The 288,358-nt window shown below is 40.5% G+C and overlaps 4 protein-coding genes and 1 long non-coding RNA gene across 7 annotated transcripts; 4 read left to right on the forward strand and 1 right to left on the reverse strand.

The window, feature by feature from the left end:
• Nucleotides 1-59,835: 59,835 nt before the first annotated feature.
• Nucleotides 59,836-67,893, forward strand: HAO2 (hydroxyacid oxidase 2). 3 transcript variants are annotated; one of them, XM_041463963.1, is made up of 7 exons: nt 59,836-59,966; nt 60,745-60,896; nt 61,670-61,970; nt 62,370-62,547; nt 64,261-64,419; nt 66,104-66,173; nt 67,838-67,893. In XM_041463963.1, the coding sequence occupies exons 1-7, from the start codon at nt 59,836-59,838 to the stop codon at nt 67,891-67,893; spliced, it is 1,047 nt and encodes a 348-aa protein (XP_041319897.1). The 3 variants fall into 3 exon arrangements, with proteins under 3 accessions (XP_041319897.1, XP_041319896.1, XP_041319898.1); XM_041463962.1 differs by having other exon boundaries at nt 61,670-61,953; nt 62,332-62,547; XM_041463964.1 differs by lacking the exon at nt 62,370-62,547 and having other exon boundaries at nt 61,670-61,953.
• Nucleotides 67,894-73,087: 5,194 nt separating this feature from the next.
• On the forward strand, nt 73,088-84,576 carry LOC121351666 (3 beta-hydroxysteroid dehydrogenase/Delta 5-->4-isomerase-like). The gene is made up of 4 exons (XM_041464000.1): nt 73,088-73,131; nt 73,463-73,676; nt 79,414-79,578; nt 83,593-84,576. The coding sequence occupies exons 2-4, from the start codon at nt 73,523-73,525 to the stop codon at nt 84,405-84,407; spliced, it is 1,134 nt and encodes a 377-aa protein (XP_041319934.1). The 5' UTR covers nt 73,088-73,131; nt 73,463-73,522; the 3' UTR covers nt 84,408-84,576.
• A 5,347-nt stretch (nt 84,577-89,923) lies between these two features.
• Nucleotides 89,924-91,849, forward strand: LOC121351667. Its single transcript, XR_005954818.1, has 2 exons — nt 89,924-89,984; nt 90,074-91,849. It is a non-coding gene; the product is annotated as an uncharacterized LOC121351667 (long non-coding RNA).
• Nucleotides 91,850-95,643: 3,794 nt separating this feature from the next.
• On the reverse strand, nt 95,644-230,221 carry MAN1A2 (mannosidase alpha class 1A member 2). Its single transcript, XM_041463775.1, has 13 exons — nt 229,909-230,221; nt 199,750-200,005; nt 185,532-185,628; nt 168,978-169,096; nt 166,544-166,624; nt 142,945-143,039; nt 141,440-141,563; nt 140,931-141,024; nt 122,983-123,098; nt 116,942-117,161; nt 109,850-110,022; nt 102,606-102,721; nt 95,644-100,144 (listed from the first exon to the last, which is right to left on the reverse strand). Exons 1-13 carry the CDS (start codon nt 230,214-230,216, stop codon nt 100,012-100,014), a joined length of 1,932 nt encoding a protein of 643 aa, XP_041319709.1. The 5' UTR covers nt 230,217-230,221; the 3' UTR covers nt 95,644-100,011.
• Nucleotides 230,222-259,339: 29,118 nt separating this feature from the next.
• Nucleotides 259,340-270,081, forward strand: CD86 (CD86 molecule). The gene is made up of 6 exons (XM_041463906.1): nt 259,340-259,457; nt 259,572-259,621; nt 260,914-261,258; nt 265,305-265,616; nt 267,626-267,766; nt 268,564-270,081. The coding sequence occupies exons 2-6, from the start codon at nt 259,576-259,578 to the stop codon at nt 268,581-268,583; spliced, it is 864 nt and encodes a 287-aa protein (XP_041319840.1). The 5' UTR covers nt 259,340-259,457; nt 259,572-259,575; the 3' UTR covers nt 268,584-270,081.
• Nucleotides 270,082-288,358: the final 18,277 nt, after the last annotated feature.

Raw genomic sequence — 288,358 nt, forward strand, 5'->3', positions numbered from 1 at the left:
CAGGTCTGTATTTTCAAGGGGCACATTTTGACTGCGCTGTGTGCTTGGAACAAAATGACTCAGAATGCAGTGCTCCTCAAATGAAATACTTAATTAGCTGTAGTAGCATGACCTGCTTGCTGTCTAAAGTCAGTTGTCAAACAGAAACCTCCTTATAAAAACATTATTTTGAAATCAGAAAAATTGATAGCTGTAGTAGCATGACCTGCTTGCTGTCTAAAGTCAGTTGTCAAACAGAAACCTCCTTATAAAAACATTATTTTGAAATCAGAAAAATTGAGTGCTTTTTCCCTTTCCGAACCAGAAGTCAAAGACACATGGATATATCATGTGTGAATGCTGCCATTTTTGCTTTGTTGCTGATCCCTCCCGTGCTTTCAGGTGAAACCCCTGTGGCTCCCAAGGTGTCTGTGGCTATGAAGGGACCATTTTCCAAGGTGTGGGGAGCTTCTGGTGGCCTCCACAAGGGCAGGAGCAGCAGACATCTGCTGCACATGTTTTATGCAGGTCTTGTTTGCAGCAGCCGTGTGGGCAGCACGGTGCATCTCACACGTTTTCTCAATCTGTATCCCAACCAGGTAGGATTGACAGCTGGGGAAAACCATATATTCTGGGTGCTAAATAGGTTATCCACCATCCATAGGAAAGAAAAGCAGTGAGCTTTGCAGCCGTGCCTCCCAGCCCTGCCCTTGGTTGTGACTTTGCCACCGGCAAGGCTGAGTGCCTGACCCCTGCTAACGTGCGGTGCCTTTAATAAGGAGAGGGAGGGAAGTAATTTTATACTCAGCATGCGAGTGATTCATGTCCTCAAAGGGGATAAAAATGTTATTAGAAAATTCTCCTGCCAAATGTGTGGCAAATGAAACCAATTTATTAATGCTGTGAAGCCAACGTGTGAAATTGGGATAAAAGGTGAGGTGCAGTCTCACCCCTGTGCTTGCTGTGGCAGAATGTGTGCCAGACAAAGGGCTCTTGTCTTTGGGAAGGGGATGCTGCTGTTGTGACCACACACACTAGCAGCAAACAAACACAGCGAGTTTTCTTCAGCACAGATGCACTTCAAAGTGTTAGGGTGAGAGATGCCAAGACATAAAGAGCAGATTTTGATCATGGGTGATCAAGCTGCTGCTTGAAACCTGTAAAACATTGTCAGGACATCTTTGAAAATGCTTTTATTCATTTCATAGTTCAGGGCTTCCCATTCATTTAGGATTATTATTTATTTTATTATGTGTTAAGCAGTCTCAGTGTTCTCTGTGTCTCCAAAGACACGAAACAAAATCGGTCCCAGGCCCCAGAATACTCGTGATCTGAAATGAAGTCCACACAAGCAAGGCATGGGTTTGGAGCCAAGAGGCCCCAGACATGGCCCATGCTTTCATAGTAATGAACTTTGCATGGGATGACAATGAAGGTGACCATATGTCCATGAAGTACCTATAAAGCAGGTGCTGTACTATTGACAAAAGCAAGGTGAAAGAGGTTTATAAAGTGACCCTTGAGAGGTCAAGAGTCCTCTGCCCTGGTGCCCTTAAGCTGACAAGGTCTGTGACTTTTCCTGCATCCCCCTAGTTTTTGCTCTCTCTCTCTCTGCCAACACCATGCTCGATGTGACTGAACGAGACTGAAACAGTATGGATGGAGCTAGAAACAGGATGAGCAAGTCTTAGCTCCACTTCTTTTTACCTCATATGCAAATAGCATCATCTGCCTGTTTTCAGTACCTGGAAAACATCAGCATCTGGAGAAAGAGCAGTCATCCAGAACCTGTCAGGACAAAAGAAATCTGTGGAGAAATTTCTGCCTTGGAAAGCTTATCTTCTCCAGAACAGTATCTGACTTCAAATTGTCATGTAAGTAGTCATACACCATTCTTCTGGATTCCTTTCTCTTCCTTTGCAGTGCCCAAAGCATAGATTCTAATAACTTCATTTTTTTCAGCTGCATATATCTAAAAATCTGGATCTTGTCTAATCAAATTCTGATTTCAATGATTTCATCATCTCCAAGGTGGTTTTTTGCATGATTTCATAGTCAGAAACAAGGCTGAGGATTGTTCTGATCGATTTCTAGAGAGCTTTAAACCAGGCACCAGCTCACTTGGCCCATCCAAGACCAATCTTTCTGCTCACATTTCATTCAAGACAGCATTTGCCATATATCCCCACACTCTGGCAGTGGGGCAGAAGGGTCAAGCTTTGAACAAAGAAGTGAAGTGGATTTTGAATGTTCCTGGACAAGAAATGTGAAATCTTCCTGTTGTTCTTTTATTCTAGAGAGGAACACTTAGGAATTTGCTGTAAGACTATAGAGCATAAAATATAGCTGCTCTAGTCAAGCACATGTCGAGTATATTCTTATCTTTTTGTCATTTACTTTATGGATTTGACCTAGAAATAAAGTTGTGCAGATTTAACTATTCTCAAAACAATGAGGTTTATTTTATTTTCCCCCTCTTCTCTGCCCCTCCCTCCCCCCCAAGTCTAGCTTCTATTAATGAATCTTGCACTGGTAAATTTATTCAGATATGGGATTTCTTCAAGCTTTTCTCAGCTTCCATTGTATGACTTTTCTGCCTGCCATCAAGCCAGCAAATTAATTCCACAAGATCTTAACATTATTTGTATTTTGTCTAAAGAAGGGATAAATCAATTAGTTTCTGGCATAATATAAACATTTTATTAGCATAAGTCACAAAGCCAAATAATCCGGAATCCAAATTAATTGTTGGGATTAGTATAAAATATCCACAGTTATCTGTCAGGTAAGTGTCTCCATCTGTCTGTGTTTATGGCTGGATTTGAAAGGTGAAGTTTGCAGAATCAGTAGCTCAGTCCCTCACCTTCTTATCATCAGCTAACAGCACTGAGCTTTCTTGCCACTCTAGACAAGAGTCCTTCCAAGAGTGAGGTAACCACAGCTGATGCTCAGGACACAGGATTCTCAAGTGGAGTCCAAGGCCTCTAACACATAAAAAGCCATTAATAAATAAAACCTACCACTGATTGGTGCATAAAAATATTCAAGCTCCATATATACTTCAGGGTTCCCAGATTCATGATAGGGTCCAGCATCACACTCCTGATCCCAGCCCCACAATGTTTTCACCTTCACAAGCTGCTTATTGTTGTTGCAGGTTCCTGTGTCTCAACTTTGTGAGTGAGCTTCTACATACTCCACATTTTAAGAACATCTTTGAGACTCAAAGCTTAATTCCAGCATTTGTCCACCCTCTTTATGGAAGTGACCTCAGAAATACCTGGCTGTGGGCTCGCTCAGTTGTTGAAGCCAAGGAAAATCTTACGTGTTTATTGCACTTTGAAATAAATTCAAGTATGCGCTTGCCCAGAGTATGGATGTACTTACTATGTTCTGTCTGATGCGTTGATTCCATGTGTTCTCTTCAACAACATTGAAAACCCAGTACATTAAATTCAGGAACTTTCCTAGAAGAACCTCCAGGGCAGGTAGAACCTGTAGACAGCTTAGGCAAAGGATACCTGTGCCTGGATTAAGGCAAGAGGAACACCCGAAGCTGCATCTCAGGAGGTGAAGCCTGAGATGAACGGGCTGTTCAAACCATTCTCCAACAATCTGCTCATTGTATTCCCACCTTTTCTTATTCTTCTCTTTTGTTAACACAAAAATATTACTACAATCCCTTCAACTATGAGGAAAGCCAGGAAATTGTCCCTCCCTGAGGAAGTCTTCTCCATGTGATCACTGGAGAGCAGTGTGCTGCATTTCAGGAGATCTAAGAGTTTACAGTCTGGCGCTAATTCTGGAAATGCATTCCCTACATGAAGACTATTATTTGCGCAGTTCTAGTTTGCCGACCCGTTATCAGAACTGGCTAATCCCTTGCTAAAATCTATCATGGGTCAGTGATTACAGAAGAATGTATTCTGACTATCACTAAGCAAAATAGAAGACAAATAACTCCATTAATTATGACAGTAAGGGAACATGGATGGCAACTTGTGGTATTCATGTAGCATCCACCAAAGTTTTGATGCCTAATAATGACATCAAACAACTGAATCTCTTTCTCTAATTACCTTCAAGAGCAGTTTCCTGAATGGATTCTCTGGAGTCAGTGAATAGCTAATCTTGCCTTGCCATCTCCCCATCATCAGGGAAGAACTTGTAAGGGCTTTCCTCTATGGGTAGAGACTGTCATGTTGACTATCTGGAATCAATATCTGTGAAATATTGTCACTTTTGTCAGATACAGTTGAAACTGGCTAACCTGTTCAAGCAACATTGTGAGAAGGGAGATAATAGAAAGGTAATTCTAGGAGAATGAACATCCCAGTCTTTCATTTTCCTCTTTGACAGCCCACATGTCTTTATAAGCCTTGCTTCCTCAGGAAACATTTTAATTTACTCTCTGAAGCAAAAGCACCCAACAGACTTTTCTGCCACAGTTTGATAATTTTGTGTCCTGAACAGAGACCTAACAGTCAAAATGATGGAAAGGACAATTAATGAGTTTCTGACATCACCTGTGCTGGTGTGTCTATCCTTTGGAGCTCTGTTGAAGTCACTGGGATTACTCTGTATTTCCACTGACGTGAGCAGAATAAAGCATAGCCTCATTTGTGCTGTAACTAATTTTTTTAGGGAAGCATAGGATTTTCCATTTTGTATTACAATACTTAATTGGGAGTTTTTTGTTATGTAGCGTTATTTTCATGTGGCCTAAGTGTTAGTGGGCAGAATAATTTGTCAATGTAATTTAGTATTTCCTGAAATCCCGGATCCTTGGATGTGTCAGACACAGCACTGCAGCTAGTAGCAGCATAGATGTGACTGAGCTGTAAAAGCTTTTGGTATTGCTTTGCCACATAAACTGTGATTTATTGCTGTGTACCATTGTTGCTGTTTGCAGCTATATGGCAGCAGTGCTCTTCGCAATGTGCCAGAACTGTATTTGGCCTTGGATGTCAACATTTCCACAGCAGGACTGCGGGATTTTGGCTGGGCCAATTAGCATTCATATGTATATGGATATATTCATATACATATCCTTTTGTGCCTGCTCCACTGCTCCGTGAATCCGTCTGTTGCTAGACTTAGAATCACAGAATAGTTTAAGTTGGAAGGGACCTCTAAAGGTCGTCTAGTTCCAGCCTCCCTGCAAAAAGCAGGGCACCTCCCACTAGATCAGGTTGCTCAGAGTCCTGTCCAACTTGATCTTGAATGTTTCCACGGATGGGGCATCCATCACCACTCTCGGTAACCAGTTCCAGTGTTTCACCACCTCCATTGTAAATATTTTCTTTATTACAGCTAGTCAAAATTGACTCTCTTTCAGCTCAAAACCATTATCCCTTGTCCTAATCCACAGGCCCTACTGAAAAATTCAGCCTCATATTTCTTTTAAACTCCTTTTATGTTCTGGAAGGTGCTATAAGGTCACCCACAGCATTCTCTTCTAGAGGCTGAACAACCCCAACTCTCTCAGCCTTTCTCCACAGTAGAGGTGTTCCAACTTTTTGACTGTCTTTGTGACCCTCCTATGGACCTGCTCCAAGGTCTGAGGTGTGTAATATTTAAGTGTTACAGTGTTTATCACCACAAAGAACGAATGTCCTGACAAAGAGCTACACTGGCATTTCCCATCACTTAGACTGCATGACCCTGACTGAGAGATGAAGGTCGAAGTGGAACACGTAGTAATGAATGTCTTTACAATGAATGGTCTTTCAATAGTCTGGGTAGTCACAGTTGGATTAATTTACCTAAAAATTGGAAAACACATTCTTGAAGAGTTCTCTTCTTAGTAGCTAAGTGGGGCATGCTGGTTTTGGTTGGGGTAGAGTTAATTTCCTTCACAGTGGCTGGGCTGTGTTTTGGTTTTGTGCTGAACAAAGGGTTGATAGTATAGAAATGTTTTTGCTATTGCTGAGCAGTGCTTGCACGGCACCAAGGCCCCTTCTGCTTTCCACACTGCCATGCCGGCAAGGAAGCTGGGGGTGCATGGCAAATTGTGAGGAAACACAGCCAGGACAGGTGACCCAAACTGACCCAAGGGATATTCCAGACCATACGACAGTATGCTCAGTATGTAAAGTAGGGGGAGGAAGGAGAAATGGGAGATGTTTGGAGTGATGACATTTGTCTACCCAAGTCACTATTACATGTGATGGGCCCTGCTCTCCTGCAGATGGCTGAACACCTGCCTGCCCATGGGAAACAGTGAATAAATTCCTTGTTTTGTTCTGTTTGTGTGTGCAGCTTTTGCTTTCCCTATTTAACTGTCTTTATCTCACCCCATGGGTTTTCTCACTATTACCATTCTGATTCTCTCCCCAGTCCTGCTGGTGGGGGAGTGAGCAAGCAGCTGTGTGGGGCTTGGCTCCTGGTTGGAGTTAAACCATCACAAAGGGCCAGCTGCTCCCTAAGGGCTGGGAACCTGGAAGCCAACAACAGTAACATGCCTGGCAGGGCAGCAGGTTTACCAGGCTAGGTTTACTTCCATCATACCTAAATAATGTAAGCAGAGTAGACCAGAGTCAGCAGAATCCGAGTGCAGGTCATCAGGGAATCTTGTGATGATGAAGCAAGTGCAAGGTCAAGAGAGGAAGTCAATCCATGGGAAAGAGTCCAGGACTGTGGGGAAGGTCTGTAGTGACAAGACAGGTCCATGAACAACACCCAAAACATGGGGTTCAAGATCAGGCACAGGCAAGGCTGTGGCTTCTCTGGAGAGCAGTAGCCCTACAACAAAGGTCCAGCAAGGGCTGTAGTTAGCTCAGGACTGAACTCATAGGAGCCTCCTGGCCCATGGTCAGGGTGTATGAGAGAGTTCCAGATGTAAGGCTGGTCAGAGAAACTAAAGCCAGTTAGTGCAGTCAGGGCACTGACAGCTTTAAACTGAAAGTACTGTAGAAATAGTTAGAAATATGGCCCATTATTTACATGAAATTTTCCTCAGTACAAAATGCTATGTAAATTTCCTTTCCATGTGCCTGAATTCTGTTTGAACTGTCCCATATGAAAAAACATTTTCTATCTAAATTGATCATGGTCTGGAGCTAATGTGAGCTCTAGAGCTTGCAGGAGCTCACAGAGGAACTTTAACTGCAAGATTCAATGCATTTCCAGGGAACATGGCAAGTGTGTGTTCATCGAGTTTTTTCTTAGTCTATTAGCCTCATTCTGTGTGAAAGGGAGTCAAGGGCATGATCTCTTAATGGAAAACAGACGTTGTGCTTTCAGTTTGGGGCAGTATTATATTATATTAACAGAAATACTCAGCTGAGAACAGGTTTCCAAAACAGACTCCTTCTGCAAAGGAGGGAATTGTATCTTCAATTTCTCCAAAAGACCTGTAGGCCAAGTGATATAGCTGCATTGTGGGAAATTGTCTAAAGTCCCCACAGTACTTAATCCACACTTGCAGTCCTTATCTCATGTATTCCTAGTAAGAGCTTAGTCCAAAGGTCTATTAAGTCTTTTCTGGAAATCCAGCAGTTCCTGTGGACAATGCCATTTTTATGATGATTAATTGGAGAAGGGACTTAAATCTTGTTTTCACCTGCACTGGACAAGTGCCATATCTGCTAAAAGTGCAGAACCAGTCACTTGGAGTCAGTAGGAATAATGTTGACTTGCATTTTGGCCCACCAAATGTCTGATTGTTTATCTGAAGTGGAATCCTGTCAGTAGGAGAAATCAAAATGGAGAAAGCTCATCTCAAGTTATTAGTCTTTACATAGGTAAAACTGAAACCCACAATTCTGTTCAGGAAAATGTGACTTCAGAAAAGAGTCCTACTATAAAATTGATATAATTGCAGCTTTTAGTGATTGCCCTCTTTCCTAGCACCGGACTACATGGTGTTGGAATCAATACTCCACAACTGAGTGGAAGGAAAGAATGCAAGATAATAAGAATAGCATGTTTCTGTCTTGATATGATGCTGAGCACTGTAAATCAGTGTGGACTTCAGCCAGAAAGAGTCTTCAGCTCCTGCTGAGAGTGTCAGCAGCAGAGAGTTCCTCAAGTTTTTATCCCTTTGCACAAAATTTGTGCAAATTCGAGCTCCTCCTCTCTGGTCCAATAAATTCTGAAATAGATCTTCATTCTCCATTCCTGGAACTTGTGATTTCAGTCTCTAGGGATTTGGCTTTTCTGTGTATTTTGCCCTTAAAATGTCTCTAGCTGAATGAAATAAAGTTGTTTTTTCTACAGTGTATTGGCAGAAGTAACAGAACATCAGTCATAGAATTCCAGTATATTTCCAGCCAGTGTCTAAACGCCTGTTCAGATATGCTGAGAATGGACAGTCAAACCCCATACTGGCCTTAACCAGCTTAATTAGCTAGTAGCACATTGTGCTCAGATGAATTGCATCACCTTACCCTAAGGTTAAATAGGGTATTTGGAGGGCATTCTCTTTATGCTTTTGCTCTTGTTTTGATAGAGCATGCCCTTTGCGGTGAGCTCTTTGAGTGAAATTCCACAGTTCTCAGCTGGAATGTAAATACAAGTGGAAATCCTTGGGTGGTGAAAAGTGTTGTATCTCTAGTTGGCCAAAAGTCAGGTGAATAAATACAATTTCCATAGCAAACATAACCCATAGTAAATGAGCAGCATGGCTCAGTGGTATGTGGTCAATTTGTTTGTCTCTGTGTGTAGCTGAGCTCTCAAGTGGGATTCTGTATCTAGAAGTAACTCATACTGGGATCCCTCTGAGACTCCTCATAGTTAGGTTTCTTCCTTTTAGTTTCATGTCCTATTTCCCGCCCTCTCAGGATGTAAATGGTGCATCCTGAAGTATTCTTATTAAGCTGTCACACAAAGGATATTCCTTAGCAGGAAATGCTACTCAGATACGTGGTTTGAAAAGGAACTGATTGGTTCTGTTACATCCCACAGTTAGGAGGGTAGGGGTGTAGGGGGAGTTGTCTCTACTGTGAAATTCTGTGTGAGGCTGACACGGAGTGCCTCACCCTGATGGAAGAAAGTAATTTTTTCCTACGTTTTTGAAGTGAATGGAATGCTATACACTAGCAGGACAAAGGGAGTAGGTATTGCTGCTGCTGAAGCCTAACTGGGAGGCAGTAACTGTGGAAGTCCAGCTTGTGGCAAATGACTGAATATGACCTTTTGGTGCAGGGCTATGGCTGAGTGAGCCCAGTGAGTGATGGCTGGGTAATCACTGGGTGTATAAACAGACAACACTGAATAAAGGGATCAGATGTCCTCTGCAAACAGCACTGGTCATATGTATCTGGCACAAGATCTGTGCCTGGTTCTGCTGTCCACACTTCAAAAAGGTGATGAAAAAATAATGAGAGTTTAGAAGCTACTGCAGAAAAGACCCGCAAAGGGAGCCTTTGCAATGAGAAAACAACTCCACGCTGGTCTGTAGGTAACTATACAGACAGAAGATTTTGATTGAACAGCTTGGGCAAAGGCAGAAGTCTCCAGGAGTCTGCAAGTTTACACATTGTGAGATGGACAAAATCAAACAGAAAATCAAATTTGGACACAGGGTGAGGCCAAAGAGTTGCTGGAAAAAAAACCATCAGCAAATGCAGTGTGTTCCTCTTTCCTTGAAATAACTAAGCAAATTTACATTATGGCTGGCAGTTTGCCTGTGAAATGTTCTCCAGTTCAGAGAAGTTTTATATAGGATTTCTATGCCTTGTATTTCACTGGAAGTGGAAATAACCTCCTATTTTTCTCCTTTAGCCATAAAATCCATGTCTACCTCCTCACCTGCTTCTTTGGCCTGTGGGATTGCTTATTCTCCTTTGTGGTGGGCTTTGAGCACAATTCTGAAAGCTGAGATTGTTCATATTCTTAATCTACAGGAAGGGTGGATTAAATTCACTGGGATCATTTTTCAAATTCCCATCATAAACAAAGAAGCTTGCCTATGCTCATTTCAGTTGTGTTATTGTATGAAAATGTCACGTTTAGCAAATAACTGGGATCTTGCTGCTGCTGCTGCTTGTGTCTTCACCTCACTCCTCATCTTCTTCAGGCCAACTGCAGCTGTTGTGTTGGTGCTGAGTGGCTAGGAAAATAATGATCTGGAACTCAGCAGCATATTGTGTGCAAGCAATGAATTTAGTGCCAAGAGTATGTATAAAATAAATTACTGCCACAATCCTTTTGGAAATCCTCACTTTCCTTAGCTCTATGGCATCTCCTTGGACAGTGCTGCTGGGCTGGAGCTCTGGCAGGGACTGTGTGTACCTGCACAGGAGGTTGTGATTTGGCACGTGGCAGTGCGAGGGTGGGAGAGGGAATCAGAAGGAGCTGATGGAAAGGCTGAGGATAAGTTTTGCTCCTTTGTGCTGTGGGACCAAGGTAATTTTTCTGAGATAGGCAGCTGGATGAGGAGAGGAGGACCAAGATGAGAAAGAAGCAGGAGACACATAGTAGGATCAGTTAAAAGAACCACATTGGGAGGAAAAAGAAGGGCCATCATTCTTTTCCAGCCTCTGGATGGAAAACTGAGAATCATTAATTTTTTTTTTATTCACTTACCCATGAACAATACTGTAAGGGGGCTTAATCTTTATATGTAGGATTGAAGGCAATCAAAAATTTATCTCTATTTGATAAAACAACATAGATCTGTGTTATTTCAAAAATAACAGCATCTGTGTCCTGTTGTCTGCCATACATTGCCACTAGTGTGCCATATTTTTGTGTTTCTGATTTTTCAGGAAGTCTTTAAAGAAAATGTGGCATATGGTTGTGTACTTAAGGGTTGAAGCATGGTGCGCATCCACAGGAGAGTCTAATTAATGTAGGCAGCATAAAAACCCAGGCACATTAGATTATTTCTGATTTGCGATTATCTGGCTAGCAGTGTTTTCATAATTTCATTTTTCTGTTTGTTGAATTGTATGGTTCAACCTGGTAGGCAACCAGGCAACCCTCATCTAGTTGGGATTGACCTGCTGACTGCTTTTTGCAAGACTCGTGCTCGTGCACAGTGGTGTTACAACCCAGCCTCTGCTGACATCCCTGGTTTGCCTTCATTTTCTCCTACTCTTATCATTCAATTTCTATGGCTTCCCTGAGTCCCAGCTGTCCAAACCAGCACATACCAAATTCTGCTGCCCATCTGTTCGTCTGCACAGAGAAGCGTGACCACATCCCCACAGCCTCAACCAATTTCACTCGCTTCCTGCTGTCTTTGGATTCCAGATAAAGCATTTTTTTTTTTTAAAGAAACCTGCCCCTTATTTGTCCACTGACTGATGTTAGTGGGCACGCCTTCCTTTAGAAGGAGGCTTTATCATAGTGGTTGTATTGCTTTCCTAACAGTGCTTGCCTAAGTAGGTTTGTGAGTTGAGACCATGGGAAGAGGAACATTTCTTTGTTTTTGTTCCCATTTGGCTTGCAGTGCCAGGTGGCTCCACATTTCACCTGTCACCTGGTTTCCCTAGGAAATTCTTGTATCAAAAATTTGCATTTATCCACTGCTGTGTTAGGACTGGTGTCAAAAACCCCAGTCACTAATATGGCCCTGCCATGTTTGGTGTTATATGAACTCATGAAAACACAGCCTCTTCCCCCAGCAACACGCAACACATACCCCTACAGCAAGCACTTCTCGTGTTATTCCCTGGTATGGATGCCTGCAAAATGAACATCATCTGGAAGCAATGGATCATTTTACCTAGGCCACCAAACATGTGTTTGTTGCTAATAACTTTGGTTCACTATTCAGGCATGTCCAAGCAAAATGAATGGCCTGGATTCAGAAGCCTTTGTATCCCACCTCCACTTTTCCCCACACGTTATTCTACAAGTGCCTGATCTATGGACATTTGTTTTATAGCCCTATGTAAAGTACCATGTGTTTTACAGAACAGAACAATAGTGACTGCCACATTTTCAGTCAGTGTGGTTTGGCATTTGGATGTCTTTCCTTTGCCTCTCTCCCTGCTTTGGGACACTGTATTATTTTCAGAACTGGCATATCTCAGCAATCAGCAAGTTACGCATGACTGGGCTCTGCTTTACCTGGGGCCTTCTTCAGTCCTGTGCCGTGAGTTTGTCCCAAATTTAAACATGCATGCAGTTTCTAGAAAAGATAATCCCAGCAAGGCAGTAATATTTAGCTTATTTTTTTGCAGCCATGACGTCCAAGCAGTGAGTAAGCCCACCAGAGTACCTGTCTGGCAGTGCACAAGCCTGTTGTGCTGGTCTGTAAGCCAAAACACTTCAAGTGATGACCAGTGAAAGCAGGACACCATTGCCTGGGAAACCAAATAAATAGAAGCATGCAGCCATCCATCACTGCCATCTGGAAAAGATTGGGCTGAACGTCTTCCTGTCAGGATCTGCTACAGTATTTATTTGTGTAGCTGAGCTTTGACTTTGGGGATTTCAGCAAAATATTCCTTTCAGCGGTGACTCGAAGAGATTTGGGTCTGATTGTCAGGCTAGTGCTAATTCCTCTGTTCAGTTTTGCAAAATTACAACTGTAACTAATAGTTATGTTTCTTGGTTTTTTCACAGGTAGGGACTTCACATGTGTGGAAACAACATGTAAGAGATGATCTCGTTTTGATATTGTGTACATGTGTTACCAAAGCACGGTGAATGACCCTGAGCTGGTGACAAGTACAGGTGTAAATGGTTCATGATGGATGAGTTTGCTCCTCCAGTGGATGTCTAAACCTGATAAGAAGAACAAGGTTTTGCTGAACACAAATAGTCTGGTGGGTTCTCCTAACACAGCTGAAAGATGGAGTTATTTTAAACATTAAAAATAGAAACATCTGAATTTACCTAGTGTACCAGGAGCTTGTGGGTCAGGTAATCAGCTCAGAGGACAAGAGTGTACTAAGGAAGGTATATTGCAATGCAGTAAAACAAACCTTGAAATGTACTAAAGCCATACTTAATACTGGAAGGACAGCGTGAGGTGTACAAGCTGTACAGAACTGAAGAGGGTAAGGAGGAAGTTGTACTGATTCATTTCTCTAAGTGAGAACACAAGAAAAGGAAATAAACAAATTTAAATGTGCTTTTTATTTTCCTAACCACAAGCCAGGAGAATATGAACAAAATCTTCTCAAAACAGAATATCATGGAATCATAGAATCATAAAATCTTTAAGGTTGAAAAAGACCTCCAAGGTCACGGAGTCCAATCTTTGACCAATCACCACTTTGTCTACTAAATCTTAGCACTAAGTGCCATGCCCAATCTTTTCTGGAATACTTCCAGGGATGGTGCTGAGTACAGGAGGACAATCCCTGCCCTGGTCCTGCTGCCACACTATTGCTGATCCAGGCCAGGTGCCATTGGCCTTTTTGGCCACCTGAGCACAGCTGGCTCATGTTCAGCTGCTGTCACCAGCACGCCCAGGTCCTTTTTCTCTGGGCAGCTTCCCAGCCACTCTGCCCCCAGCCTGTGCTGCTGCCTGGGGTTGTTGTGGCTGACAAGCAGAACCTGGAACTTGGCCTTACTGAACCTCACACAACTGGCCTCAGCCCATCAATCCAGCCTGTCCAGACCCTCTGAAGAACCTTCCTGCCCTCCAGCACACCAGCACTCCCACCCAGCTTGGTGTCTCCTGCAAACTGACTGAGGGTGCCCTCGATCCCCTCATCCAGATCATTGCTAAAGTTTTCACACAGGACTGGCCCCAGTAGGGAGCCCTGGGGAGCCCCACTGGTGACCAGCTGGATGCAATTCCACCCTCCACTGCTCTCTGGGCTCAGCCACACAGCCAGTTTTTAGCCCAGCAAAGAATGCACCTGCTCAGGCCGTGGGCTGCCAGCTTCTCCAGGAGAACGCTGTGGGAACTGGTGTCAAAGGCTTTACTGAAGTCCAGGTAGAAGATAACATGCGCAGCCTTTCTCTCACCCACTATTAGGGTCACCTGGTCATAAAGGAAGGTCAGTTTGGACAAGCAGAACACCACAAAATGTCAAATTGAGGGAGGAGTATAAACTTTATGTATGCTGATACCTGCCATGAAATCCCTTTAGTCAAAGAATGGCAAAATAATTTCCTAAACTGAACAGAAAAAATAATATTACAGAAGAGAGGGAGTGCAGTCGGGGAAGGCACTATGAGGTATTTGCTTAGCCATCTGAGAGGGCTGGAGAGCATGTGAAAGGCACAGAATAGTCTGGCACCAAGACTTGGGGTAGTGCCGACAGAGGACATGGACTGAATTACTCAATTCACAAATACACTGAAGAAGTAGAAGAAAGAAAAGGAAAAATTAATTAAAAATAGAGAGAACAAAAGAAGAGGGAATTGCAGTGGGCTTATTCTGTGGGAAAACGGGCAGACATTTAATTAACACATTCAGAGAAAGATGTTATGGTCAAGAAAATCTAATAATCAAGGTTAATAGTGAAGAACAGAATGCAGTAGTCCAACACTCTGCTCTGCAAAGCTGAAATGAACATATCTGAGAGTAAGGGCTACTATAAAGGGAGAGATTATGGTACGAAAGATTTTGGTCTGGCCAAAACCAAGTGCTGCTGATATGCAGGAAATTTATTCAAAATAGTTTTGGTCCAGAGAAACCAAACCTCAGAACATGTGCAGACAAGGATCTTCTTTACCTTTCAGCTCTTTGCTTTAAGTGCTGTTCTTCCCTGTTGAGTGAAATATGTTTTGCCAAATAGTTTGCAAGAGCAGTAATACATAGATGAAGAAACAAGCACTAAGAAAAGGTGAAATTAGGGATCAAGCAATATGATGTGTAGTTTCTGTACTATTTTACAGGAAGTCTTAGGAAACTGTCAGACTTGAAAGCAATGGCCTGAGAGCAGAAGAGGGAAATTTCTCAGTGACTGGCTTGCTTTCCAGTGAAGATGAGACTTTGGCTTTCTGTAAATAAAATGTATAAAATCCTGTGTTCAGTGAAGTTTACATCAGCAGCACCACCGCCACCACCACCACCACCAAATAGGAGGGGAAAATGAGGAGAAGAAATAAAATCAAAAATTCCCTCAGCTGCTGGACTGAGGCTTTATGTTGTTGGAACAGTAACTCTCGGACTTCTATGCATCACAGTGATGTAAGTTCTACCAGTGCTTAGATATTTAGATGGACAGATGTTGCAGAGATGTTACAATAATCACACCTGCTTTCTATATCCAGCACCTTGCTTACTTAGGACTCACTCTAGAGATGTCAAACAGCATTGCTTCTGTGCCCCTTGCATCTGCTCACTTGGAGGAGGCAGGGTTTTATTTTCTGCCTTTCTCTCTGGAGAAGCCATGAGGCACAGTTTTGTCCCCGATGAGCTCAGCTCTCCTCTCTTCCTGCACACCGATGCCTTCTTGGCTGCCCTGCTGGCCTGTGGTAGCGAGCTCACAGCATCCTGCCAACACGGAAAGCATGATCAAGTATTCTGAGAGCAGATGTCTTTTTATTCTTGATACCTTACAGTCTGAACAGAACTTGGTGTTTTCCTAAAATGGGAATGAACTTCTACTGTGCCTTTTTGCCTTGTTTCATGCTGCTAATTCACACTATTTACCTGTGTGTCCTGTGACAGGTAATATTTTGGTTTGTTTCTTTTGCTAAAGGGATTGTGAATCTCATCCTTTGTTCTTAAAAAATAGCATATTTGTATATTTGGAGGGCCAAATGTGAAGACTGAAAATATGGGAAGGCATAAAAACATAACAATTTATTATTTTAAATATATTTAATGACTTTTAAGTAAGCCTAAAAATCTTGCATTTGAATAGTTGCTTCTGAGCTCTCTGATGGGCAATGCAATAGCCTGAAGCTAAAGGGGAATTTTTTCCATTGACCTTCATAGGTGCAAAACTATCCCACTATGTGTTACTGCTAATAAACTCAATTTTATTTTGTTTATAGAAGCTGCCTCCAAATATGCTGTGTGCACTGGGCTGATGAGGGAGAGATTTATGTCATTTTAGAAAAGACAAACAGGAAGTCTCAGGTGAAAAGGAAGGAAGGAAGGAAGGAAGGAAGGAAGGAAGGAAGGAAGGAAGGAAGGAAGGAAGGAAGGAAGGATTGCCTCCTTGATCAGAGGCTAGATTTTGCTTTGATGAAGCTGCAAAGAATGTGAGCACGTATGAAGAACGCCTTATGAAAGTTTTTAGAACCCAAATAAGACATACTTCACTTCTCAAAGCATTCCCATAGAGCAATCCCTCATGTCCCATTTAGTCCCAGAGCATCAAGCACCTTCAATTTATCACTCTGGCATCTCTCAAGTACCTTCTGTTCAATCCCCTCCTTCAGCCTAGGCAGTTGTCTTTATTCCAGCATGTCTTTAAATGCAGGAAGGCCAGGAAGGCAGAAGGAGGACTTTAAGTACAGCAGCTTACATCATGCTACTGACAATTATTTCAAAGTGATAGAAAATGAAGGACGAAGCAGGAGACTTAGTGAAAGCAAATGTAGAGCCCGTCATCAAAAAAAGGAGCAAGATTGATGCTAGTGAATGCTGTGGCTGTCTCAGATGGCATGCAGGCTACCAGCTGGACTGTTAGCTGTGATATAAATACTTTGTTGAGGTTTTTTTAAAATATTCATGGTAACATTTTGAAAACATTTTTCTCATTTCTGGAGTCACAGTCTGTGAACTCTAAAGTCACAGTAATGTGCTTGTAGGCCAGGAATTGTTTAGAGTCAGGAGTAGAGCTGGTAGATATTTTTCACTTGAAAACAATTTTTTGATGAAAAATGGCCTCTTTTGTGAAACCTTCTGTATTTAATGAAAAACAGAAAGCAAATATGTTCTTTGACTCTAAGTTAAGAGTAAATATCATCCCAAGGCAGTGTGAGCTCCACATGAAGGGGGAAATCAAAGAGTGGGAAAGTGCACACACTCCCTAGAGCTTCTTTCACTCAGAACCTGTCATTTCCTCCATAGGGGTGCTTAATTGAAACTGGTGCAGGCTACAAATGCTGAATACAGAGGAAAATAGCAGTTGCAGGAGGAAGACTGCAGCCTTATCAGAGAATATCGGCTAAGGGCTGATATTGTTGTCCTCAGATTCAGAGTCCATGGTCTACCTGTTTGAAATGATGCAATGCAATGATACTTTCTGGTCACTTTTCATCTTAGTGTTATTCATAGCCTTCCAGTGATTCTGGAATATTTGTTGTCTGATGTGGGTTCACAGAGTGAGCCACGGCTGAGGCATTTTTCGCTCTAAACATAATTACCTTCAAGTTGTCATCATTTCCTAATGTGCTTAGTCTCTCTTCAGAGCTAGTAATAAGCTGGATTAATCTCCATCATTTAAGTATTTAAGTAGTAAATAGTTTTAACAAAATATGTCATTGAACATCTCTGTACTTAAACATACGTGAACTCTCAAGGACTAAATTTAATCCCCGGCCTCCTGCTTTGCAGGGAGTGTCAGCCTTGTGTGGTGCAAGGGAATTAATTTCTTGATTAACTTGGTGCTTCATGCCCTAAGCACATGGCACAAGACAGACTGATGCTGTGACTGGCTGCATTTCACTGATGCACTCTAGAAGCTGATGTCTTAATTACCTTTCTTGTCAAGGTGAAGGGTTACAGGCAGTCCCCAGAGGCAGATATTTTGAACAGCACCTCTGTGACTTGGACTTTTCCTATGGGAAGCTTATCCCAGATAAAGGTCCCTCTTTGGAGGAGCAATGAGCAGAGGCCGTGGATCACCTAGGAATTCAGCTGGCAGCTCTGACAGCTGTGAAATTGTCCAGTCAGCAGTGTCACTGAAGGGAGTGCCACACAGATCTCCATGCAGAGCTAAACCACTAGGAACTGCCTATTAATTTCCTCGTGGTGCTTCACATTGGAATAAACTACACTTTTCCCTTAAATCTGATCTGGTCAGAGAGCACTGAGAGCCCTCTGTGTGCAGAAATGAGCACAGGGAGGGGGTGGTCCCTTGGGGCCCTCCTGTGCCCGCTGTAGAAGGTCCTCGCTGTTCTGCAGGACCGTGTCCCACCGAAATGCAAGGAACCAGGCACTCTGTGTCTGGGAAGGGAAGTCTTCCTTGGTAAGCAGTATTCACAGCTCGTGGGCAAGCAAGAATCCTAGAAAAGGGGTAGCAACTTGTCATTTTCTCAATTTTTTTATTGATTCCTAGATTAGTAGCACTTTTGGTGCCCCAGGTTGTTTCTTCTGCACGAAGGTGAGTGTTAGATAGCCAGGGGAGGCATAGGGCCTTATAACAGATGTGCTACTGCACTTCTCTGCTTGTGTTCCATGAGGAGTTTAGTTCATGTGGCTTGAGGGTCATGTTATTTATTTTTTATTTCCTTTTATTTATGCTGATATTTGAAAGAAAAAAAAAAAAAACAAAAAAAACAACATGTCGTTTATTTCCAAAGAAGGAACACTTGCTAATAAATGACAAAGCTTACTGCACTTCTCTGCTTGTGTTCCATGAGCAGTTTAGTTCATGTGGCTTGAGGGTCATGTTATTTATTTTTTATTTCCTTTTATTTATGCTGATATTTGAAAGAAAAAAAAAAAAACCAAAAAAAACAACATGTCATTTATTTCCAAAGAACGAACACTTGCTAATAAATGACAAAGCTTATAAATCAAGTGGAAATGACTGCTGAAGCTGAACATGCAGAATTTTTTTTTTTAGTTCAAAAGCTCTCTTTAATTTGCTCATGACCATCTGTAATTTTCACCTCTGAGACTCACATTTTCAAGTCTGACCACTGGTCATATTTTTAAAAAAAAGTGTGGGGGAAAAGTGATTTAGTGATTCCTAAGTATGAGGAAAAGTGCAAACCCCATGCTTTCTGAGTAAAAAGGGATGGGAATGTTCTTATGATACTATAGCTGCAGATAGAAACTTCAAAATCAGTAAAAAAAAGTGTCTTCACTGAAGATAAAAGCTGGTGGATGTCCTGGTGAAAATTGATTTGCTTTTGCCTCAGGGATCAGACTCTGCCTAGGCTCAGTTCATTTTAAAGTGCTCTTGTGGTACTCTTAACAAAAAATGCCCACTGGAGCCTTTACTGTGTCCATTGTGTTTCCTGCATACTAATTGTTTTTGTGAACTGTTTGTCTGGCACAAGCAGTAGTGGAGGGCACTGTGCATGTGTATTTGAAGTAGAGAAAATGGTATGGAAGAAGTAGGCAGGTTTCATTGGTGCTGCAGTGTTATGATCTCTGCTTTAATAGTTGCCTTGGCATTCTGAAGGATCAAAATGCTACAGAAATACAACTTATAATGTAGTTACATAAAATTAGAGCGGCAGTAAAAATGAGAGTGGGCTAGAGGTGGGAGAGGATGCATAAGAAAACAGTTCCTAAAGTGAAACATGGATTAAAGGTTCATTTAAACAGGTTGCTCTGTAGCTTTGGACTGACCACAAGCATGTAAAGGCAGCATTCAGCTCCTCTGTAAAACATTTGCTGGTCCACAGGAAGAGTTTGTTGCATTAAGTAATTTATGGGGTGCTAAGAAGTTCCTTAAGCTATTATTAAAAACATACAAAATCTTCCCTGGTTAGGACTCTAGTAACTCAGACTTCTAACTAAGCAGAACTGATAGGGCAGGCCTTTTGATGTTTAATGAGTTCTGAAGCAGATGTGAGATGTGATAGACAGGGGAGCCGGGGTGATTTAGTGCTCATGGAACAAAATGATGAGATCCCCTCCTGAAAAAGAAAATGTAGCTAAAAAGGACAGGTTTTCTGGTATTTTGGTTTTTTTTTTATTCTTCCCCCCTTCTTCCTTCTTGGTGCATGTGTTTTTGATTTCCTCACCCCGTGCCTCTCAGTGCTGGCTTGTTTCCATTCAAACACACACAGAACACTGAAAACTAATTAGCCCTGGATGCAGCCACAGGAAGTTAGGCTGCCAAGTCCCCTTTCCCCCACAATTCCTCAACTTTCTCAGCTTGCCTCAGGCCAAGGGCCTTGCACTGGGCCTCTCTGTGTAGGTTGCCAGGTCTAATTTTACAATTTCCCTTCACCTTATCAAGTGTGCCCCAGGCCCAACAAGGGGGAAAGGATCAGAGCCAATGTTGTGTTGTGGGCCTTCTCCCCCACACCCAGTCCCCACCCACCTCTTTTCTTTTCTGCATCAGTTTTGGGAGTCTTGGTCGTATCTAGTTTCGGTGTTGACTTGTTAATCTGACCTTTGCTAATGCTTTTTAAAGGAACTAAAGAGAACTTCACCATCTTGTAAAACTTGAAAGTCCCTCCTCTCCAAGAACTTCTCTTGAAGGTTAACAAATTTTCCCAAGAGCCAGAGGAGTACAGGTGTCAACCATTTTCAGGCATCTCATTTCAAAGCAGAGCCCACCACAATCCCAATGCGAGAAGCCAGAGTGTGATTAGAGGAACGCAGCAGGCTGGATGCCAGCCTACAGTGGGCAGAGTGCGACATGTGCAACTCAACTAGAAATTACCAGCACGGCTGCAAAGTTATCACGGGCTGGAAGCATATTTGGAGTTCTCGATTCTTATGCTTGGTTGCTGTGGGACATTATGCAAAAGTCACTTCAGCACCTTTGACATGCCTTTCTAAGCTGGTTATACCAGGACAAAACCCCTACAGAGAGTACTTTGAGCTTTGCGGATGAAAGGCACTGAAATACAGCACCTGTTATCAAATCACCGTGGAAAGAGTTGGAGAAGGAGAGGCATCGGGCAACTGAAGCCCCCTTCCTTCTTCTGTTGGATAGAGGAGTGGAAGCTCCTGGCCCTGTTGGACTGTTGCCCATCCAGTCCAGTGCCCAGAACCCAAAAGTCTTCAGAGGAAGATCTGAGGATACTGTGGTACGATAGCTGAGGAAAAAGAAGAGGATGGGTTGACCTTGTGTCATCTGTGCCAAGATCTCCAGGAGTTAGGAAGTGGCAGAAGCTTTCAAGTACAAAACTTTTGCCGTTGTTACCTGTGGCAGCTGTGGATGTTCTTGGTCCTTTTTAAATGTTGTTAGGTTTTGAGCTGTGCCCGTTTCCTGAAGCAGTGAACTCCACAGTGTAATTGTGTGTTGTGTGACCGTCCTCTTTCCATTGATGGGCTCTGTGAATATCTGGAGAAATTCATGCAGCATCTGCTGGTGCTGGACCTGCTGTGTAGACAGAGAACTTCAGCAGGCATGGCTAAGAGAGGGGGATCATCTGGGAACCACCTCTAAATCAACTCAGAGTTTGAAATTAACCTGAAGAAAAATATTAAGTACAGTGCTAGGAACCACTGCTGTAGGAAAGGAGGAATATCCTATTTATATTCTTAATATTCTTATTTCATTCTTCCGTGATGCAAGACTTGAGAAGAGTTTTGTAGCTAAGTTACATTTTAAACACATTTACCATTGTGCCTTTGGTTTCCATGAATGTTCTTCTTGTAGAGCAGGTGGTGGCATCTGATGTAGAACAATGTGTACAGAACCATGCCTGCTGCCAGCCTCTTTTCACAGCCTGCAAAATGCCTGTTATGCTGTTGTATTTAACATTTCATACATTTTGTAAGTCTTAGAGACAACCCAGTTTCAGAGAATGACTTCGTTGCATAGGCACACTGTTCTGGAGTGGAAACCAAGCAGGAGCACAAAAATATGATGGTCTAGAGTCCAGTTTGGAGCATTCTTAAATGTGTGGTGTATATCGTGTGAATAGTCCATTAAAATGAAAGAGACTACTCTGGTGACAGCTGTAATGCTAAGTTCAAATAGCTTATTGCGCTCAAGCAACCTTGATAATTTTTAGGAAAAAAAAAAACAACTGTCTTCTTTGGGTACAGACAATCCTGCTCATCTGATGTCAGAGATACCAGCGTAGCATAAGTTCTGTTGGGCAGTCTGTTTTTTCCTCTGCATCTAGACCTGGCACAAGTGGCTCCCAGTGTGTTTGGCTTGTCCCTATTACAACATTAGCAAATGTAAATTTGGCAGGGTTGTAGAACTAGCAGCTCACTAGCTGATCTATACGCTCTTCCTCTGGCTCCAAGTTTTAACACTTCTTGCAAGAAAACAGCCTCTTAGTTTTTTGATCTCTGACTGAGTGTCAGGACTCTTGGCCAAGATTATCAAATCACTATTGGTTGCTCTGAAGGAATCTCTAAACCCCAGTGAGAACTAAGCAGCAGGACCACGTGTGTCTTAAAAGAACAGAACAAAGACCAAAGTGCTTTTTATGCAAACATCCGTATTTCTTTTAGCAGGAGCAGAGCAGTGCAGAAATGGAGCACTTGATAAAAATTATGTCTGATTCTTGCTTTGAAGTTTTCTGAGAGGTATTGCTAGTTATAATGACCTACAATCCTGGAACCACAGCACACCTGTGTTGTATCTATTTTCTGAGATTGGATGTCTATAGTTTGGCTTATTTTTCAGAATTCTTCACTTTTTCTGAAGAGCAAAAGGAGAAAAACAAAAGTCCGATGTGAGAATTTTTCTTCCTTTCTTATCTGTGACTTCAAAGAAGAGCTTATATTTTACTAGAGTCCTAGCAAAATGAGCCCACGTGGCTGGTCCTAGAGCTATGACATTTACCTGATTGCAAACAGAACAAGCTAAAAAATTTCTATCCAAACTTCATTTTCTAAAACTCAAAGAGTTTACTACTGAAAATGGATGATTACTCAAAATAATCCTTATTTCTTTAAGTTGTTCACTTATTCTCCTTAAAACCTAAACAAAAAATTCAGATGTTATTTCTGAGTTCTTTGTGGCTAGGATTTATAACCTTTTGTCTATTGTTAAAAAATTAGTATCTTGCCTTGCTTTGCCTTGCCTTGCCTTGCCTTCCCTCTTTAGTTTATCCTTTTTTCTCAGTGATAGGCTTTTAGAAAGTAAATGTTTAACCTTCTGTCAAGTTTCTCCTTCAGAAATCTTCATATTTCTAGGGATATCACTGTAAAAGTTGCAGTCTGTCCACTTTTGATAATTCTGTGGAGAAGAAATACAAGTGTAGCCATTGGTGATGCCTGAGCATGGTGAACAGCTTCAGCTGAGTGCACATGGTTGGGTCTGAGGAGATGAAATTGCCAGATTTGAATGTCTTAACACAACAATCAAATTTTAAAACATGTGAGAAGCTGATCTCACCTCTGAATTCGTGATAAATGATAGTCTTTCTCCAGTTAAATAGGCCTGAATATGCAAGATCTTAATTATCTTCCTGTGTGGTCTTGCAAATTAGTCCAGGTTCCTTCAAGATTCTTCTTACCTGATACAGAAGGTGGTGATCTCTGAAGCCCTTTCCCTGGAAAGTGCATTTATGAATATGTTTACAGAGACTCACCAGAATGAAATTTCTGCTATATTTTGCCATTAAAATCTGCGTGTAAGAATGGTCTAGATCAGGACTAGGGAACAGGGAAGGACAAAATTCATATTCCCCAAACATATCAAGCCACTCCCCCCAAAATTAAGAAAATGAGATAATAATGAGCACAAACCACTTTCAAATTGCTGTAGTTGGATAGATTTTCTTTTTTCTCACCCTCTCATTTTGATTGTATACTAGAGCTGGTTGAGGGTTGAATTTTATTTGATTTGGGCACTTTCCCAAGGAACTTGGATTCTTTCAGTAAAAAATCAACATGTGGGCAGAAAATAAGGCTTGCAATGCAAAAGTTCTGGTTTATGCTTTTGCTTGATGCCTCTCTTCTCCCTAATTTTCAGATTTTTGTCTCTTACAGCATCTGTCTTACCACCAGCTCTTTCCTGGTGCATGATTGTGCCAGAGCTTTAAGAAGTTATCTAGGACTCCACACTAGAGAGGAGCAGGGCCCTGAGTGGCCCAACACAGGTGAAAGCCAACACTGGTCAATAGAATGTCATTAGTGATGATTCTGGTATCTAATATCCCTAATATCCCATATTTTACGCAGCTACATTACGTTTATTTACATTTACCTGATATTTCTGGTACTTAATCGGTCACAAAAGAACAATTGCATGGTGTACAATTTGGCAGATAGGAACTAGTGAGAGAAAAATATTTACGCTGGTATATGAAAAGCAAATAAATAAAAATGATATCTCTCAAGAAAGTGAAATTAAAAGATTAATTACTACTACTCTGCTAGGGGAAAACAAAGAGACTTCTCTAGTGCAGCTGACATCCTTAGGAAGTCTTTGATGTCACTGTCATCTTGGGTTCCTATTTCTGGGAAACTATCTGTCTCATTCTCAAATATAGCCATGCATATAAACAGGGCTTTTTATTTTTGAATCACATGAAATAATTTAGTATAAACTAGAAAATAACTTCCAAATGCCCTTTTTTGCCTGCAGTCTTCTGAGAACATGTGGGGAAGATAGCACATATTTTTCTTCCAAAGAAAATGAAAATGTCATTGTTTTCCCCAAATGAATTTGAAAAATTGATTTTGAAAAAATGCATCTTTAAGATCAACCCCTCCCATATCAATACATCAGAGGAGTAACCAGTCACCTCTGCAGTAACTTTTATTAGTTTCCATTATGTTGCATTGTTTAAAGATGAGACAGCACACTCTGCAGAGGGCAGAACTTCCTCTTCTCTCCACTTTAATTGCATTTCTGTTCTCAGTATTACATAACTTTAAAGGCATGTTATAAATATTGTTCTGCATCATAGATCATGTCTATAATTTATACAGCAGTTTCACGTAGACATAGTCTCCTAAAGGACAAGTTAAACATGGGAATTTAAAATAAAAGGGGCAAATGTGCCCATTTGAAAGACATTTGGTGCTTTATTTTTCCCCCCAGAAGCCAATTTGATGTATTTTGCATGGCATGGTAATTCTTCAAAGTCAGATTAGAAAGGTTTGTTAATTTTGCTGGAGTCAGAAAAAAGATTTTTAATGGAATTTCCCCCCCCATGTCCATAATCTCACGTAATTATTTTTGTTGTATTATTTTAAATTCAAGATGAAATCATGTCTGATTCCCACCCACAGTGAGGTAACCAGATTAACGATAGTGGGGAACGCCACACTAAAAAAAAAAGGCAGATGTGTGAGAACACCCAACTTCATTCCTTGAGTTTTACGTAGTAGAGCAAGAAGGAGGGATGCTGCAGGTACAGACATTTGCTCTTTTCACAATTTGCTCTGACAAGGTAAAAGTTAAACACCTATGGGAGAGAATAGGAAACATCTTATGCAAAGACATCTTACTGCTTATTAAAAATTCTGCTCATTGGCAACCTTGCCATCCAGCCTATATTTTCTCATTTTTTTGTGAAATTATAGCTATGCCAACTGCCACTTTTATTATTCAGTGTATGAATATATTGCCCTTTTTAAGTCTACTGTGGATGATTCAATGTAATTTTGAACTTCAGTAAAGAATGGAAATATATATTTAAGTAACAATTTTTTTTTTTTCTAAAAACAGCCTTACCATTAGAATATCAAATGCTCAGACTGTCCACTTTCCTGCAGAGTGGAAGTTCTGAAAAGCTTTATCCAGGAAGATAAATTTTGTGACATCTTCATTTCTAAAACACATTTCAATATCCCTGAATTATATTTTCTTTGGGGTTTTTTTCTGGTTTTTTTTTGTTTTTTTTTTTTTTTTTTTTTTTTTTTTTGGGGTTTTTTTTTTTTTTTTTTTTTTTTTTTTTTTTTTTTGGTTTTGTTTTGTTTTGTTTGTTTTAACCATATTTCATTATTAAAATAAGTTTGTGTGCTGCATTACAAGCTATGTAGATCAAGTTCCTGCTCTCTCTTAGAGGTTGAGTTCCCTGGCTGGGCAACATCTTTCCATGATGTGCTCAAAATCTAGTGATTCCCGGGACAAACTTTCTCAGGAAAGAAGGAGAATGGGAGGTGCACATGGAGATGATGTGGATCTCATCTGATGGTTTAAGTTCAAAGCATAAAAAAGCAATGATGGCTTTGTTAATGGCACAGACCTGGGGATATCATGAGCACAAAAAGGTAATGTTTTACACAGGAAAAAAGCAGATGGCCATAAATACTGATGCATAGAAAGGGGAGGGCAAGGTTGTTTAAAAGCAGGATAAAAATTGAGGGTTTACTTGATTGCACGTTGGCTGTGAGTTGCCAGTGGGATATGAATGGGGAGAAAACATCTGTCATCCTACAGTGTCCTGAAGCATTTCTACCAGATGTTGACTTTTAATATCATGATACAGGGGTTCAGTGAGAGCACAGTTCATGCCTGGCAAAGCCTAACCTGGAAGTAAAATGGCAGAGGATGCCTTGCTGTCACGGCTGTGAGTAGAAAGCCTGTCTTATGTGTGGACAACAAGATAATTTGGCTTTTTTATCTAAGTTTTCAGAAAACCAGGAAGAAAATACTAATATTTTCTGTGCATAATCCAGGGCTGAGCAGCCAGGGTACAGAAGAGCTATGTAAGCAGAGTGACCATCCTGGCACAAGAACAAACGGCTCTGAGCGAACATGTGCTGTGAATTGGAGGAGGGAGGAAAAGCATCAGTAGGAATAATGGAAACTGGAAGCTGAACAAACTCTGAGATGGAGCTGGTAGATATTTTAAAAAGGATTACATGATGTGATTACCTGCTTTGGTGACTGGGGAGGTTCATTATGGTTCTGCTTTCTGCTTCCTTTCAGCCAGTGTAGCCCTTTCCCGGACACCAGCCCTTGGAAAAGGGCTGAGAGAGACTTCATGAGATGTCTGCCCACACATCAATCACATGGGCTGTGCCAGAGGTCCCTTTGCACCTCTGAAAGGATGGAGATCATCCCATTGTGTCTCAGTGGACTGCTCTGGGCAGCCCCACAGCATCTGCCGTAGGTTTGCCAGGAGCTGGGTAGAAAACTTCCACTTTGTGTTCTCCATATGGCTGCTCTCTAGCAGATGGCATCACCTAAATGCCCATAGTCCTGGCTCTTCCCTCGAAAGGCAGAATGATTGGGGAAAAAAATAAACCAAACCTCCTCCCTAATCCCCCTCATCCCTAAAACAAGTGCAGAAGTCAAAAGTCTTAATGAATTTTGTCGACTGAGGAGCAGCAACCCATCCTCAGGCCTCATAATTTGTTACGGATGCTTAATTGCAGGGTTGGTTTTCTGTGTTTTTGTTTGGGTGGGAAGCCTGCAATTCCTCTTAAGGCTCTGTAAAGAACTTTGTGACATGTGGTAACGCTGGGGAGAATAAAGACCAGGAAGCATATGTGGCTAGACAGGCAGGGCCAGTCCTAGTCCTCCTGCCAAAGTAGGCTGCCTTCATCTGTGTTTCTGGCAGGGAGCTGCATGACACCTCTGGTTCCCTCCCATGTCTTTCCAAGAGTAACAGAGATTTTCTTCTTTGCAAAGGAAAAATGAAATAATGACAAAAAGTAATAAAAGCCATCATCCCGAGCCACTCGAAGGAGTTTAAGACAAGAGTTGGTGGGTTTCTAGCACAGGATTATTTCTTTGCAGATTATTACTGGTTAATGTATTTTTTAATTTTGTATTTTATTTTGAAGTGTTTCATTTCTTTAAGGTTGTGACCTTCAGCATGCTGACAGCATAAGTGGATGATCTTACCCTGTTTGGTATGGTCCAGCCATCCTTATGCATGTTTCAAACACTATAAGCTGCTCCTAAGGTATTTTGAGACCATAGTTTATTAATGAAATTTTTGACTAATTAAATGTTGACTTTGCCCTTTAGCAGGGCTTGCACTCAGGGGAGCAATGGTAGTTTCTCTGCAGTGCAGAAGGAGCTGGCAGCAAGGTGGGTGGTGCTGTACCAGAGCTTTCCTGCAGCACACATCCTGGGAAGATGGGTGTCCCAAGCCCTCAAAAGTGACTAGCCCATTCACTTTTAAATATTTATGGATGCATGATTCTTACAATGGCATAAACTGTCTTTCCCTTCACTGTTTTGTGATGTCTCTAGCCATTAAATCCTCTCTGAGAAAATGACTTTTTATTTTTTTCTTTTTCCTCAGGAGGGTCTTCACCTCCCCAGCCTCTCAACATCTCTTTGTTCTTTTTCTTCTGACCTTTACAGTCCTCTGTGGTCCTTAAAATGCTACTACACCACAGAGTCCCCTGAGATCCCTGTCAGCCCTTCCTTGCACACAGCATGCAAGGAACACAACAAGTTTTTGAAACTACTTCCTCTTTATTCTCTGCGGTCTCCCCACACATCCCTATTTTCCTTATGTCTCATCCTCCTCCTCCATGTTTTATGATGTCTTTGACAGTGCAAAGTAGTCCCCAGTAACATATTTACTACTATTTTAATAATTTCTATTGATTTAAATGTCATGAGAGGCAGGATTTGCCTAAATAAGTGATAATTCAAAGATGAGATCCTAATTCTCTGTTTAAAAGTACAATCCAATTTGTCTTCCTCCCTAGCTTTGCCAAAACTACAAACCAGTCTGTCTTACATTTCATATATATGATCTCATGTCAGAGCAGAAGTTTTCTGGAAAATTTGAGACAAATTGGATGAGGCATTTTTGGACTTGTACAGAAACTGAAGCATTCTTCAAAAGATTATTTTTTACACAATTTTTTTGGCATGTCATGACTCAAAAGCACATGGACTGGAAAATTCCAGATCTGCCAAAATCTTGGGTTTTCTCCCCACAGTCTAGGTTTTCAGGTTCTTTTGGGGCCCAGAGAGTAAAATCAATGAAAAGGACAGCCCTTTTTTGGTTGGTTGTCTTTCTCCCTTCCCTGAGCCTGAGCTCAGGTGTGTACCAAGGGACAGCCTTCCATGTAATTACCCATCACCTCTCAATTCCAGAAACCAAGGGTTAGGGAATGACCTGGGCCCCACTAAGCCAAGCCCAGGGGTGTTCAATGTCAGCCTTTTTTATGATTACTGAATGCTGATTTTTGAATGGTTTATCAATAGGTGGTTTTTCAGCTTGAATTTTGAGTCAGTAGCACTGAAACAATTATTTTTTTTTACTAATACAAATTTATTTTTTCTTCCAGCAAGATAAAACAGTTTTTCAAGATTACTTTTTTTTTCCTTCAATACTAAAGCATAGAAATAATTTAAATTTACTGAATTGTTTTTTTAGTCTTAAGACTATTACCTGTAGGCAAATTTCAAAACAAAATATTTTGTGGAACAATCAAAATGTTTATCAAGAAAATGTCAAAATTATTTCTTTCCTGTCCCTCCCACCTCACTCCCCACCACAAAATTTCTGTAGATTTGCTCAATTCAGTGTGGATTTATGAATAGTTTTGATTAACCCCAAATGATATTTTTCTGGCCAAATAGGTTAATTATTTGCACCAATGTACTTTGTAGCTCCATTTTACAGTCTTTTTCTCTGATGATCTCATAACTGACTGTCACCTATGACTAGTTTGGTTAAAGTTTGAAATTGAAATAAACCTGTGGATGCCATTAGGAACTTTGCTTGATGATTTTTATGAGCCTGAAGAAGCCCACCCCAGCCAGCTAAGACATATTTAAATTTTTTTGTAGTTTCCCTTTTTGGATACAGCATAGGTTGAATTCTTAGTGGATATGGTGGAATTTTTCCAAGCAAATTTAAACAGAGAGAAGGTGACTAGGAGCTCTGTATTTCCTCCATGACAGTGCCATCAATGCAAAGATTGAGAGGGCTTTGTTTGCTCTAGTTGAGGATCTCAGGTCCTCTCTCCCTGTGCAAGAAGCAAGCTATTAGTAAGGTTTTTATTCTTGCTAAAATCAGTTCTTAGCAGAAGTAGAGGAAATGTGCACAGAATGCTAAAAAAGAAAACATAAAATACTATAAAATATGCATTCTTTTATCTTGGGAGTGAGAACAGTGGAGAGGAAACTCTATTTCTTCTTTCTCCATATTTCCTCCTCCTCTTTTGTACGAGCCCTGGGATGGGTATGGTCTGCCACGAGGGCCAGAGCTTTGTGAGGAGAAAAGCTGGAAGCAAGGCTTGCATGAATTTTTTATTACAAGTCGACAGTGATGAGCACTGTGGTGCAGTGCTGCCAGGAGAGCAGTGTGACTGCCAGGGCAGAACATGATCACAGCTGCCAACACAGATTTCATGTCCTACCCTGGTATATAAATCAGGTCTTGCACTGGCCTTTTGCATAAGATTAATTTTATTCTAGAAAAGAGTGACATTTCTTCCACAGAAAAATGAGCGCTCCAACAGTCTAAATTAAATTAAAATTAAGAAAATACCATTCATGTCTGAAGAATGAAAAATAATAGTAAAAGGCTAGAGTTTAAAGTAAGTAGGCCTAATAGAAATTCAGTGAGGTAAGGTACAAATCTAAAACCTCAGCGAGTTCAAGGTCTCAACAATCTGTAGCCTGTTTTCCTCTTGTTGCATGTCTTCCATTTTCAGTAATGAAAACAACCCACACAGATCTGCAATCCCTGTGTACATTGACAAGATGAGCCATCAATGTGCACTGTATGTGATTTAAGAACATCTTAAGCTCCCACCCAGGACATGTGGACATCTACACAGCCAGAAACTCTCTTCCAGCTCTTGTATCTATGGCAAAATCCTGACCTTTACAGCTCACAAAAGGAACAAAGATTCCCAGATTCCCATTTAAATTCCCCCTTCCATGTACTGAAAATATTAAAACAATTTAATCTCCTTACAATTCCCAGTAGTACCCTTTAAATCAGCTTTTCATTGGGAATTGAATACATACTTTCTGTAACATAAACTGAAATCTGGGAATTGTAGGCTGCCAGTAAAGTATGAAGGTATGCTCAGATATATAAGATATGACAATATTTAATATGTATTAAATTTAACAGGTGCTATGATCTCCTGTGTAGATACACAATATTCAAAGGTGTACTCCAGAGAACTCTACATTCCCTGCTGGTTCTGCATTTCTGTCCTTTCCAGCATGTTCTTATCTCTAATCTTACCTCCCATTTCTTACAATCCAGATTAATTTTATTTAAGCAACATTATCCGTATTTTTATCAAGTTCCTAAATTACAGGCAACATATGCAACCTTAGCTCTGGCTTCCCAGAGGTGTTAGTTGGGGTAATTGCAGACTGTTTAGCTGAGCTTTGAGAGAAACAGAACAAAACTTGGATGTCACATTTCTCACCCGGTCAGAAAAGCTGTTTCTCTCACACGCTTTCTATTTGAAACTTATGTGGAGAAATTATCAGGGAGAAGGTGGATGGGAAGAATGGATATTTTTATTTTTGTGAGAACTCCTTAGACAGTGAAGAGTCATCCATTGCTACCTTGATCAGGGATGTAAAGCGTGTCAATGTGTCCACATTCTAAAATTTACACAATCTAAAAATTGCAGGTCTTTCTGCGAAGACGTGGTTCTTGATTGCCAGTTACAGCACCCACACGTTGATTTCACTGGTGCTGCAATGTCCCAGGCAGTGATCTTTAGTTTGTTTAATGTCTCACCCACTCAGGCACTAATAGACACATCATCCCCACACGCACGATCGCGCTGCGCGTTCTCTGAGCCTGCGATGCACACCCTCATCCACTCAACGCTCCCACATCCACCCGTCCTTCTGCAGCTCGGGAAGTCACAGTGAGCTTTCTGGGCCAGTGTTCAGTGGGGATCTGCCAGCTGGTGAGAAGTGGGTTCTCTGAAAGTTTGTTTTCCAGTTTCTGTCAAAGGAGGATGTTGAAACATCACTTACTGGGAGAGTTGTGTGAGAGGAAAATGTCATAATCCCAGTGAGATAAAAAGAACCATATTTTGCTCTCTGACTGGTTCAGCATTTTTAAAAAGGGGGAAAATTTTCCACTGATGATGCACTGTACACAGAAGAAAGGAGTATGCTCAACACAAAAAGAGACACACTTTTAGACATAAAGAAGCTGCATGAGGTTAAAAGCTGAAAATCAGCCTATTAAAAACAGAAGAGGTAAAATAAAAACTAGACCTCTATAAACACATGATGCTGATGATGTTCCCAGAGATCTTAAAGCCCAGAGGAACTGCTACAATATTTGCAGTGGAGGCTTTTCCATAAGATAGGCCAAGGAATTGCACTTGATTGTTCCACCAATAGAATGGTATCTTCTGCTTTATCTCTAAATTAGCTGTTAGAAATACATTCACTTTTTTATTTGAAAATGTCAGCTGATGAAATATTTCTTGGGTAAGTGGCTTCATGGACAAGAATATAATCTAATTTATACTCTGAGATGATCTTCTTCAATTTCAGTCACTTGATTTCCTTTTGCTTTTATCTTTCACTGGGTATCTTTTCCCCATCAACATACTTCCAAGAATTGCATGACACTTAACTTCCACTTGTAAAAATTAACCAGGATGATGTTTTCTTGCTCAGAGAAGACCATGTGATTGATGTTTACATGAAATATGATGGAAATCATTGAGTTTCCTTTCTAAACCTAACTTCCTACAACTCTGGTAAACAGTACTTCAGCTGAAGTCTTTCTATCAAGATGCAGTCTTATTGTAAAACATTGAAGTGTCTTTGTAACAGGTATCTTGAACACCAGACAGAATCTGATTTTAAACTTAAAATCAAAGAGGAATTAAGCACTTTTGAAATGTGCTCGATCAGGCTTGATGATCAGAATGATACCTCAAAAAGAGTTAATCCCATTCTGTGTAGTTGTCCAGCAGAGGGCCTGGGTACAGATATCACTAGTTGCCTTGAGAGGAGAAAAATGCTGATCTGGGAATGCACACTGCATGAGGACTGTGGAGGTGTATAAATTCTGGATGTTGGATGCATAAGTTGCATCCTTTGTGTGGGACTCTGGTGCTTTTGTGTATTTCATTGGTTTATGGATAATGTGATCTGGTGAGTCCATTTACTGCTACATCGGGCTGGTTTCAGGCCTCTGCAATCCTGCTGGGAAAGGTGTCACATATATTAGCTACCAGAAAAGAAAAAAAGATTCCTTAATGCTGGAATTTCAGAATCAGCAACAATATTGCCAGCCATCTATGGAATAGACACACTACTGACAGCCAGAGGTGGATTGGTCCAATCACATTCCAAATTTATAAAGCTTTCCTCTAGAAATATAAGTGTTCCATAAAAATTTCTATTAGCATTTTGTAATAAGGCATCAACCTTTATATATACAGCAGAGGTGCTAAACCTTCCAAGGGATTAGCTTAAGTTGAGCCACAGTAATAGCATTTAGATTTTAAATATCAATAGGGCATGTATTTTAAGGAATGTAAGTTGTATGACATTTTGCAACTCTGGCACAAGAGGCCTGGTGTTTGAAAGCCAAATCTGATCCAACTGAGACTGGGTATGAAGCATATGCCTGGCTGTGGAGTCAGTTAACCACTGAAGTAACTTACTTAGGCATATGGCGGAATTTCCAGTGGTAGGAGACTTTAAATCAAGCCTTTGAGCACATGGAAAGGTTGGGTATCAGGACTGGTGTAGAGAGAAATGTTTTAGATAATTTGTTTTGTCTTTACATTCTAGTAAAACCTACAAGAGAAAAGGATGACTGGAAATCAAGCTAGCCTTGTTTGTTAGGAAAACACAGTTCACACAGAATGAATAAACTTCCTGTGGTTATGAAGTAGGAGAAGGAGAGAGAGTGAGGATGAAATGTGGAGCAAAATCTTGCTTTTTCTTTTATTATTTTGGTGGGGTATGCCTCGGCAGCACAGGGTACTTAATGTATAAAACAAATAAAATTAAAGGAAGCACGGTATAAACAGCTGTGTTCAGTGTGGTGGATATACCTATAACATGGAGAAATGAAATTTACATTTGGTGAGATAACTTGCTTCTGTCAGGTGGTTGCACTGGTTTTGGAGCTTGAGGAGATGTGTGGACACAGCATCCACAGCCCTGATGCTGGCAATTCCCTACAGGTTCTCACAGACCTGGGCATTATTTTATGGGAGGATTTCCAGCCATTGTAAATACTCCTCTGAATGGGTGGCTCCCAGCCCATCACTGACACACTGCAGATGTGTGACGGTTCCATTATGGACAACCAGAAGACAAAATGGGAACACAACACAATGTAATCATCTGAACACCCTCAATGCTATTTTGCAAACCACTGATAACCAAAATAACAAAACACAGATAATCACAGACTAAACCAGCAGGAACATATAGGGTGTATATGGCTAGCCCTGGAATCTGATTCTCACTGTCATAGCATATTCACGTTGTGCTGCTTCCCTGCCAAATATCATGTCTCTAAATTCTACACATTTTTCCAAAATTATTTTTTTTATGCTGCAAATTATGCATCTTTCCATCTCATAACTTGTTAGTTAATTGAAAAACAATTGGAATACCATGGAGCTACAAAGAAAATGGTAGCAAAATTGAGTGAGAAACTGAGATTACTGGAAAAATGAATATATATGGATTGAAAGTCTTCCTGAGACCCACAGTGAATATATTACTTGTCATTTTGAATGACATTTGGCACTTCAAGACCTACCAGTAATTGCCTGAAAAAAGAAAGGGAATGCTGCATGCAGGGAACTCAAGAGCATGGCCAGAGTGCTGGGGGAAAGGCAGGTGTTATACTGAAGTGAGTACTTCAGGAAAACCTTCCTAAGGCAGGAGAAAATGTTACATGAGAGGCTTATTAATTAAGCAACTGGATGTCTCCAGAACAAGCAATGTAATGGAAACAAGTACAGCACGTCTTAATTAAAAGTAAACAAACAAATACATGTACAAGAAACTCATATGAGTGGAAAGTTTTATGGCTGGTATTCTGTTTCACCTATCAGGACTGACAGAAGGCACAGATTCAGCAAGTCACAATGTAAATCTAGAGACAAATTTCCTGTCTGAGGAGTGTGGGTATCCAGTCAAGAAACTTTACTGTGTTGCCATTAATTATGAAAGACTTGATGGATGTTTTCTGGACTCACTTTCAACAGGGATATGCAGGAGAAATGTTTGTTAGCCAGTATTTTCGGTGTTCCCATTGTCTGCCTGACAACATATGTTAAAGTAGGAGTAAAAATTACAGAACCATCTTTGGTTGATCTTGACTATTACCTAGCACAGAGGCTGCCAACAAGCTAAGAGGTTATTGGCAGAGTTACAAAAAACTGTAGGCCTCTGCAGGATTTAGGATCAAAGTTGTAAACCTAAAGGGTTTAGAATTTTTTTTTCAGTGACTTTAGTAGCCTGTGGTTGAGTTATAGCATATCCTTTGCAAATCTTTTCAGGTTTGATGTAAGGTGTTTTTGTAATGAAAAATACCTCATGTCTCCAAGTAGGTGATTTCATTGTTTAATTAGAAATCCTTTCCAATCCAAATTTGTAACTCTCATAGTCTTTTCTTGCTAAACTAAAGGGCTCTTTCCTATCAGATAGCTCTTCCCCACATATGTATTTGTAGTTAAGGTTCAAATCTCATCTCAAAATATCTATTGGATAAGGTAGGTTTGCATTTCTTCCTTTCCCACTATACAGCAGATATTCCTGACTTCACATTAGTCATTAAATTATTTTCTGGAATTTTTTTGGAATCCATTCCAATTTTGACCATTCTGTCATGGGTGTGGACACCAGAACTAGAACCATTGCTCCAATCATGATACTTTAGCTGTGGGTATAAACTGTTTGGCCGCCCATTTCTCTGCAGAAATTAGAAAGATGAGAGACACACACAGTTGTGTAGGCAACTCCAGGAAGCAATGCAGAAGTGCCTTATCTCCAGTCCTCCAAGGTGCCCCTGGGAAAAGCCATCCTCTTGTCAAAGATGGTAGAGGGAGCCTAGAGAGACCATCTTCCCTAAGCTGAGGTTAGCTTTAGTAAGAAACCTCGGAGCTAAAAATTGCTTTGCCCATATTGTCGCTACATGATTATCTAGCAGTGTGTAGACAGATTTTCTCAGGCAGCTGATTCAGACAGAACCAGATTTACTCCTTGGCCATGAACCAGGTTCCTGGTTCAAGAACTTTCCTGACAGTTTTCCATGTGGGATGTTATTCTGATTCATGTTTGGTCTGAAGCAATAATTCAGTCCCTCCATACAGTAATTTTATGCTTTTCTAGCTTGTGTTCTTGGAAGATCTCAGAAATGCTATAAATATTCATTGATTTACATTCAGGATGATCTAAGGAAGAAAGTAAATGTATCTGCCTTAATAAGATTCTTCTGAGCCTTGTTTTAATATTACATGTGAGGTGAGTTTCCGAGAGGCAAATAGAGCCAGTTTCTCATGCAAACTACTGAGTTCATCATACCTTTCCACTTGATATTAGAATTATTGTGCTCTGCACTGAAAATTCCTCTCCTCCTTTGTCTGTGTAAGTACTCAACCCTATTGCTCTAGTACACAAATACTTGGCTATATGCTGGAAAGGAATCTCCAAGTATGTGTTGAATGTGGCTCCTTTTTTCAACAGCAGGTTTTTCTTCCCTCTCAACGTTCAAAAGAAGAAGGAAATGTGGAAATAACTTCCCCAAAAGCATAATGGAATATTCCTGGTTCATACATTTCTCCTTTTGGACCACACCTCCTTGGCTTGAAGAGAAAAAAATTCAAAAGGAGAGGGCAGGGAGTTCTTTTTCAGTATGTTTGTCTAAGCTGTGGTCCTTCGTGCTATGAGAAACCTCTCAAGCAGCTTCAGCAAGAATCTTCTTTCTGCTCCCTTCCACATCCTCCTTTATTCCTACGTCCTCCTCCCCCTCCTCACTTTCTTTCATGTGGATCAAGGCCTGGAAAATGACAAGCCTCTTGATTAATAGATACAGAAAGTCTTCTTATGTAATTTATTTGCTTTCTGCACCTGACTAGAATCACTAGGTTTATCTGGAAAAGAAAATATATCGTCCTTCCTGACTCCAAGTGGCAGCAGAGAGAGCTGAGCATGTGATATCAAGCTGCGCATGGAAAGCAAACAAAACGCCATTTCTGTATTTTGTAAGCATCTCAGGTCATAAAAGTGTCAACACGCTATATTTCTTGCTGGGATCCTCTCTGTTTTATTATCTGAGCCCTTTCCATTGTGTTAAATGTGCAAGGAGAGTCTCCAAAGCAGGCAACATCTGTTTCCCTGCCATGTTTTTGATAATCAGCTCCATATTCCTTGCAAGTCTCTCGCTCACATATTCCAATCAAACTCAATGGGGGCTTCAACAGTGAGGACACTTCCTTATCTCCCTTCCCCCAGACTCTCCATCTATCATTCTCACATGCTGGCTCACTAAATGCTGATGCAAGAGGCCTGTTCTTACACTTGGGTAACACAATCATAACCTCTCCAATTTATTTTGTTTGCTTAAGTCCAATTGCTGTAAGGATGCCTGCCTCGTGGTCCTTGATGGGGGAGAGGTCAGAGGAAGGAAGCAGGTGGGACATCTGACTGATTTTCACTTTGGTACCTGTGGAGAAGAGTTTTCTAATGCAGTTTTAGATGTGTTTCCCAGTTTTCTTCCCTCAAGAGGAAGTTTCTTCCCCTCTTTCTCAGTTCCCAATTGCCAAATCAATCTCTCTGTCCTTTGCCAAGAGATCTGTTTTACCATTTATGCAGGAATTTCAATCTGTGGATGGGGACTTTGCCAATAAGAATCAATTAAATCAATTGTCTTTTGCCTGTATTGCACTTAGAGGATATCTGGCATGCTGAGATTTGGGAATGCAGAAATATGAGTTACATTGAACTGAGTTGTTTTTCCAGTGATGTTTTGTATTCACTTTCACAGAATCTGTTTGTGTCCTTGTGCAGAACAGCATTGAACAGTCATGGCATGATGCAACCAGTGTTGCAGTTGAGATACAGAAGTGGCATTCTGTACAAGAGAATTGTATTTATTTATTTATTTAAACTGTAGATTTTCACCACCACAGGTAACCCACCCGTCCATCCATCCATCCATCCATCCATCCATCCATCCATCCATCCATCCATCCACAACAAAGCCATGTTGTGAACCCACATGGCAAAACATCCCAAAATATCTCCTAGATCTGGGGGGGACTGGACTTCATACTTGCCTTGATTCTTGACAGTTCCTCTTGCAGCTTGATTAATAGGTGTGTGAAAGAGATCAAGGGTTCGGCAGGTCAGTAACGGCACCAAACTGACTCCACAATGAAAGGCCACGAGGACTGAATAAAGAAGAAAAACAAAAGAAAGTGGCTCCTTGCAGAGTACCTGTCACTAAAGATGACTGCAGGAAACAAGAGATAAGGGTGAGGAAAAGTGGGGAGAAGTGATGGATGGACATAGCTCAGGTAGACATGGAAGAGCCCAGTCTTTGTTGGTGGGCCCACAGAGCAAATGATGAGTGCAAAGGCAGAGTGTTGTGAGGAATTGCAGTGCTCAGGCACCTGCAAAACAGGAGTGTCCTACAAAGGGGGTAGGAATTCCTGAGGAAATAAAAGGTGGGGGAGAAGGAAGGGAGCTGCAGTAAGGTGGGAGAGTCAGAAGGTGCAGGGTATGAATAGGCTGAATGGGAATCATGGACAGGGAGAGAGAAATAAAAACAAATGGTCAGGAAGAGTAGGAGGTAATAGAAAATTGCAGTGGAGATCCACAGAATGCTGTGTAGGAAAAAGAGGTAGGACAGGCAAGGAAAGAAGATAAAGAGTGTGAGTGAATATGGGGGTGCCCATAAAAGGCAGAAAGAGGAGGGGGAGCAGAGATCATGGCAGAAACTTCCTGTCAGGGATCCAGGAACAGAAGACACAATCCCACAGCTGAGGTTAGTCATCCACCTTTGCTTATGTTTCATACAACCTTTATTTATTAGATTTTTTTCTTCTTTTTTTTTTCATGTAAATGCTGTCTTCCCTACCTTCATGATCAGAAATGTATTATATAATATATTATTTACTGTTTTTCTAAACACTGTATAGAATTTTTTGTGTTATTTTAGTATTAAAATATTTATGTATGATTCGATGCTTACTTATGTATGACTGGAGCTAGCTAAAACTATTTCCTAGGCTGACTTCTTAATTCCAATTGCACTATATAAAAGTGTGAATGGCCTCATTAGTTTTATTGGTATAATTTGCCATAATGTTTTTAATAAGTTCATTGGGAAATTTCTAGTATTAGACTGTTCTGTTTAATACAGTATTTTAAAAAAAGCATAATAATTAGATTTGCCCTTTAATAAAATACACAGCAGCAAGTTTGTATTAATGAAATAAAGTATTTCAGCTTGAAAGTGAATTATTGCCTGGAGAAAGTGCTTAAAGAAAGCTTTTCAGTTATGTTGAATTAAAATTTGGGAGGGTGGGGGGAGTGTCCTGTCCTGTCCTTCCCTGTTCCTTTAAAAGCACAGGATAGGAAAAACAGCATGAAAAACCTTGGACTGGATATCTGGGCACAAAAAGCCTTTGGAAGGACACTGGACTTTTGAAATGGGAGGTGGGAGAGAAGGTGACTCTGTGTGGCACTTCCCAAAGGCTGTTCAGCTGAACATTCAACAAGAGGCTCTTGAGCATGAATTAGTTAAATTTGTGAAGGCATTCTCTCTCATTGTAGAAGAAACCACATATCTAGACAGTATCAGGAACTGAATGAGATTATAGGGAAATGTGGATCCTGTTACTGTGAGTTAGTGACTTCAGTTTTCATTTGTGGATATTTCAGATGTGCTCGCCAGGAAACACAGTCCAATAAAAGGCAATGTACTGTGCAGTGGTACAAGGAGAGTTGATTGCAGGACAGATTGACTCAGGGCTTAGCTCTGCAATGGGCTTAAAAGCAAGAGCCAAGGAACATTGAAATTCCAATTGCAGTTTGGCCTCAACTTGCTATGTGGTCCCTTACACAATATAAAGATGCCACAAAGTTTTGCCCTGTCTTGATCTCATGTGCTTGACCTTCCCAGTTTCCTTCCTCATGCTTTGACAACTCTTCTGCCCTTTCTGCTGCATTTGGGAACCTCTGTCTTGCCCCTGCCTTCCCCACAGCTCTCTGAAATGCTTCTCCCCACCCAGGAAGTTTACAACCTTCCTGTACACTTTGTTGTCCCTTCATCTTTTGGTCCTTTATGGGTTTTTACATCAAGTTTGAACCAACAGGCAGTTGCAGTGCTTTAACTGGGAGGTGTCAGATCACCAGTTCTAGTGTCTGAGCCTGGCTGTTCATTCATATTTAAGCTAAATGCAGGCTATGATTTTTTTGCGGGCAAGTTCCCATTTGAAAGTGCAGTTTTTATTGAGTATGCATGATTGATAACAGCAGAAACAAATCTGGAAAACCTGAGAAAAGCAATTATAATGCTATTAAAAACAAAGAAAGTGTTGTGTCTAATTTGATTCTATTTAAAAACATTTGCTGTAATTCCTGTGTGCCAATCATTTGTGGTGCAGCATCACATCTGCAATTTCATAGTCCAGACAAACTAATTCAGACTGGGAGAAAAGCTCTAGCCATGTTCTGCAGTTGGAAGTGTGCCACCTTATGAGCTGTGCCACTTTAGGAAGGGCTCCTGGCAAACTTTCTGTGCTTCTGATCTTGCCTTCTGCTGCAGCTGCTTGCCCACAGCATATACATCATTTGACTGCCTAAATCCAGTGCTGTCTTTGAGCCTTGATGCTGTGCATCTGAGCTCACCTGTCAAAGGATAAGTAGCAAAATCTGCAGCATGGAAACATGAAGAGAAAGTAGACTTTGTCAGACAGAAGCTTTTATAATAGATTTCAGTAGTGTGTGAGGTGAATGGGAAGATCGAGAGCAGTAGGTGGAGCAAATATGACACATGAGAACTTTAACACAGAGCCAGCTTCAAATGTGCCTTACATGGCCCCCTGAGTAGCCCCTGCTCCTGTCCTGCCCTGCAGGGAGCCAGTCACACTGCCTCCTCTCTTGTCCCTTCTCCAGGTCACCAATGCAAGCATGTCACCTTCACATTCTTCCTGCTCTCACCTCGTCTGCCTTCCACCTGCCTGAGGTCTGTGAGATGAATCAGAGCAGCCTTCAAAGAGTTTTAGCTTTTGGGAGGCACTTGCAGGCAACCAGACTGGGAAGTGCTAAGAGGGTTTTGCTGCTTATGTTTCACAGTGCTAAGCTGCTTTGTCTTGTCTCTTTTTTAGGATTGTGTCAATCATGTTGTAACTCTAGACTCGGGCCTTTGGTTTTAGTAGCACAATTTAAAATGCTTTGTCAATAACAGGCAATCTGAAAACTGCCAGAAAACTGGCTTACAGTCTATAGCTCTCCAGAATTTTGCAGAACACATTGCACACTGAACATTAATGTTGATATTTTCTAGATCTTTTGGGCAATAGGCTCAAGTTTCTCATGTCTGCAGGCATGGGGGTAGTACCCCAGGGTGATGGGAATAGAGAAAGCCCAAGAATCAGAGAATAGGTCACTGGGTGACAAAATTAAATCCTGCTTGGGAAAAAATGAAAACCAATACATATGGGGAAAATTATTTAAAGCACATTATTCACCAAGGGAGCCATGGAAATATGTAGGCTAAGGAAAAGACCTAAGTTTGAGAAAAGTCTGTAAATTACACATGAGCTTCCAATGTGTCAGCAACAGAGTTTGGGATGCATACACAAATGATACCACATGAGAGAACATGACAGTAAACCCTCTCTCTTCATGCCTGGTGTGCCCACACGTGGAGATTCTGGGGGCTCTGAAGTCAGTGGAGTTGTGCCAATGAACACCAGCTGAGTGTCTGCCTGTTGGGTTTGGTTATAGCGGCATCATTAGAGATCATTATTGACAAATTGGGTAATTCCTCTCAAAAGGAACAAAAGTTACGACTCAGATGGCAAGGCCCACACCTGTAAATGTGTGTGTGTATATATCTATATCTATGTATGTATGATACTAAGGATGTTGGTGGAATGGTTGGTCTTTGCGTAGATTTGCATAAGAGCAAAGGTCTGTGAACAAACATGGGTATGGGAGCAATGAGCAATGTTGGGGCAGTGCTGTGCTCCCTTGGCATGCCTTTTGTAGTTGCAGTGTCCCTGGAGCTCTGGGCTTTCTGGCTTTTTCAAGCCTAACCCTAAGCAGGGCAGTAAAAGCAGCCTATTGCAGAGGTGCCCAGCACATGGGTTGTGCCAAGAAGAATGGTGTGGAGGGAGCAAGCTTTGGGAAGTGGGATGTTCTTTTTTTTGCAGTAAAATGGACCAAACCTTGCCAAAATGATGCTTATTGAAATCCCAAAATCAAGGAATTAAAGCAAGGAAACAAAGAGACTGGAGAAGAAATTGATTAAACAAAACACTAAAAAAACCCAAAAAAACCAACAACAAAATCTGAAGTGAAAACAATAAAAAGGAATGGGATGACATGAAGTGCAGGGAAATGGGCAAAATCATGCTGAATTGATCCTCATTGAAATCACAAGATTTCATTTCCTTTCATGAAATAAAGAATTTCATTTTGTGAAAGGATGTGAAATCTCAAAATCAGAGGAAAAAATGAAACAAACTGAGCGGGATGGACTTACAATGAAAAGAAGTTCAATGGAGAGAAATACAAAAAAATTCTGAAAAGAAGTGATTGTAATCAAATGTAAGGAGATGACATGGAGTGCTCCGGTTTGGATGCCTTTTATAATTGCAATGTCCCTGGAGCTCTAGGCTTTGTTGTTTTCTCAAGCCTAACCCTAAGTGTAACCCTAAGCCTACGTGCATCAGTAAATTACACATTTTGCTGAGGTGCCAAGCACATGGGTGATGTTGAGCAGAAAGGTGTGGAGCAGAAAGGTGAAGGAGCAATGCTGCTGTTCTCCCCTTGGCCTGTCTTTTGTAGTTGCAGCGTCCCCGGACCTCTAGGGTTTTTGCATTTCTTAATTCTAACCTATAAGCTTGTTTTCTCTCCATATCTATCTTAGTTGTATAGAAGTTTAGATGTATACATCTCAGTATAGGTGTCTACATTTTTGTTGCTCCGTGTACGGCAGTGAAGCGACCATGAAGCTCCAAACATTTTTCATTTCATTTTTAAAGATACACTGGCCTTTACAGCTAGTCAAGGCCATTTAAAGCCATGTCCCTTGAAATGAAATCCTGAAGATGAAAGTTTCCTGTCATTCTGTATAAGACTATCCAGGACCTGATTCAGAGCTCTGGAATTCAGTGAAAATCTTTCCGTTGACTTCAAAGTATTTTCAGTCATTCTTAGATAATAGCACAAATGTCGCTTCTTTCTTTCTTTCTTTCCAGTTGGGTTGTCTGAAACTGCACAGTGTATGATTGAATCCCTATGTCCCTTGCATATCTTGCATGCCAGCTCCCTTTAACACATTTTGTGAAGCTGGTGATATTTAATGACACACTCAGTTGCTGTAGGCATCTTCTTTCCAATCTGGACCCCAGCTGCTTGAGGTCTAACAAATTGTTCTCAAAGGACAATGTGAAAGCAACATTTGATGTTATCTACTCAGTTTAGCTGAACACCTCTAAACAGATGACTATGAAATTTGGAGAGTTAATCTAGTTTCAGGCACAGAAGCCTCAGCAGCAGACGAGTGATTACAAACTTAACTATTCATTAAGCTTGATAAACGTGGATATTTTTCATGTTTCTAGTGATTATAATACAGAAGAGTCACAATGCTGAAGTTCCTACAGAGAATTTAACCACTTAACTGTCAGAGACCCAGATGACCCACATCACATACACAGACGAATGTGAATGCATGACTAATTCTGCAGCAAGGCTTTTACTCACAGAAAATGACAAACTTATAAAGTCTGCACTCAAAAAACCCATGCTAAAGACAGATAAACTTCATATGGTGAAAACTCCTTGAGTTTCTGTCATGTTTTGTTGCCCCAAGATGATGCCAGAGGTCAATATAGGGTTATTCATCTTTGTATGAGATGGGAAATAAAAATCCTGGAGCTATCTCTCTGGTGTCCTTGAAGCTGTTCAGTCTCTTTACCACCTGACTGATGCCAACACCCTCCAGATAGTATTTAGCTACTATTTAGATCCTATTTTTAGCTCTGGAAACACCAAGTCTGCTAGGTTCATTACCATTTGGTATCTTTTTAACAAAAACTTGAAGGAAGTGGAATTATCTATCACCAATAAATTGTTTCAGTGTTTTTTTTCAGGGGATTCAGTCCCACCCCTGAAGCTGGTCTAACCTGTGGGTAGTTCTCCTAAATTCACAGACACTGTTTCTCTCTAACAGTGTACAATCCACCTGTGCTGTCAGCCTCCTCACTTGGACATTTCTATTGCATGTGACAGTGCAAAAAGGCGTTGCTAACTAATATTGATGCCTAATGAATGCAGAGAGCTAAAGTGGAAAAAATACATAGAAGAGGAGCAAGACTATTTGCCCTTGTCATGCCGGCTGACCGGGGATTGAAAAAAGAACAAAACTGAGCAAGGCAGATGAGAGGTCAGTGTATTCCCTGTCACAGGGGCACAATAGAAGCATGCCTTACTAATAAGACCTGCAAAGAAGCAAATAAGAAAGCCCTCTTATGTAGAAACACTCCCCAAATACCAGAAGCACTGATGGAGAGGAAATGAGATGCTGGGCAGACGGGATGGGTGAGAGCACCTCTGGCCAATCAAACAATAACTCCCCCTATCACTGGACATGGATTTCAGACTCCAGCCTGAAATTTGGACACTCTCAGAAGCTTCTCTGACTATGACAGACAGGCCTGCTTTTGTGCTTCCATATCAGTCTCAGACACGTGTAGGCAGGTGGAGTATTCACTGTCACAGCATCACACTCTCTTTTTTGAATTAATTCACATCTCCTAGAGAAGAGCTTGATCCCTGCTGTGCCATAATTTTCACTGTCTTTGTGAAACTGAGTGCCCAGTCTTCCAATGTGAAATCCTCTCTCAGCAGTAATAGAAATTATGAAATAATTATGGACTATGACCTGTGGTGAGCCAGGAGCATCTTCCATGACTGAGGGCTTAGAGGTGGACATCAGACAAAGTCATGCCTAATCTTTTGCAGACCAGAGCAGAGGAGAAGAGAACAGACAGCAGTGGAATGCACTTAAGAGAAATAGATACACAGATGAAAGAAAAAGGCCTTGATATTTAAAATATTTATTGTCTTAAAAGGCATGAAAACTGATACTAGCCATTAACTAATAGACGTTCTGCCTTTGTGATGCAGCTTACATCCCTAACTAAAACCACATCTCTCTTCTGACTTTGTCTGAAGCCAGGTGCACAGATGATTAAATTTTGGTCCAGCTGTAAGGAGAGTGTCTCCATGCTGTCCTCTCCTCTAAGCACACACCATCTGTATGATACTTATTCATCTCTGTTTGGGCTGACATACTGAGCCCATATTCTTCCAGCATCAGTTGTCCTCGTACTGTCAAGCTGTGCAAATGGAAGGGATCTAAGCCTAAGGGAGAAGGCTTCTGCTGTATTAAAGCAATATTAACTGCTCTGCTTTAACCTTGATGTTGTTCATATGCCTTTTCACAAAAGAGATTCGGGGGTCTTACTATCCACTGTTGCCAGCATGACTTACACATCTGTATTTACCATATTGAAATGCTGTGATACTGTGAATGTCCTCCGTGTGAATCAGAAAGGGAAGAGGTTGGCATTGTATCTCCAAGCACATGGATTCCTTGTAATGAGCAGAGGTTAAATTGCTTAAAGCATTTTTATTTTATTTTCTGAACATGTTTTTTGAGCCCCTGTTCCTGTGTCATAGGCCTGCTTGTAGCAGGAAATGATAAACCCAGACCATGCCTCCTGGAGGAAAGGATAGGTGGAGAAAAAGACTTCAAATATATGTATGTTTTTCATAAAAAGATAAGACAGCTACTTTAAGTATGCTGAACATACCAGAGAATAGAAACAGACTCTTTTTTTTTTTTCTTTTGTTTGGTTCTTCCTCTGGTCTAGGCCATGGAGCCTAACCAGATCAAATATAAGCAATAGGTTTGGCCCACATGCAAATGTTATTCAGACCTGGATCCAATTCTATCACCCAGGTTTTCCACTCTAGCAGATGTTGAGCCACACAAGAGACATTCAAACTCCCATTTCAAGAAGTTCCTCTAAAACACGTCACTATTGACTAACCTTACCCTCTATTCTCCCTTCATTTCCTCTAAAATGCAAAATGGCATTTTCTTCCTCATTTTTCACAAGACATTAGGAGCTGTTTTCTGTTGAGAATGCTGCCTTCCTGATGTGATTCTGCCTTGTACATTCCAGGATTATTTCGGGGGTGATGAACTTGGGCTGCACAGGGCACAGGTCTCAAATACAAAAACTTTGAGAGGAGCAGGTAGAGAGCAGAGAAAACACCTGATGGATTCCACAAATAAAGAGTCTGATGGTGGAGATTCAACACTGCTTGTTGAATATATCTTGTCAGGAAACAGCATCAGCATCATCCTTTACCTCACATCACCCACAGCTGGTGTCCCACCAAGGTACCAGAACAATGCTCAAGAACCCAAAAGGACAAGGATAGATCTGTGCTCTCTCTGCTTTACCAGCAGATCACCTACCAGTACTGCATCAGTTTCCATCCTGCAGTCTGATTAGAATCTAGGGTGTGATAAGCCTAGGCCAGGCCAGGCAGCCATGCCAAAATTTCTAGCGATAAGGAGAAAAAAATTGAAGTGTTGACAAGAAGGCAGCTGCTTGCCAGTAGCATTCTGTCAAGCGTCCTACACCATTGTTTGGACGCCATAAATAGCATATTCTGCAGGACATTGTCCCTCAATAAAAATAGAAGCCCCAAGTGAAAGAACATGCAGAGCAGTGAATTGCTAAAGGTGAGATAGAGGAGAGTATAGAAATTATGAGCAGTACTTTGCAGCCACTTCCTAGCCACAAAGTCTGTGCTTTCCTCAGCCACCTAAGAAATTTTGTAGGGAAAAACTGTAGTTCAAGTACAACTACAAACATATATCAATTACAATTAATAAATAAATACTTATGGAGTAGTCCATTTGATTAGCAGGTTAGCAGACAGATGTAGGTGTAAAGGAGAAGTAGAGCAGCAGATCTTCTTCAGAAAGGCTTCTTCTAGAAGCACCAAGCTCCATATCAAGATAGCTTTTAGTGAACTCTTACAGTAAATAGGGCAAGAAATATTTGCATAATGAATAATTCACATGTAAATGTAACAAACATATTCAGTCATGGGTTTCTTGTTTTGTTCAGTAAGGGGCAATAAATTGCTAAACTTGGGATAAGCTTGTTAATTGTTCACTCTGTCACATGTAAAGCACAGACCAAACATGGGACATTCTGGATAAAAAGTAAATCTTGAGTTTATCTAAAATTTACCTTAGGGTCATTCTTGGAATTCAACCTTAATTCTGCTCTGAGAAAGGCTGTATATCCTCTTCTCTCCCACGTGGAGCTGGGTGAAAAATGGGAAACCACTGAAAATTGATCAAGAATAATGAGATATTATAACTTCATGGTGACATTATTAGTGAGATGATTTACTATGCTTGAGATTATATTGCTTTCATGGGGGAAAGAATTGGCCTTGCTGGAGAAAAAGTAAGCAGGAGAGCAATGCAGTAGCCAACAAGTAAGCAACATTTCCCGCCAACACCCAAACTAACAGGGCAATGGCCAAACTTCAGGCTTCAGAAACAACACAGCTGGAAAATCCACTGAACATTTATAAAGCCCTCAGTACAGAGAAAGGGAGAGAAGGTGAATGTACAGGACTGACAGTGGGTTCTCTTTGCAAGCAGATATGTTGTTCTGCTAGGTTAGAACATTTTTAGAACATTTTTATTCTGTAAGTTTGGTTTTTTTTTTACTTTCAAGAAATAATCCTTTTCATGGAGACAGATGCTGGACTGGAAGATAGGACTGCCCTTGCTTCTGGAAGGAGCAGAGCAGGAAGTGCTACAGGGAATCAAGGCACAGCAAAGAAGTTCTGGTGTCCTTCAGGCCAGCCTGAGGAACCTTTCACAGGCACTTACACCTGCCCCTCACACAGAGCTTGCCAAGGCTCTGGACCTCCATGAAAAGGCTTTGAAAAGGGCTGCTTTTAAAGCTTCTGCCACAAACCCTTCTGGCTAATGGGAGCCAGCAGAAATGACATGCATGAAATCTGTGTAAATGGTGAAAGGATGCTACATTTGGAAAATAATGATTCAGCTTTGTTGTAAGTATTCTATCTAAAGGATTTTTTTTCAATAGGCTGAGAAGACTGATAAGAAATTGATTCCTGGAGCAACCATGTGTATTGTTTTCTGCATATACTTATCTTTGTTACAGAAATTCAATACCAGAAAAAGCAAGCAGAATTTCCAAAGCTTATTTCCTCCACTATACCTCAGTTAGCATAGTACTGTATCTTCCCCTGCCACAGTAAAATAAAAGATAAGACCAGCCCTAAGGAGCTGGAAAAAGAACTGGAAATTTAATTCACAGACAAATTAGTTGCATTGCATGTAATATTCCCAGTGAGGAAATGAAGAGAAATTTATTCTGCTCCTGCTCTCCACAAATTCACCAGAGGGAATGATAACCCTTAATTAAAGAAGACTGATTGCTTTTTTTTTCCCCCCCAAGCTTTCGTTTGCCCTAAAATAAAATGATGAGAAATAAATGTTGCATAGAAAAAAATAAAAACCTCACTGGAAATGCTGCAGTCATTCAAATTTCTCATTGTAGTAAATGTTACATTTTAAAGAACTCTTTAGTAATCTAACAGGAGAGGAGCTCAAATTGGATAAATCCATTCAAGAAGACAAATAAAACCGAAGGAATTCTTTCTCTTACTTCAAGGCTCATAATTTTGGTTAGTTTGCAAGAACACAGCCTTTTTTTTTCCCCCCCCCCATAAAGACTATGTTTAAATATGAAGAGAACAGGAAGATCTGGATGAAGAAGGAGATGGATGGCAAAGCAGAAAGGAGCCTAGGATAGAACTACATTGATGACACCTTGGCATGGTCAGACAAAATTGAATAGGAAATGCAGGCTAAACAGCAGAACTGATCCTAATGCAAACTTAACAAAGAAATGTGGCTGTGCCTAGAGAGCTGCAAACTGTTAAAATATTTGTCAATATTTAAGGAATGAGATGGTAACTAAAACCTTTATTTGCACCTGATTTATAAAGAATGTTCATTTTTCCATTTCTTTAAAAATGCAAAATAGAGGAGTTGGAAAGTCTAGTTAGAGAGGAGACATCTCAGTACCTTCTACTGCACACTTAGAGCAAGAAGGAACTCTGAGGAGTCTGATGGCAAGGGGACCTTTGGTAGTGGGTAGGTGAGGATGGCTCTTACCTGTCTTGTTTCTCCTGGCCTGAATGTACCTATGGTGCTGCCTCAGACTGGTCACTCAAAGAGCTAATGACACTGTATTGACAGTCTTTGACACATTTCCCACAGCATTCTATTGGGGGAACTGCTACAGATCTTTTCCAACCCAAACAGTTGTTTGAATTCTGTGCAAGAGAGAGGTCTATGAAAAATGTTCTCCTGCTTTGATCCAGGATACTTTTAGCTCCGGCACAGATCCTTGTGCAGCTTCTCTGGAGACATCTGCTCTGAAAAATATGCATTGCTACTCTCTGTTTCCTTTGTTTCAATTAATTCTTTTTCATAAACTTCCTTCTTATACATTGGCTATTTAGTGTACTTATCAGGCTTTGGTGAGGGACATATCAAGGCAGATTCTGTCTGCAGGGCTGTGTCTGACAATCTGCTGATGATCCTTTCAGAGATATCCAAGGAAAGCTCTCAGAGATGACTTCTCTTTACACAAAGATTTTGACTCACTTGAAGTATATTGTATTTCTTCACGTATGAAGAATGATTTCTCTACTGAATGCCAATAATTTGTCAACAGCATCATTTGCCCTCTGACACAAGCATGCCCTGGTCTTCTGGAGCTGTGCTGTTAACATTTCTAAGCTTAGAAAGTACTATAAAGCATAAGAACTTTATGATGCTTTCCTATATGTCCCCCAGGACCTCTTTTAAAGATTGGCTTCATAAATGTCTCCTTTCAGTCTTCAGGTCCCAAAGAGGTTCCAAATGGAAGGCTGCACACCATGAACAGTAATTTAGAGCTTCCATCCTTGATTTCTGCTTGGTATCATCTGACTCCAGCAGCTTGTCATAAATATTTCACTTTGTCTATTTGAAACAAAATCTCATCCACAAGTACCTTGACTTCAGACATATCTTCTGCATTTTCCCCCGATGAAAACTTTTCCCCTTTTGTTCCCAGTGAAAAGCACTGCAGAATGTCTTAGTTGTCTCTGATTTTTGTCTAATCACTAGCTGGCCGTGCAGAGCCCCTAGCAAGATTTTTCTCCAGACATTTTTGATGAAGTACTAGTTTTGATTTCTTTAGCTAGTTCTCCTCAAACTCTTCTAGGATTTTTGCTTTTAATCTGCCTGACAACACTATTCTTTTAATTTTATTGGTTTGGATACAATAGGCATCTTTTTGGAAATTGCCTTTTTGCTGCTAATAAACTTGCTTACTTGGCTGTTCATATGTGCTGGCCTCCTTTAATCCATTCTCCGGCCTTTCTCAATAGGTCATACGCAGCGGTGTTGTGCTTCCAGTCTGGTGTTCTTCAGAAGTTTCCATGCTGTTTGCTAGGATTTCTCTTTGCTGACCTTTCTAGATTCTTTTTAACAAGCTCCCTCATTCCTGCATAGCTTTTCTTGAAGTGGAGGACAATGGCACTGGCGTATTTGGCCTGCAGTGCTCCTCTAGAGCTGGTGAAGCTGAGCTCTCTGTGGTCACTGTCACAGAGTGGAGCTGCCATTAGAAGGGCTAGAGCCACACAGCTGAGGACTGCCTTTGCTCCTGTGGGCTCAGACCAGATGCTCCATGAAATAATTGCTGACAGGGCCCAAAAATGCCATCTCTCTTTCATCTGCTGGTATGACATTTGTCAGTCTACAGGAGGGCTGTTGATGTCTCCCATTGCTACTGTTTTTCCTGCTTCTCTGATTTCTTACAGCGGATTGAATTCAGGGCATTTTGCTATCCTGGGTCAGTAACATCATCTATCATAACAATAATCTTCTGTTTAGGCCTGGAATTTCAACCAGCACAGACTTCATGTAACTTGAGATGGTGAAATTGTAAATTTGTTTTGCTAATGAGCCTTTGTGCTCCTGCACAGTTTATCTCTGCATTTTATATCCTGGGTTTCGTGTCCCTTTGACAGTCCTCTTTGCTCCAGGTTTCCAATATGTATGATTGATCAGTGTCTGCATTTTGGATCAAACATTCTGCTTCCCTATTTCCTTTTTGAGGTTTCACATGCTATGTGGAAGTGAGTGTACCACTACTTTGGTTCTGTTATTGGCATCTTGCATAAAATTCATTATATTTGTTCTCCTTTGCTTGCTGGGTTACTTGTATCTTCTGGATTGTGATTTTCTCGAGGATTCTGAAGCTCCCCATTTTTTATCTCATAAGGATACTCACGTTGAGCCTGGCCTTCTCCACACCTATCAGCATGCCCCAGCTACCTTGGTTTTCCAGCCTGTTGGGGAACATTTTAATTCCAAAATTACTGTCTGGGGCCTTCATTTTGCTAAGAATGTCTGAGAATGTTTTCAATTTGCTGCAAGACCAAGCAATATCATGAAAGAGACTTAGATATGTTGGATGTTTTCAAATCAGCTGGACTTGATGAAATTCCTGCTAGGATAGTGGGAAGATTGTCTGAAGCAATGCCAGCACTATTAGCTGCTATCTTTGAGGAACTGTGAGGTACAGAGATAAATGTGTTGCCTCTTACATTTTTTTTCAAGAATGAGGGGGGCAGGGGAAGCAATAGTTGAGCCTCCAGAAGTCAACTACAAGGTGAGTGGCAACCAGGGTGAATTTATTAAGAACAAATCATACCAAACCAATCTAATATGTTCCTGTGATGGAGCCTGTGGCTAGGGAAGAAAGCAGAAAGATTATTTTAACTTTAGTGAGGCTTGGAACATTGTCTCATATGAACTTCTAAGAAGCAAGCTCAGGAAATATTGCCTGTGTACAATTTTCAGCAGTTGAGAGCAACAGTAACTAAAAAATATAATCAGAGAGTAGTCCTTGATATTCAGACTTAATTTGATGATTGAGATCTCTATTGCTAACTTTCAATTTATTCAAATAACACAGAAAAAAACCCCCCACAGAATAGATTTGAAGGGTTTGAAATTAGTTTAAATGATCTTGATGACCTGGAGAAATAATCTGGAAAACCTAGCATGTAGTTTTGTGAGGAAAACAACAAATTCTGCCTTTAGCTCTCAATCACCAGCTGTTCATGAGCTGGACAGCAGCATTGCAGGGAGGAATCTGGAGGCTGCAGTGTGTCCCAAGCCGAAAGCCTCATGCAAAGCTGCTTCAAAACAGAGAAACCCCTCAGTGGAATGTTGCCACAGATCAGTGGGCAAACAGGGTCACACTGCCTCAGCTCAGCTGGGTCAGTGTCAGCCTGAAGAGTGCCTCTGAGTGGGCTGGTGGGCGTGGGGGCAGCCTCTGATCCCATACTGGGGCCTCTTGAGAGCAAATTATCCTCTTTCAAGAGCGACTGGAGCTCTGCTGGGTGTCTAGACATTAGCAATAGTAGACAAGCCAACCTCCAATACACCAGTGGAGGTTTGCTTCCTGAAGGCAGCGGTTCTGGTGTTCCAGAGTCCTAGGCTCAGCTTAAACTGAGCTTATTCAGTCTCAAGGGTAAAAGCAGCCTCTCATTTGTACTTTTGAGTCCACAGTCTCATTAACACTGAGATTCATTAAAATCTCCTTGTTTTCTGCCCTTCCACCACCACGAAATCTCGAGGCTGAAGTGGACCTGTCATGACAGAGATTGTTCTTGACCCTGCTGCTCAAAGGCCTCCTCTATACCACAGCAGCTTTCTGTCTCTTTTTCTCTGAGGTGACTTCCAGGATGTATTAGGGTGTCTCTGTCATGTATTTGGGATGGAGGCTTTTTAGGTCATCTGCCACCTCTTAACATCTTCAGCAAAAAATGAGAGTTCTTTGCTAGGTGGTTGATCTCTGAGATTTGAGACTTCTTAGCCTGACTCTTATCTGAGCTGAAGAAGAGAAGAGACTACTTCTTTGTTTGGAAGAGATGAACAGAAGTGTTTGTCTCCTTCCTTCATCTCAGGATGGAAAGGCACATCTGAAGAAGAAAGTAAGGAACATACTGCTGAGTAATGAACACAGAAATACTATCTATCATCACAGCTGAATAAACAGTAGCATTGGCAAAATCTGTCTCCTTTGTTCTGTATGACGGCCAGGAGAGGACTCAGCTGGAAGATCATGTCCAGCTCCTGGTGCTTTGAGGGAGGATGTTGAACAGCTGGAAAGTCAGAGGACAGAACTTGGGATGACCAGAAGTCTAGAAAATATGGCTCATGATGAAAAGCCAAAGGAATTTCCATAACTTGGTTTAGAAAAGAGACAATAGAGGGGGTGGCCCATCAATGAACTTTAAATATTTTCAAAATAGACATAAAGACAAAGGGACTGAATCTTTTTTGTGCCCATTATGGGTGGAAAATAAGCGAAATTACAGGAAGGGAGATCCAGATGAAGCATCTGTAAATTTTCCTTGTATAGTCAATCGATGAAACTGGTTTTCTTTGGAGGAAGTGGCATCTCCATGAGTGGAGACAGGTCCGGGTGTAGCTAATTCTGACTTCAGGAACAGGAGAGGACTGGATGGATTCTCCTCTCCAGCCTACTTTTCTATTCTTCTGTGAATGTTATCCAGTGGCTGACAAGGATCTAATCCTCAATGATTCCCAAATGGTGCTGCTGATAGCAGGATCACTCCCACTGCAAGTAGAAACTACCAGGACTTTTTCCAGCTGATAAAATGGAAGGGGATCATCAAGAGCAGAGAACTCTTCGACTCAGATAGGGGCAGGTCTCAGGCACCTCTTGTTTCTCATTTTACTGTCCTCTGTGAATTTGAGTGAGCTACTACTTCCACTGCTAGCACCGTGGTACTTTAAAAGCAAGGCAAAGAAGGAAGGCCACAGCTACAGAAGCCTAGCTGGCCCAGCAGGCCAGGTAAGGCTATGGACAAAATAATCCATAGATAAACCCTTGTGAGGGTATATCATGATTAATGTCATATCCAGCTGCCTCTGACTCCCTGGCATGAAGAGGGACAGCTGTCCATGGAAATCAAGGGGAAAACCCCAAGCTGAGTCTTGTCTGAGCTCCTCTGCTGCTCCACCCTGTATGAGCTCAGTGTCTTTGGAGACAGCTTTGGCAGCAGCTGGTGAGATCCAAAGGGTGTTCTGGGAAACAGCTTCTGTAGACCTTCTTCCCCAACTCTGTTCTTGTTCACCTCACACTTTACCCCAATTTTTCATGAATGCTATAAGTTGCACTCATTTGTGGAGTTCTTTTCCTGACAGTAGTCTTAGATGTGTACCTGAGGGGTGCTGTGTGTTTTCAGGCTGAAAATATACAGTCACTGTCCTCCCTCCTCCAGCATTTCCCAGCAACAGTTCAATGACTCTGCATCTGCTCTCTGAAACCCATTCTTAAAATGTTTTTTTATGGTCTGCTCAGCCTGTGACTCTGCTTGCACACATCCTCCCTGCTACCTGCAGGTCGTCCCTCCTTACATGACCCAGCTGGGTCTCCTGCATCAAACACTGATGTGGTCTTTCCTCCCAGCCTGTTGGACTTGTCCAAGCATTGCTGGTGTCAGAGTTTACAGCTCCAGGTCTTTTATGGAGAGAGGTAACCAGGGGAACAGACTGCATTATCTCTCTGGGATGCCACAAAGCACTCCAGATCTTCCTCATCTGAAGAAATACAGTGGAACAGACTTCCATAGTAGGACACAGAAGCAGGTTCCTGAATTCTTCTGGGTTTTTTGGGGGGGGAAAGGAAAGGAGGAATGAAAAAAGAAATTGTGAGGATGAGATGAAAGAAAGGATACCACAAAAATTTCAGACGAATGCTGAGCATAAATCAAGTTCTCTTCTGGTTTTTGGAGGCAGAGGTTTTTGCAGAAAGAACAGCCAAATGCTTGGTAGTCTCCTAGAACACTAGAAAAGTCTGTCACAGGCTGTCCCTTTTTGCCTTTTCCCCAGATTTATCCTCTTCTCTTGATCCTTCTATCCCCCTGAAACCCTGCCATCCCAGGATATCCCTGCCTGTTTTGCTCCCACCTGCTCTGTCTCTGGCCTTGTTGCCTCTGCATATCCCTCCCTGGCTGTCCCTGGATACTGTCCTGTAGGTCTTATTTTGAGCCATTATTTTTCTCCTCCTCCCCTTCAGTGCTGTTTAAGGCTGCATCCAGCTCTGGGTGGCACAGGGTGAGGGAGAGAGGGGCACAGCCAGCTCTCTGCCCTCTGCTCATATTTGGGGCTGAGCTCCTATGGCACAAGCCTGCTCTGCACCGGGCAAGCCTTCAGCAAAGACAACATCTGGATTTCAGACAAGCTCTGCAGGCCATGTGCAAGTGGAAAGCAGTGATTTACAGCTAGGTCAGATCTGACAGGATTTTCATATGGCCACCAAGTACAGGCTGATGTCTCCAGGGATCAACCCCCGCTAATTTCAAGCCCCTGCATGAAGCACTGAACGGCAGTGAAACCACTGTAAGATATTTTCAGCATGGGCCAACCATATTTTTCACTAACCTCATTCTTGGAAGTTGCTGACCAATAGAAAATTTCAGCCTAGAATGATGAAAATACAAAAAAAAAAAAAAATTAAAAGCAAGCGAAAAACATATCTTATAATCAAAACTGTTAGGCCAATGTTAAATATAAGATTTGTTGCCCTCTTCACCTGTAACAGAGGGATGGCTATTTAAGTATTCAATTTGGGAAAAAACTTTCTTTCATAACTGACATGCAAGGAGAAAGCATTTTCCTTCTGAACATGAGGCATATGCCCAAGAAAGACATCTGATAAGGAGAAACAGTGGTGACTGTACTCAAACTGTTATGTGATCTGAATTATTTACATTGCTTGGAGTTCACCAGATTCTTCACCAAAGTGCTTTCAAGTCCCACACTGAACTGAGCACTAGTGGATGCATCAGGGAGAGAGATGTCAGCTTGACCCACCGTGATTTGCCATCTGTGAAAAGCAAACAAATACAACCAACTGGAGGAAGGAGCATTGTGACTGTAACAGGAACTGGAGCACAGATTTACAGAGGATCTTTGTGTTTGGACTCATGAGCCTTTGACTATGTTAGCACTGAAAAGTAAACAGCTGCAAAAGCCCAGCTACACAGATCTGTGCAAAAATCAATCTTTGCCTGTTGACTGCTTGACATTCTACCTGCAAGGGTGTGTAATTATTTCCTATACTGTTTTCTTTAGTTTTTAAAAGAAGACAGATAGGTTTCCAGCCAAGTTTTTAGGGAGTATTTTTAAAGTTTTTACTACACTCCAATGAAAAGGCGCCAGGATTTTAAAACTTGTCCACTTTTTTCAAGTATATACAGGGGTTATAATCAAAGATATTATGTCTGTGGCAAATTTTGATTTCCTCAGATTACAGTTTCACAGCTAAACCAGGAGTATTACTCCTGATTACTGCTATCAGAGAAACTACCATTTTTGGAACAAGAAGTCACTGCTACTTTGAATTGAGTCCATTGCTGAAAGAAGAAAATATATCTAGATGCAAAGTACAGCCTCTTAAAAGCCACAGCATAAACACAGAGATTTTTCCCCTTTTCTGATCCAAAATACAGTAGTCACAGACTATTTTTAATTCATGTAAAATTATGATAATCATGAAGGCGTAAACTCTATGGTTTGCTGAATTGGCTGCAATGTGCATCCCTAAAGTAGGGAAGTACTGAGATCAGCATAATGAGAAATATGACAGAGGACCCTGCACATGACTTGTAGGCTGAACCAAAGATCATGCCAGACCAGATGTAGCTACATTTATTGCTGTGCTGTGCACCAGAAAATGTTAAAAATAAGGCACAGGGAGTGCAGATTTCCAAACATATTAGCAGTACTCCGGTGATGTGATCGCAGTGATTTTAAGACCACAGTGCCTTGAAGGCCAGCAAGTACTGGGTTCTTTTTGTTGCTTTTACCAACCTAGATTGACATATATGACCCAAACCTGACATCTAGTGGAGGAAGAACGAGGGCAGAATTTTCCTTGCCTTCCCAGGGATGCACCGGGCTGTGAGCACACACTTTGTTCTTCTCTTCAGAAGTGACCTGAAAGCCGTCTGTGTCCCACGGCTCGTCCTGGGCAGGGAAGCAAACCAAGGAGCTTGTGGGCATTTCAGTTAATTGTGCACACCTTGTCTGGTTCATGACACCTGTGTCCACAGCTATCCATGCCAGAAGCCAGTTCCACAGTGCTCTCAGCACACAATGAGCTCTGAAGTCTGAATTTAAAGAAGTTTCAAAAGACAGCAGTAGAGACAACCACATCTGGTTGAATTTGGGCAGGGTCTTGCGAATGCATCTAACAGAAAGAAGAGATGTTCACTACAGCTGCACAGATGGTGTCAGTGACCTACAATTTCTGCTGTCAAAATGTCAGGTCTCTTGGACCAGACCAGCCAGTTCGATGTCAGCTCATGAGGCTGCAGCTCTGTTAACTTCCAGCTTTTTCCCACCACAGTAGTGCATTCACTGCCCCATCTGGGCAGTGAGCTGGGAGGCCACCAATACTTTGGGAAAGTTTTAACAAGTTTCTGCATTGTCCTCTGCACCTGCCACTGTAATATATCATTTCTCAGTTAGCAAAAAACCAAAACTTCAGGCTCTTATACTTGCATGGAAACGTTGAAGGCATGAACCCTAAAGGCTAAAAGAAGCTAAAAGCCAAATAAAACTCTCCAGTGTTTCTTTTTCACATCTTAGAAATTTAAATCAATATCATAAATTTGTTGGTACCTCTGTTGTGATGTAACCACTTACAGGCCATTAAAAATGTCAGAAGAGAAAGGGTATTTTAGTTGTTTATACACTGCAGGAAGCAAAAAACATCTCCCACGTGTTAGTAAAGGGTCCAGGCTTTGTAGCTGGGAGTTATAACTACACACACTGTCTATGAATCATTATTTTGGGAGGATGAAGCAGCAAGTTACCAACAGTTTAGAGATTCATTAAACCTCCTGAAATACTGTTGCTTGCCTAAGTGAATGCACAGCCATCAGCCACTGCCAAAGAGCTCAGCTACAGGGCTCTGTCCCAAGCAATCACAATGCTGATGAGGTGATGCATTTTTTTAGGAGGGATTTTTAATCTCCTGATAGCAAAACAAAGTTAGTGTTATACAAACAGTACAAAGTTTACCACAGGATTGAGCTTTAATCTCTGGTGGTTGCTTATTGACTGCAGAAGAAACAGAAGCTACTCAGTGAAAAGACCTCCTCAAAATCCTGTTTGCTGGCAAACTTGAAGGAGAGGCTCTCACCCCCTGCAGCTTTCCCTGAAACCCAAAGTAAGTCTGAACTGAGGTCTGAATTGGGAGATGGGACTGGGCCTGGGTTTTTAAAAATTCCTGTTTATTCTGCCATGAGAGGACTTGGTTTATCTTATTGTGCTTGATGACGTTGACCTTTCTAAAAGTTAGAAAAGCAGAAGTGATAGATGGTTTAAAGAACTTCACAGTGTATTTATGAAGACTTGTGCTATCAGCACAGTTCTCAAAGTCAGAGAAAGCAGGTTTGGGATACTTGCACCCCCTGCTACATGTCAGAGCAGACAGAAAAATACCGAAGAAATCAGTTGCATTTCTTCTTCCTCTTCCAATGAGTTCCTGATCTTGGGCTCTTTACTAGCAGAGAATTGTGTGTCCCAATTTTCAAATGTAGACAGGGGTACTTCAGTCAGTGAGAAGCAGGGTGCCTGCAGTTTGACAGGCTGTGTCTGTGTACATAACCTGCATGTTTACATGTGCCAAAAGTGACCAACATGGGACACATGGGGCTGATTTTGGTGAAGCTTGCAACCCTTGCTAATCTGGAATGGGATGTTAATCCTGAAAATTAGGATATTTACTTCTTCCTGTACATTTTTTAGAGAAGTCTGACTGAGCCACAGCTGTTTTAAAATTTTATGTTTCCATATATCTTGCTAAATACTTATTTTAATCAGGACTGCAGAAGTAATTGCAACAAACAATTTAGAAAATTGACTTTGTCTGTGTTTTGTACATGTTTCTGCACACACACAGGCATGGTTTGCTAAAACATTAATTTTCATGGCTTTCAGTTCTTGCTTCTTCAAAAGTATGTAAGTGCAGGCATTTTCTGGGCAGCATTTATGTTGGTTTGATTAGACATCTGGGTCACACAACTTCACTTCCATTCCCTGAAAGGCTGAGGTTACTTCTCAGAAACATGTTTCATATTGTGGAATTTGTTTTTTGCCAGTGTTTTCTTATGGTTTGTCCAAATTCTGTATGTTCCTTTTATAGTATATATCAGTGCTCCAGCATGTAATGCAAACACCCAGAAGGTATTTGTTACAGAAGAGAAAAGAAGATCTGTAGAAAATGCTTTGTTTTTTCCACAGCACTGGCCTTGACAGTGACTTGTTCTCAGGGTCTGGAATAGTTTTACAGTGTGTTCATCCTGGAGCAGGTTACATGTAGACTCTGTGTTTACTTGTTTCCAGATTTCATGATGTTGAATTCCATCGCTGTGCTCCTCCATAACTAATTGTTCAGTCACGGTGCCGTCCTTAGGGGTAATCTAACAAATGGTGTTCTGGGACACCCTTTGAGCAGAATTAGTGGAACAAATAATGCAGCTTGTTTTAAAATGGAACTTATGACAGAATTACACAATTGAAATAGCAGAGCACCTAAAATGTCCTCTTCCTTCTGTTTTAAACAGGGTGCTGTTTAAAACAGAAGGAAGAGAGGCACAGAGATGCAAGCTTCCTCCTGCTCTCATGGCTGCATCCGCAAGTTTTCCTCCTACTGGGGAAGAGGATTCTTAGACCAATGTGCAAGATAGACTGAGACAGCTCTCAGCAGCTCTTCTATAAAACAGATGGCTCCAAGTTTTGCATTCACTGACATTAGAGCCCCCGGAAGAGAGAATGACAGTTCAGGGATCTAATTTCTGCTCCATGTCATTCTTCTCTTCAAGGTTCCCTACACCTCTCTCAGCAATGGCTATGGTGTGTCTTTCTGACTTTGAAGCTTATGCTAAGAAGTATTTACCCAAGATTGCTTGGGATTATTTTGCAGCTGGAGCAGATGACTGTACCACACGAGATGAAAACATCCTGGCATATAAAAGGTAAAGTGAGAAGGAAATGAAGGGGGTTGTACTGGGACCATTTAAACTGGTTTTGTGCAAAAGTTTGGACTTGACAAGCAAAGGCACCCAAAACCTTATCCCTTTCCAGGGGGTACCCAAGCTAAATGCAAAACCTGAGTGACATGCATCTTGTGCTGTGATGCCAGACTGAATATAACATGGCTTGTATGATGCTTTAGGGATGCTGAGGGTACAGGCAGGTGCTAGGGTAGGGTAGGGCAGGGTACAGTGTGCTATGGAGTGTGTGGCATTACAGGAATGGGCATGAGCAGCTCCAATAGAATGAATTGCAACAGGGAGCTCTTGGTGAACAGCAGAAAGACTGTGTGCAAATAGGGTGGGATTTGGGGAACACGCTGCAGAGCCTGAGGGCAGGCACACAGTACAGTGAGGACAGACACACGGATGGTGAAGTGGAAGGACCCAGCCTGGCTGCAAGTAAAAGGAACCTGGGGGAGGACAGTGGGAGAACAAGACAAGGTGAGCTGAGGCAGGAGACGCAGAAATCATGTACTGTGGCCAGTAAAACAGGATTAATGCAAAGTGAGTGAACTGCTGGCTGAATTGACTCTAAAAGTAAACAGAAAGGACGAAGAGCCTTTGTTATATTTTCTTTCATTATAATTTTATTATTTGTTGTTTTCTTCATTGGCTCAGATTCCTTCTTTGCCATTGGTGAATGAAGACCTGGTTTCCATGAAATTTCAGAAAACTCACTGAACATCTACTGTCCTGAAGGGGTTTTTTTGCCTTACAGAATTCGTTTCCGGCCACGTATGCTGCGGGACGTATCCGTGATGGACATTAGGACTAAAATCCTGGGCTTTGAAATCAGCTTTCCTGTAGGAATTGCTCCTACAGGCTTCCACCAGCTAGCATGGCCTGATGGAGAGAAAAGCACAGCCAGAGGTACTCTTCTGCTCTGGTGCCATGTAGCACCAAAAGGGGGGTTGTAGCCTCAAGAAGCTGTTAGGATGACTTGAAGTGCGACTGAGAAAAATTTTCAGGCTTAAGGGGTCAAACTCCATTCCCACTTTCTGACACCCTGCTTGGGATGCTGCATAGATGGTGCTCTTCTTCTGCAGCTACCAGCACAAAAAATTAGCCCCATGGAGTCTGCTGCAAACTGAAGACAAAGGCAGCGGGCACATTTCTGACTCATACCAAAAACCACATAAGGTTTTCAGTCCTGGGGGCTCTAGATGGGTGGTAAAAGTGGTGGATGGGACTCAGACTGTGAATTCCTTGTTACTGGTTAAGAAATGTCTCCCTTGGACAAAAAGATATCCCATTTTCACAAATCCTGTGGAGAGTTTGGAGACCTGACCCCTAGAAATGTTTTATCTTCTGCGTACACTGAATAGATTTAACAGTACATCCCTGAGAGGACTTAGTCATAAAGATAAAATTAATGTTTTTTCTAAACATGTAGCTGCAAAATGAAAGCACAGCTTGGTTAATTACATCTCCTTTTTCTGCTTTCTTAACCAAGGACTAACAAGAGTGCATGGCAAATACACTGTCATGGTTAATCCCGGGACATAGCTGCCCTGTGCTTTGTAGGATACGCATGAAATCAGGACTTGGGGCGGTCTCTGCAAACAGCGCATGGTTTTGTATCTGATGTCTGGCAAGGCCCTTCAGATGCCTTTGTTTCTGATTCCTTCCCAATGCCTCCCAAGCGGCCAGAGCAATGGACACCTGCTACATTGCCAGCACCTACTCCACCTGCACGCTGGAGGAGATCTCCGCGGCTGCGCCCGGCGGCCTCCGCTGGTTCCAGCTCTACATCCACCGCAACAGGGCAGCTTCCCAGCAGCTGGTGCAGCGGGCGGAGGCCTTGGGCTTCCAGGGCCTCGTCCTCACCGCCGACCTGCCCTACACAGGCAAGAGACGCGACGATGTCCGCAATGGTTTCCGCCTTCCTCCCCACATGAAAGTGAAGAACTTGGAAGGAGCCTTTGAGGTTTGTAAAATGAGCCCGTCCTTTCATTCACTGCCCTGGCATGCACCACATGAGAGAAAAACCACTGGGTAACTGCTGCCCTGGCATTTGCTGTACCGGGGTGTATCTTCTCCCCTGCTGGTTCCGCAGCATCCTGGCTTGACCTCCTGCCAGATTGGGTTCTGTCTTCAAAATCCCCACCCAGCTGCCTTAGAGACACTGATCTCCACCCCCATTGTAATTATTCTCCTCCAGAGACATGTGACATTTCTGGAGCCGATGAACATGTCTGTTGGCAAGTTTGATTAATCTGTTCTAGGGCAAGGAAAGACACCAAGGGACCTGTGTATTGTTGCAGTCTGGATGAGTTTTCCTTTTGCTGTTTCATTTTGGTTGTAGGGAGATGACTGGTCTGAGTATGGACTGCCACCCAACAGCTTGGATCCTTCAGTCACCTGGAATGACATTTACTGGCTGCGGAGCCTGACACGCCTGCCCATCATCATCAAAGGCATCTTGACAAGAGAAGATGCAGAGCTGGCAGTGAAACATGGAGTTCAGGGAATTATTGTGTCCAACCATGGTGGAAGGCAACTGGATGAAGGGCCTGCCACTGTAAGTGAGAATGGATGAAAATGGATGTCCCACATTTTCCCCCTTTACAGTCTGCACGTTTGCAGTAACCTGAGTGTTTCTACGCCCAGGTTTGTGCGTACACTACTAGTGGACTTGAGTTTGTCCAGTGGCCATGGATGTGTGCAGATATACTTTAGCTTTAAACTGGTGAGATCCATGCCTTGGCATGGGGGCTACCCACTGAAGTATTTCCTCAGCTTCTTGGGAAGGTTCTGTAAGTACCACAGAACCCAGTTAAGTGCAGATAAACTACTGCCCTAAGTCAGGGAGAGTTCCTGCCTGTGCCTCCATTAGCTGGTGCAGCGCACTCAAACTCTTTGCGCACTGCAGCAAAAAGAAAACAAAGCTCTGGAACCAAAATTGTACAAATGAAAGCATAATGTATTCTCATTGTTCACATCTGTCAAAACATGCAAAACAATGCAGCTAGATTTAGTGAGAGGTCTGCTTGCGTATTTACAGGCTCAAGTCTAAACGGGAATTTATTGACTTACATGAGCCAGAAAAGGGATAACTTATCTGGAGAAAAATTCCCCTGCTTTTAAATTTGTACAAAGAAATCACGCATTGTTTGGACATGTGTGTATTTCACTGGCTTAATTTGGCTTCTGTCAGTTTTTCCAGTTGCTCTTATTTTACAGTTCTGCATTGCACAGTATCTTACGAACTTTCTTTCCTTGGTTTTCTTTTGTTAAATAAAAATAGGTACCAGGGAATTCTCTTCTGTTCTGCGTCAAGGCTGACAATAATGAATTAAAAAAAAAAAATCCTCAGTGCTAATGGTATAGTAACAGAAATGGCATCCACATTAAACTGTTCTTCTACCTTAAAAGTTGTTTTACATACACAGACAAGGCAGTAGTTTGAGTCTGCTATTTTTGTGGTGTCAAGCCTGGCTTTTGCTGAGTTAGTCCTAGAAAATTTCAGCCAGAATGTTTTTAGTTTGAAATTCAGCAAAAAAAATATTAAAAGAAGGAAAAAAGGTATAAGACACTGCAGAAAAGAGCCTTTTGGGTTTGCTCTGAAGGAGAGTTAATTATGTCCAGTGCCTTGTCCTGCCCCTGGTTGTACTGCCTTTGGGGCCAGAGCCAGCATCTCTGCATGGTGCTGCCCTGCAATAATATCCAAGGCTTACTCCATGCTGAACTCTACAGAAAAGACCTTAGGGAATCAGGAGACTTAACCTGGAGAAAGTGACTGACTGTACTACATAGCAAATGAAACCCTTCATAGATACTTTAGAGGGAGGCACTCAACAAGTGGTCACCAGGATTAAGTTGAAATGTGAGCTTGGGTAGTTTGAGCAGCAGAAGTCTGACATCAGCCTTTTATGCAAACAGCCGTATTATTCATCATTGTCTCAAATAAAAGTAAAATATTGATGACAGTTATTCCCACTGAAAATGATATTTAAAATCTTTCATAAATCTATTGAAAATGTTACTTTTTCACAAATCAAAAGTGATAGCAAAGAATATCAGTATAAGCAAAGCACTGGAAAATGGCATTAAGTATCTGGAAAGCAGAGCAGGGAGCTGCATGTTATTCTGCTATTTGTGATGCATTGTCACCTTTCATTTCGAGAAGGTTTCCTAGTAAAGCACTGCATCCCTGCCTGTCTCTTTGGAATATATCCTCTTTCTCTTGGAATCAAAAGCTGCTCTCAAGGTGAAACTGGCTTCTTCTTTGCAGATTGATGCTCTGGTTGAGGTTGTGGAGGCAGTAGGAGGCAGAGTCGAAGTTTATGTAGATGGAGGAATACGAAAAGGAAGCGACGTGTTAAAAGCCCTGGCTCTGGGAGCAAAATGTGTCTTCATTGGAAGACCAGCTTTGTGGGGCCTGGCTTACAAGGTGAGTAAGGGGCTCTGAGGCCATATGCCTGCTTCTCACACTCTCCAGCAGTCCTGCAGCTGAAGTCACAGAGATGCCACTGGTGGAGAATATATTTTAAAATTTCATTTTGCTGAATTTGAAGTGGAATCACCCCCAATTCACAGAATGAAACCCTGGCATTTCTTCTGATTTAAAAATACACTGAATTTGACAATTTCCTGGGATTTTGAACAATGGGATTTTGAAGGTGATAGCATTGTTTTGTGGGACCTGATTTCTTGTTGTTGCAGTTTGATGCCAAAGTACTTTAGGACTCGGGACCATTAGTGCTTTTGAAAACTGGAGCTGGGTTTATTTGCCAGAAAGCTTAGTCTGCAATTTTATTTGCTTTCAGCAAATAGTTGGGAACAATACATGGTTTTGGTAGAACAGTTTCACAGCAGTGCTATGAATTCTTCAGAAATACATATAGAACTCCATCCCATGGATGGCTGAAACATTTTGAATCAGGCTGAGCAAAACTGTCCTGGAGGTGCCTGGGCTTTCCACTGCTATTTCAGTTCCAGCTTTGCTGCTTCTCAACTCCAGGCATATTTCTATGATCCAGAATCATCAATTAGGCCTCTGATGCAGGAGGTAACATAATATAATTACAACTAAAATAGTATTATTATACCAGTTGGGTTTTTTTGTTAATTTTTTTATTTTTACACTCTGGATGGAGTCTTCCAAAACTTTTCTCTAGAAGAAAAGATACTTTTTTTACATGGTCTAGACACATTTCCTTTCTCTTAAATGGCACTCTTGTCTAGTGGTGTGATTGCTGTAGATTCCAGTAGCAAGGCTTTGATAAGAAATCACCTGAATCTACTGAAAAATATGGTAAGAGTTGGCAGTACTATTTCTTTTGGCAGTAAATATCAACAAAGGGCCTAAGATGAAAGAGCTGTTCCTGTGAGTTGCCTGCACTTTTTCCACAAGGGAAACAGAAAGGAGATGGGATTTTGGAGGGTTTCAATTGTGCTTTGGTGTAATAGTCCTTAGAGTATTCCTAAAGATGTATCTCAGTGGCGTTACCAAAGCATACAATAGAGGAAGGGCATAAACAAGTGCTAACATTGTCTGCACCCAAAACATTCATTATTGCAAGACATTAAAATAAAATGTAAGAGAAAAAAAAATTAATTCCCCAGTGTTTCATAGGAAGATCAAAATCTTCTGTACATTGTATTGGCTTTTGAGCTTCTTGGTGTCACTTACAAAGAGAAAAACACATAGTCTATTATTTTTAAAGATTCAGTCTAATATTTGAGTAAACTACAGTTTCTGGAGTGGTAACATATATAAAACTCTCATTACTTCGTTAAAACCTGTCAGCATTGTAAGGCTTGACATTTTAAATAGCAAGCCCATTGGTGGGGGGAAACTAAAGCTAAAAAAAAGAACCAGCTACAAAATGTCAGAAGTGAAAAACAGCTTTGTTTTCTTTCCCTCTTCAGATGTATCCCAAAAGGAAAAGCATCTAAATTAATCTGTGATGAACTGAGCACATCCATCATATAATTTTAATCATTCATCTCCATGGGAGACTGGAATTGGCACAGACTTAAGGGACTATCCCAGCTCTCAGGGTGCAGGCATCCTGCAGCACTGCTCTGTGCCAGTGCTCCTTTTACCCTGACTGCTTTCTCTGTTGGTGCAGGGTGAAGAAGGTCTTCAGGATGTCTTGAGAATCCTTCAGGATGAATTTCGCTTGTCTATGGCCTTAGCTGGTAAGTATTTTGTTTGTAATGGGTGTTACAGATGTTCCTGCATGCAAGCACTGTGAAATCAGGAGTGTGATGGATGGGTGACAAAAAGGGAATCCACAGGAGCTGAGATTGTTTTAGTTGCTATACTTGAGATTCTCTTCTTCCTGTGAAACCACTTGGCATTCCAGGTGTCATAGCAATGAAGTTTGCAGGGAGGGAGTAGGTTAGAGCAGCTCTGTGACCCAAGTAAAGAGATGCAAAACTGCTAAGTACAGACGGCATAAGTTTTTCAGTATTTAGTGTTTATCAAGGTTAAATGCAGCTGATCTTTTTTTCTGCATGAAGAGCTCATTAAAAATGGATGCAGAATTTTTCTCTGTGTGTTAGAGAATACAGTCTGTAGGTGATTACACATGTTTTAAAAGCCTTTGTGTCTCCTCCCAGCTTTTACTCTCACTGTGTGTTTCTCACTCCTGCACTCAGCTGTAGCTGCCCTGTTTGACCCTCTCACCAAACAGCAAATTTGCAGATCCCAGTGCAAGCTCCAGTTTTATTCTTGAACAAGAGGGTTTTGGCACTGACAGGGTCCCCAGAGCACCAAGCCTGACAGAGTTCAAGAAGCATTTGGACAGTGCTCTCAGGCACATGGTGTGATTCTTGGGGTGTCCTTTGCAGGGCCAGGAGTTGGACTGGATTATCCTTGTGGGTTCCTTCAAATGCAGGATATTCTATATACTATGACATGTAGAACTCAAGTGGATAGCAGCACTGACTGGGAGATTGGAGCTGAAATCCCTCTGGCTGTAGTGTGGTTTTATGGGTTACTTTTTCAACCAGTAAAGATTCCTGGGTTTTTTTCCCCAGCAGACTTTAACAGTTCTTTTCATGCAAAAGAGCACAGAATTCAGCAAGAGTAGCAGGTCAGGATCTTTTTGCTGAGGCTGTGAAATTCATTGAATGATACAATTTTTAGGTTGGAAAAGATATTTAAGACCATCAAGTCTAACAGTTAACCCAACATTGCCAATTCCACCATGAAACCATGTCCCTTAGTGCCATATCTACGTGTCTTTTAAACACATTCAGAACTGGTGGCTCAATCACTTCCTTGGCAGCCTATTCCAGTGCTCGATAACGATATCTGTGAAGAAATTCTTCCTAATATCCAATCTAAACCTCACCTGAGCAGAGGATTCAAGGTGCAGCCTCAGCAGTGCCCAGTCCAGGGGGCCAATCACTGGCCTGGTGCTGCTGCCCACACTGTTGTTGGCACAGGCCAGGGTCCCTGTACCACACCTGGGTACACAGCTGGCTCATGTTCAGCCAGCTGTCAACCAGCACCCTTATTCCACTCATTTAATTTGTCCAAATTAAATGGCAGTGCAAATCTGGCCATTTGGCACACAGCAACCCCTGTCTTTTCTCTGTGTTTTTCTGCTGACTTTACTGGATCAGATTGCACCCTGCTCAGCTTGTTATAAAAATAATTCTTTTCATGTTTCTACCTCTTCTTGTGGGGGGACTCCAGTGCTGAACCTCGAGGCTGACGATGCCACTGAGGAGTGGAGATATTGAAGTACCAACCTATTCCAACCTGGCTTGTACAAGACTGGGATTTAGAGCAGGGGGGCTTCCAAGCTTCATCCACAGACCTTTGTCTCTCACCAGTGTTTCATTTCTTGCAGGCTGTGCCAGCGTCTCAGAGATTGGCCAGCACCTGGTTCAGTTCTCCAGGCTGTGATCAGCCTCCTGCCATGCCCACCAAACAGAGGCAGGAGAAGCTAAGGTCCCAGCCAGACTGAAGATGAACAAGGAGGTGCAATAAGTATCTGCTAAGGCTTTCTGGAAACTTCTGAAAAGATTAGGAAAGGCTCTGTGTTAGCAAAGGCTGCTCTCTGCTTTTATTGAGACCAATGAATTCCATAACAGTCTGGGTAATTGTTACTTGTCTAAATGCATTTTCTTTAAACTGGCTGTTCCACAGCATTACCTATGTTGGGTCTTCCTCCAAAGTTCCTCTAACCTGGACAGCCAGACATGGAAAACCCTGTGCCTTGCTTTTTCCACTTGTCAGGCCAAGTCTCACTGCAACCCAATCCACACACCTCTCCTGCTCGGGGACAGTAAGTGTTGTGGCTATCTTCCACAGACTTGGCTTTTCCTGGATGTATTCATAAAAGATATAGAAGTAAGATGAATCAGCTACCAGGCACCCCAGCTGTCCTTTGAAAGTGGGGACAGTTCTTGCCCACTGCTTCTAAAAGCAAAGCAGGGAAGGGGTGGAGCAGAGTGCCCCTTGTGGGGAACGAGCCAGCTCTTTTTTCCAGGGGTGCAACCCCCTGCCTCCCCCTGCTTTGGAGCCACAGATACCCTGATACCCATTTCCCTGGCACATGCAGGGACAGCCGTGCTGCCAAAAGGTGACCTTTTGCATAAAGCCTACTTTAAATCAGCCCAAAGGAGGCAGAAGGAAGAAGCTAACCCCGTTGGCTTGCTCTGTTTAGACTTTAGTTTCTCTCAGAGATAACAGTGTCTGCAGCGATCTTCCAGAGGCCTTCACATGGAGGCCTTCCTCTCTGCTCCAGTAACAATAAACCTTGTCAGCAGACTGACAGCCCAGCAGATAAGACTTGGGAATTACAGCACATTGCACACGTTGATGGATTTCAAGGATGTACAAGAAGAGAATGAGACAAGTGGGAGTGCTCAGTGCTGCGAAGGCTAAAGGCAGCGGGAGGGGGATCACATCATGCCTTTTACCACTCCTTTGGAGAAGATCCAGGCCAACTTCTTGGATGTGTGCAGTAAAAGGGTGAAAGGCAATGGGCACAAGTTGCAATGAGGAAAATTCCAGGCAGAAATCAGTGGGGGAAAAAAATCACCATGAGGGCAGTCAGACACTGCAATGCAGGGTTTGTGAAACCTCCATTGTTAGAGATGTTCAGAGCTTGCCTGGGCAAGGTCCAGAACAACCTCTCTGGCACTGCTGTGAGAAGAGGTTGGCACAGAGATCCCCAGAGGCTGCCTTTAATCTGAATTGTAGGAGGATATCACAGAATCATAAAACAGGAGCTGCACATGAGATCTGTACCCTGCCACACCACTGTGCTGCCATGACCAGCTACGTGGAGCTGCAGGGGCAGCACGTATATCTCCGTGAAAGGCTGCAAGAAAGCATTTTCTGAGTGAAAAACAAAGATATTTGGTGAGTGAACTTAAAGTGAGAGGTCACAGGGTTGAATCAGGGTGAGAGTCTATTTAACAAGCCCAGTTTTTCCAAGACATTCGGAGTTTTCTGTGATTTGGGTTAGACCTAAGCCAATGCATACCAAAGTTTCATGCCCCATTGTTGGCACCCAGTTCTGCTTTATGTACTTGATGTCTGATACACATTCAAGCAAGGTTAAATCTTACAAAAAAAACTGTCCTCGAAGATTGCAAACACGTAGCTTAAGGACTAATCAAACCCTGCTGCTTCCCAGCATCCCTGGAGGATGGGACAGAGAATCAGCCTACTTACAAGGGTAGTTTATCTACAAAATGGATCCAAACATTTTTCTTTGGCATATGATGCAAATTTCTCCAGCTTTTAAATATATGAGTCACTCATCAATTTCACCTGAGGAAAAAGAGTTCCTCCTAAAAGTAAAGGGGAAAGGAGACTAAATGTTTGTTTCTAGATAATTGCCGAAATCATGTGCTGTCTAATATGGCAAAGACTACTGCAAGAAGCCTTTTTGATCTTGGAGATAATGTCAGAAATGTTTACAATCACCTTCTCCATTCTACTGGAAGAATTTTGGTATTACTGAAATAGGAGATATTTTCTTTGTCAGGTTTGAAGACACAGAAACACTGAAGCCTCTTAAGGTGGTTTCCTTCACACCATGATACAAGTGTCTTACAACTCTCCTCCACTATGAGAAGTTGTGTTTATTCAGAGTCCGATACAGGACAGTTGTCCACAAGTTAATTATTTAAATATTTTTCCCCTCTTGTCAATGTATAACTAGAAGAGAGGGAAATGTTTCCAGGAGGGAACAGTGCCTCCCACACTGAAGGGCAGAAGTTTTCCTTGAGTAAATCTACATTTCAAAGTCCAGCCTCTCTCCCAGAGCTGCCAGCATGCCAGCTTACAGGCATACAGTGGTAGAGAAACACATTAATTTTTCACATGAGAAGAAACATGGAATTATGTGTGTGTGTGTGTCTGTGTTTGGTCACAATTACTCTACATTTAGAAATCAAAAGGTCCAGCTAAATAATGAGTATGCTTTTGCTGCTTTTGCTTTTCCCTGCTTCAGTTCTCATAGGTCTGGGCAACAGACCAGACTTCAGAAATCCTTTTCCTGAATTAAAATTCTTTCTGGACAAATAGATCTGTTCTTTTTTTCTTACTTCTGGATACCCTGATTGATAGCAAAATCAGTTTACCTGATTCCATAATTAAACAGCATTGCCCTCTGTAAAAGTACATTTTATCCCATCAAACATCCATGCCCTGGAATGTTATTGCATATAACCATTCCAGTACCATGATACAGTTTTTTCCTAATGCTGCTGGGAATTTCCCCTTCACTATTTCTCTTTCTGTCTTCTCATCTCCACTACACTCCCTCCCAATCCATTTTTCTCCTTGTGACAAGGCTAAGAAAATACATTCTCTAACACCTGCCAGTCATTGCCCCAAAGTATCTGTCACAGTAGGCACAAGTGAAATCAGAGGATCAACTGTTCCTGGGCCAGGCTGGAATGGGACATGGTGCATTGCACATATACCAAGTTATCCCCTTAGCCCATGTATAGCATTTCTCCAACACTTATCAAAATGTACAAGCTCTGATTTTCTAAAATAATGCTCCAAGTAATGCAGTCCATTCTACAGCAAAATACCAGACTGTGGTGGCTTCATTTTACAATGAAGTCAAAGAGAAGCAAAACATCAACATAGTTAAAAAATGTCTGTGCCTTGACACAGCTTGGTACACTTTTCAAATGCTGCTCAATAATGTTTAAATCTGCAAGTCCCCCACCTGTGCAATAACTCTGAATTTCATCAAGCTGCTCCTGGTGGTTGGAGGTCTGGTGGACTTTGGCCTTGTTGCTCATTGGAGCTGTTCTGGGTGTGCAGCCCATTCCAGCACCTGCCTCCGTGTCCTTTGGGGAGCACCAGAGCCAGTCTTGTCTGACAGGAGGAGCTGGCGTGCCACTCAGCAGCCCCAGCAGCGATGGCAGCACGAAACAAGAGGTGAAAACCTTGTGTCTAGCTGAGACTGCAGGAAGGACCAGTAGGTCTGAGCTGGAGTTGAGCAAATTGCTGATATCTGACCACTGACATTCACACACCGCAGTTCAGATGAAGGCAGTGATGTATAAAATTCTCTCAAACTAAGCCAAGCAGTTGTCTGACTAGTACCTAAGAGGACAAAGCAGAGCAGCAGTAAATCTCCCTGCAGGCTCCCATGAAACACACATATTCTCATATAAGCACTACCCCTGCTAAGCTTGGTCATTCTGATAGGCAAGCTTGGTGTACAAGAGTGTTTTCTGTCCTAAGAGGCTATGTGGTGTTGTCTGGTTTTATAATGCCTCTTCAAAGCATTTTATTTCCTTTGTGAAAGCAAAAAGAAAGCCCTGTTACAGAGAATGCCTCTTGGAGCAGCAGGATTTGGTCAGTTATTTTCCTTGCAAAGTGCACAAAATTAATTTGCAGCAGCTTCTGATAAGAGTATACAACGTCAAGGTCCTGACTGTGAAAAGCCAAGGAAAGAACCACTGATAACAAAATTTTAAAGCTTTGCTGGGGTAAGGAACAGATTTTCAAGGACGCTGGGATTGAAACAGTTGCCAAAATTTTGTCATCTGTGTCAGCTAGAAACCTTTCTCCTCCAACAGAAGTGGTTTTGCTTTCCTCCTGTCACTTGCAAGCCCAGTTTTGCTGTAAAAAAGTAACAGTGTGGGGATGCTTCTTCTACAGCTTTTCTCCAGAGCTCTCTTTAATGAGTGAACAAAACCCATGATAGAATAAAAAAGGAGCCTAGCAATTAGTGGCACAAATGGAAACAAAGCATTTTTAGAGACCCATTCCAGCCATGCCCCAAATCAGGGATCCCTTTTCCAGTGATTTCAGCCTAATTAATTGTGTTGCTGGGCTTCTTTGTAGCTTCCTTGTCGCTCAAGGCAGCTCCCTATTTATCATCCTGCTTCAGCAGGGATGTCAGCCTATCCCTGTGAGAGAGAGAGAGAAAATACAGCTGCAGCCAGCGTGTCCTGACAGACCCAGGAGGTTCAGGCTATTGCCCTGCCCTGGTCTCACACTACAGAACAGTTTTGCTGGAAGTGGAATGAAAGCCCAGGGAGAAACAACCTGGGCATTTTCCCTGCGTGTTGGAGATGTAAAGCAGTAACGACACACATCACTGCAGAGCCCTACTTTAAATAGGTATTCTTGCACAAGACATTTCCAGAGGTGAATCTTTCCCTCCTGCAGCTTGAGTTTAACTTGGATGGTACATTAAACAATTTCGTCACTTCAAATGCCTGTAGTATACTGAACAAATACAAAATCCACAGGGTTAGTTTCTGATCTTGCACAGAGAGAGAGTGAGAAACCCACACTTTAATGGGGGAGCCCAGTATCCAGAAAATATGCAGCAGCAGAATTCACTCCTCAAACCACTTTAAATAGCTTTTCCTCTATTTACATTTAATTTAAATGCTCCCTACCTTCAATACTGGCACAATATTGGCACTGTATTACAGAAGCAAGTGCAGCTGAAGAGAATTATGAACATGAAGGTTTATTCTCTGGGGATTTAAGAATGCAAGACCACATCTAGGCTCAGACCTCACTGTGTCCAGAGCCTTCCTCTTTGGTGGGAGTGGTGTGGAAGCATCACATTGTTTTGCAGCAAAGGAGGCACTCAGGAGGGAGGGGAGCAAGATAACTGAGGTGGTGCCCTGCAGGATATAAATACAGGCAAATCTCCCCCACACTCTTCTGAGTGCCCGGGAGGTGGAACCGAGACTCAAGGCAGAGTTTTGAGGGGTTGGTTTGGCATTGAAGTCGATTTTGAGCATTTTCAGATTTGTTAATTGAATCGGTTTGTAATGATTTGTTAGGATGTTTTCTTTGCGTGGCAAAAATACGTAGACTACTTCTGAATAGGAATAGCTAGCAAAAGTAAGGCATGCTTAAAAACCAGTTTGATGTAGGGATTGAAGTTTGTTTCTCAGTAGTCTCTCCTTCTGGTAACACCCTTTGATTTGCAGCGTTTCCAGAGGTTGATGTCATATGTTCCTTCCCTCAGGCAGGAGGAGAACCAAACTCAAGAGACAGCAAATTCACCACCGAGGAGCAGCCCAGAGCCATGTCCCTGGGTGGGGTGAGCTGCCTGGTGACAGGAGCAGGAGGCTTTCTTGGCCAGAGGATTGTGTGCTTGCTGCTGGAAGAAGAGGAGGCGCTGGCTGAGATCCGGCTGCTGGACAAAGCCTTCAGCGCTGAGGCGCTCGGGAGGTTTGACAGTAAGTGCCATTTCCTGAGGATTTTGTGCTGCACTGGGGGTGCTGCAGTCCCACGTGGGTAGCTGGTAAGCCTCTACCTCTCATCTGAACCAGATTTGCAGATGGAGGTTTTATCTCAAGGAATCCTTGCTTTATCCCTCCCTCTTCCTCCAGCACAGAAATCAGATGTAAAATGTGAAAACAAGAGGGTTTTTTTGTCAGGCCCTGAGGCTTTTATATATTTTATTTCATGCAGTAAAAAGGCTGTCTTCAACCTGACTTCTCTTCCAACAAAACCCACAGAGCAAAATTAGTGCAAAAATCTCACACTTCTTCTTGGGGGAAAGGAAAATTCAAGCATTGCTATACTGGGTGGGAGGGCAGAGATATCCAGAGCATGCTTTGCTGGGCTCTGGTGTGCCAGACAGCGAAGGCAGTGAAAAAGTTGTGGGTGCAAATTCCAGTGGTTTTCTTCAACCTGTGATTAATTTGATTAATAGTGATCTTCTGGCTGAGAGCTGTGGTGAAGTATTTTTAAAACTGCTTCTGTTAATAACATTATTGCAGTTTCCTGTTTAAGCAAATGCTGAACAGAAGAGACAGAACCCATTTGCAAAGTGCAAGGCAGGCTTCTTGAATGGATTGGAGGCAGCACGAGTGAGCGATGTGCCCAGTGTCAGAAACAGTCTGTGGCAGGGAAAGCAGCTCAGTGTTTTACTTTGAATGTCCTATTTATTAAGATTCTAAGCATCTAGGGCATCTGAGGGGCTAAAAGGCATCTAGGGGGCCTACATTCAGTCAGGTTCATAAGTATTCCTCCATGACACCTTCACTGCAAGACTCCTCTTCCTCTGTGCAGGAAACTGTAAGGGAACCCTTAAGGAATATCTCTGCATGATTTGCTGAAGAGCCTCAGTCACCCTATAGAGCATTAAAGTGTCATCAAGGAATAGCAACAAAGCACAATAAACCTGGTACAAATTGCACAAGCAATTTATCATGGTTTTACACAACTCAAACTTCTTCTCCATTAAATCTGACTCAGTATTTCACTGAGGATTTCTAAATGCCCCTGGGCCTTGCAGCAGCCCTTCCTGCCCTGGTTTCCAGAGAGTTTCCACAGAAACAAACCCAAAATCTGCAGCTACAGTAGAGGCTGAAGCAGCAGGAGTGTGTGTGGCTTAGCACTGATGCAGCAGTACAGAGGCATCTACACTGCTTTGGGCCAGAAGAGCTTTGTGCGGATAATGAAGCATCCTGGGGAGTGAAAACCATTGTTTGTGTGGGCACAATCTTGGCTGGGCTGCAGCAAACGTTTTGATGTTTTGGTTTTTTGTTAATAGGCAAGCTCTACGCCCTCTTTCCTTATCCTCAGGGAAAGCAGCTCAGTGTTTTACTTTGTATGTCCTATTTATTGAGATTCTAAACATCTAGGGCATCTGAGGGGCTAAAAGGCATCTAGGGGGCCTACATTCAGTCAGGTTCATAAGTCTTCCTCCATGACACCTTCACTGCAAGATTCCTCTTCCTCTGTGCAGGAAACTATAAGGGAACCCTTAAGGAATCTCTGCATGATTTGCTGAAGAGCCTCAGTCACTCTATAGAGCATTAAAGTGTCATCAAGGAATAGCGACAAAGCACAATAAAGCTGGTACAAATTGCACAAGCAATTTATCATGGTTTTACACAACTCAAACTTCTTCTCCATTAAATCTGACTCAGTATTTCACTGAGGATTTCTAAATGCCCCTGAGCCTTGCAGCAGCCCTTCCTGCCCTGGTTTCCAGAGAGTTTCCACAGAAACAAACCCAAAATCTGCAGCTACAGTAGAGGCTGAAGCAGCAGGAGTGTGTGTGGCTTAGCACTGATGCAGCAGTACAGAGGCATCTACACTGCTTTGGGCCAGAAGAGCTTTGTGCGGATAATGAAGCATCCTGGGGAGTGAAAACCATTGTTTGTGTGGGCACAATCTTGGCTGGGCTGCAGCAAACGTTTTGATGTTTTGGTTTTTTGTTAATAGGCAAGCTCTACGCCCTCTTTCCTTATCCTCCCTTCTTCCTCCATGAAGCACTGCCCACACACCCCCTCTCCTATTCTTCTAACATTCCTTCTGCCTATCTGAGCAGCACAGGGAGTAGGGAAAAATCAGTTACCAAAACCTTTTCTTTCCCATAAACAGGCAGTAGGCTGACATTCCAGATGTGCTTAAACGGATTTGAACCCTGCACTTTGACTGGCAGCTCCTCTGCCTGTATCAACCCTTGTGGCTACATCTCTTCTAGTGTCCTGCCAGTCCCTGTGCTCAGAACTACCCGAAATATTTCCCTGCTGTTCCCTTTTAAGCCCTTCTCTGTCTCAGTGACTCCTATTCCAAAACCTGTGGGTGAGGCTGGACCCTTCTGACCTGCATTATTTTTACTACAGGGGCTTTTACTTGCTAGCAGATGTTATCTGGATTTCTGGAACAGCCAGGAGCAGAGCTGAGTGGGTTTTTCCTCACTAATCTCTTGAGCACCTTGCACTTGCAATATCTTTGCAGGGTCAGGGCTGTGGCTGGTGAGACAGAGCAGTGTGTGCAAGTCACAGGTCTCTGTGCCAGAAGGCACTCAGGGACACTCCTCTTTTGTCCCAACGACTTTCCTGCTGAGAGCTTGACCATCACACTCAGTGTGTGCAGGACAGTGGCATTTGTGGTGTCCCACAGCCCCAGGGAGCCTGGGATGATCCAGTCAGTGTCGAGGGCTGTGAGTTGGAGTCCACCCGCTCCCATTGTGTGGTTGAGAATGGATGTCACATTGAACATGGTGCTTTGGTGCCTGGGTTTCTTACCTCCCATCTCCCACACAGATTTATCTTTCTGCCCTTCCTGTGCTTCCACTTACACAATTCTTTTTTGTTGTTGTTGCTGTTCACTATTGCATTGGTGCTTCTGGGGAAATCAAAACTCCTATGTTGTTCTCAAGTTTAGGGCAAATAGTCTGACTGTACTGCTGAGTCAAAAACTGCTCACAACAGGACACTGAATTTTATTGAGAAATCATTGCATTTTCAAGCAAAAGCTACCCCACAGCAAGCAGGGAGATTACTTACAACTCAGAGGACACAGAAACCACTGGTGAATGAGAACAAGCTTTCCCAGTAAGTAGGTACTTTGTCACAATCACTCTATGCAAAAATGGAGAGGTGACTTGAATTTATTCTGTTCCTCCCCCTCTGACCTACCCACATGTGTTCTTTTGCTGCATGGGCAATGGTTTGTCTAGATGGAAATCAAGAGCAGCTCTCTCTGCTGGCCATTTCAGACTGAAACCACTGTCTGTCAGTCATTTCTTAACTCTCTTTTCTTCCAAGCTTACCTGTAGTTTTGTCTTCACCCAGAGCAAAACAAGATCAATCTGCTGATTCCTGACATGCAGCTGATGCTGCTAAAGGGAGCAAGGCCCAGGTTGTTCTTACCATGGCAACTTCTGCTGGCTAAAATGGAACAGAGGAGCAGATTTCCTGACTCATATCACACACACACAAGCTGCAAGCCCAAACAAGGCACAAAGCACCTAGACAGCAGATTTCCCATGATCAGCTTTAAAAGGGACAGGGTTCTTCTGTACTTTTCCTGAAAGCTTTGATTTGCATGTATAAAACTTGCATTTTCCTAACCCCTTCCTGGGCACTGTGATAACTTTGTAGAGGTCACATGTCAGAATTTATGTTGTGAAAACTATTTCTGTCTGTTCTTGGGGTTATTACAACACCATAAAGTCTTGTTCATGGAGAACATCAACCTAAGGGCAGTACAGACACTAATATTTATTAGAGCAAATCTAACTACCAGGTGCTTTAAAAAAGCCCAGCCTGAGTCTGATACTTTTGCATCCATGCAAGTAGGAGTCAGAGTGAAGATTCAGGAATCCTAGGAAATTAATGCAGTCTGTAAAATAAAGAAGCAGAAGACAGCATGTGGCAATGACTTTGCTGGGAGGGCAGCAACTCTAGATTTAGTAACAGCTCAGCAAATGTTTCACAAACCTTAAATCTCAGACCAACTGTCTGTGGTGGGGGAAAAAAGCCCCTTAAGCCTGTTGCATCAGAATAATTGTTAAATTGATACAGGATTACATTCTTAGCGTGCTATAGAGAAAATGAGATAAAACCATTAAAAAATATATTCCCACTCAGTTCCTGATCCAACAGCTGTCTCTCTCAGTGTTTCCTGTTAAAGCCATGGGATGAAATAGTGTCTGCTTTGGAGCTGGTGACAAAGCACTAGGATACACAAGATGTCAGTCACGGCTGAAGCTAAAAGCTGTACAAATGAATCAGGTTCTTCTCTTATCTAAAAGGGGCATTTGATTACGCTGGAAGAAGACAGAGGCCGTGCCTGTGCTGCAGAGTCCCTGCCCCTAGCTGAGCGCGGGGAGCCATCTAGTGCAGCCACAGCAGAGGCTCCTGGAGGACTTGCTGCGAGGGCACCGGCTCCTCACAGCTGGTGGGTCACGCTGAGAAAGTCCCCTCTTGTGCCGTGGCACTGCTCACCAGGCCAGCTGAGTTCCCTGCACAGCAGCTTTGCCTTGGACTGCACATTTTTCCAGATGATCATTTGGTGCTGGGTCATGTTTGTGTAGCTCTGCAGAAAGAATCCTTCTGCCCAGCACAGGATGCCTCTGAGACCTAGAGCTCCTCTGGGGTCACACACTGCAGCTGCTGTGGAGGGACAGGGCTTAAAAAGCAGGATTTAATCCAGCCAGGCTGAGGTAGCTCAGGAGAACACGCTTGAGAGTTCAGGTATGAGCCAGAAAGACTTGCAGACTTTGGAGGTTATGGTTTCTGGCTGAGGTATGTGCTTAATTACCAAGCAGCACAGATACTGAAACTTCTGACTGAAGTGATGTGCCCTCCTTCTGAGTCCTTCACAGAAAAGCAGGTTCTGATCTGCAAAATGGCATTATGTGCAACCCAAAGTTCAGACTGTTTTCCCTCTGGGTACATAAGGTACAGTAGAATGTTGCCATTTCATTCTGTTGCTGCTGTCTTACTTTCTTGAAGATAAGAGTGTAAATTTAAGCACAAAAATGACTTTTTAGTCCTAGCTGTTTCTGAGTCTTGCACTGTACTCTCTAACAAAACACCCAGAGCACAGACACTGAAATGGAGCCAGAGCTGGAGCTGGAAGAGGCTGTAAGTCTGTAGGACTGTAAGTCCTGGCCAAGGTACAAGAAAAAGATGTCAGAATTGTATGTAGTTTATTAGAAGAGCTGCAGTACAGACAAGGTAAAGGGGCAGAAAATAGGTATGAATACATCCCTGTGCTCACATGCCCTGGGTGGAGGGAGATCATAAATCAGCTTGAAAACAGGAACATGCAGTGCCTGTTCAGAGCTCTTGGGTTAACACATCTATAGCCAGCAGCCACCAGCACCTGCACAGCTAAAGCTACTCCTCCGTGAACATTAACACAGCCACAACTCAAGGAAGCTTGCTAGCAGTGGAAAAGATCTCTCTCTAAAAAATAAAATGGAAAGAAACATGTTGAATATTGGCTCCAGATCTATGGTAGGTAATGCAAAATAAATCTCTGTAGCACTGTAGTTAGCATTTGACAAGACAGTCCTGGGGAAATGCCTTCTGTTTCACAGCCTTAAAATATCCCTGCAGTTCCTGGACAGCACTTGCCAGGCAGGGTCAGCTCTTCACCAGCCTTCCAGTGCTCTTCTCAGGGTGCCTGTAAGGTCTTGTGCTCTGTTTTCTGCTGCCCCTGCAGAGTTCAAGGGGAAGACTGAGGTGAAAATCCTGGAAGGGGACATCAGAGATGTGACATTCCTGCACCGAGCCTGCCAGGGAGTGTCCCTCGTCATCCACACGGCTTCCCTCATTGACACCCTGGGCCTCATCGAGAAGAAGCTGCTCTGGGAAGTCAATGTAACAGGTGAGCAGGGCAAGCACCTTCCTCAAAGCCACATCCGTGTCCTGATCACTGTCTGCTCAGGGAAGGAGCACCTGAGCCGTGTTTGTTTTGAGCCAGGTTAAGTGGGACATTCTGCATCGTGCACAGACATACCTAGGGGTGCAAATCCCATGTCTGTGCAGCCCCAAGAAGTTCTGGGCCTCTCCACACCCAGTCTTCCACTTCAGGGCAGTGCAGGATCACTCATTCTTGTCAACACTTATATATGCCCATGCTGAGGTCTGCACAGCTCTGCCTTCAGTGGTGATAGTCATAAACCCACGCTCAGTGGAACTTTCTGAAAGCAATTCCCCTCTGAAATCCCAATGCTCACCTCAGAAATTGGTTCTTATTCTCCCACCCCACATGGCATCCCTGCCTGTGTACATTTTTCAAAGTTTAGAAATACTGCAGACTTTGGCTGCAGTGACAGAGATGTTGCACTGATAACATCCCAGAGCCTGTGGCTCTCTCCTTGCTGTTGTTTTTCTTCTTCTTTTCTCTTTTTCCTTCCTTTGCCTTTAAGTCTGTGTGTGCAAGAAGGCAGTTGAGAGGAACAAGTGCTCTCCCAACTTGAGTTTATAATTTAAAATTCCCCAACAAACTCAGAGCTTTGGGAGAGAGGGGTTTCAGTGACTCAGTCATGGGATTTTCCCTTCCACTAAGGAACTCCCATTCTTCAGGAAAGATCAGGTGAAGGGAGAAGGTTTAGACTTAGGAATGGCCCATGTAGCATCACCTACCAGGATGTTTAAATGCATTTTCTAAAAGAACAACTTCACCCCCTGTCTGTGAGGCCAAAACCCCCAGTGCCATTCAGGGAACTGGCACTGCCTAACCTGCAGGCACACTGGCCTCCCTGGCTGTGCTGCTTCAACAGCTTGGGCGAGATTTGGGGAAGGTGTTCTTTTTTACATGAACAGCTTTCCCATTTCTTTGTTCCTCTCTGCCACAGACACAGGGCTTCTACACAGAAAAATAAGGAACATACCTGTACAGGCATCACTTTCACAAATCTTGGCTGCTCACCAGTTTTCAGAGGAAGAGAGAATTCTTGGCAGTCGAGTTGTTTCTTACATGAACCTTAAAAACAGTGGGATGGCATTTTAGTTGTTTCAGTGTGGCTCATTCCCTGTACCATTAGCTTCCAGACCCTTTCATTTCTGCTCAGTCAAAGCCACAGACTGTCAGTGATCAAAGCATAGAGCTCACTGGGCAGCCTCTTAGGCCCCTGTCAGGAGGGAAGAGTAGAAAGGCAAGTTCCTGGAAACCTGTGCATTGGGTAATATGAAAATATACCTGGTTGGTAGCTCAGATAGAGGATTTCTAAAGCTCTGTCTTTATTACTGTACTCCCACTACAATCTGTTTCTTTACAGCAGAATCAGAAAGCTCTTTAGCTCTGACTCCCCATTACTCACTCCCCTGCCAACAGTGTCTGCCTATGGGTGAAAAAAGCCCACTGGGCCAGGGAGGATTAGCTGATAACATTTGCTAGAATGAAATATTCTCCAGAGTCCTGCTCCCAGAGCCAAGTGGCCACAAGGTCAGCAAGTGAATACTGCTCTCCTCTCTTCACTGTTTTAAAAAAAAAAAAAAAAAAAAAAAAAACCCAAAAAACAAAAAAACCCCAAAAAATGTCCCGGAAAGCTCTTTAGCTCTGACTCCCCAGTACTCACTCCCCTGCCAACAGTGTCTGCCTATGGGTGAAAAAAGCCCACTGGGCCAGGGAGGATTAGCTGATAACATTTGCTAGAATGAAATATTCTCCAGAGTCCTGCTCCCAGAGCCAAGTGGCCACAAGGTCAGCAAGTGAATACTGCTCTCCTCTCTTCACTGTTTTCTTCCATTTCCATTCTGATGCTCTTCTGGTTTTCTGATCAGCCAGGGCACTGCTATGTACTTCATGGGCTTGCAGGATGAAAGTTTTGTTTCTCCTAGAAAATACAATTTGTGTAATATAAATGTTTCAAGAATCAGGTGTGGACGTTCCCAAACCCGGACACAAGTGAGAAAGTTAAACTTGCCTTGTTGCAGGGCTTTCCTCCATTGCCACACAATATCTCAGAGCAAAAAATATCTTTTTTAGAAAGGAAGGAAAGCAAATTTTTAAAAGGAAGGGAATTGAGAAAATAATTAATTACGATCTAAGAAAAAACCTTCTGTGAACCAGATCCTCAGCCAGAAGGGCAAGCAAACCATGGGCACTCTCTCACTGAAGAAAACATGTAATACAGTAATAATTTACTTTATTACAAGCTATATGAAAGAAACTCAGATTCCCATTACTGTAGGAATCTTTAAACTTTTACATGCAATTCTGATTTGCAAATAAACCACATTTTATTTGGGTGAAATTCATCTTGAAGAGATAACTCTCAAGATAATTTTATGATTGCCTTTTTCTAAAACTTGCTATCTCATTTGATTTCATCAAGACCTTCTGTATTTGATTACTTTCCCTCATTTTCCAAACAGTATTGACAGCAGGAATAAAGCTATTATTTAAAAAATAATATAATAAATACATTTTTTCCCAGATGACCCTGGCTTTTATGTCATCTAAACAGGGTGACTTGCATGAACTCATTTTTCACATTAATTTATTCCTGTCTGTGTAACTTTTTTTCATTGCGCTTCCTTAATGTTTCTGAAAGCCTCATCCAGATTTGTTTTCCATTTGTTTCAATTTCTTTCTTTTTCTTGTTCACGCTTAAAAAGACGAATTTTGGTGCCCTAACAATATTCAGTTCAATAATTCTTCCTATTTTTCACTCATTAACAAGTCCATATTTTGCTGCCAATATTCCTGGCTCATCTGAACCTCTTTAATTCATTATATTCGTTTCAGTCCCACTAGCCTGGCCTGCATTGTGCTGCCTTCAGTTGTTGCTGTAACAGACTGAGCAGACTTGGAAGATCTTTTATGTGCCTCACTGCTGGTACTTGATTTTATCCCCTGGATTTTAGGCTACACCCATCTGATATGATATCAGTCATTTTAATTTAGTGTTCCTTTGCCAAAGATGTTTCCAAATGTCTTTGAGCTGTGTCTTCTCTTCCAAAGTCACTGGCCTTTTTACATTTAATTTCTCTCATTACACCATGCACAACAAATAAGGCAATTTCTGCCTCAAAGCTGGGTAGAAGAAGATGATTCTAATTGCAAGCATAACAACACAACTTATTAAAGTATTTATTTCCCCCTTCAGTGTGCTTTCCTTGTTTAACCTTCTTGGCTAATTAAAAGACTTTGAACAGCTGACCTCTGCTGCCCCCGATGAAAGCATTAAAGGATTTTCAATGTAAGAAATCCTGTAGTACTGCAAGGAAAAGCCAGAATATGCCAGAAAAGGAGGCATACATACACAAGCCTCTCTTTTCTCATTGCACATTATGATCTGACTACATGTTATAGTGCCTTGCTTCACCATGTTTCTCTTCAAGCCTTTCTCTTCAGTCAGTCAAGTATTGGATAGATTTGCACTGGGTGTGAGTGCACTGATTTTGGAACAGACCTTCAGGTCCCACAATAATTCTGTCCCTTCTTAGCAAACCACCCAAGAGCATCCTCAACCCTGAAAAACGTGGCTTCACCACAGAGCATGGATGATAGCTCAGGAGAGGGGCAGCTTCTGAAGGTTCTCTGCCTTAAGCCTACTCAAGTTGGCACAAGTCCCTGAATCTGTGGTCAGTCTCCATGCTGAGTTAAGGCAAAAATTTGATTATTGGCATTAAAAAAAAAACCCCACAACATGCAATTAGGACCAAAATTCACCCTTGTTTAACTCTGGAAGGTGCACTGATGCTACTCAAATACGGACTCAGAGCAGGTTCAGTGTCATTGAATATACTGCCCTGTTCAGGACAGGATTCTTCCAGCTGCAGGGAGGGAGATCTGGCTAAGCTCGGGCCAGAGACGCTGTTTCTGATCTGAAACCCCCACTTTTTCCTGGTTAGGAGGCCCTAGACTGCCTTTCCTGTTTGTTTTCTGAAGGTACTCAGCTGCTGCTGGAGGCATGTGTCCGCTGTAGCGTCCAGCACTTCATTTACACCAGCACCATAGAAGTGACAGGCCCAAACTGCAAAGGGGACCCCATTTTCAATGGTGACGAAGATACAGCTTATGAGAGCACATCCAAATTTCCTTATGCCCAAACCAAGAGACTGGCAGAGGAGTCTGTGCTGAAAGCAGACGGCCAGGTGCTGAAGGACGGTGGCACGCTGATGACCTGCGCCCTGAGATCCATGTACATTTTTGGGGAAGGCTGCCCGTTCCTCCAGGGCCATCTGGACAAGTGCCTGCTGAACAAGAACATCTACCTGCGCTTCTCCAGGAAGGAGGCCCTGGTGAACCCCGTGTACGTGGGGAACGTCGCCTGGGCACACGTGCAGGCGGCCAAGGCCCTGCGAGCCCCGCAGAAAGCCAAGCACGTCAGGGGCAGGTTCTACTACATCTCAGATGACACCCCTCACATGAGCTACGCCGATCTGAATTACGAGCTGACCAAGGAGCTGGGCTTTGGCATCGAGCCCCGGCTCCCCATGCCCCTGACGGTGCTCTACTACTTCTCGCTGCTGCTGGAGATGGTCAGCTTCTTGCTGCGGCCCTTCGTCCGATACGTGCCCTCCACCAATCGCCACCTGGTCACGCTGCTCAACACCCCCTTCACCTTCTCCTACAGAAAAGCACAGCAGGATTTTGGCTACGTGCCGCGCTACACGTGGGAAGAGGCCAAGCAGGGCACCGGGGAGTGGATTGCCTCTGTGATCCCCCAGAGAAGGCTGTACTTGCAAAGCAGCACTGCCTGAGCCTGAGGAGGAGCTGAAACCCAGCTAAGCAAGCAGGGCCTTGAGCCAGAGGAGAGCTGGGCGAGCAGCAGCAGCGGCAAACGACAAAGCATTTCAATGAATACTTTGTGTAAGAGCCCACTGAAACCCCTCACCCCCAACCTCAGAATAAATAAAAGTGAAACGTTCATTTGTTTGTTGAGTGCAGGCTGATGAGGGTAACTGCACTGCAAAGTCCACACCCACTTGTACAGCTCTGCAGCACAAAGATTTATTTCAGCAAGACTCCACACAATCCACGGCGTGAACACTTCAGCCCTTCTTTCACTCCACGCCACCTCCAAGGCTTTTGTAAAACACAACTTGTCCTAGAAGTATGACCGCACTTTACAAATGTGCACCACTCAGCTACACCCCGTTCACTCAGAGATTGCCAGCCTCACCAAAGAGGCAGCAGGCAGAAGCCACCTGATGGCAAAAGCTGTAACAAATCTTGTTCACTTTTTCAGGGATGTTGTGCATTTCATGTTCACCTGACAGTCAAACTTTGAGCGCCGTAAGCATCATGAGATCAAAAGTACCATATGAGTGCAATGCAGTTTTAGTTAGGACAGTGTGTGGAGGGAGAGAAGGGACAGATTTGGTCAGGTGAATACTTCTCTATACACCCTCACTTTCCAATAAATTCAGTGGGTGTCCAGCAGAACAACTTCAAGAAAAGAGAAGGGAGAAAAATATTGCAGGAAAGCCTTGATCACAGAGGGATTCCCACTGCAGAGTCAATGTATTTGAACACTGAGGAAAAATAAAGAGTGCTGAAAAAAATCCTGCTCTTACCACATTTCAGCTGGGAACAAAGGCTAACTTTGGCTGATAGGTACACGTGAGCTGCCCCTGTGCTTCTCTGATGGCCACATGAGCTTCTGCACAGTGTGTAACTTGACTGGTGGGCAAAAACACAGATCTTGTCTGAGCAAACAAATGTGATCCAGTGTTTGTTTCTCAAACATGCATCTCACTTGCTGAAAATAACTCTGAAAGATGGGAATTTCTGTGTTGTTTTGGAGGTGTGAACAGAAACATTTTACCTGACTCAATACTAATGTAAATAAATCACATTTCCAGGGATGCTGAATGCTTGAAGTCCGTGCTGAGTTTAATTATTCAGTGCCCCAGACATTAGATAGTCCCAGTGCAAACATTACTCTGTGTTTTAGTAACATCTTTGGTTAACTGTATAAGATCTGAAGTAGTAGAATAGCAGACACCAGAACTGTCTGACATATTCTGGGGACACAGATCCCCACAAGGGTATGGCTTTGGTTTCCATCTGCCTGGGAGGAGATTACTTAATCCCTCCCTCCTTCCCTCCCTTCAGATGTGTGGTGATTCACCTTTTCTGCCACGGTGGCAATGATTATCAAACATCCTGAAGGAACACAGGGCAACTTCCAGGAGAGGTCTGGGGAGAGAAGGAAGGGTCACAACTGCTTTGGGCACAGCTGCTTTAGGCCCTGGCAGGGCACCAGCTGGTCCTGTCAGGTCTCACCCCTCCCTGCAGCTGGGACACTGCACTTAGATCTCTGGGCTTTCTTCTTCTCCATCCCCTGCCATGGACACTGTTCCTCTTCCCTCCCCTGCAGGCACACTCTTGTTTTGTTTATTCTGCTCTCTGCACACCCTTAGGAAAGCAAAAACGTGTTTAACACAGCAACACCCACAGTCTTTCCAGGCTAATGATGTTTCATCCCAATGCTCAGTGGGTGCCAAGCAAGGGGTGCAGCCGTGGCTGCTCTGTCACTGAGGTGGGAGTAGGAAAGGCAATCCAGGCGCAGGGAATTAGAGCAGGAAGGGAAGAGGGAGAACAACAGCAGCAAAGCCACTATTTAATAGGGGGAGACACTTCACACATCAAAGGGATGGGGTATTAAAACACATAGCAGAAAACTGGGACATCTTTCCACATGTTTAACAGAGATCCTAAAATATCCACAGATGCTGCCAGAGAGAAAAAAGGACAATTTTTCTTCTGCAGTTCAGTGACTTGTTTCCCAAGTGCAAGCTCCCATTGCCAGAGTTTTCTTTGTCATTTTTGCCTTCACAGGAAGACAGTGGCATCTTTTCATCTTCCCAAAAGCCTTGCTCCCAACAATCAGATTTCTACGTGGCAAATTCCTCCTTTGTTGAACTTCCTCTCTGTGTCTTGCTAACACATCCCTTCCTTCAATCCCTGAGACCAGCCATTCCTGCTTACAGGAAGCTTATTCCCCAGTTCTGTCCCTCCCTGAGCACCCCTGGGTTGGCATCTGTGTTGTCTTTTGCTTCAGGCGGCTGCCCAAACTAGTGGAGTGCCCGGAATAAAACATCCTGGAAGCCCAAGGGAGCCACCTGAGCCATTTCTCCTGCTGCTCAGAGGCACTGGAGCTGTTGTGTGCTGTTACCCAGTCACAAACAGAAGCCAATAAGGACATGCCAAGGATACCAAGAGGGAGAACAGGCAAACTTACTGCAGAGAGTTGATTTTCTGCAAGTTTGCACTCCAGTCTACTCTGCAGCAGCTCGTTTCTATACTCTTACTCTTGGCAGGTTAGCAAAATGGCTACAAAATGTACTTGATCAGGATGAGCCCTTCTTGTTTTTACATCAGCTGACCAGGACCATTCTTCTGATTTAATTAGTTTGCCTGGCAATCAATAAAGCAAACTATTGGTTATCAATGGAGCTCCACTGTCAACAGGACAGTGACAGGAGTGTGTCAACTGTCACACTCAGTAAGAAGAACTTTACTTCTGTATAAACAGCAGAAAAGAAAAAAAAAAACCAAAACATTAAGGCTTCTTTTCTGTAAAGGTGTTTATTTACCCTTCAGACATGCAGAAAAGTAAGAAATATCAAATGTATATCAGTGATACTTACATGCTACAGGCAAATTAACGACTTCTGGTTCCAGCAGGTTCAAAACCCTACATTTATAAAGAACATCATTTGCTGTTAAATATTTTGTCACTGGAGAGGAGCAGAGTTTTGCTTGCTAAAAGGGAGCAGGAATGATAATAACACACATTTTGAGTAGATTTAGGAATAAGGAAGATGCTCCAGAGGAGGTATATCAGTGATACTTACATGGTTAATTTGCTACAGGCAAATTAACGACTTCTGGTTCCAGCAGGTTCAAAACCCTACATTTATAAAGAACATCCTTTGCTGTTAAATATTTTGTCACTGGAGAGGAGCAGAGTTTTTCTTGCTAAAAGGGAGCAGGAACGATAATAACACACATTTTGAGTAGATTTAGGAATAAGGAAGATGCTCCAGAGGAACAGAAGCAAAAGTGGCTATCATGTCAATACCAGAAATCCATGCCTGGAATTGGTATCATTAATATAGGATACAGTCAATGGAGGACAGTTGGATAGTTAATGCCAATGAGCATGTGAGCATGTTTTTGTGAAAAATCCATTTTATCAGACAAGCATGACACTGGTATTCTGAGTGCATTGCAGACTTCAAATAACAATAACTTTTTTTTACATTATGAAGTTAAATGAATTCATACTGACTAAATTATAAAAATCACAAAATTAATATTAAGTTTCTCAATTATGATCTTTAAAATTGCTTTTTTTTTTTTTCTTTTTTAAAGCTTTGGCTCAGTTCACAGGCTTTGTGCAGAATAACAATGTGAAAAGTTATGTACAGCCCCTGTTATGTAGGAAACCAAAAGTACCAGTTGTTTCTTGACCTGAAAAACCTGTCCATTATACATGTAGATATAATAGATTATAGTGGCTGTAAAGCTAATTTGGGAAGTGGGAGCAGTCAGGTACACTCCCAAAGAACAATTTCACCGCTCCTTGCCATGACCCCTACAGCCCCATTAATACTCTTCTCCCTCCTGAAAGCTCTCCATCTGCATCTCCATCTCAGTTCAAAATCCACTGGATAACTGGAATTCATGCGTGTCTGTGCAGTGGATTTCTTACTCAGACCAGTGACTGCTATTTCTAGACATTCCTCATTCACAAAGCTAAACTTGTCTCATTTCTTAAATAAGATGTGTCTCTCCAGTGCTGGCAGCAAGCACTGAATATTAAGCAGTTAAGAATTAATCTGCAAAAGGGAAAAGAACATTAATCAAAAATAAAGATTTATTAAATCTCCAGCTTGATCCTATAACAGGTGCCACTCAAAATGCTTAACATGCATTGTGGAAGACCATCAAGACAGAGAAAGACAATCTAGAAACTTAAAAGGAAACAAAATACATGTGGGCAAAAATTGCTCTGAATGTACTGATATACTTGGTAATCATCTCATCCTTTTTTTTTTTTTTTTTTCTTTTTTCATTTAGGTTTAATTTCTCAAGACCAAAAGCATACTGGATTTTTTACACACACTTGGGCATTCTACGTGCTTTATTTGCAAGTGCTGATGACAAAAAGAACACTGCACACTCACCACTAAGTCCAAGAAAGATCACTTTCTGGGGGAATTTCTTTGGTCCATCTGGGAATTGATGTCTCTTGTCTACAGGGCTCTTGGAATAACCTCTGGCACACAGGTATTGCTGCAGCAGTGCTCTCTGGCCAGCCAGGAGCAATAATCAAGGGATGAGATCTGTTTGATCCCCATCACGGCGCGGGAGGTTTTGCTTGCACCAAGCGGTTGAGGAGGCTGTTCTCCAGTGTTCAGGAACTTTCTGTTCTCCAGGAACTTTCCCTCAGCCCCCTTACGTGTACTGGTTATGTATTTACAGAGAGGAAGTAGTCACTTTTACAATGGCCTCATTTACTTTGAACTCCCTGTTCCTGGCATTGCTCCGAATGAGGGAAAGGAACCAGGACAGCTCCACAGCGGGAGCTGGCTCACTCCCGCAGCCAGCTCTGGGATGAAGCGCGGGCTGAGCGGCTCCTGTGCAGGATGCGGAGCCCAGCCGGCCCCTCCTGCCCCTCCGCGCCCCTCCGGGCTCCGGGAGCAGCTCTGGGAGCCAGGCTGGCACCGGGGGCTGGCGGCAGTGCAGAGCTCCCTGATGGATGCAAAGGCGGGTAGGAAGTGGCCACGGACACATCTGGGAGAGGTCCCGGGGCAAGGGCCAGACCCGCACTCAGACCTCGCCATCCTTTCGCAGGGAAAGCTGTTTTGGGCAGGGATGTCCGGAGCGGCCGCTGGGTGGGGTGAGTGCAGTGTAAACCCGGGACTTCCCTGCGCGTCCCCTCCCCGCAGCTCCCGGGCGAGGACACAGCGGGATCGGAGCCTGGGATCAGGACTTGCTCCTCGGTGGCATCCTTTTCTTGGAGAGGGAGGAGTGTACGATCAGCTGCTCGGCAGGAGCGATGCTTTGCCTCACACAGCTTCGCTCTCTGGCTCTGCTGGTCTGTGCCTCTTGCTGCCACAAGATGGTATCTTCAGCGATGGTTTCCCCTCACTTGCTCCGCCAAGCCCGACTTAATATTCTGACTGCAGAGTTTCTGTCTTCACAAAGTCTGCGCTTTTATCACAAAAACCACAGTGCAAGGTTGCTGGCGTGGGCTGCCTGCTGCTGGGTACGGGGGATCCAGACAAACAGAGACAAATGATCAACCCTGATACATCACAGAAGTAAGTATTCATCCCACCTCCTCTCCTGCTAACGTTCTCGGGTGCTTTGCAACCCAAGACAACTCCTCTTACAAGTCAAAATTCCTCAGTGTCGCTTTAAGGGAATGATTTGATACGTGTACTTCAAGAAAAGGTCTCAGGTTCATCCTCTGAACGCTGCTCCAGTGGGAGTGATGCCACACTTAGCTGTGACAACACAAGAGCTACAGCACAGCTGAGATAGTGTCTGGAAGAAGCTTCCAAAACTGGAGTGTCACTGTCTAGCTTTTTGTTCCTGTCTGAGAACAAATTGGTTAATATACTGGAAATCTGCTGGGTCTCTCTGTACGAGCAGATAAGTAGCACAGGATTAAAAAAAAAAAATCCCTTGAGGTTCTCCCTTGCTTCCTCCCTCCAGCACTCCTGCAGCAAGTGATGGAAGAGCCACAGGTGACAGAGTCAAGGTCAAGTGTATGAATCCCACTCATTATTCTCTTTGGTGTGGAAAAATGATTCTGTCCCTATGAAGATCAGTGCAAGAATCTCAGAGTAAATGTGGGGCTCACATTAATATCACAGGGGCATTTTGCTTGCATGTCCTGATTTGAGCATCATGTTTTGTACCCGGTTACTGTGAGCCATCCCCCAAAAAACACTAAAAACTGTTTGAATCACAGCAGTCAACAGGATCAGTTGTGTGGTATGTCTACGGAATGAAGATCCATGTCTGCTTCACATTTAAGTTGTAAAAAATTTTAAAATTGTGTTTTCTGAAAAGCAAGTCACCCTCAAGTATCTGTAGCAATGCTCTGGCTGAACTTAATGCAGCAGTGCCCACTCTTGATCATTTCATGGTGCTGGAACTTCTGCCAGATTGGAAGATAAGCCAAGTTTTATTTTTCCTTTATTTTTAAGGGTGGTTCTTACCATTCTGAAAAAAAAAAAAAAAAAAAAAAAAAGGCCCTGGCTTGGAAATATTAAACTATGAGTGACACAAAAGCTTGAGATTAAAAAAACCCCACAACTGCAGACCTGGAAAAAGATCCTCAAACTCATTTTTAAGAAGCAATCTCATAATTCTTGCAGCCTGACTCATCAGTTTTTGAAAAACAGGCTTGTCAAGCAGCTGAAGTACAGCCTTTTCCCAACAGGAGCCAGTTAAATCTCATGGTGCCCACAGAGGTTACAGATCCTCCACATCAGGTGATTTTTTCCCTTCAGGAAGAAGGCTCCTCACAGTCACTGTTGATGTCCCGCATCACAAATGCATTTTCATCCTTTGTATTGATTTTCTGATCTGTTCAGGGCAGACTGCTGTGCCCTCTGTGCCTGGCTGGCTCTGCTCAGCCTCACTGACTCCCCAGACCGGGAACTTTGCACATCCTGGCAAGTTAAACACACAGGGTTGGGCAAAGGTTGTTCAGCATTTGGGAGACATTGCGAGTGTTTGACATTTGAACCTTAATGTTCAAATGTCACCATTCTGGAAGTCATAGACTGATACTATTATTGAAAACAAACCATGACTTCCAGATTCTGAGCTGACCAGGACCAGAGCACACCCAGCCACATCCTTGGCCTTTCCCAACAGCTCAGACTGGCAAGGAGTTTCTACTGCAGGGGTAAAAAATTGTGGGAAGAGCATCTTCCTGATGCAGCTAACCAGTGTCTGGCACTGAACATAACCTGTTCAGAGAGAACATCTCCAGGGCTACAGTCTGTGAAGCCTGGATGTGCTTGACCATAGACTTCTATTAAGAAATAGCATGAGCAGGATCTGGAAGAAATTTGAGGCAGTATCTTGAAAGGTTTTCCTAGGGGACACACTTGAAAAATTAGCATTTGTGTATTATTTAAGCTAATAAAAAGTCAGTGTAATGATGTTACCTGGATGTGGCAGTGAATTTTTCACCGTTGTCACTGAACTCATCAAAGCCTGCCTCACAGCAAAGCAATTAACTCCACAAGTTGATGGCTGGTGTGTATTCAAAGATTTGGAGGATTTTTTTCCTGTGGAAAATTTCCACAGGAAATTGCAAACTATCAGTTGCAAAACATCTAATGAGAACCTGAAAACCTAACCTTGCTGTGATACAAGTAGAAGTACAGTGTGGGAGTTTGGCATAAGATTTAGCAGACTGTAGTGCTGATCTGACATAAATGGTTGTTCAAGTTACACCGGTTTTAAGATTTGAGTACACTAACAGCAAGAATCTGTGGATTCTTTGAAATAATGTGCCTGGCTAAAGTGTACAAAATGCATGACCACGTATCAGTGCAGAGCTAAGAGAACACTTGCAAAAATGCCAGAGAACTGTCAGGGAAATCCCTTGATGTGAACATTAATTAGTGTAGGAATAGCCCACAGGCGTAAAGCGCCTCAAGTAATAACGGGATGTGTACCCAAACAAAGCACAAGATGAGCCATCTAGAACTGGGTGCAAAAAGAATTTAAATGCATGCAACAGAGAGTATCTTCAGAGATTCTCTCTTGAGGGTACTGATGATCTTCCCTTACTTTGTTGTGTAAGAATTACTGCACCAAGGACTCTATTTGCAGACTGTACCACTCCTTTGTTTTAATATAATATTCTTAGTTACTTGGGTTTTGTTCAGTAACAATCTTTAGATCAAAAGAGTTTGGTGTCCCTCTGTTGTTAACACTGTGCTCCAACACGCTGCAATCTGTTTCTGATTTCTTCACAGAAAATCCAGTGGCAAAAGGTCATTGGATAACCGTGTTAGAAAACTTAATAGGAAGTCTTTTGGTGAATTTCTATTCATCATTACTCAAACAGCATAGCAAATGTGAATTAGTAACTCCCATCCATGAAATTATGAAAGGCTTTTTACTTCTTGATTCAATGGCATTTTACACTCGCCCTACCCTAGAAACAGATAACAGAGCAAAGAGCTTTTGTAAATTCAGCCCTACACTTGGAGATCCCACAGGAGCTCTGGAATGCAGGACAGCAAAGGACCTCCTACATCCTTGACTCAGGTACATGAAACTGCAGGCAAACACACATCATCATCCTTTTATTCAGCAGATAAACATGTTTTCTACTCCTAGGACCTCATTGTCAGAAATGATTCAGGCATTGCAGGTATCAGTTTGTGTGGGGCTTTTGTGCAAGGTCTGTCCTCCAGGAAAAACAGCTTTTTTCTCTCCCAGGCTGACCAACCACTTGATGTGTTGTGGACAGCAGATATCCCCTCTGTCAACCTTCCACTTTGCCAGGCTGAATTCCTCTCACCTCTCCTGATGCCAACTCTCCATTCCCTGGTGAACCTCAACACTCCTGTCTCCACTGAGACAAGTCCTCCTGAATATAGGTGACCAGAACCACAGACCACATCTCAGAGGTGTTCACCCATCTCTGCACAGCACTGACATGCTTTTTGTGTCATCAGAAACAGCCTCTCAGTGCATGGATGCCTTGCCAGCACCATGAGGCTCCTTGGCAGAGGTTGCTCTGCTCCCTGACAGCCGCTATTGATTCAATAAGTGACTGGACTAATTCCAGAGAACAGCCCCCACCATGGATGTCAAGGCCTATTAACTACCAGGATAACCACCTATGGCTCAGGAAGCTGCAGATCACTTCAGGGTACATTTGTGAAATATCAAAATTCACTTTCCTGCTCTTCTGTTGGAATTTGCTCTTGATCAGAGTTGAGTCAAGATATGAGATCAGACAGACTTTACTTTTGACTTTAATTTTCACTTGCTTTTTTCACCCTGCATTGGTGATCCGTGTATTATGGCTGACTGTATATTCCATTTTTTCTGTTACTGATTTCAGATTGAGAACATCCCAGATTGTAGTGAAAGGTTTTGCTCCCCATCCCAGAAGGAACAACTTTGCATTTTGACTTTTAAAATTTCTTTTCTCTTCTGCTGTTCCAGGCCTCAGCATTATCTGATCCTTCATTCTCTGTATTGACAATTCTTTCTAGATTCTTTTACAAAAAAATTCTTCTTACCATTACAGACAGACATCACACCTGTCACCTGTGACTACTTGGAAACCACCTAAGAAAGCAAACAGTGACACTGTTGGTACACATGAACACACAGCGCTTTTCCCTTCCTTCCCAAATTCTTCCCTGAATTTTTACCTGAGAGTACGTTTGGCTATATGAGTGACTGCTCTTTCTCAAATAAACTCTTATAGGAGTTGGCTCAGCCTGAAATATTGTCAAAAAGACTCTTGCTCTTCATATTAAAAAAAACCACCACACCATCACCAGCCTTCACACATCCCACACGTGAACCAGCACAGATAGAGTAATGCTTCCTTTCCAAAGCCCACAGAAAGCCTATGACTTTGCACTGAGAGAAGCCAGCTCCAGAGCTACAAGACAAAGGCTAAAAATAACCCATTAAAGGATTAATTTCAGGATTTTTAAATACAGCTAATTAACATGCAAAGGAAAGGCACATGGTCTCCAGGAAGGAGCACACACAATCCCAGAGTCTGCAAGGGAAGGGAGGGGGGGCGGGTGACATGCAGGCAGAGTGCCAGCAGAGAGATAAAAGAGGATATTCCCTATATATATCCCTTGGGCAGAGAACATGCACAGGAACGTCTGTTTCAGAGGAGGTGGAAGCAGAGGCGTGAAGCACTTCACTGTTGAAGAGGCACAGACAATGCAGTGCAACCACAAAGGACAGGACACACCTTGCCACTGCAAGTGAATTCCAGTGAGGTGGCTCAGGGCCCGAGGACACCACAGGGAGATCAAGGGATGCAAAAGCTGCTGCTTTGGAAGTGATGCTGCACTTGGGAGCTGGGCGCAGCCTGAACACACCAGTGCAAGGAACCACAGGGCAGCAGCTGGATGGAAAACTGGATCTCAAGGTGGATGGCATGGCAGTACAGCTGGGACCATGTGCTGCACTCAGTTGTGGCACTTTGGAGGCAATTTCCTCCTATGATCGTTGCATCCTGAAAACAAGGTAGCATGTATGAGCAACATGGGTGATGTCAGACAGAAAGGATTATCTACAGTTCATGTGAATCTGAAAGCAAATCTGGTTATTCACAGGCTGTACTGGAAAAAAACAGAGCTATAGCAGCAGTTCCAGAGGATTTCAAGGCACAGGGGGAAACAAGCTCAGTTGAAGCCATTTCCTCATACCAGTTTCCCTGTGAATAACACTTAATTGGAAACTTTTTCCATTTCTCAGACAGCAGAGGAATAGACAGTCAGACTTTATTCCCAACTCACTGGCTACTGAAGTCTCAAGAAAAGCTGAGGGTTTAACCTGGTGGCTTAATTATTTAGCACCACTGCTTGTCTGCCTGACCCTTTACCTTCATCTAAAAGGATCTTTGAACCTTTTAGCCACTTTCACACAATCTGAGAAATGGGGAGAAATCTCAAACTTTTGTGAGGTTTGGTGGCTTTCACAATGGCACCCAGGAACAGCCTCAAAGTGCTGTGCATGAAGCTGCATTTTGAGAGCCATCTGAGCACTACAGGGACCTGTCAGAACCAAGTACAGGGTACAGGGGTTTAATTTTGCAACAGGGGGTCTTGATACATGTTAAAGTTGACGAAGTCCCTAGCAGAACTGCAGGGGAAAGAAAAGTTGCAGCACCACCAAGCCTCTGGAAAAGGGTCAGCTTCACACTTCAGTGCTACAGGATGCTGCTTTTGGAGGCAAAGGAAAAAAAAACTACACTCTTTTCACTTAAAGACATTCTTTATTCAATCTTTTTTATATACAATATTATTTTTTAATCTGTAAAAAGTACATATGCAGGATTCCAGGTCAGAGGCAGAAGGTTTCCACGTCAGAAGATAGACTTTTGCCCTTTTATTATTTTGGAGGAAAAAATAATCTGTCAGTTTTAGACAAAGCAAGAATAAAGGCAGAATGCAAATCCAACTTCCACCAAGCGATTAGGATTAAAGGCAACAATTCACTGTAACAGGTCAGGCTGTCTCCTCTGACTTTGGTGGTTCCCAACTTTCCTGGGCAATTACAGAGCAGTTTGTCAGAAGGTGCTGACAGCTGAGGCAGGTCGTGCTTATCATCTCCGCTACAGCTGTACGCACACAACTTGCAAAAGAGCCTGGGCTTCCTCTTTGTATGGCAACTCAAACTCTTGAGTCAGAAGACTGTTTTCTCAAAAGTCAAGGAGTGAAAGAGGGTTGTCTCACTCAGGGTGAACAGATCTCCCAACTACAGTATGGATCAAGAGCTTGCTTTCATTTTTCTCTGGTATCAAGAAGCCTGTTTCTTATTTGTCCCCTTATAAACATGGGCTAGGCTTAGTAGTGTAAATACCAACAGGGCTTTGCTTAGGGGGTGCACCTCTAACCTTAAAGGATGGCATTACAGGCAGTGTGCCATTATTGTTACCTTTCAGAACCCAGGCAATATTCAAATCTTGTAAAATATTGGGGGGGAATATGTCAGTGTTTGGGAGCTAGAACACAGTGATCCACAAATTTGGAGCAGGGAGCTGAAGGAACAGCAAAGGTGTGACTGGCACATGGAACTACTTGCTCTTCCTTCTACTCCTGGGCACTTGCTATTTTCTGCACTTTTCTTGAACATTCAGTTTTAAGGACTACAGTGTGCAGCAAAATTAACACTCAGAATATCATTCAAGGGGTTTTTTTATTTAGAGGACAATGCTAAGAAGTTGACTTCTTGACTGCGGCGCATGCACAGCTCCAGGGTTGTTAATGGAAGCTGCAGAAATCTGGCCTCTTTGAAAAGTCAAGCTTTAATTGTTAGGAAAAAAATTACTGCTGGCAGATCCTGACCAACAGGCAAGTTTGAGGCTTGGATTAGGAAAAGAACCATACATCCTTGTTTTGACTGCATGCAAACAGGAAATAAACAATTTTGGGATTTCCAGACTCCTGCCCAAATCCAGTGTGCCAAAAATGCACATGATTTTCTGGTTTTTATTTCATTCTGTAAAGGGAGAGGGTATTGTAGAAGTTGTAAAATGGGACAGCTACCTAGAGAAAATGAGGATTGTTTTGTTAGAGAGTACAGTGCAAGACTCAGAAACAGCTAGGACTAAAAAGTCATTTTTGTGCTTAAATTTACACTCTTATCTTCAAGAAAGTAAGACAGCAGCAACAGAATGAAATGGCAACATTCTACTGTACCTTATGTACCCAGAGGGAAAACAGTCTGAACTTTGGGTTGCACATAATGCCATTTTGCAGATCAGAACCTGCTTTTCTGTGAAGGACTCAGAAGGAGGGCACATCACTTCAGTCAGAAGTTTCAGTATCTGTGCTGCTTGGTAATTAAGCATGTAACTCGGCCAGAACCCATAACCTCCAAAATCTGCTTGATCTAGGAAATCTTAGGATGAAATTTATGAAAGACACAGCAATTAGTCCTTAAAATGCATTGTTTTTGGTAGACTCTGCACATCATTAGCTTCTGGAGGAAAAGGCCAGTTGCTATTTTAAAGAGTGATGGAGAATAAACTGACTGTTATTGGGGTAACTGGAAAACAAGAAACAAGTGTCCTTTATTTGGTACCTGCTGCTTATCTACACAAAGAAGAAATAGCTGTACATCTGCTTTGAGAAGAACACCATCCCACAACATGAAATGGCTTAGTCTTCAATTCAAGCATTCTTGTGGCAGTAACTTAACCCACTGGGATTCATGGAGAGGTTAAATTTGAAGGGTTCCTCTTCAATTCACAAGAGGGAGATGGAGGAGGAGAAGCAAGTTTGGTGTTTCTGGGACTCCTTGACATTCCTCTGAACAGACTGGCAGCCATTCTACACCTGCATTTATCAGGAGGAGTGCAGGGATGGGTCTATGGGGCAGAAGGTGCTTTTATTATTTTTAATTCTTTGTTTTTTTCTTAACAGAAGGGTCTGCTTTTCCTCTTTCTTCTATATCCTCAGAGACATGTAGGAGAACAAGGCAATTGAGTGCAGTTTTAAACTAGTAACAGTTCTCAAAGGATCAGAAAAACAATTTGAAAACACAGCATATCTGAATTTGGGAAAATGAAACATTACTAGTTCTTCAGTAAGTCACTGAATAATAATTAGAAAAATAAATTAATGTGGGGCCAGTAAGAAGAATCCATTTATTAAGCTACTTCTAACTTTAAATAATACTGAAATCACTATTACTTACTATACCAATTACTTTATAAGATCTCAAATTATTTTTAGGATGCTGCTGGAAATTACAGTAACAAAGTAACTGGTATTAAGGTACAAACATTGAGACTGAAACTTTTGCCAAGCCCCATGTCTTCTTCCTCTTAAACGAAAGTAAAAGCATCTGACAGTATTTTTACTTAGATCATATGATGATTTCTATGTCTAAGTTAGTGACACAGACAAATGAAGAGTAATTTTGGGGGGAAACTCTACAGCTCTACAGTCAGATGTATTATAATATGATAAGGAGCAAAGTTTTTTTATAAAAAACTTCATATAAAAACATTTTTGAGGAGGGAAAATAGCACTCACTCCCTTTAAATCTAATGCTGTACTGCTGTAGCTCACTGAAGAGTTCTCCCACTTGCTTCAGTACAAAAACATCATCAAGATTTTTTAAAGACTCAACCTGTGCACTAATTAGGAGGGAAACCTGCACCTAAAGGCTGTTTGTCAGCAAAGGGGCCAGTCACCGTGGCAAAAAGATTTGAGAGCTCTGTAAGGGAATAAAAAGAATAATTTGAGCTGCATGGGTTCTGAACAACAGTAAAAGAGATTGAGAAAGACAAAACTGAAAAGATAAAAAATCTGGAAAGATGAAACTTTTTTTAGCAAATAAATGAAGACTGAAAAAGACTCCATTTAAATGATACCACACAGCCCAGCCGTGAAGTACTTGAAAATACCCCATGCATTTAGCAGCATCGTAAATGAATTAAAGCAGACACTCTTCAGTTTCTTTTTCCAGTCACCTATGAGACATGTTAGGCTGCTTCCAAAGATCATGTTGGATTTCTACTGGAGCACCCAGAAGAAAAGCAAGTTTTGTAAAGTAAATCAAAGTCAGTTTTAGGCTTCTGTCAGACACACATATACCTGCAGAGAAGGTTCTGTGAATAGAATCCAAAGAATGAAATGTAATAGACTGTGTACAAAAATACAGAGCAGCAAATTCTCACTGCTTAGCTCAAGGGGAGCTTCTTTTAGTTCCATATACTGCATCCTCCTATATAAATAATGAAACAGTTATGCTCATGTTGTCATCTCTGTTTATTTAGCTAAAAGAAGAGAATGGTTTTTTCATGTGACATAATTTGTGAGGAAGGGAAACTTAGGCTCCTTCCCACTCCAGTGATACGCTCCAGATTCTGACTGAGCTTGCCAAACGAACTAAGCCCACTCTGCTGACAGTGAACAAACCAAATGCTTACTAATTGTTTTTTCTTTTTGGATATAAGCATTATTTTGAAAAGGGAAAATGAGGTACTTTAGAGTACCTCATTTAGAGTACTTTAGAGTTTAGGTCTAACAGATTAGAGGCTCTGAGAATGGCTGCCAGTCTGGACACATGCTCCTTAGAAAATTCAGACAGGTACAGAAAGAAATTCAAATCCTGATGCTGCTGGTGCAGTGGTGTTGCTTTGTTCATGCCATCATAAAAAATTAAAAAGAAAAAAGAAAAAAAGAAAGGAAAAGAAAACCTAGGTATTTGGAACCCACCCAATCTGAAGAGGTGACTGTGTGTTGTTCCTTGCAACAGCAAGCAGCAAGTTTCTTTCCCTGGAAGGGAAAGCCTCTTCTTTCTTGTGCTGCTGCATTAATATTATCTGTAGATTCCATGTCTTGCCAGGGTTCAAAGCGTGTGAAGTCTCCGTCCTGCAAAAATCACACTCACGTGTTTTGGTCATGTATAAAACAGAACTTTTAACTTATTTATATGTTGAAGAGCTTCGTTTCCCATGCCAATACTTGCTTGACTCGGGGGTCTAGGTTTACCAAGTGTCTGTCTGTCTGTCTCCCCTCCTGCTAAAGTCTCAAGTGGTCCATGTAAACAAAACAGAGCTGAAAACAGTCTCTCTTCCTCTTCGTAGAGCTGCTTTTATCGATATGCAGGATTTCCTGACAGTGTGGTGTTGGCTAAATGTAAAACAGGCAGAGGATGAGCTTCTGTGTTAAAAACCCAGTTGTCTAATGGTAGAAGATCATCATTGGAGAAAAGCAGATACAAATACCTGGACAACAAGACAGAGATGAAAAACATGGGAATTAAAGCAGAGCACAGGCAGGCAGGAGCAACAGACCATCTTCAGGCCTCACAGTTCAGCAACTACAGCTATAAACAAAGTACTTGCTTTCAATCTTTGTACAGCACACACACAGCCTTCCTGATTATGATGAAGTAATTTTTATTATGATCAAGCCCTTCAATGAAATGTTTTTATAAAGACAACATTTTAATATTTCCAAGAAACTTTTGTTTTTTAAATCTCCCTTCAAAGACCTGCAGTGCAAAACAAACATCAAGACACCAACCACAAGTATTTGGTGGACAGGAGAGCAGAGAAGTTGTCAAAAAGCTTTTCTTAATGGAGTAAACCCACTTGGAAATGACTAATCCTCTTTAATCCAAACCAAAGATTTCATGGCAGCACAAGAGAAGCTACTAAACCATGACAGGTATCTGGTTTGTCATCACCATTCTGGAAGCTGGCTCAGCTTCTGGTGAGAGGAAATGGGACAATAGATTGTGCAGAGGGTTTTCACAGATGTTGCACATTATAATAAAATGCAGAGGACATGAAGCATGTAACAAAATAAGGATTACTGGACATATGCAGAAAAAAAGTATTTGTTGTTCCTTTTTTCTTAATGCACACTTTTGAATGTGGCTGTGCTGTAACTCTGTAGGACATACTGGGGGGTAGTAGGGATCTGTCAAAGTTTCCTAACACAACAGCTAAAACTCAAACATTTCCCTGTTACAGAAAACCTGGCTGTGTGAGTGCAAGCACAACAGCGTGGGTGTACAGGATCTTTCAGCTCCTGCTTGCTTTCCTGCCATGCAGAAAAAGACAGCTCTTGCTGCACTTGACAAGGAAAGGGTGTCATTCCCATTAGTGGATTCTGCCACATCCAGAATGTTCACACTTGTTCTGCTGCTCCTTCGCTCTCTCTCCATCAGACACTGGGAGTGTCTGCTGCTTTCAGCCCTGTGTCACTACCTGATCAATTCTTCTGCTGCCTTTATTTGCCAGCTCTATCCACAATCCAGTCAGCAGACCCCTACTTCTTCTTTCCTTCCTCATCTATTTACTGTTTACAGATAAAAATTTCTTGCAGAGATGATTCAGTTTTGTCACACATATCTTGTGTGACATATCTTCACACTCTTCATTTGTCTCTAAAGCATCAGGCCTTTCCCTTCCTCAGTACTTCTGCCTTGCTCTCTCCTGCTGCAGCACTCCAAGCTCTTTCTCACCACAGCAGCAATATTGCATCTCACTCAAACTCACCCTCCTCATTTGATTCACACTTTTCTTTTGAATAACTTAAGCAATCTATTTCTCCATCTTGGTCCTTCCCACTCAACAGGTACCTTCATGCCAGGTACTGCTCAAAACTCTCAAATTTGCTGTGTATCTCCAAGGAATTGAAGTATCCAGGCAGCAACAAAGCGTATTTGGGACAGTTACTAAATCTGAACTTGAGAGGAATGAATATGCAGAAGTAATCATCAATAGCAGAAAAGACTACAGCAGGTACTGCTTAAGACATATTTTATGCCACTCTTCTGAGGAACATCTTTGATTTCCTCATGACATCATACCCAACCCCTCTGTCTTTATTTTCAATTGGGCTATCTCATTGTGAAACCAGTTTCTGGTTTGGGCTATGCCAATTGCATCAATGTAAAAAACACCTAATATCCAGCTCTTCAATAAACCTTCATTTTGTTCCACAAGCAGGAAATGCTCCAAACCAAAATTCAGTAAAAATTGCTGAGTTCTTTCCTAGAACTGCCACCATCTGCAACGCTTGCTCTATAATATATCCAGTTTCTGAAGGATGCATCAGTGAATTTTCAGATCTCCTTGTGATTATTTAAGATGCAGACAGGACTCTGTGATACATCCAAAGTCAGCCTTGCCACCACACAAGTCCCTTAGGAGCAGATTTCATTCTCTTATTTGGCTTTTATAGGCAGATCAATCATATACCATCAGCTCGCGGAGAGGTACTGTTTCTCTGACCTGACCTGTTTGAAACTGCTGCCTCTCTCTTTGGGACCACTGCTTTTAGTCTCCAGAAAATGAACTTGAAGGAGTAAATGAAATAAAGTTAGAGAAGACAACAGAGGAGGTAGCAGTGACTGACTTTCTTTTCATAATGGTAACACAAGGGCAACAAAGTATTGTGATTACCTAGAGGAATTTGGTAAGGAGCCAGCAGAAGGATAGAATAGCCACACTATCCCCTTAGACACTGTGAACTTTGAGTCCCTTTTTCCCAGTAAAACATACTGTGATGCCTGAATTAGACACAAAACCTGCCATTTTCAGGACCTGCTTTCTGTTCCATTTGGTGCTCGTAATACTCAAAATCAGTCTTTGTCTCCATTAGCTACCTGTGGAGCATGTTCTAGAATTTAGATGTGAGTTTTTACAGAAAGATGCAGAAATGAAAAGGACTTACTTCAAAGTTTCAGCAAGGAAAAAGCTCTGCTGTACATCATCATATGTAGGAGATGAGGAATACACATCCTTGACACCAGAAAAGCCACCACTAACTCGGCAATACTTGTCAATTGCCTGCAAAAAGGAAAGGAAAAGACACAGAGAATTTAACTGTAGAACAAAATCTGGAAATTTTAAAGCATCAAGCTTGGTCAACAAAGAAGGTGGTTCTTTTTGTGCTGCATTTTTCTGCTGTGAATCTCTTTGTTGAAGGATGTTATGGACATTAAGAGTTTATGCTGAAAAAAAGAAAAGTAGACTGGACACATACAGAAGTAGCATCCTTTTAGGGTTATTAATGACACCACATTTGGCAAACTGCTACATGCTAAGAAAGTATTCTGGGGAAGAACACTTTCTTTCCTGGGTATTTACTGTTGGCTGATACTGACGACATGACAAGGACTCTGTAGACTTTTTCTCTGAGCTCATGCAGTTCCTCATCAGTGACACTGGGCAGAACATCCATCAGTCAAATCAATGGAATAAGCGCTGTGATGTGCACAGGAAGGTAACAAACATCCCTGGGAGAGTCTTTAGAGTTAAAGGAATTCTTTGACTGGTAGCTAGTCATGGAGACTTACTGAAAGTAGAAATAAAATACTGTACTCATCTTTATGGACTGTTGATTCCATCCTGTAAACTCTTCTAGCTGCTGCTTTCTCCCCTCATCTCCTTCTCCTACCTATGCTATTCACAGTTTCCTGCTTATACAGCTGAAACTCAAGCCAGCTTGCATGCTGGACTGCAGCAGAGCTCTTTACCTTTAAAGCATGGAGTTTAAATCCATGCACATTCCATGAAGGAAGGGGCCAATGGCTTCTCCCCCTCCAGCTCCAACACAGTACAGTGAAAAGCACAATGGAAGAGGAGGAGACTGGAAAGAAAGCGTTAGCAGCTCAGAGCACCTCTCGCCTACACTTTCATTATTCCACTCGCATGCACGACCTTACAGCACACAAGGATACCAGCCATTAAAACTGGCTCTGAAGGAACGACTCTGAAATGATTCACAGGTTATTTGTGCTTCCCTGCTGCTTCGACTGTGCTTCCTCAGCAGATACCAACTCTTTTAATAGATTCATGCAGGGACAGAAAAGAAGCGGGGATGAAGGAAAATGTTTGTCTGGGGATGTCTGTCATTACCAACGACTGAACACAGCCACCTGTAGCTCAGTAATCTATGATTCAGCCCGATAGCCTTGCGTGGAGCTCCTCTCCACATGGTGCTTTAGGCCCACATTTCTCTTCATTCTGATTTTTGCTAGTTATACTCAGCAGAAGCTGAGGGGAGTCAAGGCAGGGGAGCAACTAAGTTTTGAATGATGCCCTTTTTATGCAGAGAAAACAGATTCAATCAAAACTAACTCTTCAAGGACCTCAGTATCACCTTTGCATACTAGAAATATGGGAGACAAAGAGGAATTTTCCACTGGACAAATGGACAAAGAACTATCAGCAGATGCTGTCACTGAAATCAGGAGGAAAAGCAAAAAGTTGAGCAGGATACCCAGGACAGCAAGTCACAGCACAGCAGGTAATACAGCTGACCTCCTCCTAGAATACACTCTTACCCTGTGGAAATCTGAGACTGTTCATGAACCAGAGAATAATCCAGACTGTACTAAGTTCTTCCAAATTTCTAAAAAGGAAGGTTTTTAGAAAAGCAAGTGAAGAGACTGGCAAAAGTATTGGAATGGCTGTGGCTCTAGAGTCTGAATTTATGCCAAGAAAGGTACAGTCTTTCTTGGCAAAATCTAATACTTGCTGTAATTCCTTATCTCAAGCACAACTTTCTCAAAGTTTAGATGGAAACGCTCCATTTTTCGTTGGGACTTGAGTCTAAAAGGAGAAAGTGCCTGGATGAATTCTTTTCAGATTTGGTTACTGGTGCAGGCCAGATCTACATTGAGACAACTCACATGCTGAGATCTGGATTCATCAGATTTTCTCTACAGTGAAGAGAAAGGTGTATGTGGCACATCTAACCCAACAGCACCAAATGCATGACAATCTCTGTGTCTGCACGCTCTTGCACAACAAAAGTGATGCTACCTGCCACATGGCAGCCAAACAACATCAACAACACAAACAACCCCAACACCACTCTCTCCACAGAAAATGAAAACACACCTATCAACCAAACCAACAAAGAGGAAAGAAAAAAATGAATTACTTAGCTTCTGAAGAAATAATGCATACACTGTTTACAGAACAATTTGCATATTCCTCCCCAGAACTCCTACAGCCACCAGGCAGGTGTTATATGAATAAACAAGAGCCAAAGCACTTCTGCTTTATAGGCAGAAAATGAAGTGCCTGCTCTTGGCACTACTCCCTTTTATAATAATACAGAACATGACCTTGTGTCTGCTCTGAAGCATGGCAAGATGGAGGAGGAAGCCCCAGTGTTTACAACTCCTGCCAGAATTCCCAGCATACAGTCTGATCAGGCCAGTGTTTCCCTGGTCAACCATTCAGCAACCCTGATGCTGTGTGCCACAGCCTGTACAGGAGAAGCCTGCTAGTGACTCTGGCAAAATGAAAACAAGGAATACATGATACCACTGTTAGGACACCATGTCCTTCCTCCAGAAGAATTAAATCCACAAGCCAGTGTAAGAGACAAAACTTATTTTGGAAATTGTAGCTAATGGATAGCACTGAGATCCTGCTCTGTGCTGCAGAGGTCTCATACTTGGGTAACTAAGTGCAACAATGGTGAAGCCAGCAGGCCTATGAGCCTGAAGAAAGAATATGTATGATCTATACCAACTTTTTTTCCTTACGATTACCAAGTAACCTTGTATCTTCAGAAATTTCTCCTTGGGAAGACAAATTCATGTTCAGAACAGGCAATGGATTTACCCTAGGTGATCAGAGTTCTACATAATGCAGGTAGTAATGAACTGTACAGGAAAAAAGCCTCTGAAAGATTGCTTTACAGCTGTTCATCCAAATAGAAAAATTTTAAAGCATGAACAAATAATTTGTCCTTGATTCGAAGCTGTACAGAACTTCAGGACACTGGCTGAAAAGCTTGGTGCCACAGACAAGCTGCTTAAATAACACTTGAAACTCTCAGTGTTCCATCTTCACATAGATCTCAGAGCACTTGGTATAGTGGCATCTGATTTGCCACACAGATACACTTTCACTCCAGAGCTGCAGACCAGTCTCCCTGACAAAACAGTGCTTAATTTACTGCACCACAGAATACAGGGAAGCTCCAAGATGACTGGAAGGGTGTTAAGGTAATATTGCTACCATTACAAGGCACTGGCAGACTGAATAATTTTAGGATGACATACCTGATGTTAGTTCCAGACAATTACAGAGACGCATGGATATATATATATATATATAAGAATTAGAGGATAACTGACACCAATCAGCATGGTTTTATAGAAAACTATCTTGGTCACAAGCTTGATTTCATTCTTTGAGAGCTACAAATTTGACAAATAAAGGCAACTGCAGAGCTGTAATAAACTTAAAAGCTTCTAAGGCAATTGACATGATATTTAAGATGTTATGGGAAGACAAGGCAGCACTATACTGTATCAATGTAATTCAATTTAAAATTGACTGACAGTGCTCTAAGAAAGAACTGGCAATGCAAAATCATCACAAAATAAAGCTGCTTCTCACAGAGATCCACGAAGAGCAGTCTGAAGTTTTATCAATCACTGCAACACCGCTGCTGGCTAAAATGACATACGTAAATAACAGCAGACAGTGTAATTTGCTGGTAACTGGGTGCCAAACAAAATGAGTTTCATAAAACCAGGCACATAATCCTAAACCTAGTCATCAAGTCTGTGTAACTGCAGACCCAGGCTAGCCTGGAAGGTAGAGACAACCTTTGGAATGCAGAGACACTTCAAAGACTTCCATGGCTATGTAACACAGTTCCGTCTGAGTTCCTGCTAGGACACTGGTTATTATAATCTATGAAAATTCTTTGGAAAGAAAACATGGGGGGAAGGACATTTTAAAATGGCACAGGAAGTCACAGGAAAACCCAGTGACTGAGAGCTGAAACTAGGCAAATTCAAATGGGAAATAAAGCAAGGGTTTTTCTAATAGCAAGAATAAATAAATAATGGAACAAACTACAAGAAGTAGTGGATTTTCTAGTTTCCTTTATTCAAGTACAGAATAGAACAGGAGAATATTCAACAGTATATTCCTACCAAACACATGTGTCTTGACTCAGAAGTGACACGAAGTGAAACATACAGTACCTGTAACATACAGGGAGGTCAACATGAACCTAAATTCTTTGGAAATAAAATTTGATGTGCCTCTCAATTGGACTCCAGCTCCCTCAGTTTCTCTGAGGGTGTTTTTTGTGGCATATGCGACTTTTCTTGACTGTGCCAACAACATGCCCATAAAAACTGTGCCAGTTTCTTCACCAGCTGTCATACTCACAGCTTCTAACCCACGAAACTGTGAAACCATATTTCTTTTACCTCCAACTTATGTCTGGCTCTTTTCTGTCTACTCTTCTCTAAGCAGAATCACAGAATGGCTTAGGTTGGAAAGGAGCTCAAAGATCATCTAGTTCCAACCTCACTGCCACGGGTAGAGATGTCACTCACTAGAACAGGATGCTCAGGGCTCCATCCAACCTGACCTTGATCACTTACATCCACAGCTTCTCTGAGCAACCTATTCCAGTGCCTCACCATGCTCTCAGTAAAGAATTTCTTTCTAACATTTACTATAAATCTGTCCTCTTTAAACCATGCCTTTTGTCCTGTCAATAAAAACACCATCTCGCTTCTTTTAATAAGCCCTCTTTAGGTACTAAGGGGCTGCAATGAGGTCTCTTTGGAGCCTTCCCTTCCCCAGGCTGAACACCCCCACCTCTCTCACCCTGTCTTTGCAGGAGAAGTGCTCCCACCTTTGGATCATATTTGTGTCCCTTCCTGGAACCTGCTGTAAAAGGTGCACTCATTCTTGTGCTGAGGACCCCAGATCTGGGTGCAGCTGAGGTCTCATGAGGGCAGAGAGCTATAGGTCTTTCCATTCCATCTTACTATCAATCCTCAATTTGCCTGAAGTTAGCCCAAGCTTCAGGTCTGGGCTATTTATTTTCACTGTTAATAAAAGCTCTGATGAACTCAGCAGCCTCTGTGGTGCAGTCCTACTTAGTGAGATACATAAGTCCACAACTCTTAATTGAACCCTCCATTCACACAGCTCAGATTAGTAATTGGCTTTACATGCCTATTGTGAAATGATGGCTCTTACTGCTTTTAAATAATTAGCCTGAAAAGGATTTCAGTAATTTTCTGTATTTACCCTGAGTATCCTGCATGCACATTTCTGTAATACTTCAGCCAGCCCCCCAGCACACCAATCATCCAATTTGACTGGCCCAATACAATTGAGATGAATGCTGTTTCTAGTGCTAAGTACAGTATTAGGGAGAATTAGCCTTTTTTCATCAGGAAAGAGATAGAGACGCTGTCACAGGGATTTATGATCACTGAGGGAATGTAAGATTGAACTTCCTGGTTTCTCCCCCAGAGACACTTGATTTGGGGAGATGCAACAAAACAGGCCTTGGACAAAGCATAGCATTTGCACTAAAGTTTTGTCAAAAAATATAGACAACAAATCCAAGTATGCTTCAGAGGTTGGAAGGCAAAAGGAAGACAAACTCAGACAGTGTTGTACAACAGCAGTAAGCCAACTGCTCTACGTGACACACCAGATTCTTCTCTATTTATAAATGATGGAATAAACACAGCCAGAGCTGTGTGTGATAGGGAAGAAGAAAAAGTGGTGAGTAGGTGTGAGGAATAAACACAAGAACTTATTATCTATATGCAATGAACAGAAAATCCTGGGGAACAAAAAGCTCCAAGCTTCTGTGTCAGCATGATGGTGGGGTAATAAAATTCCTAACTGTGGGAAGGAGGGGTTTGCAAAACTATTTATGAAGAAGTCAAAAATATTTTATGGCTATGTTCGATAAAGAAATCTTCTGTCAAGGAAAAACAAGCAGAAGAAGGCTGTCTGTGAGGACAGAGGCAATTAAGCACAGGGGCTGCTTGATATACAACTTCAATGGAGGTTGACAGAAGGATGAAATAAAATCCTACCCCGCACACAGAGAAAAGTGGAGGCAGGGGAGGAGGAAGGGAGGGTTTGTTTTGAAAGCATTAATGGGAACCAAGATAATGAAAGCAAATGGAGAAAACTGAGCAAAATGCAATTAAAACACATGCTTTGCAGTGTGCTTAAGAGACTGATCCTGGCCTGAAAATCTTTACACTTGTAAATTTTTTAACCTATTACGAAGGACCCCACCTCAGCTTGGATCATCCAGTCATAGCTTCTGAAAGGATCTTGCTAGATCAGCAAGAATTTGTAGTATCTACACAGGCAAGGAGCAGGCTATTAACTTTGTCATGTCAGAAATATGCATAGTTTAGGCAGCAGGGATGATGAGACTCAGTGTTTGATGTTTTGGAGACAGCAGAATGCATTCTGGAATACAAATGCTACAAATGTGGAACCTGTTTCCAGAATAACATAATTCTGTTTGGAACAAAACAGAGTAAAAGGTAAAACCACACTAAGACACAACTGTAAAATACCTGGCCTCTTCTAGGTGTTGCAGTTGTGCTGAGGGATGGATAGTAATGAGCTTGGCTAAATATTGTGAATACAGGCATCTCCAACATCTCTTTTCTTGATCTCTTGCTTCTGGAGCAAAACTGGTTTTCAGCCACAGAATAAACTTACCCAGTCTCCTGGTTTTCTCTTTCTTTGCTTTTCCCTCATCTCCTCTGGATGTAGTCAAAATATCTCATTACTGTCTTGTTATCTTTAATGTTTATTCTCATCTCTTGGCTTTGAGCTGTTTCCAAAGACTGCTGAAGCAATAGCATGGAAGTAGAGAAACTCTTGGGCACTGCTGACAACAGCAGGAGTCATGACTAGGGGGTTCTGTTTCCACACCTAAGCTCATGGGCTGTATAATGCTGAATGCACCTCTCACCTGAGTACCTGACTCAGCAAATGCAAAATAGCAATAACTGTGTGCACCCTCATATGTATCCTGGTTTACAGGAAACTGTGAAAATCAATTACCACTCCAAGTGCTTCATTACCATGAGACTGAAATGGCTTCAAAGGGGAAACAGACAAAATAAATTACTGACAGATGATGAATCCAGTTACCTGTGCTGCCTCCCAGCCCCACTGCCTGTACTTGGGATCGTGGGTGAATCTCCACATGTACCAGTAGGTCTCAATCACTTCTGGCCTTAGGATGTAATACTTCTCATTCTGCCGTACTGCCACCGCCTCCACGCCACCATCAAATTTGAATGCTTCTGGGCCCAGCTTTAGTGCTGCAGAGGAGACAAACAACCAAAAAAAAAGTAAAGGTAAGAAAAAAATTTGCTCCATACCAATCTTTGCAGGAAGGATGGGTAGGAGACTGCTTTATCCCAAGCTTGTGGAAAAAAAACCCAGAACCTTTAAGCAGTCTCATAAATATTTCCTACTTTTGAGGCCTATAATTTTTCTTATGAATAATTTATCTAATTCCTTTGAGAAAGCTACCTATTTTGACAGGACTACAGTAATCCTCTTGAAAACTAATGGAACACTATGAATATAAACACACTAACATATTCAATTATAGGATAAAATTGAAGTGACCAACATCAGTTTCTTACAAGAAAAAGAAAAAAGAAAAAAAGAGTCAACACAGGTTTTGATGTCCTTTGATCCCACTAGCACAGCAGGCAAAGATCTTGGAACTAAACCAAGTAGTATCATACCAAACAACCTGTACCTTTATCCAAACTGTTGGTTTAAGGATGTGCTGTCAGGCCACTGCAACTGATGTGCTGTGATCTTCAAGTAAAGGGTTTACAACTGGGCAATGAAGTCTTAAATACACCTGAAAATAAATCTCTGCACTAAGAGATTCACTGTTTAAGCCCTTAAAAAAACCTGTAAAGGACCTGTGCCAGCACCTGGAAGACTACTCATATGAGAACAACACACTGTAGAAAAACTGTCTACAATAAGAAGTTACACATATTTTGTATTATACAAAATATATGACAGCTGCACATTGGTGCTCAAATTTAACATCAATAATGTACTCTTATGCACCTCACCACTTGTTTTGGCAGAGAATTTTTAAGGCACTGAACTCTGAAGCTGCTCTCGAGCTTTAAAAAATTATCAAAGCAATTAATCATGTAATTCCTATGGGCTAGAGGTTCAAATTAACCAAGGGTTCATGGGTCTGAAAGGGGACTCTTAGAATACTATAATGAAAAATACGAGCAACTCTCAGTGTATGTGCCAGCAGAAAATCTCCAAAAGAAGTTCCTTAACCTTTTTGTTTCAAGGGGCCATGCCTCTGGATGAAAAAAGAAAAAGCATCACAAAAGAAAAAGCATCACACTGCTTCAGCCAAATGAATGGTAAGGAACACTCCATCAAGAAATGTTTACTTCTTCCAAAAGGGCCACTTTATAGGTTTCACTTAAAAAATCATATACATCTCACTGTAAAATAAAGGAGATCAGATACAGAGTTCTACCTATCCAAAATTCTGAATATAAGAATGGTCATACTGGACCAGGTGGAATTCTGTCTGCTCCAGTATCACATCAACAAAAGCCAAGATCAGACATTGATGGGGAAGTGGAAGCACCTGTCAAGCATACGAGATACCTTTTTCCATCTTTTCTACCAGCCTCTACTGTTTTTGAACTCAAGACTTCTCCAAACTAGACATACTTTTTTAGGTGGTCAGTAATTCTTAATAGATCTATTTCCCAAGTACTCATCTGGTGCTTCCTTAAATCTGTGTAATCCTTGAGCATCCAAAACAACCTCTGCTAAGGAGTTCCACATCTCTAATACCTATTTGATGCATTCTCCCTATGTGATACTGCAAATCTGCTGAATCCTATCTAGAAGGTCCCTTTTTCACCCTGAATAATACTATCCAATTCAGTTGTGCCTTGAATGGAAACTGTTCCATGCCTCTAGTCAATCCTCTAGCCCTGCTCTGCAACTCTTCCAGTTCTACTATACCCTTTGTAAAATGAGAGAGGACCAGCAAATACAGGGAAAAAAAAGTGCAGGTGAGATTAGTACAGTGACATAATGACATTTTCTATTTTTCTGTTTCTCATTTTGTTTTTCCAGAGTGCTACTGAGTTGACATTTTCATAATCTCAAAAGCAATTTCCTGAATTGCAATGGTCAGTTAGCACTCATCATTTAATATGGTAGGTTAGAAATAGTTTTTTCATAGGTGCCTCATTTTACAATTAACTACACTGGATTTAATTTAGCAATTTATTATGCAGTTACTCAAGGTCCTTGTGTAGTGCCATTTTTTTGCTATTATCAGCACACTTACCTTACTGTTCCTGCCCTTTTCTGATCATTTATATATGTGTACATTTTATTTATATATAATACATATTAAAACATGAAATGTAAATATACACTTATAATGTATATAAATACAGTACATATTTTACACACCTATACACATATGTGCAAATATATATCAAATATATCAGAATACTGCTGGTCAACCAGCATTTATCCATTGCAAGAGTGGACTATTTACCTCTATCCTGTTTTCTATATTATGCCCATTTTCTTCCTCCATACAGGTACTTGCTGCTTAGATTGTAACTGTTTAATGTCCCTAATGGGTCTTAGTAAAGGACTTGTTAAAAAGACTTTTGGAAATCAGGGAAACATGACACCTATGTTAGTCTTAGCCACCAAAGAAGCTGGATTTCAGGCAGTTCTGGTGATCCACCACCTACAGAAACTGTGATGTCTTCTCTTGCTTTGTAGCCTGCTCGTGCAGTAAATCTTTAATTATTTACTCACACCTACTCCTAATGCTATTTGAGCACTACAAGAAATCAAACTACCCAAGGATGGGTGACCTCTGCATATTGTGATGATTTCACCAAATTCTTATCTGAAACCAAGGATGTAAAATTGATAGCTGACTAAAGAAAAGAAGCTATTATGGGCACAGTACCTTTCAGGGGCCATTCTTCTAAGCCAAGAACCATCTAAGGCCATTTTACAATGCTACAGTGGTCACAGAATAATCCAAATATTTTCATATTAATAGCGCTGACAACTATAGTCTAGGCAGGGAGAATTGATGAGAAACAATTTCATAGCAGTGCAAAGCTGAATAACCACCATTTCAAAAAACTTTAACTGACTTTAAGTTGACTTCAATGAGAGCTGTATTTAGCACTGCCAAAAAAAGGGCAAATGTTTTTACTTTTAGATAAATATATTTCTAAATTTCATAAGGATTTTTGAAAATATTGTTTTCTGTTTTGTATGTGTCTTTAAGACTATGATCAATCTAGCAATAAATTTCCTGAAAGTAAGACAGGATTCATAATTATAATAATACTTGCCAGGCTCTAATTCATAGAAAACTGGAGGAAGAGAACATCCAAGACACTTCTGTTTGAGGCTCTGAACTATTCCATCAACACAAATTTCTATTTCATAAGTCTCACAAAAACATGTTATTATTCTCATTTCCTCAGCCTTGCCTGTTTAGCTGCTTACTGAAAGTCTTGGGGCAGAGACAGCATCTACTCATACCCTTGCATATGTCTCAGCTGAAATCTTAGTCATCTGGCTTATTCTGCACTAGAATTGTCACACATAAAAAACAGCTAAAGCTGTACTGCGATTCTGAGGACAGCTCTTGTCAAGAAACTTTAAAGAAGTGCAAAAAACTTCATCCTAAAATAAGCTCCCTGTAGTCAGTCAATACTTTACACACTATCAGCTAATGGCTAGGAAAATTCTTATGCATAAGGGATGGTAGAGTGTACTAAAAATACTCTGTGCTATAGATCAGCACACAATGCCATCTATACAGATAATTTTGCTTATTTATCCAACCTCTACAATACCTATGAAAGCTGATTATTCAGATTGATTTGTTAGTTATTTTCTATTCTTTCTATTTCATTGGACTTTTTTTTGTTGCCATCTACAGATTTCGCATTGCCAATTATTTTATGCCTGTGCCATGTTTCTCAGTGGTGCATATTAAGCATGAAAAACAAAGAACTAATCCCCAGAAACTGGAACACCTCAAGATGTGCAGCACTCACATAAGCTTAAACACCAAGAAACCTTGTGCCATGAGCACAGGAAGCTGTATTTTTGTAGCCTTACCAGTACCCACTGACAGCACTATGATTTCTTCTGCTGGTAAATGGGCACACAGATCAGAACATGCCTCCTATCTCTGTTTTTCTCAATCCTCTCTCCAAACTGAGAGCGCACAGGACTACAGGAAAATCCTGAAATCTCCTCTCACAGGATGAGAGATTTAGAATGGCTGCAGCATTAATCTATTGATAGTTTATGGTACAAAAAATAGTGGAGTTGGTAGGAAGCAGAGGCATGTGTAGACTACACATCATAAGACTATTCTGGTTACAGTTAAGTTTTCTCATTGACCATCAACAAGCCTTTTCAAATCCTTGCTGTTTCTAAAGGGTGCCACATGCATTCACGATTTCCTGAGGAGGGGAAGAGCCTTGGAGGAGGCTCTCATGCTGCCATGTCCAGTTTGTGGAAACACAAATCCCTTGCTCAGAGGCAGACCAGAACCACAACTACACCCCCTGCCTTCACCTTCCAAAAACCATCAGCTTCCTCCAGCTGCTGAATTAGAAAGATATCCTTTGAGGAGTGCTACAGACTGATCCTCAGCTCAAGCAGAATCTACAAGGATTTTCACAGAGCCATGGCAAGGGCCCAAGCTTCTCACAACATACCTAGTCACTTCTCCAGCCTTTAGTCTGGAGTCTAAGGTCTTCTCTCAGGTATTCCTGGGGAACATTGATAGGTGACTCAGATTATCAGTGAGACTACATCCCTGCACAAACTTCTCAATGATGCCAGTTGCCACTGGGACATAATCCCCAAGAAAATACATCAGGAATAGTTTCAAGGACTTTCCAGCTTCTCTGTACCAGTCAGCACTAAAATAACCAACTTTCTGAAATATCAGGTTGTTTTTTCTAACAGGCTCTCAAACCTTCAATATGTGCAACAGGTTGATGATAGTTGTCAATATAATGCCCTCATTTTCCAGAAATGCTTTTATTCTGTGAAATTCTGTGTCAATTTTGCTGAGACTTAAGTTGGGCTATGGAAATTTAGTTTGCTTCATAAAGCAGTATTTTCGTACTGAAGTATTCCAGGTACATACTGTAGTTTATTAACGAGCAGCTGTGTGCTGACACAGGCAAAGGCAGCTCTGCTGGTTTAGCTAAAGAAAAAGCTGCCTAACCCCTGCCTGCAGTCTCTGCATCCTTCTCCCTCCTCCAGGCATGCCAAATGGGGCAAGTTCTCCCATGTTCATAGGAGAAAGAAATCAGGCAATCCCCTTTGCCTGCTGAATCATAAACCTATTAGCTGTACCAGGATGACTGTTTGCCCTCTTAAAGATGCTTCTTCTGCCATCAGCCAGTCCTGCCATTAAAGTGTACAATTATGCTCAAATCCTGCTGTTAAAACATAACAAAGAAGTTGATATTTTGCATGTGTAAGTTCTTAATTTCCTTTGAAAAATCAGGTCAGAAAATTAAAACCAAAACATCCAAACACAAACAATCCACATTCCTGGGACTGCATGACTGAACAAAAGAAAACAAGGGCATTGCAAATTTATAGCTGTCTGTACAGCTTTCAGTCTTTCTTGCTCATGTGTTCTTATACAGTCATTAAATATGCAATCAAAACTTTTATCTCCCCCATATTTTGACTTATTTAGGGTACAGAATAAACATCTGAAGGAATAAAATTAGGTCTGCTCAAACAACTGTAAATTTAACATTGCTTATTTTTAATGTCAAATTAAACATTGAAATTTTTCAGAATGCAACAATAGCTGCTATATCCTAGCTTTTTTTCTTAAGCACACTCATATTTTTTTCCTTTCCTTTTTTAAAACTGTTGCTACCCAAATAAAATTATCACTTCTGTGACTGAATTATTTAGAAAGACAGGCAACTATACAATGATACGATGTAATCCTGTGGATAAATACATGAATTCTCATCTTAAAACTGCTTAATTTATAGTTGCCATTATTTCTACTGGGAAGGTATTTCAGAAACTCACTCCTCTGATAGCTACACAAAACCATTTCCAATCTGCAACCTACATTTATCCACAGTGAGCTTAAAAATGTTACTCCTGTTACAACTGTGTTCTTTTGTATCTTAAAATAACTATTTCTCTTCAGTGTTTACCCCTTGAGATGGCAATAAATTTGTCCCTTTCTTTGGAATTATTTTTCTAGCCTGAGCAGGCCAATCTCTCATATTTTCCCCATTGTAAGATAAAAGCTCTGTCACTCTATTCATTCTGTTGGTCCTTCTCTGCATTTGTTCTGCTTGAAATTCAGATTTATACAGAGTATTCAGGATGACAAATTACACGTGTCTTCTAAGGCAGTCTTAATATTATCTAATCTCTGCTGAAAATTCTTCATCTGATACAGACCAGGACATTTTTCAAATCCCACTTCAGACAAAGAGCTCCTGACTTTTTCTGGCAAACTTCTTCTGATAGTCCAGTTCTCAAGATGTCTGATTATTATTCTGAGACTCTTCCATTTTAATTATGTATTACAACTATATGGCCACCCTAAGCATACTCAGTACACTTCAAGCATCAAGGTCGCTATAAAATAATCCTGGTCCAAAAGACTGACCTTGAGAAGCTTCCAGCCCAGCAATGAAGTCTGATGCTTCCTCCTCACTAGTCAGGCCTTTGTTCTCCTCACAGTCTGCACAGTACTCTTAATCCTCTCTTGTTTAATTGTACTTAGAATGCGCTATTACTAAAACCAGTAAAAAGTCTATTTACAATTTTTTCCCTCTACTTAACTGTAAGAACAGTATATATGAAAGTAAAAACTTCCCTATATATCTGTGAGGACAAGAGCTCACACAAATTCCTTCCTCACCATACCCATATAAACCATCTTAGCTGACTGATCCAAAACTGAGGACAAACATGCATAAAGGAACCATAAACCCTGGGTTTGTATTTACTCACCATGATGTAGAGCAGAAGTAAATACACAGATGTTAAAGATTCATACTGGTATAAAACCAGTGTGTGTTAGACAAGGTCCATAACAAATCCTAACAATAATTACAACAGTTGCTGTATTCCAGCTATTGAAACAATTAGATTAACAATAGGTCTTACTTGTCCTGTCATATGACTCATGACATGTATGTGCAATTTCAGCTCCGAGCTGCAAATAATGTCCAGCTTTATCATCTCTGGAACCATCTGCTCCAAGGGCAAACATTCCACCTGCAAAACAGGTCAAATGGCCCATCTTTCTTTCAAGATGCCCGTTCTTCCACTCCCCAATGAAGGTCAGTCCTCCGTTGGACTTTCTGATGAGATGTTTTTCTATGGCCTAGAAAGAGATTAAGAGAACTTTCAAATGCTGTTTCACATGCAAGTTTTACTAATCAACATTCCTTTATCAAGCAAAGTCTGGCTTTCAAAACAAAAATAATTTTCTTTTTTTCAAATTCACTTCTGAGCACTACAGGAACAGCCAGCTATAAGAATATAATTTCAAAGCACAAAAAAATTACCGTAACTGCTAAAAATGCTAATGACATCTAACAGGAAAATCACAACCCAGACAACACTGTACTTTTACTTGAGAATTCAACACTTATTTTATGGCTCAAGCAGTACTTGTCTAACTGTTAACTCTGGGAATTACCTATTTGTTGCTCCGTGCACTCTGTGAGTACCCATCCATGTTGGAAACTTTTGGTCAGCAACATACGCAAACCTGTACCCTCAGTCAGTCTTTAATAGGAAGCGACAGGAATGCTCCAGCCACCTTCCAGCTTCTCCATAGCAGCTTTCTGATTGCACATTCTCAAATGATGGGTGTTAGAGCAGCTGTTCACAAAAAAACCCTTTATTTTATATGTGAGGCAACTGCTGCTTTCTTTTTGCATCAATATATGTATTTGTACCAATATATGTTGTTGCTTGTGACTTAAAAAATGGTATCCTTCTCTTAGAAGAGCAGCTGACTTAACTTCCCAAAGTTTGCAAACTAGATGGAACATTTGCTTAAGCCTCTTTCAGAGAGGATCACAATTCCCACCAACCTACTGCAGTATTTACTATGTCTAGCATTAAACAGTGAGATAGTAATGAAAGAGAAGTGCTGGTCTGCACTCCTGTTGGGTTAATTCCTTCACTAATACCACTGATAGATCTGAGGTTTGTGCTCATGGCAGGATCCAGAGAGAAGGCAGAAATAACTGACAGAGCAGAAACCAGTAAGTCTCTGACAGCTGCCAGGGTGGTTGTCTAACCATCATGCAAATTGGCACTGACGACTGCCTTCTGCTGCTGAGGAGCCTGATGTGGTTCACTATACAAGCCTCATTTGGTCTGAAAGTACTGGTGTGGGAAGTATTGGATCTGCTGAAAACTGCCACTGGAAAGGATATCAAGATCTGGAGCATTAATTCTGTTGATTCCATTATTCTAGACTGTGACAAAACAGGACGTTTTTCGACCATATGGTACATAAAAGTTGAGCCCTTTTTGAAGGAAAGCCACTTTAATTGTGAAGAGCAGGAAGGCACTAAAGCCTATGGATTATTTATTTCCTAGAGGAAAGCATTTTTTTCCAAATGCTAAGTGACATTTCCTTTTGAATTGTATCTTGCCATAATTTCATAACTGTTGAGGAGTAAATGGTTGAATTGCTGTGGTTAGTGCCAGGATAGCCAACAAAGGCCAGATTTATATACTTCTCCATGAGCTACACTTCTACTCCAGATTTGCTTTCATGGCTTGACTGAAGAGCATGTTCTAGGTACAACATGCTCCCCTTCTGAGCAGAAAACACATCTTTTGATTGTCTTGGAAATAACTGCCTGATGGAAGGGGTAGTTTTTGAAATCTGAAAATCAAGTACTGTCAGCTACTTAATAACTAGGTTAGGTTCTGAGAGTCACAAAGGAAGCATCTCAAGAATATAAATGCAACTCTCTCAAAATACTTTATCGTTCAACAACCCACTGCCTCCCAACTGTGGAAAAATGACGACTGATATTTACAGTAATTAACAAGGGACAGCTGGGCATTGCTGGGAGAACTGCCCAGGGGATAAGAAAAGTTTGTGCAGGTTGGGATAGGTGTGGCATTTGTATCCTGGGCTGGATGGCCGAGGCCACAGAGCACTCCAACAGGAACTGCAAAGCAATGACATCCAGCTGGACTACAAGGAGTATACACATAGCAGAGTGGACGTGTATACCCCAACTCCCAAAGAGAAGACTTAGTTCACATCAACTAAGAGATTTAACTAATGAAGGAGCTTCCTTAGTCTGTGAAAGGCCTGAACAACAGGGGTGGTTGAGGTCACTTGGTTTGTTCAGCCTAGAGAAGAGACTGAGGGGAGACCTCATTGCAGCCTTCAACATCCTCACGGGAGGCAGTAGAGGGAAAGGCACCAATCTCTTCACTCTTGAGTGACAGTAGCCATGGGAACAGCCTGAAGTTGTGTCAGGGGAGGTTTAGCTTGGATAGCAACAAAAGATTCTTTACGCAAAGAGTGGTTGGGCACTGGAACAGGCTCCCCAGGGCAGTGGTCACAGCACCCAGCCTGACAGAATTCAGGAAGTGTTTTAACACTCTCAGGCACATGGTGTGACTTTTGGGGTGTTCTCTGCAGGGCCAGGAACTGGACTCAATGGTTCCTGAGGGTCCCTTGCTATTCAAGATACTCTTGTGATTCTATGCAAAACCTGAATGTTCCTGAAGTTCATGTGCTTTTCATGATTACAAAAAATAGCATTTTCTGAGCCGTCTTGCAGCAGTACTTGCTACGTTGTGACAGTCAAGCACACGGCTGAATCCTTCTTTTAGCTACCTAATGCTGCGCAGTAAGAAAGAGTGAGGATCAAATTTATGAGCCTAACAGATTAGGCTGCTCAAGGCAGCAGATCAAAAAGAAGCTACCTGTCCTCCAGCTGATGTGAGAAGGAAAAAAAGGCACTTGAAACCAGACTAGCTGGAAGGCCCACATGATGATGTTGAAGGCAAAGTTAAGAGGCCCATCCTCAATTTTTATCACCACAAAAAATTCCCAACAGGTATCACAATTTCAGCTTTTATCACAGCTGTGAGTTTCCATACTAGGACATGGCAAAGAAGTGCCCTTTACAGCGGAACACTGCACCCATGTTATATACAGAGAGGTTATGGATATACAACTTGTTTGTATTCATGTTAGGAAGTATGTGGGGACCTGGATAAGACTTCGTATACCATGGATTGGAACCCATGATGTCTGAAGGACAGATGCTGCATTTTTCTTCCCCGTGATAACTCCAAGGAATGAGATATCACTGTTTACTGCAAGACTTAGGAGTGAGGTTACGTTGTTCATCTTCCACTCACACTGCTGTAATAAGATAAGGGAGCGAAGCGTGGCTGGACAGAGACATTCTTTTAGACTGGTGGGTGCTGAGAACACTTCCAGCTCTGCTGTGAGTGGGAGGAATGCGTGCTACACCTTTCCCCTGCTGCTTGCACAAATGATGCAAAGAGCTTCTGCTCCACATTTTGAAAAACAAAGAATAAGAAGGGTTAGCTATGGAGGAAGACCTATATTATAGGCAAGAACAAAAGAATGGTAAGGGAATGGCCTCTTAAAAAATTTAAATAAAAATTCGAATTGCAGTTATGCAAAGCAAATCCTACTTAATGACTCTTTGCCTATGTCTTTCAACATCAAGTAGGACCTGGGAGAGACACAAATCCTGAAACAGAGTATGTTCCACAGCACATAAATCAGTACAGCTCATGCAGACTCAAATGTACAGGGGGGGTTAGCTGAGAAAAAGCAGAAGGAACCCTCTGATACTGGGACTGAAGGACATAGCATACATGAAGCAGGAGCAGCTTGGCTTTTCCTCCCTCCTATCCACAGAGTGTTTCCACCTGGTTCCAAATTTCCCTTGTTCCTGTCTCCATTCAGAGATGTGCCCATATAAAATGTTTGCAAGATGGTTTACAGTGAACAGGATGAACAGGAGAGTTTATTTCCTCTAATTTTGAAGTGTTCACAGTTTAAGAATCAGAGTAAAATATTTCAAGAGTAACCAGAATGGAAGCTAAATATCAACTGCTAAACATCTTAAAATCTACAGGACCCCATAAACTGTATTTTAACCTATTAAAAATACACAAGTAATGTTATGATCTAGTAATATAGATTTTAACAAACCCTGGAAAGCTAAGGAAGTTCAAAAAACTGGGAAACATCCAATGCTTTATCAGTAGTTTAAAAAGTTAATAAAACAATTATATAAAATGAATGATGTCGTTTCAAAAATAAATGTTTGATTGATATGTGTATGTTGACACTAGAAACATTAGAGATTTCAAGAATTTCTTGGCATTTTACAAAATATTAGCCCTAAACAAATTCAAGGCAGCACATATGAAATGGATTAAAAGCTGGCTTGCTAGAACACTTCAAAGAAAAACAAATTGTGAAAAAATAAAAAAAAAATCCTTATCCCATGAAGATTCTGCATAGATACTTTATTCAACATCAGGCAGTATTTCTAACAATGATCTCCAAGAAAAATGCTAGAAAAAATATTGGAGTTGACACAAAAATTGATGTAACTATAGATAATGATAAAGAAAAAGTCAGTTCTGTAAAATCACTGAGAGCAGGTGACAAAACGGGTTTTGCCTGAACAGTGTGTGGCAATAGAGATAAGTGTAAGGTCAAACACTGAGGAATCGGGAATGTAAATCACAGTGGGAGGAAAGCAGTAAATCGACAAGATTATAACCAGCTTCAGAATAAAGCAACTGGAAAGTGGATGATGGTATGAGGCAAAGGTTAAGAGTACAAGCAGAGCTTCTGGCTGGATGAAGAGGATAAAACCAAGAAGGAATCAGTTAGAAGAAGAATCACATTAGAAGAACCATTACATTGCTGTCTCCATACTGAAGATACTGGAAAATACATAGAAAAAAGCTTAAGAAATAATTCAAAATCTGTTTTATCTTGTGAGACCAAAAAAAAAAAAATTTCTTTTTCCTTCAGGAGAGAATGTCTATTGTACATTTGATAGTAACCAACTATATGGTGCAGATAACCCTTTAAAACAATGTAGAGAAGGAAAAAGTCAAAGCAGCTGGAAGTCAAATGTAATCATAAATTCAGGTCAGGAATAAGACATATCACAGCTTCAAAGCAATTTTGTACTAGAGCTTTTGCTATATATCTTGTAAAATGTGAATTTTGAGAATTCCAAGAATAGGTGTTTTGCTTTAAAAGACCGACCACGCTAAAACTAAGCTGTAAAAACTTATGTTGAAAGCAACATGGCATGCACAGAGCCTGGAACACATCAGGCACCAACCACACACCAGCACTGGGAGAAGACTACACCGTCCCTGCTGCTGTTGGTACCACAGCTCACGTTACTCAAACCAGCTCAGTTATTCTTTATGTGTCTAAATGGTAGCAGAGAAATGGTGGCACAGTGGGCACCACTATAAGAGGCTGCTGAGAGAAGATGGGGAAACTGAGAAAGTAAGAGTTGGGCAGCAAAAAGCTCAGAGCCGCCACAGAAAGGCCCCCATCCCCCAAATCCCACTGAACCATACTGCCTGGTTCAGTGGTTGAACCATCCTGCTTGGGCAACCACTTCTTGGTCTGTGACAGGGAGCAAGACCATAGCACAAAAGAACCATAGAATCAGGAAGAGATATGAACTGCATTTTACAAGGTAAATACAGAATATAACATGTAAATGCCCTAGAAAATAATGCAAAGAATAAAACAATTTGAGACTTCAGGTCCTAGAATGATGAATTCTCAACAATGGAAAAAAGTGACTTGGTTGTTCTGCACACATCTCAAGGTCGCTGGATCTCCTTCTAATAAATTAGAGCTTGGGCTTTTACATTGTACCATTTGGGAGAAGCTGATTATTTTTAGCACAATAATCTGCATCACATGTATTCCACAATAATACTTTCTAAACTACTCAGAGTGAAAGCTAGTATTATTCATCACTTGATTTCTTAAAACTTACATAATCCAAACAAGTCCTGTGGTTGGTGGTGCTTTTTCTGCCTAGGTTTCTTTTTTAAAAATTTAATTTAATTTCCTTAAAATCATTAAAGATGGTTCCACTGTATTGGAAAACTCAATGAATTATAATCACCTCAATTGCATCGTCGTACATTTTCCTTGCCTCCGTGTCCATCTTGTCTGACATAAGCCAGGCTTTCAATAAATATTCATAAAAACTGTCTCCCAGCCCGCCCACGGATGTGTGATCTGTAGAAGGGAAAGAGGGAAGAAAACAAAACAAAAAAAAAAGGTTGAAGTTGTTATGTAATAGCACCTTAGATTTATTCAAAACATAAACGTATGTTTTTCAGGTCTACTGCTGTAGAATTATAAACATGTTTTAGCCTGTTTAGAAAGCTGCACTGCACTCTTTCCCCTCCAAACTTACATCACAGGCAGAAAACCTTCTGTACGTGTTCCCTATTCGCCATTCTGCAGAGGCTATCCCTCACATCAAAAATGTATTTTAATCTCTGTTTTTACTTCATTCCAAAGAACCTAATTGTTTTACTGCTAAGGTTTGGGGGTTTTAGTTTTTGGTTTTTTAAGGTATATGCGAAAAAAGCATGTGGGAAACCTCCTAAGATCTCTGTATTGAGGATGTAACCAGGTCATGTGGCTGGCTACAACTGTCATCCATGAACTACACAGAATCCAATCTTTCCAGCAGATTTTTATTTCTTACAGGGTAGTTACTCAACAGACTAATGAATTCCCTAAACTAAATGCTCTTATTGAAATTCTTTTAGTCCAAAGGGAAGCAAGCTGCCTTTGCAGTGTAGAACACAAGCCCTGCTCTGCTCCACTGTGCCTGAGCAGCTATGCAGAGCTGTGCCATGTGCCACAGAGTAAGATTGCTTCACTATTAGAATCCACCAGCACATAAACTGAACCTCCTAACACACAGATTTCTTTTTTTGTCCCCTTTTTTTAATTTTATTTTTTTCCCTTGCAGAGGTTGCCTTTCACAAATAGTGTCACTGCTGTTCTGTGCTGACAGCCCACTTGAGAACTATCTACGTTTCTCTTTGGCAGAACTATCATACTTCCCCACAAAAAGCCTACTGGTGGTCTGGCAGCCTTGCAGCTTCTGCTCCAACCAGGGTAAGCACTCACTCAGTACACCCTTCATTCAAAAAGCAGCACTCTGTGAGATTTAATAAGTGACTCCAACCAGAATACACATAACCTTCTCTTTCCTAATGTTACAGCTCTCAAAACAGCAGCACCAGAACAGTCTTAGACTCGTGAAGCTGGGCAAGGGAAATGTTTAACACCAACATTGTCACAATGCCAGAAATTTACTGCCCTAAGCATGGCTGGTTGAGTCATACAAGTACCCTTTCACTGGGTGAAGGAAAGATACGACACTTCCTTTTACAAAATACCTCAAAAAGTGGTATTATTCACAGTTTTTCTGGGATAAAGGTGCCAAAGAGAGGTTGAGCTCTCCTTCTGTTCTTTTTTCCTCCAAGTACCACCCTACCACAGCATGTCTGCTTGCCTCTGAAGATGTGAGTAGGAGGTTAGAGCTGGTAGATGCTGCTATCCTAACTCTTCTAGCTGCCTCTTGGCTCATCTGCTACTTAAAAATGGATTTCTAAACAAAGGAAGGAGCAAGTAGAGAGCCTGTAGCTTTCCCATTTAGTTTCAAGTTGTGAATTTGAAGCAAATTACTTCATGCCCTTCTCTTATACCTCAGAATCTCCTTGACTGCCTTTTCACACCCACTTACTCAGTGATTATGAGTTTTCATAAGCTTTCTCACCCTGAGCTGTAAGAGGACATTCAGGTCATGAGTCACTTTCTTACACAAACACAAGAAATTACTCCTTTGATTTACAATGACATTCTTAAGTAGACGTAAGAAACAAGGGTCTGTGGTTTTTAGGGAAAAAATAAAAAAAAAAAAACCACAAACTATCCCAAGACTTCAAAGCTACAACTCATGCCAGCACTGCTCAGGGACTGACTTCACAAGAGACAGTTTAAAACTGCTTCTGTTAAACTGCTGCCTTGTCCCCAGCTGAGCTCTGCCATTTGAGTGAGGGATGATCCTCAGCCAGATTTCCTTGACAGATGCACTCAGGTTGTTGAACCCTCAGCAACATTCTTGTAGTAGCTCCAGCTAGGACTGGGACAGGAAAGAGCAGGAAGATGAGCGGAAAAGGTTCATTTCCTAAACAGAGAAATCCACATTCCAGGTGTCTTTCAAAAGTCAATTATCAGCAACATGTCCCATTTCATGACCACTTCTCCAGGCAGTCATTTGAGAACTGTCCTTCTCTTCTGTCAGCAGCTCTTCTCCTTCACTTTGCTTGTCATCTTAGCCAAGAGTATAGCGAACACAGCCACCAGAAGCACTGAGGGACACAGAACTCAGAGCCATCCCCTAGACAGCCTTTTTTGCACCTTCTTCGTGCAGAGAACAGGGCTGCTCAAGCCTCTCGGATTCAGATTCTCCTCCCATTCAGAAGTAGACAAGCACATGGTAAGAAACTAAGGCCTTTCAAGGGCCTTCCAATTCCCAGCAGCAGCATTTTCCTTGCTCCTTTTATGCATACCTCACTCCAGCTCTGACCAGCCCAGAGTTTTCAAGGCTCCTCTCTCATTCAGCAGTGGGCTACTCCACTCCCCAGCTGATGCCTTTCACAGCTGGACCAGAGGGAAGACCTGTCAAAAAAGGCAAACGGATCCTGTTCCTTCTCTTCAGCAGCAGGAGAAGGACATATGAAATATTTCTGGTGGGAACACACGATAGTAGTTCAGGGGAGCTGGCCACATCAAGATGCAGCTGCCTTTATGTCCTGTCCCCTCCCCATCCACAAAAAGCCAAATGGGGATGGAAGTGAAAAGGAGGCCAATGCAGCAGCTGAACTGAGTTTAAACACAGTGAATTTTCCAGCTTCTGCAGCTGCATTAACTGCACCCTGGTAAGGTCTTCTTCAGCTTTTCTGCTAGGGTCTGCTAAAGCAGAATTTGCTGCATTTTATAAGAACTGTAAGTAGAAATTACTTAAAACACAGCTTGTGACAGATTGTGGGTCTTTGACAATTTGCTCTCACCTAGAGCAGAAATGCTAAAGAAATATTTTCCAAGACTCCTTAGCAAATATATAACTGGTGAAAAATGTAGAACTGGGTCATCACATATCATCCTCTCCTAAAAGCAAACCTCCCTATCCAAACTTATCAGAAGGTCCACGGTGGTTATCACTTTTTCCTGCTCTTTGAGCTATAGCTCAGATGGATTCAAAGATTTAAGTCAGCTCAACTCAGAATGTTTTGCTCAGAAAAATGTTTTCCACATAAAATTTACTGACGTTTTCACACTGGCCCTAACCTTCCATGTCAATCCAGAGTACTAAAAAGGAATAACTTGTGATTTGAATAACTGAGCTTACAATAGCATCTTGATACTGGGTACTCCTCAGTAAACAACTGAGAAGATAAGCATTAAGTACAAGCATTTTGAACATTTTGAAATGGATTCATTCTTTCACACATTTGATCTACAAGAATCATTTAATTAGCTCTTTGTCATGTAAAGGTTTTTATTTTGAAGAGCTGTTTTACAGTGAAATCCTGGAGTAGAATTCATTCCAAATTAAGACAAATATAGCAAAAAGAACAGAAATATGATAGCACAACAAATGTGGCTGAAGCCACATGTTCTGTTCAGTGTATATATTTTTGGAACATTCATTCCTTCAAATCAAGACAAATTTGGGTAATTTCTTCATTCTGCATTTTTTCAAATGTAGGCCCAGATGACTGGGCAAACATAAAAGGATTCCAGTCAAGAATTGCTTTGGAATTCTTTTCAAACTGAAAGACACTAACTGCAGTTGGAAAGAATACCTTCAACTTTTGCAATTACAAGAAACCCTGTATTTTTTTCTGGTTTGTCACACTTGAAAGCATATTGTGTGCAAACCTGTGCAGTTAGTCTGTTTGTAAGGATTCTTCTTCCCAAAAAGAGACAAATAAAACCTTAATAGAAAGACAATGATATTTCAAGTTCATAGCAACATTTTTGCTCAGCTAATACAAAGGATCTTCATCCTTTTAAATACTGGCATTTTTCTTCTTAATAAACAGCACTCAAGTGTAAACAAAAACCCCTCAATGAACAACATACCAATCGATCTCAGAGCAATACTTTAATGAGTTTTTAATGTACTGATAAAATATCTGTACTTGGTAACATATTGTGTCTCAGCTAATACACTGAAAACGCGATCTGCCTCTTTCCCTCACACTGAGAGGGGGACCTTCTTTTAAAACCTCACACCATCATTATCTAATATTCCAAAGATAGTTTCATTCCAAATGATCTTATTGGTATCAGCGATCCATGAGCTCACTGCTGACACAGTCTCCCAGACAAGAAGCAGGACAGCACTAAAACCACAGCTCAGGCAGGAGGTCAGACACAGCCTTGCTGAAATGCCACTGGATCTCAGTCCCAGAGAGCAGGGAGGGTCTGCAGAGCTCTGGTGATATGTTCTCTCTAAGTGAAACTGTTTCTTTACAGTTTATTTGTCTCTGGGGAGACAAATAAACAGTTTTTTACTGCAAACAGCTCCTCAAGGCATAGGCCACAAGATTCCCCCTCCTCAGTGACAGATGAGGCGCTGAGATGGATCTGGCTGTTCTTTCTCTTCAGGACTAATTTTTGAGACGGTTGTAGGTATCAGGGATACTATGCATTCCCACAGCTCATCTTCATTTGTCATCCCCAGATCTACCTAATATTTGTAAATAACTTCCTCCACAGCAAGCCAATTTCCACATGAACGGCAGTGGTTCCCAAGAATACGGTTATGGCCACAGACTGCAAGTTCCAACACATGCCACTTCCTTTTGTTTACAAGGAAAGTTTGGTTCAGTGAGCAATAGCATGTTTCCCACAACAACTGACAGCCCCCTAAAGATAACATTAATAATGAAGTCTGTTCTAATGAAAGTCTACCTGCTCTCTAGAGCAAACTTAAGATGTGTAAATTATTTTTAAGCAGATGGCTTTAAGTAGTTAACAGCAGCTTAATGAGGCAAATTAAAAACAGTTCATGATTCGCTAAACCCTGTCTGCTTTGTGCCTTAATTGTTCAATTGTCATTTCTTGGCAAGGAGCAAGAATAAATAAAGAAGCCAGGCATTGTATAAAAGGCAGCACCTCATGCCAGAACTGATGCTGCAGCCCCAACACCTGAGGGTGAGGCTTCCTTCTAGCCAGGAGCAGAGGGGAGCGAGCCACCGGCCCTCCCTGACCCCAGGGCACATCCACCCTCGGCAGAAAGCTTCTGAATGACTTCCTGCACACAGAATAAAAAAGATGAAATACAATACTGAGCAGAGGTATGTTTAGCATGCACAGGCTGCCCTGCTGGAAAGCAAGACAGTGAGATAACATTGGAGCAGTGCAGAAGCACAAACAGGTGGAGATGTGGATCAACTATGCCCACAGTATTTTTAATTCACAAGTTGTAACTACAACACTGATTCAATATTTTAAACTAGAGACACAGAGAGAACAACCAAGCAAAAAATTACTAATTTGGCTATTTATAAACTGAAATCTCAGAACTGTAATCGTCACTTTTGACTTTAAAATAAAGCAAAACTCACTAAAACCTGTGCTATACTCAGTAGACTGGAAATGCCAAGATAAACAAACCACTGATTCATTTCAACCAAGAGCAGTAGCACAGAATTACTTTGCAACAAAAGAAGGAAGCAATAAAAAGGGAGGCTGATCTTCCTCAAGGATCACAAACTGGCAAAGTGCTATTGTAATATGTCAGAGAAGGAGTTCAAGAGTGGAAAAGTCAAGTGACCAGGAGGGGGTAGCAAAGTGATTAATAAGCTAATAGTGACTTTCATTGAGAAACCCACATACCCCACCACCATTAGTTGTTCTGGTCTGTACCAAGTGGCCTTAGACTGCAGGAGCCCTCTTTCTCTGTGCAGGAAACTTGCAAAGAATTGTTTTTCTGTTTGTCTTCAGGCTGGCTCTGATTAAATTTCAGTTCAATCTTTACTTCATGTAGTTGGACTTAGTGCTCCTCAGCTGCTCTAAATAGGTGCAAGCTCCCCTTTTAATCCTTTAATCCAGAAAGCTGAGGCCCTGGAAATTGCAGCTGCTGCAATTCACTGCAGAAATTCAACCTAAGGATGTCATAAGCCATAGTGGTTGGCTTAAAAGTGCAAACACTTGTAAATTAACTGCAGCAAAGGCAGCCTTGGTAAAAGGAGGTGGAGGTGCAATTTTTAGCATATAAACTATGTACCACTAAGGAACACATTACCAGCATGAGAATTTTTCTGAAAACATGCAGGATCTCATATAACAGAACCACATTTGAAGAATGTTAGTTAATCATTTATCAGCTGGGAGGTAGCTGAACAGACACTGCTTCCCATTCTACTGTCTGGTGCCACAACAGAATCCAGCAACATGAAACATGCGGCTCACCTCCTCTGGACCTGCAGATGCGTGAGCACACCTGCTCAGCACACACAGCTCTGGAGAATGGAGTGGCTGAACTCTAAATACTCCAGATGGAGAAACTAGATGTCAATATTATAACAAGGCTTGGAAAAATATGGATGGTTCTTGAGTTCCTTAACTGTACTCTTTGAAAAAACAAACTTTAATCTGAGTAGAATCACGTTCCATTTCTAGTTTCATTTAGAGATGACTAAAGCATTTTTGTCAAAGTTGTTTAAAGAAACCCCAAGAGAACAGCTTGAGGCAGACAGAATATTTCAGTTGGAAGAATTAAAGTCTGGCAGCTACAAGAAACTGAAGCCACAATCACTTAATGGAAAGTATTAAACAATCTTAATTATAAGTACTACCAGTTTCTCATATAATAAAATTAAGCAAAATTACTTCCTAGATCTGTAGGGACTATCAAACTAAAGATTAAAAACAGTTAAACTTGCACAATTCAAGTGTGTCCAAAGACAATAGAAATACTTTGAAACAGACCAGCAAGTATAACGAGCCAACTAATACACATATTTAGGTAACTAATGCTCTTAGAATCAAAACACTTCTTCAGACTGAATGTAATTTATGATTCTGTAATGTCAAAGGAGTATCCTAATTTGGTATCTTACAACAGACTGTACTTTCACTCTCAGGAATTCACAGCTGGAACAAATGTTTTCTTTTTTTTTATTCAAACTTTCCTGAAACATCAAAACATTCCAGCTATTATTTATAATTCTGGAAAGATTTAGGTCATCTCTCAGAAGACATGTTCAAGAATTAAACACCAATCAACTAAATACATCAAGTCCACATGCTAAAATTAGAAACACATTAAATCCTTGTGTCGGTGTGTTTACTGAGAAGCCTTTATCACCTGAAGTTGTCTTTTCAAGGTTATTACATTCACCCTCAGAGCCACCCAAATGAAACACGCCTACCTCTCAGCCAAGTTTGGAGTCACTGTAAATCCCAACTGTGTGGGCAGCTTTAATAAAGCCCCTGCGATTTGCAGGTATGCACCCAAAACCCAAAGAGTCCCTTTTGAAAAAGACTTCATATATAGGGGATTGACAAGTTCTTAAGGTCATTACACCCTTTAGTTTATTCACCTCAATCTTCCTTGAAGATCTCAATTCTCCTCTTGAAGATTATAAACAAGAACATGGGAAAGGGTAACCTTTATTAGATTAAATCTAGTTCAACACTCATCTGCACCAAATCAGCTGGCAAAACCACTGTCAAAAACTTCACCCTTCAAGTTGTATCAAGACATGACATGACAGTTTATATCTATACATATCTACCTATCTATCTATTTCCCAGCTCCCAATAAGGAAGCTGACAGTCAAAAGTGATTTCCCTGTTTTTGACGTACTTTTGGATTATACCACATGCAATATAAATCCAGGCTACTCTGACTGTTTCTTCCTCCTAAACTTCAGTCTATGTAGCTCTTATTTTTCTCATGTCAGATGCTTCAAATGGCACACACAGCCACCTGAAGCTTTGATCACTCTGTAAGTGCTGGGAAATTGTATTGATTTTAAGACTTTTTCAGACCATGCTCTGTGACAGAGACTGATCTACCACACCATATGTGGACTGCATTCATCACCACCCCTCTCTTACTTGACTATATATGTCATATGGGATCATTTCTGCAAGATCACACAGATCTTCAAGTCAAGATGATATTTTAGCTTGCTGCTACAAGGACAGTCCAACTCCCAGTAGAACTTCAGGATTAAAAGAAGCCATTAGTAAGATACATTCAATATTCACTGAACAGAACTATAGACCCTCTCTTCTCGATGTCCCCAAACTGAAAATGTTTCTCACGTGACCATCAGCAGGTACATCTCCACACAGAACTCAGAATATGAAGTCTCACATACTGAAGACATAATCAAAAGAAACAGAAGTCAGATGTGACAACAGATGTAATCTGAATTTACCAATCATCTAGAGAGCATTGATAGAAACACTTAAGTGCGCAGCCTCCAACACATTACAGAGAAGGAATAAAATAAAATCAAGAAAGTTTAATAAGGCTGTAACAAGATTGTAAGTGGATTTTGATAGGGTTCCCTTTCATAAGAAACTACTAAGTCAAGAATGATTCAAAAATGCAGCTTTAGGCATAAAATTATCAAAGAAATAATGAGATTCCATAGGAAATCAAACTCTAAAATCTCAGTGATGTCAAAGGATAACTTTCTACTCCCAAATGATTTCAAGTTAATGTCTTCAAAGCCATCAGTGTAAGCTCTCAAAAATATCAGGAGGTACCCTAAACATGCCAGACTTCATTAATATAGAAGAATTTACTGAATTCACAGTAAATGACAAAGATGAGAAAAACAAATGGAGAAGCAGCTGTGGGACAAATCATAAATTCTAGATATTGACGCACTCCACACCGAGATCATGCTCTAGAAGCATAGCTTGGTAGTACAGCAAAATGAAATATTCATCTCTTTGCCTAGCAAAGTATGCAAGCATTCTCATAAACCGAAGTTATACCATATCCAAACCCTCTCTTTAGGAATTATTTATAGACACTCCTTTTCAAATGCATAATTCATATACATGTTTAACCTTCCAATAACACTAGAATCTTTAACACACTAAACAAAGGTTTTATTTGTTCACCTTTTTCAGCATCTTGCTCAGCAGACCAGCAAAGCATCTTAACCTTGTAGTCTTATAAAAGCATATTTCCTGTAATGCACAGTTCTGTTGTATTTCATTAAAATAAAATTTTAACAGATTATCTTGCTCTTGGCTTCTAATGAATAAACAAATTTGAATGCAGCTTTTTCTTGGAACACAGCTAATTACATTTGTACAAGGTTGTAAAGCAAAAGTACAAGGGGAATTCCCCAACAGAGATTACACAGATTATCTTCTATTCAAAACACATGCATGTTCCTAAGGACAGAACAACACAAAGTAAATTGGAGAGAAAAATTAAGGACACCTGCCAAGATAGCAAAAGAAATTAAACTGCAAAAAACCACCCCCACCTCCTCATATGCAACAGCATACCTACTACTGGAAGTCTAGAAATAATGCAGTAATTTTATTTGCTCATAATGTAATAAACTGAAAGCAGATTTCAAATAGAAAAACCTCTGTAAATAAATACAGCAATGTTCAAACTAACTATCACATAAATCACATATCTCCAGTTCTATAAATGATGTTCCAAACACGAATTTAAAAAGAAATTTACTTCCTAATCAAATAAATGTGCAAAAATGCAGTCAGGTTGGGAACTACTCTACAGGTACTTTTACAGTATGCGATTATTTTACTTCTGTACCATTTCTATTTAAGAGACAGAAAATCTTTTCCTTATGCTGAAGGGGAAAAATAATCATCTGCAAGTTAAAGATTAGAAATTATTATTCACAAGTCCAAATAGAAAGTAGTTATCTGATGAGTTTCAGAAAATACTTTGGAATATACAAGGTTGACTTGACCCAATTCCTTTTGCTTCCTTTTAGGTTATGGATGTTTTGCCAGAACTTGACATTACCTTTCACAGTTTTATTTTTCCTAATTCATGGCATTGCTAGTTTCTTTAAAGAATGTACAGGTATTAATAGATATAATTTAAGATACTTCTTGTGCTAAGCCAGGCATGTAGTAAATAGGTAAGGGTATGAGAGAGAATGTAGAATATCTTCACAGTTAAAGAAGATTATGAACAGGTTCAGCTGCCAAAGACAGGTTTTCCACAACTAGCATCTCTGCACTATCTCTAACCACACTATCAGCCTGTTAATTTATGCTACAATTATATTTTTATCTGAAATATTTATCTGCAGTATTTCTTTAATCTTTTCAAGGACTATTTCGTTCTTCAATATTATTCACTTCACCTTGCCATCTGCAAGGGTTTTCATCTCCCAGAGGCAGGTGTAAAGATTGAAAGGGTTTCTTGCTTAATTTTAAAAATGAAAGGCCCAATAACTGATAAATAAATCAGGATCTGTATTTCTATCTCTGTAGCACCCTTGAAAGTTTGCATTTTAGAGAGCCACTCTCCCTATGGATCAGATAGAGCTCACACTGTCAGGGCAATACCCTTCAGCTGACATGCTGATTTTTCTCAGTGTTCGCATTCTCACAAGGGAACAGGCAGAGTGTGACAGCACCTTCTTCATCAAAAAGCAGACTGGCATCACAGGGCTGCCAGAGCTGGGTGGCAGATCTCAGAGGCTGATACTGGGACCCACAGCCCTAGGTTTATGTGCCAGCAACTGAAAACATCTGTGTGTGTTTGTTTTTCCCAGGGAATTTAATCCTGAGTGCATGTGTAGTTCATTAGCAAACTCCCAGCTGGACAGCAGGAGACCCACATCTGAAAAGACCCCAACTCTGTGCTGATGGCTGTACAGGTCCAGGGTGCAAGCACAGGTACTGGACTGAGAGCCTCTGCTAATATTTGAAGGGTCCCTGAGCAGGAGGATCCCTGGGAAGGGTGCAAGCCCATGCATCTATCTGACAGTGAACATAAGGAGGAGGATCAAAACCTGGCTACCTGTGGGTGTGTTGTGGCAGGACTACACGGGGGTGCTGCAAAGGCAGGGCTGTTGGTGGCTCTCTGTGTGGGCAGCTGCATCAGTGTCCTCTTAATGCACCTCTGGAATATGTGCTGACTGCAAATGGGAACTTCAGCAGTCACATCCATCAGACAGGGATGGAGACACTTGGACCTGGATGGCCTTCAAGAGCTGGGACGGAGGAATCCCCAGGTCTTGGAGTCTACTAAATACAGTGGTTTTCTTACCATCTTTAACCATGTTATATACCTTAACATCAAATTTATTTTCACTGTTCCTTTAAATTCTGAAAAATAGATATAGACAGATGGTGGTGTGTATTTGATACCATATCACATCACAAATGAAAATAGAGAGGATGCATTGCTCATGGTTTGTCTATTACCTGCAAGAGTTTAAATGAAGCCTTTTGCTTAATTACTTTGCTCAGCCCAAGGGCATTAGCCTCAAACCAGCTGTACAGACAGGCATAAAAAACCTGGAATATTCACCCAGTATTTCCACTCAGTATTTCCACTCAGTACCCCAAAAAAGTAATTTAATGGTTTGTTTCCAGTGTTTGAAAATTGCACCATTTTAAAAGAAGGGTAAATCTAACACAAATAAATTAAATATACAGATGCCTCTTCCAAGTAGCATTTTAAAATTAAAAGTGCTTGGTTTAATTTGAGCAGTTATTGTTGAAAATTAAAGACCACCTGAAGAAAATGCAATATGCACATCCATAAAGATACTTGCTTAAGTTTATTTCAAGGCCAGTGCAAAGCACAACCAGCTGGGAGATAGAGGATGTAAACTTCTCCCATTCAGCCACCCAGGTTGTGCCTCTACCTACTCTGTAGTAACAGGTGCAGGAAGCTGCAAGAAAGTAAGAACTTCACCAGAGGGGGCTAAGGTAGTGTAACAGGCTAAATACCTGTGTGAATCTTCTTATTGCCTTTAAAGGATAGCTATCACATTGACATGGAAGACACCAATTAAATTTAATGCATTTAATACTCATATCACTTGTGATCAATATCACACTGTCAATGAGTCCTTATAAAGATGATGACAGTCCCACACTGGGCTTTTAGACTGGACTACTTGCAAGTCTGAGTAAGGGGCTTGTTTTCTGGAAGGAGACATGAATAAAGCAGCAGAGAATAGACTGCAGCCTGAATGTTCATCACATCAGCATTTGCTGGTGACAAATTCGGTGTCTGCTGCTACATTCCTAATAGCAATGCTCAGCTCATGCACTGTAAATTCACATGCTAGCTTACTTCACAGCAACTTGTTAATGTGCCCACATATCACTAAGGTGAAATAAACATATAAGATTAACACAGCAGGACATTTCTGCTTATTTTCTTGCATATGGAAGCCATATTTGGCCTAAACCCCAACTTTAGTTAAACTGACTCTTGGTAACCAATCCAGGTAACTCTATAGGAAATGAGATTTGAAGTTAAGAGTAATTAGAGTTCCCCTTCAATAACACTAATACTTGCAAGAGATGTTGGAACCAGAAGAAATTAAGTAGTTTATTTTCAATGTTGGAAAGCAAAAAGGAAGAATGACCAATTTACAGGAATGTGCAAACGGGACGTGCGTGCCCTGACTTTGCAATAACATGCAGATTTGGCATTTCTTTTGTTATTGCATTTCTAGTTGGTATTCTCATCTAACATGTTTACAAATGCAAACTAAATTTTTTTTACATATTTTATTTTTTTAAGAAATCAATTTTCTTCAGTACCAATCAATTTCTATAATTTTGAAATCCCAGCTTTTTAATCAACTTTCTGTTACATCTGCTTAGGAGGCTTCTCTAGAAAGTGCTGTTCCTGCTTTTGAAAATAATCTAAATTCAAAGTTCTGATGCTCACACTAATCCAACTGCTCAGCACATGTAAACGAAAAGCTAACAAAGTCAACTGAAGGTTAATGTGAGAGGCTAGAAAATCCTTCCTGACAGCTATTTTCCTTTCAGTCTTGCAGAAACTGAAACCCCAAAGCAGAAGTATTGTAAATAACTTGTTCCTACTGGACCATCACCTTAGCCTGTAAGTAAAAATGGAATCTGTCAACATTCCTGTAGGCATTACAGCTCTGCCTTCTAGCAAATGGCCCAGTGAGCTGACAAATATTGAACTGAACCCATTCAAAAGATCTGTCACAACCCCCATGCTGCAATAATACCTGCACATTATAAGCTTAACCCCAAATATTTAGCTATCATTTTCCTCCTCCTGGGTATAATGAACCCCCTTGCTGCTACACAGCATTAAGTGTCCAGTTGTATTACAAAGCATTTGCATTGGAAAGGATGGGGATTTAGCAATGACCAGTAAGCCATTCACCCACCAGTTTTTAGGACTGGGGTTTACAGCATTCAAGTGGAAAGAAATTTCGGGATGAAGCAGTAGTCCCTGCTCAGTCCTGGCTGCTGTGGCTTCAGACCCTGGCTGCTGCTTCACTGAGGCAGGCAGTAAAAGAAATAAGTAATCTGTCACCCTTCTTCAAGGGCTACGTCAAGTAAATTAAATGCAAATGAAAATTTATATTAATTAAATAGTAATCACTTCAAAGTCATGCCTATAGATTAATGCCACACTGACATAATGATTTGACTAATCTCTATAACTTGTTAAGAACCTGGAAGCAATGGTCACATCCCTCTTGATGAAATGATTATTACTAATTGAGTGGTAAGTTACTTCACTAGTTATACCTGATCAGGCATTTTTAAGAGAAACATTGACTGGTTTGAATGAAAGCACACATCTCTGTAAGCTCCAGCAGACAAACAAGTGGAAAAGATGGTCTGCACATCTCAGGGTAGTGTCCCCAGCACATCATTCCCAGCAGTGAAACTGCAGAACATGCTATTTATACTGAGATCAAAAGGCCTGCACTCTGATAAATCAAACCCCAGCAGGAATGACTCACTGGACCCTGAACCCTCACATCAGAAGGATGTCAACAAGGTTACAGCATATCACATACACCACTCCCCTTCTCCTAACCCAAGAAGAGCACAGAGCACCTTTTGAGCATACATTTAAACAAGGCAAACCAGACAAGACACAACAACATGGCCTACAATCTATGGAGGCTAAAACAGAAATGTTCTGAGGCACAGAAGAACCCTGTAACAACTGCTGATCCCACAAAGGCCTGAAAAATCTTTACAAAAAGCCAGCTCATCACCATTCATGAACCCCGGATATCCATAGAGGACTGGGGGACCAACGTACCTTTGGTTCAAACCCACAAAATTAGGGTGTGCCTAGGCTCCCGGTGCAAACAGCTCTGAGAAGGTATCAAAATACTCTAACAAGTATTAAGGTAGAAGCTACCAAGAACTTTACACAAGGTTTTGTTTGCAAATAGAGATGGATCCAATTTACAGCCCTATGGGGCCACACCAAAGCCAAAGAAAATGATGCTTCCCTTCTCTCCCACAATTTTGCAACAGGAATTTCCTTTAAATATTCAAGTTTACCTATCAGCTTGTTGGAACAAAATTAAACAAAACAGCAATACTTCTAGAAGAGTACAATTTTTCTTCTATTCAAATAGTGTAATTTTTTTCTTCAAAAAATAAATTAAAAGGCAAAGAAAAATATAATTGCTGAGAAAACTTGACCTAAATGAATTCTTCCACTATATATTTTGTCTAATACTAAGAATCAACTGGTAGTAATAGCATTAATTGGTCTGACTGCCAAGTTCCCATCACCACTGATGTTATTGCTACTTTGAATAAAGGTACTCCACACTAGAATGAAGGGTACAGAAATAGAAAATAAACCCACCACTAGAAAGATGCTGTATTGCAGCTATATTCCATAGTTCTTCAGCAGCGTATTTAGGTATGTATTTATGCTGATTTATTTTATTTATTTCACACCCCTGGTGACTTAGTTGGAATATTGCAGAGATTAACAAAAAAACTAACTAGAATTGAACCAGAAAAAGTCTAAGCAGAAAAAAAATTGCTGAAATGAAGAAAGAAAGAAAAAAAGAACAGAAAGCAACACTAGAAAGGTCAGAGTGAAGTTACTTGTATCTAGGCAAATAAAGTGTTCTGAAATAATTCTCAGAAACTATGTGCAAAAAGTACTTTGTAGAAGATAAGATGCATCAAACTAAAGGTCACAGCAAAGATGAAAAGGGCAGCTTTCCTAGAAGCTGGAAAAAGAAAAGTTATGCTTTGATACTCTTTCCATTGTCTCAGTCTTTCCAGTACAAAGGTATATAACAAGCCAAATACAATGCTCTTTGAAATTACCTTCTGAGGGGAACATAAAAGCCTTGCCTGCCTGTAATACCAACCATGGGACTCAAGCCAGTAACACTGTAGGGGGCTCAGACACGAGGCCTCTAGTGAATTGGGATGTTGTGTGTGAAGGCATCATCCTTACTCGACTCACTCATGCATAGCAGAACACAACCTCTGCAAGGGAGAAAGAAAGAAATTCCTCCCTAAGCCCCAGCTACTCCATCCCATCTGTCCAGTGTTTCAGACCACGTGCTCCTTTACTGTAACTTCTTAAATTTTTGCAAGTAGATGCACCAAAGAGCAATCTACCAGGGCTACAGCCGAGACATTTTCTCATCATTCCATCCAGGTTTGTGAAAGGAAATGCAGAATTATGGATTCTTGCTATCTAGTCCCCACAGCATCAGTATTAGGTTTACAAATGCTGTTTGTCCTAGTTTCATCTGGGACAGCATTAATTTTTTAGAGTACCTGGGAGGGGGCATGGCCAGACCCTAATGTTGTTCAGTACCAAGTCAGGTCATTGCCAGAGGCAGGGAAAACAACTCCTCTCAGGAAAAGGGCATCCTTTTTGGTCAGGGAGAAGAAACTGGCTGGAAAGAACAGGTCTTCTATGTAAACCGTTTCTTTGTCTTATAGCTTTTGTTATTGATATTGTCACAGTTACTGTTCATTTTCTAGTCTCACTGTTGTTTCTGGTAAATTGTTCTTATCTCTTCCAACAGGAGGCAGGCAGAGGGCGAGTGAGCAGCGCGTGTGGTTTTAGCAGAACTACTAAACTGGAGACTACCACCCTAAGCCATGACACTGTTGCACTGGGAAAATCCTAGAAATATTACCAGGACATCTGAACATGCATTTGGAACCTTATTTGCTAAAAAAAAAACCCCAAAAACCAAAAAACCCAAACCCCAACCGTCAAACTGCAGGAAATAAATTTATGACTCATGATTAGCATAGAAAAATTAAAGGCTCTAAGAATTTGTATTTCTTTTTATCCTCAGAATATAAGTCTCAGTTTGTAATACTAAACTTGAGTCCCAAATGTATTATCTTGCAAAATCCATTTAATAGTATGTTTGGCTCCACCAAACTTCTGCAAAGTTAAACTTTTCATTGTATGTTTATTTTTAGTGATGAGGAGTACTTTCTTTATTCCCAAGAGATACTAATTCTGTGCATTGTTATTATAAGAAAGCTGAAGAGGGACTTTTTACAAGGGCATGTAGTGACAGGACAAGGGGAGATGGACTCAAAGTGAAAGAGAGTAGGTTTAAATTAGATATTAGAAAGAAATTCTTTGCTGTGGGGGTGAGTTGCCCATAGAAGCTGAGTATGCCCAAACCCTGGAAGTGTTCAAGGCCAGGTTAGAGGCTTTGAGCAAGCTGATCCAGTGGAAGGTGCCCCTGCCCACAGCAGGGGGATTGGAACTAGATGATTTTTACTGCCCTTTCCAACCCAAGCCATTCCATGATTCTATGAAACAGCCTCCAAAGAATCCTGGTGATACGTCACATTAGACTACTTTTGATAAAACCAGCACAAGCAGATGGTTAGGAATAAAAAAAAAAAATAAATACAAAAAATTGTTTCAAAACAAAAATACAAAATTATCTTTTGAATAAATAATGCCTGAGTATTTGTATTTGCATATTTTCCTATTTCTGAATATGTTGTCAAACTTAAATTTATCAGAAGAATTTGTCCCATCAATCCATTTGCCCATCTCAGATGGTGTCATGATTCACTCAAAAATATAAGATGCTTTGGAGAGAATTCTGGCTTTAAAGATGGGATTAGACAAGTATTTCACAATGACTGCAATGACAGCTGTATTCATCTCCCTCACATACCAGATTCAAAGTCAGAAGCAGATTCTCAGTTTGCAAGCCAGAACATGTTCTGCTGGATATTTACAGCCAATCACTGAAATCCCCAAAACCTATCAATGATGTCAAACAGGACAGAAATAGATCATCTTGTGTGTTTTTCCTAAATAGACCTGCATTTATAAAGGAAAAAGAAATAAAACCTTGAAGAAAAAAACTCTCTTTTATCACGGCCACTACCAAAGCACAAAACCACTCAACTTTTTTTGAAAGAACCACTTCAAGTAAGGAATGATGTTGGTGTCTCTCTCTTGATATTTTATCTCTCCTCTTAACTTGTCAGCAACAATGCCTGCTTTTTCTTTTCATTCCAAAGCTTTTTTTTTACATCTATAAGGAGGTTCATCATGCCATTTCACATGCCACTAAGGAGATGAATTATATTTGTAGATGTCAGTGCCTAACACAATTTAACCACCACAAACATGCATTAATGCACGTCACCTTACAATAATCCACTTACCAGATGGTTTGCAGAACAAAACCAGGAACAGAATCAAAATGAGGAAATACTTTCAGACTTATTCTTTATTACTGAAGATTTTATTGACTGATAAACACAAGGATAGGAATCAGATTAAATAGGAAGCTGTTTTCAGAAAGTACCCTAAAAAGTGAGCTCTGTGACTTCAGACAGAGACAGGCAAGGATTCATTTCAGGAGATCTCAAGTTCAAGCAATCCTTCTGTGTTTTACGTTATCAAGCAATGCTGTTTGTGCCCTACAGAAAAAACTTTCTGATCTCCAACTCAACAACAAAGTAAGAAGTAGACTTCTAATTAGGAATTAATAAAATAAGAATACTTACGCTGACCCCACCGGCCTGTTCTTGGATTCAAATAATTTGGATAAAGTCCATTAGGACGATCCATTTTTTGAAGTAACTTCCGAATGTGCATGACCTAAATTAAATCAAGAATCAGGTTCACCGCTAACAACGTTCGTCTGCCCTCTGCACAAAGTTAAATTTAATCTTTTTTATTTTTCTTTCATTTTTAGTAGCAAATTTTGTTAATCTGAACCACAAGCTTTCCTGAGGGCTTTCTTCAGATTTGTACATTTTTGGTTTTAAAGGACTGCTCACATAAACATGCTTAAAAAAATCACAAATTTTAAATGTATTCTGAAACAAATAAGAAAACCTGTGTTATCATATATTTCTACTTGAAAAATACATCTATTTGGTAACAGAAATACAAGCACAAAAATATTTACCTGCTACCAAGAATGGAAGTAGAATTTAATATAGAAAGTACTTCCTCTTTAATGAAATTTATGGTAAGATGTGTGATAAAAATATTGGTTTTTGAGACTCACCTTGTTGTAATATACAGGATCCCCTGTCAAATAGCTGAGGTGGACAAATTCCATGTGCAGAGTACCAAACTCAGCAAGGATGCTGCTGCCAGCAGAAGCCCAGCCCCAGTTTCGACCAACACCACTGAATTCCAACAAATATGCATAAAGAAGGGAAGAAAACAACAGAAAATTCAGAATTACTGTGCACAGCATGACTACCACAGCCAATTAATCAAGCAATAACAATATTTTAACCCACGCTTAAGATTAAAGGAATTGTGATTTGATTGATCAGTTGGTCCACTATTTGGGTCTTTCTGGAATAAAGATACCATAACATTATCAACAAAAAGTCCTATGCTTAAATAATATAATACCATGAAGTCACACAGATATGATGACTTAACACTGGGCTCAATCACAGTTGTTCTTTATTCACTGCATGTTCTTAAGAACAAGAATCAAGGTAAAACAAGTTTTGAAGGTGGCAGCATTTGCTGCCTTGTCCTACTGATCTGCTGTGTTCCCTTCACTTGTGCGGGATGTGCTACCCTACCTTGTGTCTACATAGGAATACAGGATCATCTGAAGAATCAGCAGAAAGTGTCACATATCTCCTACCTTTTGCACTAGAAGTGATACCATTTTTGCTAATCCTAACTCCTGAATTACCTCTGGCTTAATCTAATCTGGGAGTTTTCAGCACCTTTCAGGACTGGGTCTTCCAATTTACGTAGGTAACTACGTATTTATGAAGATTACTTCTACCTCCTCTCATAAAAGATTTCAGTTATGAGTAAGTGTACACAAATCTAGATATACATCCCAATTCAGCTACTGTTTAAGGACATAGTGAAAATATAAAGAATGCTTTGCATCAAAAATGTTCTCTCATAATCTGAGGAAAATCCTAGCACCGAGCAAGCAATACAACTTAAATTAGGCAAGGCAGTTGTCTTCCATGAGACAATGCAGACCACCTAAGTTCAGTATGATCTGAACAGCCATCTAAAGGAGCCTCTCCAACTGCACAGACCATAGCTGACTTCAGCATGTCAGATTTATACCCAAGCTAAAATGCAAAACGAAATAGTAACTTCAGAGTCCCATCATCTTCTCAAATGCTGGGAATCTTCTGAAGGTAACATATAGCTCACACAGTACAGAAAATCCAGTAAATTCAACCATGTCCTGCAAACAACTTTGATTTTTAACAGATTTTGTAATGACTAAAGAAAAAATTATTAAGCTCTCAAACAACACACAGAATAATACACTCAGTGTGGTCCTATGGCAAATTGAATACTTATTGCAGAATCATAAAAAAAACCCAGGATCAAAATTTATTGCAGTTAATGAGTCAGAATGTGCTGAACTCTATCAAAATTATTCTAAGATGCCAGGAATGACAATTTGTCTGCATTTTCTACAGTTCCACTACTAAGAAAAACTGATGTATGCCATTATTAATTTTAAGTTGGAGGGAGGGGGAGGAAGACATTTCACAAAAGAAAACTCATTACCTTTTCAGATTCACCATTGCCCATGGTATACCTGTAGGTGTGTTGAAGGCTGGAAGAAGTTTTCCTGCCAGTTGCACTGCTTTGATCTTGAAAACCTAAGATAGTAGGATCAATTGCAAGTAGTTACAAAGTCTGATTTATCTCCAAGAACTGTAAAGAGTGAAATTTCCTTGCCCCACCCACCTCTTTGTATTAAGAAAGCTTTACGTTGTAAAAAACATATTAACTTATAATTTTTTGCCACTTGTTCACTTTGTAACTTTCAGTTAGATTTGAACATGAAAAGCAAACTTGTCATTTTGATTTCTTTCCTTCCAAGCTCTCCAGCAACAGTTCTTAGATTCCTATTACAGAAGAATATCAGGTCTCCTCCCACCTCCCTCCACTGGTATTAGGAAATTCAAGTACTTTTAAAACAGTCTTTAAATCATACCTTGTGTTTTTCAGTTAAAAACCAAGACACAACTCTCCTACCCAAGTATTTCAGCTTTTACAAACTTCCAACTTCTTTTTAATAAGATTAATGCAGACAGAGTTCCTATTCTTTTATGAACACTGTCTAAGCAAAACCAGATATGCAGTTTCCTCTAGTTTTTCCTTCATCGATAATGCATATGAAAAATAATTACAGGGCTAATCTTCCCTCTCTTGTCTGATCCCCGCACAGAAATTACTGACAGGACAAAATCTCAGACATTTCTAGTGTTATTTCTACTTACTTTTAGAACGTAAATCTGTAATAGCCTTACTCAGAGCCCAACATTTATTAGGCAAGAAATTGGGAGAAAGTTCCTTCTAAGCCTACCTGCAAGCATGCTTTCCAAAGGCATATTTGGTATAACCCCATGATATGAATCTGCTTTTACCAGTTAGTTGCTAGCATACATTTTAATTAATGCCCTCTCAGTATTCACTACATTTCTGGACAAGTAGCTCCTTAATCTGAAGACAACATTATTTACCAGTTTGATGCACCATACAAACCAGTTAGAAAAAAAGCTACCACATCCCAGAATAATTTATGCAACACAGATGTAATATAGAAACATAATCTCTTTGGTGACTAGCAACAGGACATGAAAAAATCTAATGAAGATGCATAAGGGCAATTTCAGAGAGGGAAAACGTTCTTCACTAAGAGACTGGTCACAGCACCAAGCCTGTCAGAGCCTGTCAGAGCTCAAGGAACATGATGCTCTCAGTCCCATGGTTCAGTTTTAGCTAGTCCTGAGAGAAGCAGGGGGTTGGATTCCCCAGTTCTTAAAGGTCCTTCTAACTTGAGATATTCTACAATTCTATTGTCAACTATCTGATCAGTAATCTGTAATCAAAATGAATAAAAACTTTAAGAAGGACTGCAGCGGTTGATTTGTAAGGTCTATGGGAAGAAACTGAAGAGATGCTCACTACAGAAGCAAGCTGAAAAATAAGCAATCAAGAATATCCTTATTTTTCATATGAAGGTGGGAAAAAATCAATATCTTAGCGTTCGAGGAAATGACTAGTGAGACATGAAATAAACCAGAAGAAAATATTAAAGATGACATCTAATTGTATTTGATGCAGTGGAGTAAGGCAAGATAGAGGTGAATCTGAAAGCAATGAGCCAGGATAAAGAACTTTCAAAGAGGTTCTCCATATGAACTGTAAGATGGGATATGTCTAAACTGAAAAAGGATATACCTGAGAATATGATTTGGTAGAACTGAAAAGCAACAGAGGCGATACAGCTTGAATGATTTTTAGCAAAGAAACTAACAAGAGACAGTCTTTGAGAAAACATGCCGAAATTTAGCAGTAAAATTCATATAGCACTTTGACCTTGAATAAAGGACCGATTGAGAACAGGAAAGCATAGTATAAGGAAGAGGTATAGCACAGGTGGAATCTATGGTAACTGGGAAAAAAAGAAACCCTTAAGAGAACTAAAACCTCAGTCTTGGCCCAGTTGCATAAGAAGTACCTCATCTGAATCTATAAATAAGAGTCAAAAATTCACGTTGAACTTTTAGAATTTTTAGTAGCAGATGGGTCAAGACCAGACAGAACTATCTACTGGGAGTCATCTGGGGGGATTCCCTCTACAGTACAGGCAAGCTTCAATACCTAATCAAGAACAGAATGACGACTTCCAGTGAAATGGTAAATAGTCCGGAAAGACATTTGTAACATGAATTTGTTTATCTTCAGCTTTCGTATCTTGCACCCTCTGAAAGTGCTACGCACTATTATATTGTTCATTAATAAAAGATACTGAAACATTAGAGTAAGAATATTCAATGGAAGAACATCCTTGCTCAAGAATATTCTTAATGGCTGACTATTTACATTGCTATCCAGCTTTTAATCCATTTGAAATGTATGGTATCTGAGGAAGGAGTTTTTAGCTAGAGTGTATGAAGTAAAGGTTGAGCTGATCTAAATGTGCATGAATCTGGACAAGACAGTTAAAGCAATGCAATCACAGAGCCATTTCAGCATCAGAGCACTAGCAGGAACTGCTAATTCAGACAACCATGCTGTTAGCAGTACCTGCCCAAACTGGCTGTGATTAAAGGCACTTTCCTGCCACCTCCATCAGGCTGAGGACTCTTGAGCACCACTGATCTAGCATCAGAAGGGTACAACACTCCCTCTCTGTATGCTTCTCATCCAAAACCGAATGTACAGAAACAAAAAATTGGTTGAAGGCATGCCTTTACTTTCTATTACTGTCATCTCAGTCTGATCTCGCTGCTACTTCTGCATAAAAAAAACACTGAGTGCTTGGCACTGTGCTTACCCCTATGCAGGCTGGAGTAAGAACTGGGAGACAGCTGCATAGGATTTTATCAGAGCCAAGTGACCACAAGAGCATTTTTGGAGAGAGGGAGGGATAAGAAATGTAGCAAGCAGTGGTGAGTGAGGCGGTATTTATGGGAAACTGCAGATGTGTCCAGAGAATTCTGCTGCGCTCATTGAAGTGCCTTCTTTAGCAGGTTTCAAACTTACCATAAGAACAACAGTAAAAGCCTCAGTCTCTAGCTTATAAATAATGTGCTGGTATCAGACAACACAGTTACTTATCATGTAATATTTTTACTTTAAATTTTTTTTAAACTGAGCTGAACTCATAGATTCTATTTCAGCCCTGGCAGTACCCTGTTGACAGGCAATGCATTTCAAAAAATACATAGGCAAGAAGAACAGAAAAGAACAAAAAATGAATGGCTGCCTTAAAAATAGAGCTCATTAGAAAACAGCAGAAGAATTGGGGTTATTTAGTCTAGACATAAGATGTTCAAGAGAGGACAAAATAATGACTTTTCAGTATATAAAAGGCTAACACAAGTATATAAAAGGCTAACACAAGGAAATAATATTTTTTCCATGGACATGGAGAACAGAAAATAACACCAAAATGGGCCAAAGAAAAGTTAGTTATTAGGAAAAACTTGGTGATAAGAATAGCTCTACTAATGCAGCATGACTGTGATTGCTGCAAAGTCATCACTACAGCTTTTAAAACTGCTCTGTACAACACATACAAAGACTTAGATAATTAAACTTTGCCAAGGAACAGAAGAATAACTGAGAATTACTCAGCTGCCTTACCACTCTTCCAGCCATGTTGCTGCATTTTGTTTGCACGGCAAGGTTTTGGTAGTAGGGGGACACAAGGGTGGCTTCTATGGGAAGCTGCCAGAAGCTTCCCCGTGTCTGGCTGAACCAATGCCAGCTGGCTCCAAGACAGACTGACCATGGGTCAAGGCTGAGCCCATCAATGATGGTGGTAGAGCCTCTGGGATAACATAGTTAAGAATGGAGTAAAAAAACCAACCACAGAGTAGCAACTGCAGCCAGAGGAGTGAGAATATGTCATGGAATCAACCCTGCAGACACCAAGGTCAGTGCAGGAGGGAAAGGAGGTGCTCCAGGCATCAGAGAAGAGATTCCCGAGCAGATCATGGAGGTTGATGGGGGAGCAGAGATCCACCTGCAGCCCATGGAGAAGCCCCAAATCAGAGCAGGCGGATCCCCAAAGGGAGCTGTGACCCTGTAAGGAGCCTACACTGGAGCAGGGTCCTGGCAGACCTGTGGCCCTGAGGAGAGAGGAGCCCACACTGGAGCAAGTTTGCTGATGGGACTGACAACCCTGTGGGGGACACTTACTGGAGCAGTCTGTGAAAAACTGTGGCTTTTGGAAAACAACTCATGTTGGAGAAGTTCATGGAGGGCCGTCTCCTGTGGGAGGGACCCCATGCTGGAGCAGGGGAGAGTGTGAGGAGTGCTCCTCCTGAAGAGGAAGGAGAGGCAGAGATAACATCTGATGCAACCCCATTCCCTGACCCCCTGTGCTGCTGCGGGGTAGGAGGTAGAGAAAATAATTAGTGAAATTGAGCCTGTGAAAAAGAGAGGGTGGGGGGAAGGTGTTTTAAGATTTATTTTTTATTTCTCATTATCAATTAATGACCCCTAGTCAAGTCTTTTGCCCATGTTTTGCCCATGACAGTACTTGGCAAGTGATCTCCCCCTGTCCTTACCCTGACCCATGAGTCATTGCATTTTTTTTTGGCTCTCCCCACCCAGCTGAGGAGGGGAGTGGCAGAGCAGTTTTGGTGGGCACCTCACATCCAGCCAGGGTCAGCCCACCACAGTTCCCAAGTATGAGATGGCTTGTGCACATTCATACACAAAAGATTAAAATGTTTTGCCTCTCAGGTACGGTATCAACTCTGTAGACACACACAGCACCTTTCATGGATAATGGAGACCATCTATCCCCAAGTTTCTTTGTTAGCACAAAGCAACAAGTATAGAACTGATCAGAATCGTCTTAAAGACAGCAGCAGCAAGACATCCTGCTTTGAAGATGCAAAAATACTGTTCTAGGTAAATGGGTATTAATCCCAAGGTAGCTATTCTGTCCACTCCCAAAATACAGACATTCTTCAGAAAAGTTTTAGAAGCCACTGTAGACTTGGAAATGTGTCTCCATTTTACATGGCAAAATCTAACACATTAAAGCCATCAATTTACATGGCCTTTACTAGCCTAACGCTTCTTTCTGCAAATACTGTAAACCAATGGAAGAATTTTTCCCCCTTTCAAAAACAAATCAAGCTGTTTACAGCTAGAAGGAATGAGAGTGAAAATTGGTAGAAAAAGCAAAATCTAAACCCCAAATCGGATAAGTGGATCCCTCATTAAGATGAAAACAGCAATCAGTATTTACAAACTAGTATGTACAGCAGACCAGCTGTGAAGGCCTGAATAATTTTCATCCATTAAACTGATGCTTAACACATCAAACCTGCCACCCAGCCCACAATATGAAAGCTTGCTCCTGAGCCGATTAATCCAAGCAAGGCCATTAAAACATGCAGCAGAAAAGGCCTTAAAGATTTCAACGATTCTTCAAAAGCCTTATTGATGTATCCAGTGACTGCCTAGATGCATGGCTGCAGCTCTCAGAAGACTGTATTATGCTAATACTGCTGCTAGGTGTTCCCTTCCAGCACTGTGAATGGCAAACAGCACTGAATGGCCTCTGTTCCTAACTCTGAGAGTGATGATAGATGTTTTCTACAAATAAGGAATCTCTTTCATGTATGTGCATACAGCAGCCTTTGAATCATTCTTATTAAAAAGTAATAAATGCCAGACTTCTCTCTAATCTGATGGTTATTAACTAGTGAGAATCTATGGCCATGCAATGTGGCTGGATCTGTAGGCTTGATAGCCCTGGATCATTGAAAAAAACATCAGACAAAGCAGACATACTGCACAAGTTCACAGAAATGCAGTACTTGGTTCACCATCAGCACAGGATTTGATACCAATTTGATATTGGTATCAAATCCTGAACACATATCCTTTGAACACTAAGGATGAAGATGATGGGGGAGACCTATCAATCCACTAAATGTAGATTGAAAAACCAGAGCCCTTGACAGCAATACCAGACTCAGACCCTTGAGGAAACTAGGTGGCATTCCTTGGCCTAATCAAGAACAGTTATCTTTCTACCTTCAGAGTTCAGTCTGCCTTTTGGTAGCTAAACATTCATTCAAAGGTCAACTTCTTAGAGAGGACTCTCAGCATGAGTAAAGGCTCATGGTGAAAATCAAGCAGCATTATCACCAAAAAAACAAATTAAGAAAACCAGAAGAAGCTTAATAAGAATTGAGGGTTTGATGACTGTCTATAAACAAGTCTGACTGCATAGGAAAAGGATGTCTGCATGCCAGATAAATAGCTCTAAGATCCTAGATAAATAGTTCTTAACTTCCAACACACTTTGCCTCTGTGAAGTTTTGGGGCCTCCCAGGTTTTACACTGTTCCTAGGACATTCTCCCTTGCTAGTGGGGGCCATCTTGCTACTGAGAAATGGAGAAACAGCTCCCTCTTTACACATCTGCTTCTAGTAATTTTCACTTTGTAATTACAAAGTCATCTTGTGAGATGAGGGAGATGCAGTAAGATTCTGGTAACATTTCAGCTATCATAGTATGAAATGAGAGTGGGAGAACACTTGAGGTATATTTCATAGATGTTTGTTAGTGATGATTGAAGAGGTATGCCACATCTAGAATTGGTCCCGGAAAACGTAAATCATGTTCATGTGAAATTTAGCAAGGCAGTTACAAACTATACTACCTACAGAGGCGAAATGATGTAGAAATACATAAATTCAACAGCACCTCATCAGCACTATAGGTTTCTTGAGCTGTAGCAGATGTTCAAGGAGGAAAAATTTGCAGATACTCTAAAGACAATGCCATAGCTGAGGTACTACTGCAGTCCTTGGTGAGCTGCAATGATTACCAAAGTACTTGATGAACAGCACTTAGCATTTCCAAAAGACTAAAACTCTTTAAACAAGAGAAGACTTATTCTGCAAAGGGAATGCTCTATGGATTTATATTATTGTGTGACAGAAAAAAATCAATATGGAAATGAAAAATCTAAACCCATTCTAGCAGTCTAAGATCAGTTAAAAAACCAAGAATCAGCTTGAATCTGGACTACAGTGACAACTTAAAATGGCTATGATGACAATTTGTTCTACTTTCTTTACTTCCTCCCTTCAGATATTTGCACACAATGATGGGGTCTCTCCTGAGCCTTTTTCTCTCCAGGCAGAACAGTCCCAGCTCTTTCAGCATTCCCACAAATGAGAGATAATCCAGTCCTTTAACTATCTTTGTCAATCCTTTGCTGGACTCTCTCCAGTATATTCATGTCTGTTGTACTATGGAGCCTAGAACTGGATACAGCAAAGGCTAAAAACTACCTCCCTTGACCTGCTAGCATATTTCCTAATGCATGCCAGGATACCATTCACTTTCTTTACTGCAAGGGCATGTTGCTGCACATGGTCAACTTGGTGTCCACCACTTTTCTGCAGAGCTGGGTGGTCCTCACAGACAATGGTGCATGGGTTTGTTCCTCCCCAGGTGTGTGACTTTTCCCTTGCCCTCACTGAACTGAATGATGTTCCTGTCAAACTTATTTCTCCATCCTACTGAGGAGGAGAAACTGTGTATCAGTTGCTCTTCCTGGTTTGGTGTCATCAGCAAATTTTCTGAGCGTGCCACCTGCATCATCACCCAGATCATTCCTGAAAACATTGAACAGGATTGGACTTGTGGTACGCCACCAGTTACTGTCCTCAAACTATATTTTGCACAGCTGATTATCACCCTCTGAACTTGTTGTCTACTCAGACAGTTTTCAATCCACCTCACTATCTGCTCATCCAGCCCATACTTCACCAGCTTCTTTATGAGGATCTTATGAAATATAGTCAGTTCATCGTAGGTCATCAGGATCTCTTGAGCATGAGTTTCCCAATCTAATTGTTGTTCATGGGCAGAGGAATAGTTTTCTAAATTAGTTGCTCCATCATCTTTCCAGGGATAGAGGTGTGTTAGAGGTAGGACTGGCCAGGCTGTAGTTCCCTGGACTCTCCTGCTTGCTCTTTTTGAAGGTAGGAGTGATCTAGGGTCGATACCATCACACTCATCTTGAGCATTAACTTTGGTGCCCAACGATTCCTACTTAAAACTTTGGCGGCAAAGCTGCTACACCTCTGCAAGGCATTCAGCTGTTACATGCAGGCAGTTTACACAGGCAAAGGGAAAGAAACTCTGCTTAGTTCTAACAGTCTCCAGAATTTTAAAACACTGCCAAATTCACCCTCATGAAAGTCCAGGACTGGTTACATCTGCTGCCGCAAAGTACTCCTATGCTAGGAGAATTCTGGTCTCTCAAGAGCAACAGGATAAAGCAGATAGTACTTAAGCTATAAGTATTACATAACTTGATGATTTACTCATTTCACAAGGCAATAAATGCTTCATGGAATGTTCCTTCTTTGTGGAAAAAAGAAACTCCCTTAGTTTTCAAAATATGTTGACTAGGTTGACATTTTCTTTAACCAGTAAAATTACAAATAAGACTTCTACAAACACTTTTATTTAAGAAAGTCACACCGGATTCCTCCCTGAAAGACACACTTTTGCTGACAATTTTAAAGAACAATAGGAAAGGCAAGGAAGGCTGTCCAGTTTCAGATGACACATGAAATTAGGTGATGTAACACCTCACCTAAACTTCATGGCTACACAAGCTTGGCTCTCCTTGGTTTCTCTGCTTAAGGATCCAGAGATTCAGCTTGTAAAAATTTTCTAATGCAGTATATCACAATTATCACAACTTCCAACGTAAAAGCTGCAACTGTGCTCTACACTCTACTTCTGAAACCAAAAGTTCAGTAAAGCCCACAGGACTGGACAGGTCCATTCATACATCCAGGCTGCTTCTTTCCTAGAAGCTCTACACTGTTTTGAGATGAAAATACAGGTGATGATTTTCTGGAATAATGAATACAGGGACAAAGACTATCAAAAGAGATGGGAAAAAACTATCTGATCACAACAATCTAGGAGAACTATCCTAGTGGTGGTTCCTAAGTTAAGAGTTGTACTGAAAAGCATTAAAATGCCTATCTGATAATATTGTTCAGCTACAGTCTACAAATAAGCTGAAAAATAAACACACAAAAATACTCCCACTTCATCAGTTAATTGCAGATAAGCAGATATTGTCTGGTTGACTACAACTTCCTCTATTTACATTTTACAAATTAGCAATTATATATTCGAATGGTGCTTCTTAGATAAAAGATAAATACTCTGGTGTTTCTCTACCATCAGCAGGGAAAGATTTCCAAACAGAATTCTTAAGTGATACTATCTTTATCTTCTTCAACAGTTTTCCAAAGCTGGTTTCCTGGACAAGAGACATGAGGAATCCAGTTACTGTTGACTGAGGCATCTGAGGATGTAATGAAATATTCATTGGTTTCACACTACTGATATTTTTGAAAAATCCATATGAGAAAGTCTGTGCATATATCAGCTTATTAGAAATATTCGACATTTTTGCTTTAGAAGATCTGAACATAAAAATTTGGCATGTACTGGACAACCAGCTAATCATATTTGAACTACCTGGCACTGGCTAATAATACTTCCATTAAACTGCATAATTTCCATTTACTTCAATAGCTGTATTAGCTTCCTTGGCACAGATTTCATGCATTTCTGAGTAGAAATGTTACATGTTCTCAATTTTTAAAGGGCCTTCAAATCCAAGGCACTTTACACCAGTCAGGCAACATCACAGATGACTTAAAATTCAGAATAAATGTGATGAAAATCTGGCATATAAATGCCTCCTCAATCTGATAATTCCAGAAGATGTAGCACACTGCTTCACATCCCATCTAACTGAGCCAAAAACCATGGCAGTCTTGAGTTAATTTTCTCTTCTCCTATTATTATTAGAGTAGTAGGCAATTTTTGTGCTTCATCTTTCCTGCTTTTCATACCTCTGGCTTCTTTACTCTAAGTTTACCTGCACAAGCAGTATTAACCTGCCAGTTTAGTTACCTTTGTTAAAAAATGGTCCCTGAACTAAAAGCAACAATCTTGAATTTGCACAACACACCAACCACAATCACTCATGCCTAAGCATAATCTCCTCTTTCTGTGGGAGCTACTACAGTAGCAGAGGGAACCAGATGTGACAGCATGGACAATGCCTGGCTTCTGGCTTAAATGTTCCCCCACTAGCAGCTGACACAGAGAAAGACTGATTTAAACTGTGGAGAAAGGGAACGGAGAAAGAGAAAGGAGAAAAATGAATTGGAATGGCCATCAGGAAACTGAAGAAAAGAGCCAAGAGACAGAAGATCAGCACGGAGCTTTGCCAGTGGGGAAGCAGAAGTGGTAAAGGACAGGGCTTCTAGTCCCCTACCTCCTACAAGGTGAAGTGTCAGGGAGAAGTTGGTAAAAGAAGGAAGCGCAAATAGGCAGTGAAGGGGAGCAACAAAGCCATCAGGAGGAAGGACAGGGAACGAATGGAGATCTAAAGAAGGTAAGACATAAAATGGATGAACTACCAAGAGTACAGCTGCAAGGAACAAGATTATGAGAAACATCTTGGGGTATATGACAGGGGAAAAACACCTTCTCATCTCCAAAATATATTCCTAGGAACTAGAATTGACTCTAATATATCAGTCTTTCAACATGCCTTTGTAGCCAGACACATCCAGGCAAAGCAAATGGTATCAGTGAATCTTGGAGTGTTGTTTTTTTGTTTTTTCTATTAATCAATGATCTTTGGTATTTTGGTACTACCAGCTGTTCTCAGTTGAGTTAGACTGCATTATGTGCCTGAAGTTCAGAAGCCAACTGATGATCCTCTCCGTGGTTTTTAAGAAGAAAAATCTGTGTTAGAAACCTTAAGAAATGGTTCTGAAGTCAAATAATTAAGATGTTTGTACTAAGCTAACAAGTTTTATTAGAACCATTTTTGTGCAACAGAAGTTATCTACTTCCTGAGGTTATTAATCTCTCTTGACATTGGTTTTCTTTTTGGTAACACCTTTTCCTTGCACCTTCTCTATTCATGACAAGTATCTCCTTAATTTCTCATATATTTTTCTATGCCATGAAATATATTTCCCCATATATTTCTCTTTTTTGTCTTTCAGCTCTATGCTTAGATCATCTCAATTTCTACTTTCTTTCTCAGTTATTCCTCTGTCTCCCATTTCTCTTGAATGTGCTGCCAAGCTTTCCCTTTTAAATTTATCTTGATTTCCCCTTTAATCTTTGTCAGAAATGACTCAGTCCCTTTTAGACTGTATTTGCCTTTACAAAAAGTTAAACAGAGATTAAATTACATATTGTTTTACACTATGTGCAGTCATTATACACACAGCCTCCCTTCTCCCACTGGCATAATGTGACAGATTACAATGCAAATATCACAGTCTAGGGGAAAAAAAAAAAAGGTAAAAATCACACAGCTTTTACATCTTCAAAAACATATCCCTGACACAATGACAGATGTTGTGCACATTACCTGATTAAAGTAAATAGTGTTTGGTTGCTGTTTTTTGGGTTTTTTTTTTTTCTTTTTTATGAACTGGCTTGTTTTCCCCAATCAACAGATATGTAGCTCATCTACAATTTATATATACATATATGGACTAAATTCTGACAGAAAATTAGTTGGCAAGCAAAACCTATGAGCAATGAATTAGTAAGCACTGAATCTTTATAGTAGCATAAATTCTGCAAGGCACTTGAAAAACCAGACATTTGTTTTGACAAAATGGTGAGATAAATATCCAGACTCCTGCAGCATAATTTATAGTTCTCAGGACCAGAACTATAAGATAAAAATGTTGCTCTTTTATGCCACACAAACGAAAACAAAAAAGGTTCAAAAGCAACAATCTGATCATCTGCATAAAGTAAGAAGTAAGTGTCAGGACACCTTTATACAGATACATCAATAAGCAGTACTGAAATGAAAGATTCCCTTCTGTGTCCTGTATCACATCCTGACTATTCATGTGTCCAGGAGGCACAGCTACCAGTCCTCTTACTTTTCACGACTTTCTACTGCTTCTACAAATCCTTCTAAGAACATCATTACCAAGAAGCTTGCAGCATACCAACAGCAGTCCTATAAGTCTTATTAATGACTTCAACAGAAATAAATTCCTCCTCATATTTGAAGCTCCTATTTATAAACCCAAATGTTCATAGGTCTTTTGCCACAGGATTTCATACCAGAGGTTCAAGCTCAGCAGCTTGCCTTTTTTGAGTTCCACATACTCTTCCAAAGCCACAACTACTCAAAATACAATCCTTTATTCTGTCCCTATGTTGGTCTGTTCAATGTGAGTTGTTCATTTTTCTTGTAACTGCCAGTCTGCACCTACAACCTTTGGCAACACTAAAATGGATTTAATTTACACAGGCCTAGATGAACAATTAAATTTCTCAGGAGTTTTCTACTTATTGGCCATCTCAACAAGAGCAAACCTACAGACAGATATAAATTCTTAAGACTTTTATTGTCAAATCACTACTGTACTGATCATGTCTTACTTTCCATTATATAAATTTCTGGGGTGGGCAGAAGTGAAATCAGACTATCTGGCTCACAATTACCTAGGTCACCTTAAAAGATCTTTTCTCAAAATACACATAGTTGCAGTATTTTGATATTGGTGCTTATCTTCAAACTTGTGTTTTGAATTGGAAAAAAAAATCACAGAATCACAGAATATGCTGAGATGGAAGGCTAGAGAACTTCTTGGTCATTCCTTTAAAAATTTGTTTCTTGATTTTCCAATTCATAAATGGTAACAGAATGTTACTGCAGAGAGCATCCTCTTGATTCCTAACAGATAAGGATACTTAATCATCTTTATCATGTGGTAGGTGCACACATCATCAGAGACAACGTATTTTTTGCTAATATTTTTCCTAGATTCTAGTAGGTTTGCTTAGCAGTTATTGTAGCATTCCTGGCATTTATTTTTCTCTCACCATATCTGTTCTCAGCTAGCATGCAAATTCCTTTTCAAGACAAAAACATAAGGGTTAGAACTGAATGAGAACAAGTTCCAAAAGGCAAAGCCAGCCATAGATGCTGGATTTTAAAGTAGTATCATATCCAGAGTTTTTTTTTAGTTCTGTTTCAAAGTGAAAAAAATCCTGCTGGAAGAACTGTGTTTCCAGTTGACAAAAGACAATGCCATACTTCCTTTCTGGATCAGATAAAGTGTGAAAACACTCATGAGGAAAGAACAGGAAAACTCCATGGTAGAAACGAATGTGTTACTATGTCAAAATAATGCCAATAAATGAATGTCTGGAAAAACAACGGGAAGGATACTGTGCTTGCTGTCACTGGTGCTCACCAGCATGAATCTGTTTCTTAAACTACTGAAGAGGGACAGACAAACTAACAGACCTGGTCGAGAGGAGATACATGACACCTGAAGAATAGTTACCAATTACCTATTCCTTCTTCGTTTTTACAGCCCTCCACAGGAACATGGCCAAAGAATGAGTTTTAAGAGTAGCTATCACTGCACAGCTATTTTCTAGTGCTAAATCAGATGGTCCTTTATTTCCACCAGTTTAAAGTATATTACACTAACAGAAAAAACCTACTTCCAATCACAGTGGAAGAAACAAATTCACTATGAAGTCAGTATTCTCTGCTTCAGGTGTTGTGCAGCACCAAGATGCAGCAATAAACTGGGCTAAGTGTCTTTTGCCAGTCAAGAAAATGTTTACTACAAGCCTGGTAAACAGAAACTGCACAAGCATTGCAACCTGCACTGCAATGAGCATTGGCAACGCCCAATATGAGACAACACTTTAAAAGTCAAAGAAAAATAGAGGGTTTTTTTTCAGGCTGTGTCCTGTTAAGAGACCAGTGAGCTGTCACAACTACTTATGAATAAGCAGCTCATCTCCTGGCAACAAGCTCAAATCTCATCTTCATTGAACAGGACGTACACAATGCTGTTAACTCTTCTGAGATTTTCACCCTTTGAAAACTTAATTTATATATGCCTTAAAGCTTTAATTTAGGTAATTTCATCACTACAGCTAAGAATCCTGTGAAACCAGTACACACAGTATTGTCTTACTTATTGAGGACCTATATTTTATATATTTAGGTTGGTTGTTGGGGATATCCATTGACACATATAACATAATTTGACTTAACAAGTTTTCCTGAACAGAGGAGATGCTACTGTCAGATTCCTGGAAAGGATTAGTTTGATTATCCTTTAGTTATTAGTTAATAGAGTATCAGGTACTTAACATCCCTCGTGCTCTACTTTAAATGAGATTTGAGGCTGGATTTATCCACACAAATTATATCACTATTTTGCCCAGAAAGACATGTCATTTTGATGGTGTTTAAAAAGATGAAAAAGACAATCATGTAAATGAACTGCTTTATATCTAAAGCTGGCAAAAGTAAACAGAGTAAACTATTAATCTTTTTTTTTTATATTGCAAATACCATAAATAACTCTGTTCAACAAAAATAAAACAATAAGCTACCCTTTTTATTATATTAATAAATCAACTGCAGACAAGAACACTTTGTCATAATGGTGTAAGTGTCCTCCTGCTGCTATCACACAAGAGACATTTAGAATAATATTCACTTTGTTTTCCTTACTTGACGCTGTTCCTCAAGCACAGCCGTGCACACTGCAACAAGCGACTCTCTATCCATCTCTGGGCTTTTGTCATTCCACGCAGTACTGCTAGCAGGAATATTTTATTTCCAACTGCCACTCACACCACAAGTTTTAATGATTTGTGAAGCTTCACTTCATGAAAAAAAGCAAGCAGTCAGTGGGTCATTTGTGCACTCTCTCCTCAGACAAATGCTGCTCGTACCAGAGAACGCTTAGTTACTCTAAAGGCAAGATGGGGTCACTCCTGCATGCCCTACAAATCTCTTATGGACTGCTAACAAAGGAGCTCTTGGCAGACAATGTAAGTATGACTGACTTAGCCAAATTCTCAGTCATTTTTCCTACAAACCAGAACACATTCAAGACCTGGAAACAACCTTAAAATTCTGCTGCAAACAGCTGCAGATGAACTTTTGTGGGGAGCAAATCCGAAGCCATGGGCTCAATGTTTGATTTTGTTAGACTTTCTATCAGATACTAGTCAGAAGAGTTAAATCCAAGTTTTAAGAGATCACTGTGGCATTCCTTTTCCTGGTTCTTCTTGCTTCAGAAAATGTGCTGAATTGTCAGAAGCTTTAAGGACTCCAATCTGAGAGGGCCACAGGCACTCAGAGTGCTAATTGCTGAGAAAAGGTAATGTCATACTCCTGATCACTGAAGCACTCCAAATCCAGTAACTATCTCCAGTATTTTTATCCTCAAGTCGATCCACTTTGCAATTACTAATGCCTGAAATGAGTGTGACAACACACACTCTCACAACACTGTAAACCTTCATGAACATTCATGGGACATATGTCCAATACAATTCCACAGAAAAGATCAAGAACACAAAGTTCACCCTGGGTGCTCATAAAGACAGATGTCACACTCACACACACACACACCTGCCAACTCTCCTGCATAGCACCTATGGGTGATGACTAACAGAGCACTACTTCCCAAGCACCCTGGAATGTAGTGACCATCTCAGACATGGAACAGAGGAGTGCTGGTAGCATGATACTATAGTCAGCACACACACTGCTTTGGGAGAAATCCTAGCTCAAAACAACCAGCTTGGGAGATGCATTCTAGAGCCTGTGATATAATTTTTTTAAAAAATCACAAAGTAAGCACATCAAAACAAGCAATGACTTCTTAAGGATCAGAAAATAAAACAGGCTTACTCACTGAAATGACCATTAAAGAATTTTGTTTGTCTGTATAGATGTGGACTCTATTTACATGTTTTTGTACTATTTCTTCTTTAATTTTCAGAAAGACAGGGGAAATCCACACATTTAAAGGATCCATGTTAATTTAGATAAAATCTAAGTACCTGAAAGAAAGTCTGCAGTGAAACAAAATAGATCCATGTAACATCATGTTCCTCTGACTCAGTCTCAGTTAACTACATCTCCTCAGCCTCCTAACGATGACATGAATTTTGCATCCTGCCTTCTCCTACTTGGAGACGTAGCTCCAGCAAGTGCCTGCATATGTTTGCTCCAGGTACTCTCTTTCAGTGTTAGAGGATTTTATTTCCTGCTCTCCATATAAACAGTATCTCACTCAATACATCTCCTACCACATATTATGACAAAACAGAAAATAATGCATGCTGGGAACACACAGGGAAAATACCAAAATCCCTAACCCAGGCTGAAACTGCTATTTGAGGGAGTTTACCAACTCCCACAGGTGACACCAAGCCCCAAAAGGGATCCATGGTCATGAGGGCTTGCCACTACAGCTAGCCACCAGATAGCCATGCAGTGTCACAGACTGGGCTGTAGCCATGGGGAAGGGGAAGGCTTGATATATAGAAGGTAGAAGGCTCCCTCCCCTCCTGAAGAGATGCTGATAACTCTGTAATTATCAGTGGATGAGGCCCTTTTCCTTTTGGCTAGGGCTTGCTGTGTAAGAAGTAAGTATGCCAAGCCACTCTGGAAATATAAACTTTTCTAAAGCAAGAGGGGTTTCCACAGCATGGAGAAGAAATAGTACTCAAGGATTATTAACCTTTAGGGAAGATGTCACAGTATCCAGAGACAGCAGACATGCCTGTGACTGGGATCCCTGTGAAGAGATTACTATTCTTGGAGATTTGCTTAAAAAATTGGACTTTATCTATCTATTTTTCAAGAAGCTGGACAGACATTTGGCAAGCAGTCACATTCATTCTAGCAGTGGGTATCATCAGTGCTGGAGGCTATTGGGCAGGAGCCATAGAGAAGCAGTGACAGCAATTTGTGAAATACAACTGTAAAAAAATTGGATTTTGAACACAGAGCAATAATCTCTGGTACAAGATTGTTCTTTGTCTTATTTAGGCTTTATTGCTCCAATAATCATTCCCTGTGTTTAATTACAGGATGATTCTGCGTGCATGCAACACTTGGGCTCTGCAGATGTCTGTCCCTCCCTCCTTGAACAGATTCCCATTTGGAGAGCAGAAAGTTCATTTACAGTGTGTTCACAAAGACTTGGAAGTGAAAATACTGCTCATAGCAGGGTTCAGTATCTTCACTGCTGTCTTTTGGATGGGTTTCAGAAACAGGGAACAATGCATCCTGCAAGATGCTCTAGGAATCTCCACCTGCCTTAATGAGCTCAAAGAAGTTCACACACCCAATGGGAGGGCTTGAAGCTGGTTTCTTCTGGCACTGTCATCTGTGAAGTCTTCCTCATACTGACTGTTCCTTCACTAGCCAGGTCTGGGGACAGCATAGCAGAGATTACAACTCTTGGACCACTTGATACAAAACACCACAAGAAAATCCAACTTCTGTTGAAAATTCCAGTGTGATATCCTACATCAGGTTGCAACAGACCTTTTACTGTTTTAGTCCTTGAGGACACTGGAACTCCTGGTCTCCTGGTAGCCCACTCTCACAAATTCTACATTCAGACACAATCATCATGGATCTATTTTGTAAATTCTTCTGCAGCTCATCGCTGTGGTCTGCTAGCAAGTTTTATTCTTTCAGCATTAACACAGAGAGACCAGCCAATTCATTTCTGCCTTGTGCCATTCATTCTTACCGCTTGCCTGCTTGTTGCTCTTTTGCACCAGGAGTTGAAAGCTTTGTGGATAGGCAGTGATTTTACAAAACAGTGCTCCTATCCTCCCTCAGAAATCACTATCAGCTACCTTGATGCCCAAAAAGACCCAGATCCACAGATGTGACTGAAAGAAGTGGAAGAACATATAATCAATCACATAACAAATAAAGACCAATTAGATAATTTGTGATGAAAAAAAGAATTTACCAATAAAAAAGAAACATCCATATTGCAGAGAAAAAACCCATGTTTCTCAGAGAAAAACCAAGCACCAAACATGACTGATCTTGAATAAAATCTTGAACCACAGAACTAGATAGACACCAAAGGAGATCAAAGAATTCCAGAGGCACATCCTAAGAAACCAGCCATGCACTATGGGTTCATTTCCAGATAACGTCCCTGGAAAATTACTTTAGAAGACTGTATAAACAGACAGATCCAATCTAATAAGAGTCCAAATTACAACAGCATCCTTTTTTTTTCCCCCCTGTGAAATACAAGTAGCTTTATCTTGCTCTAATCTCCTTGTATACATGATACTCTTTCATTAAGCATTTCTATCCTGATGCTGTTACATACAATAGAGTGATATCAAGATATTATATTTCATTAGTGCTGGATACTAAGTTAAAGAAAATCATGAAGAATACAAAACAATCTTATACAGTAAGTTTAGGGAATTAACTTGGAATAAACAAAGAAGCCCAATGTTCTGTAGAAAATACTAAACAGTACTTTGCCAGGCATCACTGAAAACTATAAAAAACCACATGGATTCATAACTAAAGACAAAAATTATATTTGTGCCAGTATGACACACACAAAAGAAAGAAAATACCTTAAAGCAGCCACATGGAAAAAAAAAAAAAAGTTGCTTTTTTGTTGTTTTGTTTTGGGATTTTATTGATGGGTTTTGTTTGTTTTTAAGTCATGTAATGCTGGTTTTCATCCTAAGCTGCCATACTCAATGTTTACTCCAAACTAGGCATATGGAACATTTATTTTCTACTTATTTCTGTTACATTATCAGTGTATCATAGTGTTGTCCCTCACCCCCAACCCACAAGCATAATGAAGACAGTACGTAGTTCTTACAGAAATTAAAGGATTGTTGCAGGGATTACTGAGAAACAGTCTGGTTCAATTTAGGTAAGAAGTCATTATATATTTTACCATCAATATGTTATTTTGGACTATTGACTCTATTTGATAGATGCAAAAGAGGAAGCACAGTGGTGCCTCTGAACTCAAAAGGTGGGAAACTTGCAGTTCACACACTTTAACTACAATCCCGTTTGATCAAAATGTAAAATACAAACATGTTATCCATTCTATCACAACCTGGAGTAGAAAATAGGAGTGCCTAGTTTTCACAGTATGTCTCCCAGTCACTCACAATTCCACTAAGCAACTCATAAACCCTATAGCTCAAAAATATTTAATTAGTGTCACGTTACTGAATATAGACACAATGAATTTTGCATTTCTTATTTAGTTATTTAGGTACTTAGAGATAATACCTATTAGCATACAAATTAATAAAGAATAACAATGAGCAAACACTGCACTGGTTGCTTACTGGAACTGGGAAGAAATCTCTGGCATACAGCAAAATACAAGAGAATCTGCCTGGAGAGGCTGAACTCTGTTGTCAGGGTCTTTTCCAACCTAGATGATTCTATTATTTTATGACACAGCACTCCCAGGAGAGACCATGCTTTTTTCCTTCATTTTTTTTTTATTGAGCCTTTCTCTATTGCACAGAATCAGTCAGGTTGGAAGGGACCACAGGGGATCATCTGGTCCAACCTCCGAGGTCTCTAATACCATGTGCAGCTCTGGGGTCCCAATAAAAGAAGAATGGACCTGTTGGAGCAGGTCCAGAGGATGATCACAAAAACGACCAAAGGGCTGAAGCACATCTCCTTTGAATTCAGGCTAAGAGAGTTGAGGTTGTTCAGCCTGGAGAAGAGAAGGCTCCAGAGGGACCTTCCAGCACCTGAAGGGGGCCTGACTTCAAAGAAAGATGAAGAGAACTTTCTACTATGGCTTCCAATGACAGGAGAAGGGACAACTGTTTTAAAACTGAAAGAGGGTAGTTTTAAAGTGGATATCACAAAACTGTTTAGGTTGGAAGAGACCCTTAAAGATCATGTAGTTCCAAGCCCTGCCATGGGCAGGGACACCTTCCACCAGATCATGCTGCTCAAAGCCCTCTTAGGGCCCTATTAAGAAGGCATTTGTTACAATGAGGGTAACGAGGTTGTACTGCCCAGGGAAGCTGTGGACACACCTTCCCTGGCAGTGTTCAAGGCCAGGTCAGAGAAGGCTCTGAGTAATGTGTCTGTTGAAAACTGTCCCTGCCTATGGCAGGGGGTTGTATTAGATGATCTTAAAAGGTCCTGTCCAATCCAAACCATTCTATGATTCTATATTCCATGGTTTTAGCATATAGTCATTATATATTTCAATAATGTACCCTGGAGAAAAGTCACTGCCTCAAAGAATCTCAAAATTGATGACAGATTGAGACCTCATTTCTCTGTGGGAACTGAGACAAAGAAGGAACACTCTTTTATCTGGTAACATACACCTAGACAGACACCAGATGGCCTGACCACAGCCAGCCAGGAAAAACATACTGTGCAGAGGATTTAAACAAGGGCCCCCCAGACTGCAGACCTACAACCTCTGCCACCAGAGAGATATTAGTGCTGCTTCTACTTCAGAAGACTGAAACAGAATGCATGGGAAAATTTTCCACTGTGTCAAGGTTTGCAGTTGTACCTTGATTATCCTCCATTCAAAAGACATGCTGAGATGGAAAAATGGAGAAAGATGGGGATCTTTCACACATCAAGAGAACTGCATGTTAGACAGGGAAACAATTTTGCCGCCCTACTTTAGCAGACAGGTACAGGGAGGCAAGACAACCATGACGTTTGCATCCTTCTCAAGCTTTAGCTTTACGTGCTCATCACTTATGAAAGCCCAGCAGAAATTCCCACATGTGAAAGGCTGAGCTGTTAAAAAGTTTACACGTCATGTTTCACAAAGAAAGGCCTGTGACTCAGCACTGGACAGGACAAGCCCTACAGCATTTTCAGCCAAGCTGTCAGCTGCTAAAAACAGCAACTTTATTTTTGGTTGTATGGGAGATATATTTCATTATTCACCCATTCATTGCAGTGACTAAGAGGGAACCCTTACTGATGAAAGGACAGCATACTCACAATCTTAGCAAAAAAAGGCTTAAAATTCTACCATTACCTATAATCAGCATTATTAAAACCATAATCTCAGTTGATGCTCCTCTAAGTAATAGCAGTAACAGAACAGTTTAAATTCAGCATGGAAGCCACAGAGTCATGCCACTAGATATGCTAAACAAACTTTCAAATCTAACATGTTCTCAATAAAAGCATTAAAAAGGACTATTTAATCGAAATTAATAATCTGCTGTACTTGACAACTATGGTCAATAGCTACCATTATGAATCAATCAGATAGAATCCTATCAAACACAGTTACCCTCTCCCTACAAAGGGCATTGTAGATACACCATGAGGACTTCAGAATTCTCCAGACATGGCCATTTACAAATTATTAAAGTTTGATCACAGCTGATGTTGAGTCTTGGACACTGTTTTATGGTTGTCCATACAGCACCTTTATCAACACTAAGTGATAGGAGTCAAAATGAAGTAAGAGCAGCTTTTGTAACTATCACCAAACAGCAGTAACTCCTGTTGCAGACCTAAGCAGAGTTTATATTTATTTAAAGGAGAAAAACAGAATTAATTCAAAGCAGCAGTTCATTGTACTGGAGCTCACTTTAAATACATCAAACAAGACATGCAAAAGTATGGAAAATCAGTACGAAAACCTTCTAAAAACCAATCTAGCAACAGTCTTGCAGAAGTAGAGGCTTAGACATAGGAAGATGGTGACTGGAATATCAACAAGGTGTGGTAAGTGAATATGATCAAGCAAATGATGGCTTGATGAACAAAGGAAGGACACCTACCAGGAGACAGAGACTGCCTTCAAGGTGTAAGCCCACATGCGCATTCACAACCCGATCAGGTAAAACACCCAAAAGGCTGGGAACAGGCTTGTCTGCCTTAGCAATGCTAGAAAGTGCTCCTCACATGTCTGAATGCAGTGAATAAAGAAATCAAGCATGCCCCAATCCTGAGCTAAGGAATATGTTCCCTTTTTGGGGAAGAGAGAGGACCAGATTGGAAATCACATCTCAAGCAACCTGTTTCCAGCTCCAAGGAGCTCCCAGATGCAGGTGTCTCTCCTGGGCTCAATTGCTGAAGAGCCTCAAAATCCCTTGCTTGTCATACTCACAACGACAAATTGCACAGAAACCCCATCCAACTTGGCAAACGAAGCAGTCTCTCAGATACCCAAAGCAATCCTAGCTGCCACACTATTTTGAAAGAAATGCAGTCTGAGCACTTTTTTTAGCAGTTCTTTAGGAAAATAAAGATGATACATATGGACATTTGACGGGAATTCTGTATCACAAGTCATGAAGCATTTGAAGTCTGTTGGAGAGAATGATGCCATAAAAATCTTAAAAACAAAAGACTCAGCCCAGCCAACATTTAGGAAAGAGAGCGTAGATGCTTTCTAACAAGGAAAGAAATTAAAGCTATTTAAGCAAAGAAGCTTGTTCTGACTCTACCAAGAGGTTAGAAGCAAATTTAAGAAGGAATACTCGGCTTAACAAATGCAGGCAAAGCATATGTTTTGGCAGTTCTTGGCTGCACCCATCTGCATACTGGGGCAAAAAAGTTCTTTTTAAGGGACTTGTGCACAAGTGCAGTATCAATGTCTACAAATAATTCAGCTGTGAACGTGTGATTCTTGCTTTTTCTCTGAGGTTTTTCATATTCACAGTAGATACCAACAAGGAGCATGGTCCAGTTTGAAGAAGATGAAGTAGGAGCACTGGATAAAAAATAAACCACCCATTTCTTTCAAGATTTACACAGGATTTTGGCTTTGCCACTGAGCTCTTCCTAAGAGAAGACCCTCATAAAAGAGACAATTCAGAGATCCCAGGATAATGGCAAAGACTTAGAGACAACAAATTATGACTTTTCTCTTGGTTACTTTTAGGGTTGCAGTCTTAAAATCCCTGAGAACTTGTTGATACATATGTGGTGCTTCCCTAAACAAAGGAAGAAGATACTTAAGAACACCTGAAAGCCATGAAATATGTATGTCTGGTAGTAGGCTACAGAAGGGTCATGAAAAATAAAGGACAAAACCAAAGAATCAAAGACACAGGCAATAGGTTAAAGACATCCAGCTCCTAAGATATGAGAGCTGGGAGTCAAGCTGCAGTCTTGTTAAAGTATGTGAAGTAAGAGGTCACAGCACTGTGACTGCTGGACTAAGGAAGTCCATTGTTGCAAGTCTTTGGGGACATGCATCCTGTCAATCTAAGCATGTCTCTACATCTTTTTTAACAGAAGTTTCAGAACCCGTATAAAATTGGCTTGCTATTTCTCAGTTTGTCACCGAGAAAATGGTAAGAAGATTGAGTAGCACTTTGATGAAGCAAACGTACAGCCTTGCAGGACAAGTGACAAAGCTATTATTTCTACCTTCATGGAGTTACAGACTATCAAAACAAGTTATTGTTGGCATGAAAAGGTTGACATTTCACTTGACATTTCAAGCTGATGCTTATTTGAGTGGATATCTTCTGAAAACATCTCGATAAAAGAAGCATTTCAAAACTGCAACCAAGTGTCCTAAATGCCAAGAGACCTACTCAGAAACAAACTTTAAAGATTCCATACTCAAAGAATCTGGTTATTTTGGAAAACTGACTGCTGTGAAATTAGTTTGCAAGCTATTGAGAAATCAAGATTCTACAAAAGTCTCCATATGCCACATTTGCTAGAATATACTGAATTTCAGACACCTTCCAATCTCCTTACCTCTTGTCCTGAAAGGTAGTATGCTGCTAGAAGACCGCCAATGAAGCGAATATTGACCTCAAAAACAGACACTTCAGAATTCTAGAACAGAAAGAATGCATTAATAAATAATTAACCAACTCCTTAATGAAGGAAGAAAAAAAATTGTCAAGGCATAAGAAAGTACATATCCTAAGGCAATCCACATGCAAGGGTCTGTACTGTTGCAGTCTCTAGATCCAAACTGAAATTCTCGTGCACATCTTTGTGACACTAAATGACAATTCTAGTTACAGCTTCAACCGATTTTATTAAAATCAAATTAGTTTTTTTCCTGCCCTCTAACCATTTTATCACCACAAAGTGCAATTCCAGTAATTTGGGACTGGTGGGAAAGAAGGCAAGGACTGCACATTTCTATAATTCAGCATCTTCTCTCTTATGCTTCAGCATAGCACCAAACCTTCCAGGTTTAAAAGATAAAGCAAAATAATTAGAGAATTCCCATAATGCACTTTTAAACCTAAATTACTAAACTCAAATTCAGAGCTCTATTTTAACATAATCTTTGTCTCGGAATAGCCTTTATGTTATGACATGTAATACTGCAGGACCACTGAGAAATTCAAGAGAATAAACTATTTTATTGCCTTCTTCCACGTTATTATTCTTAGGTTAAATTCAACAGTATCTTTTGACTCATTTAACCCAGAAAAAATTAAGGGAACCAGATAGTTTTAACAACTGACTCCCTCTGTGCCCCATTCAGCTAATTTTCCACATATACTCCATCTGTCTCTCCCATAAACTTCTCTTCAACCTATTAGACACAGAAATGTAGTTTTATTAAGAGATTTTGAGATAGGCAAGACTCTTCCTTTTATGCAGAAAAGTCACTACAATGTGCACTGAACAAGCTGACTCACCAATCTGCACACAGCTGAAATGACATTTACAGGTAAGTCTTTCCTTTCGTCCTATTTCTGTGGCACCTGCAGTGCTTGGATCAAAACCAAATTCATTTTGCACATATAACATATTTCAGAAAGAATATGTGAATAAAAATTTCTTTAAACAGAACTGATTAAAACTTGGAAGTTTGAAATATTCCCAAATGTTTTTAGTAAAAGGCTTTCCCTTTTCACACAGAGGTGATACAAAAAAAATAACACCAATGCAGCATGATTCCACTTAATACCTATTAAAGTCATGAATCACACCTGCAGTGGGACAGTGTAAGTGAAACCAATGATTTTCATTTCCCAGTAGAAGAATCCAAGAGGATCAAATGTATGTATTTATTTATAAACTCCAAACCATATAAGGAAATTACTCAAGTTTGGTGTATACACAAGACAACTCATTAACCTTCAGGAATGGTTTTTGATACATAGGAAGATGTAACTGAACCCCAGAGGGTCATGTAAATTTCTTCCATCCAAATCTTAGATTAATATTGCAAATTTATATTGAAATTGCCTTAGATCAGACAAAAGTTATGGAAGCAATTTAGTTCACCCTCATAATGGTATCATTATCTCTACACTGTCTCTGATATATTTAGGATCTTCAGTTTTAGACTGAATAATTATCTATCACTAACTGAGAAAGCAGAGTAACATTTCTTTGATGTTTGCCAGACAGTCAAGGTATAAATCAAAAGGAAAAAGCCCAAACAAATAATTTGTGAAAAGTAGGTTAAAATATAGAAACAACAGTAAGCATCTGCTGAATTTGGAGTATACAACTGTATTTCATTATGTGCATTTACTGAATGAAAAATTATTTTCAGAACCATAGGGCAAATCCAAGGACTGAAATACAAATTCCATCACAGAGTCTGTGACAGTCCCAAAATTAGCGCTAAGAACGCTAATCAATAAGACTAAAACAGAGCCATTTCTTCCATTTAATGCTTCTCAAGAATGTCAGATACTGTATGACCAACTGGGAAATTCTTGTGATAGATTAGGAGCCTGTAGGAAAACACAAGAATTGAAGTGGCATATTTTGTGTTAAAAGAAATGGAAGAAGAGGTTGTATTCTTAAGTAATTTATACACTGTAGTTTTGGGGAAAATTGTCTTTCATAGCTTAGTTATTTGCAACAACTATCAGCCAATAAAACCTCATCTTTCTGTCTTCATTTCTGACACCTGGTTCTTTCTCATAAAACACTTCCCCTTACTTCCATTATCCAGTTATAATTTGCAGTTTGAAAATACAATATATAGGTGCATCTCGACTTACAATCATAACTGTGAAAAGTTCAGGGCTTTTGTTTTTTTCTAAAACAAAGTTAGATACACAGAGAATGTCACATCTGTGACAAGTTTACATCTGACACTTTGATCCGCAATTTTTATTGAGTTTCACCTGAAGGACCTCTTCTGGCTCCTCCCAAGATGAACACCTTGAAAAGGACTAGAGAAATATTTAGGGCAGGCTCTACTCACCACACTGAAATCAAGATTTTTGTCAATCCATTCCTGTCCTTCTCTGAATTCATCGTGAAGGCCCATGATATAAAGAGTATCCAATGCATCTACTATGGTAGCACCCATTTGTGAGTTTCCTACATGCAAAAAAGAAGGGTTTCTATTACAAGTGACTATTGCACTATTTTTAAACATCACAAATATATGAGAAAATAACCCAAGCAGTAGTAAATCAAAGTTACTATAAAGTTGTCAGTACAAAGAATTATCAAAATGAGCAAGGAATTATCAGGTAGATAAGTGAATTCCCACTTCTCTTTCAAAGCATCAATCCTCTGGCACAGTTTGGCTTCTGGGGAAAAAAGAATACTAAAGACAGAAAAAAGAGCCCTTCTCATCTGCTTTCCTAACTTGAACTTGAGCAACTTACTTTGACACAAAAAAAACAACCCAAAAAACCCCACAAAAAACCAAAGGACAGAAAGACATTCGGCTCAAAAATCTACAAGAATTCTAGGACAGAAGCATTAGGGAGGGGAAAAAAAAACCATAGGCAAGATAAAGCAATCACCACTTGCAGTAATACCTTGCATTTCCCAACATTTACTTCTGAAATATTCAAAGTTTTGCAATTATGGACGCTAGGTAGTGATTGAAAAGCACGGCCGGATGAGCAGGGAAGCGCTGGCCCGGCGCGACTGCCAGAGCCGCAGTCCCAAGATGTTCTCCTTGGGCGTCTGCAGGGACACGGCTACGAGCGCTAATGGATTTCTCAACTGTCACCACTTCAAGCGGAGCATTGAAAGCCAAATAAAAATCAATGGTGCTTTAAGCTAAAATGCCATTCACTTGAAACAGCAGCAATTTAGAGCTGATTGATGAGTGACTCATAGGTCTGTGTAAGGGATGAGGAGATGGCGAGCCATGGCCCATGATAGCCCTGATCTCCCTAGGCCATCCCAACCCAAGCTGCTGCCCTCAGTAGGCACAGATCTTGGTTTCTAGAGGAAACCAAAATCATAATGAGTTACCTGTTTTCATGAAGTGTTTAGAACTTCCTGTGCACCAACAAAGCAGCCAAATTTCACTGTTCATACCTGTAATCTATACACCAGTGCGCTCTGGTTTATAAACTCTGGTAAACTCTGATTAGCAATTTAATGACGCTAGTGACAAGTCCATTTTAGCATTCTTTTAATGTGCTTTCCACCCATAATGGGAATCTCTACAGCACAGTGTTCCTGCTTGGTACACTTTTTATTCATCCATTTCCATTTCATCCATTTAGTTTTTATTCATCCATTTCTGACTTTCACATGATTAGAGCTATATTTTTTTCTCCTCAAACATAACAGTAACTGAATGAAGCCATCATCCCCACTGTGTTTCTTTCACACATCTAAATGACTGAGAAAGCTTAATTCCATTTTCAGGGATTTCTTTCCCCGAATAATAAAAATTAAACACAACAGTATCCATGACAAAGTAACCACCAACTAATTTTTAAAGAATAGCCATGCATTGCTTTTAATTAATTTCAATTAGATTTGGAAAGCCTCAAGTTGGCAGTGTTTGTTAAGAAAATTCAAGTACAGATTGGGACATGCTACCTCTTTGCAAGATTAATTAAAAAACAAATCCTTTGACAAATTGTCCACCAGCCATACCTCTGACTCTCAGGAAATTAATTCACTGGGATGCTCAAGTACTGTAAGGTTTAACGCCTTCAGCCAAATGACAAATTCCACAGCTTATGCTAAAGTGGAGGTTGCTTTGAGCAGAGCCACAGCACTGCACTCAACTCAGCACCTTCTCAAAAGCATAATGTGACAGTTATCTAATTTATCACTTCAAAAATATGCAAATAAAACCATGACATAAGGACTACCTTCAGGACCAGCTGACAAAGTATTTATTTTACATAAAGTTGGAATGTGTTATACAGCTTCCATGACACGCTCAACGTAATTTCTTCTCCTTTGTTTAAATCACATTGATAAAATTTTCAAATACACACAGTGTTTGAACGAATAGGGATACATAAGTCTTGGGAAATCCTGGAAGTTCCTCTTGCAATAGTTTCAAAAAGTAAAAACTTTCCAACTTAAACCCACTGATCAGTAATCAGATCAGTAAGCTCTTGTATTCTTCAACTTGCAAGGGATGCAGAAAACACGTTGCATGGAAATGGCCTGGTATGTCATTGTCCGCCACCCTACCTCCCCACACCTACTCCAAAAAACTTCAGATGGTACAATCTTCCACAGTTTTCGAGATCTCAGAACCACACTCCAGTGTCAACAATATGGAAGAGCAGTATGTTCTGGGCAAGAATATCTCCTTGCCAGACATCAAGAAAGTATCTTAAAAACACAAATTTAAACAACCTTTTACATGGAATTCTCTTTGCGCAGAGCCACAAAAGAAGACCATGGAAATTTAAAAACACATAACTTTTGCCATCTAACAAATCCAATAGATTAATTCAGCGAGAACAGAACAGAGCTCTCCAGAGCTGATCAAAAGTGTTCGAAGTTTCCCCAGTGCATCCCATAATGACTGAACAATATGACCTTGCCAAATGCTTTCACTATCACTGTGTTAAAAGTGAGCCCTCTACGCCATACAGAGATCTCACCTAAACCAGCAGTCCCCAGAAGGGATTGCCTACAAGCCATTTCACACCAGATCCTTTGGCACTGTTTGCAGACACCAAAGCAAATGCAGCCCAATAAAGCCGGCTTTTTCAGCAATTTTTGTCCCTAAGAGTCAATTAAAGGCATAGGCTCACACTCTGAGATTTTTGTCTGGGCCGTACCCTAATACTTTGTTCAAGCCCTCCTTCCAGCTGCCTTTAACATTCCTTTCTTTCACCTTTTATATTTGTCTTTTCTAGAATCATGAATGTCCAACAAAACATTACTGAGAAAAGCCCCTTCTACTCTCATATGCTTCTTCCCTAAGCAGTGATGGACACCTGTTTTTGAGGCACAAATCAGTGCAGTTGTAGTTTCTAGACTTCATCTGAGAGTCCAGCTATTTTTTATCCCAGTCTCCTAAGGATAGCATATACATCCCAACCTATAATAAATTATTAGTTTTTCTTTTTTCACATAAGCAGACTATTTCAACCAAATTTGAGTGATTTTTCTTTTTTCTGCACATGAGTACCTCTTCCTTGAGGAAGACTCAGAGGATCAATCTTTGCATTATCAAATCCTTTTGGCTGAACACGTTTCCAAAAGGTCAAGAGATGACAAGTCAAAATTTTGCAACAGATTGTCTGCCCAGTCTTCTTCCTTTAGTGTCAATCAGACAGCAGGAAGCAAACTAATTCCCTCCTCATGGGCATTGAGGTGGAAAAGTCTAAAATGCAGAATTTACACTCAAAAGTCTTGTGCCTACAAGAATACAGGGCAGAACTGAACATAATGCAGCACTGAGGACAATCCACATGTAACACCCTGGCTGGTCCACTACAAGACAGGTACAAATTAAAACCATTTGTGGGCTACATGATGTTTGGTCAGAGAGTAAAATTAGCTCTCAGCTTCTTTCTTCAAGGACTATGTAGAAAGGATGCCATTCTTACTTTGTTCTTAAGTAAGAGCTTCCACTGAATTCTACGGTATCTATAACTTGACCAAAACAAGCAGTGACACTGTAATAGCAGTCTTCATCTTAAAAACTACTGCACTTCCAGCAAGGCATCAACTGAAAACTGAAGAAGGAAGAAACAGCAAGTTCCAATCACTAGCCTGCACTAGGGTCACATGTGCTGCTATAGGTAAAGCAGAAATGGATAGGCAGTTGTGCTTCCCCCTGCTGATGCTGATAGAAACCATTAATCTAAAGTCACAATTGAAATAATTTTCTATTCATAATACAGAGTGCTCTTTTTTTTCCTTTCACAGCCATCCCAAGATCCATAAATTTTGGATCAAAAGGACAAGGGGATAACCTTCCTGGAATTAAACTGCAGAAGATATCATTTGAAGCACCATAAAGTAACCCTAAATGGTGAGATAACAATTTATAGTATACACTTCTTGCTACCACCTCAAGCAGTCTATTATTGCTCCACATATAGAGGGAGCAGATGTCTCATTGTGGTGAAAAAAAACTATAAAACAATTAAACTATAATAGAAAATAACACTTCTGCTAGCTGAAGGCACTCCTCCCAGAGTCTGCCTCTGTTCAATACAAAGGCGCAGCTAGTCATAGGACAAGGGGATAACCTTGCTGGAATTAAACTGCAGAAGATATCATTTGAAGCACCATAAAGTAACCCTAAATGGTGAGATAACAATTTATAGTATACACTTCTTGCTACCACCTCAAGCAGTCTATTATTGCTCCACATATAGAGGGAGCAGATGTCTCATTGTGGTGAAAAAAAACTATAAAACAATTAAACTATAATAGAAAATAACACTTCTGCTAGCTGAAGGCACTCCTCCCAGAGTCTGCCTCTGTTCAATACAAAGGCGCAGCTAGTCATGTTGCATAAGATAATAACCAATTCCAAAAAGGCTCCGTTTTAAAAACGTCAGATTAGGAAGTTTCCTCTCCATATAATTATAGTTCTAGTTGATTGAGCTCCAAATTTAATGAAGTTTGCCTAATGAATGCAATGCCCATTCTTCTAAATAAAACAGAACATCCATCATGAGCTAATGGAAAGAATTTAGCAGTGAAATAGCTGAACTATTAAGAAAATCATGCACACTCTCATTAAGCAAGAGTATTATTCCAGAGGACTGCAAAATGGTAATTCAAATTTGTAGTTAGATAGACTTCAGTTTCTTGAGATAAGTAAAATAATTCCTTCACTTGATACCACATAAAACTACAGCTTGAAATTTTTAGCAAATCATATGACTAAGTGTAAATATTAGGGCCTCTGAAAGAAAAATGGTCTTCTTATCTGAAATTCTTCCAGTATGCCAAAGCACTAGACGAAGAACTGGCTTATTAGTACAATTTGAAAGTCTCACAAGAGACTATCAAAGTACAAGGGAGACAGATCATTGTCAAGTGTTCCACAACAAAATGAATATGAAGAAAATAAATAGCCCATTTTCGTTATACCATAAGAAAAGGTGTAGAGATTTAGAACGTCTGATATCAGCTCAGGGTTGCTTTGTGTATTTATTATGTGGAAGTAGAAGAGAGCATAAGCAGTGAGGTACTAGAGAAAATACATTAATACATCAACTATGCATAGATCAATTATGAACAGAAAAGACTAAAGATATGAGACATAGACAAGTTAAATAAGGAACAAGATGACAAAACTCTGCCCCAACAAACTGAAGTCAAGCACTAAGCTGAAAGGCAATCATCATATAGGTGCTTCACAGAAACTCTTAATTATTTAACATCTCACCCATACCTCCTCATTACTCAACATGTATACACCACACACAAATCTCATTTCGTCTCCTGAAAAACACTTCCATGGGGGCTTTCATTGGCCCAAGTGGAGGGCTGAGCAGGGATACTAAGTCTGCATGGGGGAGAGTTAATTTTCTTCACAGCAGCTTGTATGGTGCTGTGGGGTTTGGATGCGTGACTAAAACAGCGTCAGAAACACACCAGAATTTTGACAATTGCTGAGCAGTGCTTGCACAGCATCAAGGCTTTCTCTCTCCTGCCCCCCTGCACCTCACAGTAATAAGCCAGGGGAAGGCATAAGGTTGGAGAGAGAATTTCCTTCTTGCCCTTTCTGCCTCTGCCTGTAGTCCAACACCTCTGTACCACAAGTGTGTGAGTGTCTTACAACACACTTGGCATTTACCCAGAGACTTGCTAGAGGAGTAAAAAACCTGAAGGAAATCCAGCCTACTCAAATGGATCTCTCATTACCAAAATGTGCACTTCTGCTACAAAGTCAAGGAAACCAGCCTAAATGGAAAACTACTGAGGCTGCTCTGCTTCCAAAGAAGTCACATAAATAGGCCTAATAGATGCATTTAACCATTCCTACTCTTCTACCTCAAGCAGTGACTGAGAAGGAAGCATTTCATTTTCCCTCAGAAAAGAAAGCAGATGACACGTCCAAAAGTAGAATGCTCATCAGTCCATTTACAATCAAGGTAGGGTTTTCATATTTCCTAAACCCATGACAAAATCACACAGGAATAAATAACAGGAATAAAGACTCTTATTCTCCTTGGCAAGGATAGTCTGCAGACATCATCAGCAGCTACATTTTGAAGAAAGCTAAGGGAATTGGCAAGACTGAGGAAGAACAAGAAGTTAGACACAGTAAAAGCATTTGGGCAATTACTGAAGACGACTGTCTCCACACCACACAAAGAGCAAGTATCTCTAGGTTAAGACATCCCTGCAATCAAAATAAGTTATTTTATACTCTAGAAAGCAGACTTACCTTCCTAAGCAATAAAAAGCTGGAATCCATAGTTAGTTATGTGCAAAGACTAGAGATCTAGATGCAAGAAAATAGCTTTCACTCTCAAAACAGCTTCCCACGGCCAATAAGATGATCATGCTGATTGACAGAACCATAAGATACAAACAGAAATACTGCCAGCAATACTATTGGTCTCAGCCTGTTTCATATCCAATTCTTTTTTTTGCAGGGCCCTGGACAGACATCACTTAGTGGAAGCTGAACCTACTCTTAATGGTGCAGAACATGCTTGATTACTGGTAGCTACTTGGGGGTGGAGGTAGGATCAGCTTGCAAAAGGAATGTAAGCGGACCAAAGCCTCAAGGGATAATTTACCGTAATTTCTAAGAAAAATTTCCACTAAAGCAGGTGACCTCAGCTTCAGACTGGTCCAGCACTACTGACAGAGCAACCCAACCATTGGGCTGTACACAAGCATACAGCAGATCCTCCCTTTTCCACTACAGTGATTCCAGAAACAAAAGAGGAGATGTAAAGATTCCCCAAGGAGAAATATATACTCTCCCACACTCTGAAGGTAAAAGTTTAGTTATTTTTCACATAGGCAGTTATTTTAATTCCATGCAACTGAGCGAAAATGCTTTCTTGATAAACTCAGCCTGACATTGAATACACAGTTATTACAATCCTAAGGAAAATAAATATTCTTGTTATTGTTATTCCTGTCTGCCCAGATTCATAATGGCTGAAAAATACACACTGGGCAAGACTGCACTATATATTAGAAAATATACCAATTTCTATTGCAAAAGATTTAAATAATTCAAGTTTTCAGATTGTAGCAACAGGATTTCTTGATATGACAGACAATTAGAGACATAGTATGAAAATATGTAACATGAAAATTAAAAGCAAACAATTATCAACTATTTTCTGTATCTCTAATGAGAGTCTGGCAATAAAGCTGCCACTACTGAAGCATACCACTTGCAAAATATCTTAATGACTCACGAGGAACAAGATAACGTTTAAGAAAATTAATTAAACTTTTGAACAAGAGAGTTTAATTTCACTGAGAAAACAAGTGCTTCAAAATTAGTCAATGAAACTATACATTTCATACAAAACTGCAGTGTATGATTTCAGCTCAGTCATAAAATGCAATGAATAAGCCTGTAAGTATCCATGAAGAAACCAATTGCCTTTAACATTTTAGACTAATTAAAAAAGAAGAACAAAAAAATAAGCATGTTGATTGCTTAGTTCTGTTAAATAGCTGATAATAGACAAGATGAAAAGGAGGTCTTAATGTTTGGTACCAGACAATAGAGTACTTTAGCATATAAATAACATTAAATGATCAATTTTAATGCTTTCCTTAATTTCATAACTGAGGAAGTCATGGGAGTAGAACACTGAATTGTATGCTAGACTTTGAACCTATTAAAAACTGGACCTGCTGGTATTTGTTAATAATCAACAAACTGCTGCCAGAATACCTATGCTCCTAAGACCCGAATTTTAAAACTTTGTCTAAGAATCTATACTGCAATAAACCTTCCTCTTGACTGCTCTTCACTTGATTGCTTCACTTTGCTCCCTAAATCTTACACGGCCCTTCAAATTAATTCAAAATTCATGCAAGCAAGAGCTGAATGCAGTCCCCTTAGTACAAAGCCTGAATATCCTCAGACCACTTAAATTTTCTACATTTCTATGCAATTTCCTCCATATTTTTTGTTCTCTTATTTTTAAGCACAAAGACCAAACTCTATTACTGTACACAGGAGGAGGACTGTGGGCAGCCATAATAAAGATTAATGCTGGAACTATGATCTGAGTTAGTGGGAGGTTAAGACCTGGTGATAACTGAAAAGCCAACGATGTCAGGAGAGAAAGGACAGGATGAATTTCAGAGTAGGAAGGGAAGGAAGGAGAGAAGATGGCATTGGAGGCCTCCTCCAAAGGAGGCCATAGAAGCATGTCAGAAAGAAAGCAAGAATAACGCGTGAAAAGCGAATGGTGATGCAAATCTGCTGCACACACAAAGCAGTCAATCAAAACTAATCAAAAATATAGATCTGAAGTAAGCCCATTTTAAGAAAACAGGAAGTGGAAGACTGAAGGGTGGTATCTGTGAATGATGGTCTGGAAGAAGGAAGGGCCTAAACACTAGCAGCAATCAGTTAAACACCACGGCAAGCAAAGCAAGATTAATATTTGAGAGTAAATAAGGGAACAAGATGTTATCTGGACTTGAGTATAGTTGTGTGACCTGATGTATGAAGCAAGCTAAGTACAGGTCTTCCAAGACAAGATACAATCTCTCACAGATAATTGTAAGCTAAATTACTTTGTCAGCTAGGCAGTAGGAAAAGGCACATTAAAAAAAAAAACACCTAAGAGCCATCATGGCACATAAGCTTTTCTATCTTTATATTTGGGCCACTTCTGCACACTTTGGTCCAAAACCACATTCTAAATTTTCTTTGGGACAGCATAAGAGGAGCAGATTTTCAGTGGGATAGCCACAGAACTTCACCAGAAGGCTGCAGAACTTGAGTGAACAGTATCAGTGTATCAGGCACAAGCACAGTGCCCCTCTCACGTGGTTGAACTGTTCCTGCATTCCAGCTGCCTGCTACATCTGCTGGCTTCAGATGACAGCAAAGCACACCCACACCTGACTCCCTCACCACACACGTGCCCATGGAGTTGTCCTCAGCAGATTTAGTTTTAAAGCTCCAAATGCTAATTCTTACTCAGCTGTCATGCCTGTTCATATTTTAACACTGTCCAAAACAAGACTGCATACCCTTATCTTCATTTCCCTATTACACCCTCTGCTTTCAATTCCAAAGGACAAGAAAAAAGTTTAAATTCATTAATAGCATTCCCACAACTTAAATAATTTACAAATCAAAATAAACGTTAAGTCCAAAGATTTCCAACAGGAAACAATTTTTTTTTCCTCAGAGCAAACTATCTGGTTTATACGAGAAGAACAGGAGAGAATGCTGTTGCGAAGAATCAAGATTCTTAGTCTGAGCCTCAGCCCTGAACTCTAGTATGACTTAATTTCTTCATTGCCATTTCATGCAGATGTTTACCTCACTATCCTACAAGGCAGGTTACAGAAATGAGATGTGTTTATCTAATTTCACCTTGCATTTGTGCACCTTTTGTTAGTTTTGTGGGATTTTCTGGTTAAAGGAGAATTTTCAATCTTCTGCATAGGATTTAACATAGTTGCTTCAGACTTAAAAAAGTCACTGAGTACAACTGCCCTAATTGCATTGTACACAAACTAATACAAACTGTGTGACAAGAATTCAGTATGAATATTGTATTATTAAAAAGAACAAGACAACAGCTGCTCATGGTGAATTTTCCTGATATGCATAGGCACACTTGTGACAGTTTGATGAAATATCAGTGACATTCAAAAAACATTCTTACTAAGCAGTTGTTTTTATCTACAGCACCAGTACTGTAAAACGCTTAAGAGGGAACACACAGACAGATTGTATCCTGTCTGCACAAATCTGCAAGTTTCAGAGAACAACTATATTCTGAATAAGCATGATATACATGGCAGTGAAGCAAAACAGCGTTAACAAATCACTATTTGCCCAGTTGGCAGCATCAATCAGAAGACAGCTTTAAATGAGATAAACGAAGGAAAAGTCAGAAATTTTGTAGAGGGAAGTCTTGTCATAGCATCAATGTTAAAGTCTTTTTAAGAACTGAACTTGCATATCAACAGAGAACATACACAGAAGGGATGTGAGACCACTCCTTAACAAAAACTCTGAGAAAATAGACCTGCCACACCATAAAAGAAAATTGTTCTCGTGCAGATGAATAATGGTTCAAAAGATAGGAAATGGGATAAGTGTAAACAGCCATCAGTGTGAGATAAAATCACCAGTGGGATCCTACTGAAATGATTGCTTGGACAAAAGCTTAAATAACTGAAAATATTTCTAACATTAGATTTATAAAATAAATCACTGGATACAGTGGATGAGGATTTCCAAAAGGAATGCTAGTGCAGAAAAGCTACCCTACTGTGTTTGTAGACTCAACAAGGAACATAAAAGACAGAGAATACAATTATTAGGAAAGGAACAGCAAACAAAACAGAAAATGGAAAAAAGTCTTAGTCTTCCTCTCAAAGACAAAAAAAGACCCCAAAACCACCACCTTGAAAATATACAAAGAAAAAAGATAACATATCAGGTATGAAAAACTGTAAGTAAAAGAAATTAGCTTACAAGCCAAGACCCTCCATGCAGAACAGGGGCACTACTGCGGGCATATGCAATTCTACAAACTCATGAACGGCAAGAAAGAGATGAATAATGGATTTTTATTTTTTTTTTCCAACATCAAAACCAGGAACCCAGGACAGCAAGCAGACTTCAAAACTAAAGTTTTCTACACAATATCACATCAAACTATGTAACCACTCATAATGGGTTGTGTTGCTCTTAAGGTTGCCCAGATTCCAAAGCAGTTTGAACAAAATCAAGGAAAAATAAACTAGAAGCAATTAAATAAAGCTTGCTGCCTCTGACCACAGGAGCACTACACAAACTTCTGTAAGGCTGTGGAGTACTCTGAGACAAGCTCACTATGAGCGTCTCCTGCTCTTACATGTATTCCCCAGGTACCTGCTGTGAGCAATCTTTGAAGACTGAATAACGATCATGTTTGATCTGTCATCGGACCTGAAGGAACTTTTCATGTGATATTAGAAAACTGTTCTAGTTTCAAATAAAGCCAGCAGCTCAAGAGTTGTGCTCTTTGTCAAAATTTTATCTTTCCAAAATTCATCTTACTGGTTGAAAAGATACACATTCAATATAGATATAATATTCCACATTATCTTGCTGTAATCACTCATTATGGAGTTTGCAGAAGACACAGATGCATAGGCCTGTCTTAAGGCCATTTCCATTTATTTTAAAATTGACTTGAACCTGAAATAGAGATTAGGCTGAAATTTGCATTGTGAAATTACCTCTCTTCCCTAGTTAGCAAGAATGGATTTTCTTTCCCCTTCCATTTGCCACAGAAGAAGGCAATAATGAGTAAATCATTTGTGCACGTAGAGTTAAAAGATAAGAACTACTGCTCACTAAGGAGGCTTTTGTTTATCAAGATAACATATAGTCAAGAACATTTTTGTTTACATATATACCTCATATTCCCTTTTTGTGCTCATTTATCCTCTGCATGGATTCAGAGGCTGAACACATGCAAAGAAAAAGGATGTTAAGCAGAAGCTGTGTTTTCCATCTGTCTTTTTATTAGGATTTTACAGCCAGAAGACATGAGAACTTTTCCACCATATTTTTAAAAGGTCATTCCACAGCCTTTAAAGTGTATCATCTATTTTTTTTCCAGTAAAAGTGTTTGTCTCCATATGTTTATGAACAGGTATTTTGCCAGCTAAAAACCAAACAAACGAACAAACCAGAAAATACAAAAGGCTTACTAAATCAGACACCCAATTAATGTGAACTTCAAAAGTAAATTACAACTAATCAGGTGACTGCAGATGATAGTGTCAGAGCAGCTCAGGCAACCCAGTAACTGCTACAAGGACAGATAACAAAAATATCTTATAAACTAATGAATATTTCCAAGGGTAAGTAATAATAAAAAATCTGTTACAGTGTTTTCTTGCAGTGCTTAGAAGAAATATTCCACCTCTAACTTCAGGAACCACGAAGTGGACAAAGAAATCGCATTGCTCTCCCAAGCTATACTGTACTTGTCAAAGGTATTGGAAAAGCAGGCTCCTGTGCCTGACTCAGCTCCTTTTTGCAAGAGCTTCCCATCCTTGCAGTGTGACAGATGCATTTTCTTTGGGAGTTTTGCTGCTCCTGCTCCCCGGCACAGGGAGAAATGCACTGTCAGATCTCCATTGCTTAGCAACACGAGGAGCTGCCGCAGGAGCTTCCTACAGTGCTGCGGCACCGGGCAGTCACCTCAGCAGCTTTCCCATGTCACCAGGGTGCATCAGTGGCACTGGCAGCAAAAGGCTGAGGCTGGACGTGCTCAGTGATGTGGTACAAACCAAGCAGTCCACTGGTACATCAGGGAATATTCAGCACACAAGCTGCCCCACCTGAATCCTTGAGTTATTCCCTTGGACATATCTTGCCCACCGATGACACTTAAAATGCCAGACAAAAATTCCTCATAAAAGAGAGGACAGATTTATATGGTCAAGTTTTAAGGAAGAGATAAGGCACTGCACTGCAGCCTTGGGGCTCTACCAGGTACCACAAATGCAACCATAATGTGACTTCACTGACAATTCTCTCTTCCCCCCTAGGAGACAGGATCCCAAAGAGAGCTGGCAGGCAGCTCAGGTTAAATTGGCTGTTTGTGTGGCATGTGAGGTGAGAGAACAAGAGAGGCATGAAAGCACTATCAATGCATGAGACAGCTCTAGTGTGACAAAATACAAAATAATGACTTTATTATATCTTTGTGCGTGAGAATAGGGATGTGTATATGCAAGTGTCCACAACTTCTAAACTTTTAAAATTTTTTATCATTATTAAAATCTTTTCACACCCTTCAAAACACATCTAGACATATAACTGTCTACGGATTATGTGCATTACCAGATCATCTTCATATAAAGCAGTTCACCTCTAGACAGAATACACCCAAATGCAACGTTTAGAAGTGCACTGCTAGTAATATGGGAAGTTTTCAATTTTGCAAGAGTTGTATCAGTACTTTGCCATGTACTTGTTACTTGACAAACTGCACATCTTCACTTTATTTTTAGATAATTAAAATTAGCAAAACAAACCAAAGAAACAACCCCAAAACAACAAAATAAAACGCACAACCAATGTCAGAACTCTCATTTCAGAAAGCATCAGGTTAGATGACAGTCTACAATTTCTAGTTTTGGTGAGGACAGTGCTCCAAATTGCCCAGGCATTGTCTGTTTTCTTTATATTGTTCCTTATAGTAGTTCAGGTTCTCAAACATATTTTAGAAAGACAGAGATTGAAGACTGATGCAAACTAACTAGTAGTAACTACTCAATTTAACTCACAATAAAATATCCTTACAGCTTATGCTATGGTAATTAGTTCATATGATACTGGAGTAAAAGATACACCACAAACACATACAGTTTAAAACTTTGAAGCATATCAGGACTGAATAATTTTCATTATGTTTTCAGGAGATGTTCACCTATGGGCCATCAAACAAGCTCAGAGACAGATCATCTTCAAACAGCATGTTCCACGTGGTTACTCTCATCCTCAAAAGCAAATCCAGTCAGATTTCATTACAGGAAGAGAATCCAACAGGAAGAGAATACCATCAACTACTCTGGTTCGTGCTAAAATCAGAAACCCTCCTGAAGCAAGCTCAGTGTTTGCTGTGCTTGCTCATTATCTTACATGCATCATTTTCCATCAGCCTCTTTACCCTTTGTGTTCTAATGAGAACTTGACCGAAATCCCACACAAACCCCCTCTGCAACAAGACCCTGCAGCTGCCATCAAATTTTTCACCAATTTAAGCAATCCAACAAAAAAGGCCAACTTTTCTTTTTTAGCTTAGCTGCTACAACCTTCAGCAGAGCTGCACATAAAAATTTAAACTGGAAAGAAAATTTACACCTCTCTGCTGCACTTTCTCCTTGACTTTTATATTTCATTTTACAGGGTAGGAATAAATGCCAGCCTTTTCAAAAGCAGTTATCACCCCGTTTGACCAAGAGAGAACCTATTAAGGTTTGTTTCATATATCATCTAAATGTAAATATCTTTAAAAGCATACCCATTCCCAGTCATACCTTCCCAAAGCAGTGCCATACTACTAATACTGTGACCCAGCTGTGGAAGAGGTGCTACTCAAGATACTGCCTGACTACACAGTTTAAAAGATAGTATTTTTAGCGGACTGTCCTTTACAATTTACAGTCAGACATCTCAAAAAGACTGGCAAGAGTTTCTTGCTGCAGGCCAACTAAAGCAATCTACCGTGTTTTGTCATAAAGTCAAACTAAAAATTGAGGAAGCCCATAAACATTCTTGCTGGTTTGATTCAGTGAGGCATAGAGCATCTTGCTTTCAAGTTTATAAAGTCTATTCTTCCTTATATTTTTAATTACTCAAAACTAAGATTTATAAGAGCAGAGCAGGCCACCTCCTCTCCCCTTCTCTGACCCCAGACTGAAACCTAGTAGATCTTGCAATGTTAGAAACACTTGTGTTCTCCTTGGCATAGATGCAGATATACACTGCTTTAGACAAAAGTGGAGTCCAACAGGGAAGACTAATGACTTATTTGTCTTCTAAATTGAATCGTGTTTAACCTCACTTGGGAGATATCAGCAGACCTGATTTCCCAAAGATTCATGCAAAGGGCTGCCGTTCAACCAGCAATACCATTTCCTTGCAGGATCCCACAGACGTGCTAGGAATTGAAATGGAAGCACAGTAGATTGCAGTAATGGCTGAAAATAGTTTGGATCAAATCATCTTTGAGATGAATAATAAAAACAGATTTTGCTGAGCATCTTTTTATTAAAACTAGTATGAGGTTTCAAAAAAAATTAAGCAACTCTTCTATAAAGGCAAATACTGCTGGAAATCGTGTCAATAGGGGTAATAGAGATTGGTAAAGAGCTTGGAATAACAATAGAGCCTAGACAGTCCTTGACAAAGACCAATTTCCACACACACATCCCCCCATCAACCAACCACCAAGTGAACAATTGCTGATTCTATTTTAGACTTGATATATGCTGAAGATTATGTGTTTCAGAAAAGTTTTTCATATGAAATAGCCTTGAATAGAGCAATCATGACATGATTTGGCTAAAAACTAAATGGCACAAAATAGCATCAGGATTTTAAAAGGACAAACATGTAGGGCATTGGCTGCTAGAGTTAGATGGAACAAGAGGAGCAGAAACTTTAGCATGGACAAGACCTGCAATTTCTTTCAAAAAGCAATGCCAAAATTTCAAAAATAAGCACTCCAAAGAATAATCATTCCAAGAAAAAAAAAGCAGAAATCCTCCAGACTCATTAGCAGACATGTTAGAAGTAAGCAGAGGAGGAATGGAAGAAAAAGACTACAGTGAAATTGTAATTCATAACTGCTTCAAAATATCATGTCAGTCACATTAAAAACAAACATCATAAAAATGTCTTCTGCCACATGAAGAGAAAAAACTTACTTCATAGAGTCTGGGTTACAAACCAAGGTTAATCTAAAATTACACATGGCAAATTAAGCAACAGAATTGCAAGTAGCAAAGACTACATGATCATAGAGGTGAACATTAAAGATTTTTCCCTGTCAAATCCAATTTCAGCAGCTGTAAAAATATAAAGAAAAGCCATCAATTAATCATAACATAAAACTAAATTACAGAAAGGTTCAGAAGAGATTTTCTTAGGGAAACTTAAGGCAGTGCCTATGTACAAGATAACAAAGTACCTAAGAGTACACAATGCTGTCCTGGTACCTAAGAAATGCCCTTCTGTCATGGAAGCAGCCTTTTGCTCCAGTGTTCCCTCCAGCTCACTCTCTCCCTGCACTGTGCTAAGCACCACTGCTGAGGCACTGGCACAGGCTGCCCAGAGAAGCTGTGGGTGCCCCATCGCTGGCAATGCTCAACACCGGGCTGGATGGGGCTCTGAGCAGCCTGGTCTCTGGAAGTCCCAGCCCATGGCAGGGGGGTTGGCTAGATCATCTTCAAAAGGTTCCCTCCAACTCAAACTGTTCCATGATTCTCATGGAACTAAATACAAAGATCTAGACAATATGAGGTTGGTTTAAAAAAAAAACAACAAACAACCAAACACACTTATATCCATTGCATCTCAAAATATAACCAAAAAATACCCACCATTGCATCAGGACTTTAATTTATATATACACACAGACAAAGTATCAGTGCACATAGACACAGCTTAGCCTCTGCAGCAATAAGAACATACTACTCCCAAAAAGATAGGTCAATAAAGTAATTTAATGAAATACCACTGAAATAATAAATTTCTGTCACTCACACTTTGAAAGAGTCTTTATTAAAACAGAGTTTGCTAGAAAGTTTGGGTAGACTTTCAAAGAAGATACATGGACAGAAATATTAAAAAAATATCACAAACAAACCAGAAAATATAGCCTACCAAATATGTTGGTGGAATGTCCTTTCCGGGCAATTGGTTTGAGCTCATTATGTCCCCATCCATATTGCCTATAATTGTCCCAGGCATGCTTCATCATCTAAGAAACAGGAAAAAAACAGGATTTGATTACATTATAAAACTACTCTCTATGAATACAATATTTTACTCCTTATTTGATACTTCATCTTTCACAAGCATCCCAGCATACTGACTAATTACTTTGTCACTGCTGCTGTTACAGAAATCAGACTTTACAGCATTTGGAGAATACATTTGGAGAAAATTTCAAGTCTATTTGACTTGAGCTACAGAGCCTAATGCTCTGTTTTCTTGTTCTTTCTTTTCCTTTAATACATGCACAGACATTTAAGAATGTAAGCATAAGGAATGCATTTAAGTGTAAGGAATTGCTGTAAAACGCTGGCTAATGTCTTAAGATGCTAACTAAAAGAAAAATATATCTACTGATACCTAAAGCATAAAAAAGATTTATTTACACTGGTATATCCAAGTAGGAATCTTGCAAACAATTTTGCAAAAGGTATAACAGACTTCTCATTAGCAACACCTACTTGACAAAGATATACTGTCATATAGCCTCTACCAAAAAGAAATGCCAAAGTTTTGCTTTTTAGAAAGCATAATGAACAAAGCAGTATCATTTTATTAATATTTCCTACACAAAACATTTAGCTTTTTAATAGATATTTCCACCACATAGTAAGAAAACTGCATCTAAAATCCCAAAAGGTCTTGCTAACTAGCTGTGCACATCAGCCACTAAGCAATGCTTTCATGAACTTGCTAAAACTCTTCTAACTCCTTACTTGTTGGAAATTCAGCAGCCACCAAATTGCAAAGCGAATGCAGTTTTAAATAAATAAATATTATTAGTACCTAAACAGATAAAAGCAAATAATAGGAAGAAATTAGACATCAAAACACATTGACTGCCCCAGACACAAGAAAAGTAAGAAAAACACTTTAGAACAACAGCCATGTGTCTGTATCCACAACATTATACATCTTTTACACTTAATTTTTAAAATTGTATTAAAATAGTGTTAATATAAACAAAATCCCCAAGAAAATGTATAGTACTTACAACCATTATTTTCACAAGTTTAATAAATTATTTCTAAGATGAGAAACTATGTGAATTTAACTAACAGAACAATACTAACCCTTTTTGAAACTGAGGCAAGGCAATCTGTTTTCACTACGATTTACATGACTGAATTTTCTTATTTTAATCAGAGCGTCACCATGCTCACAGAAAATGTGGGGGAACAAGCAGATGCTGGCTAAAAGATGAGGTGCAGCCAGCTGCCTTACCAGCACTGCCTCACATCTCTCCTCTTACTACCTCTCAGATCCCTCCTCCCACCAAATTCAAGATTTAGTGGAAGTCAGTATCCAAGAATCCCAAATCTTTCAAACTGCATCTAAACTGCCTTCTGAGACATGGAAAACGAAGTCTCTGTTCTCCCTACAACCATCAAGAGATCCCTATCCAAACTACAAAGCCGTAATTCCTTTAAATGTAAGCTCCCTCCAAATTTCCCATGGCTCAGTTAACTCATGCCTAGACAATAAATTTGAACCCTACACACAGGCACAAGAAGCTGAGGAGCACTTCTGTGTTAAAGTGTTAAAGTGGCATCAGCCTAAGCACAGCTGCCCCTCTCAAGATGCCAGTCCCACTCCTACCACTTGTCATTCAAAGTCAGCTCACATGTTGCTTTTAGTATTTGCATTGATTTTGACATCTGATTAAACACAATACTCTAGAACTTCTTCTAGTGTCATGAACTAGCAGTGTAAGAAGAAGAGGATGCAAATATATTAAAAGAGGAGAGAAAAGCCACTTCCCTAGCATTCACAAACTCCTTAGTGTCTCCACAGCACTTATCAAACTGGCCAATTCATGGCTATTGAAACATCAAGATGAGTCAGGTAAAGGGATCCTCTCTTGACAGGTCAGAAAACTGCAGCGTGACAAATCCAATAAAAACCTGGTCACAGGCAGTAAGCACAGAAGTTCCTCTGAGAGCTCTTGCTAATGTTATCCAGAATGAACGTACAACTTTCCATATAAAATTGTTCATTAACTTAGTATCATAAAATCGAGACTCACAGCATCACTCAGATAGGAAGGAACCTCAGGATGCCTCTCCTGCTCAAAGCATGATCACTTATGGGATCTCTCTGGGCTACTTTAGGCTTTATCTAGTCAGGGTAGACTTAAGGACTGGGGACAGTCAAGGCTTCTGTGAAGGGTTCTGCTCTAACCTGCAGCCTGCCAGCCCTGAAAACTCTACTTGGAAAAACAGAATTAAAGGTATAGAAAGAACCAGAGGATAAAACTAAAGACTGACCAGTGCACTCTCTGTGTCTGAAAAAGAGAGATGACTAAACAACATGTGACCATGATGTGGCAGATCCCGGCAACTGGGTTGCACGTAAGGGAAACTGGGCTTCTGAGATCTCTGGATGTCCCAAATAAATATTTCATGAAGGAGAATCAAATAACCATTGACATTCTATCTTTGTAAAGATCTGATGGTATAGCAAATACCAGAACAGATCAAAACTAGCTAAGTCCAGAAAAAGAACAACTTGTTTCCTCACAGCAGAATGTTAATTGTGGAATATTTCACTGTCCTAATTCACTGTGCTTCTGGGGGGAAGGTGCATAATTTATTACAGAATATTTCATTCTGAAGAAACCCAAAAAAAGTATGCAAATTACAAAGGGCTAAAACAGACTACATGCAACACAAGATATTTCTATATGCATAATTTATCGTAAGAAAACTTTATTAAGACAGAAACTGCAAAGGAGTACATTTCAATGGATGCATGAATTAATGCAGAAGTAACTTAAGAATACACTAGTGAGACCTGAAAGTCTCTTGAACACAAGAGACTAACACACACTTGACTGCGTCAACTAAGACTGAGAGACAAGAAATCGTATTTTGAGGAGACTAAGCTACTTTGGTAACCACAAACCCGTCTGTCCTGCCCCTCTGCGTACCCCAAACACTAAGAATACGGTGTTTTAAGTCCTTGAGAATCATTTATTACACTAAGCAGCCAACTGATTTTTTCCAGATGAACACTGACCATTACTCTGGCACTCAACTCGCTGCTTTCCTCGGCCACAAAGCAAGCAGACTTCATGATATCATGTCAGCAGAGAGCTGCACATTGCACACAAATGAGAAGCCCCAGAGCTCCTGCATACAGCATGAAGTTTTGTAAGGGTGATATGCCAAGAGATCTTGTAACAACATGGAGGTTTCTGTTACTGCCAGAACAGGTAGCATGTTGTACTATAGACAGAACATGTATACTATTGGGAGCAGCTGTGCGCACAAAAGCTTTGGAGAGACACAAGAAGACAGATGCCTCTGACAGCTACAAAATTTAACAGAGGATGGCATTTTGGCTCAGAAAGTACAAACAACATGAACTCCTGATTGGAAAAATAAAATTATTTCTATAGGTACTCTAGGCAGTGTTTGCATATTGGAAATGCTGAAGAATAGCTGCAGGGATAGACAGGCTTTTCCTAAAACAAAGCTCTGTCTTTAAGAGGACAGGAAAGTCTCAGAACTGACTGGAACATCAGCACTACAGATGATAGCAAGAAGGTAAAAGTATTTGCAAAACAAACGTACCCAGCCCTTAAGGAACTCAAAGAAAGGTACCTTAGGCTCAGTAGAATGAAAATTACAAGCATGGATCAATGAGTGTGGAAAACACAAGACACTTTTCCATAGCTGAAATTTCCATACCTGATAGCAGTTTGTGACAGGAAAGGATTGGAGCTTTGGCATGTCATATATAGATCTTGCAATCTGGCCACCAGAGAACAAGCATTTTTGGCAACAGACTTTTTACTGACACTGTTAATGACAGATGATGCTTTTGAAAGCAAAATCATTCATAGGGTAGTGGTCTCTTGCATCCTAATCTTGAAAATGTTTATTATGGGATGCAATGGAAATAACAACCAGCAAGATGCTGCTGCAAATACAACTTGGTAATTCTACAAAAAAAAAAATTTGGACTCTGCTGCAAGACCGAGAGAAAAGCAAGAAGCAGGACATGCCAAATAAAACTGCTTTTGTAGGTACACCATTATCTAGTTGGTTTTGCTTTCTTTAGAACATCTTCATGGGATCTAATCCTCTACCGGAGGAATTCACTGGGAAATCAGATTTTTATAAAGAATTTTTATAAAGACAAAGTGGCAATGATGCCTTTTGGCAAACAATAAAAGAAGGCTACAATTATCGAAAAGAGAGTTGTAAGGAAGTTCTACCACTACAGAAACATGTCAAATACAGTAATTCAAGGTAAGGATTGATTCAAAAACCCCTTTCTAGTCTTAAAAACAGGACAGGCAACTGGCAAACAAAGTAGAAGTCCTGAGAAACAAGCAAAAGAACCAATTTTCTGGCAAATTGCTGTATTTACTGGTTCCTGCAATTCCATGAGAAAAATGCATAACAGACAGCAAATAGGTTTTGCTTTCAAAGCAATGTATTCTGCTTAAGGATACAATTTTGAGAGATTTATATAAACCACCTTCAAACTCTGTTTTAAAATTAACCAAGAACTTACTAGACAAAATTACTGTTCAATTGGCAGATTAAAAATTAATAACCATTTTCCTACTGTTGGACGTTAATTTTAAAAAATTCTATTTTCCTTGTATACTCAGATTTTTAATGAAACTTAGAAAACTCATACTTTTTTTTTTATTTCTCTGGGAGCTCTATCTCAAAGGAAATTATTTCAGGCATCAGTTCATGCCTCTGTCATGCATTTTTAAACACTGACACTGAAAAAGTCTGTTTGGAATATGTTCCTAACACACACAGAACACTGGGTTTTCTTTTACTGTCAAATCTGGTAACAAATCCATTAATAAAACAAAAACACTTATCAAATGGATGCAAAGTGGGAAACACTTTTTTCTGGCATTACATACTTGAAGCCTTAGATGCCTGATGAAATTACATAGGAAAATCCTTCAGATTGGTGAGAACTGGAACGGTAGATGTAAAGAGCCTAAATTTGGAGAGCTTGCAGCAGTGATCCTTGCTCAAAAATGTTCAAGAAAGTAAATATTTTTAATCCAAGATGATGCAGGTATTTTTTACCTTGGGCATCATCATGTTTCAAGAGTATTCACAAGATTGATTGCGGTGTTGTTTAGAAAAGTAGAGCCTCTCAGATCATCTTTGTAAACAACCACAACTGCACGTCAGCTAGGAGAGAGAAGTTCCTACAGCTCCTTTCTTCCAGTCTTGTCCTTTTAGGCATCAGTCTAAGCTTAGCCATCACCTGCTTAGCCCTGCACCCCTGCCAGTTTTTTACCCTATCCTTTTTGAAGCTGAAACACTAGAACTACATGAAGCTTACAAGATACAGGGGCACCTGAGCTTCACAGGCTGAGGTAAAGAACCTCATCTGTTTTCTTCTCCTTCTCTGAAATGCTGAATATCTGCTCACTGTCTGCTGTTAAGCACTACAGTGACATTTCCAAGGAACTATAAAAAACACAATTTCTCATTCTCAAGTGTACTAAGTCACCTCACAGCTTTTCATACTTAGCATGAAGTTGGAATCTCTCCATCTCCAGCCCCAATATGCATCATTTTACATTTAGCTGAGAAATAAAAAAAAAGAGATTATCACTCAGTCCCATAAGGTTTTTCTGCAATTTTTCACATTGGCAGCAAAGTTGTCATACCACTACTCACCCATTTTTAAACTCTAAATAATTCATTTGTGTAATTTAGAGCATGGATCCCCAGCACATGTCCTCTGTGGCTTCCAGCACTATTTATCTGTACTCTCCATTTCCTGCGTTCTAACCAGTTTCTCCAGGCAAACACAGAAACTATCCTCCATCCCATGGCTGCTTAGTTCAACACCTATTAGCAGTAAACCTTGCCAAATCTTGTTTTTAAACTATGCATCCAACCATCTCTCTCTTGTTCACATGTTCGTTCACTCTTTTGGGGATCTTCTATGGCTTTGGAATAGAGCAGGACATCATACATATCCATATGCTCCATGATTCTATTCCCTGTTCTGGTTTCTGGCAATCTGCAGTTCATTCAGCAGGCACAGGGCTCTGCAGTGCTCTGGTTTTCCCTTGAATCCCTTTCAAAAACTGATGCCTTGTTAACCACTATTCCTCTGGTAACAAAGCAGAAAATAAGAATAGATGCCAGCGATGCAAATCAGGAATCCAAACCTCAGAGCAAACTAATTAGAGTGAACTGTAGGGAGTTTCAGGTAGCTCAGTGTTGTATGCAGATGGTCTCTGTCCTAATGGAATGCACTGTGAGAGGCACAACATCAACTACCAGTAGCTCACACTGTGTATCAATGAGATCATTACTATCAATACTTGAGAGCTAGCACCATCAGGAAAACTGCATCTTAAAAACACATTGGCATATATTCCATGGAGCTGCTCCAGCAAACAGAGAGGGGACTACAGGAGAAATTATGTAAAGATGACTAACAAGAACATAGCAGGATGCTCTGGCTTTCCAATCAAAGTCTCCATAGCTGAAAACACACCTATTGTCACTTGTATAATAGATCATGTGTAATTTAAAACAGAGATCTCTTCAATCTAGCTGTAATTCATGATTTTTGCTACCAGCACTTCTGTTTCACAGGAATAAATGGCATAAAAAATACAACATTTTTAAAAAAATAGTGGTAAGGTCAACTAGATTTCATGGAGTCTTTTGATGTACCCAGTTCTGAAGATAAGAAATTTACCTGGAGTTTTTGCTCATTTTTGTTTGGTGATAATATCAGATAAGTGAAATACTTCCGTATTTCTTTGATTTTAATTTGCATTTATGAGTTTTAAATACTGCAAATGTGCTAATTCATTGCTGAAAGACAGGTTCTTCTCACAATGGTCTGGAAAAAGACATCTTTAATAATGAACACCTTCCTGAATTTTTAACATGCTTCCAATACTGCATGACCACTGGAGAATTCTGTAATTTCTACAACTTGACTAAATTGATTCATTTTTAAAATACCCTGAAACAAAAACTTGCATTCTTCATGAGTAGCACATTTTAAGTTACGAATCAAATAAACATATCCAGGATGTGCAGTAGAAATATTGCAAATGAAGTCACACACTAGGAGTTTTATTTCCATTCTTCTATTCCAGTAAAATAAATACACCAAGCTGCAAAGCTTCTCACAGACATAAATGATTGATTTAACAAATGTAAAATGAGTCCTTTATAAAATCATTCCAACAAGCTGGGGCACAGCTTTGTTTAGGGCCACTCCTAACATGTCTGTACTGGCCAAAGCGCCAATTGAACAATATGCATTCTAATATATAAATGGAAAACTAGTTTACCAACAGGCTCAATTAAAAAGATTTTATCCTTAATTTACAGATGTTACTAATTCAGTAGAATTAAGATAAGCTTTAAAAGAGTGTAGCGAAACTAACTGAAAATCAACTTACCTGTTCTCAACTTGTCAAATTACATTGGAAAACCCAGAAGACAGAGAATGCAAATAGTGTGCAAACAAGACCAACTAATAAACAATGTGTGTGTATACATGTTTATAAATGCAAAGAGATTTCTATACACACTTACATATAAAATGTGTGCGTATGGATTTTATACAAACATTCAAACTGCAGGGAGTGTTACCTTAAATATTGAAAAAGTTGGGTGATGATAATTATGTCCTTCAGTTTCAGGAAGTAACTGAAGGAATGCAAATCAGGAGCAGTGAGCTACAAAATACAATGCAAAACCCTTAACAGGCATAGATTATTACAAACTGATGTTGCAACCAACTAGAAGTCCAAGTAAATTTGACCAAGGAAACAAAGACTAACATGTCAGCAATAATGAAATGGTTCTAAATTGGTTTTAGATTTAAAAAAAAAAAAGTCCCCCAGTCACAGAAGGCAGCCTATTTGGCTAGATCAGAAACACTGCAATTAGAAACAATAAATGAGATTAGCTCTGAAAGTTGTATGAATAGTAACTATGAAAAGAGGACTGAGGCAGCATGAAAAGATCTCTGGATGATTAAGTAATTCTTTCTTCTACACAGCTCTTTTCTCAATCAGCACACAAATTAGAACTCAGGTAAAGGGACACTTACTATTTTTAGCCCAATTTCTTAAAAGAATGAGGCTTATGCAATCTTGCTGTCTGTGCATTCATCATTTGACACATACACTGACAGTAGCCTTTTAATCTAATTTCACACTTGATTTTAAAGAGCTGGAGAAACCAGATACTCTACTTTTTGTGTTGAGGAAAAGAAAAAACATCTGTGGCTAGATAAGGCAGACCGACACAAATTGGTACCCGGACTGAGACAAAAGCAGTTATAATTCAACCTTTTATTCATTCAGGGGGCAGCATTTAGCACACCAGTAGCTCTAAAGAAGGCACAGAACGCACTGCAATTCATGCAGTCAAACAGGAAGGTAAGAGGATATTCACATCAACAAGTGCATGATCAGCAGAGGGTGGTATAATGGGATAAAGGTCAAAAATCCATAGAAAACTGTAAGTTTTGCTGCTTATAAAACAACCTGTTACTTCCCAACAGTATTAGCAGCCTCTTGAGTATCATCCAGAGACCATGATGAAAATACATTTTAATCACTTTTCTTCTTGGCACGTATCTGTAAGTACTTCTGACATTGCCTCCACTAATATTAAATAAATTAACTTCCTACGTTCCCTTCAAATAGGCAATATATTACAGCTCTAATTTTAAAAGAGGATAAATGGAATGTTTTGCTGAGGGAAGTTCACTGGCAAAAGAACTCAAGTCAGAACATTCGCAGCTTCCCGGACAGACTTGTTCCTCACTCGTGCAAAGCATCCAAACTTAACTCTTTCTACAGGTGTCATATGTCACAAATGAATTTCAAGTTGTGCTAGATGACCTTTAAAGGTCCCTTCCAACCCAAACTATTCTATTATTCAATGACCTTTAACTCTGGCGCCTCTACTTCCTGGATGTCCATTTCACAATAACTTTTGTTTAAATGTCTTCTCCACCTTTTTTATTTTTTAAACCAGAAAGCTGTGACACACAGGAACAGACCAGAATTTTGCTGTGTTGAGAACAGCTTATCAGAAAGATACCACCTTGCCATCCCATCTCACTAAAAATAAAAGCTTTTAAACTGCCCAAGCAAGAATGGTACAGCCAGTAGTTTCAGTCACTTAATAACTCTACCTTACCTTTGTGGACAGCACACTTCCTTTGAGCTCAATTTTAAAAAAGTGTATTTACAATTAGCACTGTGTAATTACATGACTGCATATCCCAACAAAGACAGAGCAAGAAGCAGAACAGAAGCTCCAGAGAACTCAGATTTCCCAATCTATCTGAAACCTACAGCATTATTATTTAGCTGTTAATTTTACCATGTGCACACATATAACATTCTGGAGAAGCTGTCTTCCAGCTGACAGGCTTAGTCAACAAACACCATCCCACTTCAGAATAGCTGAGGCTGGAAGAGACCTCTGGTATCTGGTCCCACCTCCCTGCTCAAGTAGTGTAATTTTAAACAAGCTTTCCATTCCCAGTCATTTCCAAGGAGGGAGACTCCACAATCTCTGTAGGCAACCAGCTCCAGTGCTTGGGCACCCTCACAATAAACAATGTTTTATGATGTTCAGATGCAGCTTCCTTCCTGTGTTTCACTGTATGCCCACTGCCTTTGTGCCTGCCACTGGGAATCACTGAAAAGAGCCTGACTCTGTCTGCCTTACATCTTCCCTCCAGGTATTTTGCAAGATTCCCTCTCTTGTCCAGCCCAGCTGCTTCATCCTTTGCTCAGATGAGAGACTCTCCAGTCCCTTCAGCATCTTTGTGGTCTCTCACTGGACCCTCTCCAACAATGCTCCTGTCTCTTTCATACTGGGGAGTCCAGAACTGAACGAAGGACTCAGGTGTGGCCTCACCAGTGCTGAGCAGAGAGGAAGGATCACCTGCACAGGATTAGGACCATAACTGGATGAAATACACTATTTTAAAATGTATCCTAAATGAGTGCTGGCAGTAAGACAATACTGTGACATCTCAGGCTGAAATTAAAGAAAACATGAATCCTGAATAGAGTGAAAAGAATTACAAAATTGTCCTTATTTGACTGGGTAGAATTTACCTTCCCATGGAAATAAAACTTAGTACAGACCCCAGAGCACTATGCAATGATTACATTGTAACTAAAAGAAAAAAAAAATACCCTGAACTCCTTTAAAGAGTACAGTAATGGAAATTAAGTGCCAAAATTTCAAGTGCTCGAGTAATTTATAGCTAATTTAACTTGGAAACAAAGCCAATGACTTCCAAAAGACAGGATTTGTTCTTAATTTCTCTGCATTAACCACAATGAAAAGACACATCTTAAAGCCTTGCTGTAAAATTATACAATTTGCACTTAAAATCTTTTTAAAAAAATCTCTTTTCAATATTTTTCTTCTACATATTACAAATAGCCAAAATATGAATACAAAGCTAAAGTGTAGCAGCAAGAATAATTTTCAATGTGTTTGTTCTTAAAGTACCAGTTAATTAAACACCACAGCATCTTTTAAAAGCCTGAACAGCAAGCTAATATGCCAGAGAAGTGGTATATAGTGCATATAGCACTTTACCATACCATAAAGCACATATGGTAAGCAAGTGGAAAACCTTTACTTTTCAGAGTTGTCACTGTGCATCTAAAATAATCAGCCAACTCATAAATGCTCCTTACTGAAAGAATTAATAGCTTATTCGAAGAATATAGACAGATTATACAATTTTGTAAATTAAACTTGAGAATGCAATGTAAGATTATATATAATTATCAGAACCAAATGACACACAAAAAACCCCCAGTACGATGCAGATTCTGCTCCCAGTTGTATTCCTTGACCTTAAGAAGCTTCCCTCTCTGTGCTCAGCAAGCATTCCTATTATATGAAGTTTTCAAATGTTTTGCAAAGCTCTCTTAAGAGCATTACAGAAATTCTTTTTTACTTTTATATGCACTTTTTTCTCAAATCAAAATATGCCTTTTAAAAATATTAAACTACTGCCAAACCACTTCTTATAAAGAGATGTTAAAAAACCAGCCTTCATCAAGTTGCTATTTGGAAAGAAAAACTGGTAATATATTTTCTGCAAAAGTAATAGAAACTGGATCCTCATTTGAAAATTTTCCAGCCTTTCTCACAAATATAAATTCATGTGTGTTACAGACAGCCCCCATCACTCCATCCAATTCTATACAGTTTTTCACCATTTGATAGGAGGTGAAATAGGCTGTATAACATCATCAATTTTGTGAATTTGAACAGTCTAAAGCTGTTCTTTGAGAGTGAAGTTCCTCAAATATTTATCAGGACAATTCAAAGTAAACCAAAGCAGGTCAAATGCCTTCTTGAGAACACCAGAATTCTGAAGCCAGATATGCAGCCTCCAAAGAGTGAGTAGCTTCCCTGGGCTATTTTTCAGGCAATCATAATGTCTTACATGTCATAAATTATATACACATATTTTTCTAGATATCAGTTGTGGACCTACATTAGAGATATTGTCTCCTGGAACTTATTTTTTCTGCTATGTCTCTATCTACAAAGACTATTTGTATTAGTCTACACTGGTTGCATAAAACAGAGAGGGAGGACCTCAGTGATGAACGTATTTCAAAATGCACTTCACATCTCTGAAATCACTGCCATGTCTTTTCTGAGACATGGGATGCTGTCAAAAACAGGCTTCAGATAAAATATTATTCATTTGACACTATTAATATATGTTTTAATCTCAGCCACATTGTTCCATCAATGGCTCCTCAGCATTACTGTTTATTCATTCTCCCTAGCAGACCTCCCACTGCAGTGTTCTGTGCCTTCACACATCTAGCTGTAGAAGTGACAATCTCCTGCCCTGCATGAAACGAAAATTAAGAATTCTGGAGATCACCTGGTAGCTACAGTATTAACACGGCTGAGTCAATGAAGGCAATTCATATAACAAAGAGTTTTCAGTCATGCTCCCGTGATCCTGGGCTGTTACAAGCACAGTGTGTGCACAAGGGAAAACTGCTCAAGACAAAGGCATTATTATCCTAACTGAAGGACCTAACCACTTAAAACATAGTCCCACAAACACCTGTGGTCTGGTAATGAAAAGCTACACTTCAGAAACCATAATAGCAGTCATCAACAAGTTATGCAATAGAAAAACAGCTTGTCAGTGTGACTCACACGTAGGCTGATCATCAGAAAAAGGAGTAAGCCTTTTACAGCACGAGGTGTGTGGCAACTGCAGCTAAGGATCACCACCTGGTGATTCTTACTCACAAACTACCCTGAATTCCTTACACTTCACTATACCTACAGGTATAGCAATTTTACTACTTTTTCATGAGACCAAGAAAATTGCCATTGTATACTAACCTAGAGTTTATAATCTCTCAATCTACAATCGGACCAAACAACCCCAGAAATGCAAATACTAATTTTCAATTCCCCCTCCAATTCCAGACTTAGTCTATAAGAACTTTGGTTGATTATTTCTTCCAGCTAGTTCTTCACTGTTAGCTGTGCTCAGTAATTTTGCATTACTTGGTAAACTCAGTTTATTCTATGCATTAACTCCATCTCAAAGGTATTTTGCTACAATAATCTGTAGTGAAAATTAAGAAGTGTTGACAACCATGCCATTCACTGTTCACCATATAAAAACATTTAGAAAAGCAAAATGCTCTATATGTTCTCACTCAAAATGTTTGCAGACAAATTAGTAGAGCCTTTTCAAATCCACAATTCAATGCTGTCCTTCAGGCAGCCCTAACCAAACAGGGTCAAGGAGGTCTAATATTCCAGACACAACTTCCTAGGCCAAAGAACTTCTGCAGTAATCACTAACAGGCACATCTTCCAGGGAAGGATTTGCCACTTCAGATATCTAGGTTGTGACAGGGCTCTATTTGAAACAACTACTACAAACACTGATACAGCTCCACACTGCATCACTCATGTATAACAACCAGCTGCTCGTTACTTTACAGGAGTGGAATCCATCTATCCAATATTAATTTCAAAGTAAAATTCCAGCTTGGGCGATCTACCCACAGAATGGGTGTTCTACCCACAGAATGGCACATAATTTAGCTACAACTCCTTCCTATGACAAGGACAGGTGTATGACAGATTTCTTTTTGGTTTTATAAGCTAACTAAACTCAGATTACAATTTCAAAGTAGATTTATCTGATGTAAATACTAAGTGCTATTGTCCTGGACATTCTTTAGTAACAGAGTCAGTGCTTGTCTGCGCCTGGCCTGAACCATTCCTGCTTTGCTAAACTGATTTTTTGGCATAAAACTCATCAGAGTGCAGGAAAGAAAAAGAATAATGAGGTTGTACAATGTTTCTGCCATACTAGTTAGAAGGTCAGGCTCAGAGAAATGTCTGGCAATAGTAATAGGAAATTGGCATTGCCAAGACAAAAAGGGGCAATGAATCTCACAGCCAACCAGCAGTGGAGAGGGTAAGAACTCAAACAGTAATTCCCATAGCATAAGTTGCCACAGAACCAAAAGCCTAAGCAAAGATCTTAGTTTGTCTCATTTACCTGTAAAACATTCAATCCATTTAAATTTACTAGATTTTAAAAACCCATTTAAAATGCATTTTTAAAAGTATGTGATAATTTGGTAATTTTCAATATTAGCAGCAGGTCCTCTTTTTCCTTATCTTTTCAATCTAAAGTTTTAACATCCAAAATTATCCTGTGACACAGTAAGATATCCCATTCTTTGAAAAGAAACTCACAAAGTCATGCCCTACTTTAAAGATGCTCTTGTTACTCTTCCATGTGTTAATGACAAACTCACTTTGAATCCATACCACTAAGCTGAAGAAATCCTTGAAATAATTTTTAAGTTGTTATCCAGTGAAATATTGATACTCCAGCACCAGGAAAAAAAACATGCAATAATGCTGATACTCATTACTACTTGTCCACTTTTAGTCTGCTACATGATTTGCAGATCTGTTTTTCTTTCTTAACATAAATCACAGCAACTAAAGGCATTTAGTATATAAATACCTACTGTCAGACACAAGAACAGATAGGACCACATCACCATCATCATCTTTACCTCTTTAATTTTGTTCCTCTTCTCTCGGATATCCGGGTCTGCTGGTTCTCCGCTGTTTATCCCTATCAGGTTTGGTAAAGGAACAGGGGGCAGTGGCTTGCTGTCTTTCTTCTTCAATTCTTGCACTACTTTGTTCTTTTCTGTCTGAATCTCAGCTTGAATCTCATCCCGTGATTTCTTCAATTTCTCCTTAGCCTCTTCCAGAGCCTTTTCATGATCTGCTCGGATCTTATTTCTCAGACGTTCCTCTTCTTCTCTAGAGACACAAATGCCAGTCAGCATCTCATTACTAAAAACATATTGCTTACAAACAAACTGCAGCTTCAACAGAAGCCACATCCTAAACTGCTTTTCTCTAAGCCATTCTAATGATTCAGACAAGTTTATTGATTTATGTTAGTACACAATTCTACATTATTTTTGCCAGGAACCCCAAGAGAACACCACACACGTCCACCACACTATTGTAGAAAAATTTATCATAGGAATTTTTTAGATTGTCTTCGCACCTTTGCTTGTCCACTCAGGAACTTAGAGAGCTGTACTTCACCTACAGGATGTGTGCAAAGGCACATCTAGCAATAATTCAATTTTTTTTTTAAGAAATCAGAAGGGCTCTTTTTCACTTTCTCCACAATAAATAAATCGTACACAACTTGACATGATCTGAAGTAACCACTGCAAAAAAAAAACCATGGCCACTACGTTTATTAACAACCCCGACCACAGCATGTTTTCTCTTCAATTCACAACTCATTGCTCCAATCAGTACAGTCCTTAAACCATCAGTCCTAAAAGCAGAATTAATTATAAAGCCATTTAGGAGCATAAGAGCTTTTAGTAAAACATGATATTGAAATTCACTTTCAACAAGACCAACATCATCTTGATTTTAAGCAGTATCTTACAGCGTGATCTTTAATGATCAGTTAAGGTTTTAAGATTTGCACACAGAATAAAGAGTACTGTTCTAAAGCTTGCCTTAAAGAGGTTATTCTAACAACAGACAAAAATGGCCCATTCCAGTCCTAAAATATTTCAAGGCATCAGAAAGACACACATCAGACTCTCAATATAGCACCACCTTTTCAAGCTTCTTTAAAAAACAGAGTTGCTCAATGACTAACATAAGCCAAAAAAAGTTGTAGGCATTTAAAGCAAGCATTAGGTTAAAAAAATGCATTGTTATACAAAGAGTACTTTATTAGCTCTTACATTTTTCCAAAGTGCTATTAGGTTTGCGTTTAAAATAAATTATAGCAGCATTATTACCTTCAATATATCAGTACTAGGAATACAAAGCAACATTTTAATAGATGCACTGATGGAAACGCTTTCAAACTGAAGTTCTTCAGCCACTTTTCTCAATATGATTCACACCACATCCATATTTCTTCCAAATAATAAAAAAATAAAGGACTGAGCTCCTCAGTTTGACTGTCAAATCCAAGATCATTAGTACTGTTTAATGGTATCAGTGCCTCTCTCCCTTAACTGAGAAGCAAAGAAAAAACTTCCAAAGCAGCAAAACACTATTCTTAAAAGAGAAAACAAGTAACATCATCTAGGATAACTTTTACTTCTACTGTGACCCACTTTTATGAGAAAATAACTTCCTTGTATTCCTGCAAAAGCTACTCACAGTCTGTCATGGCAGCAATATCATGCTCAAATAGCAATAACAAAAACAGACAAAGCACTTGGAAGATTTGAAGCTTTGGAAAGCTTTCCCAACACTAGCAGAGGGCTTTGCATAAGATGCAACTGGAGAGAACGAGAATGAGCTCGCCAGAACAAGACATCATTCCCACAGTCATGTTCTCCCCAAGAGACAGCATGATGTAAAGGAGCCAAAGAGGTGCTTGACAGAGAATGAGAAATCTGAAATGTTACGAGTCAAAATACTTCAGTGTGGGAATAATGTATTTTGCAGGTACATTTCCCATAATCAAAATTCAGTATCTGTAGGCAAGTGACAGTCTTTACTTTCTGACTAAATTCACTAACATTTTGCTGATAGACATTGAAATTCTTTTTGCAAAGGATCAACCATCCTGGAAATAACTGCATTTTTATGAGGGAAAAGGTAACAGTGTAGCTCAGACCTTAATAAAAAGCTGGTCATGAATATTTACATTACCCTAATTGCTTTATTGATAAATAGAAATATGTTTGGTAAAACACATGGTTAACTTGGAAGTGCCTAAATACAATCCCCCTGTGTGAAAAAGAATTATGAAGTTTGAGTAGTTACAGTGAGTCTGATTCACTGAAATGAGTCACTGTCGATGTGGTTTGTGCACCTTCACAACTTTGCACCAAGTGCAAAAAGTGCCAAGAAGATTTTGCTTTTACTTTTTTTTAAGTTTTCAGTTCCAGGTGCTGCATGCAACAACCATAATATAAGCTCCATCACCCTACAAACTTCATCTGTTTCTAGATTCAAACTGCATGAAACAGCCAAAAATTGGAAAATAAGTTTTGAACCCACATCTGTCTACACCGCAGGAACCACTGTATAAACACACAATAGCTGTTCATTTCTAGAGTACTATAATCCAATTAGAGTCATTAAGAAAGTTTGAATGGCACAGTCTGCTTTCCTTCAGTCACTCAGAAGAAAATAAACAGACTCAATAGAGATGAAAAATCCCAATGCTAACTGTAAGATCAGCTCAAAGCTTTTCTTCCAGGAAGTGACATTTTGAGATAAACAAACAGTGAGATGAAGAGAAAGGTCAACAGGTATTTGAGGGAGTTTACAGGAGATAGCAAAAGAGCTTCTTCTGCAGACACATATTCTCTGTGCAATTACCAATGATGGACAGCACGAGCTACATGACACCTCATATTCTACATGCCAGCTGAAGACATTTTTAAACGTATTCAAGTAGAGAATTTTTCTTCTGATAGAAGAAAAATCACACCCCTAAATAACAACACCACATGTTTCTTCTGAGCTCTTAAGCAACAAGAATTAAGTGAAAATGCAGAATAAAGTTAAGAGAATGAGAAGACTGATTATGTGTGAGCAGCTGACACCCCCTCAAGTCACCAAGCTCCCTGGCCAGCAGAGGAAAGAGTAAGCAACAATTTAAAACACGCAGAGAGCACTATATTAAAATACTCAGAGAACTCAGAAGGATCAATCTAAAAATATAAGATTGGAGAGAATCCCAGCATAAACACGTATACCAAAACCTGTCAAACTGTTTCCGTATCCCACCCCCGCTTCCAAGCAACATAAGTAAGCTCTTAAAATTTAAAGTATTTTGAGTAAATCTTCAAAACCTTATCTAAGAGAAAGCTACTTTCTTCTAGTCATCCCTAAAGCTTATTCAAGAGTCTCAAGAGATGTTCAAGTACCATGAAACTACAGCAGTAGCTACTTTAAAACAAGCAATATTATTAAAATAACCTGTGATTAGGCTGTTTTTGCCAAGAAGAACCATAAATAGATCTGAAAATTAGGATCTGAAACTAGAAACAGGTGCAAGTTTTTTTAACAATCACTGCCATGAGCTATTGCAGCTGCCTATGCAGGAACACTGTATGCTCTCAAAGTGTCCACAAGCTGCCCAAATGTCATTCAGAGAAGATCACAAATTATAATGCTTGACACCCAAATCACCAACTGGAACTTAATGTGCTTTAATTATGCACACAGTAGCAAGTCTTCTGAACAGCTACCAAGCCTCACTTGTCAAGACAATGACTTTTAACAAACGTCTTTCCTATCTGCTGTGACACAACAGGCTCTTTAGAAAGCAAACTACAAAAAAAAAAAATCCTCTACAAATTCGTTCAAATTTCTTTGTGAGATTCAAGATTTAAAAAACAGAAATAAAAATTAGAACAGAGTCAAGAAAAGCAAGCAGGCCACCAGCAACTGTTCTTGCCACTAAAAAGTAGGCCACTGGCTTACTATACAGAAAAGACACACAGTTTATAATTATTTGGATTTTCAGCAGATGGATAGACAACTGTTAGAGGACATAAGTATTTGTGTAAGCCTATCATTCAGAAATAACCTCCTGTGTGGAAATAGTGAACTTTTACCCTTTGGTCACGCTTGATCTTCAACCAGAGGCTACTTTCAGAGGCAGTCAAACAAAAAAACAGGCACTAATTAAAACAAAACAGTTTGAGAGTCAGCACCTAAAAAGCATTTCACACATTAACTGCAAGACTTTACTCCAGTCTTTCAGCACACCCAGTTTTATAATACCCCCATGTATCACAACCCCACTACCTTCTCTCAGTATATGGTGAATATACATTCATGGCATACAAGAGGCATGGAGACACATATACTGCCCCTCACATGATTGGAGTCTGAAAGAGGAAGAACTGGAAGAACAGAGCAGTTGTGCTGGGTTTTGTTCTTGCCGGATCACCCTTCCTGTATGGATGGCTGCATTACTCTCTACTGTCAAGCATGTAAAGAAAAAGAGGCTCGATTATTTTTTTCAAATGTTTGGTTTTCATCATGATCATCCTGAAAAAGTGGCCACTTTCTCCCAATTTGCTGTGCTGCTCTGAGACATCAGAAGTAGACTCATGAAGGAGTATCAGAGTTGTACTGTGCCTGTGACAGCTGAAGAGGGAAGCTCTACCATTAACAGAGAGGCTGTTACTTAGCAAGAGTTTTCACTTTCAAGGCAAGTTAAGGTTGTATTTATTAGACTGATTTTTTTTTTCTTCAGGTAATGGACTGAGTCAGAGATCACTGGTTAGAAAGGAATATTTTTATTGGATAAAAAATGAATCCTGCAGGCATGGAGGTGACTTTGGTGTATCAAAAATACTGTCAAAGTATTGATTATAAAGATTTTCCAAACAGACTAAGAAGAATCTTATTCATGTTTTCAACCAAATGTTTAGTCCCCAATTCATCTATCTGACAGTGTTTGCCCAAAGCACTGTTTCTAAATACATTTTCACCTTTGTTTATAACAACCTTGCAGACAGACATGGCCTAAAACTCTAGCACAAGCAGAGTAAATACATGATAACTTAGTAGGAAAAAGTTTTTGTTATTTAAAAAAATTACTAAGTCAAACTGTCCTTTGTCAATGTTCTAAACTAGTTTAAGAACATTATGCTTTTAGTTATCTGCAAGCATCCTACCTGCTCACTGTTTTATTTCAAACAGCAATACCTACATGTGCTATATACACACACTATACAGTTACTTGTGCATCTATGTGGTGGCCTAGGAATGAAATGCTGAAATGCAGACTATTCCCCAATTCAACCCTTCTTCCCAAAGGGAGTTGATAACAGTTCATTATGACATCAGAAGAGAACATATCTAATACCCTTCGAAAAACTATTGTTGAACAACTTTTCCATATACAGAAAACCTGTGGGAAGGAATCTGGAAATCCTGGTCAATGGTAAGTTGAATCTGAGTCAGCAGTACCCTGGCAGCCAGGAGGGCCAACATTGCATCAGGCACAGAATCACCAGCAGGGCAAGGGAGGGGATTGTCCTGCTCTGCTCTGCTCTGGGGCAGCCTCACCTGGAATGCTGGGGGCAGTTTTGGGTGCTACAAGAAAAACACTGAGTTATTAGAGAGTGTCCAAAGGAGAACCATCCTCTGATGGTCAGTGGTCTGGAGAGGAAGCTGATGAGGAGCAGCTAAGGTCATTTGGTCTGTTCAGCCTGGAGAGGAGGAGACTGGGGGGAGAGCTCACTGCAGGCTGCAACCTTCTCATGAGGGAAAGAGGAGGGGCAGGCACCAATCTCCTCTGTGGTGACCTGTGACAGGACCTGAGGAAAAAGCCTGAAGCTGTATCAGGGGAGGTTTAGGTTGGATATTAGAAAAGGTTCTTCACCCAGAGGGTGGTTGGGCATTGGAACAGCTCATCAGAGAAGTGGTCACAGCACCAAACCTGACAGAGCTCAGGAAGCATTCGGACACTCTCAGGCACACAGTGTGACTCTTGGGGTTGTCCCCTCAGTACCAGGAGTGGACTCAATGACCCTTGTGGGTCCTTTCCAACTCAGGATAATCTATGATTCTGTGATTTATTAGCCAGAAAATTACCCCAAAACCCAGATTCCTTGAGTGATTTCTTTTAGACAAAGATGACAATTTATTTCTAGCGAGTGGTTAGATTTGCACGACATGAGAGCAACTCCTATCCCTTTCCATCTAGTTTAGATTTTTTTCCTCTTGCTGTGACACTTCCTCTTGACCTCCTTCATCTTCCTACTTCCTACCTTCCTTTACTATTATTTGCACCAATTTAGGCTTCACTAGCTTCCTTCCTTGGTCTTCACCAAGGGCATGGCCACCACTCTGGATGCCAGTCCTCCTCACTGTAATCATTCAACTTACTCGGACAATGCTAGGGAGAAGAGAGAATTCACTGACACAGGCACTCTCCTTGAATCCTAAATACTCCCACAAAGTCTACACAGACCTTCTCCAAATAAAATTTCCTTCCACCCCTCTGCAAGAAATGATGTCCCCAACTGATCTTGTTTGCAGCCCAAATCTCAGACCAAGCATCTGGGCTTTCGGCCACCTTCATCACTGCCCTCAAGACTTCTCATCTCCATGACAGAAGCTCACAGATCCTGTTTCAGATCTGATCTCGTGTTTAAACCAAAACCTTAGCCCCTGACACTTCTTTGTAGATAGCTGGGTGTCACCTTCAAGGCAAATAAACTGTAACTTAACTTTTAATCTTCCTTCCATATCTTTTGTTTAGCAGTGGAAACTTCGCCATTGTCTGGATTGCCAGTGTCTGGGCATTCTTCCCATTTTCTAGAACTTGACTACACCTAATTTATCTGCTTAGTTGCCAAGTATTTTAAATTCAGTCTTTCTTAACACAAACTATTAGAAGCTCTCACAACTTGACTGTGCTCCTTTCATCCAGCAATTCCACCAGGAAGACAAGCCACTTAACTACTGACATCCTTAGGCTGCCTTTCTGTATTTTTTCCCCTGCACTGTAATTAATTATATGCATTTTTTTAGAAACACCCAAAAAACATGTCTATTTCCCAAAGTCCAGTATGTTAAATTCACAGATTTCTATGCTAGTCTTTAGAGGCCTTCTGCTTGTTACTCCTTTACTGTCTCTACCTAATTGTTTTCCTTTGTCTTCTAATTTACATATGGGCCTTGGAAACAGCTCCAGAATGAGGACAAGCAAAATCCTGGGGGAAATATATTTTGAGAGAATTTCAGAAACAGAGATTGAATGGGCACACAGAACGTGCAGAAGGGAGTGCAGAGTTGAAGCACATCCCTTATGCATGAAGTCCTCTACAAAATGAAAAGACACTGAGCATTCCTTGGTATCTTGTATAGTATTTTGGAATATAGCCAGGACCATCATGAATCTTCATATGCTAATAATTTATTAATTAAGAGTGTTAACATAAAAGACAACTCATAGAGTTTCTTTACAACCATAATAAAAAGAATAAAACATACCTTCCAGTAAAGAACAAAACATTACAGCTAACACTATCAAATGTGGAACATGTACAGCCTTTGAAGGAAGAAGAAAAAAAAAAAGATATGCAGGTAAGATATCATCCTTTGGGAATTATTTTCTTCCTATGTTATGAATATTTACATGAACAAAATTGGTAAAACTTATTTTGAGAATCTGTCAAGTGGTGTGACCATTAGCAGAGACATTTGTTCCTCACCTCTGTCTACAGCAGCCACGTAATCTGAAAAACAATTTAAAAAAGGACAAGGGTGCCAAGCTCAGGAAGCACTGCTCTAGCTGGTACAGTCAGCTCAAGTTTTACTAGGGAAGGGAAGTGTTTTCTACAAACACTCCCACACTTGCACTTACATGAGCAGCCAGGCATTTGTCAACGCTAAGAAGGGTCACTAGAGACTGTGTAAACACTTAAAGCTTACATGAAACTTCTTTGTTTTGCAGTTACAGTATCAGCTGAAACAGATTTTCAGAAGAATCAGATCAACTATTTCAGGAAGAAAAATAATACTTTTTAAGACTAACACCAATGAATGCAACTTTCACTAGTGGTGAGCAAACAAAATTACACATTTTCACCTAGATATAAGCAAACTCATTTAGGTTTTAGTGTCTTAATGTCATTCAGGTACAAAACCACTTCATTAGAAAAAGCAATAGTTGCTTTTTCTAGTTCAAAAGTTCAGCAATGTAGAGTTTTCAACCACTACAGCCCTATCAAACGCATCTGGTTTGTATCTCTTCTGCTCCTCCAGTGTAAATGAGAATACAAACACATGCCTCAATGCACTAACACATTCAACATTAGGCATTATTTCATATTTTTTCATGATTAAAAGAGCTTGAGTTAACATCTGCAACTAATTACTTCTGTGCAGAATATTAAGCATCTGGAGAACAAGGTCTTAAATCTGGTCCAAGCACTTACAATGCTAATATAGAGGGGAAAATATATCTTTTAGGACTCAATCTTATGCCTATAAAAGGACTCAGTAAATTTCCTGAACTTTTAGTAGAATTTTGGATCTCTTCCTGTTTCCTCAAGAAAACTGAATGAGAAGAATGGTGGTACCTTGCCCTGTGTAAAACTGTTTTAAATAGCTTCCTGTATCCTAGCACCATACTGACTGGAGCATCAGCTCTTCCTTTCCAACTAGCACTCAAATGAGACAGACTTTATTTTTTAAAAGTAATAAAGATGAAAGAACTTTACAAGAAATGGAAGTGAAAAATACATATAGACTATGGGAGTAAGAAACAGAAAAAGAAAGCAATAGTGAACAAGAGAATTTGGTAGAATAAAAAGTTAAGAATTCTCCATTTGAAAATGTAAGGTTTATTTTGATGTGGGTTTCAATCCACTAAAAACCAGCAGGATTATTTTAATTCAGGATTCATTTCAGAAGCCCATTACAATTAACAATGTCAAACCACAGTGTTTTCTACTACAAATCACTCTAAGTCACTGGAAACACTGCTGTTACACAACTTTAATCACATATATAGCAAAGTATTTACAATCTACTCCCTACAGTCAAGTCTAAGAGAGTATGGACCAACACCTTGCATACTGTATCATTTATCCACACAAAGAACAGTTTGATGAAGGCAGAATAATACATAGCTGGTATAGTGGTGACACTGAGGAAGTAATGAACTGTGTTCTCATGCAAGACCAATGCATCATCTCTGCTTCCTATTAAAGAAGGAATTTGTAAAAATAAGCACATTACATATAGGACAAGGCAGTCCCACTGTTGTTGATGGCACAGATCAGACACTGAAGCATACGCTCAAGCAGAACTAAAAGGAACCAGAGTACTCCCACATACAGCATTAAGTTCTTTAATATTATTTCTAGTCTACTACTATTGCTCAAAACTAACTTTCCAATAGGAAAAAATACCCAAATATTTAAACCCATCAACACAAGATATAAAGGAAAATAAGAGTGGCACAGCCTTATGCATTGGCATATATCACAAAAGTTGCTGCAGAGTCTGAAGCATTACTGCATTTTCCATATCACTCAAAGCTCTTTCACAGAGGTCACCATGCTACAATCTTCACAAGCATTACTTATTTTTCTTTCTTCTATACAAAACAGAGTATTTGTAAACTCAAGTTTCTCCCTGTAATAAACAAAGCTGCTTTGATAGAAGTTTTTTCAGGGAAAAAGGTGCTAATTTAGCCACCCAACATGAAACAGAATCCTAAAATCAGCAAGACTTAGCTAATTTTAGATTAAAAACAATAGATTCAAACACCTAAAACCCCAAGAATATCACTGGTTTCTGCTACACCTTAATTTTCACCCTTTCAAGCACATCCAGACCCACAAGTTCCATGTGCAACCACTATTCTACACATTTTAATATTCTTGGGAGTGACAAGTGTTTGACTTTTCAGAAACATAGTTCTTAAATATTTTTTACCTAAGGAAAATGAATCATGGGTTCCATTTTGTACACCACCATCAACTGTTTTAGTGTATGCTCTACAGAAGCTTCAATTGCATGTTCAGCACTACAGTACTGACTTGCTACTCCTTCACCCTCTGTACCACCCACACTGCCTAACAGTTGTGCCAAGACAGGACACTTGGTTCAAAACCTCAGATTTGTACAGGAATTTTTGGGAGGATATGGGGACAAACACGAGAACAAAGTGACAACAAAGGAACTGCAATCATACATGTGTGTTATACATAGTATCTTGCCCTCCCTCCTTTTCTGATCTTCCTTGACCCCAGAATTATAAATCTCTCATTTTACATGATACTACCAGAGGAAAAGAAAAAGTTTCTGAAGGCATGCCAAAAAATTTTCAGGAGTAATGGAAAGGACCCAAATGATAGCGACCAGCAACTGCAATTCTGAGTAGGAACTTCAGCCAGTTGAAAAAAATTTTTTTTTTTTTTTGCTTCTGCACACATTAAAGCAAAGGAATTTCTAGCACATCTATTGATGTGCGCATCCCCTGGTTCAGGTTGTTCAGCCCAATAAGAGAATGATATTTGTCTGCCTCATAAGCTATGAAGAGTTTTCAAACATTTCGCCTGACATACAAAAACAGCAATATATGAGAATTTTCAACCAAAAGAAAAACGGGATTTTGCCTGTTACTTTCATAAAATTATAGCTTGAAAACTTTCATCCAGCAGGTATCAAAAGCTTGCTACAATCACTGTGTAAGATTATCACAGTGAAAGCTGCATTAATTCCTTGCAATGAGAAGCGCTTTAAATACTTAATAGAACAGGACGGCCTCATTCTCCACGTGTGGTAGGACAGATGCTTCTGTGACATTCTACACAGACAAGATAAACTTGTTCTAAAATGAAGGAACAAGAGGGAACATACTTGAAAAGGATTTGTCCAAAAAAACCCACACTAAATGTGTGATTCCAGGACGAAGGGTAGAAAGAAGAAAACTCCTGGTCTACTGATGTTTTGGATAAAAGACCAAGGAAATCATAACACAGACAAAGAAAACTTTTCAAGCAATACCGTTAAAAGCCAGCATCTCTATCAACCCCCTTTTTTGATTTCATTTTGTTAAGAACAGGGTTTGAAAACTTCATTTAGTTTCAAATAACCAGGAAAAGTTAGATACTAACTGTGAGCAGCAATATCTTACTGACTTCTAGAAGCATCAAGTAAGTAACCTTAAGAACAGAACCTAAGACAACACAAAATCGGCTGGCAAAAGATATTTGTCATACAGAATTGCAGTTGGGGGTAAGGGTGTGTTTTTTAAGAAAATGAAGAAGCAGCAATCACTGAAAATTATGACAATGATTTAAATATTCTTGTGTTTCAAAACAGAAATCCTGGAGCTTTTTGTCATTAAGAGAATCCACCATTTGAGCTAGTAGCAGGAGGCTGTCATCCTCCATCTATGTAAACAACAGAGGAAGAGAAAGTACCTTGACAGGGTTTCACACATGTCAGCTCACAGCAAAAAAATAAGAGATTCCAGTTACAGTCACACATTATATTTAAGCTGATTAATACCTAGCTACTGACAAGTGAAATGTCCCAACAGCAATACAGCAAAGATCTGCTGGAAACGAAGGACTATTGGATAAAAACATGGTGAGATAAATGATAACTGGATAACTGAAGCAACACCTAGAGCACAGAACACCAGTGTCACCATGATATTTTATGAAAATCCCTTTGCTAGGATTTTCTCCTGAGAAGCTGAAAAGCCTCAGAAAAGAAATGTAAAAAATAACTATCTGATGGCTGTGGAATGTGGTCTGGACATTGTTTACCAACAGGTGCATCTTCCATTGGTCCATGTGGATTGTTTTCACTCGATGACCAATCACAGCCACCTGTGCCAAGGCTGTGAGTAGTCACAAGATTTTATTATCATTCCATTCCTTTCCTTTCTAGCCTTCTGATGGATCCTTTCTCTCTATTCTTTTTAGTGCAGTTTTACTATAGCATTTTCTTTTAATATAATATATATCATAAAATAATAAATCAGCCTTCTGAAACATGGAGACAAGATTCTTATCTCTTCCCTTGTCCTGGGACCCCCTTGAACACAACCACACACCAGGGCGTGCACAAGCCTTGGCAGTTTAAGCTTTGGGAAGCTCTTCTCTGACAAACTCGGGACCATCTGCAAACCCAACTTCTAGCTGCAGAGATAACAACACTGCCTTCACTGCATACCTGAGATTGAGAAGATACCTGTGTGCTAAGAAGACATCCCTGGGTAAATAAGAGCTGCATACCATGAGCATGGGTCCCCTCTGCTGATCACCAGCCAGATAAAGCCCAGAACACAGCTTCCCTGGCACTGTCACAGCCAGTCACCTATGGCTACTTCTGCAGAAACAAGAAATGGCATGTAATGGATGTAAGGATGCTTGGATTTGTCACAGCCAGTCACCTATGGCTACAAAACTAGCACTTCTGCAGAAACAAGAAATGGCATGTAATGGATGTAAGGATGCTTGGATGTCCATACCTGCTGCTGATTTAGTAGGTTAAAGACTGATTGTGTGTGACTGCAGCATTACTAGAATGATCAACTGTAACAGCTGAAATATTAGTTTATGGATAAAAGATGTTATAACCCTATATTCCTTATACTGGTCACCATCTCTGTGCAAATCATTCTTTTCTCATGGTTTTAGTGGCCCTGTAAAAGCAAGCTCCCTTACTCCTTATGCTCGTACTCAGGAGACTGGGCAACAAGCCATTCAGCCAGTGGTGAGCTGAGCCAGCTGAAAAATTATGGATCATTTCAGGCCAAATCAGGTCTCCTAACTGGCCGACTGCCCAAACACTGATGTTGAGGCTAGAATATAGTCAAAATTAAATGTCTGGGGACACTGCAGAACAGGAAATGAGCTTCAAAGTGTTTAGACCTGCATGTTCAGGGGCGCTAAACTAAAGCCCAAGGTACAAGTAGCGTGTTTTCTGCACACAAATTCACATGGCCATTAATCCACTAATATCCATGGCCATTCCCTACTATCACTTCTATCTATTCCATCACTCAGCCATATGGTTTCCTCTTCTCTACTTTACCCCACTGATACTGCTTCTTCCATCAGCAAGAGTCACTCCCTACCGTCTTAAATTTTATTTCTGCCTTCCTAACTATCAAATTCCTCCAAATGTCTCCTCTCCCCAAGGCCTCTGATTAGTCTCTGGTATCTCACTCAGCCAATGCCAGCCTCTTCTTACACCTGAGACAACAATAATCTTTTTCTACTTAGGGAAAAGGGAAGGAAACCAAAAGGCAGCATTTCAGTTATCCTACCCTCGTCTATTTTGCTCCAAGTGCAGTTTCCACCTCCAGCTTTCAAAGACATAAACTGCTGCTCCTCACCACCACCAAGGTCCTCTGCAAGCCCTGGCTCAATCTCACCCCTCCCCTCCAGGTTGCCGTTCTTAATCAGGTACTTCCTTCCCTTTTCCCACTCCCTATACTTGGAAAATGAGAACTGTGTTAACTGAAGGAATATCCTCTTCCTGATGTCTGTTCAAAAGGGGTATCACAATAAAGATAGCTCCCTCCTTTTACACTCTGAGTCTCCTTGGTAGCCTGATCTCCAGGAGTAAACACCAAAACTCTCACCCACAGAAGAAAAACAGCTGGAGAAAGTTAGCAATTTAAAACAATAGCCATGATATTAGTATGGTCTTAGTATGAAAGATCTTAATTGTTCAAATACTACATAAATAGACAGCAAAAAAAAATTGAGAATGGCTGTTACAAAGTAAAAGTAGCAAGTGGCATATAATGCAGACTCAGAGATGGCAAACTTTCAGGTAAGCAGATGGTACCAGGCTTCTCTGCATGGGAAACCCTCTGGCAGGTCCTACAGAGCTCTAAGGAAGTGACTACCCTCACACAGATGTTCTGTCAACTCAAGCTACCACATTTCCATAATGCTATTTTAATCACCCAGCCAAAGCTGCCTTGCACATCCCAGAAGCAACACTACTTTAAATATCTGATTGGAAGGTCACACACATTGCTCAGATTTCTCTTCCTCCTGTAGCAATAATTGTTACCTTATGTCTGTATGGTAAATTGACACCTGTCTATCAATGTGTTTTATATCAGAACAGCACTCAACATGCATGGTGCTACAAGCCCTGCACTGAAATGTATGTCAGAGTTTGCAGAGAAAGAGGAGGGGAGACTATCCTGGGATCTCCCACAGGAAAGGGAGACAAGCTCGTTGTTATGGGGAATCAACACTACTAGGGGTGTGCAGCTCTGTCCAAACACAGGCCTAGAACAATTTCTCCTGACTTGTTCCTCTTGCCACCAGGACACCACTATGCACAACCCTCCTGGCTCACACAGCATCAGTGCTACTTGATTAGCCTTGCTGTGGCACAGCAGCAGTACTGGATTTGTCTGAAACACACAGAGCTTTGCAGTGCAAGATTGGCAGGGTCACTCCCTTCCTTCTACGTGGCAGCAGTTTAAAACATAGCCCTGCTCTGCAGAAACTGGATGAATTACAGGACAACAACAATAACAAAAAAAAAAATTTAGTTCGAACTCAGTCTCTGAATATCAACAGTTTCCAGAAGGTATTATGTGACATGTCGTGAGAAAAGCTCTGACAGGACAGGAGCTGCAGGCAATGTTCTGCTGTTAAACACAGTTGTCCTTGTTTCAGGGTGGAAATAAATACACACACATACACACATATAGTACATACACTGTGATTCAAAAGGTTTTCATATAAAATGACACAGGCTGCAGTGTGTATATACTTAACAGTAATACTGCATTAACTAAAATAGAAATATTAGTTCTTCTCCCATTCAGCACCGCTGGGACTAGTCAGAAGGAAAGAACACCATAGCTTTATACCTCTCCACTTAGCAAATCAGCCAAAACAGTAACTAAAGATAGAGTTTTGCTCTGTGGAAACAGCGCAGATTAGACTGTACGTCATGATTTCCAGGTATTTTGTTGCTCTATCTCATTACTCCCAAAGTTCTTTAATCTTGTCAGTAAAGCAGAGGATAAGAGACAACTATATGACAAATTATTTAGCCTTCCAGGTGCTTTTAATAAGTTTCCACATTACAATAATCCCCACTGCTAATGAAATATGCAATTTGGATTCAGGAGACAGATAACTGAATGTTGGTTTTTTTGCCTTTTCAAAAAGGCCAGAAAAGCAACACTAGGTTAATAACTCCCCATCCAAAAAAAAAAAAACCTAACAATACATGGCTCAGACTACTCAGTACATCTCTGAATATGGAAAATAAGGTATTTGCATGTCAGATGAGAACACAGTCCTCATCACAAAATGACAGAAAGGTTGAGTGGGAAAGGGGTCTCTGGAGGTCATCAGCTGCAACCCCACTGCTCAAGCAGGGTCACCTAGAGGTGGTTGCCCAGGATCACGTACAGATAGCTTCCGAATAGCTTCAAGAATATAGATATCATTGCCACAAATTATGCAGGAGTTTGCTCATTTGCTCCATTCCATGAGCAAACTGCACAAAATATGAATGATAAGCTTCACTCCACAAAAGATAACTTCCCAATTGAAATGTCTTCCCACCTGAGTAAACAACACTGTTGAAAGCCATCTCAGTTAGCAAAATCCAGGATGCAGTCTAAGGAATCATTGACCCATAAACAAGGTAATGATGGTAGGTAGCATCATGACAGTAAACACCACAGAATACAAAAAAAAAGTACAAGAGAAGAAACTATGATGTGTAAACTACTGTTAACACGTTACAAATAACTTTGCCAAAGATGACTTGGCATTCTTTGGAAATTGCTGAGCAAATCTTTGTTCACATATATCTGCAATCAAAATATTGTCAGGACACAAGAAGTGAAACAAAATTCAGCAAATGAGCAATGTTCCAGCAGTATGTACATTTAGAACTGCCATGTGTGGTTTTCACAAGCCTATCACAATCTTAACAGATTAAGCTAATGCAATGAAATGCTGATTTAAAGCTATCAGTGCTATTTCCAGTATCAGTGAAATACTTTTAATACTAGCATGTTTTACAAGCTACATATACAGGCTTGAAATGTATGCAGCGGGACACAAATTACTCTTGACCAAAACAGAAAACACACAGAAGTACCACAGCCCAAAACATGAATCTAGAACAATGGGGGAGCTGGGAGTATAAAATGTCTCAGCAATTTGATCTTTGAATTGTCTTCAACAATAGCATCTCAGGTTTTTCAGAGAGATTTAGAAACAGTACATACATAGTACACAGCGTTGATTTCATCTGTTCATTTGCAGAATAAAATAACATGCATTCAGCATGTAAATTCTAATTTCTTCCTCCTCTATCACCACTAGATACAACTTCCTGAATTTCCAACAACAAAGTGCAGTTCATAGATAGTTGTAGTTACATGTTTGATTCCTTCAAGATTAAATTAAAATCTGTTTCATCACTTAAAATGATTATGGCAACGTTCTTACCTCATTCATAAAAAAGAGTTCATTTCACTAACAAATACATCCAGACTATAACAGCACATAATTAAGAAAGAGATGACTCAAGCAGGATAACACTGTCTATTTGACTAATGAAAGTTTTGGAAATGGAAAAAGACACACAACCCCTTCCTTCACTGGCTGTAGGCAACAAAGTCATGCTTATTTTGAGTTCAGATCTAATAGTTTCAAATACACTGGTCCGGAGTAAACAGGCACACAGTCCCAAGATCACCAAACCAAGAATTGTACTCTTTTACCACCCAAAAATCCAGTGTGAGCTTGGGCTGAGCTCCTCCAAAAATAAACTGGTGCCTTATAAGAGGATTCTCTCATTGCTGTAAGCCACAAAACGTAAGAAAAAGAGTGTAACACTAACTTAATTCAAGAGAAAAATATTGACTAAAAGAGGCATAAAGGCTGAGAAAAAAGTGGAGCTGAAACATGTTGACTCAGCAAGATCAAGAATCAACCCACTCCAAGATCAAAGGAGGCTGGTATTTTCCTACCTTCTACCTTCCAGGCCAGCAGGGACTCCTTGAGCTGGTAAGCACATTAATCCACAGTAAATTGCCTAACTGGCTAGGCTCTCTGCATGAGCAGTAAATAATTGCTGTGTATCTCCTGCTTGAAGAACCTTTGTGCATGGTAGAAGATGCTGAACACTCACCCATACCAATTTTAAACACAGACTCTATTTCTCAAGACTAATGGTCTGGCAAAAGGTCACGTCCTTGCAGCCAATGTCCTGCATGGAAGACAATATTAGCTGAAAGTTATTTCCAACCCTAAAGACGCTGCAAAATTAAGCACTCAGACTAGGAAATGGAAGTTTTATTCCCTCCCCAATAAATATTATGTCACCATCAGTCACCATTTTGGATCCCAGAAAGAAGGTATGGGGCAAAATAAATAACACAAAACATGGTATTTAAGACAGATGTCAAAGCCTAATGTAACTTCCTTTCTGAGATTTCTTTTGTTTAATGGAGACTTTTACTCATTCCTTCTTCTCAGAGGTTAAAGTTCAGTCATTATCAACAGGTTAAAAGAGGCAGTGTTACCCATCCATCATCATAACACATTTCAGGACCACACCAAGCCTTTGAAGGAAGAAGGCCGGGGCAAAGGCTGTGATGCGAAAAACAGCATAGCTGTTTAGGGCAAATTTAGAGAGCAAACCTCCAAAGTGGTCCCTCTAGAAAGCAAATTCAAGTGGCCCCTCCCCTCATCCAGATCGGTGGGGCAAAGGCTGTGATGCAAAAAACAGCATAGCTGTCATGGTTTAGGGCAAATTTAGAGAGCAAACCTCCAAAGTGGTCCCTCTAGAAAGCAAATTCAAGTGGCCCCTCCCCTCATCCAGATCGGGAGAAAAAAATTTCCTTCGAGAAAAGCAGAAAAAAACCTGTTTCTTTAACAAGCAAAGTACTCAAAACATGGAAAAATGAATAATATTAAACAATGGAACTTCTCATTATTCTGAAGAAATGGCAAATGCAGAAAGTCCTTTTCATGGGGTGTGGCTCAGCTCACTCAGTCTCTTATCTGTCCCTCTGGTGCTGGAAAATGCCATGTCCCGGGCCCCAGTGGGCTACAGCCATGAGCTCCCAGTGGTTTTTCTGTGTTTTTTTTGTCCAAAGCAAGGCTCATCAGTCCCAAGAAAGAGAAAAGCCACAGTCTGGGGAACTCCTCTGCCCCAGCTAGCAAAAAAACTAACTAAAGGCAAAGGAGAACCCTCTCCCACTGTCCATGCTGCAGACAAGACCATCCCGGAGAGAGCAGGCTGAAGCTCTTACCCCTTTGTTTTTGAATACAGCCACCTCACATTCCACTGCTTCTTCTCCCCACCTTCACCTTCATATCTAGTTTAAAGGTGCAAAACTTATTTCTGGGCTAAACAGATGAATGGGAATACAATTCAGCATCATAAAATCACCCACTGGTATAAAGGAATAAAGAAGAATTTCTGGGTTACACCTCAATCCAGCTCTTCCTATCCTTTCCTCCCTTCCCAGCTTTTCCATCTCTAGAGAGCATAGAAGATGATGCTGCTGTTTCAGAAGTTCTGGACTAGAGAACTACTGCATAGCCCTTGCCACTTCACTGCCCTGTTTTATTTCAACTGTTGAGCACTGAACTGAAAGCAGTAGGGTCAAATTGCTAAAAATAAGTGAAACATTCTATAAAAAGGAAAGGTAAAGCAGAAACTGAAAATAAAATACAAAACCAAAAACCATCTGCCACAAATGTGTTTGAACAGTTTGATGTAAATATAAGAGTTTCTAAATCTCAAAAGACATTCTATTTAAAGCATTACTGAATACACTTTAAAGCTAGAAAGAGCAAGGTTATGGCTCAAGGAGTTTAAGGCAATTTTTTCAAGACAGCTTGGAAGAACTCTACTTACAGTCTGTACAGACTCCAGGAATTTTTCTTCTTATACAAATTCATATATAGAAAAATGAATTTGTTAAGTATCATATTTAAGAAGTACTTAAATTTTTTATGCTTCCATATATTTTCCAGTTACTAAAACACTAGGCAATATTACACAGCCTGCTTTTTTCCTAAAAATTCCACACTATGAATCCATGAAAGTTCAAAACAAATTTGTTAGAGAATCAAAGAACAGCAAGTAATTACAACTGACTCAAAAGTTACACACACTGCTTTGGAGTTTGGGCTAGTTGCTAGTTGGTTAACTTGTTACCATATGAAAGGAAGTTCCATAGATGTTTCCGATGTTTCCTTGTGGTTTTTTTTTTTTTTTTCCTTTTAAACTCAAAAGGTTCTTTAAATTTTCCCAGGATCACCACCACCACCAAATTCTAGAGACTGAAAAATTTTAAACAAAATTAAATATCTTCATGGACTAAACCACAGTCTTGTGATGGGCACTGATCAGGTGGCTTGTGTCAGTACCTGAACCTCCCAGCCCAAGTAAGGGTGGCATTTTCCTTGCGCTGCCTCAAGTTTCTCCGGCAAGTGTTCCTGCAGGTTACATTCCCATTTGAAATGTCACATATTTCATTGAGCATAATGATTCAGGCATCTTGCCAAATTGACACGAATATGTCAAGCCTCATTTTTCTTTGTAATAGCAGTAGATTGGATGATCTAGTCCCACTGTAGTGTGATGGCCAGATGCTATTCCGAGAAAATTATGTCTGAAGAGGGGAGACAGGGTGTCAAGCAAACGGCGATGCATAACTGCAACAGCAAATCCATCTGAATAAAATTAGTGCTCAAGTGATTTATGGAAATCAAAACAAACATATCAAACAACCACAGATGTATAAAACCTGGACCAAACTAAGGACCTGGGGTTCACATGGAGTGTTTATAACACAATCATAAAAATTCCGTTGTTTCATCAACACACACAAGAACAAAGTCACCATTAGGCACTTGGCTTAGCGAGTCAATGAACTGTTCCCACTGCCTACTCTGGCCAGCAAGCAGATGCCAAACACTGCAAGGCCAGCATGGGGCTAAGTAAAAGCCAGTCAGAAAGAACAACAAAAAAACACAGGTGGAAGAGAACCTGGAATCTTTTTCATATTAAGGAATACCAAGAATGATGATGGAGTGATGGCAGGGTTTATTGTTTGGTTTTGGGTAGGGATTTGAGTGAATTTTGGTCTTATTTTCACTAAAGAGCTCCCTTTGGTTACCAACACAACTCTGAATTATTTCCAATCATCATGTTCTATCTCTTCAAGAAAATACTGAACCAAGTTCATAGAGAAGTTATTCATAAAAACTGCCAGTACAGTATCAGTCAACTCCTTAGCCACTGGCTTTGAAGTTTCACATTCAAGTACTTAAATGATGGCTGCGACAACTGATTACCCACCTCAGTGGGCAGTTTATAGATATCACACACACAGTTACCTTGGTATCCTTCCATAGGTGTCAGACCCTCAAAATGACAAAGCTCCCAGAAATGATGCAAAACTAGAAAAACTCTTAGTTATCAATGTGACAGCTACCAAAGAGCAGTTATGTTCCCTTCCAGCATCTGGGATTTGAAAAATAAGTAATTTCACATAAAAACAGGTGTAACAGTAAAACTCTTTGAATTTTTCACTGCATGGATCTGGAGCAATTTAACAAGTGTAACAATTAGCAGATCCAGCTTGACTGTTTTTAAGTATCTAAATCAGAACAGTTCACAGTAACAACCAGTTAAAAAATACGTGCGAGACAGTGATAAAACTGAAGTTTTGTTTAATTGCTTGCATTATTTCCCATTTGTTCTGATTTTTTTCTGCTTATTGGAAAATGTCTGTATTACAAACCAATTAATATTTTAATTGTCATGGACTCTACTGTCTGTAGAAGGCAGATTTATTCACAAATTAGAAATGTGAATTTCCATTATACTCCTTATAACATCAGAATTCCACAACGAAAGAGCCTCTTACACCTCTGCAATATTTTCTTCCCCAGAACACTGTGCACTGCAATTCAGAATTCACTATATGTGTTACTTAATCACTTGGAGAACACTTTCCACTCAAATAGAAGCTAGTGACAACAGAACAGATGCCTTTAGGAAACTAAGGATGTGTGATTACAGCACTGGAAAAACAGACACATGCTTGCATCATCTGCAATTATTAAGTTTAGAATTAAATAGTCATCAGTGTTTCCAAGATAAAACTGATTAAGAGATTTAAAAGGTCACTAGAAACACGGTTCAAAGTCAAGCTACTTCATGCTATCATTTTTTCAAGACAAAATACTTTATTTCTGTGAGGAAAAAAAAAAAAAAGGAGGGGGGAGAAATATTGCATCTTAACCAGGAAATAACTTCCCTCTTCTCTAAGCATCTTTCCCACTACTGCCATCTCAAACAACCCAAGAGAGTGACAGGTCTTCTTTCAAGTTTTATTTTTAAAGTGCACAGCAAATTTGATTTCATAAAAGTAATGAAAACAAACAGGAAGTTTGTGGTCCAGAAAGTCCGCTCTGGATTATGATTCTCTAAATATACTGCAGAAAGGATGCAAATATTTTGGAGCAAAAGCAGATCCTCTATCTTGCGTTGAAAGAACAGCCAATAGCCCTCCAAATGCAATACATTGGTAAAGACAGCAACATACCCAGAAAAGCCTGCTGAGGAAACAGCACATGGCTGTAAGCTACTCTTACTTGCCAACAAACCTAAACCAGGAATAGAACACAGTATATTCATCACAGGTTTGTTTATCCAGCAGGACAATCAAAGCAAGAAGATGTGATCTTCCCACTCCCACTGAGGGATTTAAGGGATATACTGCTCCCGCAAACGGTGTGTTTTTCTCACACTTTGTAAGTACATTCACGTTGATCCAATAAAAAGCAAATTGGATTCGTTTGATTTACCACTGATGGTCACCTGCTCTTAAGTGGCCTGATAGTACACTTCAGCCTTAAAACATGCCAGCAGGTCACAGAGAGATATGATAACAAATTACTGAGAAAATACTTACACAGCTTGTCTGTGCAAGCTTCAGATGCCTTGCTGACCTACAAACAGTGCTAAAACTCAGCTGAGACAAATGTCATCATGCAAAAGACTTCCAAATGGGTACTAGCATACAGAAAAAGCTGGAGCAGCTCTTTATGAATAAAGGATGACAGAGTTGGGGTTGATTTAACCTGGAGTGAGCTCCATGGAGACCTTCTACCAGCATTCCAGTACCAAAAGGGTTCCTACAAAAAAGCTGGAGAGGGACTTTTTACAAGGGCGTGTAGTGATAGAATAAGGGAGAACGGCCTTAAACTGAAACAAAACAAATTTAGATAAGATGTTAGGATGAAATTCTTTACTGTAAGGGCAATGAGGCACTGGAATGAGTTGCCTAGAAAACCTGTGGATACCCCATCCCTGGAAGTGTTCAGGACCAGGCTGTATGGGGCTTTGAGCAACCTGGTCTAGTGGAAGGTGTCCCTGCTTTTGGAAGGGGAGTTAATAATTGATGTTCTTTCAGATACCTTCCAACCCAAACCATTCTAGGATTCTGTGGAAATTGACACTTCTGCATGCTGGTGTTAACAGACACAAAGTAATCTCATTGAGGAGCTCCTAGAGCTTTATATAGCAAGAAAATACTTTCGTCACATGCACTCCCTTAAAACTGTAATTTTGCTCATGCCATACTGATCAGATTACATAATGTTAAGCCTAGTGAAAACCTCAAACTTGCTCTCTCAATAGAGTCACAGAAAACAGCTAGCTGGCCACTGGAAGCTGCAGTGGCAAAGCTGCTACAAGGAGCTGGGGAAGCACTTCCAAAATCCTCTGGTGGGTTAAGAGTTAACTAACAAGTAACAGAGCACATCAAATATTAACAAAACTGATGCTGAATACAATATGCAAGGTAATCCAGTTCACAGGTGTGCATCATAAGAATATTTAAAAGAACAAAGGCAGCAAGACAGAATGACAAATATGATTCAATGTTTGGGCAAATAAACCCTCTGAGAAACAGAACTAACGCACCCCTGTATTTCACACATGAATGGCCTTTAGCTTTCTGTCCCAATGTTTTCTGCTACTTCAGTAAACAAACCCCGTTGCTACTGCTATGCCACAAAACCTAGGTTTTCCTTACCACAGCATTCATTTCCAACCACCCTTCTCTAACAATCAGTGAAGAGCAGAAGACTCATGCTGTGGCTGGCTCAAAATTACACTTGTGCAGACTGACTAGCAGCAGCAGAAGTATCACAAGCTACTCTTGGGCTCTGTGATCCTTCCTTCAGCACTGCTCCCAATTACGGCCATTCCCTCAGCACCAGGGCACATAAGATAGAGAAATGTAATTCTAACAGGTTACCCTTTGCTGCTGATTGACTGGGGAAAAGGAGGGAATAGAGAACAGCCAAGGATCCGTGAGAGCTACAATGTATCCACAGCATGTCCACATAAACTTTGTTGGCTTCCCAGACAAGGCCAAAAAGACTTTTCAAAAGCAGTCTCTAGATGACAAAAGACTATTACAGGTTACTTATTAACCTATCTTTTCAGCTTTTTTTTTTTTTTAGATTTTAGAAATGATAGTGTGCCTGGTTAGGTACTCTAAAAAACAAGAGTGAAAGGAATAGAAGTTTCTAGGGGAAGTTATCTCCTTACTGTTTATCATTTAGTATTTGTAGAGCTGAAAAATAATACAGAACCTCCACATCCTTGAGTGAGCAGAGGAAGTTACACAATTTGCTCTATACTGGGCACTAGATTAGACAACATAAAGACAAAAGGAATCAAAAGCCTACAGATTTTATGAGCAAATATATGACAAGAACTTAGTCACCAAAACTTTTTCCAATCTTCCCCCCCATGAATACATGTATTCACTCTAAATAAAACAGTTACAGGCATACAGGACATTTGGAGCACTCAGATTTTTTATTTCAAGGTTTGAGGTGGCAGGAAAAAGACATTTATTTTTTCCCTTTCTTGCCTCTTACTGGCTTATTGGCCTGTTGAGCACCACTCTCCCCACAGTTTACTTGCAACAGAACTCTTTAATTCAGTAAAAAAGTGATAATCTAGTTACTGAATTAAGACAGATGACAGCACTCACTTGAGCCTGCTTCTGAAAATGAAGGGAAAAGAACAAATCGCACAAACCCAAACATGTGTCCCCAGGTTCCTACTCTGTTAGCCTGAATAACTACTGTGAGAAACAGCTGCCTACCCATGAGAGCAGACTTTTCTCAACATCGAGAGCTGCAATAATTAAAAGTGAAGGATGGTGGAATAAAAGCACTGACCACGTTTAGAATTTTACAGGCTTCTTAGGGATAGACATAAGAAGAAAGGCATTACAAAATTTGTCCTCTTTGCCCATATTCAGCCTCAGCTGAATTGTTATGAAAACACGTACACATACCACACATGTATGTAAAACTAATTACAAGTTTGGATAATTTGTTGTAAGAAGAAAAAACCCATAACTCAGAACTAGCCCAGTAGGATCGAGATGTTTGTATTTACAACAGGAAACTGAAAGGATCAGAAGATGGGGGAACTCTTTTAGCGCAGTATGCCCACAACTAGCCACACTACTTACTACTGCCTGCACTGCTACCATCATCAAGCAACCCACATTTATGCTAAAGTTCTTCTGAGATTTTAATCTACAAAACTCCAAATGAACCAAATTGCTACTGCCTTCCACCCACTAGCTGGCATAAATCCAGCCAGCAGGCTTTCTGCAGTTTTCCCACGCCTGATTGTTTCCCATCATGTAGACAAAGTGTAGATCATGCAGAAAACCAACAAGTTCAAGTTTTTTGGTTTTTTTACTGGAAAGGGTAAGAACTGGAGAATACCAGCACTCAACTCCTCTCTTTCATAATATAGGAAATACTTTGACTAACTGAAGTACAGCAAGGGAACATGAAGAAAGCAGCACTATACATATGATGTAGGCTGCTCAGCAGATTGCAGGGGGAGGAGGCAGGACATCTAAACAGATGGTCTAAAATTTGCATTTTGTATTTCAAAGTTGAAAGTATTTCTCAGCCTACAACATAAAGCACTAATTTCAGCAAAACCTTAGAAATAATCCAAGAGGGCATCTTTCCCACTGTCCAGTGCAACTTCAGCAAAAATCCCAATTACATTTAAGGTTATAATGTGGGCACTCCAGAAGACATCAAACTCCCATAATTCTTCAAGTTGATGCACCAGCATCATCTCTCAAGTCTCCTCTCAACACAGGCTCCAGAGAAAAGAATAACATGTGGCTACTAAAAACTCCAGCTAAGAAAAGTCTTCAGATAAAGAGGATCAATGCTCTTGCAGAAGCTTCAGCAGCTGAAGAGTGACACCAGGCAGTTACACCTCAACTTCACCCTAGACATACAAGACGCTTCTGAAGCCTGACTTGGAATGCACTATCCTGCCCTCACTGGCTCCAGAGATGTCACCATGAGGACTTGCATTTCCTGAATGTGGCACTCCAGAAAATCCTTGCTTCTAGATCAAGCATCTCAGCTTAAAATCAGTGCCACATTTCAGAGAGACTGTGAGGAGTCTGCTCTAAAGACAGGCTCAATCTCATCCAGTGAAAAATTGAATGGAGTAGGAGCTGGGGTGCAGACACTAGAGTGGCTCCTGATTTTTCAGGGGAAAAAAACAGACTCCCTGAATCACAACAGCAAATACCCTTAATTACATTAATGAACTGTGCCTCAAGTAAAGTTGGAAAGGAAGAGCAAAGAGTTTTATGCACTTTTATACTCAATGGCATGGCAGAAGATGACAGAAGAAACTGATTCCACTGAGTAATAGAAGCTAAATTATCTCCTCTGCCCATTTTTACTATAGCTAACTAAGTAATATAGATGAGAGAAGATAAAGGGATTCAAAAGAAGCATATTAAGCTTTTCATGTTTCTTTTTTTAAAAACTGCAGAAATTAGAAGAAGAAATTAAGACCAAAAGCACCTCAGAATAATTTTTGTTACTTTAACCTCCTAAGAGTAGAGACAGCCACTGCTACTACCAAAGAGACAATCACATACTGAGCAACAGATGAAAGAGCACTTTTAGGCTATTGCCATACAGCTGCTGACCCACAACTCATCATATCAGACTGCAGAGCTTCCATCTTTGATAACACAGCGGTCAGTATTCCTCAGCATTCCAGAAACAGAGTCAAAAGCATGATTTAAACTGATCTATATCCACTGCCACACAGAGGCCAAGGCCATTGAGGTGGGCACTTGTATTAGCAGCAGCTGCTGTCAACCTGATGACTTGAGGGTTGGTAAGGTTTTTTTTTAAAGACAGACAGAAATTTTGACTTGAAGTGATACACAGGAATTCAGCAGCTGAATATACATCTTCACAAGTTCTGAAGGATTGAACTGTTTGCCCAACAGCAGTCCAACTGCTGCTACAAAGTAGCTATGAGCTCATAAAATTACATTATTCGCTGCCTCTAAGATTAATACACTTTCACCACAGAAACGGCCTTAGCTTTTGTCAAGTAATACAGAGAGCAGCTGCTCTGACAGATCATTAAAGAATCAAGTCTTCTCCATTTACATATTGCTGATAATCTTATTTTTAAAAAATCTGAGAAATCAAGGAGATTACAGGGTATTTGCATTCTCACTCATTTGCATCAGATGCAAAGAAGCTATAGGAATGTTTTGGTTCGCTTCCAGAGCTATCTTTTAGATCTGGTACTGAATAATGAAACACCACAGATACTTGAAAAGTAACTGGGTAGTAAGAAACACCTTAAGTATCTTTGTGTGACAAGAGATGCAGAAGTTTGGGAAAAATGACAGTTATCTAAAATCATGTACCAAATTTCAACTGCTACAGAAGTTTGTTTGGCAAGATGTGTCTTCAAAACCATGCGGCTCTCACTCCAGAATCTCTGCAATATCCTATTTGAAATGGAAAGAAATTCATCTTCAGGAAATGAAATCGATTTTTTTAAACTGTGATATGTGTATGCACATATCTTCCTAAGTCCTGGACTAATCCTTTCCACTCTCCCTCCTCTCAAAGGCAAAACTTTGTGTGGTACACCTTCCCAACATTACTCACTCATTCCCCATGCACTACCCTGCAGGAAGAGCTTACAGATGAAATGAACAGCTGAAAGTGAGAATTACCTTGCAGTACAGCCCATCCATTTCCCAAACACAAACTGTAGTTTTACTCCAGATTTTAACCATCTTCTTAGAAGAAATGTGTTTTTCTCTGAAGATAGGCAAGAACATTGTAATTCTTGAATAAATATTTAAGACCAACAGGAAGGCAGTAGGACTTCCCCCCTCCCCCCCACTCTTTCTGCCTGGAAAAGACAGGAGTAGTAAAGAAAACAATTTAATGGAAGATGTAAAGTTAATGTCAGCAAGTGGTAACCACTGTAACAATAAAATAAAAGCACTCAAGAATGTCAAGGTGCCCAGGGGAAGAGGTGGGAAAGCAAGGCAAGGAATACAAAGAAATTCCAGTGGGAACGATTGTTTGCACACCCAACACTAAAGCATGGTTTTTACAGTGATTTTCTACCTACATTTTTCTAGAAGAAAAATGCTGCATTTTTCTAGAAGATAGAAACACAAATATTTTCCAGTAGCCTACAAAACTACAGACTTGAGTAAGGCAAAATGAGCATTAAAATATTATAGCCTATATACCAAGGGAGCAGTATAATAAGATGTGTGTTTTACCATTTGATAGACATCAATACCAGCATTCACAGAAGAAACACCTTCCTTTTTAGCAACTTAATCAAAACATCTGTCACTTCCTAATCAAGTGTATACTTCATATGAATAACCTTTGATCCAATTAGTTCTGAAGCCCCTTGATTTCTGGAAACACAGTTTGTCAGTCTATCCTCACCCTTCACATTTTAGACTACATCCTTCTTCATATCAGGATTAGGTTAATTTCTCCTGACCTTTTGTACCCCAACTCCTCTGCCTCACTCAAAAAACAACACTTACAAAGTAGCTGATGCTTGACTTTGCCCTTTGATAGTAAGCCGAACAAATTTTTACATCCCAAAGTGCAACAAGAAGTAATCCAGAACTCACCACTGAAGATCCTACACTTCCTCAAAATACCATCTGTCAATGTCCCTGCAATCCAGGAGCAAGAACTCCGCAGTGAAAATGGCAGCATGTGTTTTCCATTATGGTAAACAACCACATCAGCCCCAAGCTGATGGCAAATAGCCCGTCGATAAAACTGTGGTGATCAGCCAAAGTTGCTTCAAAAGTAAAGCACATAACCTTGCTTCACAATGCATATTGTGACATTCACACAAGGGTCTTACAAGCAGGTTAAGCAGGCAGGCTTTTTAAGTTGTTAAGACACGCCTGGTTTGCAAAGCTAAAACAACAGGAATAATAACTATTCTTGCTCAAATAACTCAAAAAATGAACATGACAGGGAAATTTTGGATGGAGGGCAGGTGGGAAGTACACATAGGCACAACAGTACAGGAACCACAGGACAGTTACCTGATGTCAGGATAACCACTTTGTTTAAGAACAGATCTCAGACAACCAAAATGCATTTAGCTCTGACAGTTGCAAGCTACTGCTTATCTACACACAACACACAAAAAAGTAGTACTTCATTCCTAAAGCCTGTGGCCTCAGAAACTAAAAGAGGGAACCTGGAAAGGATTCATATGAACTATCACTATCAACAGACTCCTTTTTTCTACAGCCCATCTACTGGGCAACACAAGGTACAACAGCCACAGCTGGAGTTTTGAACATTTCTGAACTCTTATTTTTGTTTCATCTGTCCTATATTCTAGAAACTGATTTTGACTGCATGTGCCACAGGGACTGAAGAAGCTAAGAAATAAGATCACACACACACATAAAAAAAAAAAAACAAAACAACCCCACACAGTGAAAGACAATAACTTCAAAGGCATATTAGAGACTGTCTAAACCTATGTTTAATGCAGCGTTTAACCACACCAGCAATTAACATCATAGACAAAATAAGTCCTTGTTAAATATTAAGTACCCATGCCCTCTCAGATAGGGAGAAAGGACTCATGTTAAGTGCCCCAAGACATCCAACAGCAAAGATGCCTTAAGGAAAAATACCATAGTATTCACATATTATTTTTATTAATATGATATGAGTCATAAAGAAGTAAATTAAACCCTCTCCTTTTAATCTCATACAAATAACCTGTAAATAATTCTTATTCCAGTAAGATATATTTTAAGCTGTTTCCAAAGGAACACTATCAGCATAAGTAACCTTTCTTTAAAATTCCCTGTATTACTAATTTGAGTATGGAAAAGCAGGTATTTTATCACCCACCATCATATTTTAACACATCTTTGACAGTGAAGAGATATCAGCCTCATTAAGATGCAGGCAGCAGGGTAGGATTTAGGCAACTGAACTATGTTAGAAGCAAATATACTGTACAATCATCATTTAAGGTTTTTTACCTCTGTTTTGAATGCTTAATTTCACATGATTCAGTCCTGAACATTTAGAGGCTTGCACCACACAAAGCTTTAGGTGGCCCCCCAAAAGCTGTTGATACAGCATATCTACCCTTGATACTCTTATTTTGTCTGTGATTTCTTTACATTGGCAAATACAATTAAGGAAACTCAGCCACCGGCACCTTCAATCTTCTGGATTAACATTAGAGCAAGTGATTTTAAGGGCCAGAAAAAGGCAATTGTGCCATCTGCACTAGTTCTGTGTCCTGCACGTCATAGGCTGACAGCCTCTGGATCACAGCATGAAGTCTTTTTCAGATCAAAGTTCTTGTGCACTATTCAGCAACAAGCAGCTGTTTTGAATAAGCACATAATAGCTGTAGAAGAGATGCAGCAGTTTTTCAGTCACTTATACTGCCTCCACAAATGCCATAACTTAACCCCCTTCTTTCCATGGCTGATGAATGGAATTGACTAGGGTGAGAAAATAAATCAGCCACTGCAGAACACCTCGTTTTTGCCCTCCCAGCTCTAGCTCGCCCGAAGGCTAAATTCACACCGGGGAAGGCAACACGGAGCCACAGCTACATATGGCAGCTGGAGGACACAAGGCTAGCGCTCAGAAGTTGATACACGCCGGGGAGACACGAGGATGTCGGCGAGAGGAGGGACAGCAGCACGGGAAGGACCTATTTTAAGGGATCTCCCTGTCACCCGGTCCCGCTCCCTTCCCGGCGAGCGAGGCACCCACCTGTGCCGGTGCTCGTCGTGCCCTTGCCCGTGGATAAGGAAGCCGCCGAGGTTCTTGCCCCCTTTGCTGGTGTCCACGTGGGGAATGAGCACATCCTCCAAGCCCAGGTCAAAGCGCTTGTGCTTCGAGGAGTCGGGGAGGAAGAAGAACGCCCCGAAGCACAGGGTGATGAAGGCACTAAGAATAAGGAGCAGGATAAATTTTTCGGAGAGTCTCAAGGTAGCCCTGTGGTGCGGGAAGGCGGAGGCCCCCAGGTTCAGCGGGGGCAGCCTCCGCCCGGAGAGCGGCAGCAGGGCGGGAGTGGTCATCCTTCCGCTAGCGACCCCCCGGCGGGGCTCGGCTCATCCCCTCAGCCCCTGCGGAGGGCGGCCCCGGCCCGGCTCGGGGGCTGCGGGCGGCTGCACCATCACCATCCTCCCCGCGGGCGCCGGAGGAAGGGAGGACGGGGGGGAGGCCGGGCCGCCCCGACGGCCCCCGCCCCCACGGGGGCTCGGGCCGGGGCGCGGTCGCCCCGCTACCTGCGCGCCTCCTCCTTCCTTCCTTCCTTCCCTCCCTCCCTCGCCGCGGGGCCAGCCGGGCCCGAGCGAGCGACTCCGGTCAGCGGCGCTCCCCGAGCTCCGCGGCCGCGGGGCTGCGGGACGAGCGGCAGCGGGGAGCCGGAGGCCCGGCCTGGCACGCGGCGTCGCTCCACCCGCGTCCCCTCGTCCGGGCCGGGCGGAGGCGCATCCCCCTGGCCGCGCCGGGGCCCCGCTGCCAACGACGCCGGGAGCGGCCGCCGCGCCGGTCCCGCTCCGGACCCTCTGCCCGCCCCCACGGATGGGATGGGATGAGGAGCCCTCGTGTCTCGGGGAGAAGCACCGCACGGACAAGCGGCTTCGGGAGAGGGGCCATGGGTGGCCACAAAGATGCTGAGGGGGCTGGAGCATCTGTCATACGAGGGAGCTGCCGGAGCTGGGCCTGTTTTGTCTCGAGAAGGCCGAGAGGGGATCCCGTTAATGCACATAAATATCTCAATGGTGGGTGCATCCTAGAGGATGGTGCCAGACTCCTTCCTCTGGTGCCCGGCCACAGGGCAAGGAGCAGTGGCGATATAAAGCACAAGAAGTTTCACCGAAACAGGAGGAAGAACTTCTTTACACTGAGGGTCGCAGAGGACTGGAACAGGCTGTTCATGGAGATCCATGGAGTTTCCCTCTCTGGAGATATTGAAAGCCCACCTAGAGATATTCCTGCTCCATTATTTGCACATAGTAACCTGCTCCAGCTGACCCTGCCTTGGCTTGGACTAGGGGGTCTCCAGGAAGTCATCCTGGGCACCCCGTAAGACCGGGCCCCATGACAGGGTTTCATGCAAAGGCAAAAGGAAAGACCTGGTCAAGAGAGCTGCAGGAACCAGATTCAGTGGAGGGCAGAGATCAAAAGTAGGTTCAGAAATTTGGGAAACAAGTTGCACCTGCAGCTTTTTTCAGAGTAAGGTGTTTTCCACATTATAAAGGTTTAACAACACTGGAGACTCAGGAACTCCCAGATTATGGAGACCAGAGTCTGTTTAGTGAACGTGGCAGCCAAATCTGAATCACAGCCAAGGAAGTGTAAAGGCAGGGGAGAGAACAGGTCAGCTCAGCCTGCTGAAGTGAAGCCAACTGGGCTGGAGAGGACTTCCCAGGTGCAGGCGGCAAACCCAAGTTTGGGTAGGAGTGACAGGATGAGAACTGAACTGAAGCAGCAGGCAGCAGCTCCCTGCAGGAAACCTTCCTGCTGAGACAAGCTCCAGAAGGAAGAGGAATCCCATCTAGAGGTGTAAATACACAAAGAAAGTGAGAGAGAAAGCATCGAGACACGTGTCCTGCAGGTAGACAAAGCAGACACACAGCCAAGAGTGGTTTCCAGTACCACAAATGCTGCCGATGCCCCTGAGTGGGGTGCCTTGATCCCTGTCACAGCAGCTGGAATTTGAGCAATGCAGGTTGGATAACAGCAATCCCAGGCATTTAGGTGTGTTATCTGGCTTATACTTTGTTTTAGGTGTTTTGAATTTGTGGAATTATGCTGGCCTGTGGAAAAAGAACTCCCAACTGCATGTGCTGAAGGTTAGTCCTCAGCTTCTCGTCTGAGTGTGGTTTACTATGAAAATTAAGCCCTCAAGAAAGGTTACTTTGGGAGGTTTCCAGGGAAGGAAAGCAGCTGAGCTGACAAAAAATATTCTGACAGTCGATATAGTAGCACAGGTGTGGGTGCTTCAAAGAAATCCAGATTAAGGAACACTTAGGGCCAATCAAATTAGTTGAAGTTAACTGCTCAAGGTAAAGGAGACCTTGACAAGATTAACTTCTCTGCTCTGACCACTCCTTATGTCCTCACAACCAAGCTTTGAATCCCACCTTGCTGGATCATGTGTACCATGTCGGAGCTGTTGGCCTTTCCCATCTCTCTGCCCAGCGTATTTCTTCCATCCACTTATTTTGCTTCCTCTTCTCTATTTTCTACAAAGGGGACCCGTGACAATGCCATGCAGCAGACAGCTGGGCCCTGCTCAGTAATCTTGCAGTAGTGAAAAGCAGAATAAAGTGAGAAACTGCCATGAGGTGATAAAACCCAAAAAGCCAGTGTGGGACAGAGATACCAAAGAGAGGACATACAAAAAGAGCTGTACTATCAATGATACTACAATGCACTCCAGTCAGTACAGAAACTAAACCCAACATTTAATGTTGTTAGAACAGGATCAACATGCTTCAACTGGTCTGCTGGCCATTTCAACTGTCTTCTAGTTTTGATCTGGTGAAGTAAATTATCTTCAAATATGTTCATGCCTTCACTTGTTAAATTGCTGTTACACACAGTCTGGAAAACAAAGATCAGTCCATGAAGACTTTTTGTTCTTCAGTCTTCTTGCCCTTTGCTTCACTCTTCTGTGCCAACAGCCAGTTTTTCCTTTGCTTTAAAAGACTGAGCAGAAGCTTCCAGTTTCTTTAGAAAATGTTTCTTTGTGTTTAGCTTATTGGAAGAAAGTGATATTTCTGTGGGTTTTTTAGTTTATGATGACCTTTCCAAATTCTAAAGCATCTGTGTCTAAACTGTGATGAAGTTTTGTATTTCTACAATTTTGTGCTTGTTTTTACTTCCTTACTTTTTACCAGAGCCTAAAGTAATTTTTCTTTTTTTCTGTCATACTGGGTAATATGCATATCTCTGTAAGTTTGCCAGTGATTTTCCACGCTGCAGTGGTGTTACTCTGTAGCTGAACGACGTTAAAACTATATTGAATTAGTTGGGTTTTGTGAGTCTGTGCTACACTGTATAGATTTTGCATCTATTAGTGTTTTATCACAGACACCCAGAACACTCTTGGAAGTGTCCTGAGCTGAAACATAAAGGTTTTCACAAGAATCAGGAATTTCCTGTACTCACTGCCTTGACTTTGATCAATTGCTAAAGTAACTGGGAACTTGAGGTCCAAAAGTGCTTGGTCATCAGTACTGAAGTCACTGTATTTCCACAAGCCAACATTTCTGGAAAGCTATTAGGGCAGTTCACATTTTTCAAAGGTACACAAAGTAAGTCTTGTAGAAGTACAGATCCATTTCTTTCTTCTTGAAACTGCAGTGATCCTTTCTAGGATCAGAATTTGGGCACACAGTCTGGATTCATTATTTGCAAAGCCTCTTCTTCAGTTTTCTCTCCAAAACTGTCTAGCCTTTACAGGTTCCATGGAAAATCCAATGTAGCTTGAAATAGCATTCATGTTCTCTTGGACTCAATGGTGACTGTGGTCCCAAGAGCACATTCTTTATGAAATCTAGTCTCTAGACTCACTAGTGGCTCCTGTGACTGTCTTTATGTTTTTCCACCTCTCCCTCCAATCACAGCCCATCTGAAAAAGACTTTACCCTCAGCCAGGCTTTGCCACAAACCTTTGGTCTTTGGCCCATTGCCCTCCTCTCTATATCCTCCTCCCTGTGTTGCTGGATGTATGTAAACATACACTTTACTATTATTTCTATCAAAGTAATAATCACAAATCGACCTTTGGAATTCAGATCCCTTTTTGTTCCAAGCAACCCTTACCCTATAACTTTACGAGGAAGACTAGCCTTGTTCATCCTTAATGTGGCTGTAGCAGGATGACTATTACTGTCCTAATCTCATTCTCCTCCTTCCATTTTCAATCAAAATCAAAATGAGAACACACTCTTCTCCTAATTCAGACCTATACCACGTGCAAAGTCTTCTGCTCTGAATTCTACCTGTCCTCACATCCAAATTCTGTCTCACACCTTGCTGAGCTTTTTCTGTGTAACATATCAAAGATATGAACTTTCTGATCTATCACCTCAGCCAAACTATTCCACGTAGGTATTATCATGCTTCCTTGTCTCTGGTTCTGAAAAAGGCAATATTGCGCTTTTCATGTCCATTCAGAGTGCTTCTGGAAAGGCATTTTCTTTGTGAGTGACTGTCCTTGCTGTGTCACTTCAAGCTTTGCATCTTCCCAATCTTTCCTGACATGCCTTCCCCCTCTCCTAGCATTTCTGATTCATCACTAAGACACCAGCTCCTACACCCAGTTGGCCCATAATATCAGCCTCCAGCACCTATTTATTAATGTTTCAAGTACTTCCATGCTTTCTTCTCTGCTTCCCTAAGGCATGAAAGGACTTGCACATCAAAAAGAAATTTGGGAACCATGAAAGTGTATTAGACTACTCCAGAAAATTTGCAGCTATGAAAACTGAACTTACTCATGGCAACTTCTCTACAGAGACACAAAATGGGCATAAATATCAGATTGTAAAGGAAAATGTGATATCTATGAGTGTGTATTTGAATCAGCAACAGTAATGCCATTCTTTGGCTTAAAAGTGAAAATAAGTTTTCCAGGGATGGTCAGAAAAAAGAGCCAAGAGCTGCACAGCTTCAAGGCCTTGAAACCAAATACTTGCCTGTGGTGTGCACTGGGAAGACCATCCCTGAATTATTGCAGCTTGTTAAATGCATGGAAGAGACTGTGTAACAAGTTAAGTATATCACCTGCTTAGTGGTCTGGGTTTGCATATGGTGGGACTTGATCGCTGAGGTTGTTCCTGGAAATAAAAACCAGGCTGATCATTCAGATGGACACAAATCTCACACATTTGATGGTCGACACCCTAGCACAATCTGCTTTAAAAGAAAAACAGGATTTATGCCCCATTTGTGCAATCCTAAATATAGAATTGCTAAGACATCTTTACGATAACAGAGATGAGAAATTACTAAGTAAATAAATTACAGCTTCCCATTGCCAGAAGTTTATTACAAAAATGAGGCAAGATAACAATTTTCAACATTATAAAAAACAAGTCAGAATCCACTTTGAAACATAATTAGAAAAACCTGTCACCCATTGCCACAGGCATACTGAGATGGACAACATTTAACAGTGGCAGATCAATCAGTGTTTGAAAGGGTCATGTTTTTCTTACAATTCCATCCCTAGTCTGGTGAGCACTACAGGAGAGCGTGAAAATCAAGTTCATATTTCACAGTGAAGCGTTCTTCCATTCTGGAGAGGGCAGATTAAAATTTGGCTGGAAAAGAGAGAGATTCGCTCCCTTGCAGCTGTGTTTTGGAATATCTGCATGTCCCCTGTTCCTCTATGCAGATCTTCGTGCCTGTCTCAATGAGCCTCCCTGCAGGCATATGGACCCAACTGCACTGATTACTTTGCAGAACTGGGGGTTAGAAATTACAAAGCCACATGCTTTATAATTGCAGAGTCACTAACTTATCCCAGTCTCGTTCAACGATCTTCTCCTTCCCAGCAGGGCCCATCTGTCACCATTTCACTAACTCCATGTTTTAATGAGATCCAATTTCACTCTTTGCTTTCAAGTGTTTTTATTCTATATCTGTACACTGAAAGAAAAAAAAAATGTTTTCTATTAAAAGAAAGTCAGTCATAAATATGTGGAAAACTGAAGGGCCCCTGCATATATCGTCATTAACATTTTATCATTGTATTATTGATAGTTTTGCATTATCTTCCTTCAATACCAAAAGAGCAATTAAAAGATGTTTAACTTTAGAAAGAGAAAAATCGTGAAGGAAAGGTGGACATTCAAGAATAAACTGCCTTGGAACTACAACAAGCTGATCAGCAAGTCCTTTGGCAAGTCTAATTTTGGGAAAAATGTTCTCTTTCAGCTCATGCTACTGAATGAGCCTTGGATCATGAACAGTCAGTGAAGAATTCTGCTGTTACAGGAGAGTATACCACTTGATGGTAAAAAATAACAGTGTCAGCTCTTACATTGTTACCTCCTTTCATTAGCCCAGCCACAGATCTGGAGGGAAGAAAGGTTCTACACAAATTGCAGCTCTTCCAAGCTTTACCTATAATACCTTTATACCTGGGATCTCCTAGGCTGACTCAAGCCTGACAGTGGAGCTGAAGGCATCAAGACAAATTGACCAGATGCAGTAGCTGTCAGTTCACAGGATACACTGTGAAGTTCATGTACCAATACTCCTTTGTTCCAAATGAATCAAAAAAGCCAGATCAGGAGCACCATCATCAGCTAGAGTGGGCAAATACATTACTTTGTTGCATAGATGCACTGTTCACCCAACAAATGTCTGTCAGACTGTAGTCTGTCCTGCATTTATCCAGCCAGCTGCAGAGTGATTTGCAGCTGGGAAAGCCACTGTGCTGTGTCCCAAGCATTGTCCCAAGCACTGTGCTCATCCTTGCTACCCTGTGAAGCCATCAGGGTGTCTGTCAGGACTGGTAACAGTAAGACAGGGATTTTTCCATCTGCCTCTGTGCAGGTTGAAAGTCAAGTCAGTGGAAATGAAAGATTTACTCATTCCTCTTCATTTGTTAGTCAGCCCATTACACTATTCAGTAAACCTGCCCTCATTTATCTAACACTTTCTCCCTCTCTCCCACCACTCCCTCCAAGTCATCTAAAGCTACCCAGCCCTCAGGTGGCCACTGCTTTTCCTACCCACCATCTTTTAGCTGAGCTTGTGCGTGGGTATGTAATTACACATATCCAAACATCAGACTACCACTGCAGGGCTTCCCTGCAGAAGCTGCAATGGAAATGTATCCAGCAAAGGCCCTACATTGCATCTGTGATGTGCCACTAGTTAGGAACTTCTAATACCCTTTCCCCCTTCCACTGCATGAGGCTTTCTAGCCACAAATCCCACAGGATCCCTGCCTGTATTCCAGCTATGCCATGTGAGCCTGAGTGGCTTCCCACTGCTGGTCTGGGATTTTCCAGATGTACTTAGGTGTGGGTGAGTAGTAAGCCTGACCTTTTTGATCATGCTGCATTTATTAAGGTATGAATCAAAGTCATATATACACAAGAAACACAGAATTTGTTTAAAATGCTGTTCAGGCTCCACTGGCTGAGTAGCAGACAGAAAGTAATTGAGTCCAGTGCATCCTCATGGCACGAGCTCTGCTTGACAGCAACTGTGTGAGGTGTGTGTTTGAAACCACCCCGAGTTCCAGATACACAGCCCCCCCAGCTGGAACAACTATGCAGGAGATTTGCAGCTACTTGGACCTACTAGATACACTTAGAAATTCTCCTGTTCCAGCAAATTTGAAATTCTGGATACCAAACCAGATTTTCTCTGGTGAAATCTAGGCATGGGACAATGGGTGAAGAAAAAGGGTGCTTCTTTGCCTGCTTCTACTGGTTGTGATGACCAGTGTTGCCACTGTTGATAAAAATGCCCAGAGACAGGAGACTGGGAACTTCTGCTCTACTATATATGTGATTATACACCTTCACCATCATTATACATTCTCTTATTTCCCCTTCCAGAAACACCCACATGTGAGCACACACTCTGAAAACGACGAACAGGGAGCTGTCTCCCCTCAGGAAGAATGAAGCCAACTTCATCCCTTCTCTCAAGCATGAATAAAAATCTGCTGATCTTACCTGAATGTCTTCAGAGCTTTACATTTAGTCCTTTCATGCCTCAGAGAGCCTATCCAGCCTCCCTGTAAATGCTGCAATGGAAGTTTATGTTCCATCCAATAGTTAAATAACTGCTGACAGGATATTGTGTTGTATCGTTGCTAGATATTCACATACTTCTTCAGGGAGAGTGGCCGAATCAAACGCTAGAATAAAAGATAGCAGCATGAATAGCATGCTTACTATTTGTGGTTTGGTACCTAAAAATTGCATATAATAGGACTTCAATGCATTACAGTCCTTAAAATGGAAATCACAAGTCCCAGTAAATATAGAAAAAAGATCAAGGCAGTGGAAGATGTTGCCAGATCCTGCACTTGAGTCATAACAACCCCATGCAACACTACAGTCTTGGGAAAGAGTGGCTGGAAAGCTGCCTGGCAGAGAGGGATCTAGAGGTTCTGGTTGACTGAACATGAGCCAGCTGTGCCCAGGTGGCCAGGAAGGCCCATGGCACCTGGCCTGGATCAGCAGTGGTGTGTCCAGCAGGAGCAGGGCAGGGATTGTCCCCCTGTACTCAGCACTGGTGAGGCCACACCTCGAGTGCTGTGTCCAGTTCTGGGCCCCTCACTGCAAGAAAGACATGGAGGGGCTGGAGTGAGTCCAGAGAAGGGCAGCAGAGCTGATGAGAAACAGCTGAGGGAGCTAAGGGTGTTTAGCCTGGAGAAAAGGAGGGTTGGGGGGACCTTATCACTCTAAATAACACCCTGAAAGGAGGCTGCAGCCAGGTGGAATTTGCTCTCATCTCCCAAGTAACAAGCCATAGGACAAGAGAAAATGGCCTCAGTTGCTGGGGAGGTTTAGACTAGATATTAGATAAGACCTCTTTCATGGAAAGGGGATCAGGCATTGGAAGAGACTGCCCAAGGAAGAGGCTGAGTCACTATCCCTGGAAGTGTTTAAAAGACATGTATGTGTGGCACTTAGGGACATAGTTTAATGCTGGACTTGACAGTGTCAGGTTTATGGTTGGACTCAATGATCTTAAGAGTCTTTCCCAGCCTAAATGATTTTATAACTCTAAAATGTTAGATGAAAATCACTAACCTTGGTACAGAAAAATCACAATAAAAGTAGAGTTTCAGCCTCTCTGGGGTGGCACTGTGTAAATAACTTAGCAGCTTTAAAAATTATGAGATGCTGATGAAATCTTGAAAAATATCAGATTGAACTAGCATTTTCTGTTGTACATGAAAATCATTTAGACTAGTAAAAGGGATGACAATTAAAGGAAGGGCACTGATTTGAGGACTATTGGTTGCCTTTTGTATAGAGAGATAAAAGAGAAGATTGATTTGAAATGCCAGTGCAAAGGTAGGAAGAACATTGTGTCTATAGGAAGAAATGTCCATTTTCTCAGAGAGAGTGCAGAATAAAAAGAGGAAGTAGGATTTCCCCCACCACCACCACCACCCTGAAGTGTTTTGTTGTGGGGTGTAGGAGTTTTTGGTTTTTTGGGTTTCTCTTTCGGTTGGTTGGTTGGCTTAATCAGAACTATTCATTAATGATAAGAAACTTGTGATTCATTGAAAAAGAAATCTTAGTGACAACTGAATCAAAATCCCAAAGGTCTTTAAAAGGAACAGATTACATGATACTAAACAAACAATGTAAAACTATTTCAGTAAAGACTAGAGAAACAAAAAAGCAAAATAAATAAACATGCCAAACAATGTCAGCAAAACAGCAGCTGACATTGTTTGAGCAGATATAACAGAAAATGTTAAACTACTAGCAGTTGTAGTGACAAGCCCAACTAGTTCACAAAGATGTACATACAAGGCAGGAAAAAAATATTTGGGTTAAAAATGGAATAACTGTGAGTAAGGTCCTTGTAAGCAGGATGAAGGGGAAATGTGCAATTTCTGAGAATACCTAGTAAAACCAGGCACAGAAGTTTCATATTCTAACATATAGAACAGACAGAACATGGTCAAGGAAAGTGAAAGCAGAAATAGAAATAACTGAAACAAAATTATTATATACATGGAACAAGCTTGAAATGTCAAAGAGTAAAATGCCACACTGGGGGAGAAATTCCAGAACTGAGTATCTGAGCAGCATCGATTCGGAGAAAAGGCAGAGCACTGAGATAAGGGCATGGGGGTACACCCAGGCAACCAGTGAGTTTCCATCAGAAGCTCAGGGGGAGTACATGTGTTTTGCCTTAACAAGGTGTATGTAACTACAGAAAATCAGCTTCCTTAACAAACCTGACCCAGATCTCAGCGAGCCGCTTGCATCACGCCGAGTTGTATTCGCAGGAAAGAGATGCCTCCCAGAGACAAAAGAATATTTATAGAAGGCCTTGGAGATCACTGTAACTTACTTGCAGATTTTTTACAATACTAAAGGCTTGTTCTTCTCCTGTGTTTGGTAGACAGTGCCTCACAAAACGCTTTCATAGCATGCTCTGCAGCTGTGACATTTCTGCACAGACACGAGGACCTGACTAGATATTGCCAGGTCTGGTTTCTGCCTCCTGCTTGCTCCTGCTCTGCCTGCTTTTGCTTAGAGGAGCAATTCTGGCAGAAATCCTGTGGCTAAACTGACACGTTCCCCAGCCCATCATTCTCCCATCATCATGTCTATCAGCTTCTCAATTTATCAGCTGCATTTTATGAATTTTTGACATACCATACCCACATTTTCTGCCTCCTTTGTGCTATATTTGACTCAGCCTCGCTTGCACCTACATCTTGGTGTGCAAGAATGTTCCAGAAATTCATTCTTCAGTGATTAAAATCTTGTAGCATCTGTTTTAAATTTGCTTGGACTAATTTGTCGCCATTTATTTCTGCTCAAATGCTACTGTTAAAGTACCAGCATTCAGGTTTTATGATTTGTTTTTATGAAGAGCTTGAAATTTAGTTTTGGCTGATTTTTTCTCATGGCAGAGATTCAGAGATTGTTCATGGATATCTCATAATAAATAATGCAAATATCTGTAACATTTAGTGTAGCTCTGTGCCTGGAACACTTCTGTTTATGCTGTTTCATGTCTATTTACCTACTTACCAACAGGTAGAAGGAATGTACTGTTTGCATTAGACAGAAGGCTTTTAAGTATGGCTTGTTGCACTAAACTTCATGTACAGCTAATGACAGCACATAAATCTTGAATGTTCTCTGTCAGCAGCTACACTTCATATCCCTCACAGACATTATTTAACAATTGAAATGTACTAGGAAACTAATTTGATGCACTCCAAAAATAATTTTAAGGCACACAAGTACAAAATAGTCTTGGCATGGACCCTGGGAAGCAAGGGAGTGAAAAGTTTGGGCAAAGAACCCGCTTGTACCTTCCACACCTCTCCCAAAGGCATGTGCATTGTGAAAGTTACCTTCTGAATCAGCAGCTCAGCATTTGCCTGGGGACCCCCCTTACCTGGGAGACCGGCACACTCCACCCACAGGGCACAGCACCAAACAGCCTCACAGCCAGGCACAGACAATTCTTTAGTCCCACTCCCCTTTTTGTCAGCTTTCCTTAGAAATGTGCTGGCCCTGCTGCACTCTTCCCTCCCTGACACGAGGGATGATTAATGGCAATTCTTAAAAACTACAAATTCCTTTTTTGTCAGCATGGCCAACAACTGGAGTTTCACATGCTAGCAGCTCCATCAATCTTCAAGCAGGAAACAAATCATGACACATTCCCCACAGGTCAGAATAAATGTTCTACTGTGGTACTTCTTTATCATTACTGAAAGAGAAATGCACCTAAGGAGAAAGCACCCAAGATTCATTCTGAAAAATCCTTCCAAAATTCCCTTTAGTCTGCCTCTGCTCAGTGCTCATGGACACAGATTGTGGGAAGCAAAGAAATATGTGCCTACATTGAGCCCCTTTTTAGGGAAAAAAAAAAGAAACTAGTTGAAAAATTGAGGCTAAACAAAAGATACATAATCTAAAATGTAGTTTTATTGAATGCTCATTTTGGTCAGGATGCATAAGGGTTTCAATTCACCTCTCTTGTTTACAATTGCCCATAATTACCTTCTGACAAGAATTTCCCATGCCCGGTTTATCCAGTTGCTGAATTTTCTTCTGTTAAGTTTAAGCAAAACAAATTTCAGCCATTCTCATCAGGAAAGCAGGGGGAACTCCTGTTGTGTTACAATCTTATCTCCAAACTGTTTCCAATTTGAGCCATGAATTGAAAAAGAAAAGTCCTGACTAAATTAGGTAAGGAGATTTTCAAAATATCTTTCTGGGGCATTCCTGCCACAGTCAGGGAGGAAACAAGTTGGCTTTCCTGCTGAAGAAGAGCCAGTCCATGGCTATCAGACCCTCTGACCTGATTTGCACCAGGTTCTTCTGAGCTATTTGTTCATGGTCTATCATTCAGAGTGGTCTATCAATCATGATCTATCAATCATTCTCTAGCTGAGAAAGTGGGCATTTTCATTCAAAACCATCTGGGGAAGAAGCTGTGGTCCATTTACCCATGGTTTTTTGCTAGAGTTATCACCGTGAGAGTGCTCAGTCTCCTCACAGTTGCTCCCGTGGCACAGGGATGTCCCCAGAGCACGGCCCTGCTGAGCACAGCCCAAGCCACCAGCGTGTGCCCAGCAGCGGTGTCAGAGGAGCCCGCAGCGCGCGGCTCTGCTCGCTTCCGAGGAGCACAGCACAACTGCTCAGCCACGGCTTCTGCTTTGCAAACAGCTACTGGGAGCCCTGGTTTAGCCAGCTACTAACCCAGGTTATGTGGGCTCCCTTCTCGCTGCGCTGTGCAAAGTCTTGATCAGTGTAATGAGGTGCTGAATCCAGCGCCTTATAAACATCTGTATATTGTGTATCAGCAGGGTAGGTTTTATCAGGGTATCTTGCTGTCTTCCCAGCACAACTGTTTGATCTGACTCATTTCCCTAAAAACATGCTAACTGACATTAATTATAATCTTACCACTCAGGTCTTTCTCAGCTAATCCCTTAACCACTTTTCCCTTATTTTACCATGACTGAATTAGGCTAACTAAGTTATAATTAGCAGAATCATTCCCATTCTCTGAATATTGACACAATATTATCACTAAGACATGATTTTCTGGGTTTTTTCATCATTCCCATATCTGTTAAAACTATCAAAGGTGCAGAAGTCAAGTTGGCCAATACTTTTATAATTCATAGGAGCAAATAAGCTGAGCCTGTAGATTTATTGATGTTAGCATCTGTTGTTTAACAAGCCAATAATTAGTGGGTCAGAAAATAGTTCATTTGATATATGTGTATCACACTGATTTCACCCAAATATAGTAAGGAAACGCATATTTTGTCTTTTCTGCACCATTCAAAGCAATTTTACCAGCTTTATCTAGCTATCACCAAACATTTCTGGGGCTTGAGGGTGGGGTTTGTTGGGTTTTTTTTTTAATATTTAGGCTCTTAACTTTATAGTCACTTTTGACTTTCCAGTCAGAGACCTTCTTCTTTGGCAGATGGCAGCTTTGTCTTCCTATATCAATTTCCCAAGATTTGTCACTCCTCATTTGACATTCTTCCAGCCAGTATCCAATTATTTTTTTGTTAAAAATTGCTTTATTATTTCTAATCATGGCTTTCCCTCAATAACTGAAAACAGTATCAATGTTCTTTTCTTTGACAGTGACTTTTGGACAGCTAATAAATGCTCCTCAAGAGCCATCATCTTCCATGTACATTGTTCTGCCCAGATATATTACCCAAACAGATTCTCCTTATGACTTTCCTGAGATTTCATAAATTAAAGATTTGAAGCTGTGTTTGAGACTCTCATGTGATTGGCCATGCTAAATATAATCAGGCCTTGAACACTGGTCTCTTGGTAACCATCAGCTTCCAATTCAGCAACTTTCATCTTTATTCCTTGTAGTGAAGTCCAAAATATTTATCCTATGATGGTAAGGCTTTTAAGTTATGTAAGTGACATTTTACCAGCGTTTTGGAAAAAGTGATTAGGTCACCGTCCCTTTGAATGTAGAAGACAAGATTAGATCTCTTTTAAAAAGACATTCTTTGATCTAGTTCTGAAAAAACTTTATCTAGCCTCTGCATGGGGAGGGTCAGCCTAGGTGAACAGGGAGGTCCCTTCTGTCCAGAGAGTCTGAAATTCTTTGAACAAAAATTAATCTCTATTGGCGTTTAATTGGTAACTGCAAACCTTTCAGTTTTTAATTTCCCCATAACAGTGCAGATTTGAATTCTGCCCATTACAGAAACTTGGTTAGGTGTAACTCATCAACGTAATTCCAGGTTTTCTAACCCTTCAAAGGGGTCAGCCCTTTTCATATTTCTCTTATTCTCTCCTCCCACCCTGCGTCCTCATTGTATTTTCCAGTGTTGGTTTGCACACTGGTCTACAGGCATTCAGGAATCTTCACTTCTGATTCATCTCTTCCTGCAGCAGCACAGCAATAACGTGAGAGGCAAAAGACACAGGTTAGAACATTAAAGACTTCAATTATAGATCACATTTTTTTGGTTTGATTTGGGTTTCTTTTTTTACCTTGAGAGTGGTCAGGTCTGGAAGAGGTTGCCCAGAGGGGTTAAAGGCTCTCCTTCCCAAGTGCTGTTCAAAACTCAACTAGAAATGGTCCAGAGCAACCTGATCTAATTATACTTTGAGCAGGGAGGTTCCCCAGATGGCCCCCAGAGGTCCCTTCCAACCTAAATAATTCATGGCTCTATGAGTTATAGACCTAAAACAAGGTAATTGTATTTTCACTGTACAGTCCTTCCTCTGAAACACTTTTTTCCTCTCTATCTGTCTTAATCACATCATAACCAGAGGTGTTAACATTCACATCATTAACATCTCAGCAGGTCAATGTAATTGATAATGTCAGTGAAATTAAAATGTCTTTTTATTAAGGCTGTACCATTTCTTCAGGTCTTTTCCTCACCAGACTGGAACCCAGCCTTTATGCCTCATAAAAACAAAATCCTTGATAATATTTCAAGGGTTAGTATGCCAGCGTAGTGAGGTACTCCAATGCTGCTCCAGACTTTTTGTAGGATATAAATAGTATGTTACAGAAATAATGCATTGAAGGAGGTGTTTGAATGGTACTACACAAAATCAGACACATCTGCCTCAGTTAAAGAGGTTTTGATGATGCCATTCTTGCACAATACTGGTTTTGGTACATTGCTTCCTTCAGGCCTACACGAATGAATGCACTGGGCAAGGCAGGTGGAGTGTTATAACATATTCAGGAATTTCTGAGTTTTGAAAAGCCTGCCTTTGTAATAAAAATGTAAATTTAGAATGTATAAAAAACATCTTTGTCAATTATATAATCATTTTTGGCATATTCTGCTGGACTAAATATTTACAGCATTGCTAATAAACTCCACAGCTTTTCACTTGTGTTCGAGAGATCTGTGATGAGGTATCAGAAGCACATTAAATCACCTTGAAGAATATTTCAAGATCCATTGGCTGTTATACATAACTCAAATTCAAGGTGAAGTACTTTGAATTCTAGAAGTTACAGTAGTTAAAAAAGTACAGGCTTAATGGTGGCAGATGACAAAATACAGTGGGAACTGCAGTGTAGACCAAATAGATTTTTGGGAGACCATAGTTGCACAACCAGTCCATTAAACCTTCTGAAGTTATATTTAATTAGAAATAGCTAGGGTTTTTTTATATTTATTCATACCCTGTTAATATAGTACTCACTGACACACAGGTAGGCATCCAGCATAAGAGTCCTAAAACCTAAAGTAAGCAAGTATCTTACACAGAAGTGTATAATGTGCTGGGAAGAGCACAGGTACATCAAGAGATAGGGATAAATATTTACCAGCAGAATAACTGTAGCTTTTACAACCTTACTACGTTTCTGAAAGGGAAAAACCCTGTGCCTGAGAGCCTTTTACAAGGGTGATTACCCATTAATAAACTAAGAAGCCTAAACCCAGTATTACTCATTAAGCTAAATAAAATAAAGCAAGATAGATCTCAAATTAAATTACAACTGCAATAAAGTGAATTAATATACTTTTAAGATACAGTATGAAGTCAACAACTGCACTTTATATGAGCACAAGTGGGATTCAGATTATGAAATCACCTGTCTGAGACTTAAGAATGCATGATAATGGCAGTGTAACAAACATAACCTCCTTCCAGCCTCTTTGAGGCAGATGCTAGGCTTACCAGAATTGCTGTTTATTAAGCAACTTATGCAATTTTCCATTATTTAACCTAATTGCCCTTGTTTCATTCAAAATGGCTTAAAACCCTCTCTTTCCCACTTTGGCAAGCTAATGCACGACAAACACAGTTTCCAACCCTTGCAATGCAATATAATTTAAGGCAGCAATTTCTACATATTTGGATGTGTACAAGTTGTCATGCAGACACACTTAACCACAGTTTCTAAAGGTTACAAATATTACTTACCTGTAGGGAAACCATCTATAGGCAAGTTTGCAGAGCCTTGAGCTGCCATCTGCTTTGGACTAGCCCCAGGACAGCAGTAATCTGCATTTTATTGGTCCAAGAGGGAAACTTCCTGTGCTGGATGGGATCCTCCCTTCTCTTCAGTTGCTCAGATGTAGTGAGAGCTGTCACATCGTCCATCTCTGAAATATGCTGTTTCCTCTCCTTTTTTCTGTCCACTTTAACTTCTGGAGATTATCTTCAATTTAGCCCCATGTCAAACCGGGTAAACTGAACTTTTCTGCTAGCAGTTTGCATGTTGTCAACCTCTTTTAAAGCCATGATAGAAGGGTCTCAAAATAGGAAGGCTTCAGGATAAGGAGACTAGTGCACAGCTCTTTTATCAAATCCCACATAGGATAAGAGGTGAATTGATGATGCTGTCAGTTTCTCTCACTTCCTCTGGTTGTTTCATTTAATTGATGATCTAACTCACCAATATTTTCACTGATACTTCCATTGCACCTGCCAATATTTTGAACTCTCTCAATGATTTTTCAATCATTTTTGGTCCTATGAGCAGTAAAGGGTCAGGAGAATTAAGTAATTTTATTCATCCTAGCCAAAGGAAGGTCATCCCTGGAAAAATAATTTTTTGCACGTACACAAATAAGAAATTCAGTTAAGCAAGTAAAACCAATGTTAGCAGAGCATTAGATAGGAGACTATGGAAAGACAGCTATAAATACATAAGCTTTGTCCAAACGAGTTTATTATTTTACTGCTGTCTCCAAGCAATGGCTTCAAAGAAACTAGTCATTCTCAGTATTTATTTTTAAAAAATGCACAAAAGTGATTGAGAGATTATAAGTTGTCAACTTATGTGATTATTTTCATTTTTCAGCAATGAGTTTAATTTATTTTAAGGTATATATAAAAATCCTCAAAAACATTTAAAAGTCAAATCTTATATTTCTCCTTTGATAATATTTCCACACAGTAGACTTGCACTGCAGAAGAGGTTGCAGTAATTTTCTTCCATTTTCAGCCAGTTTTAGTTTTTCTTTTAGGAGGACTGCCAGACTGTCTTATGCTTGGAGAGGAATTGAAAAGGATATTCTCTCTGCTGTGGTCTCAAATGTCATAATTCTTCCAGCTGGCATAATATATAAGAAGAGTGAATAAGTATATAGGATGCATGGGACAAGAGCACTTCAGTACATCAGCATATATACAGGGTTAAGTATTTGTAAACACATTCCCTGTATTTGAATTCCATGGATTTGGTTCCCTTGCATGTTAGCATCACTTCCACATCAAAGAATCACATTTTGTTTAAACAAGTTGCGAAACCAGATGCCATGAGAGTGAAATCCTCTCCAAATGCACTGGATGCTTTAATCTCCATCACTCAAAATATGGGCATTATATATCAAATAAACTTTGCTCCCAGTTTAACTGGAACATCCTGAAAGATCCAGTCCATTAAATAAACTTAAAGACTGAAGTTTAAGTGTAGTTCCCCCGCCTCATAATAGCAACTCCTTCTTTCTCTGAATCAAACCTAAGCAGGGTGTGCCTGAGACTTCTCATTCCTGGTCAACTGTTAGGACTTGCAAAATGGGTCCTGGGACCAGCAGAATTTTAAATCTCAGTCTTTTCTGAAGGGTAGAGGTTTTCCCAGGCACTGCTGGCCATGGCTCCTAGGAACTGTAGTAAGTACCTTCTTCCTAAAGATTTGCTCTAATCTCCAGAAGTTTTTTCCATGCTATGGGTGGAATGTCATTTTCAGTAGACATGGGTACTCACCAGTGATCAAAGACATAACAAAAAGCAGTGCAGAAGCTGCCCCTGGCCATGAAAAGATAGAAGTCTGTCCAGTTAGGACAAATCCATTGAAATCTCTCAGTACTTAGGATGGTTCCTGGGCTGGATTTAAGGCATCCAAACACAGACTGACAAAGATAAAAGCGCCTTTTCAGCTGTTATTAGCCTAAATTCTTTAGACCTCCAGAATTTCAGGTTTCCAGGTGACCAAACCTGAGATGCTTAGAGACAATTTACTAATTCAGGCCCTACAAAGAGCCAGTCCCAGCCTTTCTTCTGGTTGTCTTGTTTGATGGACTTGATGTAGTTGGTTGTCTCAGAACATATTTATTGAATGAGTCTCTGCACAAAATTGGATTGCAGGTGATTATTCCTTTGGAAATATGGTTAGAGGAATGACGTCTCTCTCTCTGCTGATTGGACTGGGACTGTTTTTACACTTGCTTAGTGGTTAGAGTTCTCATTCGGAGGTAAGGAGGGTACAGGCCAATTCCCAGCCCTGCCTGTCAGATGCTGGTATGCTTCCAACTCTCACATTATGGAATAGCACTGTAGACAGCTATTCCCTGGTAGATGGCAATCCTCAACCTCTCCTGAACCTGTGAATTAGAAAGAGGGAATATTGCTTTAGCTGCATGATGCAAGCAGTCTCAAAGAAGAGGTCATTCCTGTTCTTTTCGCAGCCCCAACCACTGCCTGTGCATTTGGCATAATAATACTTAACACAAAACTCTTAGTACAGTCCTGGGAGCAGCAACATGAATCCAGAGCTCCCACATCCCACTTGAATCACTAGTAAAGGGAGTTCATTACGCTCCTTCTTTTCTGATCCAGAGATTTTGTAACTCTCCTGTGCAAAGTGGAGCTGGTTCAGAAGGGATTTGGTCCTACTACAGGACTGCCTTGAGCCTGGTGCACAAAGCAGTCCTGCAGTGTGAAAAAGTAAGTCAGAATCTTCTGATGAACCTGAAAAGGGATTTACTTGTGTCCTTATGATATAGTGGTGCACCCTTCTTTTTAGAGGATGAAGGCACCTATTAGCGGAACAAGCTTTTAGACTGGGAATCCTGAGGGAAATCAGGTACCTGTTAGCATAGAATAAGAAAGCCATATCCTAGAAAGTGGTCAGATTGAAGACATATTTTTGCAGGCTTCTCCCATAGACTCAAGTAGGTGACTCCTTCCTCAGTGTGCTAATTGCCAAAATTTCCATTTGCAAGCATTGCATTCTCCCCATTAACTTTGTTTAGCATTTCTTCATTTCTGGATGTGGGCATTCAAAGCCTTAATTATAATAGTAGTATTGATGTGGCCAGGATAGTTTAAATGAAGTGAGATTTGTAGGCAGATCACGTTTCCTATTAGAAAGGAAGAAAAAGGAAAAAGAAAGCAGGCTATTAGGCATTTTTAAAGATTAAAAAATTTGAAGCTCCTCCTGTTTTTTTCTGCCAATATTTGGATTAATAAAAGATATTTCTCTGTCTACAAACTTGCCTCATCAATTCAGGGCAAAAAATGCATCACCACCTTCCCTAGAATTTAAGATTTGCCCAGTACAACCCATTTTGATAATATTCCATGCCTTTCATTTCTCAGAGTGAGCTGTGACTGTGGGAACAGAAAGAAGACAGCTTAGTTTCTTAATCTTTTTTGTCTTTGTACCCTCAAGCCACTTAGCAGAGGTTTTGGCCTTGGTGGTACCCAGAGACTCTAGGAGAACTTTGCCTAAACAATTTCCTAATCCTATCTCCAGAGTAAACATACCTCCTAACACTAACTTGGGTGCTTCCCTGTTGTTTGCTGTAACACACCTTTGTATGGAAGTCATCTTGCTTTTAAATCACTTAGTCATCATTTCTACATCAGCATTTAATACTCTAGGGATAATGAAGGATATTTTGCCATCCCTTATGCCTTTAACAGAAAACTCAGATCCTACATATGGCTAAAGGGGTTCTGTCACTGTAAAATGGGTGGCTCTCTTTGCCACTGATGCTATCACCACAGTTTTGAGCTCCTCGTGATTTCTCACCTGCCTTCCTGGTGGCTACATCAGCCTTAGGAACTGGATCACACAGTTCCTCTAGAAGCTGTCCGAGGTTCCCAAGGAAGGCAGTACTTTACTTTCAGGCCACACCATTTCCTAGGGCACTAAGACCCCTTCCTGCAGGATGTCCTTTACCCCTCCTTTCCAGTACAACCCAATACCAGCTTTCTAAAAAAAACCTCTCCACACCCTCACATGGTTCAGTACACCATCTTCTTGCCTTTGATCATTTTATCCTATGCTTTTCCCCCTCTGATAAGCACCTACAAAACATCTGCCTGCCATAAGTAAAATCTTTCTAACATTAACTGGTAAGTTGTATCTGTGCGTGCAAAAAAATAAGACTGCAGGCATCCTCACTGTGGCCCTGTGTCAGCTTGGGGTGTCTACTGGGCATGTCTGGGCTGCTCACAGCATTCATACCTGTGCTGTGTGCATGGGCTTATGTCCCCATGTGTCCCCATATGCTTCAATCCATCCTTTGCACCTATAATCCTACCATAATGTAAGTGTATTGCAATATCACAAGCAGCTCCAGATTGCCAATCCTTTTTAACCTGCAGCCCTGATGCACAATTGTAAATTTCAGTGAGGCTCTGCGCACACCGTAGCATCTTGTCCTTGCTGCTACAAATCTCCAAGGGAAACCTTTTCAGAGCTGGAATCTAGGCTACAAGGAAATATCTTTCCAAATACCTGTCAGATTTTAGGGTTGTGCTGTATTAGTCATACACACGTTTTGTGTGACCGAGTTTCAACAAAGAACATGTTTCCTCTTTCAATATGTGCCAACTTCGAGATCTATTTTCAATCCTTACTTTATCTTTGTTATTTCTTCAATTTAGACTTCAAGGTCTTTCTTTTAGCAACAGACAAAGAAGTGGATGAAACTTTGATGAAAACTCACTCTTAAGCCTGGGCTTTCAAGTTCACTCTGTCTTTCTAAACAATTGCTTACCTTTTATTTATGACCTACCATGAAGTATATTTTTCCCCTAAGACTATTCAAGTGTTCTCACTGACCTCTTCTTAAAAACCTTTTTATCAGCTGTTAACTTCTAATTCTATTCTGCAAAATCCCTGCCTCTCTATGATCTTCTCATGTAGTTTTCATGTGTTTCAATTAAAGCCTGACCTAGTTTCTCTTTCCTTGCCTACACACTGTCTTTGTCTTGCTTCAAACTTTTTAGATTCTCTTCTGATTTAGACACACTGACTTCCTATTTCAGATGTCACCCAACAAGTTTTTAAGAGAGCATCACAAGCAATACATTGCCAACACAGCTATCCCTATTAAATACCCCTGATTATCAATAAAAGTATAGGTAAAGCTAACCTATAAATGCACAGCAAAACTTTCCCCATGAACTAGGAGCCACATTCCATCTCATTAAAAGTTACCCAGGCTCATACAAAGAGCACTACCTTCTAATCCAACTGCAATCACCCTGGTTGGTGGGGGATTTGACTCAGATGAAAACTGAACTCAATAAATTAGTATGACATTCAGAATAAATGGTGAGACTCTGTAGGCAGAAAGACAAAGAATATTTAACATTTCCAATTTGATTTCTTCCAGTGCAATGTTTAGGTTTCATCCATCATTACTTTTGGTGACATCTTAGAGTGGGAGGAGGATACTCCATCATCTCTGAAAATCGTATCCACTTGTGCTGTTTTTCTTGCTAACTGCAAGACTAAGTTGCATGCAAGGAAAAAGTCTGAAGACTGTAAATGCTCCTAGGTTTTAGATTTTTTCTGAACATGTTTGGGAAACACTTAAATTAGGTCCAATTAGTCTTCAATCAATCTAGTTGAAGAAATTATTTTTTTGGCTGCATTCACAGGAAACTGTTAAAAGTAAATTATAGTTCTCTGATTGCTACAGACTGGAGAAAAAACTTCCCCTTCTTCACTCCTAACAGCCTACTTCTCTATTTTTAATCAGAGCTGTTGAGTAGTTTGTCCTGGGCAAAGAAAAACGTGCATACAGAAACTGATTTGGAATTCATTTCTAATAATCGGCAATATATGCAGATGCTTAATAGGCAAAGGATACAGGATGGATTTTTTTTTTCTCCCCAGTCAGCCCCTTTTTGAATGCCACATATAAAATTTGATTCAGACAAAAGAGACTCAGGTGTGAATATTGTTTGATCTACAGCTGGCAAGAACAACTGCACTCATTAAGCTGGGCTTTTATGAGGCTCACTGCATGCTCATAAGCCAACTTGAAACAAATCTAAATGGATGATAAAATTACAAGTTTTTCTAAGCTGGCAGAATCAAAATGAGATTACATGAGAAATCAAATTCCATGTAAATAAATTGGCAGTACAAGAAAATGAAGTTATCTATTTACCAAAGAATTATACATATAAATAGTCAAACATACAATCACAAAGTCTTTACTCAGTCACGTAGAAAAGTCATTGAGAATATGGCAAGAAGGACAGCTGTGGCATAGATATGGCTTTAAATTTCTTCAATTTCCTATAAATATTATGGAATTGGTACTGATATCACTGTTCTTACATAACAATCCATTCAGATGTGGTTTTACTGTGTCATCAGTTCTTAAATTAACTTGGTGACTTTCAGCAGTGGAGTACTGGGGAAGGACAGGCTGCTTTTTTAAATCTCATTGTAGTAACTTCAGTCTTTGCCAAAAAACTGTATTTTATATTCAAAGACCCATTTAAGCAAAGAGAAGTGAATGGTATTTGCCAGCCATAAGAACTTCTTCAAAAAGGGTTATTTCCTTTAGGCAAAATTGGAGCAAAGGTTTTCATGAAGGCTGGGGCTACACAGCAGCTCAGGGACACTGTGAATAACACTGACACTTGTGAGAGAATTAAATGTGCCTTGAAAGGGGAATTTCAACTTAAAAAGAGGAAGTTTCTTTTGCACAGAGAGTACTTGCTATAAGTAGCACAAACGTATTTCTGATAGGAAAGGGTGGATTTTCTGTGATCTGGGTTTTTTGCACACAGTGGAAGACAGGCACTGAGGACAGAGGAAAGGATGAAAATTTCTGTTATCAAGCACGATCCATACTGGAGTATTTTGCTGCCTCTGAGATAGGAGCACTGGAGAAAGAAATAAGGCATTCCCAGTATTGAAATAATCCTTTTGATCGAGTGCTTTAGCCTTTCTTCTTTATCTGATAATGATTTGGACAGTTACAGACACAAGCATTTGTAATGCTTCTATAAACAAGTAGGAGCACACCTTCATAAAAACATAATTGCTTCTAGTGAAGTGACTCCACAGCTGCTCTCTGTTTCATTTGAGCCACAGCTGCTGTCATAGCAGCTTCACACACATCTCTTACTTCTTGGAAGTAAGCTTCCTTCTAGCAAGCTGACCAGGCTAGAGCAGAATAAGCCAGAGCCCATCCTATGGTGGCATCAGCACAATCATTTCCTGAATTCCTGGAGCAGGATGTTTATAATCAGGACCTGGGTGAAAGGACCAAAGTAGATCTCCAGGGTGTTGTCCAATCACACACATTATAAGGAGGCTGGTCCTAATTTACACCAGTGAGTACGAGAATAAGGTCCTTTCTTCACAGCTCAGTTCTGATGGTTGAAGGGAGAAACCAAAACCAAAAGGCAGAATCTTTTCCTTTACCTTTGTAAAGTTAATGTGCCATAAGTGCTGTGAGAAAATCAGTATGTGTCCCCAGAGTGATTTCTGCACTAGAACAGAGGCTTGGCTCATTTAACTGAGCTACTGAATATCACATATTCATTTAATAATTGAGATTAATTTATTGCAAGAAAAGTAGCACTTGATCAGCGATCCTTCTATTTGAAAAGCAGTATGAGGTTTGTGTCACATGCTCAGCTGATTTTGAAAGACTCCTACTGAAAATAAAGAATGTAATACCTGAGGACTAAGCACAGAATATATTGCATGACAGCCAATCCTTGTTAGCTGTGTTTGTATAGTTAGGAATCAAACACAGATACATCTTTCTGTATACAGCACACACCTTGACACCAGAGGTGCCCTGCAAACTGCTATTTGAAGTTATGCCTGTACTGCATTGTGTAGCCATGGTGCCATTTCCAGGCAAAGTGTCCTGTGCAGAAACAGGAGGCTTGGAAGAGGGACAGCCTGGGAATGGGCATTTACATTCCCTCTTCTGTGCAATGACTCTTGAAGAGTGTCCAGCAACTGACTGGCCTGTGAATCAGCTGTCACCACTAAATGGTGACCTGTGTGGGAACAGGGGTGTGCTCTCTTTCTGTTTCACTGCGAACTCAAACAGGCTGCTGTGATTTGGTGAGATGTGAACCCAGCAATTGCTGCTTCCCAGCAGACAAGTTTGCTTTATTAGCCTCGATGCAAGTACAAGAGCTGGGAAAGGAGCACAGACATCACCTATTGTACCTGTGATGCAGAAGTGGTTCAACCAGCTTGCCAACTCTGCCCAAGAGTGGCTTAAAGCGTGGAAAAATATGTACACCTGACCTTTCCTTTAGGTGGAACTCAAACACCACAGCTAATCCAAACGAATGTCTGATTCTGGTTTGATGACGTTCTTCCCCTCCGAATTTCCCCCGCAGTTTCACTTGCAGGGAGAACATGTTTGTGTCCTGTAATTTGTGCAGTGGGACTCTGGGTCATTAGGCAGCCGCTGTGCCCTCTTTCACAGATACCTGCCCCAAGTCGTGGATGAAGGATTCTGCTTGCAGAGGCACTGGAATGCTCCCTGATCTCTGGACCAAAGGTATTATTTAAATAATTGGTGGTTTTTATTGTTGCTAAAAGAGGAGTTTCTAGATGTTAGAGCAAAGTGATCCCAGAATCATAGTGAAAGTCATGGTTCTCCTGAAGATCTTAGGTACAGTAAAGGATATTGCTGAATGGGAAGGGATACAAAATGCATTCTGAAACCAAACATTAGGAAGACAGAATGTTGGATTTTCTTCATGTAATGAAAAAATAATTAAACAACAACCCCATAATTTTTAAATGCCATTTGGAATGAAAGATAGTTCTAAAAGAATGAGCAATAGAAAATGTTTTGCGATTGATTAAAATAGTGACACTTTTCTGACTGGGAAAGCACATAGGGAACACAAGTTGCCTGAGTAATGTATGTTTTTAAAATATGCCCCTTGTTGGATAGTTTTATGGCCATATGGCTTAGTTTTAGGGTGTAGGGCATCATAGAATCCTCTGAATTTGCCATGTTAAGGAAATTTTCTTAAGGCGTGATTTCCTTTCCTAAGACTTGTACAGATCAGCCTGTATTTACAACATGGGGGAAGGCTGGTAAATGCATTTTTAGGATAATTTAATTTACAAGCCCTTGGGATGGCTTCCAAGTCAGCAGTGGAAAGTCTTTGTCACAGATATCCTGCCTCCAGGAGGCTCACAGCACTGCTCATGGAGCTGCTCAGTGTTGCATAGGGTGGAAATTTTAGAAAAATTCCCCATGCTAGAAAAATAAAAAGAGTAATTTACTAGTTCAGTGTTTAGTTTTGTTTTGAGTTCAGCATGGGGCAGGAGAGTCTTCCCACAGAATATGTATACCTGTTGTAATGAAACAAGCTAATTACCTGCGGGAATATGCAAGAAAGGAACATTTTGGAAGGAACTTAAGGGTAATGAAGGAACTTAGGAGTCAAAGAGCACAGATGTGACAGATGTAATGACTACATCCAAAACTGAAAACAGCAGAAAGGAGAGCAAATGAAAAACCAGGCAAGCGAAGCGTACCTGATACAAAGCTCTTGTTTACTCCAAGACCTTCATGCTTCACTGTGCCTATTGGGATTTTACATGCTGGTTTCACATGCTGGATTGGGAGGAACAGGAGACAGAAAGCCAATCTCAATAAGTTACACAGGGCAATTGTCCTCAAAAGTAAAGGGAATGAAGTGTCCTCTTTTTCCCAAACATTGGTGTTAGAGTTTTTGCAATCCAGAGGGAGCTTGACATGCTTGAGAGGTGGATCAATGCAAACATCATGGAGTTAAACGAAGCAAAGTGCAAGGGCCTACACCTGTGTTGTGGCAATCCCAAGGACACCAGCAGGTTGGTGAAGTGATTGAGAGCAGCCCTGTAGAGAAGGACTTGGGTGTGATGGTTGATGAAAAACTCAACATGAGCAGGAAGTGTGCCCTCATAGCCCAGAAAGCCAACCATTCCCTGGGCTGTATCTAAAGCAGCATGGCCAGCAGACTGAGGGAGGTGATTCTCGCCCTCTCCTCTCTCATGAAACCCCACCTGGAGTGCTGTGTACATTTCTGGTGCCGCTGACACAGGAAGGACATGGAACTGTTGAAGCAAGTCCAGAGGAAGGCCACAAGGTTGGTAAGAGGACTGGAGCCCCTCCCATAGCAACCTTCCAGTATCTGAAGTGGCTTGCAGGGAAGGGAGAGGGGCTCTTCATCAGCAACTGTAGAGATAGGAAAGGGAGGAATGGGTGCAAATTGTAAGAGGGGAAATTTAGGCTGGATATTAGGAAGAAATTCTTTACTGTGAGGATGGTGAGGCACTGGAAGAGGTTGCCCAGAGAAGTTGTGGATGTCTCAACCCCTGACAGTGTTCAAAGCCAGGTCGGATGGGCTTTGAACAGCCTGGTCCAGTGGGAGATGTCCCTGCCCATGGCAAGGGGACATTGGGACTAGGTGATCTCTCAGGTTTCTTCCAACTCTTAACATTCTATGATTTTATGATTCAGGACAGGAATACCCCTGTACTGAGCCAAGAGGGAACTGCCTCATGAGTTTTCTCAGACTGGTTTGGATCAAACCAAAGCCCTCATGAATCAGGCCTGTAAAGTGCATGTGCGCATATGGTTTCTTCTCCTTTCAGTGATTGCACTGCAGAGGTAGTAAATAAAAGGTTGAGTGTGACTCCTGACTGCATACTGACATAATTTCAATTAATATGCTTCTCCATTTTCATCTCTGACATCCACATGTGATTTGTAATTGTGAGTCATGGAGACATCTCCAGGAAGGGCTGAAAAATCTCCAAAAGGGAAGACACACCATGTGTGCTAATTTTATTTAGCAAGGGAAAATATTTACCTCCCCATGGACTGACCTCACATTATTCAGGATGTCAGAGATAATTTTAAAGCCCTGGGTCTTCAAATCAGTCCCATCTCATCGGTTATCACTGGCACCATGAAAAAGTGCCACTTCCACAGATGGATGCACTCAGCCTGTGAACAGCAAAACTGCACATCCACACACAGACCCACAATGTCTGTCTTTCCTCTCTTGCCTGGCCACCTTTGACTGCTGGTCAGTTCTGGGACTGAAGACTTTCAATGGCCTGCAGATATAAGAGCGAATTGAGCATAGAATTTGTATTGAATATGCCAAAGGAATGGTGTAAGTAGCCCAAAGTGATACTGTGTAATTCCCCTCCCTCCCTTCAGTCTTCTGGACACTGGTTCCAAGGATTTGCATTTGTTGGTTAAAGGCATTTTATAAAAAAGGGGAAGTAAAGCTCCTTGCAGCACTGAAGTTGTAGCAGCCCAATTAATGATTCAGCAGTTCTCTATAAAAAAGCTCCCATGAGAGAAGCATCAATTCCCCTCTGCAGGGAAGGTGGGTGTACACCCCTCTGCAGACTCACAGGATCCTTCTTCATGCCAGCACCTCAGCAATGTGCCTTCTCCTGGAAGATGGCAGGCAGGAAAACATGCAGGAATTTTGAGGACTTCTGTCCTCACAGCTCTGAATCCAAACCATACAGAAAGGCATGCAGTGCTATTTGGTATTTTTGCCTCGGTTTTTTCTCTCTCACTCTCATTTTCAGTTCTGATTTTGCTCTTTGTTTCTATGAGACAGTCATTGCAAAACATGCAGAACACTCTCTCCACTTATGTCAGTAGTTGCTGAATTGCTTTAATTTCTTCTCTTACACACTTGCACTGAATCAAAAATAAATAGAGCTATCCTTTATTTATCACTTGACTGAAAGCCAAAATTCTTATTTATAGGATGAAAATATGACTGCTGCAAAGTAGTTTATGTTGTTTTCAGTGGCTTGGCACAGGCATTTTTACTTAGGCAGTCAGTTGTCTCATTTAGTTCAGTGGGGCACAGCCTGGGAGGGAAAATCCCTTGATAAAAGTTTACCATGCAGTTGGGTGGCTGGAGCAGAAAAAGAATTACCTCTGTCTATTACAATGGATTCTGCATGAGCCCTCCCTCCTCCCCTCCTGCCTCTTCTGATATGACAGGTGGATCAAAAGAAAGTTATCCATATCCTCCAAGCCATGTGGACTTCTTTCTCCCCTTTCCTAAGAAAAGGTAGGATGAAGTTGGAAAAAATACCATTGTCAGTCCTGTACATTACAGTACACTCACAAAACACGTCAGTGGACTGAGTGGAATTCTGTATTAAACAGAAGAAGACACCAAAGACCTGGAGTAAAGGTAAAGACCCAAGTGTACTAGCCTAAAATAAAACATGACAAAAAATGGGAAACCATCCATCAGGAAAGTGTACTATGAGTGAGGACAGCAGACAGAGATCTCACTGGTTTTAAGTAGGATGAGAGCTGGAAAGTTTTACATCTGCTCCTGCAAAAAAGGTTTCTTTGGAGCTGTTTGAAGGAGGAGAGTGAAGGACTTTGGCAAGGGTGATATGGAGGCTTCTCCCAAATATATGGAAAAGGCACACAAAAATCCTAAAGGTGCTGCTAAAATGCAAAATAGCAAACACAGACCAGATGCAGGTGCTGCACTCAGGCTGCAGGGGAATGACATTTGGCTGTTAACCAGGACATCATATGAACCCAAGCAGCCAAAGAGGTGTTTTGCTTAGGAAAGAAGACATAGGGGGTTTTTCTTGAAAAACTAATTTTTTCTTTACCACGAACTATGTGCTGTTTAGCATCAGCTCTCTGTGTTATATATCATAGGATTTCTCTATGTTATCCTTTGCTGTTGTTAAGGATAGGTTCCTGTTCCTGTCACAAAACTGAAGATCACACACTTCATCACTTCTGGTAGCTGACATCACCGAGACGTCTCCCCCACCTCTTCCTTCTTCATCACGCTCTCCTCCCCCTCTACTTTCAATTCCCCATCTTCTTCCCCACATTGTCAGGACAAGCATGCTCCCCATTCCTCTTTCCTCCGCTCCAGACGTTTTGGGTACTTGTCCTGCCCTTTGGACCTCAGAGACTCTGTGTTCCTCCCATGGCATACACAGTCTGCAATAATCTTGCACAACATTACCTTCTCTGTAAACCAGAGATCTGCCATAGCATGCTAGTTGTGGTTGCTAAAGGCTGGGAAACACATAGAATCCCTTGCACCAGTCTATGGAAAAAGGTGAGATTAACTTTCTAAATACTCTCTCTTGCTAAAACTTCTTGTTTTACCACTTCTTTGGGAGTACTGGAGTGTTTTCAACCTCTAACATATTTCTTTCTTTCCTTCTTACAGTGTCATGGAGGTCTGCATATTCTTCCTTTGTGCTATGATATTTCTCCCAGGTAAAAGGCACATTTTTAATTGTTAAAACTATTTTGATTGTTTGTGTCCTGCTATGTGATACTTTCTCATCCACTAAGAAGCTCATTCCTTACTTAGTAGTATTAATCACTTCCATTGCACAACCAAGGTCATATAGCCCATGTGACATGTATTTAAATTGTGTGCAGGGACTCTATAAAATATATACAGTAAGTACTTTCTCTCTTCAACTTTATATCTTTACATTACACTTATTTTATGCTGCTCTTAAATTTTCAATTTAAATCTGTCTTTAAAATGTGTGTGTATCACCTCTGTGCATTATAGAGAAGAGCAGTACTAAACTGAAAACTGTCAGTTTGTTATGGGACAACTGGAGTTTGAGGCAGCCACAGAGATCATTTTGCAGTCTGGTGCTCTGGAAGAACAGTCAAAACTTTGCACCAGGAGAGAGACTGTAAATCTTCTCCTCCTTTTGAACACAGCAGTTTGTATCTTCTGGGACAGAGGGCTGCATTTCTTATTCCAAGAAAACACAGTCCCCCCAGAACACTACTTGTAATAATGGACACATGCATGGGGGAAAGCAGGAGAAAAATCATCCCTTGTGTAGCGCAGTTCATCCTTTCTTTGCATGAAGGCATAACTGTGTTTATTGACCATTTCTGTTAACAAGATCAGCAACAGAACAGTTAAATCTGACATTTACTCTGTCATTAAATTCTAAATTAATTACAGAACAGTTAAATCTGACATTTAATTTGTCATTAAACTTTAGATTAATTCTTCATTGAGACTGAAAGTGTTCACCTGCTTCTGACCTTCTGGTCATGCATTCCCTAGACACTCACATTTACCACACAGTGTATACTTCACAGTTTTTTGAAAAATTTAATGAGTTGTTATTTTCTTAGGAGAATTAACTCAACTTTTTAAACAGAAATTGTGCAACTATCTTCTTTGTGGCAGAATATCATTATATTCAGGATGCTGCAAGCAAGAATTGTTTGGATCTTTGGCCTGCAGATAAATCTTCTAAAATATAGATGCTCATGATCTGTGTGTGGTAGGCCTTCTTTGGAAAGTAAAATATAGGAAGAAAAATAAGAAACAGTTTTATTACCTGAACTGCTTATGACTAAATGAGTCAGTTTGAACAACTACATGTCCTGTCATTCTCCCTAGTGAGAGAATTTGTGTCTAAATGCTGGTGGTTTTATTTCCACTGTTGTTAAGTGTTGGATCTCTGAATGCAACTTGATATGCTTTTGTAGCTGGTGGAAATCTTGATTTTTCTCTCTCTCTGTCGAAGGTATTGCTGCCAATGTGCATCCAGTGAAGGCATTTCTCCATCACACTGTGCACCTATCCTGCTATTTTCCAAACTCTCAGAAAACTGATGTGAATAATTTAATAATCTTTTGGCAAAAAGACACTCATAAAGTGGTGCACGAAGTATATTATGGCCAAGAAAAACATGAGAACCTTAGTCCTGAATATATAAATCGCACCAAGGTGGACATGGGCAAATGGACCTTGCAGCTGTTAAATGCAGGAGTTGAGGATGAGGGACGCTATCAGTGTATTATTATGAAAAAAATAACTGAACAATCAACAGAGGTCATACACAAATCTGAGTGCTCACTGCACATCATTGGTAAGTAATCTCTTCCGATTGCCATCTGGTCTGTGAGAGTCTCTGTGGTTTTGTTCAGTCCAGAAATATGGGTCCTGTCTCCAAGCTCCTGAAATTGTGCCTGTTCTGGAGCAGAATTTCTAAAGATAGATAAGAGACTTGCTTCCTGCAAGTTTTATGGCTTTTGGGACTCTGGAAAATATACTTGTTTATTTGCATCTGACAAAGTACCTTTTATTAAAAGTAGCAGTAGTTATCCAACCTTACCAACACTGGTGGCAAATTAGAATTGAAACATAGCAAGATCTCTGCAAGCACACAGCTATTTTATGATCATATAAATCACAGGAAAAATAAAGAAAAAACAGCCCACATGGAGGAGTAGAAATTCATATGTTCAGCTAAAGGAAGACAGAAAATACCTCTGAAAAAAATTATATACATACATTGGTGAGATTCCACCTGATTTTTTTTTGCATCAGAGAATTTTTTGTAACCAGAGAAAAAGGCAGTAAATCTTTTAACAGGGAAATGGAAGTGAGGCACCAATGTTTTCTTCACATTTTCTATTTTTTTTTAAAATTCCTAATATATAATCCTAATGTTTCTTTATTTTAAACTATTCTGTTAGTAACCTTTATCTGTATGCCTGTGTTCTGTCTTCCACCATGGTAGTGCTAGTCATTAATAAAACAGCTTTAACTTGCACTGGTATTTTCAGGCTTCAGCATAATGTGAATTGAAAAGAGAACAGGCTAGGCGTAACAGCAGCCAAAAACAGGGTACCAGGACAATTGACCCTATATAGCTTTCTGCTACTAGCAAGTGTTCCCTTGATCTATAGACAGAAAATGTAGATTGTTAATTCTGATTCTCCCAGGATCTACTGGAGAAGCAGTTTCAGTGACATTTCGGAACTCAGAAACTCACAATGTGCACTCAGTATCAAGGCCCTTGGTTTAAGATGTGTAGCATCAAGTGCTCAATCAATTCAAACAGTTGAATCAGTTATCAGCTTACCCAAAATCTGAGCAACATATTACAGATATCTCACTCTTAGGACTAAAAGTCTTCTACACCATTTAAGGTTTAGCTTAGAAAGACAGTTTTAACAATGTGCTGTTGTCTTCCTTCCAAAATATTCTCTGTTCAATAAACTCCCAAAGGAAGGAGCAGTATAAAAACATATTTTAAAAATGTCAAGCCCTTTAAAATAATTAGATGTAAAATACAAACATTGAAATGTACCTGTGCTTACATACTGCTTTTTAATTAGAATCTCATATCATACATGGAGGGATTTTTGTAGTTTGGCATGTCACACTTAAAATGGCATAAGAAAAACTGAGGGCTGTACAAGTATGACAGGGCAGTCACACAAAGCTATCTAAATCACTTGGTGACAAAGCGTTCAGAAATACTGCAGTACCATCGAATACAATTTAAACATATTATTTTTATGTATTACATTAGTACAATAGATAGCGTGAAACTGTGTCAGAGGAGGTTTATGTTGGATAGCAGGAAAAGTTTCTTCAACCAGGGGGTGGGTGGTCAGGCACTGACAAGTTCCCCAGGGAAGTAGTCACAGCACCAAGCCTGAGAGAGCTCAAGAATAGTTTGGACAAAGTTCTCAGGCATATGGTTGTGACATTTGGGCATCCTTTGTGGGGCCAGGGGTTGGATTTTATGATCTTTGTGGGTCACTTCTAACTCAAGAGATTCTAGGATTCAATATATATGTTAGATGTATTTCATACAGCCACGATGACTTATATAACAACAGATCCTTCTCCAGAAAAAAAAGGAAGGCTTCACAGTAGAAAAGTTGGGCTCTTAAAAATGCAAGGTAGGGACCATGGCGACAAGCGGCTTAACTGGAAAATCTGCTATTGTGGCATGTCTGCAGTGCTTCCTCTGGATAGATCAATAAGGGAAGTAGGTGAGACTAGGGAAGCTGTTCAAAATGTGCACTACTCAAAGCATTGAGACTGAAATGATGTCACAAGAGAGACTTACAGCTGCTCATTTTAAAGGGGATGTTGAAAAACTGAAAAGTGTGGAAAAAGCTCTAGTGGAGTTATCTGAAAGCTGGAAAAAATACAGTCAACTAGAAACATTAAAACAACAACCTTACAACATAGAATAATCAGAAGAGTTTTGTTTCCAGAATGTGAGAACCTGAAATAAAGGTAAAATACTGGATATTAAAAAAAAAAAAAAAAAAAAAAAAAAAAAAAAAAAAAAAAAATAAAGGCTAGTTAATTAATTCAGTGACAGTCAGTGTCTGGAAGGAAGTAAGGCAGATGGTCACTTAAGAAAATAGAACAAAAGCAAAGTGATTAAGCCATTAATCACTTTAAGAGTGAGAAAAATATTAAGGGCTTGATGGACTGCTGTCTCTTGAGATATTTAATCTAATCCCAAAGCATTTTGGAAGACATGATCTTTAAATACAAAAGACTTCCTGAAATGTGCTTTTCTGTCAACAAACATAACCCCATATATGTAGTCCACACCCTGAATGCAGCCAGCATCACTTTTCAGCAAATTGAGGTTCCAGAAGCTATAAAAGAGAACTGCAATGTATATTCCACTATTTCCACTTGCTTACTGTCAATAAGATTGAAGCCCTTAAATCACTTGGATGTCGTGGCAAGTTTCATAGCCATGGATTACATTCTTGCTATCCCTATAAACTTCAAAGGAGAGAATAAATTCTCCAGGCCGGAAGTCTGACAGCAGACAGCTAAGCAAGTCAGACTTTGAGCTTTTCTGAGGGACAACTTAACTAAATTTTGAGGTCTAGAAAAGGGGGAGCTTTTTCAATTTTTAATTCATATCCATGGACTCTCTTGGGGGGATTTAAGTGACTAAGCTAAATCCTACACATTGTGTACTAGGATAGAGAAAATAAGAGCAACATCATGTTTCTTCATTCATCCATATTATGAATTCTCCAGGGCAAGAATTAGATCCTTGTTCCAACACATTGAGTGTGTGTGCAGAAGAGTGAGACCCTCTCAAGACTCACATTTTTCTAAGAACCCTTTTGTCTTCTCCAATATTTCTGCATATTGTCTTTAGTCCTATTGGCCCTAAAAAATGAAGCATTTGCAATGAAATCTTGAGTCTACTTCTTGAGATTTGTTTCTGACTTTTTTGGGAGGTTCTTTGGGTTTTTTTTTTAACTTGCTATGTGCCAACATAGTGGTCAGTATTATGTCTACACTCTCTCCTTCTCCTTTTCCATTATAGTCTATTATTTTCACTATGAACCTCTGACCAAACAAATCCTGGTTGAGAATATCTAGATTAATTAAGAGCGGGTATTGGTTAAAAGCTTCTATTTATCATTCATATTTTATGTTTAAATAGTTCTACCCATTCCTGTTTCACTATTTCTTGTATGGGAAACTTGGCTTTTTAAAGCAACAGGTGGGTTCTTCACTTATTGTGATGAGTACTCAAAAACACAAAATAAAAAACCCTTATGCGATAGTTAATTCCATCAGAAAAGTTAAGCTAAGAGAACCCTGCCACAAAGTGATGATGAATTATATGCTGCAAAATGTGTCCTTGCAATACTGACAGACACCGGGGATATTTCTACTTAAACGGCACTGCACTTTGAACTTACCCCATCTGGATTCTCTCAGATTAATTCTTTTTTTACATTTCCCAGTTAGATGTTTGTGGGTTTCCCCTTACCCATTCAGGACGCCAAAGGTAGGGAGCATTGTGGTCCCTTCCCATCTTCTGCTTAAGCTCTTATTTGCAAGCAGGCCAGATTTCATTATTCTGTGGTATTAATGTGTCTTAAAGAGGTGGGAGAAACAGAGGCCCATTGTCTGGCTGATGAGACTTGCATCCTTGAAACATCCTGAGAACAAGAAGCAGCAAGTCTACATACACACCAAAAAAATGCCATACAAATCCTTTCTTGGAATGCCCATTGTCTTCCTGAAGAAAGACTTGTTTCTGCCTGAAAATCTTAAATAACTGGCAGAGACTGTCACAAACGTGGTGTGGCTGGCTCATGATGCTCTGTCTTTGGTCTATTTCAGCCAACTATAGTAAACCTGAGATAGCAGAACTGCACTCCGGGGAACTAAAGCCCAACGGATACTTGAACCTCACCTGTTCTTCCAGTGGAGGTTATCCAGAGCCCAAGGAGATGACTTGGCTGATTTCACATGAGAACATAACACACAACAGTACGGCTCACATGGATGTCTCACAGGATGCTGTGACAAAGCTGTACAACGTTACCAGCAAGCTGAATATCCCAGTTCCTACAAAGAGCCCCACTAATATCAGCTGCTTGCTTCACCTTAGGGAGCAGCTGGGAAGCCTTGTCTCAGTCCCACTGGGCATAGGTGAGTCTCCATTTGGCCATTCCAATTTCTGCATGGGTAGGAGCAGGCAGTACTGCAGCACAGCTGATCAAAGACAGCAGCATGGTCAAGGCAGGGAATAACTCTAAGTAGGAGTAGAAGTTGGTTAAAAGGGTTGTAGGTTCTTTATCCCACTAAACTTCCTCCCTTTTCCACATGGGAAATCTTATTACAGCAATGAGAGGGCACAGAGAATGAATTGCTACACAACCAAGAACACAGCCCTATTGATCTCCTCCCTGGAAGATGCTGCAGTAGTAACAAAGCAACCAGTCTCTGGAGGTGACAGCTGTTGGGAGAGGTTGTCACTTCACAGAATCAGAGGACTGGTGAGGTTGGAAGGGACATCTGGAGATGATCTAGTTCAACCACTCTGCTCAAAGTAGGGTGAATAGGTAGCACAGCACTTTATCCAGTTGAATTTTAAACATCTCCTAGGATAAAGACTTCACAAACTCTCTCAGCAAACTTCTAGAGTTTGACTACCCTGATAGTAAAAAAGGGGTCTTTTGCTGGTTTAAAGTGCTTGAGCTGCTATTCTTAATCATTCCTTAGAAAGAGGCAGAAGGCTAAACACAAGAGTTCCATGGACCATATTTGGCTCACAAACTGCCAGATAGAGCTGACTTTAACTGTAAAGACCATGAAACTTGGACTAATATTAGAAGCATTCCTAGTGGTTTTCATAACATTTGGCAGAATTAAGTGCACATTCCAAGATGACTATTTGGGGATTTTTCTTCTCTGAAATTGTGTCTTTTTTCAGACACCTCATGCAAGAAGAAGCTGGGGACCTGAGTTCCATTATGACTTTACTGCCAGATTATCTCAGGGTTCCACATGGCTGATCCTTTCTTTAAACTAAAGCAGTATTTTATTTATCTTCTGGACCAGGAAAACTTCTTTTCACATTTTTTTTATAAGCTATGGCACAAGAACATCAAAATAAAGACAATTCCCATTTTGGTCATAGGTTCATTTGGCTTGCACATGTTTCTTTTAGACAATGCTGAAGATGGAGAGCTGTGCTTCAATTAACAGAAACAAGGAACCAAGAGGGAATGGTAGCATTGCAGGAAAGCTTACCAGGGTAGTATAAACATGCACCTTATTACTGCAGATGTAAATGAAATTTGCCACTTGTTCTGAAAAAGTTCCACACTCCAGTTTCCTTAATATAAATTTAGCTAAAGGGTTAAGTTATCAACACCAGATATGGCAAACTGCCCCTGTTGTCTTTGCATTCTAGGACTTTTAAATACTATTAAAATACACTCCAGAACCCTTCTAATGCTTGTTCAGCTCTGCACATCGCTTATTAGTCTTGAAATAGTTAAATTAGCTATAATGCTGAATCTTCCTCTTTCCTCTTCAATTCTTCTCTCCTCTCTGGCTTTATGAAAATAAATACCTGACAAACAGTGATGGTGGGTAAGAAACCAGGAACTCCACACAAACATATGTTTTATTTGGCAATAACTGAAGCTCTATCAGCTGCTAACCCTGCCAACCAAAACCTCAAAAACACAAAAACCAGAAATAGAGGGAAAGTCCTTTGAATTCCCTGCTACTTTCACATCCCTTAAAGCATTTCATTAGGCTTTGACCATCATTTCCAACAGACACCAAGGAGTAACATGTTCCAGGTTCTTCCAACTTGCACGGTAACACAAAGAAACATTGGCACCGTAGCTGCCTCATAGGTTGTTGTACCAATTAGATTGCTGATCTTTCACATGTTACCCAAACCTCAGAAAGAGTCCTTTGCTTTACTGCTGTTGAAGTGACCAGTAAGACCAGGTAATTTCACTAGTTATTGGAAAGGGAAATAAAATAATGAGGATAGTGGTTTATTGACTCTAGTAAAGCAAAAAGGATGCCAAGGGCCTCGACCTAAACTTCTATTTCATGTAACTTTGGGATAGAGTGTTTAAAGTAATTGTCACCAAATTAATCTTTGCTGTGTGTATCTCCTCTGTTTTCTTATTCAGAGATACAAGAGAAAGAAATGGAGCAAGCACAGATAAATTTCTTTGGCCCACTTATAGCTGTGGTTGTACTGATCATTTCTGCACTTCTTCTGGGTTTTGTGATATTAAAGAAGAACAGAAATATCTTGTCTACCAACCAGAGTAAGTTACTACTTGTCACTCAGCTCTACTGTCCCTCAATTCACAGCCTTTACCCTTTGTAATCATCCCTTTACCTACTTTAAAGATGCTGACAGAAAGTTAGGTTTCATGTTGGACTTGACTTAAGCTAAACTTCCTAGGACAATTTAGTTTCTGTAGTAACTTAGTCCATCCTGCAGCAAGTCAAAACATCTTTCTCCTGTCTCATCCTGGAATCCAGTTCTCCCTCTTTTTTGTGCTCTGTGAGACTACCATGGCACCAGCTTACCACCTTTTCCAGTAGTTTCATCCTTCTTTTTTTTTTTTCTGAGTTTGGGGTAGATTTGGCTCTTAAAGTCATTGAACTATATAAATCTTTCTTGCCTATCAATACTTATAAGAAAGGTGGAGTTGGGGCAGGGATGAGATGAACTTACATGAAGTTCACGGAAGGATTTCTGTCATCACAGAGTTGAACATTGCTCCACCACAAGCTGCCCAGACACTGGGATGAAAGAATCATCTTGTACTGAGAACAGAACTTGATCTTGCCATTTCATTTCTCTATTTTGTTCCAAGACTAATTCTCAGCAGTGCAGGGTTTATTCAGTACTGAATCATGTTGACATCACAATCTATTTTCCTTGTAGCAAGAGGGAAATGCATTCCTCAGTCAGTCCTGTTTCCCTATACAGCCAAGGGTCCTGAGCCCCACCTTGTTCTTTTCTCAAATTCTAAGATAACTGGACATTTACTATCAACTCCTTTACAGCTCCTATTTTTCACATTTCTGTAAATCACATATTGATCTATTCTAGGTGTCAGTCTAGCAGTCTAGAAGCTATCCAGCTTGAAACTGAGGCCATCAGCCAGACTGCTGACTGGGAACCACATCTGCACCCAGCAAAGCATGAGATCCCGTGTTTTTAGAGGTCCTGCCAGAACAAGAATCCTTCCCAGAAGTCCTGCAGAACAGCATGCAACACTTTTGTGTGACAGCTGAAACCTACTGCCCAGTGTTCTCTGCTTTTATTGTTGCTCCAGAATGGTAGTAAATGGTAGTAAATGGTAGTAAATGGTAGTAAACATGATGCTCTGCCTGTCTTCATGACTACCTTTTTGTTGTATCTTTTATTATGCACTGTGAAAATGTAAAATCCTGAGAGTCAATGGAGAAAGGAGAGCTACATGGGTCACAGAATATCTCAGAAATAGAAAGAGTTAAGGCACAATCTGTGAATCATAACCATCACTGCAAACACCACCAGAGGTAAGCTATTGCCCATAAATCATAGAATCATAGAACCATAGAATAGTAGGATGACTTGGGTTGGAAGGGACCTTAAAGGTCATCTAGTTTCAAGCCTCCTGCCTAACCATAAGCCGTAAAGGCTTTCAGCAGAGCCACTGTGGCTTTGTACCAGTAACTTCCTTGTAAAGCTTCACATCAGGAAGAGGAACTTTGGAGCACATCCCTGCTTTCTAAGAAAAGTCATAGAATTCCTATCAAGAATTTGAATCTAGAAATAATCTAAAGGAAATACTTGCTTTAAACATAATTGGTGATTAACTTCTTTTTTTTTTTTTAACATCATCCAAACTTAATATACCCAGACAGTTAATACTTCCACACTTTGTTCCTCTGTATTCTGACTGAGAGTTGTAAGAGTTGCTCAGGTGGATGCAGGGATAGAAAATGATAGCATGAGGTATCATATGTGTGTATATCTAACCATACAAAATTAGGCTGAGCAGATAATGAAAAAATATTACATAAGTCATGTTCCTTTTTGGTTGACTATGTTCTTAATTTTACTTCAGACCTTGATGATAGAGCAATTTATACACTGTGGTATGTTCAGCCATAAGAAGGAGTTTTATCCTTCAGAAAAGATCCTTTGTTTTGCTCAAAATGTGTCAGTTCTCCAATCTTGAATGATCTCTGCACTTTATATTCTTCAACAGCACTGACATCTTTCCAGAGGAAGAATGCAGCAGAACTGAGACAAAATTCTTCTGATATCTTGATTGTGTCTGTAGGTCTGACACTTTAAGAAAGAGCAGGGACATTAGCATCATATTCTTAAGACAAATTTCAGCTCAGAGTTGCAGTCTGGAGCCATAAATCTCTACAGTTGTTGGGTAGAAATATTCTTTTCTGTTAAATGATGAGAGTTGCTAGATTCCACCTCAATTTTTACTCCATTTTCAAGTATGTGAGAGAAATGCCTGTCCTTTTGAGTTAGCTAAACTATTTGGGAGTCAATTTATTAAGATATTACACTAACATTCCAAATGTTTTCATTCAGATTAATATCATTCAAATGTTATTAGAAGGTAAAGGTTTTAATTTTCTGTAAAAGTTTATACTTTCTAGCAAACTTATTTAATGATGGATTAAAACATATGTCTTTTTCGGTGTTGCTGTTTTTATTCTCCTTCCGTTAAAGCATCATGTTAGGGAATACCAACATTTGGTTTTCTCAAGGAGGAAACATTTCCAAAATTACTTCTTGGAAGCAAATTAATAAAAAAGGTATTGCTGCAATGACTGAGAATGGCACAACTGGAGGTTTCATATGTTCATCCGTACATATGTACATATGATATGTACATCAGCAGCTGTAACTAGTGGGAAAGGCAACATGGTGGGTTAGGTGTATCCTTTGAAAATTCCCTGCCATCCATAATTTGTTCCTAATTGGTGAAGTTGTTTGCTTTCTCCCTTGCCATCCCTCTACTTTAGGCTGCCAACCTCTTTTTATTAACTGCTCAATTTCTCTACCTCCTCTATTCTTTCCCTTAAATCAAACCTAATTCTTTCCTGCAGGTCAAGATTTAAGGGGAAGAAAGCAAATGGGCTTCAGGGAAAATCTTAATTTGTCTCTGTGTGTTGAAACATTAATCCTCTGCACTAGCAGGTGTAATGAGCACAGTAGCAAGGCACAGGAAAAGCATAGCTGATGTGCTGGCATTTTTGTCCTCCGTACAAATGCATTCAGATTTCCAGGCTATTGCCTCACACACTTCATTTCTTTCTTTGGCAGCTTTCAGTCAGTTAGCGACTCCATCAATGTGGCAAGCACAGGAAAGAGTGTACATGCTGTGGTACTATGAACCACAGCATGGAACAGCTTCGCTCAAAACCACCATTCCTTTATTTTTAGGCAGAACATTATGAATTTCAGAAAACATGGAAATGTTAACAAAGAAATGGCAAAGATGGTTCAATTTCACATCCAATGCCCTAATTCTGTTATCAGACTCAGAGTTGTGATAGATTGCTTCAAGTTCACTGATTACCAGCACTAAATCACCAAATAGTTGAGATTGGAATGGATCTAGGGAGTGTTTCCAGCTCAACCCTCCTGCTCAAGCAGGGTCACCTGGAGCAAGCTGCCCAGGTCTGTGTCCAGACAGTTTGTCATTATCTCCAAGGAGGAAGACTCCACAGCATATCTGGGCAATCTGGTGCAGGGCTCAGTCACCCTTCACAGTAAAAAGGATTTCCTTCTGAAAGATGTTCAGAGAGAACCTCCTCTGTTTCAGTTTGCGCCTATTGCCTTTGGGTCTGTCACTGGGCACCACTGAAATGAGTCTAGCTCAGTCTCTTTTGCACCCTCCCTTCAGGATTTATACACACTCATGAGATCTCTCTGAGGCTTCTTTTCTCCAGGCTGAGCAGCCCCTGTGCACAGATGAGAGATACTCCAGTCCTTTAATCATCCTTGTAGTCCTTCACTAGACTCTCTCCAGTATGCCCACGTCTCTCACAACCTGGGAAGCCCCGAACTGGACTCCAGATGGTGCCTCACTGGTCTCATTAGAGGGGCAGGACCACGTGCCTCAGCCTGCTGGCAGCGCTTTTCCTGATGCAGCCCAGACACTGTTGGCCGCCTTTGCCACGAGGGCGCACTGCTGCCTCATCTTCAGCTTGCCCACTAGGCCATCCCTGTCCTTTTCTGCTCAGCTGCTTTCCGGATGGATTGCCCCAGCCTGTACCTGTGTATTTTGGGGACTATTCCTCCCAAGGAGCAGGACTTTAGATTTCCTTAGATTTTTTCCGGAGGTTCCTCTCTGCTCATTTCCCCAGCCTCTTGAGACCTCTCTGGATGGCCACACAACTGTCTGGGGTCCACTCCTCCAAGTCTTTTATCATCTTTAAATTTGGTGAGTGTACACTTGCTCCCAGCATACAGGGTATTAGCAAAGAGGAAAGTCAGTTAGATTTACTGAACTACTGCAACAAACAATATTTTCCTGTGCTTAATAAGTGATGGAACAGTGGAGCATTGCATTTCCATAATATTCTACAGTTACTCCTGAGGAGATTGATATTACAAAAGCACCCCATGGCAAGTATGCCTTAGGGTACTTTTCCCTCTTTCAGGTGAATTATTTGCTACTGGAGGTTACACTCAACCACAAAAATACAGTAATTTTATTAAAGAAATCTATGTTTTGGTTTCAAATTATCTTTCAAAGCAAAATTATATATATATATATATATATATAAGTAAAATGCTTCTCTACACTGGAATGGCAGGCTGTCATAATTCAGAACTGATCTCTCCTTGGTTTTCAATCTTCTGCACTAGGAGGACCATAATGCTGGGACAGGGAAGGATTTAAGGAAGACATGTTTTCTGATTTCAGGATGACCTGCCAGAAGGTTTTCAAGAGAAAATCTACAATTAGACAGGAAAGCTGTGAAAGATGGGAAATGGATGAGGACTGAGAAAGTGTAAGGAGATGAGTGATACACAAGTCTGGCTTGCAACAGCAAGTGCAAATGTGTCAAGTGCAGAGCTGCTTCATGACTCCAGGAAAGCTGGGCAAGGCTTGCCACTAGCAAAGGAAGATTCTGCACAGAGGTCCAGAAATTCCGTATATTCTTACAGACCTTAATGTGTCATACCTCCTCACATACCTGTGAAACTTATGGCAGATATGCAAGATCAAATTATCCTCCACTTGGTGCATTCTTGATATTGAGACCAGCATATCTTTTGTGCATTGCTTTTGTTAAACTCTTAAAACAAAACAAAAATACAAAAACAAAACCAACCTTATGAAAATAATAAAAAATTATGGCCAGCCACATGCGTCTAATAAGCAATGCTTATTATTTCAGAAGGGCACAAACCTAGGAAAAATGGAAAGATGAGTTGAGAGTGGCTCAGATTGCAGTTACATACCTATGTACACAGCTGGTGCACCATGTGTATTGCCTCCCCTCTTCTGAAACACGCATTTGATTTAACTTTTACAGGTTTCAAAATGGGACTATGAAACAGAAACAATGGAGAGATCTTACTTCTTTACCTTGCACTGTTAAATGCACTACCATAACCAGAAACATAAGTCATATTTTTTAAAAAGTTAAAATATTAGAATTGGAGAAGAAGTGAAAAAAGATGATTAAGTCTCTAGAAAGCATGTTTACAATGTGGAGTTTATGGAGTTCAACCTATGCAGGTGATGAAGAAAATGGAGAAAGTACCTGATGAATCTGTCCAGTACAAAAACACTTTAAATGACAATTAAATGAGGAAGGTTAGAAAGATCCATCCAACTAAGTGACTCTTACTGGGGAGCCCAGAACTGGACACAGTACTACAGGTGTGGCCTCAGCAGTGCTGAGTGGGGGAAGAAAACCCTTCCTAACCCAGTCCGGGATACCAGTAGCTTTCTTTGTCACTCGTGTTCAGCTTGGTGTCCACCAGGACTATTTCTGCAAAGCTGGTTTCCAGCTTGTCATCTGCCAGCATGTGCTGCTGCATGGAAAGGAGACAAAGGAGTTGAAAGAGTCAGAATAATCAGGTTTCTTGAACGTATATGAAAGATCCAGCATAAAATACATTTGTACTGTGGAATAGAAAGAGACTCATTTAACAAAATATGAGGGGGAAAACAAATTATCACACCTAGCAAGAGATTTTGTGTGGAAAGAAAAGCCAAGACAAAGCCAAGGAAAGAAAAAAAGATACTCAGTATCCTATTCCTTTATCACTAGATAGTTTCTTGAAAGAATTATGAGTAACCACAGCTTCTATTTCTCAAGTTGCCTATGGCAACAGAGCATATTGTGAGCAAGGTAGAAGCCTTTCCTAGCAGATCAGACTACTAAGAAAGAGGATCTTAAAACTGCAAGATCTTCTTTCTTCAGAGGTTTTTCTTTCTGTGCTTGAGATACTGTGCTAGATCTGCTGTCCAATTACTGTTTGGAGAGTGACACAGCTGAGGCTGGATTGGATTGGATTGGATTGGATTGGATTGGATTGGATTGGATTGGATTGGCTGAAACTGGCAGAATTATGCTGAGGGATAACAACAGGTCACATGGCCAGTCATCTTTGTCCAGCTGTATTGGAAAAGATGATTTAGAATAATGAACTACTCAGTAACAACTTATTCCTTCGTCTGCTTTAATTCAATCAGAGTTAAAGCTTAAACTTAAAAGGCAAAGCTATTGCTTAAGAACTTTGAAATCATGGGAAAGCAGGCTAGAAGTGCTCAGGAGTGGAAACTATTTCGCAGACCTAAGCCTTTCTAGAAACTCAATTTGTCTTTTAAGAAGGTAGTTTTTTGGGGTTTTTTTGAATTGGGTCAGTGGTTAAGTCCCTTAATATTATGTATGCACCCAGAGCAGAAAGTGTATAAAAACAACTCAGTACAGGAACATAGAAGGTTTTATCAATGAAAATACAAAAACGCTTGATCAGCGTAACACACTGAGACATCAAACACCAGCTTTCCCTAAAGAGATGCAAAGCAGCCATTTGATCCCAGAACACAGAGTTAGGAGCCATGGCACCTACTTATCTTCTCGTATCAGTTTTACCACTCTTAAGCTTCCTTTCACTGGCAAAGAGTGAGTGGAAGTCTGGATTCAAGGGTATCACATCCCTGACACCCATCAACAGAGGAATTTCAGGGTGCTGACTGCATCTGCCCACTCTAAAGCCCAGCATAAACACCTGCAGTGGCTGTACACTGCAGAGGGAAAATACAGTTATGTCTTATGATGACGGTCCCCAGTCAAGCCATTGTGCTTGGGTCTTTATTTTGTCTTTCTCCTCCTTTTTCCTTCCAGCAGCCCCCCCGAGTAGGCCTGGCGGCCGACCCCCACGCAACCCCCAGACTCCCTGAGGCAGGGAGCACGGCTTGAACTGACATTACGGGACCCTTTGGGTTCCACATCAATTTCACTTGAATTCCACATTTGTTCCTTAAAAGCCGAGGCTGCGGCGCCGGCACCGCGGGCTGGGGAGCGAGGTCCCCCTGCTGGCATCGAAAGCCGCTCCCTCAGCCCGGCGGCCCCGGGGTCGTACGGGGGCTGTGAAGGGCTGAGAGGGGGCTATGAGGGGCTGAGAGGCTGTGAGGGAGCTGTGAGAGGCTGAGGCCGTAAGGGGCTATCAGGGGATGTGAGAGGCTGTGAGGGGGCTGTAAGTGGCTGAAAGGCTGTGAGGGGGCGATGAGGGGCTGTGAGGGGGTTGTGAGGAGCCTGTGAGGGCTGTGAGTGGGCTGTGAGAGGCTATGAGGAGCTGTGAGAGGCTGTGAGGAGGCTGCGCGGGGCTGTGAGGTGTTGTGCAGGGGCTGTGAGGGGATGTGCGGGGCTGTGCGGTGTTGTGCAGGGGCTGCCATCAGGGCGTGCTGAGGGAGAGCTGTGGGGTCACAGCGCCAAGTGCTGGAAGCGACGCCAGGGGGGCTGCAGTCCCCCTCATACTACCAACGGGGTCAGTGATGAGGCCGGACTGGTCTGCCCAGGGCCATGTCCTGACAGATCCTGTAAACAGAAACACGGAATCACGGAATCAATAAGGTTGGAAACCCCCCCCAGATCAAAGAGTCCAACCTTTGACCACCACTGTGTCAACCAGACCAGAGCACTATGTGCCACATCCAGTCTTTCCTTAAACACCTCCAGGGACAGTGACTCCACCACATCTCTGGGCAGGCCATTCTAATGTTTAAATCACCCTTTTTGGGAAGAAATTCCTCCTGATGTCCAACCTAAACCAGTCCTGGTACAGCTTGAGACTACATCCTCTCCTGTCTCTAGCTGCCTGGGAGAAGAGGCCAACGCCACACCTGGCTACAACCTCCTTTCAAGCAGCTGCAGATAGCAGTAAGGTCTCCCCGAGACCCCTTTTTTACAGGCTAAACACCCTCTGCTCCCTTAGCCACTCCTCATAGGACTTACGTGCCTGATCCTTCCACAGTATTTTGCCCTTCTCTGCACTCAAGGATAGAAATGGCACACCCTTCCAGGGGTACTTGTTTGCTCTGCTGCTTGAGTGTTGTAGAGAAAAATTTTTACCTCGCACCAAGCCTGAGCTGCTCTTCTTTCAGTTTCTGGCTGCCATCTCTGATCCTCTCACCATGCACCACTGTGAACAGCCTGACTCTATCTTCTCAATAACCTCCTTGTGGTTGTTGGAAAGGTGTGATTTGGTATTTCGTCTCCAGGGCAAACAGAGGGAGCTCCTTTGGCCTCTCCTCACAGTGCAAGTGCTCCAGTCCCATCATCATCAAACTTGCACTAATTTATCTACGTCTTTCTTGCATTGTGGAACCCAGGAGTGGACAGGCTATTCTAGAGACGGTCTAAGAAGTGCTGAGCAAAAAGCAGTAGCATCGCTCCCCTCACACGATCTTCTGGCAATGCTGCTGTCAATGCAGCCCTAGCAAACATCAGCCTTGTTTGCTGTCACTCTTTCTGTCACCTTGTCATGAGCTACAGGGACAGAAGTCATCTCACCAACATCTTCCCCTTTCCACTTTTTCTCCAGAGCAGCTACCGCACTTTGGGACATGGAGTATCAAGAGCCTATGCATTCACTCTGCTGGTGTTTAATGTTGCATGGTAGTTTTCTTGTCCCTTCTCCCCCTCCACTCAGGACTGCCTCATGATCAATCCCACAAGTCTAGCCCACTCTCAACAAATTCTTTGCAATTTGCTCCATTCTCATTCTGGGAAATTTTCATGTAAAGCTAGAAGAAAATACAGGGAAAAGGAGAATTATTCATGTGAACAGAACTCTGAGGCAGTCAAGGCAAAGACAATGTGGGACAAGAAGACTGAGGTTTAGAAAAGAGGGGAAATTAATTATGTGTTTGAAAGTCTAAAGCTATTCAGACAACTGAATGCAACAGGAAGAATTGAATTCATGCAGACAAATGAGAATATGGATGATAACCCTTTGGAGACAGGGACAGAGACTTTCTAAGGGGGGAGGTTCCTATTTAATAAAACTTGCAAACCTTGCAGGTGAAAATTGCAGCTGATAGAAAGCAGTTTCCTCTAAGAGAAATCACTAAGAATTCAAAGTATACTCTTAAAAGGGAAAATATGAAGAAAAGTATTTGTAAATCCTTGAAAAAATCTAGCCAAAGCATTTAATTTCAATAGTGGCAGTACAGTACAATCCAAACAAAATTGGGAACAGAATGAGAACATATAAAATACAAAAAAAAAAACTTTTAAAATTTTAATTATTTGCCCCCACCCCCCAACTTCCAAAGACAAGCTTTGCAAATTGTTTTCAGCATTTCCAAGAGAAATTTAAAATCTGTTGAAAGTTTCTGTTCTAATATCAGAGATTCCCCTGCACTGAATTTTCTTTGTGAGCTGATTTTAACTGACCTAAAGAGAAGCACTCAGAGACTAATCTACCAGTTGATAAAGAGACCTGATAATTTTGGTTACCAAACACAGGTCATTTTGTGGATTTTAAGCTCCATAGTGCTGTACAACTCCACTGTGTATACTGTTCTCCATCAGCTGTTTCCTAAATGTCATATTGGTGCGAATAAGCACAATTTCAGGAACAAGTAACAATATGGAAGCAAAGTAATACCAGTAAAAGAAGGAATGTCAGGTAATAAAAGACAAAAAATCCCCATCAGACAGAAGTGTGAGAAGCCAAGAGGTGTAGTACCAACCTTTCAGTTTACATTAACACTCAGTACTTCTGAGACATGGAAATCCATTCTTTTACATGCCCCTGACAATTCCCAAGCATTTAAGTGAGTTGAATATGAACTCTAAGGGGAAGGCTCCAGCATCACAGTTATTACACACCTACAGAGACTGCCCCGTGCAATGTGGAGTGGTGCTGACAAAAGTGTTAAGCTGGGTAAGGGTGTCACAATGACATTGTGTAAAGCACTTTGTCACATTTCTTGGTGAGTTTAACACCTTAAGGTGTAAGAGGTGTATCATGATAACACAGTGTTACAGTGCACAACCAAAGGAGATGAAGGAAGAAGTCCCGTGGCTGTGGATTTTTTAGCAGTTAATTTTTTGCTTGCTCTGGGCTCTGGGCTTTTTAGGAAGTAAGCTGTGGAGCACATGGGACTTAAAGACTTGGATATGTTGCCATAATTATTTATTGGCTTTATATAAAAATGTTACTTATCTGTTACTGATCTTCTCTGAGATACTTTGTGTACATTCCTGCTCTGGCTATACAAGGAATATTAACAGAAGTTTTTGCCTTGATAAGATTTGAAAAACACTTAAAACCCCTACTCCTTTTTCATCTCTTTCTCCTTCTCACATGTGCAGGAAAGAGGAAAAAAAAAAAAAAAGGAGTATCCCACCCATCTAGTCATGGCAGCAGCTCTGCATGTTCCAAGAATACACAATACTCTGGAAGAAAGCCATCCTTATCACTTGGATTGTTGCAATTGATACCTTGATTGTAGTAGGAGCATCTTTTTCCTAATTTTCACTATAAATATCTGAATAATTTGAAGTAAAATAACAATCTCTGTGCTGATCTTAGCAGCTTTTAGCTCTGGGCCCTTTGCAGATGGACAAAACATTACCTGAAAGGCAAATTGCACAAGAAGCTCAAAAATATATGCAGGAAAACCATGCAGAGAAGTATTACTCCTGATTCAAGTGAAGTCCTTAAAAAGCCTCTAATAAGTCTGTTAACAAATACAGTATATTGGACAGCAGGCAACTGCAATGGGTCTTTGCCTTTTTCTATTCCAGCTGATGTAAATACAATCAAAATGTTCATGTGAAAAGATGAGGAAGAGAGCAGATCACCACAGGCTTCTGAGCATTGGTTAGGTAAACCTAGATTTTGGTGCATTATGACCTTCAAAGTAGTTCAGTGAAAAAAAAATCAGAAAAAAATATTATTTTGTGTACCATTGCAATACTACTTTTCATCATTCAGTGGAAGGATGCACTGCTTTTATTTTAAGCAAGTAGTCCAATATAGCTGGTAGAAATGCAGTTTCAGGAAGAAGTGAGCTAGATTTTACACAGAGAACACAGATTGTTCTGACCTGTGTGCCCAGTGGTCTTCTCCTAGTGGTTAAAAATTGTTATGAAGAGGAACAAGTTTTCTCCATTCCTCCTCCTGAGAGCAGGGAGCAGCTGATGTGATTAAGCAGGTAAGCGATAGAGCCACTCTTGACTAATCTGAAGAAGATCTGTGAGAAGAGGTAAAATTGCGAAACTTTGAACTAGAAAATATAACGAGCCCTGGAAACAATCTTGCATGAACCATGCTGTCTGGGAATTAGAAAAAACATCACAGGCTCATCTTTCTGGTAAGTACACATAGATGTTTAAAAGTAGGTGAACTTACCTGTGTCTATTTGCATATTTGGAAATGTGGGTGTTCTGTGCTTTTTTACACGTGAAAGAGTAAAGATGTTCAAAGCTTCATTCTGTTCAGCAATTTCTACAGCAGAGTGCTAGGTGCAGTTGATTTCAGCAAGAGAGAGGTGGTTGCCCTGTTAGTCATCCAGCCTGATGTAGAATTAAACAAGGGGGAATTTTTTTAAAACTAAGTAAACTTCTCAATTCATAACCTAAAGGAGGAATCTGCCACTTTGAGTAATAAGAAAAAGAATTGCAGGCTCATCCTCTACAATGTCCCTGATGAGAGTGAAAACCAGGTCATTGCTTGTCCTGGGGTGGCTTTATGATGCTTGTAACCCCACTTGTCTGTTTAGGCCAGAAATAAGTTTTGCACCTTTAAGACTAGTTCTGAGAACAAAAGAGGGGAGAAAAGAAGTGCAGAGTTTGTTATCAAGAACTGCACTTGCTCCCCCACATCCTTCTCCTACACTGTGTTGTCTGCAGTACAGGCAGACAGCGAGAGAGAGTTCTCCTTTACTTTTAGTTAGTTTTTAGCTAGCTGAGGCAGAGAAGTTCCCTGGACTGTGTTTTTGTTTTCTTGGTTTTTGGTTTTGTTTTTTTTTTTTTCTTTTTCTTAGAACTGTTTAAGCCTGCTCTAGACTGAAAACCCAGAAGAGCAACAGAAGCTCACACCTGTGGCCCACTGGGACAGGCCTGGGTCACAGCATTTCCCATTGCTGGATGGACCGATAAGAAACTGAGTAAGCCAAACTACAGCACATGAAGGAGACTTTCTGAGTTTGTCATCTCTTCAGAGTGGTGAGAGGCTTTACTGTTTACTGTTTAATATTGTTCATGTTTTTGTGCTAGTAAATGCATTGCCTGTTAAATAAGCAGGTGTTTTCCACTTTTCTCCAAGGAAATCTTTTCCCGAACCAATTGAGAGAGAAGCCACTTAAATTTGCTTTCTAGAAGAACTCCTTTGCAGGTTTTCTCCCAAATTTGCCCTAAACCAGGACACTGGTGTTGTGGACCTCTGCTACAGTAACACATTCCAAGAATGAGATGCAATGGAGTCCCAGACACAAGGAAATGCACCTGGGAGATTGTTAACTTCAGCAAGGGAACCACGTCAAGGCTCTAGTTCTCTGTGTGTCACACTTATTCTGTGTAGGACCAACTCACTATGAAATATCTGAGAAGGACCACAGCAATTTTTTAACGTTGCCTACAGAGAAATGGTTCCAATGAAATCAGAAGGATGTCTGACTAGTTGAAAATTCCAAGAAACTTATTTCCTGCATTTGAAAGTAGATAGGAAAAAATAAAGTGGTTGTTTCCATTAACTACAATCTGATTTATAATCTGGCATAAATGAAACATTTCAGCAATAAGGAAAGCCTGGAACTGAAACAATGGAGCTAAGTGGTTCCAAAGAAAAGCTGAGAAAACACTAAATTTGAAACACTGAAACTGAGAAAAAGCTAACTGAGAGAAGGCATCTGTGAAGGTCCTGGTGTCTTTGTAGCACTGAGGTTTATGTCAGGGCAGATACAGGAATTGGCATTTGAGTTATCTAGACATTTAGGTGCTTTATTTGTCAGCATCACAGCATTTCCCAAGGGAAGTAGACAAGTACTGTCAACACTGCAAGAGAACTAAAGCACAGACTTCAGCAATTTGACCAAAGTCATTCAGGAAAGTTGTGGAAAAGCAAGGTACAGAATCTGATCTTCTGAGAATCACTCCACTCTCTAATCCACAAGACCGTTCTTCCTTGTTGAGCCAACTGCTCCACAACTGATCTCAGTCAGTGCAAACCACTTTTCCAACAGGAAATCAACATTCTGGGCTTTGCTTGAACTGGGTTAATAAAGGATGCACTTATAGCTGAATGGCAGTTGGATAAAAAACATATTTAGAACCTGGGCAGACTTTGATCTGCAAGGGAAAAAGAGCACAGTGGAGGAAACAAGAAAAGTCAGAGGCTTGCAAGTAGCAGTTTGATAAATGTGGACTAAAAGAAGCATTGGTTTATTGATTTGATTACCCCATATTCTTGTCAGAATATCCTTTTGCACTATCTAAAGCAAATATCCCTGCTTGCCATTCATCCAAGTGAATACACTTAATCTTTTATTAACAACTTAATTTCTTAAACCAGCCATTGGCATTTCCATAGCTCCCGAATCCCAAAATATTGTACATGTGCAATCAGTACACAGCAGTGTTAATAGATTTTTCCACAATAATCTTTTTATAGTTGCTCACTTCCCAGACACCCAAGGAAATACATCACATCTGCAATACAGGGCAGAGACAGATAGTGGGAAGTGCCAGGAAGCGGGCAGCAGGCAGTAGGGATCAACTTCCAAACCTGATCAGGAATTTTTGAGCTTTACCATGCTGGGAACCATATAGCAATAGACACATTTCCTTGCAAATGATTTCATGTCTCATTTGCAGACCACAGAGAAAAAACTTTCTTGTGTGCTTATCCATGTGACTAATTGATGCCTCCAGTAATTCCAGCCTCTGTTTAAATAAAAAAAAAAAAAAAAGCCCTCATGTTATCATCTCCTCATCTTACTTGGTCAGGCCTTGTACTCACAATACCTGCATCAGCACCTTTTTTTCTGTGCTGGTCTTGCTGACCTGTACCTTTTGACAGCTATTGATAAAAAACTGGTTATTACCAGGTGATGATATGTCTGTTACTGACAAGCAGCACGGGCTCCCAGGCCCCCACATGAGGAGTTTTGCAGTGCTTTTTGAACATAGTGCCTCTTAAAAATGGTTATGTTTTTCTCTGAAGTAACACTGTTTATTAGAAAAATCCAATTCTTTTAAATCAGCCCTGCTGGTGAGAAAGTGCAGCTTTTTATTAATTGACTTTGTAAAATCTGGGAAAGAAATTATGCGGTTATGCTATCTGATTTTAATATTTTCAAAATCAGGCATTCTTCTTCAACTGGAGTACCTTTTGGTTTCCAACATTTATGTTTTAAGAGGTTTAAAATATTCAGAATTTCAGATGTAAAAAGTAGTTTTCAAAATCAGTGTAACAATATTTCAAATCTCCCCTATTACTTTTCCCCCACAGAATTTCTATTCACTATGTTTTGTAAGCTTAGGGTCTTTGTGACACTTCAGGAAAAAAGAGATACTTCAAAATCAGACCCTCACAGAATCCAAAACTGCTTCAGACTTCTGTTTAAACTGCCTACCTAGATACTGCAAATCAGGCACTCTTCTAAAGTGGTCCTTACTAGGGCCTTTGCCAATAACTTTGCCTATTTTCTGAACATCTGCTTGAGTTTAGTGTGGTTCATTTAAACCCACAGACACTTGGCAGCAGGAATACATTCCATCATGCCCTTTCCTATAGATCACTTTGGTACTCTAGGTGTTATTCAGACTTTCTAGATCAAAGAAGCAACCACTTCATATTTCAATTCCAGAATCTACTGTGAGAACAATCTGGTCTATCTGTTCAGTACTGTGCTATTTCTAGTTTTATTCCTCATTGATGAGGGGCAAGTGAAGAGATACGTAAGCACTTAAAAGCATAAATCAAATCTGAACCTGAAGCACTGATGTTTAGTAGAAACATGGACAAAACATGGACAAAACATGCCTACCATTACTGTTGTCAAGCTCTGTATCCAGAAAATAATTTCTTTGATACTGATGGCATCAGTACCACAATGTGCGGTGTCCCAGGTGGAAAGTTGATACTTAGGGCTCAGAGACAAAATCAGAGCCTGCAGGAAGGCTAAGATTTCAGCAACAGTGCTGCTGCTTTGTCTAAAAGTGTGTGTTTCGGTATGTGTGCTCTTATGAAGGTGGGCAGAGTAGAGGTAGAAGTATCTTCTCATCCATTAGAACACAAAACTGAATGTTGACTATCTCATCTTTAAAATGGGAATAATAATAATAATAATAATATTTCATTACCTGCATAGGCATCAGTCTTCCCTTAGGTAAATCACAGTACAAAGTAATCTTTTGATAGTCTTTTGGCTGTAGGAAGTATTAGCCTGGTCATAAACACACTGCTAAAAGTTATTTGGCCCTTTTAAAAATTAAATCTTTGATGTTGTAAAAGCAAGGTCCACAGAGAAAGGCACAGTCTCTGCTTTTGCCAGCTCTTACTTTTCTGATTGTGTGACTTGACTTTGCACCTCAACTCTCTGTACATTAGTGTCCCTGATTGTTAGATAAGGTAATGGTCCCCAGAGTTACAAAAACGCTTTAGCATCCCTAGACAAAAGGAAAGGTACTGTGGAAGCACAAAGAACTGTTTACATGAGTTAAAAAATAACTTTTAACCTTTGATCTTGAGGATCTATTTCATGTGTGCACCATATGCTCAAAGGCCTGACAGCTTCAGCTTCACCTTTTTCTGTGGATGCACTCTTTGACTTCACAGCCCTTATGCTTTTAGCTTGATGGCATTCAAGATGTTTCTTACCAATCATATTCTGCCAGCAACACACATTCTTTGCTCTTCAGGATCTGGGAAATTTGCTTCATTCCTCTCTTTTCCACACTGCTCTTTGGAGAAGTTAACCTCTGAAGAAACCCAAGCAAACAAACAGAAATCCCACAAGCATAAGGGATTTGCAGCATGTTGAAAATGCATAGGGGTGGAAAAACAACTCCGTAGTTGTCAGCTGAACCTGATCCAAACAATCTGATCAAAGATGATAACTTGACTTTGTTTTGTGCAAAAAGATCTTTGTTTATACATCGGGTGCACAACAAGGGGAAACCATTAGCAACATTATAGTAGCTGGCCTGGAATGAAAAATGTGGTGGCTAGAAGAGAGGAGCAGCATCCTGCAGAAGAAATTCAAATTTTGCAGGGCTGCTGGTGACAGAGGAAATATTATGGAATGTGTAAGGTTTATTTCAGGGCAGATATTTTTTAACTGATTTCTTGCCTCTAGTATTTGATTTAGAGAATGTTGTGTGTCTGTGAAAGGGGCAGGAATAGAAACAGGCATGGCCATGAACACCTTACTTATATGATTACTATGCTGAAAGAGTTATTTAAGAAAGAAATTGCTTGCCCAAGCCAAAGGGTCACTAAGAGAATGTTAACATGGGGAAGGTAGAAAGCAAGACAGCAGCCTTGCAGGGAAAACTGTGAGCTAAGCCACTTGAAAGTGCAGGAGCAGGAGAGGAAAACGCAGGTTCTTTCCCTGCTCTCCTAATATCTGCCTTTCCTGTGCAGCAGTCAACTAGCAATCACATCACTCAGGACTGTCCCACTGATGACTTGATCTCACAGCATAATGCACCCAGGCCTCCTCTCCACCCCTCCTTCCCTGGTTCCCTGCAGGTGAGAGCAGCCATCCCCAGTTGTACTAAAGGTCCAGTTAAGAAGGCAGCATACTGTCCCTCTAGACCAGGACAAATGATGAGGGAGGGAGTCAATGAACAGTCTAAATGTAGTTCAACTGTCTCCCAGGTTCTAAAATCCACCAGTTCTAGTCCTCCCTGAAAGCCAGAACAGTCCTGAGGGAGGCATTGAAATGACAAATTTATCTTTTGCTTTTTCCAACCCAGTCATGATTTTTCAGACCTCTACCATAACATACTTCAGCTGCCTCATTCCCACGGTCTGACTGATATTTAATCTCTGCCGGTCCATAAGCTATTCCAGTTCACTGACAATCCTTATTCTTTTGTACCTCTTCTGGTTCCAATATATCCTGTTTTCAGTGGGAAAGACCAGAGTTGAGGACAACATTCAGGATGTAGACATGACAGTCTTTTAATCTTCACATGACATCTCCTAGCCTACCACAATCAACAAGAGGCTGAAAGGTAAGCAGCTGGTAGCTGAGATGCAAGCAGTTGTAATCACTGTAAGTCCTTTTGGACTGCATAAGTACAACTAAAAACAATGCGTAAAATATATAAAACCAACTACCATTAAAATAAAAAGAAGAAAAAAGCCAATGCAAATTAAAAAATTTTGCCATCACCCAAAATAAACCAGCAGTAGAAAAATAAGTTTGAAAAATGTTACTAACACCAAGCTACAGTGCCAAGTGTTGTCTCCTGTCTTACTAGATGATGGATGATGGGTTTAATTCAAACTCCAAGCAAAATAATTGGATTCTGGGAAAAGTTAAAAAATTAATAACTACAATATTTTCTGAGGGCTGAAAGTGCTACTAGAAAAGCAAACAACTCAAAGCAAGCATAAAGACTAAAAGAGAAAGAAAACAGTGAAAGCAGTAAGTGTGACAACTACTGATAGAGGACTATGCAATAATCAATATAAAGAATAAGGTAGAATACTAATATTTTGACTCTGGAACACTTAGAATCATTTTAGGAAACCTCAAGGAATAGAGAGATGCTTTCAGGCCACTTTCTACAGCTGTTTTTCCTGGTTCTGGCAGATTCCCTTTCCCTACTATCCAGCCTCTTTAGTCATGATGATACCAATGTTTGTGGGTCTGTATAGGAGACAAGACCAGATTCAACACATACAGATTTTTAATTTTGACTCTTTGGTCAGATCTGTTCCCCAACTTCCTGTCCACCTCTACAGTCAACCACACCAAATAACGACTGATGTAGAAAAAGAATGTAGTAGGACATATAGCAAAACATGATTACCTCTTTTTCCCTTGCTCTTCAAACACAAATGTTAATATTGACCAAAACATGAGTATTTAAAAGCCAGCCAGAAATTTCTCATTATCTATAAAAACTTGAAGACTCATTCTACCCAAGAAGCACATTCTAAAGCATGATAAGTGTGGGAAAGGGTATGACAAAAAGTAGGTACAACACAATAGAAACATTTTCAGTTACTTTTTGTGCTTTTAAAAAGAAACACAATTTACTTTCTAATCTACATTTTAGGTATCATATCATCCCATTAGCAACTGTGACACAGATGACAAAAGGAGATTAATTATTTCCTTTCTTTAATGAGTAGATTTATTCAGTAATGGCTGAATAGTATGTGTGACCATTTCACAGGAAAGCAGAGGGGGGTAATGAGAGCTTCATTAAAACTGATGATCAAACAATACTGTAATGAAAGCAAAAATTCAGGCTGGATATTATAAAGACAAGAGTATTGTGAACACATAATTTGACTTCCTCTGTAATAGAGACTGTTTGATTTGGTATTAATGTCCTAACTATGAAAAATCCCCAGTTTTTAATAGAAAATATTTTCCATGAGTAATTGTTCTGACAACTATTTGTCAGCAACATTACCAAATTTACTTGAATTCAAGTCTGAATTTGCATAAATTCAGATTCCAATAAGTGTCTTTTGCTGGACTAGGTATCTGGGTATAAATGCAGGCAAATGGGTGTCTCTCCATATCTGAGGAGTTGAGAACTTACCCATCTCTTTCTGCCTAGTTTGGAACACCAAACAGGAAAGGTTATTTACTTTTTTCCTTTTAGTACCAGAAAACTGACCTTGACTTTGAAACTGAACTCTATTTACCACTTTGCCCACCATCATGTTGGTATTGAATGGCTGTGATAAATTCACACCTCCATCTTCCTTTTCATAAACTAAACAAATCTGTCTCTTTCAAATTTTCACTGAGGCTTTTTTTCCCTAAATCTTTCATCATTCTTGTGTCCTTTTTCTTGCTCATCTCCATTTTTAAGGCCATCTGTCTTAAAGGAAGAACACTTGCACTTGATACAACATTCCATCTGTTGCCACAGTAGTGCAAATCAGAGGCAGAAGATCCCCAGTTTACAAATTAACACTTTTCTGGGAAGCATTGTTCGGATGAACCTGATGTTCATCTACATGTCCATTGAGATGTCCAAGTGCTTTCATTGCAGTTGAGGCCTAAGCCTTAGTGAATACATGCACAAATGTCAATGTGTGTGAATTTCTTATGATCTCATTTCTCACTCAGCAGAAGTGGTTAGATTGTTTTGAATCTAGTAGAAGTGCAGAGGGAAGACTGATGGCATTTTGTGTGAATCTAAAAAGATATGGAGAATTACATTCATCCTGGTTTTAAGATATTTTTTTCATTCAAATTTTAAGGTCACAGATGAAGTATCTTGTTTATGATCAAATATTGCCACATGCTGACCCTTTACTACATAGAGAACCTTCAGAGGGCTGTTCAGATCTTTTGATGGGGCCTTATACTTTCAGTCACCTCCTGTTATGTGTTATACAGTAAGTATTTTAAAGGATCTGCTTTACATCACTGCTCACTCCACCAGTTCTTCATGTCTATTGTTAATAGATAACAATAGGAGATAGTAACTAATTTGTAGAAAGGCAGATCCCTGTGATTTATGTAGAACAGTGCATTAGCATTCAGTCTTTATTAGATTAAAAACTTTGACTTGCAAAGATTGTAGAGAAAAATAGCTATTAACTTTCATCATCAAGAATAATTACCCATGACAGCAGCTGAGTTTAAGATTCAACTCAGTTAATGTTTGTCAAGGCAGATAATACCTGAACTGACCAAAATCAAACACAAAACCCAGACCCAGCCAATCTGTCAAAATCTGCTCACATTTGCAGTCACATGAAACAGAACTGACTGTTTGAATAAATCACCTTTTAAGGTTATAGTTAGTGTATGAGCTAATTAAGATTCTTCTGTTCTTAGAAGTCTATTATTCAAAGTGCAAATTCTCTGGGAATGCTACAATTTTGGGGCAGATAGAATGTTCAACTCAAAAATGGAATAGAAATTACAAGAGAAAGAAAGGAGCGGGGAAAGGAACTCAAAAAAGCAAGCACATGTACATATGGCTAGAAATCTGGCTGAAATGCAGCACTTCTGTGACTCATTCTCGTGACAGAAAAGCAGTAGAATAGGAAGGATGGCAGCTAAGGAGCTGTGGGAAACATGAGAGAAGATCAAGAGGCTTCTCAAGAGCAGATGAGCATTTATGGCTCAGTTTTCACCTTGAAAAATTTCAGTATGTACATATAAAAGCCCTTCTAAATATAGAAAGGGAAAACACTCCCG

This window comes from Pyrgilauda ruficollis, unplaced genomic scaffold (assembly GCF_017590135.1).
Source record: "Pyrgilauda ruficollis isolate IOZ18807 unplaced genomic scaffold, ASM1759013v1 scaffold17, whole genome shotgun sequence".
Taxonomy (NCBI): Eukaryota; Metazoa; Chordata; class Aves; order Passeriformes; family Passeridae; genus Pyrgilauda; species Pyrgilauda ruficollis.

What these genes read in the sequence shown, in the direction of transcription:
- HAO2 (XM_041463962.1), top strand. Translation starts at nt 59,836, where the DNA reads ATGGCTATGGTGTGTCTTTCTGACTTTGAAGCTTATGCTAAGAAGTAT. An exon ending in AGAGAAAAGCACAGCCAGAG is followed by an intron (nt 60,897 to 61,669) that starts GTACTCTTCTGC and finishes ATGCCTCCCAAG; the next exon opens with CGGCCAGAGCAATGGACACC. An exon ending in CTTGTCTATGGCCTTAGCTG is followed by an intron (nt 66,174 to 67,837) that starts GTAAGTATTTTG and finishes CATTTCTTGCAG; the next exon opens with GCTGTGCCAGCGTCTCAGAG.
- LOC121351666 (XM_041464000.1), top strand. Translation starts at nt 73,523, where the DNA reads ATGTCCCTGGGTGGGGTGAGCTGCCTGGTGACAGGAGCAGGAGGCTTT. An exon ending in GGCGCTCGGGAGGTTTGACA is followed by an intron (nt 73,677 to 79,413) that starts GTAAGTGCCATT and finishes CTGCCCCTGCAG; the next exon opens with AGTTCAAGGGGAAGACTGAG. An exon ending in CTGGGAAGTCAATGTAACAG is followed by an intron (nt 79,579 to 83,592) that starts GTGAGCAGGGCA and finishes TGTTTTCTGAAG; the next exon opens with GTACTCAGCTGCTGCTGGAG.
- MAN1A2 (XM_041463775.1), bottom strand. Translation starts at nt 230,216, where the DNA reads ATGACCACTCCCGCCCTGCTGCCGCTCTCCGGGCGGAGGCTGCCCCCG. An exon ending in AAAATCTTGATTTCAGTGTG is followed by an intron (nt 166,625 to 168,977) that starts GTGAGTAGAGCC and finishes TTTCTGTTCTAG; the next exon opens with AATTCTGAAGTGTCTGTTTT. An exon ending in TTCCTTGCTGAAACTTTGAA is followed by an intron (nt 100,145 to 102,605) that starts GTAAGTCCTTTT and finishes CTTGTTGTCCAG; the next exon opens with GTATTTGTATCTGCTTTTCT.
- CD86 (XM_041463906.1), top strand. Translation starts at nt 259,576, where the DNA reads ATGGAGGTCTGCATATTCTTCCTTTGTGCTATGATATTTCTCCCAG. An exon ending in TGCTATGATATTTCTCCCAG is followed by an intron (nt 259,622 to 260,913) that starts GTAAAAGGCACA and finishes TCTCTGTCGAAG; the next exon opens with GTATTGCTGCCAATGTGCAT. An exon ending in CTCAGTCCCACTGGGCATAG is followed by an intron (nt 265,617 to 267,625) that starts GTGAGTCTCCAT and finishes TTTCTTATTCAG; the next exon opens with AGATACAAGAGAAAGAAATG.